Below are 222,069 nucleotides of genomic sequence, written 5' to 3' on the forward strand. Positions count from 1 at the left end.
AGTTTGAGGGATTTCTGCACTCAGATCTTCTTCCAGGAGCTTCTGAAGCACAGTGGAGGAGATCCAGCAAAAGACGGGTATGTGGCACATGATGTGGAGGCTTCTTGCTCTTCTGATGTGAGAGATGATTCTGCTGGCTTGATGCTCGTCACTGATTCTCTTCCTGAAATATTCCTCCTTCTGAGGCTCATTGAATCCCTGAATCTCTGTCAGACGGTTGATGTATTTGGAGGGGATCTGATTGGCTGCTGCTGGTCTGGAGGTGATCCAGATGAGAGCCGAGGGAAGCAGATCTCCTTTAATGAGGTTTGACATTAACACACCCACTGATGAAGTCTCAGTCACATCAGAAACTTCCTGAGCGTCTGAAAACATCAGTGTGATTCTGCTTTCATCCAGACCATCAAAGATGAACACAACTCTACACTCCTCATACATCTTTGAGTCCAGATCTTGAAGTTCAGGATGAAGGACCAGCAGAAGTGTGTGAAGACTGTACTGATGATCTCGGATCAAGTTCAGCTCTCGAAATGAAAGCACAAACATGAAATCTACATCCTGATGGTCTTTTCCCTCGGCCCAGTCCAGAATGAACTTCTGCACAGAGACGGTTTTCCCGATTCCAGCGATGCCTTTAGTAAGAACAGTCTTGATTTGGTCTTTCTCCTGGCGTCCTGGTTCAGGAGAGGCTTTAAAGATGTTATTGCAGAAGATTTTAGTGTCTTGTGAGTGTTGTGTTCTGGCTGATTTCTCCATCTGTAAAACCTCATGTTCTTCATTCACTCCTTCTCTCTCTCCCTCTATGATGTAGAGCTGTGTGTAGATGCTGTTCAGGAGGGTTTGATTCCCTTCTGGTTTGTTACCTTCAAATAAAATCTTACACTTATTCTTCATGCTTGTTTTGTGCTGGTCTTTAACTCTCCGCGGGTCTCTATTTTGCAGGACTGCTTCAGTTTTGATCTTTTTGGTCTTCTTCCTTCAGAAAAAAGAGAAAAAAGGGATAATGACTATTGGAGACTTTCAGAAAATGTGTAGATCACCAGATACGGTTTTATTGTGCCCCTCTTCAAGGTGAAGCCCTGTCCAGTGCATATGTTTAAATATAATGCTATTTTATTGAGTCTTAAATCATTATTAATGTGCAATGCTATACAGAAAATATCAAATAATTGTTCATACTAACAGTGTCACTGGTTCCTCACTGAACTGAAGAGGTTGCATCATGGATCTGTTACTCTTCAGAGACACACCGCTGGGTTCTGGAGACTCTGTTTTCTGTCTCTTTCTGATGCTGACAACAAAACAACAACAAAAACAGCATTTTAGAGCATTATATACTGTATAACTTGACTGCACCATAGATTTGTAATAATATATAAATTTAGCAAATTATTTTTACTCTAAGCCATTTACAAATAAGGAATATACGCAATTAATCTGAGAGACAGTGACATGATAACTTGTACAAAACTATACAAAGCACATGTTAGAAAAGAGATGATGGTATTAAATGTAAAAAAATATATATATTTTACAAAATACATACATTACTAGAAATAAAAAGAGCTACTGGTTTAAAAGGGTTTAGTCAATCATTTTTAGACACTTCTTGGAAACTGCAAGCAACTCATCTATTTGGACAAATTTAAGATCGTTCCTCTATAGTGAAGAAAAGTGAAAATTCAGGAAATTGATTGTGTGCTTCTCTGTGAAGTTACACTATCACCACTTCAGGCTTCTGGAATGCACTGTAAAACACTTGGAATAAAAGCATCTGTTATTACTAAAATGTCCAGTGTCACACCTGGGGTCAGAGGTCACTTCTGCATCACTGAATCCATAGGGAAGACTCCTCATGGATTGATCACTCTTCACAGACACACAGCTTGATCCAGGAGACGGAGAACTCCTTTCAGACGCGGTGTCCTCATCTTCTCTCTCATTGTGGAGACTCATTTCTCAAAAAAAAAAAAGACTGACTTCAGACCTTTTGTGAGGAAACAGTTATTTTGAATAGTTTTTTATATTACAATGATACAATACAGCTACATCAAAGTACATCTTAATTTATATTTAGAACATTTATCTTCCCCATATTGTGTGTGTGTGACAGTGACTGCACAGCTATGCAAATAAAAGTATATGTAAATTTGTAACTATTTAGAAAATAATTGACATCAGTCTTTAGTACTTTTAGCAGTCTAATACTGAATACTGTATTAGAGTACCCCCCCCCACACACACACACACACACACGCACATACACACAATTGAAAGAACCACTCCACTCACTGTAACACGATCCCTCTGCCCAAAAAACTCAAACCGTCTCCTACTCCCCTTACCTAAGCTCAGCACAATGGGTGATTGTAATAGTGCTTCTGCTCGGCCACTCCTCGGACTTGAAATGCCCTCCCTGACCATTTAAGAGTATCACAGACTATTGAGACTTTTTAAAAAGGGCTAAAAACATAACTTTTTAACAGAACTTAATGTTGTTTCAGTATTCATTCATATTTTACGCTGATGTTTTTACCTTGTGGCACTTTGAGGTTTGTTGAAATGTAAAGTGCATTACAAATATAAAATCTATTATTATTAATGAATTTGTGTCAAAAATCTAACTAATGGAGAGATGTCTTCAAATTCAAATTGTTTATTTTGTTGTCACGTGATCTAAAAATATTCAAATATAGGCAGAACATGTATTTTCCTGATTATATAATATTGTATAAAACAAACTATTATTACTTTATAAGAAATATATCAGCCTAGGTTAAATCGCAGGATATTGATACGTTGTCAACGTTTCTGCCATTTTGGTTAGATTCTCATGTGGACATTATTATTTGTGTTTTAAATCCCATGTAAAGAACATAAACCTAAATGACAGCAAATTGTTACATCACTACATGGTTATGAAGCATGAGTTCTGAACTTACCTCAAAATATGCGACTGTTTAAACATCCAGAGTAACACCCGAGGGTTAAACCTCAGAATGGCGTCTCTTCTCTTCCGTCTCTTTTCCTTTCGCTTCTACCTGGTAAAGGTGTGTCTTGTTTACTTTTAACTCCACTGATATGAAAATCAAACTCACTCCCTCTAGTGGCGCAAAGAGTCATCACTCATCACAGGTTTAACAGGACTGTAGGTGAAACCCGAAACATTTGAACATTTGTGCAAAGGTTCATGTTATTCAAATGAAATAAAGGTGAAACTAATATATTTACTATATATAACTGTATGCATGATTATACTTTTCAGAGGGCCAACATTTTTGTATTTAAAATCATTTTTTATTGATTTCATGTAATATTCAAATGTTCTGAGATCATGAATTTGAGGTTTTCATAAGCTGTAAACCATAATCATCAAAATTATTACTGTGCACAATATTCTAATTTTTCGAGTTTCAGCTGTAGTCAGATACCTGTGTGTGTGTGTGTACAAGATGCATTTTTAGGCTACCAGATTAAATGTTTTGACAAAATCATTTAAAAGGGACCAAACATTAATTACAAAACCAAAAATGGAAATGAAAATATAATCAGTAATGTCAAGGCAGCAACAAAGCAAATTACACAAAAAACACAGGCTAAAACTGAAGCTCATTGGTGAAAATGACTCATTGTGTTTGCAAAATGCTCAAAAAACATTCAAAAACAAACAAACATGCAACACATTTTTCCATCTAACACAACAACTTGAGGTCCAATTAAATTATTCTTTCAATCAATCACTACACAATGGACAACAAAATACAGCTATAAATATAAAATTATGCTTTACAAATGTAGATATGCTGAATACTGCAATAAAAAAGTTCCTTTACCACTTAAAGGTGGAAATATCAAAATAAATAAATAAATAAATAAAAACACTTGATGATTATGCCACAGGTTTTAATCAACATGAGGGAAAAATGCCTCCATGTATCAAACCCCGCGACCCGTTGCCAAGCAACCAGCGTTCATTGTCTCAAGGGACATCAGCTCATACGGCAGGACGTCCTGCAAACCATTCATTCACAGGGCGAGAGTGGTGGAGGGCAACATTGTCCCAAATGATGATCTACGAGTCAACAGCCCTTTATCTCTTCTGGAGGAATCAGTCTTTCATTCAGTGCATCAAGAGCCGACACAAGCAGGCCTGAGGAACGCCAAACACACACTGAAAGCGGATTGGTGTGTGTTTGCTTTCTTCTGATTGTTTAAAATTCTGATTTTAAAGGCTGTTTTAAAGTGAGCAAAACTGGGGTTTTAATTACTCAATTTAGAAGGATTTTCCTAATAACAAAAACAAATCAATAACAGATATATATTTCTTTTGAAAAAGTCATATTCATTTGAATGAAGAAAAACAGATGACAATTTTTTCTTGGACGCATTTCTGATGGAAGTAAACAACATTACGTCATTTAAATATCCATTTGGTCATGAGTGCAACCTCTATGCTGGGATTAAAGATTGATGAATACACAAATAACAATAAGATATTGATTTTTGTATTGTTTGCATAGGAGCAATATTAGTGGGCAAATAATTATTAAAACACAACTATATCATTTTAAACTTTCTCAGCCTCCCTCGCCTTATTAGATGAAAAACATGAGAGGATGTAATCAGATTAAAAACGAGAATCAAAGTTGACCAGTTCTGTCTTTAACCGAGGCCTAAACATCCTTAAAGGGGTGATAAACTGAGAAATCAAATTTTCCTTGAGCTTTTAATATCTAAGAGGTCATATAAGAATATCCTGTAAGTTTCAGAACTGAAAACGTCCTTGTTAGTCCAATAAAAGCTTTTATTGACACCAGGCTCAGCAAACGACTCGTTTTTCAAAGTAGAGAACTATGACGAACAAAGAGGATAAAACCCCACCCTCGCAGAGGAAGATCAACGCCTACTTCAACACAGCCGGTTTAGCCCCGCCCACCGATTCGTGCATTACACGCATAGCTAAATAACATAGATGCCTACCTCGTGATGACAAACCGGATCGAGCAATACAGAATATTGTGCAGCGCCTGGTTGTGGAAGAAGACAGTCGCTGCATAAGCTTCCTCTGCGAATCATTCCGGTTGCCATTTTACAACATTGGACGTTTTCAAAACAATTTTCCCCAATTGCATCGACGGTTGAGTTGAAACTCATTATAATATGCAAAACTGTTATCCACTCACAGTCTTCAGTGCGAGATGCCCATAAAAACCGAGCGTTTTTTTTTTAGCTAGGCTCAAAACCAGAGCCTATTACTTATTCATTTTGATGTTTTTGAATGCAAAAACCAAGCGAACGTCATAAGTTGACCTCAGACAACAATATAATAACATTTAATTAAAAAGCCAGTTCATGACCCCTTTAACATGCTGGGTTTGGGACTGATTATCTTTGCTTTATCAGTACACAATGTTGCATTCAACATGGATTTAGCTTATTTTGTAATTCAATTAGCTTACTCTTTATAATTTTTGTATTTCTTTGTTTAGATCTAACGCGTTTCCTTTGTGATTACCTCAGATAAGTTTCGTTTCTAAAGATTCATTTCATTTCATTTATTTATTTATTTCAACAGGGACAATGTGCAAAAAAACATTAATTAAAGATGCTTTGCACCAGATTTAGCTTAAGCTAGTTTCCATCTGCAGTCCCCGAGCAGGTGAATTACAATACAAAATATACAATATAAAATGTTATAATTAGTCACTCAAATACAACTATCTATCAATTCATTCATTCATCATTCTCTATTTCAACCATCATGGATAAGCCCTCATGGGTGTGGAAGTCCTCAGAAAGCCTTTAAAAGCCAGCAGTGGATCTCACAGCCGTCACAAGAGAGAACAGAAGAACAACACACTTCTTTTGAAAACATAAACCTCACGAAATGGCAAACGCAGTAAGTAGGCAATTCTTTTCATTTGACATTAAAATCCTAGCAGACGCATCAAAATAATATAGTGAGAACCAAAATGTGCTGATCATATAAAAATCCTCAGTGTTTCTATTAGTCCAAACTCAGAGTGTTAAATGAGCACTGAATCAGTGTTAAAGTCAATGAGATAATTAAGTGAATAATTAAGTGATGATTGAGCATTATTTAAGACACCTGATGATAACAAGCAGAATCACTGAAGGATAGTTAAACCATCATGGTGATCAGTGTTTGATTTAGTTAGACTCTTGACCCTTGTATTTGTAACTTTTAGGTTGGTTATTGTGATTGAGTTACAATAGTCAGATGAACAAAGAAAAAAGTTGATTCAATGGTGTTAGTTGTGTTTAAACATAATCATTATTTGACCTGAATCATTAAACTCACTGAGAGCTTTGCTTCTAAGATTGCCAGGGTTAGTTCAGTATTTTACACGTAAAGCCCTGTTTAAGATCATTTCTGATTAATTAAAATGGTTAAGACTGAAATGGTATAACATAAGACATACATAATATAACCAACATCATCAGATCACCTTTTCTCTTTGTGTATCTGACTGTCATGGTGATGTACAGCAGCCAAAACATTTTAAGTTAAACATGTAAAGGTCAACTGCCAAACTAAAGCAAACACTGATCTCCATAATGGTGACTTTGAGTTTTCTCCTTTAGTGATTCTGCTTGTTATCATCAGGTGTCTTCAATAATGCTCAATCATCACTCACTCAATCAATAACTTAAATAGCACATTAACTTTAACACTCTTCAATGTTAACTTAACTCAAATTTGAACACTTTAACACTCTTGAGTTTTTGCTGTGTAGTAACATTCAGGAAACTGGACATTTTTATGTTCTTGTAATGTTAGAAATCAACATTACTATCCTGTTGAATTTTGAATCGGAAATTACGTTTAAAGAACATTTGAGGAACATTATACATTTTAAAACACGTTCCTCTAACGTCAAGAAAACGGGACATTTTCACGTTCCCAGAACCAACACTGAATATTTAGAGAACGTCTTATAACAAAATTCTGTTAGCTGGTCTCTTGTTAAGATTCTGTACAAAACATGTTTACTGTTTAGACCATACATCTATTTAGACAATTCACTATAACATTACAGTTAAAACAAACAGAAAATAGGACTAAATGGATATAATGATTAACCAGCATTTATTTACTATAATGAATAACAGTGCCAAGTTCTGTTTGCTTTATTACTAAACACTGATAACGTTCACCATAATTGCTGCCACTATCACAATGTCCTTTGTGTTTGTGTCCCGGGTGTGTTTTTTGACCCTTTGCATTGTATTTAAGTTTACTGTAGTAGTGTACTGTGTAACTCAATGTTAACTAACTTTATCTTCTCAGACAGATAACCGCTTCAAAGCAAGACGGAACAGCCGCAGAATACGAGAGTTATATCTTGAGGGAGAGCATGTCAGCTTAGAAAATCTGAAAATGAGAGATGATATAATACATGAAGAAAAAGTACAAAAGTATCTCTCCAAAGAAATAACAGCTTATCCAACTCCTGTTGAATTTCACATCACAGAATTGACCCATGTCACTAACAAAACTAGCCTTCGGGAGATCTGGGATTTGGAGGGATTTGAAAAAGATTGGTTTTCATGGTGGAGCCTGAAGATCAACGAAGCGGATATAAGAGCAGCCGAGGAGCGTTTCCTCGAGAGTTCAATCCCAGACAGAAGCAAAGAAGAAACAGCAGCTCAGCAGCCGTTCCTGAGAGATTTCACCACATCACCAGCATTCATAAATGACACCTCACGCTACGGCAACTTCCGCTTCACGTTTCCTCTGACAGAACTGATGGAGGCCTACAAGAAGCAGATGTGTGAGGACAAAGAGCCGGTTCTCAGGGTATACGAGACCAAACTTTTCAAGCAGGAGATTGAGTATGTTGTTCTCGTTCACAGCCCTCAGTTTAATGAGGAGTTTAATACATATCCATTGCTTACATCCAGCCCACTGGCTTCTTATGAGGGAAATCAGATCATCTGGAGAGCACAAGCCATTTGTGAAACCCACAACTACCAACTGGAAATCCATGGAAAAACAGCAGTGAAACAAGCCATGTATTCATACCAGTATTATGTGTGGGATCAGCTTAGCCTTGTCTTTTTCATCAATGAGGATAAGGTCCTTACCTTTCCTAAAATAAAGCTTAAAGCAAGCCTTAGCTGTTGTGAAGTTGATCAAAACATAAACCTTTCAAATGGAGAAAACTGCTCTTCCATTAATGAAGCTGAGAAATTCCTTGAAAGCTTTCAAGATGATGATGAAAAGAAAGATGAAAAGGAAGAAAATGCATTTGGGGAGGTGAAAATGGAAATGGACTAAAAATGTACAAGTTTTTTCAGCTCTGTGACTTTGTGGTTTTACCCATCCATGCTAATAGATTTTGTTGAGAAATTAAAGTAAATAAAAGTTAGAGGATGATTTGGCTTGTCATTAAACATCTGTTTATGGGATCAAACAAACTGAAATTGTTCAAACTCTGGATTGTTCAAAATAAATACCCCATTTTTTAAACTAAAATGCTCTCTATCATTCTTTCATATGGTGGTCAGTGTTTGCAAGAGTATTGCGCTTGTATCCGCTTCCCTCTTCAAGTGAATGTATCAGTGCTACATACAGATGTTACATTACAGAGACATTTTAACTTGATCTGATGCTTAAAAGTAGCCTAACCATCACTGCAACACAATGAAAACACATTTTTTGGACATATTTATACAAATATAAACATTAACCTGCAGTTTTATTCCAGTTTCCAAATGACAAACATGTGTAGGTCACATGACCAAATGTCTCAACAAAACCAAGCCAAAATGTGAAGACAAAAAATTATACACAATTTTATGATACAAAACTTAATATGATTATGTATTAGTTTTAGCTTAAATGATTTTGCAGACAATAGAATAAACAAAAAAGCACAAAATCAGTGGTGCAGGAGATATAAATTATGCAAATATCAATTATTAAGAGGTGCCTAATGTCTGCCTAATACATAGACCTTAGTCGATGAGATGTCAAATTGAATTATACCTGAATAAAAATGAGTCTGAGGCGAAGGAACGGTCCTTGATCACGTCACTTTCCAAACTCACAACTTTCAAAATGTATCTACTAATATTTTTCTGGAAAGATGTTTTGTTGGTAGAACATTTGTCATTCTTTTAAACAACAAAATAATACAGTGAATCAGAAATTAAATAATACCCTGACTAAGGTCTACTGAAAAGAGAGAAAACACATTGACCTCACAGTGATTATACAGTATGAGATCCAGCAGTGTCATCATCATCATCTATGAAGAATTTTAAATGCATAATAAGACACAAACATTTGAACTACTGACATTTAGATAAAGTGATCACTGTGAGATCAAATTGTTGACTGGGAATGATACTTGTTTACAGTTTGTTACAAAACTTTGTGCAAAGCGTTATGGGATATATGGAAACAGGTGGAGATTCGATGAACGCACAAGCCTGGGCGAGACGGAAAGGAACAAAAAAAATGAAGTATTTCTGGAAACACCGTAAGAGAAAGCGAAACTCCCAAACGAAGCACAAGGAAGTGCAGACGGACTACACGAAATTTACTTCAACAAGATATGTAAGTATAGAGTTCCATATTTATCAAATGTTTTCAATATCTGATATAAAGTTTCTTAGAAATGTTGAGAGATTAAGATGACATTCTTAATGCCTCAGACAAAAAGTTGCCTATTAAATATTAACAATTAGTCTTTTACTTCTAAATGTAAATCCTTTGTATGGATTCACATTGTGAATGTGTGGATTCACACATTCAGGATTTTCACTTTGATCGACATAGTCAGCATTAGCCTACAATCAATCTACGACTTAAAGGGAAGTAATAAAAAGGTTGCTTTTTAAAGGTGATCGAACTTGAGAGAAATCATTAGATACAGTAGTTATTTGATCCTGCCGGACACTATTTCTTCTATATTTTGATTAAATAAATTAAAAAAATTCTCCACCTGTTGTGCATAAACAAGCCTGATGACGTGCTGTAGGCAATTCCTCCCCCTCAAAATAAATGTTTAACTTAATTTATACAATTATCGTGTATTTAAGTCATTTCTCGTCTAGCTCATTCTGATTGGTTAAACTGACCTTATTATTAAGCAGTGGATTCAACGGATACTTTGACCTTTAATGTACAGTAAATGACTCATAGTAAAAGTGTCGTCACTCACTTGATGCTAAGCAACAACAAATATTTTGAACCGAGAAAAAGAAAAAAATAGTTTATTTTAGCCCTTCCACACAACATTGCAAACCATGCAGATTTTATAAGTTTGAAATCTATGTACTGACCTAAGAGGTCAATATGTGACATGATCCTCCTTAAACATCTTTTCACTACTAATGTACAATTCAGAGTTCGCCTAACCTCTACTTATTGAATTCCTGCTTTCATCTACTTTCTGAACAGGTTTTAGGAGTGGAGTGTAACTGCATCGTGAGCTATTATCAATAGTTGTGTTTGTGAACTGTTTTAAAGAGCACAATTAATGATTTACAGTTCCAGAATCAAGACTGTTTCTTTCTCCCATGCAGTGACAGAAAATGGAAACTAAAAAGCTGATTCTGGATGCGCTCGACGAGATTGTGAAAGCAGATTTCAAGCGGTTCATCTGGCACCTGTGGAACGGCGTCGGATCAGACATCGAGCCTATTCCTCGGGCAAAGCTGGAGGACGCGGATCGCCAGGAGGTTGTGGATTGCATGGTTCAGAAGTACAGCACTAATGCTGGGACTGTTGCAGTGCAAGTGCTGGTGAACATCAACCAAAATGATCTCGCTGACAAACTTCATTTGAAACTTCAGAAAGGTAAAGGAAAATCTATTTATACTGGTTTATGATTTAGTGCTGCACTCTGAAGTATATCATAATCCATGCAGACAAAAAACAGTTGATAATGACGGATCATTGTTTTCAAGCTTGTGCTTTATATAATGAAAAATGAAGTTGTTCTGGTATTAAATGTACTCTATCATTTGCTTAATGTCATATTGTTTGTGTTTTGATGGCTGTATTTGCTTGTCTCGTATAAAACAAACATCCTCTTATTTCTCTCTTCTTCAAGCGGGTTCTGGCCGATAAGGACGAGTTTATCTCGATCACGTGACGACTGCTCCGCTACTGTAATGTGCTCATAGAGGACTCTGGGAGATCTATGAGGGTCCTGACTCCATCTTCAGCCCTTCTTCATCTCTAAACAAGGGCTTTAAAACATAATCACGGTCTAATCAACAATCTGCCACAATAATATTATGAATTTTTCTGTTTTATCTTATTCTGCGAGTAATGAAACTAAAGCCATTCATCGTGGAGGCTTCATTTAAGCAGTTAAATTAAAATTAAAAGTCACATCTATAATAATAAAGTCAAGAGACTCTCCTAATGTGACGCCTGATGAGATCTTATAATATATAGTTTGATAAAGTTCATATTTTTGCTGATTGCGTATAATGGGTGACATATTATTGCTTGAGCAGTTACATTTTATTTGTGTAGTTTTTTAGTAGTTATAATTATTCTCAAAATTTGGTGTTGGATGTTGTTAAACAATCATAATTGGTAATGGATGATGAATGATTAAGGTATTGAACGGTTTGTTTGGGGATTGATCAATATGGATATAGATAACTGATGGATCGTTATTTCTATATATTTGGAGAGTGTGAGTTGTCTGGTCAAACGAGAGCGATTTATGGAAAAACACAGACAGCAAGCAACCATTGAAACAATGTTAAATCAATATTAATGTGTCAATGTTAACCACATTGGGTCAATATCATGCTTGCACTCTCAGGAAATGAAATTAAAATACATTCCTGTCACGCCTAGAGAATTTGCCATTGCTTTTGATGCTGTTCCCACAGGTGTTGTTGCATTGTTTAGAGGTTTCGAAAGCTCTTTGTTTGCCACACCACCTGTTTTTGAGCTCTCTTTCAGAAAGATATTTTAACAAATCTTATGAAATTATCTATTGGAGCAATTTTATGAATATTGTGGACTGGAGAAAAGTTTGGTTATTGCTAAATAAATACATTACTGTAAATAAGGTCAGAGAAGTCTCATTTAAATTAACTCATAGATTCTATCCCGTGAAAGGTTACCTAAAAAAGTTTCAACCTGACATTGACATAAAATGTGATTTTTGCAATGAACAAGCTTAAACTGCTGTACACTTATTTTGGGACTGTATAACTATACCAAATTGTTTTGGAAGAGCTTTTGCAGGTATATCACTGATTTCGTATACCCTATTTTTTCTTTATTTGGGAAATATTTTTATTTGGTTTTATTAATACGGAGAAAAACTTTGAGAAACAATTTTACTTTATAAATCTATTACCTCTCCTAGCAAAATGTCATATTCATAAGTGTAAATTTTCCAATCATAGGTCATTATTCAAAGTCTTTCTCAACGAATTTCACCAATACCTTCAAACTCCAGACGCCTACTCTCGCATACATGTCAAACGAGGCAAGGCGCGTCTCAAACAAGCCTATTTACTCGTATATGTGTAACAGAAACAACATTCACAGGTTCATTACATATGTGAACATACAAATAATAATAATATTACTAATGATGCTTCTTTCATAATTCACAATGCATTTGTGTAAAAAAAAAAATATAATAATATGGAGAAATATCTTTAAATTCAAAGTGTTTATTTTGTTGTTACCTGATTTAAAAATATCCAAATTGGCCAAATATATATTTTTAATCATTATATAAAACAAACTATTATTATAGGCTATATAAATATATTCCTAGGCTAAAATCGCAGGATATCAGAAGTTATAGGCTACGTCGTCAACGTTTCTGCCATTTGGATTGTAGATTCTAATGTCGAAATATAATGATTTGTGTAAAATCCCATGTAAAGAAGAAAATAAATGGCAGAAAATTTTGATATAGTAGGTAACATGAAGTATCCGTTCTGAACTTAACTCAGCATGCGACCGGTTAAATACCCCTAAACCTACCCCGTCAACTAACCGACGTTAAAGGTAAAGCGTCAGTTGTATGACGGCCCGGGATCGTCATGTAACCGATGTTTAAGGGTGCCCTAAAAAGGCAGATGTTGACGTATGGTCAAAAGACGTCCCAAGACGTATGACTTCTTGGGATAAGACTGTGTTAACACAGTTGACCGGGTGGTTTAAAGCCTTGGAATGGCATCTCTTCTCTTCCGTCTCGGCTGGAGCGTGGGCGTGCCACAAGGTCGGAAAGGATGGGGTGTGGGTGTGGCATAAGGGCCGTTTCTCAATGCGTTCTTGTCTGTAGCCTACTTGTGTTCTTGTATACTTGTTAAAAGTCATCAGTCACTGCCCAAGTACTGTTCCAATTCAAAGCTCACGTCTAGCCAAGTCCAGTTCAAATCCCCGGATGTGTTCTTGATCCTTATTATTGCAATTGACAGTAATAGGTTTTGATGCTTTTCTTTAAGTTATTTAAAAAATAGAGATAAAAGTATCTTTGTTTGTGTGTATGTGCATGTATTATTGTTTTCACAGGTATACAAGTGTGATTTAAAAAACTAGGTTAGAGAGTTAAAGCAACCAACAATTAGCCTCAAAACACAAAGGAGATTTGTGTGTGTGTGTGTGTGTGTGTCTGTGACCACACTTCCTTCCTTCGAAAAAATGTGCTGAGGATCCTCTTTTTTACTCTGACTCGAGCGCTTGTATTGGTTGCTGCTCGCGCGCTCGGATGTGGGACGGAACGGATAAAAGAGATAGTGAAACCAAACCGCCAAACTAAAGCACAAACACAAGTCTACAGGAAACTCTGATCCGCTAAACTGTGAGTAGAGCATCCTATAATCACTTTAAACAGTTATTTCAATATCTGCTATTATATTTTTAATACGAAGCAACTAAAGGACATGGTGAAAGAAAATATATGTGATAGAAAATTGAGCTTTTTTTAATAACTTATAATAAATAAGTTTAATAAACTTAATTTTATTAAAATAAATTTAATAAACTTTTTTTGTTGCGTTTACCCGAGAAACTTTACTTGATGTTGTGTCTAAGAACACAAAGATTTTGCGAGCGAACGCAACAGTTTTTGCGAGAGAATTACGCCTTATATGTGGCCTTATATGGTTTCCGAGTGTTACTCATTCTTAGAAAGGGTTCTCATTACTCTCAAAAAAAAAAGGTATCTATTGTGGCGGTGCCCTTTTAAAATGTAGCTACACCTGTGTACCTATATTAGAAGAACCCTCGTCCATCGTCCCACACTGATAAAAATGATTTTTGTTTTGAAGTAAATACTACATAAAAAAACAATTTCATTTACATGAAAAAGGTTAGTTCAGGCAAGAATAAAAAAAAGAAGTAAATTCTATAATAGAACTCAATTAAATCGTGTAGAAATGAAAGCGTAAATATCAACATTATAAAATTAAGTAAAATTACTCAGTTTTTCTGATACTGGTGTTCACATCACGCACTGGGCCATGAATTAATGAGTTTGATTTTTCACTGTTTTCCAGCTGTATTTACACTATTTTATCATTGCTTTTGTTGTTAGGATTAGTAATTTGCCATTTTGTGACATTTGGAGTTCATTTTCTACTTAAAATCACACATTCATTTCAAACACAAAAACGATCTATCAAATGTTACCGTCATTGTGTATTGTCTAAGTATTGAGGTCTGCATTCACTTGCAACATAAAAAGAGAAGACATGATGAGACACACTGCAAGTAATGATTACTTAAACAGGGTCGTCTAATTCAATGATTTATTGTAAGTACGAAATGTTGTATTAAGACAAAATTCAATTAAATAGAATAGATATTACTTAATCTTTACGTAGCTAAATAAAACTTACTTAATTTCTTTTGTCACTTTCCCTTAACGTACTTAAGTTTACTTAATTATATGTGTGAAATTTACTCAAAAAATATCAGTCCAAAAACTTGCCTTGAAAAAATTAAGTAAATTTTACTTATTGTTTTTTACAGTGCAGTGTCAGTGTCGCTAAAGGAAAGCGTCAGTTAGTTAGAGGACGCGGTTAGGTTTAGGTGTGGGGTGGGGGTAGGGTACACGCGATCCTAGGGCATCATCTAACTGACGCTAAAGGGCGCCTAAAGCGTCAGATATTGAAGCATGTCCAAATGCTTCCCAAGGCGTCAGTTAGGTGACGCCTTGGGAGTGAGAATGGGCTGCAGGTTTCGAACATTTTTTTTTCTGAGAGGGAATTAATGTTCTGAGGAACAAGGTCCTGCACTAATTTATTGGAAGTAGTGCAAGTCTGTAAATGTAACTCGCGTTCTTCTGTCCCGATATTTGAAACGTTCGTCCTCATTAGGCTAATCAAAAGCTTTTTCACTATTGAGTGGTTTCTGCGCGACGCGGGGATCGTTTTGCTTTGATTAGTTCACACACACTTTGACACTCAGTTTTTCCTGTCAGAGCAAAACAATCACAGGAGAAAGCAGAATCACGTCCCAAGTTCTCACAGTTGTGTGATTTTATTGTCAAAATGTTAAAACAAATATTATGTCATTTGGAAATAAAATAGGCACAATTTAAATGAAATTGTTTATTTGACTGGCTTTGTCGAGTGAAAGACGGAAAACAATGCAACAATAATGTGTAGGCCTACTTTTCTTGTAGAAATGAAATTGTAAAAACATTTTTTCTTTGCAGAAAAAATATTTTAAATAAGAGTAGCTACAAGTATTAAGTTTAATTTCCACATGAGTAAAGCACAAATAATGGTAATCAGTTAAAATAATTCTAATTGGATTGACAGTGTTGCTCATCATTATGCACAATTTTTAAAATGAGCCACTAGGTGTCAGTCGTGAGTATTAAACGCTGTGTGCCCACAGCCTGAATATTGAATTGGCTTTATGCACAGCTGCACTACTTCCTGAACTTCAGCCAGCTCCTTGTTTCCTGTCTGCCATTATTGGACAAACTTGATTAATTCAGGTGTGCCTGACCTCAGTAGTCACGGCAACAATAATCAGACACACCTCAATGAATCAAGTTTGCCCAATAATGGCAGACAGGAAACAAGGAGCGGAAGTAGTGCAGCTGTGCATAAAGCCAATTGTCAATAAACTGATAAAATTTAGTAGAACATCACATAAACTCACTTCATACATTTATTTTGTTCAAAACTCACCATTATGGTGATCAGTGTTCCATTTGGTTAGGCACTTGAAACTTAATTTGTTCTATTGTAATTCTCTTTGATGCTGATATGCAATAAGAAATTAAAGTTATTTGGTTTAAAAGGAAGATAAGTAATACACGTATATAACATAATTATATTTTATGTAAAATAATGGTACATTAAAATTATCTTAACCTTGTCAACTTTTTAACTGAGTTGACATAAGTTCTATATTTGTAATAATATCTTGCAGTTGATCATGTTTGAGTCGCACAGACTTCAACATTCAGCATGCAAAACACAGAAATGGGAACAAATACATTTTAATTAAAGTAAATTACCCCCAGTAAGTACTCTCAGTTCTTATGTTGTTATGTTATCTAAAATTCATATTTTAATTAGTTTTATTAAGGCAATCGGTTTTCATGATAATCATCCAATCAAGACTTTTCTGTCTTTGCCTTTTCTATAGTGAAAAAAAATGGAAGCTATAGAGCTGATGAATGAGGCACTTGAGAATCTTGTGGATGATGACATCAAAAAATTTAAGTGGGTCCTGTGGAATGGTCTGATACCAGACATCGAGCCTATTCCTCGAGCAAAGCTTGAGAAAGCTGACCGGACAGATGTTGTGGATCGCATGGTAGAGAAGTACAGTGATAATGCTGGGAAGATCGCAGTACAAGCGCTGCGCAACATCAATCAAAATCATGCTGCAAAAACCCTCGAGTCAAAACTTCCGAGAGGTAAAGAATAACAATTTATTCTAGTTTAAGATTGAGTAGTAGTCATTATTATGAAAAAATAATCAGAATTATCCATGAAATTGTACAGTTACGTTAATTTTTTGTGTATAAAAATGTGTTTATTATAAATAATACAATAAAATACGTGAATATTGTGCAATAGATCAAACAGAAAATTAGTTTGAAAACAGGGCTGTGATTCAAAGTCATATATAACAAGCAGTAACATAGCAGTACTAAAATATGCATATTTGCCCCTAAGATGGGTTGAAATTTACATAAAGTTACAAATAAACTGTGTATGACCTGAAAACAAGGACCTTGAATGTGCTGTAGATATCATTCATAAACAGCTGTAGCTGCAGACAGATGTAGAGAACGTCCTTTATTCTAGCGGCTGTATTGTGATGTGTGTTTTCAGTTCAGCAGCCTGAGCCGGTGGACCAAAGAAATGCTTCAGTGTCTGTGGAGGATCATCAGCCCATCCAGTCTGACTGGAAGAGACCATACGGCATTACTCCGAGCAGCCAAGAGTTTAAGAGAACAATTCTCAGAAACAACGGAGATGATGCAAGTATCTCTGATTCAATATAAATTTGTGAAAACTTCCCGTCCTGCACGAGCAGGTGTGATGAATAAATGAGTTACCATAGCAACCAATTAAAGATAGAAACATGAACAAAGAACACAGGAAATGACATAAACTTAAGTCCATGATAGTGAAATGTCTATGAGAGGATCTGAACGCTGATGACTGTGGCCCTCCAGAAGCCTCTGCACATTAATCTGCTCTTCATACCCTTCATTTTTAATATGAAAAAGTACGCTGTTAAAGGAGTAGTTCACGAGTTCAAATTTCCTGATCATTTTCCCATGTCATTCAAGATGTGTGTCTTTCTTTCTAAAGGAACTAATCCTTTAAACACACTCTTTAAGCACAATATTAAAAAAAAATTGTTCTCTCATGATATCTAGAAACAAAACATAAATATTGATATGACATCTAAATCCCTTTTTTATGATTTTATATTATCATATTGTTGAATAATCTATATCGTATTATTCACATTGCATTTCTAATCACTCCTTATTAGTTCAGGGGACTCTATTCTGCTAATACTGATGTTTTCTCAGGTTTATATCCCGAAGGACAAGTCTCAGAGGAGACGTTTAGCTCTGCTGATCACCAACATACATTTCAAGGACTCATCATATGACAGAGATGGAGCCGAGAGAGACCATGAGAACATGGAGTGGCTGCTGACGGCTCTGGGTTACAGAGTTGAGAAATACACAGATCTAACTGGGGAAGTGCGTATAAAACTAGTGGATTTCTAGAGTATATATAGAAATGGGGACACATATTTTACAATGCATTATATAATATGCCTTTCTTTAAAAAAATGTATTGACAGGAAATAAAGGATAAAGTCAGGAACTTCGCCAGACGTACTGAACATCGAGACTCGGACAGCACCTTTGTGGTTCTGATGTCTCATGGGGACAGAATCGACAATAAAGATGCCATTATAGGTGTCGACTATCCGAAAAACCCCAATGATTTCTTCTTTGTTGACGACATCTTCTCTCATCTGAACTCAAAGAACTGTCCTGCTCTGATCGACAAACCAAAGGTTATTCTGATCCAAGCCTGCAGAGGAGGTTCGACATTACTGATACAACTCAGCTCCTCCTATCATACTTCTGTTTCTCTTTGTACTCAGAGTTTTTCCTGGATTTACTGTAATATTGTTACATATTTAATTAACCATTTCTCTGTCCAGGTCACCCAGGAGGTGTTGAAATACAATCAGATGCCATTGTGCACTTAGAGAAAGACTTTGTGTGTTTTAAGTCCTGCCTCCCTGGTGAGTGCTCAGAAAAAACACAGATTTCTGAAATTGAAATGCAGATCACACTGTTCATTTTTTTCATGGTCAAAAATAAAGCAACTGTTGTCCTTTTTGTTTACAGTAAAACAATGTTAATTTAAGATTGATTCACACCTTAAAGAAGGTGAACTGGGTTGCTTTGTGAAGTTCTTCATCCTACCAATGTTTTTCCTCCACAGGTATCAGTGCATACAGGCATATTTTCGAAGGAAGTTTTTTTATCTGTTACATCATTGATGTGTTCTGTAAATGGGCTCATATTGATGACATTATGGAGTTGTTCAGGAAGGTAAAAGTTAAAAATCTCATTTAAATTGGTTTGCTTTATAAGTCTTGACATGGTGCATTGCTCAGCTAAAATGAATACAGGTGTTTGCTGCGTGTCACATTTAAATTTGATCTTTTTATTATAGATCGCCTTACGCATGGAGAAAGATCCACGATTCACAGGTCTGAAGAAACTAATGCCATGTATTGACAGGACGTCCCTTCCCAAGAAATTCTACCTGTTCCCTGGACTCTGAGGATGGAAAATCAGTTTAAGGCAAGACACCTGAAATCTACAACAGAAATGTAGATAGTTTCATAAAAAAAAACCCATGAAACTATGCTATATAACATTATCTCAAGACCAGTGAACGAGTGTCTTGCCTTGAATCAAGTTAAAGGGGAATTTTATGCAAAAATTCATTCCAAATATATAAAGGCATTGCATGGATAATCATTTTACTCTCATTTAATAAATTTTTTTTTTAATATACTTTTCTATTTTCATACTACTATATTTACCAATTAACAGCTAAGGAGTCTTCTTCCATCCGATATCTTCTTCTTCTTCTTTTTATATAACTTTGATAAATGAATCAATAAAGCTTTTATAATCTGTTATCTGCCTTTGTCTCTTGCCTCCAGCATGTGTGTTTGTAGAAGATTTCACGAGTCCGACTCATAATTAATATATCAGACTGAAACTAACAAAAACTAACAAAACTGTCCTGTTGCTCAGAAGCTTTTGTGTAGCCCTCTCAATGCTGACAAACTGTGTTTATAAAACAAATATATAAAAATATCAACAGTCAAATGTCAAAGTACCATAAGAATTATAGTTTTAATAATTTCATTATAAAATAGTGTTTAATAGGGATGTCCCGATCAGGTTTTTTTGCCCTCAAGTCCGAGTCCGAGTCATTTGATTCTGAGTATCTGGGATACCGAGTCCCAATCCGATACTTCTATAATATATACAAAAAATAATAAAGAAGAGCGAAAAAACAGACCCAGATTCCAAGATGTTGCTTATTTTAATTTAATTTGCCTTATTTTAACATTTGACAACTCTGTTAACAAACAGAGCACTTTTGTGAGGTAGCTTGAACAATCAGGTAATAAACATAAATTCTTCACTTTTGGACTTTAGTGCAAATATATATATATATATATATAACTTTGAAACCCAGAAGAGAACTACAAAGTAGGCCTAGGCTACTTTTGGCAGATTTTGACACAGTGCTACAACTAAAATCTATTTAACACAATCTCATCCCAAAAAGTCATATAACTGACGTCTTGGGACGTTTTTTGACCATACGTCAATATCCGCCTTTTTAGGGACCCCTTAAACGTCGGTAGATGGCGATCCCGGGCCGTCATACAACTGACGCTTTACCTTTAACGTCAGTAAGGTGACGGGTTAGGTTTAGGTCTGGGGTAGAGTTAGGATCCCATAACCTCATCTACCGACGTTTAAGGGGGCCCTAAAAAGGCGAATATTGACGTATGGTCAAAAGACGTCCCAAAACGTCAGTAATATGACGTCTTGGGATGAGACCGGGTTGATCTATTTATCACTGCGTCGCTACACCAACCATCATGTTAACGATCAGCCTAACAGTATTTGATTTGGTACAATTCATTAATTTCAAACATGAAGCAAGCTTACCTTTACACTTGCCAAAGGTCCAGAAATGAGCTGTGTGTCCAGTCACGTTGGTATGACCCGTCTCCCGGTCAACCATATTTCCTGGTCAACTAGTGTAGTTTCCCGTTCAATAGCCTAAATCAATGACTTTTCAACACATTCAGCGATCGCCTGTTAAACCAAATATCAACGTTAAATCAATAAAAGATAAATAAAGATAACTATAAAAAGATATCTAAAGATAACTATAGATCAATGTTGTTCCAATATCGTTGCGTTGCCATCAACATTAGAGAGTCCCTATCATGGAGTTTTGAAAATGACTGTTCATATGGTGTGGAATACAGCTCTAAGGAATGAAAACATACTGCAAAGATTTATATCTGAAAGTGCACCGTATATAAAGTTATTGTCTTTCAAAAGTGAGAGTCTATGAAATGAATTGTTTTTGAAACGAGTCATTAGCTGGTTCGTCGCGACGTAGATACATATTGGCCGCGCGCAGTAACGGAAGCGTAAACTTGAAGTCTACACAATCAAATACTTCATCATCAGCAGCATGTCGAGAAGACGCTGTGTTCTACAATGCAAAGATAGTTCAGCCACTTTGTTTTCATTTACCAGGGACGAGCATGTGAAGAATCGCTGGTTAGAGTTCATATTTGCAACGATACCACAACAGTATAGCCCGATTGTGTTCTCATCATTTTAATGACGAATCGTTCAAAAACATAAATGAATTCAAATGTGGATTCGCAAGCGGTTGTTCCTGAAGGAGGGCTCAGTAACTTACTTACCCAGTGTATATGGATCAGCTTCCTCCTTCGAATCACAAGCTGTAAGTATTATTAATAATTGTTGCTTTTATGGGTTTTGAACAGTTTTGTTGCGTCGGGGCACGAGGCAGTATGTGTGTGCGCGTGTATCTGTGTGTGTGTGTGTGTGTGTAAGTTACGCTCAGCACAGCTTCTAGGTCTCCAATGTCAATTTTTTTTAAATATGTGAAATGTTTGTCGCTGTTATTGGAGTTGTCATAAAGAATAGAGAGTCTTGTAGTACTGCAGTGCTTTATTAATATGTTTATACGTTATGCTAACAAACAATAACTGACTGGGTCATCTGACCAATCACCGCCGATTAGCGTCACGCAAAGGAGTGGTTTGGAAAAATGAGTCGTTGTACAAATCATTTGGGAGTCGGTGAGCAAATCAGTTAAAAATAAATGCATATTACAAGACAAATAAAGTGTTTTTTATCCTTGCATGCATGTTAAACTGTTTTTGGGAACAACTAAAACAAAAATAGGAACATTTCAAATGCTATGATAGGGAATCTTTAATAACATCAGGTTTTCATCGACAGAGTAATGGTGACTCAACATTAATTTTGCATTGAAATTTCGATATCAACCATAATGATGATTCAGATGGAAAAACAATGTTTATTCAATGTTGGCTTGCTGTCTGGGGTGACAGTGTGTGTCTTAACCACATTTGCTGCTGCAAAGAAAGACACCTGATGATAACAAGCAGAATCATTAAAGGAAAGAGAACTGACTTCGAGCCATTACACATTATTGCACATACTATTACCAGTTTGACTTTATTTCTGCTATACATCTACACAAAAGAGAATAGATTTTTTTTAAGAATAGTGTTAAACAGAATGAGCGAAAAACGACTAAACAACTCAATTCTTGAATGTTTAAATTAGTGCTGCCGAACCGACATATACAGTAGCTTCTATAAGAAAAAACTCATGAATATACTAAAGCTTTACTCTAACTAGATATAGCATTCATTTAATGTTGACATCCTAGTAGTCAGCAATTTGTGAATCTATCTTTGCAAACACAAAGTCCTTGGATGTACACACATACACACTCACTCTCACACACACTACACCATATTGGAAATAATTGTGTGCATGCATATTTTAAATGCTTCTTGCAATGATGCATTAAATTGAAACATTATTGCATTAGATATACACTAGCAAGTAGATGCCCTAAAAGCTCCTTTACAGGCAACAAGTTTGTGTGTCTGACAGCCGGTGGTTAAATCTGACACAGTGACAGTGAGGAATCAAACACACCAAATCCAGCATAGAGGGGTTCAGTGAATGTGGTGTTGAATGTGTGTAAGTGTGTGAGTGTGTGTGTGTCAGAGACGCTGTAGAAGGACAGAGTGCCGGCCGGCACGTCCAGATACACTCCTACTCTGTTAGGAAAGGGTGATGGGACCGGTATGGAATTGTTCACATTATTGTGCCAGGAAGTAAATCCATTAGTTGAACAGTACAGACTCCAGGATTTGTCACTGCATCCAAACCAACAGTCATTCCCTCCTTTCCGGCTGATTCCTTTATACGTCACTGCTATATCTACCTTAAATCCAGTCCATTCAACCTCCCAGTAACAGCGTCCAGTCAGCCTCTCTCCACACAGAACCTGCTCAAAGCCACCAAATCTGTCTGGATGATCAGGATACGACTGCTCCTTTTTAGCATGTGTTGCTTTCTTCTTCTTCTCAGACAGAGAGAGTTTAACATGTGCTGTGTTTGGATCCAGTGTGAGATCACAGGCATCTGAACACAAGAAGAGAGATTAGGACAACACGAAGGAAGAGTGTAAAAAAGATTGAAGTGTTTGCAATGTGACTATTTAGATAAATACACGAGTGTGTGTGTGTGTGTGTGTGTGTGTGAGTGAGTGAGAGAGAGAGACCTACATTTTCTCAGTCCTGGTGTGATTCTAAAGGGGTCTCCATGGTCCACACTACAGAGAGACAAATATAAACCAAAACTGTTTCATTAAAAGTGTGCATAAAGATATAGCAGTCAGCAATTTAAAATTAATGAATAATTATTTATCTAAACAAGTCACTCATTTAGGGAAAAAGATATAGGAAGCCAAAAAATGAAAGAAACAATATAGTAAAATCTATTAGCTACAGAGCTCCAAAAACAGATCCGCTCAACAAACCAACAGCCTCCAGAAGATAGTGAAAATAAAGTCAAAACCAAGCGACTAAACAACTATAGTGTTTAAATAGATTTAACTCTCACAAGAGCACATTTGATTCTGTCAAGGTTTTGATTTATTCCCTAACATATACTTTATGCATGTGACAATGATCTTTTAAGTGTGCAGAAATATGTCTAGTTTCAAGCGATCTGAAGGCAGGGTTGCCAGGTCCCAGAAAGATTTCCAGCCCAATATCGACTCAAAAAAAAAAAAAAAAAAAACAACCAGGAAAAGGACTGAAAACTAGAAAAATAAATTCACCGTCCAATCATAGTTGACAGCTACGGTGCTCCCATAAAGGCCCTTATAAATAAATATTTTTGATCAATATATACATTTGTCAATATATCAATTTTACATAACCCTTTTGCGAATACTGAGACTCGTTTTTTCATGCAAAAAAATAAATAAAAAATTTGACAATTTCCTTAAGAACTGTGCACACAAGTGCAACAATGGGTTTTTGTGCTGTTTTCAAGCCAAAGTCATAAATAAGATTGGATTCAAGTTTCATGTTCTCGATAAATTAATTCTTGATTTTTTTTATTTCTGTTTTTGCAAAGTAGGCTACATCATCAATGCTGGTATCATTAGTAATCTTGCATCAAACTCCCTTGATACATACTTGAGTATCTCCAGTTTATAGTTTGGATCCTTCAGTTTGTCGGAGAGCAGCTTGACTCCTGATTCTCCAGGGTGATTGTAGCTCAGATCCAGCTCTCTCAGGTGTGAGGGGTTTGAACTCAGAGCTGAAGACACATAACCACAGCCTTCCTCTGTCACCATACAGCCGGACAACCTACAGACACACACACACACAGTCAATTAAATTAGAGATTAGGCATTGCAAATTTGCGTTTTCACATGTTAACATGCTTCTAAATGGACCTTTTTAAAGAAAGAGATATCCAAGTATAAATATGGAGAGGGTCTGATGCAATTCTTTGCAAACTGGTGAAGTTGCCACCAAGGAAGTCTAGACCACCCTCGATCAGTGTGATAATTTCTCCATTGTTGTGCTCAAATCACATTTAACACTAAACATCCCTAGCTTAAATAAAAATGACGGGTCATCCAAAATGTCTATTATCAAATATTACACACATCAGTATCTCCAGCTTAGAGTTAGGACTCTTCAGTGCATCAGAGATCAGCTTCACGCCTGAATCCTGCAGGTCATTGTTACTCAGATCTAGCTCTCTGAGGACACAGTTTGAGGATTGTAGAGCTGATGACACAATTTCACACAACTGACCCGTGAGATTACAGCCAGCAAGACTGAAAGGGAGAAAAATGCAAGAAATAAATTATGAACCCTCATTTCAAAATCACAAAGAGAACATTCATTCAAATGAAAATGAAATTTAAAACTGAGTAAATTATACTCAGATATAAATGACTTGAAACAACAGCAGGAACTTAAAACTTATGGATTGAACACTCACAGAGCTTTCCTGCAGTTGATCACAGCTGGTATCAGTCTTCTTCTGCCCTCATCTGATGTGTTGTATTTGTTGAGGTCCAGCTCATCCAGCACCTCCTCTGACATCTGAAGCATGTAGGCAATTGTTGAGCAGTGAGCAGGAGAGAGTTTCTTCTCTGAGTGTTTGTCTGATTTCACAAACTCCTGAATCTCTCTGGACAGAGTCTGATCTTTCACTTCCAGCAGACAGAGGAACAGATTGATGGATCTTTCAGTGGAGAGTCCATGTCCATCGTTGATCTTCTCTTTAATGTACTGTGTGGTTCTCCTGATGCTCTCTGAGCTGTTCTCTGTGTGTGTCAGTAGGTCCTGTAAGAGTCTCTGATTGGACTCCAGTGAGACGCCCAGCAGGAACCGCAGGAACAGATCCAGATGGCCATTCTCACTCTCAAGGGCTTTATCTACTGCTCCTCTAAGCAAATTATGCATTGAATCAAAAACCTTGAGGGTCTCCACAGTGCTTCCATAGCAGTAAAACACATGGAAAGCAGCGAGAAACTCCTGAACGCTCAGATGAATGAAGCTATAGACTTTCCTCTGATGAATCACAGATTCCTCCTCAGTGCAAATCCCAGAATGCACTGAGGCGTCAGTGACGTCTATGCCACTCTCAATCAGGTCCTCCTCATAGAACATCACATTGCCCTTCATCAGCTGATGGAAAGCCACTTCAGCAAGTTTCACAATCACTTCTCTGTTGGACTGCAGGAGTTTCTCTGGATCTCTCTCTTCATACTTCTGATTCCTCATGTTGATCTGAATCAGCAGGAAGTGGATGTACATTTCAGTCAGAGTTTGAGGGATTTCTGCACTCAGATCTTCTTCCAGGAGCTTCTGAAGCACAGTGGAGGAGATCCAGCAGAAGACGGGTATGTGGCACATGATGTGGAGGCTTCTTGCTCTTCTGATGTGTGAGATGATTCTGCTGGCTTGATGCTCGTCACTGATTCTCTTCCTGAAATATTCCTCCTTCTGAGGCTCATTGAATCCCTGAATCTCTGTCAGACGGTGGATGTATTTGGAGGGGATCTGATTGGCTGCTGCTGGTCTGGAGGTGATCCAGATGAGAGCCGAGGGAAGCAGATCTCCTTTAATGAGGTTTGACATCAACACACCCACTGATGAAGTCTCAGTCACATCAGAAACTTTCTGAGTGTCTGAAAACATCAGTGTGATTCTGCTTTCATCCAGACCATCAAAGATGAACACAACTCTACACTCCTCATACATCTTTGAGTCCAGATCTTGAAGTTCAGAATGAAAGTCCAGCAGAAGTGTGTGAAGACTGTACTGATGATCTCGGATCAAGTTCAGCTCTCGAAATGAAAGCACAAACATGAAATCTACATCCTGGTGGTCTTTTCCCTCGGCCCAGTCCAGAATGAACTTCTGCACAGAGACGGTTTTCCCGATTCCAGCGATGCCTTTAGTAAGAACAGTCTTGATTTGATATTTCTCCTGGCGTCCTGGTTCAGGAGAGGCTTTAAAGATGTCATTGCAGAAGATTGGAGTGTCTTGTGAGTGTTGTGTTTGGGCTGTTTTCTCCATCTGTAAAAACTCATGTTCTTCTTTCACTCCTTCTCTCTCTCCCTCTATGATGTAGAGCTGTGTGTAGATCCTGTTCAGGAGGGTTTGGTTCTCTTGGAATTTGTTTCCCTCAAGCAAATTCATATACTTGTTCTTCATGCTGGTTTTGTGCTGGTTTTTGACTCTCTGCAGGTCTCCAGTCTCCAGTGTGTGTGTCTGGAGGACTGCTTCAGTTTTCTTCTGCCCGATATGAGTCTGATAGTGGGATGTGGAGGATTTCACAGATCTGATCAGATCATGCATCTTCCACCTGCTATATAAAGAGCGGTAACAACACAATTGCAGTCATTACAATTACTTGGTGATCATCAGAAATATATTTCTAAACAGGGATTTGACAGTGCAGTAGGGATAATGCAACAAAAGAATGCTCAAAAAAGCTTTGTAACAATAATCTTAATATCAATTGAATAAGGTATATACTTCTAATAAGTTTTGGGGTAGGGTAAATATTTATACTAACAGAGGATCTGGGGTCTTTGTTCCATTACTGAATTCAGGGGTTGTCACCATGGACCATTCACTTATAGACACACTGCTGGGTTGTGAAGACACTGATCTATTTTTCTGGCTCCTGTTGATACCAACAACAGACAAGCAAAAATATATTAAATGGATGCATATGTGAAGTACAGCAGTTATTGGGTTCATTTTCAATGCAAAGGTCCTTGAACATTGAGTTTGAAATTTTCATATGCGTTTTTTTTTCCGTATTTGTCATTCGGTAGCTCTTCTTAATTGTCAAAACACCTCTCAAAATACCCGATCCGATTTTTTTTTGTGACGGACGAAGGTTTTGGAAGCAGCGTAAATGTGATTGACATAACAAGAGGTTGTATTTATTTTTTAACATGCAAAAATTTCGGACGATAATTTTGGACTCAAGGCAAGGACTTTAAAGTGTAATAATGTAAGCTGTTTTTAATGTTTGATAATGACCTGCTTTGTTATATTCAAGTGATACATTGTGTTTATGTGTGGGGGAAGCCAGTAGCTTATCTATGCCATTTTTGAGAAGTAACAGAGATTTAGATGTTGATGTTTTATTGAAAATGTCACCATTGTTGAGATTCATATGCTATGAATCTCAACTATATCGGTGTGTGTATAAAATATTTTTTCCCACAATGTATTTTTAAATTCACAATTCAGAATGTCTGATCGGTGCAAGACATTACCGATAATAATTTATTAATAACAAATAACCATTTTTAGTTAGTGATGTAGGGATGGAAAAATTAAGCACTGAGGCTTTTCCCTGAATGTTTCTGGAAAAGATATGAAGCATCAAGACTGTCGAAAACAGAGCCATCTTGTGGCAGGTCAAGTTTATAGCAGCCATGTTTATGAGCAGCTGAGTGCGCAGCGCTCAGTATGTGTGTGCGCGTGTATCTGTGTGTGTGTGTGTGTGTGTGTGTGTGTAAGTTACGCTCAGCGCAGCTTCTAGGTCTTCAATGTAAATTTTTTTTAAATATGTGAAATGTTTGTCGCTGTTATTGGAGTTGTCATAAAGAATAGAGCGTCTTGTAGTACTGCAGTGCTTTATCAATATGTTTATGCGTTATGCTCACAAACAATAACTGACTGGGTCTGTCATCTGACCAATCACCGCCGATTCGCGTCACGCAAAGGAGTGGTTTGGAAAATGAGTCGTTGTACGAATCATTTGGGAGTCGGTGAGCAAATCAGTTAAAAATAAATGCATATTATAAGAAAAATAAAGTGTTTTTTATCCTTGCATGCATGTTAAACTGTTTTTGGGAACAACTAAAACAAAAATAGGAACATTTCAAATGCTATGATAGGGGCTCTTTAAGATATCCGCTCCAAACATGTCAATGCTCATGCAACGAGTCAAATATGTGTTTCCACTTGCTATAATCACTTTAATGCATGGCCCCTTTAAATCGCACTCTCCTCCCAGATCTGGTAGTTGGATGAACTGGTTCCGGTAGGGTCAATTAGATTCGCGCCAGCCGTGAGAGTGAATGGCTGCGGTGAGTGAGTGCTCCATGAGTAAAACATATAGTGATAAATGTATAACCATTTTATGGGTTCATACAGAGTTATATATGTGTTTAGATGTATGCTATTTGATTTGTGCTTGTGCACTGTTGTATGTATTGTAATATTAAGTTTAATGTACACCTCCATTATAGAACACCACAAGGGATTGCAGAAATTGATCACCGCTGTTTATATTATTCAACAGGTACAGTTCACGAGTTTCAAATGTGTGTATTATAACTGTTTGTATAGTTTATGTAAATGAGTAATTAGATTCGCGCCAGCCGCGAGAGTGAATGGCTGCGAACACCACGAGGGTGATTGCTGAAACTGATCAACGCTGTTCTATATTATTCAACAGAATAAAAAGCCATCAGAAAGCTTGATTTGGTGTCCGTCTTGAGTTAACAACACAACGCAGAGACAACACTGTTAGACTCATGATCATTTTTGTTTGAATTTCTTTTTCTGATAATTTCCAGCTAATTACTCCTTTACATCAGCTCTCTCAAAAATACAAACATGTTGCTCACATATTATAATAGCCCTGTTTGTGCTAATTATAGTGTCATTTCACCTGTGCCATTAATGTGTTTGTAAGCAACTGAAACAAATGTCAGGGCATGTCAGAACGTCTCAAGGACCCCAAAAACACCTTAGACCCCAGAGGGATAAAGAAGCGGTTCCATGACAAAATTTTAAAGTGATTTTGTGTCTCACTCACCAACTGCAGGTGTCTGGAATGCACTGCAAGTGTGTAAGAGGCAAAAATGGCTAGTGTCTTACCTGGGGTCAGAGGTCACTGTTGCATCACTGAAGTCAAAATGCAGATTCTTCATGGTTTGATAACATCCTGATACCGAAGATGGAGAACTCATTTTTGATGTAGAGTCCTTCTTATCCTCACAGAAACTCATTTTTGGGGCCGCGTCTTCCTTGTCTAATTTCTCAAAAATAGGGTTGAGAGATTAATTTAATACCTATAAACACAGTTTTAAAAAATATTTAGTTAAAAATAAAAGTAAACAGACATTTATCAGTAGTTCCGTAAACCAGTCTTTATTGTTGGAATTCAAGTTTGTGTAATTGTGTGTTATGGTAAATGGTAAATGGACTGCATTTATATAGCGCCTTCATAGACCTAATGGCCACCAAAGCGCTTTACATATTGCCTCACATTCACCCATTCATACGCTCATTCACACACCGACGGCAGTGTCAGCCATGCAAGGCGCCAGCCAGCTCGTCGGGAGCAGCTGGGGTTAGGTGTCTTGCTCATGGACACCTCGACACTTGGCCAGGTGGAACCGAGGATTGAACCACCAACCTTTCGGTTCGTAGACAACCCACATGAACCACTGAGCCACTGCCGCCCCGTGTTGTAAAAAGCTCCTGAGAGACAGCAGTGCAGTATAGATCATTGGTTTACAATTACAGCTAAAGTTCAGTGCAATGCAAGTTAAACTCAAGACAACACAATGTAGTTGGGTATACATCAAGTTTGTCCAATCTCTCCCTATCTGTTCTTATTGGCAGCTCAACCCTCAATAGACCATCAAGCAAAGCAATCTTGTAGGTAACTCAATTCCTGAAGGGAGGTGATCATCAGCCACCACTCTCTTCTTAAAAAATAGTGATCAAGTAGCAGTATCTCTAGGGGTAATTGATGCATTCTCTAAAGCTTCTGGTTTATACAGTAATATATCTAAGTGTGAGTTATTATCTATTGCAGAGTGTGATATTTCATCTACTGTGTATTCCTGTCAGAGAAAAGATCACATATTTAGGAGTTGTAATAGCTAAGAATCAAGCTACACGATGTTCTGATAATTTTATTCCTGCTATTGATAAAACCTGTAAAAACTCATTCAGTGGCTCTAAAGAAATATTTCATTAAAAGGCAGGGTCTTGCTTACTAAAGCTGAAGGGTTATCTATTAACATATGCAGCATTAGCTCTACAGTTGGACAATACAAAGTGTAAAATGATTGATAATCTTATATTCAATTTTGTTTGAAGAAATTGTACCCACAATATTAAAAACTAATGAACACATATGAAAATGGAGGTCTAAATTTTCTTGATTTTAAAACTTTTAAAATTTTAATTGGATGAAACACTTCTTAAAATGCCCCTCCTAAATTTGGAACTTTATCGCGAATCATATTTTCTCCCAGCGACCAAGCTTCTTTAGCTATGCAATTATAACATTGATAAACGACCTGGAAAGCTCTCTTCATTCCATAAACAAATACTTCTGGCTTGGTCTCTTATTTATAAACACAATTTTCACCACACTCATATTTCATCTGGAACTATTGAAATATTCCCTAGAAATACAAGTCCTTATTTTTTCAAAACTGGCATGATAACAATATTACATTAGTATGTACTCTTTTTAATGAAGATGGGTGTATACATTTGGTGAATTCCTGGAAAATTTAATTTACCTGTCACGCCTAGAGAATTTGCCATTGTTTTTGATGCTGTTCCCACAGGTGTTGTTGCACTGTTTAGAGGTTTCGAAAGCTCTTTGTTTGCAACCCCACCTATTCTTCAGCCCACTCAAATAATGGCGGCCAGGTGATATCTAGTTCCACATTCAATAGGTCCATTTGTGCTCTCTTTCAGAAAAATGTTGTTACCAAATCTTATGAAATTAGGTTAATTACATATGTGAACATACAAATAATAATATTACTAATGATGCTTCTAATTTCATCAATCACAATGCATTTGTGTAAAAAAAAACAAAAAATGTTTATTTTTGTTGTTACCTGATTTAAAAATATCTGAATAGGCAAAATATATATTTTTAATGATTATATAATATTATATAAAACAAACTATTATTATTATAGGCTTTATAAATATAAAATCGCAGGATATCAGAAGTTATACGTCGTCAACGTTTCTGCCATTTGGGTTAGATTCTAATGTCGAAACATAATGATTTGTGTAAAGAAGAACATGAATGGCAGAAAATTGTGATATCACTGTAGGTAATATGAAGTATCCGTTCTGAACTTACCAGCATATGCGACCGGTTAAATATCCACACAGTTGACCGGTTTAAAGCCTCGGAATGGCATCTCTTCTCTTCCGTCTCTTTTCCCAAGAAGGGATAATTGTCTACAGGCTGGAGCAACGGGCGTGCCACAAGGTTGGCAAGGAATGGGGTGTGGGTGTGCGTAAGGGCCGTTTCTCAATATGCGTTCTTGTCTGTTCTTGTAAACTTGTTAAAAGTCATCAGTCACTACTGTTCCAATTCAAAGCTCACACCTAAGTCCAGTTCAAATCCCCGGATGTGTTCTTGATCCTTATTACTGCAAGTTGATGCTTTTATTTAAGTTATTTAAAAGAGATAAAAGTAGTTTAGAAATGTGTATGTATATTGTTTTCACAGGTATACAAGTGTGATTTAAAAAACTAGGTTAGGAGATTTTTTTTTTTTTTGGTTTGTTTGTGGACGTTGTTTTTATGTCGGATGTGGACGAGGCTCGGAGTGTTTTTAGTGTTGATGACCAAGCCATAGCAATAAAGGCTTTTTAACTTTTCTAAAGAGGGTTCGTTCCTGTTTATTTTTACATTTTAAAGGCCGTTTTAAAGTGAGCAAAACTGGATTTTCCTAATAACAAAAACAAATTTCTACTATAGGCTAATAACGTATTTCTTTTGGAAAAGTCATATAGCCACATTTGAATGAAGAAAGACACATTTTTCTCGCATTTCTAATGGAAGTAAACAGCATTACATCATTTAAATATCCATTCGGATAAGCTGGGATTATATAGACGAATAGGCTACACAAATAACAAGATATTTTTTTGTACATTCATTGTTTGCATAGGAGCATAAGTATTAAAAAGCAACTTTATCAGTTTCAACATAACTAACTTTCTCAGCCTCCCTCGCTTTATTAGATTAAAAACCTGAGATTATGCTATTTGATTAAAAACGAGAGTCCAAGTTCTGTCATTCATGCTTTCATAAAATAGGTTTAATCGAAAACTATAATATAAAATATAATTTTTAATCTCAACTTTAGTTTGGTATATGTGCACAGGGTTTGCAGCATGAACCAGGAATAACCTCTAAAACACATAAAAGGAGATTATGTTTTTTTTTTGTTTTTTTTTAAGTGTGATACATTTCATTCTGTTCTTCAATAAAACGTGAGGATCATCTCAAATCGTTTTACACTAGAACTCGAGTGCTTTTAGTGGTTGCGGCCCGCGCGCTCTGATGTGGGACGGACAGGATAAAAGAGAAAGTGAAACCTCCAAACTAAAGCACAAAGACAGAGTCTACACGAACCCTTGATCACCTGAGACGTGAGTAGAGCATCATAACTCACTTTAAACAATTATTTCAAAACTAGTTTAAATATTTTTTATTTGTTTATTTTTTGCCACGAAAAGGATGGTGAAGAAAAAATATGAGATGGAACGTGGTAATTGCGTTCCTCGCAAATGTTTTGCGTTCTTCCGTAAAAAAAAAAAGGAACTTTGCTGTCTCTCGCAAAGAACACAAACGTTTTGAGAGCAACAGTTTTTTTTTGTTTGTTGTTTTTTTGTTTTTTTGCGAGAGAATTTGCCAAATAATTTTCCACCACTACTTGGCCCTAGGGTTTCCGTGTTTACTCTCAGAAAAAGGTAGGCTACAAAAGCATTGGGGTGGTGCCCTTTCACCGTGTACACGTTTGTAAGAACATTTTTAAAGAGTTCATTTAAAAATGGGTTAATACCGTCCCAGTGTCAGCTTTTGTACCTTTTTTTCGTAGCTGTTCTGACGAACAAGGTCCTAGTTTAGCCTGTGTAAGTCTGCAACAGTACAAGTGCAAGTCTGCAACAATTAGTCTTATAATCCTGATAAAATAATTTATCTGTAAATAATATTTATGTCACCCGCATTCTTCTTTGAAACATCGTCCTCATTAATAGGCTAATCTGAGTGTTTCACTTGTTGTGCCACATTGTTTCTGCGTGAGCGCGGGGCGGCAAATCAATGCCTAAAGAACCGAGGGCGCAATACAAGCCCTCGCGCGCGCAAATGATCATGTGTAAGTCATTTTAACACACAAATTATGTCATTTAAAAAAAATAAATAAAGCGAAAGGGGCAAATGTGAAAATATGTATAATTAAAAAAAAATAGTCGAGTATACGCCTTATTCACGGCAGCGCCATCTTTGATTTTTAATGAGAATGAAAGCGAGGCTGTGAGGGATAGTCATGCATCTCTTCAATGGGCTGTATTGTTATTTAATGTGTTTTCGGATTGTTCTGCTCATGAAACACTGGAAAAATATCTTTCCAAGAAATGTCAGTTGACAAAAAACTCCCGACAATGTAAGCTGTGGTAAATTGTAAGTATCCTAATCTAGGAGTTTATTCAGCTTTTTACAGCGGATGCCATTGGAAACATGCTAAGTCTATCCCTCACAGCGTCACTTTCATACCTGGCATGGCGCTGCTCTGAAGCATGCATGTGCACACAAAGACAGTGTTTCAAGCTCAATGACTGGAGTGGACAGACTCACATTTTGAAAGCTATCACAAACTTCTTTAAGAGCAAAATTAGTGTAGGCCTACTTTTAACTTGTCCTTTTTCTTCCAGTGACACAAAATGGCCGTCACTAAAATAAAAGTGGTGTTGATTAAGGAACTCCAGAAGCTTCGAGATGAAGACCTCGATCAGTTCATCTGGCACCTGTTGAATCCTATGACAGAAGACATCACGCCTATTCTTCCAGCAAAGCTTCAGAAAGCTAATCGTCGTGATGTCGTGGATTGCATGGCATCGCAGTACTCTACTGATGCTGGCAATATTGCAGTGCAAGTGCTGCGATGCATGGAGAAAAATGATCTCGCAAGCAAACTTGAGGGAAAACTTCAGGAAGGTAAAGAATAACAATTTATACAGGTTTAAGATTGAATAGAAGTCATCATTATGAAAAAATGAAGAACTGTACAGTAAATTATACAGTTATGTTAAACATTTTGCTTATACAAATGTGTGTTTATTTTATGCATTTGTAGTGTTTGATCTAAGCTCTTATGCATTCTGATATTATCTCCGTGTCTGTCTATCAGTTCCAGAGGATGTTCCTTCTGGAGCGAGAGCTTCATCCAGTGGGACACCGGCACCGGCTCAGGCTGCTGGAGTTAATATGAGCATATCATCCAATGGAGGAACCGTAAAGGCCCCTGTTGTTCATGGTTGTAATTTTACAGGCCCGGTAACCTTCAACTAATGCTCAAGGATCTATCTATCTATATCTATCTATGAGCGCCAACTGAAAATCCACAGAAGAATACAGATCTACATGGGAAATCTCAGAGTCAAAATAAGATAGGCTACACCGGTGTTTTGACAGATGAGAAGTTTGTTATGTATCATCTTTTTATTATTTTAATTAATTTTAGGCTACTCTAATTCATTTTATAACTGTATCATGTCTCTTTTAATTCCTTTTATGTAAGGAATAATTGACAACATCCCGTTGAATTATTAGAAAAATAACACACACCCGAGGTGGTAATGGGGTCACGACGCGATGTGAGCATTATTTTTCTAATTATTCAACGGGATGTCGTAAATTATTCCGCTTATAGTACAGTTACCACACCTCGAAACATTGTTCAGATTATGTATTTCAAGACGTTTGTCAAAGTTTTTATCATAAAACTGTAGATGTGCTTAGCGACGGGAACGCTAAGCCACGCCCAATGTTTATACGCGAGTTGTCCGTGGTTGCTGAAGTATACTCAGTAAAGTAAGTGAACATGCAAAGTGAGTGTCTGTCGTTCTTCTTCCCGAGTCAGCCGCCTATTGGCGACGAGGATTGAAAATTATTTTAGAGACTGTAAATTGTAGAGAAACACTGTACATTTAGATTTAGATTTAACATTAGATTTAGCATTTAGATTTAACATTTAATATCTGAAGAGTTCAGATGCAAAAGCCTCTATAAGTGCCATTTGAAATTTTGTTCTAGAATGACCATTTTTATCAAGCTTGTATATTTAAGTTCAGTAATTTCACTTAAATGACAATTAATAGGTAATCTTCACTGCCATTTAAGTGAAATTACTGAACTTATATATACAAGCTTGATAAAAATGATAATTTTAGAAGAAAATTTTAAATGGCACTTAGAGGCTTTTGCATCTGAACTCTTCATTTAGATTTAACTATTTAAAATATATTTAAGTTGACAAATATTGTTGTAAATGTGCTAAAAAGTGACCGTCAAAAATGTGCAGTTTTTTAAACATTGTTTGAAGCTAAATGTGACAAAATGTTGCTGTTATTTTCAGCGTGCGTAGCTTTACGTTTGTCGCCCCATAGTATTGCAAAATTAAATGTATGTAAAATTATTATCATGTCACATGTGGCATTGTATTTAATTTGACAGAAGAAAAAAGATAGTAACACCAGTGACACAATGAATCACCAATGACATGCATTAGACCAAACATTATTAATTAGATGAGACTAAATTGTTACATTTGGCATCTAATCTAGCTTTGAATAAAGTTTATCTATAAATGGGAGTCACTGGTGTGGTGTTACATAAGAAAGGTGACACCAGTGACAATTTTCATGAAAAATTCATTTTACAAAATGGCCGCTGCAAGGTATCAAACCACATGTTGTCAATCATAACTAAATTAAGTAGGCTAGTTTAATCCATTTGTATTCTCGTTTTTTTACAATTACCAATAAAGTAGGTTATACCAGTGACTTCAACTAAAAGCTTCATATGAAATCATGAGATAAATGAGAATATTTCTGATAACTGAAAAGAGACAGAGGATTTGGGGCTTTTTTTTTTTTTTTTTTGATATTCCCGAAGGAAGTCAAGTGATGTCATCAGTGTGATTTTTATTTCAAAATAAGAGATTTTAATGGTAACACCAGTGACACAACTCCAGGGGACCACTACTTTCGTTATAAATTTATTAAATTAAATTTTTTATGTCATTTATATATTAGATAGTTATATACATTATTGTATTTTAAATAGTGTAACAAACTGTTATTGAACTGGAAATAAAGCATTTCCCCTCATGACTGTGGGTATAAAATGAAATATTGCCACTTGATGGCTCAATTGTTCAAATAACACATCGTTTTATTTTAAAATGTAAATAAATTGTAATTCTAAAGTGTTTTTTTTAAAGTGTAATATTTAGGGACAGACAAATGGACATTTCCATAGAATGCCCCTTGAGCTGTTTTTTTGTTTTTGTTTTTTGCTGTTTTTGTTTTTTGTTTCTGTATTTTTGTGCTGCGTTGGGTTTTAAAATATTATTCATTGAATAGACATCATTGCTTGTTGGTCTGCGCGCTCGGATGTGGGACGGACAGGATAAAAGAGAAAGTGAAACCTCCAAACTAAAGCACAAAGACTGAGTCTACACGAACCCTTGATCACCAGAGACGTGAGTAGAGCATCATATAATTCACTTTAAACAATTGTTTCAATACTAGCTAGTTTAAAGATTTTTTCTACGAAGCCAATATGGTGAAGAAAAAATATGAGGGATGTTTTTCTTTTTGCGTTCCCCCAAGAAACTTTGCTTTCTCTTGTGTCAAAGAACACAAAAGTTTTCCGACCGAATTAACGCAACAGTTTTTGCGAGAGAATATACAAAATAATTGCCAAATAATCTCTCCGCCATTTGGCCTTATGGGTTCTGTACTATCAGACAAAAAGGTACAAAACTCCACATTGGGGCGGTGCCCTTACAACATGTACACCTTTGTACCTTTATTAGAAGAACATTTTCAAAGGGGACCGTCCCAGTGTCAGCTTTTGTACCTTTTTTTCTGAGAGAGAATGTTCTGACGAACAAAGTCAGTTTATTAGAACTTAAGTAGACAGCAGGCTATAGTGGTATGGCGGAAAATCAATGCCTAAAAGACCCAAGGGCACAACTGATGCTGGCGCGCGCGGTTAATAACTTCCGAGAGAGGATAATCTACACGCGAGGAAACGGGAACTCGCGAGTTCATTCAAACCCTGCGCTCGCGCATGACATCTCCTCTGCTCTGCAGGCAACATAAGCCCGCGCGCGCCCGAATGATCATTCCCCCACGCCCTCGCGCTTCATTTTCTCTCGCCTTATACAGTATAGGCAAAAAAAACAACCAAAAAAACAAAAAACAAAAAAAAAAACAGTAATATTGTGAAATATTATGACGATTTTATTCCTGTGATCAAAGTTGAATTTACAGCATCATTACTCCAGTCTTCAGTGTCACATGATCCTACAGAAATTATTATAATATGATGCTCAAGAAACATTTAGCCTATGATTATTATCCATGTTGAAAACAGTTTTTTACATTTTTATTTCAGGATTCTTTGATCAATAGAAAGTTCAAAAGAACAGAATTGATCTGAAATGGAAAGCTTTTGTCACTACCATTCAAAAGTTTGGGGTCAGTGATAATTTATTTTTGGGGGAAAGAAATTAGAAAATACTTTTATTCATCAAGGATGAGTTAAATTGATCAAAAGTTACAGTAAAGGAAATTTATAATGTTAGAAAATATTATATTTTAAATAAATGCTGTTCTTTTGGACTTTCTATTCATCATAGAATTTGGGGGGGGGGGGTACACGACTGTTTTCAACATTGAAAATAATAATTTATGTTTTTTGAGCATAAAATCAGCATATTAGAATGATTTCTGAAGGATCATGTGACACTGAAAACTGATGTGTAATCAGCAACAGTAATGATGTTGAAAATTCAGCTTTCAAATTACATTTTAAAATATATTAAAATAGAAAACAGTCATTTTAAATTGTCATAATATTTCACAATATTACTGTTTGTCTTTTTTTTTTCTTCATCACATAAAGCAGCCTTGGTGAGCAGAAGAGACTTCATTTAAAAACATAATAAATCTTTTAAAAAAAAATAATAAAATAAAATAAAAAAAACTTTTGACCGGTAGTGTATAGCTATTTCATTAAAAATTACATCACATAACCATAGACGTTGGAACAGGAAAAGGGAGTTACAATAATAAATACGGGAGGAAATGAAGGCATGAATGAGCATCTCCAGTTCTTCTGAGTGAGAGACCACAGACCTCAATTTACTAATATTATGTACTGCAGATGACAAAGGTTCTGCATAATCAGAGGGATAGAGCTGTCTGGCACTACAATTAAAACCGCCATCTTATCTACGTTCAGCTGCAAAAAACTTTCAGCCCTCCAGCTGTTTATGGCATCCAAGAGCCTTGTAAGTTTGGATGACTCATTTGAAGCTGAATGTCATCTGTAGAAGTGATAAGAAATGTTAAAATCACAAATGATCTGACCCAGAGGCAACAAGTATAAAATAAACAATATTGGGCCCAACACTGAACCCTGTGGAACACCACAAAACAGGGGGGATGATACAGAGTGGGAATCACCAATATAGACATCAAAACTTCTATCTGAAAGATATGAGGTAAACCAATCAGGCCACTCCCGATATGCCCACACATTCACCTAATCTCCTAATCATGATATGGTGGTCCACATTATCAAAGCTCTAGAAGTACCAACACTGACCATAGACCTGCGTCCGAGGCCATATGAAGGTCATTATAGACTTTCACCAAGGCGGTCTCAGAGTGTCTCTTCCTAAAACCTGATAGAGAAATTGGAGTTGTTTGCCAAATTTCAAAGACATCTGTAAGTTGATTAGCCACAACTTTTTCAAGAATTTTGGACAACAATGAAACTGGCAGACAGTTCTTCAAAACTGTAAGGTCCAAATTAGGCTTTTTTAATATAGGTTGAATAGTGTCATTTTTAAAATAGGATGGGACACAGTGACAGGGAGTGCTTTTGAGAATAATAAAGATGCACTGTAAAAAATTTCTTGTCAAATTAACAGTAACTTACTGGCAACAATTATCCAGTACTTGCTGTATTTCATTTAACAGTAAAATTACCGTAACACTAACTACAGTACTGTTAAGCATACTGCAAATTAAATAACATTATTTTACTGTAATTTCTTACCATATTAAAGTACAGAATTACACTGTTAATTTTTAATAATACTGTATAGTATGAAATGTTATTGTATTTATTTTATAGTGCTACTGTGTAACCTGTAGAAAATCCGTAGAAATATTATTTTAACTGTTAATGGGAAATAGAAAAAAGAACAATTGAAGCTTTAACTGCACAAGGTTTATTGTGTATTTTCAAACACATTAGTACATTTACATAATATACATTTAAATACATTAATACAATTAAATACATTAATAATAAAAATGTAATATAATACAATAAAAATCATGCATGACAATCATGAACAATTATGCATAAATACATGCAAAAATTATCATGAACAGGTAAATAGAAAAGATTAAAGGGGTGCTATCTGATCAATCTATTAGAAAGATAGTTCATAACAACTCATCCACCCACTCCATGCTGGGGTAAAACAGCTTAAACTAGTCTAAGATTGTCTATTGGTTTGAGATAGACTGTCTAACTGGTCAGTTGCTGATTTTAAAGGGTTTTTGGCTGCTTTCTATCTAAGGGACCAGATTTGCAGGGCTGGGAGACACATATAAACGTATAAACTATAAAAGCTTTGACGAGTAAACCACCAATCCAGATGAGTATAACAAAATGACAAGTTATCCAGTGTCCTTTAAAAAAAATAAAAAATAAACACAAAACAACCTCATCATGCACATGTGCCATGAAAAACTTGCATTACGGTATCAATAATTATTTATATGCAGACTTCTGTTCTAACTTTTGCAATAGGAAGTTTTCTATCCAAGCTTTTATGCAATTAAACCTTAAACTGTACTGTAACGTTTATTTTCACACAACAATTCTAAACAACTTGCAGATAGACAAAATTCACAGATGGATAAAAATCCGTTTAAAATGTTCTCAGTGGGTCAGTACTGGACCAAGGTATAGTAGTAGTAGTTAGATAAATAGAATAATTAAATTAGATTAGATTTACAATTCATCGGTCGTCAAGATGGATAGGGGTCTTCTTAACATGCACAGCTCACACCTGTGGAAAAGGAGAACAGACAAGACAGTTAAAATATAGTACGTTTTTGTTGTTGTTTTGGCTAAACAGCAAAAACAGACAAAATGATGTCTAAAGTGTAATTCACTTAATACTAAAATCTTGTTTGTTGGACTGTTGTTTAAAATCAATTCATTTACGATCACGTGAAAACGTAGGCTAAATCTTGCTTGTGTGATACTAAGTTACATGACTTAAAAAAAGATTGACAAGGCATCGTTCCCTTCAAATGAGTACATGTCAGTTTACACATAGTAAAAAAAAAAAAAAAAAAAAAAAAAAATGATATTATAGCCGACAATACTGTAGTATATGCAGTGAATGGTTCCTACCGGAACACCCCCAGTCAGTTTGTGTAGTTGGTATGACCCGGGTTTTTTTTGTTGTTGTTGATTCTAAGTTCGCTAGTAAAGTGTTCAACTCCCTCGTGTATGTGTCGTTAATGATAACCAAAGATTAACAAAGACCACAACAAATACTGTAAATGTCACACATACACCTTGGGCGCTTTCCGCGGTCCAACTTTATCACTGAGGTAACGTTATAATGGCAGAACGCCAGGTCAGGATTTACACGAAAATAAGCGTGAAAAAATCAATAAGAGGAATCGGCACTTTAATTTTATAACAATAAATCCGAATCCTAACCTTGGATGTCCGATTTCAGGATACATTTATCGATTATCAATTCCTAACCCCTGTAAGTCATAAAATAATGAACGTGCAGGCGCTTCCACCGACTTAACGTGGTAAATAACAAAATGATTAGACCATTTTGACCGTATAAGAGGTTACATATGAAATATATGTTAATAAAATCACATTTAATCAAGTAAGGCTATCAACATAAAAGAAATCCGCGTCTGACTTATACAGACGTTATCGAACATTCCGCGGCCACTTCTTTCTAACGGTAATCTGTTAACTCATATGGTTTGCATAAAAATATGAATTACTAACCAGATGTATGGCGAAAACGTTGCCGACCGACAGCGACGCGATGCACGGCCTGCGTGTTCTTACAGAGGGAAGGGAACTGAAGAGTTCTTCATAAAATGGCAGCTTGTTGTGGTTATTTTTCGCGGTCATTTCGTACTAATGTATTTGAATTTACAGTAACATCCCAAATGGCTACATTGAAGAGTAGCCTATCATATACATATTATATTAAAATGTCTAGAATATATTAAATTGAATATAGAAATCGTGGTCAGCTATTCTAAATAACTTTAAAGTTATTATTAGCTAGAATCCGTTTGCATACACATTATAAGAATTATTACTTACCAGATGAAGAAGTTGCAGGTCGGCAGAAAAGACAGCAGCACCACTGACACGACAGAGAAACTCTTCCAAAGTCAAATATGCTCTCATGCACACCCCACTGACATAAATTATGTCATAAATTATGACTGTTAATGGTCAACCAGTGCTACATTTTTATTTTAAATGTAAGAATAACATTAGTAGGCTAGCAATTTTACCCGTGGAACTGTTTGTGGTGTTTTTCGCGGTCAATTGCACTGCTGTATTTAGATTAACAGTAACTGATAATTTCCCAGAATGCATTGCAATTCTACAGTAACATACTGTCAACTGTGTGCACAGTACATAACTGTTGAAAAAACAATTTAATACTGTGAAAACAACTAAATCTACTGTAACTTACTGTACATAGATTATACAGTAAGAAACTGTTGAGAAAAACAGTATAATCCTGTGAAAACAACAGAAATCATTTACAGTGTGGTATTATATCCTGTGGACAAGAGGACACATTCATTTTATTAGTCAAACTCAGCAAATCAAGGAGGATGATTGGTTTAAAAGACTGATCATAAAGCAAATAAATACAGACAGAGAAGCGGCTAAGCCAAACACAGGCACCAAAAAAACAAACAAAAAACGAGTGAACGAGGCTGTCCGGTACTGTCTGAAATAGTTAACTCTGTGGCGATGCATGTGCAAAACAGATTTAACTATAAAGTCAATCAGGATACATAACACAGCCTACTATGTTGTGCAAAAGTCTATTGGTTATTTGTTTTTGTCCATTTTGCGATTGCAACTTGCTGTTCATCTTTGCAGTATTTGCACCGTTAAGGTAAATGTCGTCTACAGTAGTTACACACATCAGGCTAAAAAAGTTTCTATTAAAACCAACAATCCGTTAAACACTGTATATATGATTATTGTGACATGCATGAGAGAGAGAAATACACATTTAGGCCTAATGCAGTTACTGAACACTAAAGGGCGTTCACTTCGTCAAAACACTTCACAGTCATACCATGATCATCCGATCCTACCCTATCTCACGACCAATTCGTACGAATTCGTACGAGTGATTCAAAAGTGGCTAATTCGTACTGATTCATACGACCTCACTCGTACGAATTTGTACGATTTGTCTAAACCCACGTGACGGTTATGTTTAGGGGCGGGGTCAGGGGTAGGTCATTCGTACGAATTTTTCATACGAATTGGCTAATTCGTAAAATATGTACGATTTAGCAAAATCGCACTAATTCGTACAAGTGAGGTCGTACGAATTGTTACGAATTAGCCACCTCGTAAAATTCGTACGAATTCCCGTCCGATCAGGTTTTTCGGAGTATTTAGCTGAGCAATATTAACTTTTTATTGAATGCTATACATTTTGAAAGCCATCTTAGGAAATTCTTCAAGAGCAAAATTAGTGTAGGCTACTTTTAACTTGTCCTTTTTCTTCCAGTGACACAAAATGGCCGTCACTAAAATAAAAGTGGTGTTGATTAAGGAACTCCAGAAGCTTCTAGATGAAGACCTCGATCAGTTCATCTGGCACCTGTTGAATCCTATGACAGAAGACATCACGCCTATTCTTCCAGCAAAGCTTCAGAAAGCTAATCGTCGTGATGTCGTGGATTGCATGGCATCGCAGTACTCTACTGATGCTGGCAATATTGCAGTTCAAGTGCTGCGATGCATGGAGAAAAATGATCTCGCAAGCAAACTTGAGGGAAAACTTCAGGAAGGTAAAGAATAACAATTTATAGTGGTTTAAGATTGAATAGAAGTCATCATTATGAAAAAATACATATGAAATTGTACAGTTATGTTAACATATTTGCACATACAAATGTGTGTTTGTTATAAGTAATCATGTGAATATTGTGTAAATGTTTAAATGTTATAGATCATTGCAATAGATCAAACAGAAAATTAGGTTCAAAATATGGGTTGAAGATCTTCAAAGTCTTAATACTGTAGGCAGTCATTCATAACTGCAGACAGATGTAGAGAATGTTGATGTATTGTGATGTGTGTTTTCAGTTCTGCCGTCTGAGACGGTGGACGGAAGAAATGCTTCAGTGTCTGTGGAGGATCATCCCATCCAGTCCGACTGGACGAGACCAAAGAGCATTACTCAAAGCAGCCAAGAGTTTAGGAGCGCAACTCTCAGGAACAACAGAAATAATGCAAGTATCTTGTTTTTGGCGGCCTGTTTTAATTTTAGTTTTAGTCTGGTCAAGCTGTCATTTTAGTTTTTATTAGTTTTAGTCACGTTCATACTCTTCTTAGTCTAGTCAAGTTTCAGTTGACTAAGTCTGACCATTTTAGTCAGAATTATCCATGATTATTTTCGTCTAGTTTTAGTCGACGAAAGACATAGTCTAGTTTTAGTCAATGAGAATTGTATTTTAGTCTCTGTTTAGTAATTATAATATAATTACCTAGTAGTATGACGTATATGACGAAATCAAAATGTTATTTTAGCCAAACCCATCAAACAATCTTATCTTATTATAGCTAGTTATCTTATCAATCAAGTTATCTTATTATAGTATTGATACCTTATAGACTCAAGAATACATCCATACACGGAATGATTTGAATTTACAACATACTTATTTTACCAACCAAACATGTTAGAAGTACACACATGATGAAATTAAAGTTTTTCCAAATGTCTGAATTAAAGGGACAGCGCATGGTTTGTGGTCAGAATGAACACGGATTGGCATGGAAATATAGTAAACTCACCATAAATGCATTTAATTAAATTACACTATTTTACAGAGCCATTTTCTTTTTACCTTTAAAGGTTGTATCAGCGATTTCAGTTGATCACATTCATCTAATCTTTCCTAATGATCCGCCAAGCAGGTCGTCAACAAAAACGCGTCTCTGTAGGCAGACTAAAGAATTATGTCTTTAAGGCTATTTGTATTTTTAAAACAAAAATATTGTTCTCTCATGATATCTAGAAACAAAACTTAAATGACATATAAATCACTTTTTATGATTTATTTTATATTATTATGAATTTTATATTGTTGAACAATCTATATTCACACAATGCATTTATAATCACTCCTTATTTGGTTTAGTCTCAGAGTTCTAACTCTGCTAATACTGATGTTTTCTCAGGTTTATATCCCGAAGGACAAGTCTCAGAGGAGACGTTTAGCTCTGCTGATTACCAACATACGATTCAAGGACTCATCAGGTAACAGGAAAGGAGCCGAGAGAGACCATGACAACATGGAGTGGCTGCTGACGGCTCTGGGATACAGTGTTGAGAAATACACAGATCTAACTGGGGACGTGCGTATAGAGCTAGTGGACTTCTAGTGTGGATATAGAAATGGAGACACATATTTTACAATGCATTATGCATTTCTTTAAAAAAATGTTTTATATTGACAGGAAATAAAGGATAAAGTCAGGATCTTCGCCAGACGTTCTGAACATCGAGACTCGGACAGCACGTTTGTGGTTCTGATGTCTCATGGGAACATAATCAACAATAAAGATGCCATTATAGGTGTCGACTATCCGAAAAACCCCAAGGATTTCTTCTTTGTTGACGACATCTTCTCTCATCTGAACTCAAAGAACTGTCCTGCTCTGATCGACAAACCAAAGGTTATTCTGACCCAAGCCTGCAGAGGAGGTTCGACATGATGCAACTCTGCTCCTCTTATCATACTGATATTTCTCTTGTGCTCTGAATTTTTCCTGGATTTACTGTAATATTATCATGCATATAATTAACCATTTCTCTGTTCAGATCACCCAGGAGGTGTTGAAATACAATCAGACGCCTTTGTGCACTTAGAGAAAGACTTTTTCTGTTTTAAGTCCTGCCTCCCTGGTGAGTGCTAAGAAAAAACACAGATTTCTGATGCAAGATTAATTTACCTCACATTACACACTGTTCATTTTCTTCAGATTCAGAAATAAAGCAACTGTTGTAATTTTTTTTAAGTATGTTACTTTAATATCGATTTACACTTTGAAACAAACATGAACAGACTTTTATGTGCTTTCATCAGTTCACCTTCTTCAAAGTTTGGGTTGCTTTGTGAAGTTCGTCAACCTACCAATGTTTTTCCTCCACAGGTATCAGTGCATACAGGCATCCCGTCGAAGGAAGTTATTTTATCTGTTACATCGTGGATGTGTTCTGTAAACAGGCTCATATTGATGACATCATGGAGTTGTTCAGGATGGTAAATGTTAAAAAATCTCATTTAAATTGCTAAAATAAAATTAAATACTGCTAAACTGAATACAGTCTTGTCACATTTAAATTGGATCTTTTTTATTATAGATCGCCTTACGCATGGAGAAAGATCCACGATTCACAGGTCTGGAAAAACTAATGCCATGTATTGACAGGACGTCCGTTGGCAAGAAACTCTACCTTTTCCCTGGACTCTGAGGATGGAAAATCAGTTTAAGGCAAGACCCCTGAAATCTGCAACAGAAATGTAGAAAGTTTAATAAAAAAGCTAAATAGAACAGAATCTCTAGACCAGTAAACGAGTGTCTTGCCCTTGAATCGAGTTAAAGAGGCATTTACGCAAAAATGCATTCCAAATATATACAGGCATTGCATGCAGTTATCAAGCGTAATCATTTTTCTCTAATGATTTTTTTTTAATATACTTTTCTATTTTCATACTACTATATTTACCAATTAACTGCTAAGGAGTCTCCATCCAAAATTGTTCTACTTCTTCCAGCCGATATCTTCTTCTTCTTTTTATATAACTTTGATAAATGAATCAATAAAGCTTTTATAATCTGTTATCTGCCTTTGTCTCTTGCCTCCAGCATGTGTGTTTGTAGAAGATTTCACGAGTCCGACTCATAATTAATATATCAGACTGAAACTAACAAAAACTAACAAAACTGTCCTGTTGCTCAGAAGCCTCTCAATGCAGACAAACTGTGTTTATAAAACAAAAATATATAAACAAAAAATATCAACAGCCAAATATCTAAGAATTATAGTTTTAATAATTTCATTATAAAATACTAGTGTATAACACAGTGAACCAAAAATGACTTTAGAACATAACACACCTGTTGAGCTGCAGAATATCATCTAAATTGATATTATTTCACAGAAATACTTGATCCTGATTGGTCAGTCGGGATATCATGAGGTCAGTTATTCGTCAGCACTGAATTGGCCTGCCAGACTTAAGCATTTAATAATTAGTTGAAACGTGGTTGACTACCCTGCTGAAAAATCCAGCTAAAACCAGCCAAGGCTGGTTGGCTGGTTTTGGCTGGTCTCCCAGCCTGGTTATAGTTGGTTTATCAGGCTGGTTTTAGAGGGGTTTTGAACACTTTTTCAGCTGGTCAGGCTGGTCTTAGCTGGTCAAGTTGGTTTTAGCTGGTCAGGCTGGTCTTAGCTGGTCAGGCTGGGAGACCAACTAAAACCAGCTACTTCCAGCTTAAACCAGCTAAGACCAGCCAACCAGCCTAGGCTGGTTTTAGCTGGATTTTTCGGATTGTTGACTGAACATCTGATGCAGAGATATATGAGAAACACTTCGGAAGTTTTAAAGTCATCATCTGATTGAATACTACAGGATGTCTTGCAATGTAAACAACTAATGTGAAAACTGAGCGCTGCTAAAGGCTAAAATGAGTCATAAACACTTCAGTATTCTAGCATTACGTACATGTTCTCTCTCTCTCTCCTTCCTCGAGTTGTTCTCTCTCACAGGTGTTCCTCAGGCTCAGATTGGACACAGACGGGACAGGTCCTGGATCTGCTCGAGGTCCAGTGATCATTAACGCACTGACGGCAGAAACTGTGACCACAGCTCAGTAACACAGGCTCTCTGAAGAGATCAGTGCACACGGGACACGACAGCTCGTCCTCAAGAGACATTTGGAGAGAGAAAAGTTTTACTATTATTCACTGCGAACAAAAACTCTTTTAAGAGAAGAGGTCAAGGACGAGGACAGAGAAAACAAACACATCTTTATTTAGTACAGCCTCTCTGCTTGTGAGGAAATGACATGTCAATATCTGATTGGAAGAAAAAGTTGTGGAACAACAGAACGTGTGTAGGCTATGTGAACAACAGGAGGCGCTGTTGGCTCAAAACTCTCAGATACAAATATGACGCAAAAGCAAATACAAATATTTGTTTATTGGCAACACACACATTTGTTAAAAATATTTGTGACTAGCAGATTCAATCCAACATTTATTTGTGTAGCGCCTATCGTTTCAAAGCAGCTTTATAGAAAATGCATGCATCTACTACATTACAATTGAGTTTACTAAGCCCAACATGTATTTGTAATGTACAAATACATGTTGGGCTTGTATATAGAAATGTACATAGGGTACCTACCTACCTACCTAGCTACCTACCTAACAAACCAGTTAGCTAATTTAGGGCAGAATCAATGAGACAATTGTCTTCTTTTATGTTATTTTTACGAGTTATGATTACAGTAGCCTATATGTTCAACTTGAGATTCACTGTTGCACGCTTGTATATTTGGCAGGAGTGTGTGTTAAGCCACGCCCATACATTTTCTGGCAGATTCCAACAGAACACAGCTGCTTTTCTTAAAGGGGCCGCCGCGAAATTAAAGGCGCATACCCCTGATTGTGGGTTTGTCACTCATAACTCTTAAGTCTGTACAGTTTAATTACCAGATATCATAATTTCTCTGTCATTTGCCGGATGATTGAGGAAAGTGGATTTTTCTGACTTTTTGGTACTACGATGTTTCCACTTTTAGTAAGAAACCCTTCCCTTTAATTCTCCTCCGGGGACCACCAAGAGTCTCTCCGTGTTTATGTCGGTGGGCATTTAATCGGTGATGGTCACTGTTCGCGTCAGCGCTGCGCGATCAGTCTCGCGGCTCCGCGTTTCTGCGTAATATTCCGCTTTTCTCGGGCTCGTTCTCCGGCTATGCATCTGCTGTGTTTCTTTGTCCTGCTGCTGTGGAGCGGCCCGGTGCGCAGTTATTTCCCGGAGGAGCGCTGGAGCCCGGAGTCCGCGTTGCTCGCGCCGCGGGTGCTGCTCGCGCTGGTGTGCCGCAACTCCGCGCACTCTCTCCCGCAGGTCCTCGGCGCCATCGACCGCCTCAACTACCCCAAAGACCGCATGGGTGTATGGTGAGTCTGGCGGATAGAGATTATTATCAGGTTTGGTGTTTTGCGCAATTACGCGTCTGACAGATGCGCGTCCACTGGACTGATGTTTTGCGTGTGAACTGTATTGCGGTGATTGCAGGGTTTCCTCAAATGAAGTGATGGGAAGTAAACAACAGAAGTGTTTGTGTGTTGGGTGAACTAAACTAACGACAGCTGTGCTTACATGAGTGTGTGAGATTGATGTGTGTTTGGGAATGAGACTCTCTCTGCTGTGGACTGTGTGTGTGGAGGGAAACGAGCGAGTTTAGACGTGTCCTGGGCACACAGACACCCCTTCATGCCCCCGAGCAGCTTCAGCTCTGCCCCCTTTTTCCACTCATCACGATCCGATCAGCCGACGTGTCTTTGTACCACGCGCCGCGTGAGTGCGCGTTGAGCGCGCGGATGGAATTTGTGAGGAAACAACAGTGTTCTGCGTGAATGAGAGTCAGTGAGCGGAAAACTTTCCCTGCGGCGACAGCGAGACGACATTTATCAAACACCTTCTGTTCTGAGAGACTTCATGATCTCAGGAAATATGAGCGACACATATAAACGTAGCCTATTAAATGCACGGTGAACTATTGTTGATGCATAATAACAATAATTAAGAGCACGTTAATTTACTGTTGAGAATAAAACTAAAAGTTTAAGAAAAAAAATATATTTCGACATTAATGGAAGACAAAAATGTTTGTTAAAATTGATAAAAATTTTAAAAAGTTTAAATACCAGTCGATTCTATGTAAAAATATCAGAATTTTATTTGGAATAAGTGTAAATATGAAATGCTATTTATACCTATAAAGGCAGATACTATTTGCACCCATTCCAAGCAAACATAATTTTGTTATAAGAACGTTCTCTAAATATTCAGTGTTGGTTCTGGGAACGTGAAAAATGTCCAATTTCTTTTCAAAATTCCAATTTTCTTAATGTTAGAGGAACGTGTTTTAAAAGATATAATTCTTCACACGTTCTTTATCATGTTGAATTTATAATCGAAAATTACTCTTAATGTTGATTTCTAACATTCCAAGAATATAAAAATGTCCAGTTTCCTGAATGTTACTACACAGCAAAAACTCAAGGGTGTTAATTTGAGCGTTAACACTGACAAGTTAATGTTAATGTGCCCTTTAAGTTATTGAGTGATGATTGAGCATTACTGAAGACACCTGATGATCACAAGCAGAATCACTGAAGGGGAAAACTCAAACTGTTTGGTTTAAGGTTGGTCAGTTGACCTTTACATGTTTAACTTTAGATTTTGTTTGTCCACGTTTAATAAATTACAGTGGCTGTAGTATTTCTATCGTGAAGAAGTGGACAAATATTAAAGATTAACATTAAACACTGTTTTGATCTACTGTAAAGTCCTCTGCATGCACTTGTTAAAATAATGTAAGGTGATTATGATTATATTATGTAGTAAATTATGTATATTGTTAACGTACGATTATTGCTTATGAAACTTCAACGATAAACCTCGTTGTTACTGTAAAAATATTTTAAAGATTTGTTATCACAACATATTTTCTTTTGTCAAATCAACTTTTTAATAATTTATTTAGTTGAGATAACTTATTATTTTGAGTTTCTGATGGTTAAATTAATCTAATTCATTGTATTAACTCACTTTTTCCAGTTCAATCAACTTAAAATGTTAAGGCAACCAGGTTACTTACTTTTTTAAGTTAAACCAACAATATTTTTTTGCAGTGTAGTAATCACAACATTTTTTCTTTTGTCAAATCAACTTAAATAATTTATTTAGTTCAGATAACATATAATTTTGAGTTTCAGATGGTTAAATTAATCTCCTTCATTGTATTAACTCACTTTTTCCAGTTCAATGAACTTAAAATTTTAAGGCAACCCAGGTTACTTACTTTTTTAAGTTAAACCATCAATATTTTTTTACAGTGTAGGCCTACTTATTATATGATATTTTAAGTCATTTTAATGGTTATTGTTCACTTCAATCTATTTTCATTGACAAACAAAAAGATCTGATTACTTGATTCATTGAAAAAAAAATCGTCAGGTTACTTGACGAATCTCCAAAAAAGAATAAACCGTTAACTAGATTAAACGCATAAATATAACTAGATTACTAAAATAATCGTTAACGCTTCCTTTTACAGTCCAGTTACCCATGTAAATACTATGTACTTATTTAAGTAACTACAATTACTGGGTAATAACTAGTACTAACCCTGAACCTACCCCTGTTCCGTGTACTTACCTCACATTACCCAGTACTTTAGGTAAATACACTACAAGTATACTGTAAGTACTGTACTGTAAAAGGAAGCGTTACCAAATAATCATAAGCCCTATCCCAAGTTTTGGTGAAAATCATTATTTATTGAATATCTTCCTCTTCGGTCTTGCTATCAAATCAAAATCCTGCTGCATTCAATGTGTACATCCGTTAACATCATCAACTAGTGTGTATAGTGACTAAATGAGTAGCATGACAACAAACCATGATGATAAAAGACTTACTTTGTGGGTGAATTCTCCATTTAAGGAGTGTTTAATTGTTGGGTGAGTTTAAAATAGCGCTGGCACTGATTAGCCGCTGCATTTGTAAAACATTTCTGACATATATCATGAAAAGAGTCTCATTATAACTATGGCAAACATATGGGCGGCAGGATAAAGCCATGATGCAAGCCAATCAGAATCCTCAGAATCGACATGAGAGAACCTAAAACCCCGTTTCTCACAGTTTACAGGACAACACACAACCGGCGTTTTCAGAAATCTCCACTTTAGCCGTAGTTTTTAGAAATAATCGTTTTCTGTGATAAAAACGGGGTTTTCGTGTATTTGAGCTGGGAAATATCTGTGTAAACGGGGCCTCAGAACTGAAGCAGTGTGTAGCGAACCGCCAGGGTGTGTGTGTCGCTGCCACAAACAGACCAGAACTAAACCACATTTGTCCCGTGGGCTCGCTAGCGCTTTAGCAAATTTAAACTGAACTGAACATTGGCAGATCAGTGCTTCAGCTCACACACATCAAATTCCATATAATCTGCATCTTTATTACAGGATTAAACTCAAACTGCACTCAAATCAGTTATGAGAGGCGCTGACCGCTAACAAGTAGCCTCGCTACACGAGCGTATAGCATTACAGCGGGGGAACGCTGCGGTTCACACACTTATAAAGTCATCCGACAGCTTGTGTTGAACATCTCTGCGGGGTTTCTCTTCACCTCTCCCGTTATATCCCGGTCGGTTCCCGCGGGTTGGGCGTCTCCGTGTGATTGGTTCCCGCCTCAGAGCTGCGGTTTCCCACCCTTTCTTCTGCTTAATGACTTTAAGTATCAAATGAGCGCAAATCTGTCCATGAATCCGGTGACCACATTATTACAGATGTGATTCGCACCCACAGAAGTTTTATCACCATTTTAGCACCATAATTATATGTAATATGAGATTATATTAAAGGTTTGGGCTTGGTTAGATTATATTTTGAAAGAACTGTCTTTTGCTCAAGAAGACTTTTTTTTTCAAAATCAGAAATACAGTAAAAACTGTAATATTGTGAAATATTTTTACAATTTAAAATAAGTGTTTTCATAATAAGTGAATAGTAAATCTAAATCTAAAGAGTTTGCTTTAGTTGGTCTTCACCACTCTAATATGATGTTTTGATGCTCATTAAAAATGTATGATTATAATAAATGCTGAAAACATTTTGTGTGTTAGTTGGGGTCTTTGGCCTTCATTATTTGATGTTAGTTGTAACAAACACTTACAGCAAAAGAGTTATCATCAGGTGTCTTCAATAATACTCAATCATCACTCAATTATTCACTTCATTATCTCATTAACTTTAACACTCTTGAGTGTTCATTTAACAATCTAATTCACACTTTTAATTTAGCACTAGATTTTGCTGTGTACTTTAATTGGTTCACTTAACATTACTTATTCCATGATGTTGAAGTTACACGAACAAATGATGTTTGTTCAACGTAATCCAGTTTTGTGGAATCTGTTGACATAAAAAAGTTAATTAAAGCCGCGAGTCGTGCTTGTCTTTGCAAGTTTAGTGACAATCATGGTAGGATTCAGACACACACACACACACACACACACACATAAATGTTCCTGAGGCACATTCCATTCCCTTCCGCCTGTGTGTGTGTGTGATACAGCAGCACCTGGGCCCGTCTGTTGACAGTAAAGCCTGATCTGTGTTTGATCTCAGTGATGGTTTTGATTTTTCAGTCTCTCATGGATCTTCTTCTGAACATACACATGTTTCTAGTATGAACTTGTGCGACCTGAGTAAAAGTGTGTCCGTCTCTGCAGCCAAACGTTCAACACAAGCTTCACTTTCCAAAGGTCGTGCAGTGAAGTTAATGATGGGGTTATTTTACATTCAGGAACATCAGAAAGCTGTGATTAGAGTGTGTGTGTGTGTGTGTGTGTGTGTGTGTGATCTCTCCTCAGGGTGGCCACGGATCATAACTCCGACAACACTTCCGCTATCCTGCGGGAATGGCTGATCAACGTCCAGAGCTTTTATCACTATGTGGAGTGGAGACCACAGGAGGAGCCCAGGTGAACACACACACACACACACAAAGTTTGGAAACATTACTATTCTTAATGTTTTTGAAATAAGTGTCTTATGTTTATCATTTATTTGATCAAAAATACAGTAAAAACTGTAATATTGTGAAATATTATTACAATTTAAAATAATGGTATTCTACAATAAAGTGTAATTTATTCCTGTGAATGTTCAGCGTCATTACTCCAGCATTCAGTGTCACATGATCCTTCAGAAATCACTCTAATATGAGGATTTATTATGGTGCTGCTTGATATATTTTAATTAGAGCCCGACCGATAAAGGATTTTGAAGGCCGATACCGATATAAATATTTTTTTTTTGTTTTAAAATCCGATATTCCGATATATCGGCCGATATTTTTTTGGTTTTAAAATCCGAAATTCCGATATATCTGCCGATATTTTATTTTTTTTCAGAAACGCACAACAAAACATTAACAGATTTCCCTAACATAGTTGTTTGAAGTTATTTATGAGTTTTAACTAAAATAATATGATAAAGCATTTTAAAATGAAACTTGTCACAGAGGAACATCAAAATATCTTAAGTTCTGATAAATAAAATAATAATTAGTCCCTACATTGCCTTATAAGCTACCATATAATTACAATGTCAGGTGCTAGTCTATAGTGAGCCATAATTTAGCAATAGATAATGTCATACTGCAAATTGTAAAACATACATATTCAATTTAACAGGTCAAGGAGAGATGATTGAAGCGTGTTTCGTCCATTTTTATTTTATTTTTAAATATTAATTTATCAGCCATTATAACTGCCGATGCCGATAGTTTGAAAAATGTCTAATATCGGCCGGCCGATATATCGGTCTGGCTCTAATTTTACAGTAATCTAATTACACTGTTGAAGAGGTAATTAGTAACTAGTAATTAATTACTTTTTTAGAGTAACTTACCCAACACTGATCCTGTGATACGTTTTCAGGATTCACTGATGAATAAAAAGTTAAAAACAACCCAATTTTTATTTTAACAATTTAAATCTTTAATTTCACTTTTTCTTATTATCATGTTAACACGTAATTGTTGAATAAAAGTATTAATTAATAAAAGATAAAACAAAGACTGACCCCAAACCTTTGAATGGTAGTGTATATTGCAATAAAATATTTCCATTTTATATAAATGTTGTTCTTTTTATTGATCAAATAATCCAAACTTTTGCTAAATGCATTTTTATACTGAATTACAATCTGAATTTATAAACTACATTACATTTTTAATATAAAAGATCATCTGGCACACACGGATCCCCGGATGTGGGCCGGGTCTGGGCCGACACTACGCTGCTGTCTGGGATGATCATTGTAGTGCATTTCAGTCGTTTTACGTATGAATTGCATCTTAATGTATATTAGATTAATAGGAGAAAAATCTGTGTTGACGTCGGAGTGTGTCTGAAATTCACAACCTCACCACTAGATGCCTCTCAAATACACACACTGCACCTTTAACGTGTTCACATGTGTGATTGTTTAAATGAAACGTGTGTGTTTGTCATACGTGTGATTGTTTAAATGACCTCGGTGTGTGTTTGTCAGCGCCTACGAGGATGAGAGCGGGCCGAAGCACTGGACGAATCTCCGCTACGAGCACGTGATGAAGCTGCGTCAGGCGGCGCTGGACACGGCCCGAGAGATGTGGGCCGACTACTTCCTGGTACATCCTCTAAATCCTCTCCAAGTGTGTGTGTGTGTGTGTGTGGCTTTCTGTCCTCAGCCGTAACATGAAGATAATGACAGTACACGACCTGGACTCACGCTGTAATTACAGGTCAGAGGTCACGACCCGTGTGTGTGTTCGCTCAGCTAAAGTTAGCAGCGCTGTTCAGTGTGTGTGTTGTTTCTGCGTGTGTTTATTTCTGCTGCTCTGTGATTCGCTTCGGAGGCACAGTTTTGAGGTTTCTGGCTGGTTTGTGTTCATTATAGGATCATACACACTTCTCACGGGTCACATCCGTCACATCCACTGGCATGACACGAGGACAATGATTTCTGGGAAACAGCATCAAGTTTTATCTTCGATTTCTGCCAGAAATTCAATTTAAACTAAATAATATTCCAATTTCAAAACAATTCCTTATATAATTTTTAAGTAATATATAATTTTATATATAGACTTTTTTATTTAGAGAGGCTTTTATGTGCTGATTGTTTTATTGTTTTTAGTATTCTGTAGCTATTATTGTTGTTCTTTTATGTAGCACTTTGGGATTCTTTGGAATGTAAAGTGCGTTATAAATAAAATCTATTATTATTATTATTATTATTATAATAACTATTATTATTAATGATTTATGGGACAAATCCTTGGCCAATTTATTTTTTCTGTGCAAAATGCTTTAGCTAGTGCTACAAATTTCAGTTAAATTTACTTAGTTGCCACTTCATCCTTATAAATGTGTGATTTACAAATATATTTAAATACATAAACAAGTTTCAATACAAACAAGATTACATTATATTTTAGTTTAGGATTAATAATTATCAGTAATTTCAGCAGTACTTTTAGCCATTTTCAAATAACAATAGAATGAAATTGCATATAAATGCTTTATAAATGTGCTTTAGTCCCGCAATTGTGAGTCAAAAATCACTCTAATGCTCAGCTGATTGCATTTAATATATATTTAAACTATAATACATTTGTATTTATTTGTAAATAACATGCATCAAATATTAGATTATTCTCTTATAAAGATAATAAAGGTTTTTGCACAGAAAAAAACGATTATTTCCATCCCTCATTCTGAGCCTGTCTGAAATGATCAGTTTTTAAGTCGCTAAAGTTTGTCAGTAAACGGCCGCTGTTATGATTGGCTAACGTTACGTTACACACTCGCCATTACATAAGTAAGTGTGTAAAACATTCTCCATATAAAACCATCATGTACAGACGAAGCATTATTACTCACGGTTTGAGCTTCATCTGTCAACTAAAGTTTCTTTGCAGACACTATATTACATTGTTCCTCATTCACAAACAAATCAGTCAAATGCTCCGAACTAACATGTGATCCGGGATATGAACCGCGGGATCTTCTGAAGCGTGTACAGAGACAGATCTGTGGTTAAACCTGAACATTATCCATTGGTATGTGACTCTGGACCACGACATATTTATTTTGAAATTGAGATTTATATATCATAAGAAAGCTGAATGAATTAGCTTGGATAAATGATCCATTGATAAGGACATTATTTGGCCGATATACAACTATATAAAAATCTGGAGGGTGCAAAAAAATCGAAACATTGAGAAAATCATCTCTAAATTTGTGCGATTGTCGCATTCACTCACAAAAATACACGTTTTATATATTTACATTTGGAAATGTTCAAAATATCTTCATGGAACATGATCTTTACGTAATAATAAAATAAAATTGATGATTTTGACCTATAGAGTGTATTGTTGGCCGGTTTTGTGATCTAGGGTCACATGTTTGATGCTGTATTTCTATTGGTGGATGGTGGCTCTGGAGGCGGGCTTATGCTCATGTGACATCATGTGTGTGTGTTTCAGGTGGTGGACTGTGATAATCTGTTGACCAACAGAGACGTGCTGTGGAAGCTGATGCGCGAGAACAAGACGATCGTGGCGCCGATGCTGGAGTCCAGAGCCGCGTACTCAAACTTCTGGTGCGGCATGACCTCGCAGGTGTGTGTGTGTGTGTGTGTGTGGAAACACCAGCACGAGTGTGTCCTTCCCTCAACTGGTCTAAGTCTTAGTCCTGGGACAAATGTAGTATATATCATATGTATCAAACCTTATTCTTAGTCAAGATTAGTCAGGGAAAATGTGTCTCTGATTGGGGGATTTACACTCTTCACATCTGCCAAGGCTTTGTTTAAAAAACATTTATATTATATAATAATATAGAGAGAACTATATAATATTCTTTCAACTTTTTGTTGATGGAAATAAAGTGAAATTATATCAAATGGATAAAATTATATAAATATTTAAAATTTTTCATAATTAACTTAATTTGTATTTGTATAGTTTCACCTTTTTTCATCAACTTTTTTCATTTAAGAGATTTAAACTTGTTTTAAAAACATTTATATTACATATAATAAATATATATATATTAAAATATAATCTGTAAGAGCTATATTTTATAGTCTTTTTTTCTTTTTTGTAGACCAAAATGAAGCGAAATTATATAAAATGATATAAATAATACAAAAATATATTTATATTTTTAAATAACTAATTTGAATAAATCTAAGTTTTATAATTATAAACATTTCAGTTTCACCTTTATCTTCCACATTTTCACGCCAAAAATGATAACGATAACGATATTAGCGTCACACCAACAATACAATCGTACACAGTTTCGTCGTCTGTCGCTTTAAATGCTCTAGGACGGATTCTGATTGGCTGTCAATATTTTTATCGTTCATCCGCTGGAAAAAAAAACGGTCTGAAGTTGATTCCAGTAATATAGTTCATTTGTGTCGTTATCGTTAAAATCGTGGTTCAATTCAGAGTGATTTTAGTCACAGAGAGTGCGGAGTGGATACGTGGACATATTTTTAGAGTTTGTTTTCGTTTGTGTTGGAAGTATTTGTGGTGTTAGTTTACTATTTGTAACGTTAAACACTTTGCAGTTGGTGGATGTTTCACGGCACGCTACTTCCCTGTAAATAAACCCCACTATTTGTCTTTTCATTTTCGATAATGAAATAGCCTGATTTTGAAGAAGAGTGCCTTGGATTTCTTCTTTTTTCCACTTGATCTCTGATTGGACGTGTTTGATGTGAACGGGCGTTTAGCATTTTTTTCGAGCGGCAACATTTCCCCGCCAGAGTCCGAGCTAAAGGAACGTGGTGTGTGTGTGTGTGTGTGTGTGTGTGTGTGTGTGTGCAGGGTTATTACAGGCGTACGCCGGCCTACATGCCCATCCGGCGGCAGGAGAGGACGGGCTGCTTCGCTGTACCCATGGTGCACTCCACGCTCCTGCTGGACCTGAGGAAACAAGCGTCCCGTCAGCTGGCCTTCTTCCCGCCGCACCCCGACTACAGCTGGGCCTTCGATGACATCATCATCTTCGCCTTCTCCGCGCGGATGGCAGGTTATACTAAACCATACGCTAGCACGTTCTCTTCTGTTAAAACAAAGTACATGACCTGTTAGATTAAACTGACACTTGCAGATCGTTAGTTTAACTGCTATTGTTCTCATTTGCCTGCTAAATAAATAAATGTAAATGTAATATTCTATCATATTACTTTTTGTTGACGAAAATAAAGCGAAAATGATATAAAATGAAAAAACATGTTTATAATTAGCTTAACTTTTTTAATAGTAAACATTTTTTGTTGACAATATTGCATGTTGATATAGTCAGAGTTATTGGGTAACACTTTACCATAAGTAATATTACACTCTTAAAAATGCTGGGTTGTTTTAACCCAATTTTGGGTCAAATATGGACAAACCCAGCCATTGGGATACATTTTTAAATTATATTTATAAAAATATATATTTATATAATACTATATTTAGAGGTAAATACGGTACAAAGATGTAACTTTCCAGATTTTGTACCTGCATCTACTCCAGTGACAGCTTTATCCTTTTTTTTTCTGAGATATTGTAATAGACTCTAAACAATGCTGGGTTGTTTTGATCCAAATTAGGGTCAAATATGGACAAACCCAAATGTTGGGTTAAAACTTTCACTTTCAACTGTGCATTTTTTTTAAATTTTATTTTATTTTTAACCCAACATTTGGGTTTGTCCATATTTGACCCAAATTTGGGTTGAAACAACCCAGCATTTTTTAGAGTGTTGTTAACTACCTCCAGTCTAAAAATGCTGGGTCAAATTTGGGTCAAATATGGACAAACCCAAATGTTGGGTTAAAAATGTAATTAAAAAATGTACACTTTAAAGTAAAAGTTGAAGTTGGGTTAAAATTAAAAATTTTAAATTACATTTTAACCCAACATGTGGGTTTGTCCATATCCCAGATAGCACACGTACGTCTTCATCTGGAAAGCATCTGCTGTTTACTAACATCTGATAGACATCTTAAAAATGTCAGATTAACACACATTCTGAATCATTACATCTTAAATACATCTTCTAAACGTCTATTTGACATCTGACAGGAAACGTCCTATAGACCTATACACTCTAAAAATGCTGGGCTGTTTTAACCCAACTTTGGGTCAAATATGGACAAACCCAAGTGTTGGGTTAAAAATGTACTAATTAAAATTTAACCCAATGGCTAGGTTAGTCCATATTTGACCCAAAGTTGGGTTAAAACAGCCCAGCAATTTTTAGTGTATATTGCAGATGAGCAAACACTCTATAAAATACGTCTTCTAGATGTAAACATCACATCAAATAGACTTGTGCTATCTGGGAAGTAATATTAGTTAACCACCTTCACTCTAAAAATGCTGGGTCAAATATGGACAAACCCAAATGTTGGGTTAAACATGTACATTTGAAAGTGAAAGTTGAAGTTGGGTTAAAGTGAAAATTGCAGTTTTACATTTTAACCCAACATTTGGGTTTGCCCATATGACCCAAATTTGGGTTAAAACAGCGTTGTTTAGACTGTTGGTTATTACAGATTCATGTTTTCATGTGTGTGTTCCCCCCGCAGACGTTCAGATGTACCTCTGCAACAGAGAGACTTATGGGTATTTCCCCGTGCCCCTGCGCTCCCAGAACACCCTGCAGGACGAAGCGGACAGCTTTCTGCACTCGCAGCTGGAGATCATGGGTGGGTCACATGACTAAACGCTTGTTTTCTGCTGTAGTGAGGTCATCAAGCCTGAGATCATCTGTTGTGTCTCTGCAGTGCGCAATCCCCCGACGGAGCCGTCCGTCTATCTCTCTCTTCCTCAAAAACAGCCCGATAAAATGGGCTTTGATGAGGTGAGCAGCTCAGCGAAATATTTGATTTTATCTTATGTTATTATATTGGGATATTTTGTTATTTTATATTAAAACGTTGTATTATTAAATTGTATTATATGTATTTTTATTTCATATTAATTGTTATTGTATTTTATTTTACATTATTTAATATTGTATTATGTTTAATTTTATTTATTCTATATGAAATTATTTTATGAAATACTACTGTAATATTTCAATATTTTTTATTTTCGATTATTTTTTGTATTATTTGATTTTGTATTATAGTAAAATTAATTATAACATATAATGATAACCTTTTATTTTCTATAGTGCCTTTAAATGTACATCTCAAAGCGCTGTACAAAAACAATTAAAACAATTAAAATAGCAAAGATACAACACACAAAGGAGACAATACACAGTAAAATAACATAAACAAACAACAAGCATAAAAGACAATAAATCAATTAAAAGCTAACCTAAAAAAATGTTATTGTTATTTTTGATGTAATAAAATATTATTTTTGTGTAATAAAATAAAATGTTATTTTTTAATGTAATAAAATGTTAAATGTTATTGCACTAATTATTTTAAATTTGTATATAATTTATATTATTATTTGTATGCGGTTTTATATTTTTTATATATAGTATATTATCTCATAATAAATTGTTTACTTTTATATATGATATTAAATTAATTGCTTCTTAAATTGTATTATATAATTTAATTTAATTATGTATTACATTATTTGATGTAGTATAAACTAGCTTTATATTTAAATAGTTTTTGTTATCTTATATTATTTTGTTGTATTGTTTTATAGTGTATTTTTTACATATATAATCTAATATTAAATGAGAGAATGGTATAATATGTGATTATTGTTGTGATAATGTGTGTGTTGAGGTGTTCATGATAAACCTGCTGAGACGCTCGGACCGCAGGGATCGTATGCTGAGGACTCTCTACGAACAGCAGATCGAGTGCAAGATCATCGCCGCTGTAGATGGCAAGTATGTCACACACATCTGCAAACGTGAGTTTCCCATAATGCCCCTCTCTCACACACCGACTGCCTGACACGAGTGTGTGTGTGTGTTTCAGGGCGCTGAACAGCAGTCAGGTGGAGGCGCTGGGGATCAAGATGCTCCCCGGATACAGTGACCCGTATCACGGCCGGCCGCTCACCAAAGGAGAACTCGGCTGCTTTCTCTCGCACTACAACATCTGGACAGAGGTGAGAGAGAGACACAGAGAGAGAGAGAGAGAGAGAGGGAAAGTTTCATTAGTAACCAGTGAGATATCAATCCTCACCAGTATAGACACTACAGCAACATGGAATGCTTTATTTACTGGTAAATAAGTGTTAAATGTGAAATTTTCAGGAACATGTTAAATATTAATGCAAATTCAAAGATTAGGTAACAGTGTCTCAATTAAGTAAAGACCTTTTTTTAAAGTAAATCCTGCTTGAATGTTTTCAGATATTTATCAGAAACAGAAGTTTATCTGCAGTAATGACACCAAAACCAGTGAAAATTTCATATTGATTCAAAAGTAAAAACTGATACTTTTATAGACTTTATTTCTTATTTAAAATGTTAGCTAATATTATAATATAATATAATATAATATTATATATATATATATATATATATATATATATAATATTTATTATATTAATATTATATATAATATTATTAACATATAATATTCATGCTAATATTAACTAATTTAATTCAAACAAAAGAAATGTTACCTTGAAGTGTTTCTCAGTTTAGTGAACAGTTTTTTCAAGTAATAATTCCGGAGTCAAAAGTCAGAAATAAAGTTAAGAACAAAAATACAGTGTTTTCCAAATATTTATCAGAAAATGAAATGTATATAAAAAAAAAAAAAGAAAAGAAAAAGAAAAATGTAAAAAAAAAAAAAAAGAAAAGAAAAATGTAATAGCTATAAAAAATATAACTAAGATTTATTTAAATTGCATTTATTTATTTAGTTAGTTAGTTAGCTAGTTAGTTAGTTAAATCGTTTTTTTTTTTCTTGGGCTTGAGAAAGGCATAACTGTGAGATCTGAAGTTGTGTGTCTGGTGTCAGATCGTGGATCGAGGACTGAAGACGTCTCTGGTGATCGAGGACGATCTGCGCTTCGAGATTTTCTTCAAGCGGCGCCTGCAGAATCTGATGTATGAGATCCAGTCTCAGCGGCTAGACTGGGACTTAATGTGAGGACACACACACACACACGCACACATGAATCAGTATGTGTACTGCGCCCTCTACTGGACATTTCACTCTCATTCTCTGTCTATTCAATTCAGAAAGCTATATTAGCATGACAAATAAAAAATAAATTTTGCATTGCAAAAGCATTAAAACAACATAGAAAATGATTTAGAACCTTTAGTACAAAAAATAAATATATAAATATTCATGGCATCCCCTCTCTCTCTGCTGTCAGTTACATCGGACGCAAGCGGATGCAAGTGGACCGTCCGGAGAAATCAGTTCCCGGAATCCATAACCTGGTGGAGGCGGATTATTCGTACTGGACGCTGGGATACATGATCTCGTTACAGGGAGCGCAGAAGCTGCTGCGGGCCGAACCGCTGAAGAAGATGCTGCCTGTGGACGAGTTCCTGCCCGTCATGTACAACAAACACCCCATGTGAGAGTCTGTCCCGATCATTAATCCCAGTGCTCAGTTCCCTTTCAGGCGGTCCGGTTTGACGCACCGACTTAATAGGAATCTCGCTAGAGAGCCAATCTACGAATTGGGCCGATTTTTTTTTTCCCCGTTATTTTCCATAATTTGTGTATTCTTCTGCGGCTGCTCCTAAACGGAAGCCTGTGTCTTTCCCTGGGTTAAGTCAAGTGGGCTAAAGTAAAACATTATCATAAATAAAATAAAAAAAAATGTATTTTGCGTATTAATGTTTTTATTTTTAATTACCACTATTAACCCTCTGGGGTTCTTCGTTTAACAGTCACACTTGGGACCTTCGGGTCCAAATGGACCCAAAGGGCGGGATTCATATTTAAGAAAAAAAAAAAATCATAGTTTTTTTTTTACTTGTTTTTTATAATATTTTTTCTTTTCTTTTTTGGTGTTTTGAACAAATTTCAAAAATAAAAAATTAAATATATATATATATATATATATATATATATAATTAGTATTACTTATGACCAAATGTTCCCCCATTGAATATAATAGAAAAATATATTTTTTTATTATTTTTTTTAAAGCTGTATTTCATTTTAGAGTCAAGCCTAGGCCTCATAAAAGCAATTTTTGAAATGAGATGGATGCCATCTGGTGGACAAACTGAGCATTTTAAAAATGCAAAACACATGTATAATCTGAATTGTTTGGTGTGTTTGTGTATAAAAGTGTGTTTGTGTGTATGTGGATGTGTCTGTTTTGCACTCCTGATGTTTTATAGATTCACCTCTTCACTGCGGTGTGCTTTTTTTAAGATCGTGGCTGATTTGTAGATTGTACGCACACACAAAAAACTCAGTATTTTCACATTTTTGCCAATTTCCCATTCATTTTCCATCCAAACCCGAAGGTCCTGAGTGTGACTATTTTTTTTTTTTTTATACAACCACTTAGACTATTCCACATCCCGTCCCCAATTTTTTGGGTGTTCAGATACCAAATACCAACAAAGTCACCAAATTTCGGACCATTCCGAGGAAGCTGTGATTTAAAAAAAAAAAAATTCGGGTCCATTTGGGGGGTTAATAATAATGCAATACATAATTTCGCTGATTGCATTATTGTTATTGATATTTTAAAGCAAAGGAAGAAGGAAGAATTATTTGATCTCTGATGTTCAGACGTGTTTTTATCTCAGTTGTTTGCCGGTCGTCTCGTATATGAACACTGTTGTGTCCTGTGTGATCTGTGCAGTGAGGAGTACATGTCCCACTTCCAGCGACGGGACCTGCGGGCGTTCTCGGCCGAGCCTCTGCTGGTTTACCCCTCGCACTACACCGGCGACCCGGGATACGTCAGCGACACCGAGACCTCCACCGTCTGGGACAACGAGACCGTCCACACCGACTGGGACCGGGCCAGATCCCGCAAGAGCCGCGAGCAGGAGGAGCTGAGCAGCGGAGCACAGAACTCAGACGTCCTACAGTCGCCGCTCGACAGCACGGCTCGAGACGAACTCTAACACACACACACAGACACACACACACACGTCCTGCAGTCGCCGCTCGACAGCGCGGCTCGAGACGAACTCTAACACACACACACACACACACACACACACGTCCTGCAGTCGCCGCTCGACAGCACGGCCCGAGACGAGCTCTAACACACACACACACACACACTTCTCCCGGGAGGTTTCAGACACAGGACTGAAGTGAAACAGTGTTTTATTGGATGTAGATTCTCATGTTCTCCTGAAATGCTTGACTGGGAGCCGAAACCATGAGTTTATTCATTTGAAAGGGAATCTCAAGGACAATCAGTGGATTAGTTTTAGATAGTTTGAACCTGATCTGAGGGGTTTCGTTTAACGCTAGTCCTGGACGATCCGTTAAATATGGATGAATACGTGATTTGTTCCTTTATTATCTCACATGATTTCAGTGAGCGTGTGTGCATCCCAGATTATGACATGTTTTTATCTGATAGTTTGCTTGCAGACGACTAATTTATTGCTTGTTTAGCTCAGTCCTGATGGACATTTCCCGATTCCCGTCATGTGAACCACACACTCGTGTTTTCCGTTTGTTTTTCGTTTTTTTCTATTATTTTCAGTTGCCTTGAGAGATTAATAGGGGAATAGAAAACGATTAAACTGAATCATTTCAAGGCTATCTAGCAAAGAAACACTTGTGTTGTAAACTAATGTTTACGTGATATTTCATGTGCTAATAAGATTTATCTGAGTGAAAACTCTTCCGTTTTCTTTTACGTGTTCGTCACACCTGTACGTAACCTGAATGTGCCTTTTATACCAAAGAATAAAGTATGTTACTTAAAGTCTGATTTAAAATCTTTTTGGTTATTTATTTGATTACACTTTACTGTTTTTGAAATAAATCTTCTGCTCTCAAGGCTGCATTTATATGATCAAAATACATTAAAAATATTAGAATTTAAATATAAATATATATATATTCTAACATTACCTTTCAAAGTTTGGGGTCAGTAATTATATATATATATATATATATATATATATATAATTTTTTTATTTTTATTTATTTATTTATTTGAAAGATGTGCTGAGACTTGTATTATTAGAAAAGATTTTACTTTTGAATAAATGCTGTTTTTTTTTTTTTATCCATTAGTGAATCCTGAAAAAGCATCACAGGTTGACATGAGCAGTATTAGTATGTTCATGTGAAACTCCTGTGATTTGTTCTGCATGTTTATTAATTATGAAGTCCTGCTAAACCAGCACAACCACAGTTTCCATTAAACGGTTGAAGGTTTCCAGCACATTCAGTCTTTTTAGCGTGGCAACGTTATTTAGTTCCCATTTACATTTACAATATGACTCACAAATTCAGGTTGGAATGCCAATTGGTTATTGGTCATTTATATGATTAGTCATTAGATTTTTCCATTTAACTTAATATTTTGCCCAACTGACTAACATTGAGAAGGCCGCCTTCACGTTTACTCTCTCTTCTGTTTAGTCCCCATAGATCTGTACACACTTGAATTAAAGTAACACTAGAGCTCATATATAAGCCGGCCAGTTTAGCTTTGGTTTGGTCATGCCATGGTGTTTCACACATACACTAGAGTAACATTACAATAAGACTCACTCTATTTAACAGTTTTAAATAGTCTACAGTCCAAGTACACTTGAATCAGTGCCAAATATTAGCCGGATCTCTTAAATCTCAGTCGGTGTGCCCTATGATCCACTTTAAACTGGACTTTAGTCTGGGGAAAAGAGGGTGAAGGGAAAGAGATGTAGATTCACACAATCCTGATGTGATTGACAGTGAGATTATGTCTGGGATGGGGATGCTAGTTTCTCAGGAAAGAGTTCAAATGTTATTTTCTAGAGACGTCCCTTGTCTTGTCGGGGTGTAGTCGTTTCTCAGTCCAAATTGGTTGGCATCTTCCAGTTTTATCAGTCTTACAAATGTATCATTAGCATAAAACTCATCCCTTCTGTAGCCACTCACTCACTCACTCTCTCTATTGGATTATCAAGGCCTTGGTGTATTTTCAGCCAAGAAGGCTTATGGGATCTCTGACAAACACGGCCATAATCCGTCCTGAGAGCGACATGAGTCGTCTTCATCATTAAAGACAAACAAAATGTGTTTTTGAATCTCAGCGATGCATTCAGTAGATTTTTTGCTTTTGATGGGTAATTTCAATTATCACGTCATACTACACACTTGAAGACTGGATTGGTACTCTCTCTCTCTGTCTCTCTCTCACTCTGTCTGTCTGTCTCTCACTCTCTCTCTCTCTCTCTCTCTCTCTCTCTCTCTAGGATTATGACAATGGGTTGATGTTGATGAGGTGGTCTGTTCGCTCTATCCTCAGATCTCTCCGAGACACAGTGACTGAAGGACACACACTCACTGGTGTCTCTTTAAACCTGTAATCTCTGTGAAGAGTGTGTGTGATGACGGGGAACTCGACATGTTCCCCCGCAGGACCGCTTTCTTCTGAACTCATGATTGGCTCGGTCAGCGAGACTCGTTCACTGAAGGTGCGTCAGCATTGAGTTGGAAATATCTCGAGTTTTTAGGCTTGAAGATGCAACAATGGCTTAATGCTTCATGTTTAAATGTGCACTGCAATACTTCTGTAAAAGTAGTGTAGGCCTATTTTACATTTACAGTTAGAAAATATTATTTGAAAAATGTTTTCTATGTGGAATATACTGTAAAATGTAATTTATATCAAAGCTGAGTTTTCAGCATCATTACTCCAGTCTTCGATGTCGATCACAGTTGTGCTGCTTCATGTTTTTGCACAAACCATTTTTAAAGATTCTTAGATGAAATATTATATATATTAAATATAAAAATTGTATAACGTTAAAGATCGTTGGTGTCAGTTTTGATTAATGCATATTAATTTAAAAAAAAATCGTACTGACCACGTCTTTTGAATGGTACAGTATATATCCTTGATTGTTTTTTAAGCTGTTACCAGTTGTTGTAATTAAAATTAGTTCAACATTTACTTATATTTGAGCTTTTCTCTCGCAAATTTCTGCAGAAAGAAAGCATGAGTAAATCTCTCTCTCTCTCTCTCTCCAGAAGCTGTCATGGTGGACATGTTCCTAGGGAAGGTTCTGGTGAAGAACAACAAGGACAAAGACGAGCTGGACACGGAGCGCGAGATCATCCTGCGTCTCCAGAACCGCATCCTCATGCTGTTCTTCGGCTCGGGCGAGTGTGAGAAGTGTCAGGACTTCGCTCCGACGCTCAAAGAATTCTACAAGAAGCTGACGGACGAGTTTTACGTGGAGCGATCGGCCCAGCTGGTGCTGCTGTACATCTCGCTGGACTCGTCCGAGGAGCAGCAGGAGAAGTTCCTGAAGGAGCTGCCCAAACGCTGCCTGTTCCTGCCCTACGAAGACCCCTATAGGACGTATGCGCTTCTGTTCCTAATAGCATGCTAGTATGCAAAATATGAAATGGTTATTTCTAGTACAATGGTTCTGCCACTGAGTCTGCAAGATGGCTTTTACTTAAAAAAAAAAGATAAACATTTTTTGTCTGAAAAACGAATGTCCTATTTTGCTTGTACAAAATATGTACTTACTATAGTAATTGAAATAACTTTTGGGAGTGAACGCAAAGTTTCTCGGGGAACGGAACTTTTTTGGGGGGTGAACGCAAAAGTCTTGTGATAATGATAATGTCGATGTAGTAGGCAATTATTATTTATTTGTTATTATTTTATTTATTTTCTTTTCTTTTTTTTTCTTGTTGTGGTAAGAGAGAAAAGATGTGAAAATAAAAAGTTTAAAAAAAAGTCTTGTGAACAAACACAAAGTTTCTCTCGGAAACGCAAACGTTTGCGAGTAACAAAAGTTTTGCGAACAAATGCAATGTTTCCCGAAGAATCGCAAATGTTTTGGCGTGAACGCAAAAGTTTTGGGAGTGAATGCAAAAGTTTTGTGAACAAATGCAAAGTTTGTTTATGAAACGCAAAAGATTTTCAGGGGAACGCAAATGTTTTGGGAATAAACACAAAAGTTTTGCAAACGAACGCAATGTTTCTCAGGGGAACGCAAAAGTTTTAGGATTGAACGCAAAAGTTTTGTGAACAGACGCAAAGTTTCTCTAGGAAACACAAAAGTTTCTCACGGTAACGCAAACGTTTTGGAAGTAAACACAAAATTTTTCGAACGAACGCAATGTTTCTCAGGTGAAGGCAAAACTTTTGCAAACAAACTCAATGTTTTTTAGGGGAACGCAAAAGTTTTAGGAGTAAACACTAAAGTTTTGCGATTGAACGCAATATTTCTCTGGGGAACACAAAGTTTTGTGAACAAACGGCAATGTTTCCCGAAGGATTGCAAATGTTTTGGGAGTCAGCGCAAAAGTTTTGTGAACAAATGCAAAGTTTCTTTAGGAAACGCAAAAGTTTTGCGAACGAATGCAATGTTTCTCAGGCGAATGCAAAAGTTTTGGGAACAAACACAAAATTTTTCAGGGGAGCGCAAACGTTTTAGGAATGAACACAAAAGTTTTGCAAAGGAACGCAATGTTTCCAGAAGCATCGTAAATGTTTTGGGAGTGGACGCAAAAATTTTGCCAACAAACGCAAAGTTTCTTTAGGAAACACAAAAGTTTCTCGAGGGACGCAAAAGTTTTAGGAGTAAACACTAAAGTTTTGCGATTGAACGCAATATTTCTCTGGGGAACACAAAGTTTTGTGAACAAACGGCAATGTTTCCCGAAGGATCGCAAATGTTTTGGGAGTCAGCGCAAAAGTTTTGTGAACAAATGCAAAGTTTCTTTAGGAAAACGCAAACGTTTTGCGAACAAACGCAATGTTTCTCAGGCGAATGCAAAAGTTTTGGGAACAAACACAACATTTTACAGGATAACGCAAAAGTTTTGTGTACAAACATAATGTTTCCCGAAGGATCGCAAATTTTTTGGGAGTGAACGCAAAATTTTGTGAACAAATGCAAAGTTTCATTAGGAAACGCACAAGTTTTGCGAACGAACGTAATGTTTCGCAGGCGAATGCAAAAGTTTTGCAAACAAACACAACGTTTTTCAGGGGAACGCAATAGTTTTAGGAATGAACACAAACGTTTTGCAAACGAACGCAATTCTTAGGAAACAAAAGTTTTGCGAATGAATGCAATCTTTCTCGGGGGAAAGCAAAAGTCTTGCAAACAAACGCTCTATTTATTTACGATTTATTTTAACTTAATGACACTCCATTGAGGCTTGTCAAAAAGGTTGAGAACCACTGATCTATATGCGAAGTTTATGAAGCTGTGTTTCCGTCATGTTTGCAGGGAGCTGAGCGAGATGTTCGAGGTGCAGGATCTGCCAAGGGTGGTGGTCCTCCGTCCGGACTGCTCCGTCCTCTTGCCCGACGCCGTGTCGGAGATTTGCACGCTCGGGCCGGACTGCTACCGCAACTGGCAGGAGGGGGCGGAGCTTATCGACAGGAACTTCATGATGAACGAGGAGTTTGACGAAGGCAAAATGCGCAGCTTGACCGACCCCATCCGACGCGTCAAATACAAGGTGGAGGACAAGAAGAAAAAGAAGAAGAAAAAAGACGAGGACGAAGAGGAAGATGGAAATGATGGAGGAGGACCTTGGGGCTGAGGTCTGAACACTTGCTGACGCTCGAATAACATTAGCGATACGGACATGAAGCCACGAGTAAAATGCTAGCGATGTAACGTCGCTGGACAGATGGATGGTCCACAGCAGCAGTTCTCAAAGCCCATACGTGTACACAGATGATTTTAATTTACAGAACTGTCCAAAGATTAAAATAACTCAATTATTATAAACGAGATATTTGAATTTTAATATTCCAGAAGTGAATGGAGTGGAATGTTCTTCTTCTTCAGTTTTCCCGCTCTTTTTTTAACTGATGACTTTCACTGACTCCTCCTGTTGTTTATGGTTTACTTGATAAGTATTAAGGATATTGAATTTCTACTCACAATTTCTCTAGAGCAATGCCATTAATAATAAACTGTAATTTCACACTAACAGTGTTATACACTTAGCTGATGCTTTTATCCAAAGCGACTTACAATTGCTGTATATGTCAGAGGTCGCACGCCTCTGGAGCAACTAGGGGTTAAGTGTCTTGCTCAGGGACACATTGGTGTCTCACAGTGGATTCGAACCCGGGTCTCTCACACCAAAGGCATGTGTCTTATCCACGCATCACCACCAAAGGGAGAGAAAAAATAGTGGTTAAAGGGGTGAACTAAAATCAACCTAATTATTAGTTTTAGTTTTTTTTCTTTAATAACTTTAAGTCAATTTAAAGACTCTTGGAAAGTTTGCAACTGTTTGAAAGTTTGTTGAATGATTGATACTCAAGCTCAATTTCTCAATTCCAGGATCAGTTGCTTTACAAATACGTTTCTTTTTTTACTCTGTACATGAATGATTGTGTGACAGATGTATCAGCAAATGCTCTTTTTTAATCGCACATGCTTTTATCAACATTTGCATTATTAATAAACTTGAAATTACAAAAACAACAAAAATAAATTCAGTGTTAAATCTATTCACTTTTTGTGGGGGGATGCAAATAACATGAAGCAATCAATTTTTTTTTTTAAATAGTAGGCTATTTTACACATAGCACACAACAAAAATGATGCATATTTAAAGACATCACAATATTTATCGTAAATTAAGTAAACCATTGACTAAATTAACTTTATTGACTAACAAAATGTTTCAGTTTTATCTTAAAGAGGTCATGATGAATGATTGAAAGAACGTTTCAGGATCACAAACCTTTAAAATAACATTGTTAACATTCAGCAAACCGGATACTTTTATGTTTTTGGAATATGTTAAGAAATCAATGTTCCCCCGTTCCTTCATATAATGTTCAATTATTAATCAATATTAAGTTGAGAGAACGTGTACAACACGTTCTTCTAACGTCAAGAATAGCTACTGAACATTTTACATTTCTAGAATATTTGGAGAACTGTGAAATGATTCATGATGGGAACCGGATCCTAAGAGCCAGCTTTTCATTCAGGCTTTTTGAATTCAGTCAAATAATGTTTCTCCTGTAATTTAATCACATTAAACACTAATTGATACATAGTTTTATCTTACATATTGTAGCCTACCTTTATGGTGTCTGTTTAGGCTATGCTTCCAAATGCTTAATTTGTGTGTTACTCGTATATGATATTGTAATATATTAGGCTATTATTATATTTAGTGTGATCTTTTCGCCGGGAAATGACACGTGTTCGCATATGCACAAACACACACATCGAAATAACATTCAATTAGACTAGCCTACTTTGAAGTGTGGCCGATATTATTCTGTCATTATTACTAGACAAAAATGACACAAATCTTGGGATGGGACGGATGGGAAGTTCGGATCATTTTACTGACTCTCTTGTTCGAATCTTTTCCGAGTCAGTTCGTTCATTTAAGGGGCTTTAACGGGCAAATTCCCCGAACACATCTACCTACGTGATCTTGATCATATTCTGAATTAAGAAATCATTAATGCAGTCAAAAATCATTTACAGGGAACATAAATAATTACTTTACCTTCCGAGTCTTTCGTTCATTCGTCACGCGTTCATGAACGACTCATCACTTCAAGAAACGGAACGAGACAGACAAGACAAAAGCGAAACCACACAACAAGGAAGCGCGGACTGCAACTAATCCATCAACTTTGTAAGTACACGATTTATTTATTTAACAAGTCTTTCGGTAATGCCTGTTTATTTAGATAAGTAGCCTACTACCATATGTTGAGTCAGTCAGTAGCCTAAGTGTGAGTGTTTTCTAACAGGCTCAAACATGCAAAGTTTAAAGTCGGAAAACACATCCGTTTTAAACCACTTCATGTTTGAAACCTGCTAAGAAACCCATTTCTTCATACTGACAAACATTTGATCTATAGATGAGGCGTGTGCGGTCAGATATTGAAGAATGATGCGAAAGCTCATATAGTTTTATGGTTAGGTCATAGTACAGTTGCCATATCTTTACACATATAATGTTATTTTAGTGCAAAGTCAACAACTTTGAATCTCTATTTATTTTGTAGTTAGTGTGTAAAATACACTTTAGTTCAAAAATACTCAATTCAAAAAGGAAATTAGGAAATATTCAGCAATTCACACTGATGCATAATGAAAACAAACATGTAGCCTACAATGTGTGAACCCGCTGCTCTGTCCCGTGGAGAACTCGAGCATTACAGATCTGTCATTCACAGTCGCAAAGGAGGTTACGCTGTTTTAACTCTAATAGAAAATGATTGACATGATATACGCCATATCTGTTATGCTTGTGTGGATGTGAATATCAAATGAAATAACACAAATTCCCCTACTTAGAAACCCACAAAAACAGTTTAAACAATATTGGTTGTAGCCTATCTTTTGGCGAACATTGAGGCTGATCGGGCTCCACATTAATCAATATACCATTGTATTTTGTTGTATTTTTCCCTTAAGTGACACAAAATGGCTACAACCAAAACAGTGATATTTGACGCACTTGAAGAGCTACTGGAAAACGAGTTCAAAACATTCAAATGGCACCTGTCGAACAGTGATGAGCCTATTCCTCGAGGAAAACTTGAGAAGGCTGATCTCCACGATGTGGTGGATCTCATGGAGCAGCACTACAACAGATCAGATGCCGGAAAGATTGCAGTCAGAACGCTACGCAAAATGAAGCAAAATGAGCTTGCTGATCGACTGAAGGGAAAACTTCAGGAAGGTAAGTTGACACTATATGCATTGGTAGTATTTGATCTAAGTTCTTATGCGTTCTGATACTATCTCTGTGTCTGTCCGTCAGTTCCAGAGGATGTTCCTGAGGGAGCGAGAGCTTCATCCAGTGGGACACCGGCTCAGACTGCTGGAGTTACTATGAACATTACATCCAATGGAGGAACCGTAAAGGCCCCTGTTGTTCACGGGTGTACTGTTACAGGCCCAATGACCTTCAACTAATGCTCAAGGATCTATCTATCTATCTATCTATCTATCTATCTATCTATCTATCTATCTATCTATCTATCTATCTATCTATCTATCTATCTATCTATCTATCTATCAGGGGTCAGAATTTTTATAAAGGGGCCAATTTTTCAATAAGCACATGAAAATGTAATGAGTGTTTATTTGACCATGTGTCACCATTGCTTTGTCTGTTTGTAGATCGATTGATATTGTAGTCACTTTACTGAAAATTATGAAGGACGAATGTAAGGATGAAAACATTTTTTGTCGCATACAGTGAACATTCATTCATTATTTGTTTACACGAGATACCATTATCCTCAACTAAAGGCCTGTTCACACCGGGACGAATTTTTACGCGATATTTTCCAACGTTTAACGCCTCGTGACTAAACAGAGTGCGCCAATGCCGTGGCGCGCGTAAAAGCGGCATTTTTTTTTAAATGCCTCGGGTTCGTTTTTTTATCCGACCAATGAGATTGGTGCTTTTGCTCATGTGTTTGGAGCTTCTGAGGTTACAGTAAAACACCACTTGGGGGCGCTCAAACACAAAACGGTCTTGCCGAGCACACATACGTAACGGCGAAGAAGATATACACCAAGTAGCGTCGCCGTCTACACAGTCAGGAAGAAATAAGACGAGGAAGATGCGAGGCAAGATGAGTGTAGAGCTGCTGGTCTCGTTGGTGTCGAAACATAAAGAACTATATGACAAACGCGACTGCGACTACAAACATCTTGATAAAAGACAACTGATATGGAGAGCAAATTGGCGCCATCTAATGTCAGGGAATGAATTTGCATGTTCACTCGGCTCATCGTCAGTGGAAATCGCTGGGGTGTGAACACAAAAAAAACGCGCTGAAAACGCTGGCGAATAACGCGCGCTGATATTCGTCCCGGTGTGTACGGCCCTTATGTCTGTGAAAACTCCAAGTACTTTTACTGTATTTGCCGCAACCAAGTGTAAAGCACATGTAATACACATGTTTCACATTGCTAGCAAATGTTTATAACTATGTTTTCACCTTTCTGTAGCATGTTCAATTCAACATATAATTGAATGAAACACAATACCTCACAAATATATACGGAACAAATATAAATAAAGATTATTAATGACCGTACTTTTGAAGACTGGAGTATCTTTGTTTTAATAACTTACTAGGAACATTAGCAAAATGTGTCAGCAAAATTCCACTGGATGCTCTAAAATGTGATGTAAAACAGACTTTTGCTGAAAAATACATGATGTCTGTGTTAAGAAAAACGTACATATTGTTTATTTTGGATTGTATTTATTGGAAGAGCAAATCAGTTTATGAACAGTTGAACTGAATTCCTCGTTTACTGTTTCTGAGATCTATTGTGAAGATAAATCCACATCAACACATAATGTTTTTCATTACTAGAGTTTATTGAAGTTTATTATTGATTTCTTTCAGTTGTAGATTTAAAAAAGTCACCTAAAAAATAATAATTGACAAGAGTACACACAACAACAGCCATCCCAAGTTACCATAGCTACCATGATTTACCAAGTTTCACAATTAACAGAGGAAAGGAAATCCAAAACCTTAATTTGATTGTTTTGTTGTTTGTTTCTGGGAAACTCTGTAATGTTTATTCAAATGTCTACGACACACGTTTGATCTTCATGCTGATGGATTTCATACCGACAGCGAAATTCTTCTTCCAGGTGTGCCAACAATCTCCAATGGCGAAATGGGTGGGATCTTCCCCCCATAAGTACACACCGTTGGGGTTTGCTTGGTGACAGTTATTGTACCAAAATGCCCCGAGATACTGTTTGGCACAGTTATTACCTGAAGTGTCTTGGTCCTTGTCAAAGGTGGTGAACTTCTGTCCATTGTGGTAGGACAAAGAGTCGCCTGTAGAGAAGAGCATCATTGAGGGATATCAGGTGCACATTTACACAACTGAGCGTGATTTTTTTTAATGTAAACGAAAGTGTCCTACCTGCTCCTCCATCAGTGAATCCTGAAACATTCAGTCTATACCCGTCAGATTCAGGACCCACAGAGAAGGACGAGTACAGAGCAAAACCCTTCCTTCCTTCAAAGTCCTCCAGATCCACTCTCAGCATGTCCTTTCTGTCACGTGTCATCTGGTACATGTTCTCCAGCCCTGTTCACACACACACGTTCAACCAAACACATGATCATCCACACAAATGGACACACACTGTGAGATCTTACCCAGCCAGTATTCGCCCTCGGTTGTCCCGAATCCTCCCTTGTATTGACTCCACGGCCGATAGAAATTCACACTGCCGTCCATTCTCCTCTGAATCACCTGTGATGGGTTTATATAGAATATATGACTCATAATGTGTGTTCTGATGTGTGTTTGCTGATCTAAAGTCTCATTCGTACCGTCCATCCTCCGTTGTCTTCAGCTTTCCCATCTGAGACCATGTGACAGTAAACCAAGACAGGAACGTCTCCTGCTGGATAGATGGTGTAAATCCCACTGAGCTTTTGTCCTGCTTTATAAAGGTCAGAACAGTCGGCCGGCATGTCTCCATCCTGACTGCACCTGCTCATCAGAACAACTGGAAGAAAAGCCACCAAAAATACCAACATCTACACGGGACAGAGAGAAAGAGATGAACATCACACTGACATTAAGGTGAAAAAATAGCAGTTATTGAATATAGAGTGTTTGATGAACTTACTGTCATCTTCTCCATCTCTCCTCAGAAGATCACAGATTCGATTTCTCTAAGAAAGTAATATAAATATTTCAAACAGTATAAATGACTGAATGTTCTCAACAAGGAATAAAACAGCAGCTCACTGTATGTGTTGTGCCTCGAGTGTTTGTGGATGAACGACTGAAACACACATTTATATAGGCCTACAGTATCTGTCAGATTCTCAGGTTCAGTAAACCAGACTGAGTCTAGGTCATAGCTACATTTTGGAATTTGGGTTACTTCCTTAGAGATTATTTCAGTTTTTAAAGCAATTGATTATCACAATATAATTTTCCTCTATATAAAGATTACCAGAGTTTGCTAAACGTTCAATACAGGGATCAGGTCTCCACATTTTGATAATGATCTATATAAACTCCATCTTTATAAAGTGATACAAAAGCTGTTGAAAAGAACTGATTTTCCCAGAACAGACAATAGTCTACATTTTCGCACACAGACCTGGAAGTCCTATAACCTGTAATTTAAGAACCCAGACTTGCAAAAGAACAGCAATAACTAATTACAATTACACACAAATAAGCGGGATATCACTTTCCAATCCAAAGACCCTTTCACGCAGAGATTCCGGGAAAATACACTGATAATGTGTTTCCAGGAGTTTGATTTTGGTTCATTTGCGCTGACAGTGATTTTCTGAAATCTGCACGGGCGTTCACACACACTCTGAGCAGAGTGTTAAATGAACACTGAAGCAGTTTTAAAGTTAATGAGATAATTAAGTAATTAATTTAGTGATGATTAAGCATCATTGAAGACACCTGATGTTAACAAGCAGCATCAATGAAGGAGAAAATCTAAAATTGTAAGCCACCATTATGGTGATCAGTGTTTGCTTTAGTTGGTCTATTGATCCTTATATTTTCACTTTAAACTTTGTTTGTCTGCTGTTATTGATTTATTACAGTGAAAATAACAAAGAAAACTGTGATCTGATAGTGTTGGTTATGTTTTGACATAATCATGCTATGATCTGAAAAATGAAACTTGTAAGTAGGATGTGACATGAAATGCCTCTTAAATTTGCTCTGGAGATACCATGTTAATGCATTTACTTTCCTGATTCGATCATAAAGAAATTTAGCATGTTAATAAACAGTATATTTGTTGTTAACTTTGTACCATAAGTCTTGGAGTATCGCAATAAAATTGTATCATGAGTTTAGTATCGTGATCGAATCATGACACGAGTATCGTTACATAATCAATCATTTCTGAAAATGTGGTTTGGTTGTACAGTAACACATGTGAAACCTTTGCATTTACCTGCAAACATCTTTTCACATTTAATATAATGTTTTGCTCAGTCCCACAGCATAAAACAAGATGGTAATAAATGAGCACAAATGGTAAGATAAAGAAGCTTTCAGGTTACAACATCTGACAGAAGGACGTAGAGTCGCTTTCTTTGAAAGCTGCATAGAGTATCCTTGTTTTAGTGAACTCTATTGAAATAATTTCAGACTACTCATATTGTTTTTTCATTTAATTTTATATGGTTTGATGTTATCATTTCTCATACTGTATATTATATTTTATGAAAGTCATGTTTTCTACATAGAGCTGCAGTACCCAAGTGCATATGAGGGTGAACACCAACTTTAGTGTGTTATTAGAAAGTGACAGTGACAAAAATGATTAAATAAAAAACTACAAAATTTCACGTCAGGAGAGTTTTTCAGGCACTTAATAAATTCAAATATATTTTAATGCGCAAAGTATTGTGATCCATTTCACCTTATTTTATAAACTGTTATAATATGATACATTTTACATTTACACTTTCTTGATTGCTTGAATTAATTTTAATGGCTGAAAAAAAAAACAAGGATCAGGTTTATCACCAACTTTAAGTAATGGCCCCGCCCTTTATGAACTTTATCTTTTTGAATTGTGGTTAAAAAGAAAACTTCTAATGAAAAGAACTGCTTTATCGGAATACGGCATTGTGAGGATGCAAGCTGGTAACTTTATAACCCAAATTTGCAAAGAACAGCGATAGCTAATAACAATTACACAAAATAAGCATGATATTATATTCCAATCTAATGTTCCTCAGGAAATAAAATATGGATTCAGATGTTATCTGTCTTCAAACCTCAACAAAGGATTGATACTAGTTTGCAGATATATCATATTTCTCCAGCATGCATTTAAGGTACATGTCAGGTTTCGTGGTAGTAGAAAGCATGAGGAGACGAGGATTACCAGGCAACAGGAATTTAATTTTCCAACTCACAGGAATCAAATAAACCACGCAAACACTCACTGGACAGCAGGAAACTAAATACAGATATCAATAAACACTGACGAGGTGAAAACAGGTGATAAGGCTGATCATGACGAGAAACAGGTGGCTAATGAGGAAGTGAGTTCAGGTGAGGAGACAAGCGGGATCCTGGGAAGTGTAGGGATGACAAAGACAGACTGGTGCAGACTAACATTGTGAGTACATTTATATTAATTTTTTATCCAAACAATATTAAAACTTCTATCTAATTACAAACTGAATCCTATAGTGTTCCAAAAAAAAGTTTAAAAAGAGATCATAGAATTTACAATATTGTTGAATTGAATTTACAACATAAAACTAGTTGAGATGACTCAGTTTGTAAACGAATTAGTTCAGTTTACTTAATTTTATTATGCAAACTCGTTGCCTTTGTTTCATTAAGTAAGCATTCTTACTTAATTCGTTTAAGTTCTGTCAACTTAATTCTGTCTGTGATCTGAGGAAGGTTCTCCCAGAATGCATTGCTGCATGAATAAATTAATTGCTTTGTTTTTCTATTTTTGGTTTTATTTTACCATTACAATCTTATTTGCTATTGTTATTGGGGTTTTACAAGAGACGGCAACTAAGAAATTGTAATAATCGATTAATTAAATCATTAATATATATATTAATGATATATATATATATATATACAGTATATATATATATATATATATATATATATATATATATATATATACATATATTATTGCTTCACTTCCTTTGAAATCAATTTCTGTACAAACAAATCAATAATTGTGATTTCACGTTTCATCACTGCAATCAGGAAGATAATTACAAAAAAAATATATAAATTAACTTTTAAACAAAGGGACCCCAACCAAAGGGAACATTAATCACAATAATGGTGAGAAAAGCGAAATCAAGTAGTCAACTACAGAATTTTGATGCTCTCCTAAAATTTGTAGGTGTATTGACAAAAATATTTAAGATGACTATTTCAAGATGAATAAGAAGAATGATGACTAAAGAAGTGGAAGAAATTAGTAAAGAGACAATGAAGAATTGCCCTGCCTCATAAACCATTTGCCCCACCAATGTCAATGTGAGGGGTGGGGCAAAATGGTACTCAAACTAGTCAAGTAATGGTAAAAGTAAAAGGTTTTTCTGAGTAATTTCTGAGGCATAGCATGCAAACAGTACATATTACTAAGAAATTCTAAGTAAGTTCAACAAATTATTGGACATTAAGTAAAGTTAACAAAAAAAATCTTAGTAAGAACAATGTTAGATTTTACGGTCAATAAAATTGTTAGTATAACTGACTCCTAAAAAACTTTGTTTAAGCTACTTTTTACATTATTTTGAAGAACATTTTGCAAGTTGGATTAAAATGAGAGCACAGAAAGTGGAATTTGAAAATATCTCAATCACAATTATCCAACAGTGTGTTTTTTGTTGGAGGGTCGTGACTCATGACACGATGTGAGTCAATCAGAGGAGCCATCGCTCAGACTTCGATAGAACGTCCAAAACGTTGTGTTAAATGTCATCTATAACACAAATTTAACCAATTGCAATTTGTTCAGCAAACAAGTCAAGTCAGCTGCAGATTTCCAGCAAATTATCAGTTGGTATAGTTAATGATTTTCAGATCTCAATAAATAAACCAGCAGTAAAGGAGGTGTTACGATTCTTCTCAAAGATCGCAACAAAGAAGGGAGACGCCACACAACCGCTGCATAAACCATAAGATTTATTTTTACATAAAGTAATTAAATATGAGGTGTCAAGAGATCAGTATAAATGTTAGTTAGTATGTCAGCATGTATTTGTAAGTAACAAGCTCAAGTGATGTCAGTTTAACCAAACATAACCAAACATAATCAAAATCCAAACTCAAAAGATCCTCATCAGGGGAAGTACATCATCTCAGATCTCAGATCTCCGAAACGGTTGTGCTCTCCCGTGACCCATGTGTCCTGTGAGCTCTCTGGAAGTTCCCAGAGCCGCAACAACACCAGTAAGCCATCGTCCATCTCTCTGTTTGACCCAGTGTCTTTTAACACGCCATGATCTGGTTCAGGTGTAAAGCCACGCCCTCCAGCAATCAGCCTGTAACTCGGGGACAAACACATGAGCACAAACACTCATTGAACCGTCACAGAGGTTAAGAAGAGTGAACAAATGAGTCTTAAATGAGACATCAAGCTCACAGAATATTTTAATAATAAAAAATAATGCATAAAAAAACAGTCAGCTTTTGCGTGTCTAAAAAGGCAAATCCAAAAAAGCAGTAATACTTTCTGAAAATGTTCAATTGTTAAACAATTACAGTAAAATATGTAAAACCTTTGCATTTACCTGCATAAAATCTTATCAAATTCGATTTGATGTTCTACTCAGTCGCACAAAACAAGATGGCAATAAATGTGCACAAATGATAAGATAAAGAGGCTTTCAGGTTACAGCATCGGACAGAAGGACACAGAGTCGCTTTCCACCTTAAATGCTGCATATAGAGTGTCTTTAAAAGACGCGAGGAAGGTGTACAAGTGTGTGGGTGTTTCAGAGACACTGTAAAAGGACAAAACTCCAGCTGTCGTGTCTACATAAACACCTACTCTCTTACATGACTGAGAGGTCTTTGGCTTTATATTAATGTCTTCTCCAGCATGAGAAACATATGGATGAGATCCACATGTAATTTTCCATGACACATCATTGTTTCCAAGCTGACCGCTGGCCTCCACAAAATTAATATCATCGTTTTTCGTTTGAATGGACTTGTAAGTCACGCCGACCGTCCCGCTCGAACCCGTCCATTCAGCCTCCCAGTAACAGCGTCCGGACAGACTCTCTCGAGACAGAACTTGTTCAACAGGTTCAAATCGGTCTGGGTGATCAGGATACGGCTGCACCTGATCTACTAACGTCGCTCTTCTGTCTTCATCCGATAGACACAATCGAATGTGAGCTGTATTTGGATCCAGCGTGAGATCGCAGGCATCTGTGAAACAGAAAACACTTCAATTAGTGTCTCAGAGAGAAACTCAGACAGATGGAGAGTGAGATACACTTACACTTTCTTATCCCTGGTTTGATGAAGTGTTCACCCATAGGATCAGTTCTGCAGAAGTCAATGAAGAAGAGGAACACAAGAAAAGCTTATATACTAACTAATGGAAAAAAGTAAATACTAACAAAAGGTCTTGGGTAGGGTTGGGAATCGTGAGAAATTTTCCGGTTCCGATTCCGGTTCCGCCAAACGATTCCGGTTCCGGTTCCCATTCAATTAAAAATATTAGTAAGAGAAAAATCCACAATCCTTTTTGTGTTTATTTCTTATAGTACATGACAAATTAGTTTAACAGACTGGTAATGTAAACAAACTCAAAATATTATTAAGCAATCTTTGCAAAAAAAAAAAATTATATAGGCTATAAAGGAAATTAAAAAATTCTGCATTCTCTATAATAATTTAGACCTCTCCTTTATTGTATCTCCAACAGTGAAGAATACCCTCTCAGAAGGAGTAGAATATGCTTTAACACACATATGTGTGTAGAACAGATTATTTTTTAAAACGGTTTGAATGATTGATTCATAAAGACTTTACTTATTTCATTACTGGATAAATCGGCGCTCTAGCAGTTAATAAACAGAACTGCATGCGTCTTGCGGAAGAACATTGTTGCCGGAGCTACTTCTCTCTGTTTATGTCCATGACGAGTCACGCAGGCATTGGGCTACTCCGCAGCAGCTGCGATCCGCCGGCCAGTCTAAAGAAGTCCGAGTATTAACGCTTATTACAGGCTTTACGTAGTGATTCAAGATAAGACAAAAACACGGTTTGAAAAAAAAACATTATGATGCACTCGCTCATTGTATTTATTTTGTAAATTCTGAACACAAAAAATATACGGACTGCATCGTTTTGACCACTACCGTCAATGTTTACTCAAACTATAATCTCACTAATTCTGTAACGGAAATCATTTGAATATGTGAAACAAATAAATATTGAGACTGTGTGATTGTAAAGCAGTTTCATATCGACAACTGCTCTCTCTCTCTCAGCGCAAACAGATTTGAATGTAGGCTAGAGAGTGACTCGGCAATCGGGGCGCGCAGCGTGCGTGTGTCTGTGTGTGACAAATGCAGCGCGTGTGAGAGCAAATCGCAACTTCAGTGGTGAAGTTTTTGTCATTTAGGAATAAGACGGCGTCTTCTACTCCCAGCACTTCGCCCACATGATGATATCGCATCGGCATCAGAACCGTTTTCGGAACCGAAACTTAGGAATTTTGCACGGTTCTGGTATTTTTTCAAAAACACAACCGGTTCTGGAAAAGAACCGGTTCTCGGTTCCCAACCCTAGTCTTGGGTTAGATTTACAAGGTATGAATGAACCATTAATTAAACGTCGATCTGGAAAAAATTAGCTGCCAATACATAAATGTGTAATCACTTCGATGTAACTTAAACAAAATTGAACTTAAATTGTTAGACGAATGTTTTGTTCTGATTCCAAACAGTTGTAGAGCTAGGTTTACAATAAAACTCATTTAAAAAAGAAGCATTTTAATGAGCCATTCTTCTTTAACCCCAAACATACTGACAACTTTAAATTAAAATATTCAGACATCATAGTAAGTTATTCTGTACGTCACTGCCTGTCACTGCCTATATATATTATATTACTATTCTTCAGCAAGGACACATTCAATAAATCAAAAGTGACAGTAAAGACATTAATAATTTTACAAAACACTTTTCAGGTTTGGTAATAATTAGAAATGTTTCCTGAGCATCAAATCAGCATATTTGAATGATATCAGAAGGATCATGTGACACTGAAGACTGAAGTAATGATGCTGGAAATTCAGCTTTGATCACAGGAATAAATTCCTACAATTCCTAGTATTTTACAATATATTCACATAGAAACAGCAATGTTAAACTGTTAAAATGTTATCACTGTGAAGATGCTTTGTAAAAAGCGCTATATTAATAAAAGTGACTTGACTTGACTAAATTGTAATACTATTTCACTGTTTTGTAAAGTATTTCTGATCAAATAAATGCAGAAGAGACGTCTTGAATTACTAAATCTTAGGGAACAAATTCATGTCACATCATTGACCCATGACATACTTGAGTATCTGCAGTTTATAGTTTGGATCCTTCAGTTTGTCGGAGAGCAGCTTGACTCCTGATTCTCCAGGGTGATTGTAGCTCAGATCCAGCTCTCTCAGGTGTGAGGGGTTTGAACTCAGAGCTGAACACATATAACCACAGCCTTCCTCTGTCACCATACAGCCGGACAACCTACAGACATACAAAACAAATAAGCAAACCTGCATTTCCAAAACATAAATTAAAGCAAAAATCCCAGTTGTGCCTCAGCATCTCCAGTTGACAGCTCTTCAGTCCATCGGAGAGCAGCTTCACTCCTGAATCCCGCAGGTCATTGTTACTCAGGTCCAGCTCTCTCAGGGGCGTATCTGAGCTGAGAATCGAGGAAAGACACTCACAACTCTTCTCAGTGAGGTTACACCAGCTCAGCCTGCAGGAAAACATTTCAAAATGGTCTTCATCTGCCTGATACAGTGTGCTTACAAAAAATTATGGATAGTGGCAAAAGGATTGCTGCAAACTTCTGTAATGCTAAATATCACAAATACTTTCCTCAGAACTTGAAGTTTTCTGTCTGTATTTTCCATCCCATCCAGGAGATGATGGAGTCCAGAGTCCCGCAGATCACTGCCGCTGAGATCGAGCTCTTGTAGACAATGTGAGATCGCCTGGATCGCAGAGACCAGCTCCATACAACTGTCCTGGCCAAAATGACACTGGGCCAACCTGAATGAGCACAATATGAGCATTACATTTCAGGCCAGTAAATGTTTACACAGCAATGGAAACGGTGATGACCTCAGTGTCTCCACGTGACAGTGTGGGCTCTTGAGTCCAGCAGAAAGCACCTTCACTCCTGCCTCGATACTGTAATTATGACTCAGGTCCAGCTCTCTCAGAGGACTATCTTCTAATTGGAGAGCCAAAGCCACCGTTTCACAGCACGTTTCTGTCAGCCCACAGTCTGAAAACCTGCAAACATGGCAAAGCGTTTACTAGTTTACCTTTATTTAACAAATAAAGATCACAAAAAAAGTTAACACAAATATATGAGAACTATAGAAAAAGGCATGGGTCTTCAACAGGAACAATAAAAAAATCAATTGAATTCATAAAACCTTATTAGCTTTATATTGATCAAAATTTAAACAGAATCATGAAAGGAAATCGGAGGGGAAAAAACAATATGTTGAAAAATTAAACTGATTTAAGGAAAACAATTCAAACAAATTTAGGGAATTATGAAAACAATCGAATTTAGGAGAAGAAAAAAAAATACAGCTAAACACTAAGAAGTATAAAACAATATAGGGCTATGCGATTAATCTTAATTTTCGATTTTGGCTTCCAACGATTGAAAACAAGATAATCGAGGTAAAATGAATATTGTGCCGCTGCCACATTCTGCGAATTTACGAATGTTTCATGAATGAGACCCATTGATCCATGCTACTTACAGGGCTTTTCTGCAGCATCTCACGGCTGGCACGAGTCTCCTGCATCCGGGATATGTGCTGTTGAATGTCTTCGGGTCAAAGACATCCAGAACCTCTTCTGACATCAGAAGCACATAGACCAGCGCTGAGCAGTTCGATTGGGACATCACTCTCAGCTGGCCGCTCTCTGACCTCAGATATTTCATGATTTGTTGGTACAGAGTTCTGTCCTGCAGTTCCAGAATGCAGAAGAAGTGGTTGATGGATTTATCTGGGCATTTGTCATTGTTTTGCAATTGCTTGATGTATTGGATGGTTTTATTGACGCATTTTTTACTGTCAAAAGTTTCGTCCAGCAAGCCAATCAGGAGTTTTTGATTGGACTCAAGAGAAATGCCCAGCAAAAAACGCAAAAAGAGATCAAAATGCCCTCGCTCGCTGTTCTTGGCTTTGTCAATCGCCTTTTTCAGCAAAATGTATAGCATTTGGTCTTTCTTAGGGCATGAATCCTCCAGGAAGAACTTCAGCTCCTCCATGTCCATCTTCAAATAGCAGAGGAACACGTGCAATGCAGCGAGGAACTCCTGCACACTGAAATGTATGAAGTAATACACCTTTATCTCATGCAGGACGGAGTCTTTCTTGAAGATTTCAGCGCACAATCCTGTGCACTCATCACTTGCGTTGATGTCACACGCTTTCAGATCCTCCTCATAAAACATGACGTTCTCCTTCTTCAGCTGTTCAAACGCCAATTTAGCCAACTTGGAGATGATGTCTTTGTTTAAACTGAAGACTTTGGTGCGGTCTCTTTCGAGCTTCTCCTCGTACTTCTGGTTCTTTATGTTCATCTGTATCAGCAGGAAGTGGATGTACATTTCGGTGAGTGTCGAGGGAATGTCCTGTCCTTTGTTTTTGATGAGAAGATCCTGAAGAACGGTGGCCGTGATCCAGCAGAACACGGGAATGTGGCACATGATGTAGAGACTACGAGACGTCCTAATGTGCAATATTATTCTGGAGGCCTGCTCTTCATCTTTGATCCTTTTCCTGAAGTACTCCTCTTTCTGCTGGTCGGTGAATCCGCGCACCTCTGTAAATAATCCTATGTGCTCCGGAGGGATCTGATTGGCCGCCGCTGGTCGTGATGTCACCCAGACGAGAGCCGACGGGAGCAGTTTTCCTTTAACAAGGCTTGTAAACAAAGCATCGACAGACGATCGTTGATTCACACAGCTCACTGACTTACAGTTAAAGTTCAAATCCAGACGACTCTCGTCAAGTCCGTCAAACACGAATGCCAGTTTGCATTTTTTATTATAAAACTTAGTGTTGTCCACGTCTTTCAATTCAGGATAAAATTCCAGCAGAAACTCATGGAAACTGACCTTATCGTCTTTAATCAAGTTAATCTCTCTGAATGGAAGCAGAAACATACAGTCCACATCCCGATTGGCTTTTTCTTCGGCCCAGTCCAGGATGAACTTGTGCACGGAGAACGTTTTTCCGATGCCAGCGATGCCTTTGGTCAACACAATGTTTCCCTCTTCCTTTTCCCTCAATAAACAGAATATGTCGTTGCAGTCAATCGGTGTTTCCTCAAATTTGGGAGTTTTTAAGAATCGGTCAATCTTGTGAACTTCATGTTCGCCATAGACGTCTGTAATGTCCCCTTCAGTGATGAAGAGTTCAGTGTAGACTTTGTTGAGATGTGTTTTGTTGTCTTTTTTGCCCTCAAAAACACGTCCTGTTTTGGTCTTCATGGTTTTTTTGTGAGTTTTCAGATCATTCTCTAGATCAAATCAAAAACACAAGAATTGTTGTTAATCAACGTGAGTTCTGCCTCAAATCATTAATATGTTGGGAATCGTAACTTGTAATGCTACGTTCACACCGGATGCAAATAGCACGTCATATTCGCGTCTACCGCGTCTAGTTTGACGCTTGACCACTTTGTGTTAATTCTCGCGTCAAGAGCGAAACTGACGCGCGTAAAATCAAAAGTTTAAAGCGAAATTGTAAAAATCGAAACCCGTTGGCGGCCATCTTTTTTATGTTGATCGAGCATTCATCGAGAGATTCACCGCACCACACCGTATTTGCTCTGGAAAGCTAGAACAGCGGCGTGGGGATCATCGTCGCCGTATTTGTGTCCACCGGACCCTTCAGAGGCGAACCGTTTGGTGAGTTTCGCCATTTGCTCGCTCCAGGAGCTGCGCCTGGATGACGGCCGCTGTCAGTGGTACTTCCGTCTGTCCCGCTTCCAGTTTGATGACCTGTTGTCCCGCATCGGAGCGAGGATCACCCTCGCCCTCATCCATCTAGCTAGGAATGCATAAATGGCACTCACTAAATCATTCGCGCTTAACGCGCCAGACGTTCAATTCCGCGCCCGTTCTACACTTCATTCGCGCCGCAGGAATTTTTTACGTGCATAATGCGTCTTTGCATGGACTTAACAATTAAATCATTCGCGTCCGGTGTGAACGCACTATAGAGGTTCAGCAGTCCATCTACTGTAAATGCAAGTCAAATTTATAACCAGAATACAAATGTGGCTATTGTTTTTGTACCTAGTTTTTCAGAGGTCTGTCCCTCTGCTGGATTTTGTTGTCCTTTGTGGATGGCAGCAAGGATCCGAAACAACACCAGAAATAAAATGCACAGAGGTTATACACAAATCGTTTAGCTATTAAAGTCGTAACAAAGCATTAGGGGTTCAACGACATATTGTGTCACAATATATCGCAATACAAAAATATTTTTTGTCTCTATTGTCCGTGCATTGGGTTTCCAGCATAAGGTCCAAGCATGTTAATTTACAACCACAATATAAACCAAATTTAGTTAACCTTTATTAGTGTCTTGGAGAATCGCAATAATATTGTATAATTAGTTCAAAGTCGTGAAATGTATTGAATTGTGACATGAGTTTATCGTTACACCCCTACAAAGCATAATAATTCAAAGCTTACAAACTATATGCAATGTCATAGTGACACACGTTAACTGCATTAGTGCTATAATCTTACCAGTAACACCAGTAGCTGAGTTCGAGTTGATGATTATTGAGCCATGGACGACACTTCCAATGAGTACTGGTGAAATTGCAGTTGCACCTGATTCAGCTTTCAGATCCACATTGACAGCAGTGTGAGGGGGTCTGATTGTCTGCACTGGGATAGAAACTGAGAGATTTACACACTTTCTTACACTACAGCTTTAAAATTAAAGGGTTAGTTCACCCCAGAATGTAGATTTCCGGAAGTGTTACCTTTCACTGTGAAGATCTAAACGTATTTAAATATACAGGAAATCTCACTGGAAGACGATTTCAATATATCAACAGACAACGTTGAATTTTTTTTCGCAACCGCGCGAGAGATCACTTCCGGCGCTTTCCGGCACTTGCACAGACCAAGGGGGCCGCGCCCTCAGATCAGTTGGACGTGACTGTGATTACATGAGGTAAAAACTATATAAATACTGTTGGTTTTCTCACACAAACCGCTCGTTTTGTGTCTTAGGCCATCAATGTGTACTTACATGTACGAGTCATTAAATCATGTTTAATTTGGACTTTTCTGTGCATGCTCTTTGAGGTGGACCCCAATAGACCTCCATTATACGACTGATAGACACGAACGGTTTGACCTAAAAATATCAAAATTGAGAATACTGTGGAAACAAAGACACCTACATCTTGGATGCCCTTGAGGTAAGCTAAAACATATCAAAAATTAATTTCAAAATGAACTATCCCTTTAAGTTTATCAAGCGACGAGAATGCTTTTTGTGTGCAAAAAAAAATAAACAAAAATAACAACTTTATTCAACTATTAATTTCCTTCTCTGTGGGCCGTGAGATTTCACGTAGTGAAACTATGCAAAGCTTCTGTGTTGTACGTCAGGCTCACCATTTGCCGACGCGGGTCGTGTGTGATGCGTGTCACGTACAACCTGAAATCTCAAGGCCAACAGAGAAGGAAATTAATAGTTGAATAAATTAATAGTTAAATAAAATCTTTATTTTTTTTGTTTTTGCGCACAAAAAGTATTCTTGTCCCTTGATAAACTTAAGATTGAGCCACTGGTCACTCTGACTATTTTAACAATGTCTTTCATAACTTTGTTTCGATCCCTTAAGAGGCTTAGTGATCCAGAGCTCAGATTTAATCAAAAAAAATATCTTAATTTGTGTTCTAAAGATGAACGAAAGTCTTATGGGGTTGAACAACATGAGGGTGAGAAATTACTGACAGAGTTTACATTTTGGGGTGAACTATCGCTTTAATGACATTCACTTCATTACCATTCATCTGTTCAGCTTGGATCCTCTGGAGGTCCATCTTCACATCTTCATCTGATCCACGACACTTCTTCTTCAGCTCATCTGCAGCTTCACGTGCGTCTTCACTCTTCATTTCATCAGCTGTATCTGCTCTTTTTAGCCTCTTTTCTTTGCCATTGTCCAGCTCAACCACTGCTTCCAGAAGCTGCTCTGGAACAGACGCCATCTTGTCTACTGAGGTCTAGTATAAGATCGAGATATGACCAGAGACTTGCTTGATAGTTTGCTTCAAATTTACAATTAATTAAATCACAGTGGCATAATAATAATAATTTGATAAACTCATGGAGGACACACTTTTAATACCAAACAAAGCCCTAACTGATGAACAATAAACAAGTTATAATATAAGAACAGGTTTGCTACTGTACAGACATTCTCAAACTTATGTAAATTACGAAGTCTCATATAAGGCCCATCACCCCAAGAACGATTTCTATAATAATACATTTATTTGCGTCCCAATAATGTTTTTATTTTTAATTATTATTATTATTATTATTATGATTAATGCACGTTTCCACTATGGCCATTTACTCTGGAAAACAGGTCGTTCTTAAGTGATTTAGCGAGGTCATCCTTCTTATCGCTGTGGTGTGGACTTTGATATTTTCTTATATTTCTCTGAAATCGTTGGTGTAAACGGGGCGCGTGCACGGTTGAATTCAAAGTTCGGAAAGCAAAAGCATGCAAACTCGAATTGCGTGAACGACAATCAATTCATTAGTAACTTAATGTATATTAAACATAATATAACGTTTTAATCAATTTAAGACATAACGCTGGATGGATGCAAAGAGTATTTTTTATCAAAGACAAAAGTGCAACTTTATCTCAGTATAATGTACTGCCAAAATAATTTCTAAAGCACACTTAAAAAACAACCAAGGCTGAACAACAAAAATTAAACTTTGATAAATATATAACACACACGATACCTGTCCTGTAGTTCTTAAAGCCGTCTGTTGTTACTTTCACTTTAGAACGCTTCCTTTCTATGGAAGGAAAAAAAAACCATCCGGTCAAAAATCTCCCATTCTGCTTTCAACCTGAAGGGGGCGCTGATACTCGACTCATATTATTGTTTGGTTGAGCAGCTAAAATAAATCTAACCTAGTTAAACATTAAAGTTTATTCAAATGTGCATCAGGGTTAATCTTCCACCTGGTCGATGTGCTGCAGTTTTTAACCTTTCAGGACTTGATGATGTGACTGTAAAGTATTGGGAAATACTGAAGCTAATCATCAATAATAAATATTTCCTTTATTGTTTTCCACAAAGCAATGGATATAATAATTCCCACTCATTTAAGGTTTTAGATCATGGGCTGACTCCTAGATGAAAACAAATGCCCTGCATTAATCACGACTGCAGTGCCCGACACCATCGGATGGTCATCGAATTGCATTCTGGGATATTATTGCTTAATTAAAGCTGTATTCTGGCAGTACTACACACACACACACACACACACACACACACACACAAATAAAAATGTGACATTTTGGCAACAGATTTTTATATAAAATAAATTTGAATAATAATGCATCCATTATTGTACGAAAGTGGCATCAGAAAATATGTTTAGAGTGGCCGAAAATGGGTGGGCCGTAACAACACGGCATGTATTCTTTGTTACACAGCTTTTTTTTTTTTACTTTCATTAAAGCACTACAGCATTACCTTTCTCCACTTATTCAATCCTTCACTGTGTATTTAGTTTGTTTATATTTCTGTAATAAGCACTTGTAGATATGAACTAAATAAGTAGGCTAGTAACCACTTTTAGCATGGCTTAGCATACATCATTAAAGCAACTTTACCTTTTCCGTCAGTCTTAGTGCACGATGTAACTACAGAAGAGTCAAGTTTTAAATAGGTATAATATCGAAACACTTTGGTCATTTTTTTTTTTTTTTTTTTTTGAGAAATGCTAATGGTCTTGTGCACTTCAATGATGTATGCTAAGCTATGCTAAAAGTGGTACCGCCAGAACCGGAGATCGGCTGAAATGAGTAAAATTGTAAAATGAGCCTATTTCCAAAAATAATTAACAATTTGCCAATTTTCATCATCCATTGCGCGCGTTCCTGTTGTGTGTGCTCAAACTGGCAGTCCGCGAGCGTCGTCGAGCCTGAGGAGCAGGCGGCGGGAGAAACCACGATCTTCCATATTATGACTTGGACTGCAGTACCTGTTTCCACCACTAGCTGCCATTTAAGTGAGGCGTGATTCAGGTTTGAGTGTTCATGCATGAATGTCCACAGTGTTTTATGGTCTAACGACGGCGTAGTCACTAGTGTCCTGCCCGTCAGAAGTCCTGTCTGACAGATGAGATGAAAATTCGATGGTGGAGTAGGTGAGATTATCAGAGGGGCTGCTGGGTAATTGAGCTAAAGCATAAACAGGGGTGACCAAACTGTAGTCAGGATGATCAAGTGTGTTACCGATATCATCATAATCAGAGACACTATTAGTGACCTGACCAAAGAGAAGAGAAGATTGTAAAACAAATGGTTAGATTATAACCCACAGATAAAAGATCAACTCAAACAGATGATGACGAGACTCACTTCTCTGTTTGGTTTCATATCTCTGTTGGGCAGAGGCTCAGGCGGGCCTTGGTTGACAACTCTGGGCTGCTTTCCTGTTTTATGACAACAGATTTAGTGGATAAATGTATTAAAGACCTGTATTTTCAGTTTTGTGACTATAAAAATGAGAGGTAATATTAATGATTTGTGAGGAACACGGTCACCTTCTTTCTTTTGTCTCAATCTGAAGTACATAAACAGTAAGAATCCAAAGCATGTCAGGATCCCTATGACCACCAGCATGATGAACACGGTAAAACCTGGGAAAACAGACGACGAAACCATGTGAATATGACTACTTTTAAAGAAACGTCATAACTTTAATCGACTGAACTCATCATACCTGATCCTGGTTGAGGTGACTCTGCGTTATTAGATGGGGATTGGTTCAGTAACACTGAAGGTGAAGTTGTTGATGACGATAGAGGAAACACAGATGTGACGGGTGTGGTAGATACACTCTCTTCAGCCGCTGGTTTGCTGGTGTAAACTGTTGCTGTTGTGGTTGGTTTCGGTGACGTCTTCGCTGGTGTGCCTGAAGAACAAATTACCATTTGGTTTAATGCATGACAGTCTGCAGTTTAGTGCAGGCACGACGAGAATGCAAAACTACGATTATTCAAAGCTTTTTATATATTGTGCAGGCATTTTCAGAAAACATAAACGGTTTAATTACTGGCAGAAGATCATGTGATCTGTTGGCACTTCCCCTGACTGACACAGCTGTTAGTAACGCTTCGCTGCTGTCGAGGGTGTGGGGGAAATACAGCACTGTGTGTGTGAGTGTGACCATGTGTGTTTAGCTTTTTCACAAGTTATAAAGACATCATTATCAGCCATAAAAAAGGCTGATAGCATCTTACTGTTATTAACGTTCAGCTGCATCACTGAAATCCACTTGTTCTTGACTCCCGTCTCTCCAGCTCCACACCAGTATATCCCAGAATCCTCTAGTGTCAGCTCAGTGACGGTCACAGTAAAAACTCCTGCAGATTCATCATCCCTCAGAGAGAATCTGCCGTTACTGTTTGTTTGTGAGGAAACTTTGACAGCCGACGTCTCACAGATCGACGGGTCGCTTCCTTTGCACATGAACTTGATCTTGTTGTTCACGTCTCTGTTATAACGGCAGGAGATGTTCAGATGATGTCCGGTCACTCCAGACACGACAGACACTGAATCAGGGCATACATGACAGATTTAAGCGTCTCAAAGTCTCATTATGGCACGGCAGAACTGACGTCCATCCTGGAGTCTCAGATCTGTGATAGTGACGGTATATGAGCTGTTTAATCAGACACTAGTGTAAGTAATGGCAGATATTGTTTCACACTGTTTATCACTGGCTGATGATGGAATGAATATAAAGTTAAAACTTCTTCCTACAACAGAAAGACCTGGACTGCTGAATCACTGATGTCTGATATCAAGCTGTTAAATGGAACTGATTTAGACAAACACCTACAATTTGAGGTGCAAGTTACCGAAGAAATATATATAAATTTTAACTACACAACTAAAATATATATATATATATACCCAGCATGCCTTGAAAGAGTCTGGATGAAACTCAGTTTAAAGTGTAAGAATTTGAGTTGTGCAGTTATACTTTGTGTTTTGAGTGAACGATTCGTCCATAACTGAAATAGCGTGTCATGTGATGTGACAGGAAGTGATGCGGGTCAGTATCTGTGGTGTGAACACTCCCTCATGATCTTCTAGAGGATACTGTGGTTTCTGTTATCTCTCTTTATATCAAACACACAATACAGTGCTCTCTCTCTCTCTCTATCTCTCTCTCTCTCTCAATTCAATTCAATTCAGAAAGCTTTATTGGCATGACAAAAAAATACATTTTGTATTGCCAAAGCGTCAAAACAACATAGAAAATGATTTGGAACATTTAGTACACAAAATATTAAAACTGATATCATAAAACAATAATAATAAAATGAACAGATTAATAAATAAAATAAAATGGATTTAGAAATCATATATATATATATATGTATATATATACATAAAAATATATTTTTATTCTCTCTCTCTCTCTCTCACACACACACACACACACACACACACACACACACACACACACACACACAGCTCTATATATTTTATATATTTTTAGAGAATGTTAATGTTGTCTTGTGCATGTACTGTATATTTTACACTATCTCCATATGCAGTGATGAAGAGTTTCACACTCAAGTCAAGTCAAGTCAAGTCACATTTATTTATATAGCGCTTTTCACAATACAGATTGTATCAAAGCAGCTTCACAGTGATAACATGAAAGTAGCACAACACAGATCAACAACATTGCTAAACACTAAATAACCCCAACTGAGCAAGCTCAAAGCAAGCCAAAAGCAAGGCGACAGTGGCAACTAACTGTATATTCTGACTTACCAGGTTTAATTTCCAGAAGAATCTCTGTTTTGACATCATTATTTCCCCATCCTGTCTTCACACCACACCAGTATTGGCCTTCATCTGCTGTTCTCAGATCAGTGATGGTGACGGTGAAGATGTGGGTCGTTCTGTGATCGGTCAGAGAGAATCTCTCGTCTTTAGCTGGAGATCCAGATCCAACAACTTTGTCTTTATTAAGTATTGGACACCCTCCTCTGCACAGATATTTATCATATGTTTCATATTTAGACACATAAGGACAGCGTATTTCAACTTGTCCTCCTTCATAACCAGTGAAAGTCGAGATCTCCGTCGTCTCACATGCCAACACTAAAAACATAAGAGAGAGAAACTCAGCTCAGAGCAAACACGGACCTGATTGAGAACAGGTGATGCTTTAGAAACACAGAATAAACTCTTACCTGACATGATGAGCAGGAGAAATATGAGTTTATGATCACAGATCTGCATCATCTTCTGCTTTATCTGTGAGCCGCTGGGGGCCGGTGTTATGAAGAGCTGCTCGCTCTCTCTCTCTCTCTCACTCACACACACACTCTCTCCTCCTCTCTAATGTAGTGTCTGTAGCTCCCTCTATTGAGATCTTCATTTAATAAATTCATTCTTCCATTTTCAATTATTGATTTAGCAGACACAAATAAATTCAGTCTTGACCTTAGAAGGAACCAATGAAGTGTCTGTGGGTTTACCTGATCTCTGGTCAGTTTTATACATTTGTAGACTATTTAATTAGACATTAGTATAATTAAAAATGAATAATGGTATTTAATAGTCGTATTGGCCAGTTTAGCTGAGCCATTCATAGAACTAACAAAACAAACCCTGACAATTGATAAAAGAACATATATACACTTGATAATCTTGCTAAATAATTAGATAATTACATTTGAAAGATTTCACTTACAATAAAACATTTGCAATAGATTTGTGAAAGGGTTTTTATGCATGTTTGGCCTGGGTTTCTGTTGCATTCACACTGTTGACCACTAGGGGTCGCCGTGGAGACGGGTGTCAGATTGTTTCAAAGCCTGACACAATACGGCACATCTGTACGGAAGCCCTGAACCGCAACGTAAAAAAGAAAAAAAAAAATCTGTAAAAAAAAAAATCTAGCATTTCGAGATTAAAGTCGAAAAATTTCGAGATTAAAGTCAAAACATTACGATAATAGAAGTGTGTGCATTCATAACATCATAACAGTGCGCGTCCACTAGCTCAGTGCGTGCGTGTGTGTGTAAAGATACAGTCTAACTGCCATGGATTTTAGATCAGCTTCAACGGAAGACTGTATTCTCGTACTCTCGAAATATTTCGACTTTTTTCTCGAAATGTTTCAACTTTAATCTCGATACGTTTCAACTTAATCACAAAATGTTTCGACTTTATGTATATATATATATTATTTGTGAAACTTTCTTTTATTTCTTCACTACTTTGGAAAGATCAGATTATTTTTCAGGAAATTTTAGGTTTGTGTCACCTTAGAAACCTCTTGTTTACTGGAGTAATATTTTATTAGTGTTTCTCAACTTTACTAAAGAGTTTGTGTACACCGTCCACCACGAATAAACATTTCACAATCACACTCTCTTGCCGTTGCGGGATGTGGGCTGAAGTTGTATTTTCTGCGCATTTCAGTGAAGACGACTCTCAACACATTTCCTATCATACATGCCAATGAAAGACGACTGAGCCAATCAGAGTGAGAACACTTTAGCCCCGCCCATTCTGCAGACAGGCCCTTCTCATTAATCAAGATCTGTTGGATGCATCGCGTCAAGTATGATCAGACTTTACAGATTTATTCCAGATTTATTTATTCCACCGCTCTGCTTTTCCATGGTATTCAATGTAAACACACTCAAGACAGACATCTGTAATCGATAATCGAATTTGCTCGTGTCTCGTTTCATGGCACGGCCCTCCAAAGACGTGGAGCTCGAGATAAAAGAAGTTCAACTTATGAAAGATATGTCTCTAGATCTTCTGTTTTCCCCCGTTTTACTACTTGTGTGTCATGTGTGGATTCAGATATATAACCAAAGAGTTTCACTTAGTTTTACAAGGTCATCATAGACTAAAGGCCGTTACATAGTCAACGCATCGGTACGCATACGCGTCCGCATGGCTATGCATCGCTACGCTTTGGCCGCCATTATGCGTCGATGCGTAGCCAAATGTGTCGTCCTAGTTTTTGATACGCGACGCACTGATGCACGCAATACTATGCGTTATCGGTGGGGGCGACATTGCAAGAATTGTACATTAATTCAAATATATCATGTTAACAGAAGAAGAAGGTTTGAATAGAATGGCGTGCGAGGAGGAATAATTATACGAGCTTATACCAGCATTTAATATCATCCGCATTTATACGACAGTTCACCACAATTAGTACACTTAAATAAAATTGCGTTGGAAAATGCCTGAGAGAGGTTGCAATCGCGATGGGAAAGACAGAATCAGGTGAAAACGGACTGGAAAAGTGCCCGTGACAAATTTACCAGCCTGGTTATATGAATTAATGATTTATGGATATGAATTAATGAATTAAAATACCAAATTAGTTAAAATGTGTAATGGTTTTTACATAATTTAAATAATACCAAATAATAAAAAATGTGTAATGGTTTCCACATAATACCAAATAAATTAAAATGTGTAAATTGTTAAATAATAATAAAAAACTCATGCTTCAAATCGAACTTTTATCAATTTATTTGTCAGTGCTACCCAATCGTAGCACACTGTATTGGTGGGGAAACACGCCAGCATCTGATAAAAAGTAATCAGCCAGCTGCTCCCTGACAAGGATCGAGGGTCTGCTGCTGCCAACCGAAAACCGTGGTCCGCCCAACAACGTGCTGCCTCCACTTCACTCTCCAGGCTGGACCTCTCCGGTGTCAGGCGTCGCATCCACAAAGGTGGCGGGCATGTATCTGGCACGTTCAGTGGATGCCAGAAAGTTGTGGAGAGCCACGCACGCCTTCACGAGCTTCACCGCTTTTTCAAGTTTGCAGTGAAAAATCTACTACCCCCTGTTGCGTGACCGGTGTATTGCATTTTACGCATCGCCCGTGACGCTTGCGTCTGCTTTAACACTATGAAAGGAAGCGCGTCGCTCGCGTCACTCGCGTTGCTTTCTCGCGTAGCTCGCGTTGACTATGTAACGGCCCTAATATTTTCATTTAATTCCTGCCCCACTGAAGTCCAGTCCGAATGATCTGTGGTCTGAAATATGACGGTTGAATATGTGAGGGAATCAGAGGCGTTGTGTTCATCGAACACTGGAAGGCCCAAACTGAAGCCAGCACGAGTGTTTGTGCACATCATCTCTTCATAATGACAGATGGTGAGAGTGGCCTGAAATAAGAGAAGAAAGACATGAGCAATTAAGGACATGGTCAACAGTGAAGATGAACAGATTGAGATAAACTCAAAGAAACTCACGTCTTCAGTAAGCAGGGTTTCAGACGAGAACTGAACGACACCTTTCATCCACACTCCTGTTTCGGGACACCAGATTGGGACGAAATGAAGTAAGGACTTTTAATTTGACAGGATGTGAAAGTTCGGTTATGAAAATGTTTTATATAAGATTAAAAATAGGTTTTCTATAGCGTGTAAAATTATGTGTTGTGACGGAGAGAACGACAGTTTTACCTTGCCTCTTGTGTCTTAAACCGAAATATGTAATCACTGACAATCCGAACACCATCAATATCCCCATAATTGTCGACATAATGTTGACTGTTGAAAAACAAAAAAATTATCTTAAATTATCCAAAAAAAATCTGATCTGATTATAAGTAACAGAATTTGTACCTAGCTTTAATTGTGGTGATAATGAAGAATCAGACGTGTGTGATGAAGATGAAGATGAAGGTGGTAGTGATGAGGTTGTAGATGTGACGCGTCTGATGGATGAACTATCTTTAGTCGCCTGTTTAGTCATGTGATGATCTGAAGATGTGCTGATTGGTTTATGTGACATCTTTGAAATGTCTGAAGCACAAATGATCATTGGGTTTAATTTATGATACATGATCTATAGATGATGACATTAACAATCTAAATGACAGTCTATAGTTTATGCCGTTATTGCAGAATAAAAACTATTTAAGATTGTTTGCTTTCATATATTGAGCATGCATTTCAGAAGAAGTGTCATATTGTGGCACACAGTCGTGACCTTTCCCGTGACTCAGCTGTTACTAACCCTTCACTGATGTGTGGTGGAAATACAGAACTGTATGTGTGACCAGAAACACTTGTCAGATCATCAGATTATGATCTTAAAAATAATAACTGAGGCTGATAGCATCTTACCGTTATTAATGTTCAGTGTAAGAGTTGTGTAAGAAAAAGTGTAAGAATTTGAGTTGTGCAGTTATACTTTGTGTTTTGAGTGAACGATTCGTCCATAACTGAAACAGCGTGTCATGTAATGTGACAGGAAGTGATGCGGGTCAGTATCTGTGGTGTGAACACTCCCTCATGATCTTCTAGAGGATAGTGTGGTTTCTGTTATCTCTCTTTACATCTTTAAACACACAATACTGTACTCTTTCTCTCACACACACTCTGTATATTATATATTTTTAGAGAATGTTAATGTTGTCTTGTGCATGTACTGTATATTTTACACTATCTTCATATGCACTGATGAAGAGTTTCACACTAACTGTATATTCTGACTTACCAGGTTTAATTTGCAGAAGAATCTCTTTGTATTTATCAGGTTTTAGAAGTCCTGTCTGCACACCACACCAGTATTGACCTTCATCTGCTGTTCTCAGATCAGTGATGGTGACGGTGAAGATGTGGGTCGTTCTGTGATCGGTCAGAGAGAATCTCTCGTCTTTAGCTGGAGATCCAGATTCAACAACTTTGTCTTTAATAAGTATTGGACACTCTCCTCTGCAGAGATATTTATTATATGTTTCATATCTAGACTCATAAGGACAGCGTATTTCAACTTGTCCTCCTTCATGACCAGTGAAAGTCAAGATCTCCGTCGTCTCACATGCCAACACTAAAAACATAAGAGAGAGAAACTCAGTTCAGAGCAAACACGGACCTGATTGAGAACAGGTGATGTTTTAGAAACACAGAATTAACTCTTACCTGACATGATGAGCAGGAGAAATATGAGTTTATGATCACAGATCTGCATCATCTTCTGCTTTATCTGTGAGCCGCTGGGGGCCGGTGTTATGAAGAGCTGCTCGCTCTCTCTCTCTCTCTCTCACTCACTCACACACACACACACACTCTCTCTTACTCTCTAATGCAGTGTCTGTAGCTCCCTCTATTGAGATCTTCATTAACTAAATTAATTGTTCTATTTTCATTTATTGATTTAGCAGACACAAATAAATTCAGTCTTGACCTTACTGTGTTAACGTGAACGCTACTAATCAAGGAACTGGCTTTACTGACGAGATGCGCATAACATTCTTGCTACTTTTTGAAATGGTGCAGGCTAGTTGAGATGTTTTGTGTACAATTGTTGATGAATAATGAATATTTCTCTTGTTTTTGATTTTGTACGTTTAAAAAACAACTAACTGTGAAATGATTTTGTAAGTAAAGTTTTTTTTTTTCAAAATCTGTCTTTTTCTTACACTTACACACACTGTCAAGTGTTATTCTCATTTAGTTGTGCTTAACCCTCACTCGATAGGGAGGTACCAATCTTGAACATTAAACTGTTTCACTCAATAACCAGGCCTCAATTTGGATCTTTGTCCTTTTCTTTTATTTGTCATCACTTCTTGAACACACACACACACACACACACTAATTTGCTCCTTCTCTCTATGTAACACAGTGTCTGTAGCTCCCTCTACTGACATCTTCATTGAATAAGTTCAGTCCAACACTTACATTTATTCATTTAGCAGACACAAATAAATGTATACTCTGATCTTCAAAGAGATTTAAGGCAGTTTAGAAACCATATCAAAATAAGAACTATCTTTCATCAGTTCCTCAACACTGATCATCATAATGGAGACATGCACCATTCAAAAGTATTGTTTAACTGTGTTAAACTAAATATTCAACCACTTGCTCTCAGTATAATATAATAATGAAATTATTATCAGAGGACTAGCATTTTCAATAAAATATTACTTCTATAAAAATATTCAATAAAATATTATCACATTATACTACCAAAAAATAAAATAAATAATAATTAATTCAGTTGTGTCAAGTATTGCTCCTTTGCTGTGTCATTATGTCTCTCTTTAAAAGTGGTGATAGTCAGAAAAAAAAGAAAACTTATGGATGACTTTAGTTTTCAAAATGAATCATTACTTAATCTTAATGTGCTCTTTAAAGGCCATTTAACCCACATTTGGTCTTAAAGGGGTTAATTTTAATGATATCATTCATATAAACATATGGACTTTTATGTCAAAAGAGTTTATATGACTGTAGCAAACGATTGGTTGTCAAAATAAAACAAACAAAAAAAAGATTGTCAACAAACCCAAATAAAGTCAAATCAATGAGGAAAGAATGGAGAGATTATGATGTGTGTCTTCAGTGTTCAGTGTCATGAGACTTTTCAGCCAGTGTGTAGAAATCACTGCCAGAGGGGCTTGTGGGTAAATGTACTGTGGCGTAAACTGTGTTTAAACCAATGGACTCCTGAGCAGAGTCCTGAATCGCTTCATAGTGAGGACAATTGACTTCCTGAAAGGGAAAGATTATATTAAATAACATGATAAATAATTATAATGTTTTTAAAGGACTTTTGCAGTTGTACACAAACATGGTTCTACATTGTTTTCAGAAACATGCAGTTTTACCTCATCGCCGTCTCTTGCGTTCCTCTGATCCAACGAGACTGAACCTGTGGATGGACAAAATGATGAAACCATGACATAAAACATTTCATGTTTGGTTTGTTCATAAAACCAGAGCGTTTGAGTTTGTACCTTCTGTCTTCTTCCATCTGCACTTGAACAACATCAAACTCAGTCCTACAGCTAACAACAGGATCACACACGAACACACCGTACTGATGATGAGATCTGAAAAACACACACATGACAGTAAAAAACTGATATGAAAGTGCCCTCTTCCAACTTCAGTTATGATTGAGAGCTTGTCGCGTTAAAAAAATATGGATATTATAATGCTATTTTTGATGTGCATAACACACTTCAAATGATTAAAAATGTACTGTATGTAAATATGTACTATTTCAATGAAGCTAGCTGATGCGGGAGATATAAGTTTATCTGACGATCCAAAATACAGTGACATGGATGACAGCGAATGTTAGGAAAATATCCTTACACTGACCAATCAAAATCAGAGGAGGCTCATAATAAAATACTCAAAAATGGTAAAGCACTTAACTAGCCAATTGCTTCCACTTTGCTTTTCTAAACTTTCATTAATCAAAATGCAGAACAATTCTGTGATATTCTGAGAGACATATGTGTGTTAAAGAACTCACCAGACTGGCCTGAAACATCTCTTTGTTCATGATTTTCTATTGTCGCCCACATGCAGAAGATAGGTCAGACATCAAACTTACACTGTATAATTGACATTGCATGTGCATTTAATGTATAATTTGTTGCTAATTGTTTTTCACCTGAAACATGAAGCTGAATCTCCGTGAGAAGGGGAGTGTAGATGATTTTGTTGTTGTCTATCCCACAGAAATACACCCCGGCATCACTTCTTTCCACATCAGCAATATTCACAGAGAAAACATGTTTCTGCTCGTTTTCATTCAGAGAAAACCTCTCATTGGTGGCCGAATGTCCAAATGTATGAATAATAGACTCTAATAATCCATTCTGTACTTTGAACAATTGCTTGCCACGATCTTTATATGTATCTGGATATTTGCAGTGAATGACCGCAGTTTCTCCTAAATAAGCGGTCTGATCCTCTGATCTCCCACAACACAACTCTGAAAACCAGAGAATTGTAATTAGCAAAGTCTAACAAATCCTGTTACAGTAAAATTAAGTCTCAGGTTTAACAGAAGATGTTAAACCTAAAGGCCTGACAGAGGAAATGAGCAACATGGTAATTAATTCTTACCTTGTTTCACATTGAAATCCACCGTCTGAACCGTTTGACTGCCGGCTTGACATCTGTACGTCCCGCTGTCGGTTACGGTCAGGTTTCTGATGAGTACACTGATCAATATCCGAGATTCACCTTCGATCATAGAGATTCTCTCTTCTGGGATCCATAAATCCTTCTTTACTTCTGTCATGGTTGTACATTCACTGCCAGACACTTTGCAAAAGCTTTTTGCACTTTCTCTTGTTTCATCTCTATATACACAGTTGATGATGATACTTCCTCCTGTGATGCCAGTCATGGTGTCAACAGCGTCGCCCACGTGACCTGTCAATCAAATTCAGTTCCTCTTTAAGAGCCTTACAAAGTCATACTAACAAAACTGTAAAAATTCACATATAAAGTGGACAGGCAAAACACGTAATAGCACAATGCTTGATCAGATGGAGGCCAGAAGTGAGAAGGGAAAAACCTTGGATACGTTTTGAGGATACATTTTTGGGTCACATGGTGGAAGTCCCACAATAATTGTCAATAAAAATAAAAATAAAAAACTTTACAATATTAAGATATACATAACATGTGTGTGCACTCAATCCATGCGTAGTCAAAAGCTTGCACATGACAATCCTCATGATTTAATATCAGGTGAGTAAATAGGTAAAGTCTGAGATACCGTAATTATAAACGTCTGACCTGTAATCAGGCAGAGAGTGAAGAAGAGGAAGAAGAGGAAGGTCTTCATAATCACGAATGATGAAACTGTGAATCCGCTTGTATTGTTCATCAGTCAGAGACACTGCGAGTTCCTCCGTTGCGTCTGATTTTGTGTTTTTATCTTGTGCTCTTAAAGAGTTTTTAATAATACTAACAGCTCCACCTCTTCCTTTTTCCCCATCGCTAAACTCTTCTGACTCACTGTGATGAAATACATCCTGTCACTGACACACAAGGGGCTCATAATAACATTCACTGTAATGTTAATGTTAATGTTTAGAGAAAGCGTATACGTTTCGAAAGCTTCTTTGAAAGCACACAGTCTTGCCAGTCAGTCACTCTTAAAGATTCATTACAGCCCACATAGCAATTTTTTCTGGCCCAGCTCGGGCCCACAATCACGTTTCCCTCGGCCCAAGTACCGCAAAGAATGACGGCGCTGAAGTGGCCCAGAACTGGATTATAGACAAGGGTCACACATGGGCCATAACCGGCCCGAATGGCAGCCAGTTAATCACGCTTAACTGGCCCTGAACTGGGCCAAAACAGGTTTTATTATTGGTACCAATTCTAAGTTAACCATTTCAACACCACCCTTTCAAACCCCAAAACTGAACCATATCCCAGCTTAGTCTTACCCAAACCATGTGAACCCAATCCTCGGCCCAAGTACCGCAAAGAATGACGGCGCTGAAGTGGCCCAGAACTGGATTAAAGACAAGGGCCACACATGGGCCATAACCGGTCCAAATCTCAACCAGTGAATCACCCTTAACTGGCCCTGAACTCGGCCAAAACACATGTTATTATTGGTACCAATTCTCAGCCATAAATTAACCATATCGACACCACCCTTTAACCAGAAACCCCAAAACTGAGCCATAACCCAGCCTAATCTTACCCAACCCAATCCTCGGCCCAAGTACTGCAAAGAATGACGGCGCTGAGGTGGCCCAGAATTGGATTAAAGACAAGGGTCACACATGGGCCATAACCGGCCCGAATCGCAGCCAGTTAATTGCACTTAACTGGCCCTGAACTGGGTTCTATTATTGGTTCTAATTCTAAGTTAACTATTTCAGCACCACCCTTTCAAACCCCAAAACTGAGCCATATCCCAGCCTAATCTTACCCAACCCAATCCTCGGCCCAAGTACTGCAAAGAATGACGGCGCTGAAGTGGCCCAGAATTGGATTAAAGACAAGGGTCACACATGGGCCATAACTGGCCCGAATGGCAGCCAGTTAATCACCCTTAACTGGCCCTGAACTGGGTTTTATTATTGGTTCTAATTCTAAGTTAACCATTTCAGCACCACCCTTTCAAACCCCAAAACTGAGCCATATCCCAGCTTAATCTTACCCAACCCAATCCTCGGCCCAAGTACTGCAAAGAATGACGGCGCTGAAGTGGCCCAGAACTGGATTAAAAGACAAGGGTCACACATGGGCCATAACCGGTCCGAATGGCAGCCAGTTAATCACGCTTAACTGGCCCTGAACTGGGTTCTATTATTGGTACCAATTCTAAGTTAACCATTTCAACACCACCCTTTCAAACCCCAAAACTGAGCCATATTCCAGCCTAATCTTACCCAAACCATGTGAACAAATAAGGCACAGAAAAATTCTATTTTATTCAATTCAAATTTTATTTAAAGCCCCATTATGACGTTTTTTAAATTTAGCTCTCGGGCAGGGACGTGCACAGGGGGGTTGCTCAGGTTGCCCGGGCAACTGCCCATATGCCCTTCTCGACTCAGGTTGCCCTTCCGAGGAAAAAAAAAATCGTACAATGGATGTAGAATTTCACGTAGGCCTAGACAAAAAAATAATATAAAAATCGCAAAGCCTCATTCACTTCCATTCGGGCACTGAAAGGGAAAGTCAAACTGTTTACGTGGCTGCAGTGCCGCACGCGACCATAGACTGCACGCGACCGGTGTGTATGGTAAGGCACCGCAAATTACTCAGGCCGCGCCTCCATCTCGTGTCGCGCGCTAATAAATGTGTACGAAGTCAATGACAAAATGAAGCGAAACTATCCTTCTCGTCACGAAAAGAGGAAGAAGAAAAACATGAGAGTGAATTGCGGGCAGCAGTCAGGTAAACTTGTGTTCTCTCCTCTCTAGTTTGATGTCAGCAAAGTTTGAAGGTTTTTGGTCTTGCTAACCTATCTGGGCAGGCAGTGCATCTCTTGCATCACTTTTTGCCTGACAAAAGTGAGAGTAAAATACCATTATTTATTACGTTTTGTTTTTTATAAACGACAAAGTGCAACAACAGTGTTTGTTTACTACAGCTAACATAACCGCGTCGCGTGTGTTGCGTTCATATGCGCGTGCACGAAATGAAACTCGCATTTTTCAAGCAGAAATGTGGAGACCAGAAATACTGTACAATACATGAATGATGGCACTCCCAATCAAAGTACACATTATAAAGACACTGATTATCTAGTCTCAGTGTAGTTAAAAACTCTAAACAACTGCACTAATTATGCAAGATAGAACCAATGTATTGGCAATTTGACATTGATTGACTATTGATTTATAGGCTATATTGAATTTAAAATGATGATTAGCTGGACATTCTGGTCAATATGAATGCAAATCCCTCAGTAAATAACAATAAATCAAGATTTGCTTCAACATGCATAAAAAAATAAATAAATAAAAATCATAGGCTACTGATTCCAAAAAATACCCAGGCTGTAGAGTGAATCAAAATTAATCCCAAAAGCCAAAGTTCAGGGTTGTACTTTATTATTTTCTTCTTATTTATGTTTACGTTAATATTCACTTGTTATCTTAACATTCTATAAAAATGCTTTATTCAGTAAATATTATTTGTTTGAACCTCATTCTGTTCTATATTGTTGTACTTATTCTTTGACTGTTTTGTTTAAAGGAGGGAGGATTTTTATTGGGCGGTATTGAGTGGCAATGGCAAATGGTTTACATGGCTCACGGCATCACAGATCAGGTAGAGGGCCCCATAGCAGAATTTTGCTTAGGGCCCCAGGGGGAGGTCAGGATTGGCAAAAAAGGATTGTATTTTTTCCCGAAATCTAAGCGTTTTTTATTTTTTCGAGTTTTTCCATTCAATCCAGATTATTTCTTTTCAAATAAATAAATAAATAATAATAATAATAAAAAACAATAAACAACAATATGAGGAACTCTTTTGCTCATTTGTCTCATCTCTGACATTTTGCAATCTTTATAAAAAATAATAAGACCATAAGATGAGGCATTGCGTTTGGACATAAACACGGCCAGATAAGGCAATTTGGAAGGTGACAAATTCAACTGAATATATTCCTTCATATAGCCCGTGAGGGAGGGGGGGGGGGTGCCCTTTTTTCAGGTCAGAGCAACTGCCCCTCAAAATTCCTGTGCACGTCCCTGCTCTCGGGGTCCCCCTACAGTTGGGAAACAGTATTGTCTTTACTACTGTCGTAAAATCTGTCATGGTTACACTAGGGAATACACGCGTGCATTTGTTGACAAGCGATACCCCCGAACTCTGCAGAAGGAAGGAGTTCTCACATCTTGGGCAGACTCCAGTGTTGCGTGCGAAATGTCTTGTAATCTTATGAATAGAAAAGACAAAACGAGATTGGTAAGGACTCATTTTTAGTAAAACAATGAAATTGATGAGGAGGATGAAGATTTCTCGTGGCCCTTATTATGCTTCTGAATGTTTATTAGTTTGTGAAGTCATTTATGTTGTGGTGTTGTACACAGCTGTAAACCACTGTAGTTTCCGTGTCCTTGTCATTTGGATTACAGTGACGGCCAGTGTCTTTGATCTACAGTCACAGGAAACTTCTGTTAGTTAACAGATCCATCAAAGATCTCAATCTGTTTTACAAGTTCACACAGTTTAACACCAGAATATGATCATTCACACACAAGCTGGAGATTCAATATCATGACAGAGTCGAGGAAGAAATACAAATCCACAATCTGTTTCTGCTGACTCACCTGATCATAAATCACTGGATTAAACACAACCGTGGTGAACGACATCAGACCTGAGCAATAGATCAACATTACAGTCTTACTCAGATTGCTGCTTCAAGACTCTTAATTTAATCCAGTTAAATCATCCCAAACCCAACTTGTAGGTAATATTCAGTGTTTTGTTGTGTGCTCAAAAACATTAGAGAAAAGGAATGTGTTTAGTGTAAAATATTACCTTTAGACTTTCTCATTCGCACAGCCACTATAATCAGTGGAACTGCTATCAGGAGTAAAATTAAAGCCTCCGCAGTGATAATGATAATCACAAATGAACCTGAAAAACACAAGAGGAAAACACTGTCTGGAAAACAGTAAGAAGAAAGAGAAACTCCAAATATCCAGAATAGAAACTAATAATCACTAATAACTATTTATGATTGTCACCATTGTTGAGATACATATGATTATGTCTGTGTGAGTCTGAATGGTGCCATAAAGTTCATTTTTAAAAGCATAGTTTCTGAAGGTAAATCAAATACATAAAACTAAAATTTTGACCAAAATATTTTTCAGTTCCCACTTTTTAAATCCTGATTTTGAGCTTTTCTCGTCCGGAGAGTATAGGGATGTTATACATGCTATTTTCACTGTGTGTAAAACATAAAATGCTTAAAATGATTATTCATATGCAATGTTTAATGATTGTGCCATGTTTAAGTTTATCTCATGCTTGGTTTATAAAATTCCAATTTTCAATTTTCAGCACATTACTTTCACTTTACTGTTCTAAACTGTCATATTCTGAGGTATATATTTGTGCAAAGAACTCACCAGACTGGACTGAAACATCTGTTCTTGATTCCATTGTTTCCCACATAGAGACAATAGAGCAGAAATCAAAATTACACGGTTTAATTGACATTACATGTACATTTAATGTGTAATTTATTGCTAATTGTTTCTCACCTGAAACATGAAGCTGAATCTCCGTGAGAAGGGGAGTGTAGATGATTTTGTTGTTGTCTATCCCACAGAAATACACCCCGGCATCACTTCTTTCCACATCAGCAATAGTCACAGAGAAAACATGTTCCTGTTCGTTTTCACTCGGAGAAAACCTCTCATTGGTGGCCGAATGTCCAAATGTATGAATAATAGACTCTAATAATCCATTCTGCACTTTGAACAATTGCTTGCCACGATCTTTATATGTATCTGGATATTTGCAGTGAATGACCGCAGTTCCTCCTAAATAAGCGGTCTGATCCTCTGATCTCCCACAACACGAATCTGAAAACCAGAGAATTGTAATTAACAAAGTCTAACAAATCCTGTTACAGTAAAATGAAGTCTCAGGAACAAACATTAGATGTTAAACCTAAAGGCCTGACAGAGGAAATGAGCAACATGGTAATTAATTCTTACCTTGTTTCACATTGAGATCCATCGTCTGAACCATTTGACTGCCGGCTTGACATCTGTACGTCCCGCTGTCGGTTACGGTCAGGTTTCTGATGAGTACAATGATCAATATCCGAGATTCATCCTCGATCATAGAGAATCTCTCGTCTGGGATCCATAAATCCTTCTTTACTTCTGTCATGGTTGTACATTCACGGCCAGACACTTTGCAAAAGCTTTTTGCACTTTCTCTTGTTTCATCTCTATATACACAGTTGATGATGATACTTCCTCCTGTGATGCCAGTCACGGCGTCAGCAGCGTCGCCCATGTGACCTGTCAATCAAATTCAGTTCCTCTTTAAGAGCCTTACAAAGTCATACTTACAAAAATGTAAAAATTCACATATAAAGTGGACAGGCAAAATACGTAATAGCACAATGCTTGATCAGATGGCCAGATGGAGGCCAGAAGTGAGAAGGGACACAATAGTCGCACAATAATTGTCAATAAAAATAAAAAACTTTACAATATTAAGATATACATGACATACCATGTTAACATGTGTGTGTATACTCAGTCCATCATGACAATCCTCAAGATTTAATATCAAGTGAGTAAATAGGTAAAGTCTGAGATACTGTAATTATAAACGTCTGACCTGTAATCAGGCAGAGAGTGAAGAAGAGAAAGAAGAGGAAGGTCTTCATAATCACGAATGATGAAACTGTGAATCCGCTTGTATTGTTCATCAGTCAGAGACACTGCGAGTTCCTCCGTTGCGTCTGATTTTGTGTTTTTATCTTGTGCTCTTAAAGAGTTTTTTTAATAATACAAACAGCTCCACCTCTTCCTTTTTCCCCATCGCTAAACTCTTCTGACTCACTGTGATGAAATACATCCTGTCACTGACACACAACAGTTAAACCTGTCATGAATTCACAGATTAGTGAAAGTAGTCTTCAACAGTTTATATACAGGATTTGTCAAGAGCAGAGAACAGAGGCATCAAGTCTTTTTCAACAACTTCTAAAGAGCCGGTCATCTGCCCTAAAACAAGCAGAGCTAAACAATACAAAAAAAAAAACAGTAGCGCCTCCTAGTGAAGCTCACTGCAATAATCATTCGATCATTCAAAACAACATGTTTAATGCTTAAACAGAAGGTGGCGATCTCAAACAGAACAAGTGCAGTATAAAAACGAAATGATCAGAAGTCAAACACGGACTAGTTAAAGCTGATTCTGCATAGTTTCCCTGTAACTATGAATATAAAACACCTGATCATTTAGAGACCTGTATAACACACACACACACAGTTTATGTATAATACAGACATGATAAGAACAAGGAGCATGATTATTCATTCAGCACGCATTAATATCTCAGTCTTATAACTGATATGGCACCTTATTTCATAGTTATCTACACTGTAAAAAAATATTTTCAAGATTTGTTATCACAACATATTTTCTTTTGACAAATCAACGTTATAATAATTTATTTAGTTGCGATAATGTATTATTTTGAGTTTCTGATGATTAAATCAATCTCCTTCATTGTATTAGCTCACTTTTTCCAGTTCAATCAACTTAACATTTTAAGGCAACCCAGGTTACTTACTTTTTTAAGTTAAACCATCAATATTTTTTTACAGTGTAGTAATCACAACATTTTTTTTCTTTTGTCAAATCAACTTAAATAATTTATTTAGTTCAGATAACATATAATTTTGAGTTTCTGATGATTAAATCATTCTTCTTCATTGTATTAACTCACTTTTTCCACTTCAATGAACTTAAAAATTCAAGGCAACCAGGTTACTTACTTTTTTGAGTTGAAACATCAATATTTTTTTACAGTGTATGGTCAAAATGACTAACTATAGTAAATCGATAAACGTCCGACAGTAAACACAGTGCAGATCAAACGTTACATTCAAACAAATGCTACTTGAGTGATCCTCACAAATAACTTCCCGTGAGTAATCGCAAGCGTAGCTCATTAAGTTGAACATATTCATTACTGTGAACATATTCCACGAATCACAAACTCACACAATACTTCTTGTTTTGATTGTAAATTGGGCATGTGCTGTCTTTCTTTACAATAAATGGCTATTGATTTAACATGTGGTATGTGAATTGGCAATCATAGTTAAGTGTGAGTCTTAAGTGCCAACATCATTGTGGGAGTCACTGTACACATTAAATAATGTGTCTCTGTAATAATGACCATAAAGAGCGACACAGTCCAGTTATAATCTCACTGAACTAGTTGAGTCTGATGCCGGGACTGACCGTGGTGTAAATCTCCTCGTTATTGAACACGACTTTAGCGTCACTGACAGACTCTTTGTGCTTGTGGAAACGCACAGACGCGTACAGGATCCCATCAGAGGGGATTGTGGGTAACTCTAATGTGGAATATAGCGTGTGGTTTGGATCAGAAATGTCTGTGGAAAGTTTAGCGTTGGAATATAACACATCGTCCCCAGTTCCTGAGACTGAGCGCTGTCTGACGTCTCTGATATTCTCATAGACACACACAGCCTGAGGCGCCTGAAGACAAGAGATAAAAACTAGATTCAGTTCAGGAAAGAACACGCAGATTCACAGAGAGAGAGGGGTAACCTAAAGTCACTAATACAGTATAATGAAATTAACACTCACCACATCTATTTTCTAAACGCATGTTATTAATTCATTCATGCATATGATTCATGTTTTATATTTTGCATTGCATTCAGTTTCACCTCTCTGAGTGCCACGCCCACATCTCAACATCCAATCACACACAAAAAATGATATGTTGGCTTTAATTAACTTTGTTATGTCAACAGGCTGCACATAACTGGGTTAAGTTGAAGCAGTGTTAAAGTTAATGAGATAGTTAAGTGAATAATTGAGTGATGATTGAGCATTATTAAAGACACCTGATGATAACAAGCAGAATCTCTGAAGGAGAAAAACGTAATTTTAAGTCACCATTATGGAGATCAGTGTTTGATTTAGTGACCCTTAAATAATTAACTTTAGATGTTGTTTGGCTGCTGTATGTGAGCTATAACAGCCAGATGAACAAATATAAAAGGTGATCTGATGGTGTTGGTTGTGTTTTAACAATCATCATATCACAATCATTTGACCTGAATAACTGAACTCATATAGGCTTGAACCCTATTTCTGAGTGAAGTTTAACTTATGGATTAAAGCAGCACTGTTGTTGTAGATAATACTATTTTTAACCTTGAAAATCAACGAAATCCATATAATCAAATCAATTAAAAGAAAATTTCTTAAAAAATAGATTGTGGACATTAAGATCATCATACACAGACATCAAGAATCAGACTATGAATCTCCACAATGGTGACAATTATAAAGCATGTTGCATGCATTCTGGGTGCCACCAATCAAAACTCATTCATGTTAATTAAAGTCAAGATTTCATTTTTTTTTTGAGTGCAACAACGACAGCCGGAACCAAATCTCCACACCCCATTATCTTTATAAATCATTTTGCTTGGACTTTACTTTTTTTGTTTTAGGCTTAAAAAATATTATTTGCTTATAAGCATGTCCCAATTCTCCATTTATTTTCACCCCTGGACGTCTGAATGTGGGGTCACTGCTGGTCATTCACATGTTCTGTGTTTCATATAGTTCTAGTTCTGCTTCATGTGCAAAATAGAGTCAGGAAACTGTTCAATAAACAAGAAACTAAACACCCCTCACCTTTCCACTGCTCATCTCTGTCTCGTCCGTGGAAGAGTGCTGATCTGTGGAATAACAACAGTAAAACCTTTATTTCTAAAGCGCTATACAATACAGACTGTTTCACAACAGCTTCACAGTAATAGACAGGACAATAACAGTGTTCTTCAGTTATAAAAATTACAATTTCATCTGTTAAGCAGCTCTATAGTGTCACTATTCAGCTACATTTAGCTAAATTCTGATTTAATATCATCAGTTATGCAATAAACTCAATTCAATCACACAGCAGCTTAAAAGAGCATAGAAGTGTCATTATTCAGCTTCCAGGTCGGGTTTTGTTCTCATCCAGTGGAGTTACTGCACTTTAAAAAAATGCTGGGCTGTTTTAACCCAATTTTGGGTCAAATATGGACAAACCTAGCCATTGGGTTTCATTTTTAAATTAAAATTTTAACCCAATGTTTGAGTTGTCCATATTTGACCAAAAATTGGGTTAAAAAAATCCAGCATTTTTTAGAGCGTGAAAATTACTAAATATAAGAATATAAAATAAATAAATAAATAAATAATAAAATCAACTTAAGATAAAACAATACTCCAAGGGTGGCTTTAGGAAACAAAACATGAGTTGTTCTTGTCAATGTGGACACGGAGTCTTAAAATTAGCAGAATTGGACTAAAAAGTAATCTAGAAAGTTTCAGATCCCTTTTCCATCAAATCAGATGACAACAGGCTTAGACTGCTAATGAATTTGAGTTCACAATTGCAGGGAGAATGTAAAACAGTAGCAGGTCACAGAAGGCCTGCAGACCATTAAATCCTGTGTGTGTTTGTGTGTGTGAGATCCTCACCTTCTGTCTTGATGCATCTTAATTTGTATAATAACAAGACTGACGCTCCGAACAGCAGTAAAGACACACAAACGCAAGAGATGACGATTCTGTCAGAAAAATCTGGAGAACAAGTAGACGTAAAGCAGTTCAATCAATACATTTTTCATCAATACACACACATAATAAATAGTTTAGCTGTAGTTTTGGAATAATGTAACATCATTTGCATCTGTGAATTTCCTAAAATCTATTTGTGGCTGTTCAGTTCTCTCACTTCTGCTTTCAATCTGAGGAGATCACCCACCAACTTCTAGTTCAACCATTTTGTCTGAAAATCTACCACTATTTGTGAGGTCAAAGACCATCATTGATGTGAATAATTACCTTAAAATATACACAATGTAGTTCAGGTTGAGCCCCATTTAAAGCTTTGATGTTGATCATAATTTATGGCATAGAGCTGATTTTCTTTGAGACTGAGGTCACGACAAGACTCCTAATATAATAATGTTTGGAGGGTTTAAATGCAAAAATGTGAAGCTTACGATTTTATTTTGTAATTTTAATGTTACAGCACTTTTTATAAAATTTACCTTGCATTGAACCCAGAATTTAGCTTTTACCAAAACTTGTTGTTTATGGCATTAGTTTAAAAAAAAAAAACACAAATCAATTATAATTAGCAGCATAACAATCAACTTTGGAAATAAAGGTCATGCTTACTCTTCTTGACTTCTAGATTGACTTTAGTGATGATGTGAGCTCCACACCAGTATATCCCAGAATCCTCTTCTCTCAGATCAGTGATGTTTACAGTAAAGACTCCAGTAGAAGCTTCATCACTGAAAGAGAATCGATCATCTCTGATCTTCTCCAATGAATCTCCATCCTTCACACACACGGAGGGTTCGTGTGCTTTGCAGAAGCATTTCTGATGTCCATCATGATGTTTGCACTGGACTGACACGTCGTCTCCTTCATACTTAGTCAAGTTCAGCTCTGGAAATATAGAAGAACATCAATTCACAGCCATAGTTTCACATATCCAGACGTATAAACCTTCCTCACCCTCGTTCATGATGACGATCAGATGAGTGTAAAGATAATTCACGTCTCTCTCTAATGTCACTGCACACCAGTATTTCCCAGCATCCTCTGCTCTCAGTCCAGTGATGGTCCCAGTGAAGACACCAGCAGTGACGTCATCATTCAGAGTCAATCTGTCAGTCTCTTCTCTCACAGTCTCATTGAGAGTGTTTCTATCTCTAGTGGAGCACTTCCCCTTACAGAGAGACTTTGACTTACAGGTTGAATCATAAGGGCAGAAGATCTCAGCAGATTCTCCTTCACGTCTCACTACTGGAGCCACTGCAAACAAAGAACATATTAGCTGCAAATGCCATGAGCCCAAGGCGGAGCCTCTGTGATGAGCAGTTGAGGTAAGAAGGATGGTCCAAGGTGGATCCGAGTGGTCAACAGGTTAGTGACAGGCTCGTGGCCTGAAGTGCAGCCACACACCAAGGCGAAGCTGGAGACCAGAGGCGTCCAGCCCTGTGATTGCTCGGGGGATCTCGTACAGACCAGTTTGGGGAGCGTAAGAAAGTTCCCTTCACTTCTCCTGCAAGCCCTGCTGTCTGTTTTCCCAAAGTGGAAGCCTGCCCGGCCGCTTCTTGCATGGTAAATGAGGACTTGTTGCTAACTTATGATTTTGGCTATATAGAAAGGTATAAAATACCTGTTTCCTGGTCTATGCAACTGTAATCCCTACACCCGGGTCCTACTCGCGGGCCTCGAACCCGGGTCTCCGGCATGAGAGTCGGGCGCTCTAACAAGGAAGCTAAAGACTGCAGCCTCTAGCGTCTGTCGCTAGAGCGCCTATTGAGATCAGGGGAGTGAGGTTTACTCGCACAACAACTACTAGCGGGCCTCCATTACACTCACCCCCCTAAACCTTACTCTCATCCGGGTCACGGCACCAATGTAACCCCTCCACCCGGGTCCAACTCGACCCGCCCCGAGCGGGCCTCGAACCCGGGTCTCCGGCGTGAGAGTCAGGCACTCTAACAAGGAGGCTAAAAACTGCACTAAACTAAGCATTGAATACGATGAGTTAGGAGAGCTTCTGACTCATTCTACAGTCAGACTGTGAGATCACAGATAGTCGATTAGATGAGCGATATCTGCAAAGTCAAGCAGGTGTTACTGGGGCCAGCAGGGGGTGCAGTTCAGGGAGTATAATCTACTCCCAGTTGATGCCATACTAACCCAAATAAATTTGACAACATGGATTATAAAATTTAGATGAAGTAATAAAAGAAGTTTGAAATCATGTGTAACTCACTGAAGAGGTGGAGCTGAATCTTGGTGGTCAGGAAGATGAAAGTCAGATGTGTGTGTCTGGTTTCGGCTCCACACCAGTAAACTCCAGCATCTCTCACACTCACATTACTGATGCTCACTGTAAAAACTCTCTCTTCATTTCTCTCAGATGAAGGACTCATTTCTGTCACTGCAGATGTGCTGATGTTTTGACAGATGTGATCATCAATCTCTCTACAGAAATGAACTCTATGTTCCTCTGGGATCTGACAGGTGATGTTGACTTCTTCACCAAGATGAGCAGATTCAGACACAAACGTTACATCTGTAAACCAAAAGAAAGTGCATAAAATATGAACCAATGCAAGATAAAGTATATATCCGGTTCCTCACCGTCTCTGACGTCCAGCTGTAGTTCAGTGAAGCTCTCAGTATAGTGAGACTCATTCACTCCACATCTGTATGTTCCTGCATCTGCAGTTTTCAGCTCTCTAAAAAACACCATCAAGACTCCTGCTCTGGTGTCGTCATATAAAGAAACATCTCCATTCTCCACCCATTCATCCTGAACTCCTGGATTCTTCCTCTCTGAACATCCGTCTGATTCTCTACAGATGTATTTTGGCTTGGTTTTGTGTTGAGGATGTTCACACTTGATCATCATACGACCTCCTGAGTGGCCAGTCGCTCTAGACACGCCCACTTTAGCTGTCAATCAGATACTGTATTAAATTATAATACACCTTATTAACTCAACATCCATCTCACTCTAACTACAGAAATGTTTGATGGCTACAATTTTTGAATACTATATCTGAATTGACTCACTGAAGAGGTGGAGCTGAATCTTGGTGGTCAGGGAGATGAAAGTCAGATGTGTGTCTCTGGTTTCGGCTCCACACCAGTAAACTCCAGCATCTCTCACACTCACATTACTGATGCTCACTGTAAAAACTCTCTCTTCATTTCTCTCAGATGAAGGACTCATTTCTGTCACTGCAGATGTGCTGATGTTTTGACAGATGAGATCATCAATCTCTCTACAGAAATGAACTCTATGATCCTCTGGGATCTGACAGGTGATGTTGACTTCTTCACCAAGATGAGCAGATTCAGTCTTTGTCTTTGGATATTTTACATCTAAGCCAAGACAAATTACATGAAACATTGTAATAGATATTTTACGTATGCCAGATAAAGTATATCCGGTTCCTCACCGTCTCTGACGTCCAGCTGTAGTTCAGTGAAGCTCTCAGTATAGTGAGACTCATTCACTCCACATCTGTATGTTCCTGCATCTGCAGTTTTCAGCTCTCTAAAAAACACCATCAAGACTCCTGCTCTGGTGTCGTCATATAAAGAAACATCTCCATTCTCCACCCATTCATCCTGAACTCCTGGATTCTTCCTCTCTGAACATCCGTCTGATTCTCTACAGATGTATTTTGGCTTGGTTTTGTGTTGAGGATGTTCACACTGGATCATCATACGACCTCCTGAGTGGCCAGTCGCTCTAGACACGCCCACTTTAGCTTTCAATCACACATATCATTAAACCTCAAAGACAAATGTTGTGGTAACACTTTACAATACTGTTTCTTACTCCATTACTAATAATACATTATGGAAGAACTAATTGTTTATTAACACTTAAGTCATTGCTGTTAAATACTAAGGAAGATGCGTACTAATGGAATTTTATGATTGTGTTAAGTCACGACCAGATGAAAACACTAACTTATCTAAATTGACAGAGTTTCTTAAAGATATAAAATGCTGGATGATGTGTGATTTCCTGCTATTAAATTTAGATAACACGGCGGTATTACTTTTTTGGCCAAAAAAAAAAAACGAAACAAAACCTCTTACAATACAACTATACTTTAGAAGGATGTCCTGTTACTTTATCCACTACAGTAAAAGACCTGGGGGTTATACTAGACCGCAACTTGTCTTTCGAAAATCATATTTCATATGTTACAAGAACAGCCTTTTTCCACCTTGCAAACATTCCCAAGCTTATTTATTTTCTTATTTATTAGTTATTTTTCTTGAACCTTAATTAGTAGATAATGAATGGTAGTTTTAGGGAGGTATGACAGAATTAATTCATTTTTGATTAACTAACTGATACTTAACACAATCATAAAATGCCATTACATATTGATAAGTTACAGATCTACACATTACGCATTAGTAGTCAACAGCAGTGACTTAAGTGCTAATAAATAATTACCTGTTAGTTAATCCTTATTAGTTATGCAGTAAGAAACAGTATTCTAAATCATGTAATAGTTTGATATATTATACTGTATATTACATAAATACATTTTCACAATGTATATATTATGTTATATAATTATGATTTTGTTGTTGCTAGATTTGATTGAGAGTTTGTTATACTTACTACCAATATGCAGATGAACAGTATTAATAATGGAGTAACTGTACGAGTGACTGTAGACTGAAACTCCACATAAATAAACTCCTCCATCATCTGGAGTCACTGCAGTAATTCTCACAGTGAAGAGATTTTTATGTCTGTCATCAGAAACATTGAATCTTTTGTTTTTCTTCCATGTGCTGTAAATCCTCTCAATAGAGTCTTCTCCTTCTTTGAATATGATCTTGGGTTTATTAATATGATTCTGTGAATATTCACAGCTGAAGGATGCAGTTTCTCCAATATTCACCATCACTACTACTACTATCACTCTCTTTGATATTTTACAACATGAATCTGTAACACACATAATACATCTATTTTATGAATATAACTTTTAATAAAATTTGAAACGTTTTTTTTTTTCTACACAAAGACTTCTAAAAATGACTGACCTTCTTCCACAATCAAAATCATATACACACGCCGGTTGGGAAGGACATCAATTGCGTATCTTCCAGCGTCATGTCGGTTCAGTTCTCTAATGTAGATCATGAGTTTCCCCTCATTGTTTTTAAACAGTGTGAATCGTCCTTCATTAATCCATTTATCATGTTTTGTATCATGTATAATTGGTCTCCACTCAGGTAATTTGGCCATATATTTAGCGGAGTTACTGTACCAAATCTCCTTTGAATCAACCAGAAGACTTCCTCCAGAATATCCAGTGACGGTAAAGCATCTCACTGCACCTGTCAATCAGATTGATACTGTGATCAGAAACCTCATGAACAGAAAACAGCATCATTACTGCAGTGATGAAAGAGAAAAGCTCTGACCTGAGATCAGGGAGAAAGTGAAGAAGACGAGGAGGATCTTCATTGTGAGTTGAGTTCAGTCTTCTTTATGCTGAATGTCCTCTGTGTGAATCTCTCTGTCTCTACATCTGTCTGCTTTAGTTCCTTCCTCTTTATCAGTAATGATCAGCTTTACTGGCTCCTCCCACCATCAGCACTGACTATTGAATATTACATTAATCACACTGAAAGAGCGCCACCTAGTGGATATGAGGAGCATGTAAGACAGTTCTGTACTGGACGATGCACCGGTAAAACAGATTTGAGGATCAAGAATATCAGTCAAGTCATTTCTCCATCCCTTTTATTCCACCAGTTGAAACTACAGAAGCATTGATTGGGAAACTGGGGAACCGGAACAATCCTTCAGAATCTATTATAACTGCTCAGCGCATCAACCATAGCAAACAGCAGTAATATGTTTTTTTTTAGCACTTGTTTATTTCAATAATGTTCAACCAGGACTATCCAACGTCTATTTATGGACATGATCCTTCAACATTAGTTGTGCAAAATACCTTTGGATGCATCCATCTCAATTAACTGACCTGTTTTACTGGAACACAGTCGATTTGGGTGTGATGTCATTCCCAGCTACAAGCGTGTTCGACTTCGGCTGGATGAAGTGAGAGTTGGCGAGTGCAGTCGGGAGGAGACATGAAGTCGGACACTTTCTGCTTCCCGTAGTAACGCTCATGTGTTATACTTTCTCATAAATGTACTGGATGGATTACATGCAATATTTGTCAAATACCCAAAAGTTTTTATGAATCAACAAACACTTTTTATTCAAATCTTAATGTACCGCTTAATACAACACCTGTATGAACAAGAATAAAGTCCAGTTACAGTTTTGTTTTCAGACAGTTTAATGTAACTTTCAAAAAAGTCCAGTTCAAACATTACTCGTAAACATAAGCTGTCACAGTTGCTAGGCAACAAGATCAGTCCTCAGTAAACTAGACCATCCCATTTTAACAACACTCAGTCCGACTCCCTCGAAGGATTCAGCCATTGAATTGAATTGAAATAATTCTCATTGTACTTTGAGGGAGTACATCACAGTAACATGGAAACAGTGCCGTCTGAAGTCGTCGAACTTTCAAACTGTCATGCACTTCTTCAAGTCAGACGCTGATCAGTCAGACTTGGAAAAAAACGATTTAATTTAAACTAAAAGAAACAAGAAAATGAAACTGGCTAAATGCATTCTTGTTTCAGTACATCTTCACTTCAGTTGACATGTAACTGGACAGTGGACAGTTCTGTCCAGAAAGAAATTAATGAAATACACTTTCCGTGATTCGAAGGCTTAAAATAAATAAAACCGCTTTAGATGATTAACAGGAAACAATTGCAATATTGCATTTTTTTTAATATACATGGGATATGATTCTATAGTTAAAGTTTAAGCAAATACACAATAACAAAAAAAGCTGATAAATGAACTGAGTATCATGAGTAAACTCATACGAAAAAACAACAAACACAGTTAAACGTGTAAATTATATGAACTCTATATTATATAAACCTACACAATCAGATCACCTTTTCTATTTGTTCATCTGGCTGTTAGAAGTCACATACAGCAGCCAAACTAAATCTAAAATAAATGATTTAGTTAAGAGCCCAACTAAATCAAATACTGATCTCCACAATGGTGACTTAAAATTCCGGTTTTCTCCTTCAGTGATTCTGCTTGTTAACATCAGATGTCTTCAATAATGCTCAATCATCACTCAATTATTCACTTAATTATCTCATTAACTTTAACACAGCTTCAGTGTTCATTATATAATTCACACTTCTCAGTGTTCATTTAGCACTGGGGAGTTTGCTGTGTACTAAAGTAGCCTTTCTCACAATATATTTATAACTGAAATCCTGCACGTACAAATCTGAAGCTCAGGATATTCAGAGAGAGGAGAACAATAACAGCTCTGCATTCTCAGGTTACATGTTTCTCATCATGGCTTTGGTCAAACTGCTACTAAAAAAGTCTTAATTAAGTATGCGTGTGAAAAGCTGCTGTGTCTCTGCTTCTCGAGAGGAAAGTTTACAGTTTATTCTAAAGTGTCGCTCAGGGGTTTTATTTCCTGTCCATTGACCTCAGATAAACTGAGCTGACAAACTATTTTAAACAAGTGAAAGAGGCTACATGATCAACGCTGGAAATTTTAAAGTGTCTCACGGTTCAAGACAGCAGGACGTCTCTACATTAATGATAACAATGGTGAGTTAGTTGAGTCTTGTGCGGTACATGACCGTGGTGTAATCAGAGTAAAGTTCGTTCTTACTGACAGTGACTGAAGCTTCACTGAGAGACTCTACAACCTTCTGGAAACTGACAGACGTATACCAATCTGAAGAGTGTGTGTGAGCGTAACCTCGTCTCCTGTGTCTTAATTTACACACAGTCAGAGTGAATCCACCAATCAGCAGCAGACTCGCACACACACAAATACTGATGATCATGGAGACATCTGATGAAAATAAAACACAAACAGAGATAAATCAAGAGCTACACATGAATTGAATTGAATAACATCTACACAAATATTCAAACCGACGGTCCAATTTACATTGTTAACATGAATCTACATCTGTAAACATAAAGCTGCTCTGTTTCTGGTTTTGTGGCCGTTTGATTATTTACTTTGTTTTATCTGTTTTATATTGAGAATTGACCATGAAATCCAACTCAGTGTGCTTTTATATCCAACACGAATATCTGTCCCAGATAGCAAACTGACATTGACTCAACGTGGAAACATGACATCGAAACAACGTTGATCTGACATCGTTTTGCTCATCGAATTAACGTTGAACCAACGTCAGACGCGCCATTCTTCAAAACTAACGGAAAATCAACTTGAAATCAACGCTGTTTCAACGTTATGAAAGCAAACCAATTTTCGATTTTCATTTAGCTTTGAAGAATGGCGCTGGTTCAACGTTAATTCGATGAGCAAATCAATGCCAGATCAACGTTGTTTCGATGTCACGAGAGACGTCGTTTCCACGTTGATTCAATGTCAGTTTGCTGTCTGGGGTTTTTACACTTACAGGTTAAAAATAAAGAGTATAGAGAGCAATAGTGAGCCAAGCGAAGGGGAACTAGATCGGGGAATAGGCAAAGGGACTCCACCTCGTTTGAGGCACTTGAGTCTCGAATTAGCATCTAGAGAGCAGGACGGCACATGGCACGCGGCTCAAGCCTTTACAAGAAAGGGGAGACGAACAACGTGCCGACGTGGTAAAGCTCTTATGAGAGAACATAAATCACCCATGAACGCAGTCTTGTCATGCTTAAGCCCAGGCATGTGAAACATTGTGGTTTCAAATACAAAGATGCGAAGCTCCTGCTGCTCATTATATGTTTGCAATTATCGCACGCCAATGTGTGTGTTGGCTCGTCTAGTTTACACTCGAAGTGAATTGGTCTCTCAAGCGAGATCCCCCATTCATCAGTCATGGCGTACGCAGTAGTGACTGACAAAGGGGAACTGAAGTGAAACCAAAACTGAACGTCACAGACTTCAAACCTTCAGCTCATTTCTGTGGTTTTGATCTGGAATAAACAGTCTGTTCATCAGACACACTAAACACCCTCAGTCTCTTTAGACCAGGTGCCCAGTCCTGCTTCTGTCCTGTTTAGCTTGTCCAAGGGGGTTTCACGCTGGGATAACCTGTACGGCGCAAGATAAAAATACTCGGTTCAATATACTGTGATTTTTTTTATTAATTTGGTGCTATTAAATGCAGCGGAGTGAAGGACACTTTCGTCTGCTTTGTGTGTGTCACATTAAGGCGATTTTCTGCTGCTTGCAAACGGACTCTTGAGGAGAAAGCGGACTGCGAGCCAATGATTTCCTCATAACTGAAACGGTGATCTCTGTAAACCCACGAATCATGCTAATGCACTGAGATCGCGCTTCAGAAGTCTCTATGGTTCTTACATGATCTCTGATCAGTTTTACACGTTTTAATTAGACATTTGCAGTGTGTTTGTAAAAGGTGTTTATATGCATGTTTAGCATGGGTTTTGTTTGCATTTACACTGTTTTAACAAGCAGGAGTTGGAAACCGTGAATCCTTTTGTGAAGCAATTGGTTCAATTGATTCAAAGCTTTGAAAAAATAATTACGTTCCAAACTAAAGCCTAGTTTTAAAACGTCGGGCTGAACTGTGTGGTTCACACTATATGACTTGCTCTCTGTTCACACCACACAACACAACGTGATCGATCCACGACATGAGGTAACGCACTACACAAACTGACAACAAATCTGTTACGATTCTATCTTGTAAACAAATCACGTTCTGTCACGAAAAATCACACGATAAAACAAACCGGAAATGACGCGAAACAGCACGCCCACCAATACCCAGCGAAGAAGACGAAGAACTCAACACGAGAATATGGACGTCAGACGGAAACTAGTGCTGCGTGTTTGCACGATGATTTGCTCAAACGGGAAAAAATAAGATTTACCGGTGACCTCAACCCATGCCTTGCTCTGATTGGCTGTCATTACAAAACACTGGCGTCCGCAAGTGTCTTTGATGCGTTGTTGGCTCTTTCATGCTAACAGATTGGCGAGCGTTCACCGCCCGCTAATCCCCCGCGATTTGCACACGATAACACTGCCGCGAGCAAATCTGGCTTAAATCGTGTAGTGTGAACTAGGCTTAAAATGCACTATTGTAATAATCCTGGAGATCTTGATTGGCTGGTTCAGGTGTGTTCAATTAGGATTCAAGCTAAACTCTGCAGGACAGCCAATCACAAATAACATATAGTCAAAATCTGCCACAAAGACAGACTGTAGAAACTTTTGCACCAGATATGACTGTTTTTCTCACTTACCTATAACATTCAGATGAACAGTATTAATAATGTAGTAACCGTACGAGAGTCTGTAGATCCAAACTCCACATAAATAAACTCCTCCATCATCTGGAGTCACTGCAGTAATTCTATTATAGTAATAGAACAAACAATAGTAATTCAACAAAATTAATTACCCTGTTTTACAGTGAGATTGACTTTAGTGATGATGTGAGCTCCACACCAGTATATCCCAGAATCCTCTTCTCTCAGATCAGTGATGTTTACAGTAAAGACTCCAGTAGAAGCTTCATTACTGAAAGAGAATCGATCATCTCTGATCTTCTCCAATGAATCTCCATCCTTCACACACACGGAGGGTTCGTGTGCTTTGCAGAAGCATTTCTGATGTCCATCATGATGTTTGCACTGGACTGACACGTCGTCTCCTTCATACTTAGTCAAGTTCAGCTCTGGAAATATAGAAGAACATCAATTCACAGCCATAGTTTCACATATCCAGACGTATAAACCTTCCTCACCCTCGTTCATGATGACGATCAGATGAGTGTAAAGATAATTCACGTCTCTCTCTAATGTCACTGCACACCAGTATTTCCCAGCATCCTCTGCTCTCAGTCCAGTGATGGTCCCAGTGAAGACACCAGCAGTGACGTCATCATTCAGAGTCAATCTGTCAGTCTCTTCTCTCACAGTCTCATTGAGAGTGTTTCTATCTCTAGTGGAGCACTTCCCCTTACAGAGAGACTTTGACTTTGACTTATAGGTTGAATCATAAGGGCAGAAGATCTCAGCAGATTCTCCTTCACGTCTCACTACTGGAGCCACTGCAAACAAAGAACAGCTACATTTTACAATCATGATACAATATTTCTGTATTTGGTATGTAAAGTAAACAATAATACTTCAACTGCTCAGGTTCATGTCTGATAAATTATACAACACACACAGATTTTATGTAAGAAACAAACTTTTATGTAAGATTTGATTGAAAGGTTGTTTTACTTACTACCAATATGCAGATGAACAGTATTAATAATGGAGTAACTGTACGAGTGACTGTTGATCCAAACTCCACATAAATAAACTCCTCCATCATCTGGAGTCACTGCAGTAATTCTCACAGTGAAGAGATTTTTATGTCTGTCATCAGAAACACTGAATCTTTCGGTCTTCTTCGAGGTGCTGTAAATCGTCTCAATAGAGTCTTCTCCTTCTTTGAATATGATCTTGGGTTCATTAATATGATTCTGTGAATATTCACAGCTGAAGGATGCAGTTTCTCCAATATTCACCATCACTCTCTTTGATATTTTACAACACGAATCTGTATACGCATAGTAAATATATTTTATGAATATATCTTTGAATAAAATTTGAAATGTTTTTTTTTCTACACAAAGACTTCTAAAAATGACTCACCTTCTTCCACATTCAAAATCATATACACACGCCGGTCGGAAAGGACATCAATTGCGTATCTTCCAGCATCATGTTGGTTCAGTTCTCTGATGTAGATCATGAGTTTCCCCTCATTGTTTTTAAACAGTGTGAATCGCCCTTCATTAATCCATTTATCATGTTTTGTATCATTTATAATTGTTCTCCACTCAGGTAATTTGGCCATATATTTAGCGGAGTTACTGTACCAAATCTCCTGTGAATCAACCAGAAGACTTCCTCCAGAATATCCAGTGACGGTAAAGCATCTCACTGCACCTGTCAATCAGATTGATACTGTGATCAGAAACCTCATGAACAGAAAACAGCATCATTACTGCAGTGATGAAAGAGAAAAGCTCTGACCTGAGATCAGGGAGAAAGTGAAGAAGACGAGGAGGATCTTCATTGTGAGTTGAGTTCAGTCTTCTTTATGCTGAATGTCCTCTGTGTGAATCTCTCTGTCTCTACATCTGTCTGCTTTAGTTCCTTCCTCTTTATCAGTAATGATCAGCTTTACTGGCTCCTCCCACCATCAGCACTGACTATTGAATATTACAGTAATCACACTGAAAGAGCGCCACCTAGTGGAGGTTACGGTGTCTGACTCTGAGAGCTCACACAGCAGGGGTCTGCAAGTAAGTTTGGCATCGGGCCAGAACATGCAACTCGAATTGCTTGTGACAGACTGTTACAGTGTCTTTTGTAACTGGTAGTGAGCGGTTACTCTGTTAAATCCTGTAGTAGGACAGTCATTAACAAAAAGCCACTGGATAAATTACACTGGATAAATGAATAAAGCAGTAGGTGACATTCAACCTGGCAAGTATCTTCATTCACAGACTACAAACACAGACCCTTGCTAAAACACATATGTGGGAGATGCGGAATGGATATATATATAACTAACATATAATTGAAATATAACAGTGGACTTTTATTGGAGTAAGCTCGTTAATGGCATGTTTGAGTCATGCTCTTAACGAACTACGTTTTATTTCCTCTTTCCATACTGTTAATAATAAATGTGTATCATTTTAATTTGTTTATCATACAATGGAGGCTAACTTTTTGTAATAACTATTTGACGTAGCCTACTTTTACACTCATAATTATTCCTTGGCATTCTCTGAATTTTTCTGTGTGTGTCTGTGCTGAGTGATGTTAACATTTAAGCTAGCTGGTGAGCGATAATGGCTCTATAAAAGAGTCTAAAGAGGAAAGTTGACAGCGAATATAGAGAAAGAAGAATGGAGAGACAAATGCATTCATCTAACCTAGAATAAGCATGATGCAACCCCAGCTGTTCTGCATCCGTGATCAAGAATTTTTTGCTTAGTGATTATCTTGTCAATCTTTTTGATAAAAAAGGAAGCTGCATTTGCTTATTGTTCACGTGTTGGTGCGGAGGCCAGTTTTGGCCTGTGGGGCCGCCTGTTGCCGAGCACTGTCATATAGGTATCTACTTCTCTATATAAGGACAAATGACACTGAAGATTATTCATAAGCATTATTAAAATCTTCCTCCAGAGGGCGACAGTATAATTTTCATGTAAGTTCACTCCCTAGAGCCTGAATAAAAAATAAAAAAAATGCATCTACTTTGGTTTCTTAACATTTTTATCACTTGTAAATAACATTAACAGCCTTTTTATGAGCAAAAAGCCCAGTTTGTTTGGATACTTTATGCATAAAGACTTTAATAATATCAACGTTTGATGTGGATTTAGCACCTCGGACAGCAGCTGTCTGTCAGAGAAACATCAATGTCACTGATGACAGGTGAACTCTGTCTTTTTGAACATACAGGAGGGGAGTAATTCTGTGCCATTTACATTATTTCAAAACACAAAGAATATTATGTTCTGTGTCAATTACCAAACAACACGACTACAGAAAACTAATTTTAATGAAACCAAAAAAATGTTTATAATGTCAATAGAACATTAACTTACATCTGCCACTGGATGGAGCCAGAGGGTCATCCAGTGGCAGCCACCCGTCAATAGAGTGCCGAAGTTACGACGTCACTCTGTAGGCCAAAACGCGGAAGTGAGTTAGCATTTTAGCACTACGGTTCCCTCGCTCTAAAGCCTATGGGATTTTTGAATGGGTTTTTGCTAAATGGCCTGAAATAAGGTCTGTGGTGAACAAAACCTCGAAATATTTTCACGTTTTGATCTATGACATAGAACACACAGTTATAACCTGCTTGTGTTTTTTAAACTTTATTGTGTCTGTGTTTTTTTAATCTTTATATAGGCTTCAAAATGTATAAATTTTGGATTAACTTAACAAAATGTGTAAGGGTCACAACCCTTTGTTAAACACAGATCTTATTTTTTTTTGCGATTTTCCAAAAGTCTATGGGGAAAATGCATTGCTTTTCGACCGAGGGAACCCATGCGCTGCTAGCTTCCGAGTCTTCCTACAAAGTGATATCATCACTTCGGCACTCTATATGGAATGTTAAATAAAATAACCATGAAAACAATGCGAATGTTAAGAGGCTTAGCTTATTCATGGGCTAATTTAGCAAACATTTGCATCAATGGTTTTGAAAAGCCATGCGTACTGAATATGGTACGTGAATGTAGTAATGAGTTTGAAATCCCTGACGTGCTCTGTATGTGCATGTATGTATCAGATGTATGTTGGCCACTGATTTCAAAACAAAAAGACAATGATGAGTACGAGTACGACAGCAACAAAATTATTGAAATGTTTGTCAATTACATCCTAGATTGACTAATTTGTCCAATGCATTACACCGGCACAAATATACCATTGTCGCCAATTAAGCAAAACTAAACGCAATGGGCCACCGATGTGTGAGTTTTATAGGCTGTTCAAACAAAAAACAAAAAATAAATAAATAATGATTTTTAAGAATGAGATGTATCGGCCCACCAGGCAAATGCCCGGTATGCCCTCCAGCCCTGATTTAATGGCATGACAATCTTTTACATTTCAAATATAGTGTACAAATAAGGAATAATAGAAAAAAAATGTTTTATTTTTCAGTGAATTAAGATTGTACAGTAAAGGTTTAACCAGTTGTAACATCAGAAACAAATCAACTAAAAACAGAAAAAAATGACCTAAAACCAACATCAGCAAAAGTGTTGTTCAGCAAGTTCAATGAACTTATTAAACATTATCTTTCTCATGTTCTTTCTGAAACTACTAAAGCAGGTCGTAGTAAATAATCAATATTCGGAAAGACTATTTGTCAGGACTCTAGTTTGATCTTCAGCCTTTCTGCTGTGTTTCCATCCATCCTAATCAGTGCTCTCACTCTCATTACTCACACCTGTTTTTACACTCCTTGAGTGCTATTTTGACCCTCTGTAACTTCAGAATCACTGAAGGAAAGAAGAGAATAGAAAAAGAGACGAGCAGAAACACAAGAACTACAACTGACTTTAGACAAAAAAACATTAAATCTGAAGATCTCAGCAATAACATTGATTGGTGTGGGAATGTGTACTGATCTGTGATCTGTTATAAGTCAGTTAGTTGAGTCTCATCTGGCGACTGACTGTGGCGTAATCAGAGTGAATCTCGTTCTTACTGACAGTGACTAAAGCTTCACTGATCGACTCTTCATGCTTCTTGAAACTGACAGATGCATAAAGGAGCCCATCAGAGGGGATTGTGGGTAGTTCATCATGACTGTTAATCTGAGCTGATCCAGGATCCAAGAGAGAATCACGTCTGCTGTCTGAACATGATGACTGAACATGAAAAATAGAGAGGAAAAGTACATTAAAAGGAAAATATATATATACAAACACACACACTGCGACTCACCAATGTATTTTTCTCCCTCTTTCTCTTTTCTGATGTCGAGGTTCTTCCTAATTACCAAAAACAAAATGAATCAATTAGTGAAACACAGACAAACTAGATCAACTGGAGACGAACAGCAGAGCAGCATCTGAGACAGAAACTCATCGAAGCAGAACAGAGACTCATTTAGTATTTGTTTCAACAGATAATATATGATCAAACCTCGTATCATGTGTATTAATTTACACACAGTCAGAGTGAATCCACCAATCAGCAGCAGCAGACTCACACACACACAAATACTGATGATCATGGAGACATCTGAAAGTAAAACACACAAACACATCCCCAATTTTCAGCCCAAACATGAAGGCTGAGTAAAAGCACACCTAACACATCTGACTCTGTGTTAAAGGAGCTGATTACTCTCCAGTCACATGAGTGTATTTCAGGCTCTCGTCTGCAGATCTTCTCGCTCTACTTCATCTGTTTCTGTCTCTGTCGAGCCTCATGTGGTCTCACTGTGGGTTTCTGAAGACTGTAATTCTTCACAGTCAAATTAAACTGAGACTCTGAACCTTCAGCTTATTTTTGTGGTTTTCATATGGTATTTAAAAAACCCGTTTATCGCAAGCATAGTGACAAAAAATAACAACATACTGCAAACACAGACACAGGATACTTTCTCAGAGGTTCTTTAAGGGGGTTTTCACACTGGAAGTTTAGATCGGAACGGGGTGCGGTTCACATGAAAAATCGCATGGGACCCAAGTGCGCACTGGGATACCAAACCCGAGACTACTCGGAGGAGGTTGCTACCGAACCGCGCCGTGGTTCGCGTGAATGTGAAAGCAACACAGACTTAGTTGTTAATACATCACTTGTTCTGACTGCTAGTTGCACAGTATGTTCTTGATTTACTTAAATGAATCAGTTCATAAGAGTCATTTTTTCATGAATCGGACAACACTGTGTGCATATTTTTTATTCATTGAAAAAACAAATGATGTAGTGGAAATGTTTGGGTTTTTTTTTTTGCCCCTCCCCTCACATCTCACCCATACCTGATTGTTAAAGTGTTGATATGAGACAAGATACAAATACTATAAACTGGCCTACCTTTGTTGATGCTTAAATGCACTTTAGTGAAGATCTGAGATCCTCCATCACGTCTCACTACTGGAGCCACAGCAAACAAACAAACACAAAAACATATCTAAATATTTAAAGGAATAGTTTAATTACTCATATTCTCAGCTAGACAGTTGATGGACCCCATTTTAATTAAGTGAACTTTCATTTAACACACATGATTCTGAATATACTGTATTTACAGTCATGAAATCATCTGAATTGACTCACTGAAGAGGTGGAGCTGAATCTTGGTGGTCAGGGAGATGAAAGTCAGATGTGTGTCTCTGGTTTCGGCTCCACACCAGTAAACTCCAGCATCTCTCACACTCAAATTACTGATGCTCACTGTAAAAACTCTCTCTTCATTTCTCTCAGATGAAGGACTCATTTCTGTCACTGCAGATGTGCTGATGTTTTGACACATGAGATCATCAATCTCTCTACAGAAATGAACTCTATGTTCCTCTGGGATCTGACAGGTGATGTTGACTTCTTCACCAAGATGAGCAGATTCAGTCTTTGTCTTTGGATATTTAACATCTAAGCCAAGAGAAATTACATGAAACATTGTAACAGATATTTTACGTATGCCAGATAAAGTATATCCGGTTCCTCACCGTCTCTGACGTCCAGCTGTAGTTCAGTGAAGCTCTCAGTATAGTGAGACACTTTCACTCCACATCTGTATGTTCCTGCATCTGCAGTTTTCAGCTCTCTAAAAAACACCATCAAGACTCCTGCTCTGGTGTCGTCATATAAAGAAACATCTCCATTCTCCACCCATTCATCCTGAACTCCTGGATTCTTCCTCTCTGAACATCCGTCTGATTCTCTACAGATGTATTTTGGCTTGGTTTTGTGTTGAGGATGTTCACACTTGATCATCATACGACCTCCTGAGTGGCCAGTCGCTCTAGACACGCCCACTTTAGCTGTCAATCACACATATCATTAACCCTCAAAGACAAATGTTGTGGTAACACTTTACAATACTGTTTCTTACTCCATTACTAATAATACATTATGGAAGAACTAATTGTTTATTAACACTTAAGTCATTGCTGTTAAATACTAAGGAAGATGCGTACTAATGGAATTTTATGATTGTGTTAAGTCACGACCAGATGAAAACACTAACTTATCTAAATTGACAGAGTTTCTTAAAGATATAAAATGCTGGATGATGTGTAATTTCCTGCTATTAAATTTAGATAACACGGCGGTATTACTTTTTTGGCCAAAAAAAAAACGAAACAAAACCTCTTACAATACAACTATACTTTAGAAGGATGTCCTGTTACTTTATCCACTACAGTAAAAGACCTGGGGGTTATACTAGACCGCAACTTGTCTTTCGAAAATCATATTTCATATGTTACAAGAACAGCCTTTTTCCACCTTAGAAACATTGCCAAGCTTATTTATTTTCTTACGTATTTATTAGTTATTTTTCTTGAACCTTGATTAGTAGATAATGAATGGTAGTTTTAGGGAGGTATGAGAGAATTCATTCATTTTTGATTAACTAACTGATACTTAACACAATCATAAAATGCCATTACATATTGATAAGTTACAGATCTACACATTACGCATTAGTAGTCAACAGCAGTGACTTAAGTGCTAATAAATAATTACCTGTTAGTTAATCCTTATTAGTTATGCAGTAAGAAACAGTATTCTAAATCATGTAATAGTTTGATATATTATACTATATATTACATAAATATATTTTCACAATGTATATATTATGTTATATAATTATAATTTTGTTGTTGCTAGATTTGATTGAGAGTTTGTTATACTTACTACCAATATGCAGATGAACAGTATTAATAATGTAGTAACTGTACGAGTGACTGTAGACTGAAACTCCACATAAATAAACTCCTCCATCATCTGGAGTCACTGCAGTAATTCTCACAGTGAAGAGATTTTTATGTCTGTCGTCAGAAATACTGAATCTTTCGGTCTTCTTCCATGTGCTGTAAATCATCTCAATAGAGTCTTCTCCTTCTTTGAATATGATCTTGGGATCATTAATATGATTCTGTGAATATTCACAGCTGAAGGATGCAGTTTCTCCAATATTCACCATCACTCTCTTTGACCCTTTACAACAGGAATCTGTAACACACATAATACATCTATTTTATGAATATAACTTTTAATAAACTTTGAAATATTTTTTTTCTACACAAAGACTTCTAAAAATGACTGACCTTCTTCCACATTCAAAATCATATACACACGCCGGTCGGGAAGGACATCAATTGCGTATCTTCCAGCGTCATGTTGGTTCAGTTCTCTGATGTAGATCATGAGTTTCCCCTCATTGTTTTTAAACAGTGTGAATCGCCCTTCATTAATCCATTTATCATGTTTTGTATCATGTATAATTGGTCTCCACTCAGGTAATTTGGCCATATATTTAGCGGAGTAACTGAACCAAAGTTTCCCAGAATCAACCAGAAGACTTCCTCCAGAATATCCAGTGACGGTAAAGCATCTCACTGCACCTGTCAATCAGATTGATACTGTGATCAGAAACCTCATGAACAGAAAACAGCATCATTACTGCAGTGATGAAAGAGAAAAGCTCTGACCTGAGATCAGGGAGAAAGTGAAGAAGACGAGGAGGATCTTCATTGTGAGTTGAGTTCAGTCTTCTTTATGCTGAATGTCCTCTGTGTGAATCTCTCTGTCTCTACATCTGTCTGCTTTAGTTCCTTCCTCTTTATCAGTAATGATCAGCTTTACTGGCTCCTCCCACCATCAGCACTGACTATTAAATATTACATTAATCACACTGAAAGAGCGCCACCTAGTGGAGGTTGCAGTGTCTGACACTGAGAGCTTGTAACTCTGAATTAATGTGCATTTATTTAATCTTCCACTAGAGGACGACCGTATAATCTACATCTAATGTGTCTTTAGGGAGCCTCAGGAAACCTGATTTACAAGCTTTAATATTAAAATAATTTAAAATAAAAGGTTTTATCAAAACATAATGAAAATGATAATTCATGCATCAAGAAATGTTGAGTTTTGAAGGCTGAGCCACTCTCTAAACATCTTGAGCAGTTTGTTGTTGTGTGGGGCAGTGGTTGCGTAATGGTTACCCAGCAAACAAATTTAGGTTCTGGGAACGTTAGTTTTTGGTTCCCAGAACGTTCCTAGAACTTTCCCTTAAGGTTAAGGGAACGTTCCCGGAACATTCTCCTTACGTTATAAAAATGGAACCTAAAAATAACCTACATGGAACGTTTCTATAACGTTCTTATTTGGTTCCCAAAAAAATAACCTCATGGGACCATTCGGGAACGTTAGGGGAACGTTCTGTATTTGCTGGGTAGGAATTCGGACTTGTAACCCGAAGGCTGTGGGTTTGAGGCTAAGTGCTCCCGGTGTCTAAGTATGCTGTTTTTCAGGTTTTCTTAATACAGCTTTGTTTGAGAAACATGTTTAAATGTAATTGTTTTCATTCAAACAGACGTGCAGAGCTCTGTGCCATATAAGGGGAAAAGGGAGGAGTTTAAAGCTTGCTTAAACCTCACTGGCTCTCGTGTGTATATATATTTCACAATTGAGAGTTTATATCACAATTCTGAGGAAAAAAGACAGACCAACGTGTTTATATCTGTCAATTTCTTCTCTGAATTTTGAGATATAAACTCAAAAACAATGTTTTTATTCTTTTATTACGTGGCTTCCTCAGAGTGCTTCTGTCGAACTGTGTGTTTTCTGCCACAAGGAAAGATCCGCCCACAAAACACGTCACGTTTGCAAACACCCAGATGTCCATGTGCCACTGATGATATACAGAGTCAAATACGGCTCGTTATTAACTCTTTGTTTTATTGAGGAGATGTACATGTTTTCATGACAGAATACATTTGAATGCCAGTGTGTTTTACAGTTAAATGTATTACTATTCAGAATAAACAATTTTCATATATCAATGTGTTTCATGTATACGTTTCATAGAGTGGAAAGTCTGTATCCATTGTTGTTGAGATATTTCCTGTTTTTATCACACCCGGAGGTGGCTGAGGGGCTTCTTGGTTTGACTCAAAGAAGAAACCACAAGCTGAAGAACATCTCATAATGTTGATGTTTATCTCACTGACCACAGCATCAAACCACCCTGCAAACACAAAGCACTGAGACTCTTACAAGCAAGTCTCTTTAACCTAGTAAAACAGTCTCGGTTTAGTTTGGTCATGAAGAATACAGAGGCTTCTTCAAGAAACCCGCAGTGACACACATGAGACTGAACAGAGAGAGAAACATTGAAGTAGAAGATGTGCAGATCTGCAGAAGAACAAGACTAAGGTCTGGTCATGTTTCACAAAAGACAATAAAACCAAGATCCCACTCCAGATTAAAGATTGACTGTATTACACCATGGACAGCCAGAACACTAGTTCCCTCATGCTGTTGTTTTCAAACGTTTACATGATTGGTTGAAAGAACTGACAGTATTCTTATGTTGGATTTGGTATTAATTTTCTTTTAAATATAAAGAATCTAACAGTCAGTTTTCAGTCATTATGAGCCGGACGGAAAACAACATGTTTCTCTTTAATAATACGAATTTATGAACTGAATCCATTTATTTTAAAATATTAGTTTTTAGCAGGAAGAAAACTGATTTGTCTATAACATGGAATAATATCTGTGAATGTCATTCACAAAGTTACTAGGCAACCAGTAGGTGGAACGCTAACTAGCGACCGCAAGCCACTGAGACAGGCAGCTTCAGACTGAACTTTACACACACAGTATCTGTCTCTCTCTGTTCAGTCTCATATGTCTAACTTCAGGATTCCTGAGTAAGTTACACAAAAAAAACAAAAAACAATTTTCCAACAAAAAGGAAAAACAAAAACACTTCTATGGCAAATATATTCAAGATTAATATGAAGATTAAAATAAGATTCTTATCCAATTATTGATAACCAAGTGTGGCAAGTTTTGAAGAACAATTCTTTGTTTGACAAAGGTCGAGCATCTGGTCATGTGATGATCTGTGATCTTACAGACAAAACCACACAAGAAAGAGCCAGACTCACTGTGTCTCGTTTCATGATGAACTGCGATCACATTACAACATCAGCGATGAACAACAGTAAGATGCATCTGACAACACGTCATTTAAGACGTTAAAAAAACTGTTCATAAACATTTCCTGGGGTTAGTCTTAGTTGTGATCAGCATCATATTAAACAGCAGTCAATATGTTCTCATTTAGATATACATGAATGTGTGTGAAGAAGGACAGCATCACCTCATCTTAATAAACACTCGGTCACAATGAATCCTCCGATCAGCAGCAGAGTCAAACACGAAGAAATGAGGTTGAGCAAAGAGAAATCTGAAAATACAAAAACACATACAGTGATGATTAGAGAGAAATTGGGATATATATATAGCAAACAGAAAGTGCATGGGAAATATACACAAATGTGAATGAATGAAAAGTGTATTAAAGATCTTGTCAGGGTTATGTTCAGTTTTCCTGAGTTTTGCTGTGTTCTTTTTCCAAAGGGATCTCGCACTGCGTCGATGACGCTATTGGGGAACGCCCTCCACGTGAACTGGTGTATGAACGGCTATCCAATCACGGCAATCAATATTGAATGGCGACAGCTTATGACTCACTACTAGTGCAACCCGGAAGTATAAAATGGGTGCCTAGAGAACATGTCATCCTCTTTACGTCTTCTGGGACACCATTGGGTCACTTGATGGAGTTTTAGGACACCATTGGGTCTGCTGATGGAGTTTTAGGACACCAATTGGTCACTTGATGGAGTTTTAGGACACCATTGGGTCACTGATAGAGTTTAAGGACACCATTGGGTCACCTGATGGAGTTTTAGGACACCATTGGGTCTGCTGATGGAGTTTTAGGACACCAATTGGTCACTTGATGGAGTTTTATGACACCATTGGGTCTACTGATGGAGTTTTAGGACAGCATTGGGTCTACTGATGGAGTTTAAGGACACCATTGAGTCTACTGATGAAGTTTTAGGACACCATTGGGTCTACTGATGGAGTTTAAGGACACCATTGGGTCTACTGATGGAGTTTAAGGACACCATTGGGTCTACTGATGGAGTTTAAGGACACCATTGGGTCTACTGATGAAGTTTTAGGACACCATTGGGTCTACTGATGGAGTTTAAGGACACCATTGGGTCTACTGATGGAGTTTAAGGACACCATTGGGTCTACTGATGGAGTTTAAGGACACCATTGGGTCTACTGATGGAGTTTAAGGACACCATTGGGTCTACTGATGGAGTTTAAGGACACCATTGAGTCTACTGATGAAGTTTTAGGACACCATTGGGTCTACTGATGGAGTTTAAGGACACCATTGGGTCTACTGATGGAGTTTAAGGACACCATTGAGTCTACTGATGAAGTTTTAGGACACCATTGGGTCTACTGATGGAGTTTAAGGACACCATTGGGTCTACTGATGGAGTTTAAGGACACCATTGGGTCTACTGATGGAGTTTAAGGACACCATTGGGTCTACTGATGAAGTTTTAGGACACCATTGGGTCTACTGATGGAATTTTAGGACACCTTTAGGTCACTTGATGGAGTTTTTCGGTTCCTTGTCACTGTTGCCTTTGGCTTGCTCAGTTGGGGATATTCAAATGAATTAACCAATCATAAATACCCTTGATCAGCTCTACCAAACATAGATGTTTTTCCACTAAGAAACGAACATTGTTATTATGTTTTGATTGATACTGTGAAGCTGCTTTGATGCAGTCTATATTGTGAAAAGCGTTATATAAATATACTTGACTTGACTTAGCTTGTAGACTCGCTGGAGTATAGACTTCATAGCCAACATCGACGTTAAGATGCGCTAGGATTTAAATATTATTGAATGGGGATGTCGATTGACCCAGGTAGACTTTAGTCCGCTGCGAAAGAATAAACAATCTACCACACTCGTTACTTTCCATAATAGAATTATTTACTTTTTAAGGGAGTAACACATTACTAACACATACTTTTAAAAGTAACTTTCCCCGTCACTGGTCACATGCTCTAACAGGTGTGTGTTCTGTTTAATGTGCTTGAGACACATTTTCAAAAAAAAAAAAAAAAAAAACTTAATTACTTAACTTAATTTTAAATACAAAATAATTCAACAATATTACATACCCTGTTTTACAGTGAGATTGACTTTAGTGATGATATGAGCTCCACACCAGTATATCCCAGAATCCTCTTCTCTCAGATCAGTGATGTTTACAGTAAAGACTCCAGTAGAAGCTTCATCACTGAAAGAGAATCGATCATCTCTGACCTTCTCCAATGAATCTCCATCCTTCACACACACGGAGGGTTCGTGTGCTTTGCAGAAGCATTTCTGATGTCCATCATGATGTTTGCACTGGACTGACACGTCGTCTCCTTCATACTTAGTCAAGTTCAGCTCTGGAAATATAGAAGAACATCAATTCACAGCCATAGTTTCACATATCCAGACGTATAAACCTTCCTCACCCTCGTTCATGATGACGATCAGATGAGTGTAAAGATAATTCACGTCTCTCTCTAATGTCACTGCACACCAGTATTTCCCAGCATCCTCTGCTCTCAGTCCAGTGATGGTCCCAGTGAAGACACCAGCAGTGACGTCATCATTCAGAGTCAATCTGTCAGTCTCTTCTCTCACAGTCTCATTGAGAGTGTTTCTATCTCTAGTGGAGCACTTCCCCTTACAGAGAGACTTTGACTTTGACTTATAGGTTGAATCATAAGGGCAGAAGATCTCAGCAGATTCTCCTTCACGTCTCACTACTGGAGCCACTGCAAACAAAGAACAGCTACATTTTACAATCATGATACAATATTTCTGTATTTGGTATGTAAAGTAAACAATAATACTTCAACTGCTCAGGTTCATGTCTGATAAATTATACAACACACACACTTTTATGTAAGATTTGATTGAAAGGTTGTTTTACTTACTACCAATATGCAGATGAACAGTATTAATAATGGAGTAACTGTACGAGTGACTGTTGATCCAAACTCCACATAAATAAACTCCTCCATCATCTGGAGTCACTGCAGTAATTCTCACACTGAAGAGATTTTTATGTCTGTCGTCAGAAACATTGAATCTTTCGGTCTTCTTCGAGGTGCTGTAAATCGTCTCAATAGAGTCTTCTCCTTCTTTGAATATGATCTTGGGTTTATTACTATGATTCTGTGAATATTCACAGCTGAAGGATGCAGTTTCTCCAATATTCACCATCACTCTCTTGGAGCCTTTACAACATGAATCTATTGTTTACACATAAAAAAAAGAAAAACTTTTATACAGACTTATGACAAGATCAGCATGATCTTGATCTTGAATTGACTGACCTTCTTCCACGTGTAAAGTCATTTCTATACCCCACTTATAAAGAACACCAATCCAGTATCCGCCAGCGTCATGTTCATTTAAACCTCTGATGTAAATCATAAGGTTTCCTTCCTTATTTCTAAACAATGTGAATTTTCCATTATTGATCCATTTATCATGTTTCATATCACTCAATATACTTCTCCACTCAGGTAATTTATTAAAGCTTTTAGTATTTGCGCTGAACCAAAGTTTCCCAGAATCAACCAGAAGACTTCCTCCAGAATATCCAGTGACGGTAAAGCATCTCACTGCACCTGTCAATCAGATTGATACTGTGATCAGAAACCTCATGAACAGAAAACAGCATCATTACTGCAGTGATGAAAGAGAAAAGCTCTGACCTGAGATCAGGGAGAAAGTGAAGAAGACGAGGAGGATCTTCATTGTGAGTTGAGTTCAGTCTTCTTTATGCTGAATGTCCTCTGTGTGAATCTCTCTGTCTCTACATCTGTCTGCTTTAGTTCCTTCCTCTTTATCAGTAATGATCAGCTTTACTGGCTCCTCCCACCATCAGCACTGACTACATTAATCACACTGAAAGAGCGCCACCTAGTGGAGGTTACAGTGACTGACACTGAGAGCTCATACAGGCTTCATCTTCTCTATAGATGGACGAATGACACTGAATATAATTCATAAGCATTGTTTAAATATCCCTCTAGAGGGCGACAGTAAACATATATTGCACATGTAAATTCACTGAGGTCACGCACATACAAGGTACTCTTAGAAATGGGAAAAAAAATTGACATTTTTTTCTCAGTTGTCAGAAACTTTTACAGCTTATTAGGAGCAGATAGACCATTTCCGACTGTCTTTTGACTGGATTTGTTTGGATGCTTTAGGCAGAAATAATATCATAGATTGATGTTTTATAATCACCACGAACAGCCGCCACAGTCTTCAACACGCCGTTCACACAGCTCGGAGCCCAGTAGGAGTTTAAAGAGGTTAATGTCTTTACCTGGCAATATCTGTCCCCGGCTCAGCAGCTGGTGGGAAAAAAGGCGAGCGAGTAGAGAAAGGTACGGCGGTTGCTAGGGTCCTTTTAGGTACAAATTCTGTGGTGACGTCATCACTTTGAGGCTGGCTCGGATGATGATGCAGGTCGGAGACAACAGCAGAAGTTGAAGCCGGGGTGGATGTCAAAAGGGAGCCGTCTTCCAGTGTTGATATCCTAGCGGACATACCGAGGAGAAAGTGCCATGAGCACTGGATCACTTCAGCACTTGGGCCCGGACGAACAGGGCATTTGACTCGTTTTTGCGCTGGGGCTTTGTTGGCCGTCTCGGGATTTTTTCGCTTCGATGTGTGCTTTTTTCCGGACTGGGGAGGAGGCACCGGCGGAGATTCAACGACTGGAATAGCTAAAGAATCGCAGAGGAGCTGAATGTCGTTTAAAAATAGGGTTTCCAGTATTTTTGCCACGGGCCAATCGCCGATGCATGGTTGGGACGATTTAAAACTCCTACGAGCGGTGGCGTTATCTTCCGGGCAGGCATCCGGCTGCCCCTGATCTGTTTGGAATGATGATGGCCGGGTTTCCTCAGAAGAGTCGTGCCATTCTTCCTCGATAGCGGACAATAGAGTGAGTAAAAACAGTACTTTTGTGCTTAACAACATGAGTGATTTTTAAACCAACGCATAAAGCAGCAGCAAGCATGTATTGAGCAAACTGAATGAGCTTTAAATGGGGCGCCTTGTTTGAGCCATTGAGCAGCAAGGGGAGTTTGTATTATTAGAAAATGACATAAGCGGCGTCTTGACTACCTGGCCTGCCAGAACTGACGCTGACGCTCAATTTATATTTATTTCACATATTTCACATTTTTAATATTGATGTATTATTTCAGGTTTTCCAATTACAGAGTCATTGAAGGTTAATCTAAAACAATATGAAAGGTCAAACATTTGAGATTAAGTAGATATTTTATAATCCACACTTACTTAAAGGAGTAGATCACTTTCAAATGACAATTAGCCCATGATTTACTTACACTCAAGCCATAGGCGCCCAAAGGACTTCTTGGTTTGACCCAAATAATTTGAATACAAGAACAAAGAACACCACAAGCAAGCTGAAGAGCATCTACTGTTGATCTTTATCACACTGACAGTTTCAAACAACCCTGCAAACACAAAGCACTGAGACATGCCGGATATTATAAAAAATCTTAAAAATAAATGACAAATGTACAAAAAATATAGGTTTTGCTTGTTTAAAGTGTTATTGACATATTACATAATGTTTATATATATATATATGTCAATGTGCTAATCTATAATATTTAAAGGATTTTTTCAGATATTCTGTCATTTAATTGTAGACTATTTTTTGTTTGATCTGTTTATAAAAGTTACGTTGCCAAATCACGCATTGGTAATTCAAAGTTCAAAACTTAGTAAAGGTTGAAGGTGAATTACTGAGCGATCAGCTCTTTGTCTGGATTGTCTTCTGTACACAATCAACATTAATCGTCTGTATCTCTGTGGGTTTCCTGAGTAAATGTGTTTAATTAAACTGAACCGAGACCCTTCTGTTGTTTTCTGTGGCTTTGAGCGTTTATACACAAACAGAACAAAAACACCTCCAGCAATCGTGAAAAACAACTCAGATTGACCACAGATTTAAAAAAATATATATATTCAAGTTTCAAGTATTCACAAGTTCAACAGTTTGACATCACATGTTAGAATACTGCACAATGGCGGCACCCTGGCGGCGAAAGATAAAGTTTTTTCTTTTTTATGTTTACATTTGTCATGATTCTTATATAATTGTTGATTATAGTGGAAATCCATCTTGTAAATCATGTAAACTTGATTGACTGCTTCATTTCCCCTTTAAGGTAAGGAGGTTTCAGAATTGGTTGCAGCAGAGATGAAACCCGATCTAAGTGCATCAGTCATTTTTTCAGAAAAACCTCAAATCTTCACACAACACTTAATCAGGAACAAAATAACCTACTTAACTCGATGTAGAACCTTGATCAATTGTTTAAACTGTTTAATGGTAAATTATCGATTATTTTAAGCATAACTTTAAGCATCAAATACTGGTATAACGTGTGATGTTTTACGTCAGTTGAGTCTCATCTGGCGACTGACTGTGGCGTAATCAGAGTGAATCTCGTTCTTACTGACAGTGACTAAAGCTTCACTGATCGACTCTTCATGCTTCTGGAAACTGACAGATGCGTACAGCAGCTCATCAGAGGGGATTGTGGGTAGTTCATCATGACTGTTAATCTGAGCTAATCCAGGATCCAAGAGAGAATCACGTCTGCTGTCTGAACATGATGACTGAACATGGATAAAATATATTTTAAAATGACGAAACATATTATAGGCACAACATTTATACAAACACAAACACATGTACTCACCATCGTATTTTTCTTTTTGTTGTCTGATGGCGTGGTTGTTCCTAATTAAAAATAAAAATATAAATAATGTTTAGTAAGAAATAGACAACTAGATCAACGTCAAACTAAAGACGAACAGCAGCATCCGAGACAGAAACTCAAATTCCTTTAATAATTTGTGTCAACAGATAATGTATGATCAAACCTCGTCTCTTGTGTATTAATTTACGCACAGTCAGAGTGAATCCACCAATCAGCAGCAGACACACACTCACACACACACAAATACTGATGATCATGGAGAAATCTGAAAATAAAACACAAATATACTTGAATAAAATAATATCCAAATGAATGACAATAAATTTCAACCCTTTTCTATCCAACATAAATGTCTGTTGTAATAGTTGTGGATAATAAACATTCAGCAATTTTATGTAAAAACATTTTATATAAATGAAATACACTATATTGCCAAAAGTTCTGGGACATCTGCCTTTACATGCACATGGACTTCCCATTCTTAATCCGTAGGGTTTAATATGAAGTGCATTTGTGAGGTTGAACAAGAACGTCTTGGCTACAGATGTAACCCTCGTTCCCTGAGAAGCGGACGGAGACGTTACGTCGGATGACGAGAATGGGGTGTTGCTTAAGTATTACTATTGACGGCGTGCCTTATCCCACACTGCGTCCTATGCTTTATATGTTTAAAAAATATATATATGCACATAAAATATATGTTCTTACCCTTTTTAACAGTGAGATTGACTTTAGTGATGATGTGAGCTCCACACCAGTATATCCCAGAATCCTCTTCTCTCAGATCAGTGATGTTTACAGTAAAGACTCCAGTAGAAGCTTCATCACTGAAAGAGAATCGATCATCTCTGATCTTCTCCAATGAATCTCCATCCTTCACACACACGGAGGGTTCGTGTGCTTTGCAGAAGCATTTCTGATGTCCATCATGATGTTTGCACTGGACTGACACGTCGTCTCCTTCATACTTAGTCAAGTTCAGCTCTGGAAATATAGAAGAACATCAATTCACAGCCATAGTTTCACATATCCAGACGTATAAACCTTCCTCACCCTCGTTCATGATGACGATCAGATGAGTGTAAAGATAATTCACGTCTCTCTCTGATGTCACTGCACACCAGTATTTCCCAGCATCCTCTGCTCTCAGTCCAGTGATGGTCCCAGTGAAGACACCAGCAGTGACGTCATCATTCAGAGTCAATCTGTCAGTCTCTTCTCTCACAGTCTCATTGAGAGTGTTTCTATCTCTAGTGGAGCACTTCCCCTTACAGAGAGACTTTGACTTTGACTTATAGGTTGAATCATAAGGGCAGAAGATCTCAGCAGATTCTCCTTCACGTCTCACTACTGGAGCCACTGCAAACAAACAGACATTTAACACACATGATTCTGAATATACTGTATTTACAATAATAAAATATCTGAATTCACTCACTGAAGAGGTTGAGCTGAATCTTAGTGGTCAGGGAGATGAAAGTCAGATGTGTGTCTCTGGTTTCGGCTCCACACCAGTAAACTCCAGCATCTCTCACACTCACATTACTGATGCTCACTGTAAAAACTCTCTCTTCATTTCTCTCAGATGAAGGACTCATTTCTGTCTCTGCAGATGTGGTTAATGTCTGGCATATGTGATCTTCAATCTCTTTACAGAAATGAACTCTATGTTCCTGTGGGATCTGACAGGTGATGTTGACTTCTTCACCAAGATGAGCAGATTTAGTCACAAACTTTGCATCTGTAAAGCAAGAAAAAATACATTTAAAGCAGAAGAAATATATTTTTAGACACTATATACACGGATTCTTCCTCTCTGAACATCCATCTGATTCTCTACAGATGTATTTTGGCTTGGTTTTGTGTTGAGGATGTTCACACTTGATCATCATACGACCTCCTGAGTGGCCAGTTGCTCTAGACACGCCCACTTTAACTGTCAATCACACATATCATTAAATCTCAAAGACAATTTATTTGCCAGATTTGATTGAGAGTTTGTTGTACTTACTAATACGTAGATGAACAGTATTAATAATGGAGTAACTGTACGAGTGACTGTAGACTGAAACTCCACATAAATAAACTCCTCCATCATCTGGAGTCACTGCAGTAATTCTCACAGTCATGAGTTGATTATGTCTGTCATCAGAGATACTAAATCTCCTGTTCTTCTTCCATGTGCTGTTAATCATCTTCTGAATAGAGTCTTTTCCTTCTTTGAATATGATCTTGTCATCATTTATGTGATTCTGTGAATATTCACAGCTGAAGTTGGACGTTTCTCCAATATTCACCATCACTCTCCTTGACACATTACAACAGGAATCTGTTGTAAAAAAGAAAATATAAGAAATACATTTATTTTATGAATATAAAAGCTTTGTTAGCTAAATTATCAGTAGTTTTACTAAACAAAAACTTTAATCTTAAAATGACTGACCTTCTTCCACCTTCAAAGTAATATTGATGGACCACTGGCCTTCAACCTTAATCTGGTATCTTCCAGCGTCATGTTGGTTCAGTTCTCTAATGTAGATCATGAGTTTCCCCTCATTGTTTTGAAACAGTGTGAATCGTCCTTCATTAATCCATTTATCATGTTTTGTATCATTTATAATTGTTCTCCACTCAGGTAATTTGGCCATATATTTAGTGGAGTTACTGAACCAAATCTCCCGTGAATCAACCAGAAGACTTCCTCCAGAATATCCAGTGACGGTAAAGCATCTCACTGCACCTGTCAATCAGATTGATACTGTGATCAGAAACCTCATGAACAGAAAACAGCATCATTACTGCAGTGATGAAAGAGAAAAGCTCTGACCTGAGATCAGGGAGAAAGTGAAGAAGACGAGGAGGATCTTCATTGTGAGTTGAGTTCAGTCTTCTTTATGCTGAATGTCCTCTGTGTGAATCTCTCTGTCTCTACATCTGTCTGCTTTAGTTCCTTCCTCTTTATCAGTAATGATCAGCTTTACTGGCTCCTCCCACATCAGCACTGACTACATTAATCACACTGAAAGAGCGCCACCTAGTGGAGGTTACGGTGACTGACACTGAGAGCTCATACAGGCTTCATCTTCTCTATAGATGGACGAATGACACTGAACATAATTAATCTGCATTCATTAAATCTTCCACTAGAGGGCGACAGTATAATCTACATGCAATATGTCTTTAAGGGCCCTCAGTAAATTTACAAGACATCTCCAAGATTAAAATGACTTAAAATGAAAGGTTAAAACAACACAATATAATGAAAATGCTAAAAATGCAAGATATAGTGCAAAACATACAGAGGTGGAAAGTCCAGGAGCCAGAATGTAAAAGTCCTGCCATATTTCTATTCCACCCACAGCAAAACTGGATCCAGACTCAAGAGTGTTAAAGTTAATGAGATAATTAAGTGAATAATTGAGTGATGATTGAGATATTATTGAAAACACCAGATGATAACTAGCAGAATCACTGAAGGAGAAAATCTATATTTATAGTCACCGTTATCGTGATCAGTGTTTGCTTTAGTTGGGCAGGTGACCTTTAAATGTTTAATTAAAGATTTTGATTGGCTGTTTTAATAGCTGGATGAACAAAGAGATCAGATCAGATGTTCAAGATCATGTTTAGACATAATCATCATTTGATCTGAATCACTTAACACATTTAAAGCCTACTCTCTGATTTAAATGTATAATGATCATAACAGCATCACAGTGATTCTATAACATTAGATCCAGATTTTTCTAAATAAACCAAATGATATCTTAAATGTTGTTCTGATAAATAAAACTCTTTCCTTTAGGCACGCACAGACATCAAGATTCAGTGTATCAATCTCAACAATGGTGACAAACAGAATATTCAATTAGGGAAAGGAAATTACTAAGACAATTCAGATCATAATTTATTCATACCCAGAATGCACTGCAACATGCTATATAATTGTCACCATTGTTGAGAATCACAGGCTGATTCTTGATTTCTGTGTGTGCCCGTAAAGTATTTAGAATAGAACAACTTTTAAGAAATATTTTGGATTATATTTACATTTCTGAAAACGTTTTACTGTGTAATTAATATTGTAAACAAAATGAAATATTTCAGTTGGTGTGCAATGAATCTAAAATATATGAAAGTTTAATTTTTATCATTACATTATGGAAAATAATGAGCTTTATCACAATATGCTAATTTTTTGAGAAGGAGCTGTATAATACCAAACCCATCCTTGATTCCCAAGCTTTTTTTGTTGTTGTCACCATTGATGTGACTATCAGTGGTTGGAGAGAGGTGTGTTGAGGAGACCTGAAGACCCTGGCCAGCAGCAATCAATCTGGAGTCAGTGCCTGCACTGCCACTGAAGCTCAGAAAGGTTGGGCCCAGTCTTCATATGGATAAGGATCTCCTGGAGGCTGGGCAGCTGCTGGAAGAGGTGTTAGAGAGGCCAATAGGTCTGATCAACCTGAGGCCTGAGTCGGACCTAATGTCCCTAACAGTTGCCATAAGCTGTTCTGATAAAAGGGAAACCCTGTTGTAAAATAGGTCTCAGAGCACACATCGCCAATGCCCCAGTGCAGTTGCCATAAGCTATAGTAAATAAAGGGTGTAACCCTGGGGCAAAAAAAAATATCCCTGGCATCACATTCAGTTTTTGTTTAGTTTTTACAACTTTCGTGCAAGCAAGAAAAAGAAAAAAAAATGCCATGAAAGAAGTCTTTCAAAATAATTTGATCAAATATACAGAAAAAAAGCATTTATTTTAAAGATTTTTTAAAAGACTCGTACATCACTCAGATGTCAAATTCTGGTTACACGCAAAAATTGGGTTAACGTCAACATTTGTTTGACGTCATGTTCCAACGTCATTAAACACACCACAAACAGCATTACCAGCTTCACTTATTACAAACCAGACTGACTTTATATCTGTCATGTGTACAAAAGTTCTTATTGAGAAATAACAGAGGCTTAGACGTTGATGTTTTATTAAAAATAATAGTGTGGTTTGATGTCACCATCATGGTGATCAGTATGTGCTTTAGTTGGGCAGTTTGATAATGTTGGCCACTGTCAGAGAAGGAGACCTGCATCTACAGTCCCCCTGCACCCAGAGTCCCGCATTCTCAGACCCCTCGTTTTTCGGGACAGCGCCTCCTATGAAATTGTATCGGATAAACATGTGAAGAACATGTGAAGAACTTAAGCCAGAACGTGAGTAGGCTATCTTCAATTTTATTTATCGTAGTAGCCTACTCTTCTTTGATTTATTTTTTAATAAAACTCATTTAGCTCATCGATACAACATACGAATAGTCCATTTAATATTTGTAAAGATAGTTTGTAACAAGATTTGACTTTGATTGTAACTTGATTTTGCCGTTAATGTATGTTTTTTCGCCCTCTTCCACTGAAAATATTTTGATAACGTTAGCCTTTAACCTTGGACTTTTTGTAGATATGTCATAAATGCTGCAGTTATTTTCACTGGCCATTTTGTGCCCCCATATATTTCAAACCCACAAAGTTGTCCAAAGTTCAAAAACATCTCAAGAGACAACAGAGCAGTGCAACATGAAGGTAACAATTTGCAAACATATTTTTTCTAATTTTTAAACATCATATGACATGTGCTATCGGTCCTATGTTGTAGGCTATTCCAGGGTACACCATACATCGATGGAGTTGCCCCTGCCGAACCCAGCAACATAACATTTTATGATTATGCAAAGCGACTTATAAATGAGTTTTTTTAAAGCAATTGAAGGCGAAAAGTAAAGTCACGAACACAGTTTTTTCTCCGTTTTTCTTTACAGCAAGATGATGTTTAGGTGATCATTAAATAAAGTACAAGATTGTTTATTGTTGGTGTTTTGTCTATTCTGATTTGTTTTGCTTCGCATTCAAAATATTAAAAAACAAATTTTGTAATGTTAGCATGGTAATGTTAATTTAATGTTTTTTACAATGAAGGCATTTGATCATGATAATGCAGGAAATACCTCTGAAATAACAGTTTTTTGGGTTTATTTATGATTTTTTTTTTACAATGAAGGTATTTGATTATTATAATGCAGGAAATACCTTTAAATAACAGTGTTTTTCAGTTTATTTAATTAAGACGTTTTACTTTAATTTTAATTTACTGTATTTTATTTTTATCATAATTTTTATTTTTCATTATTTCTTATTTTTTATTCTAAACTGTTTTAATTATTCTGATTTCTTTTGATTATTTTAATTTCTTCTATGTAAAGCACTTTGAATTGCCATTGTGTATGAAATGTGCTATATAAATAAACTTGCCTTGCCTTTAACAATACCTAAAATATCAGCTGCATTTTTATTTTGTAGATATTATTTGTAATTTTACAGTGTTTTGAGTACAATTTAAATTGAAAGAAAATGATCGTCAAAAATCTCAGTAATTTTCTGTGAAATTAGGATTTTTTTTACAGTGTGAATGCATCAGTTCATCTGCTGTCATGACATAATAGACAGTAGTGTATTCACTGTAATCCTGAGAGTCACCAGTGGCTTTCAGATAGAAATGAGAGGGGCTTGTGGGTAATTCTTTACTCTCCTTGTAATCACAACCAGCGCAGGAAACCTGAGTGAAGACAACACATTTATGTTATTAGGGACACCATATTTAAAGGGAGTACTAGTATTTACAGTTACACTCGTAAATACCCAGACCGTTCTCATCGTCATATGCTAACGCTTTTGACATTTCCTCTAAATCCAACGCACATGGCACCCTTTAACGTTACTATGAATCGCAGCTATATATGGGCCCAAAGGCGCCTCCTAGTGGTCTAACCCTAACTCAGACCTAAACCTACCCATAACAGAAGCGTGTTATATTGATGCTAAAGGGTGCCATGTGCGTTGGATTTAGACGAAATTTCAAAAGCGTCTCTAAATGACACCCTAAGACGAGAATGCATTGGAATACCACTCACACAGATCTTGATGTGTTACATAGTATACAATAGTACATTGTGTTTGTTTGTCGTTTAAAGAGATCTAATATATGTTGTTAGTGGTGAGAATTTTCATGTGATTAAATACATAGATCCAACAACTATCGCCATGAACTTTAATGGTCCAGTGGCAGAAGTTTTGCCAAGTGTGTAAGAGGTTCTGGGTTCTACCAAAGAACCTGGGTTTTTCACTCGGGACGGCCACCATTCAACCCGAAAGAAGTCATATAACCATTTCAATTACTCTGAAGCTGTTAAGTTAAAGTTGTGCCCCTTTAATAATAATTTAAATATTGGATACTATCCTCAGTCTTTAAATCATCAGATATTATTGTTGATCAACACTATTGTGTCTCCAATCACAGTAATTCTACAAACCTCTTCATTGTTTCCCGGTGTGTCTTGAGATCTTTTGGATGACGAGCCTGTCGAAGAAAAGAAAACTGATCTGTCTGCTAAATCTTTTTCACATTATCATACTTCTCTATTTTTCTCATCTTTAGTTGTAGGAAGCTGGAGTTATTTTATGAACAAAACGGGAAATAAAATGTCCCAACATTTAAACATTGTTGAGCAACATTTCATGTAAAAAAAATACAGTTTTTTTCTAACCCATACATGCTTAAAGGGATACTCCACTTTTTTGGAAGTAGTCTCATTTTACAACTAAACATTTCATGTTAAAAATACCGTTTTTTCTAACCCATACTTACCCAGTAAACAGACAACCCAGTAACCCAGTAAAGAGACAGTTTCCGGTCTCATTGAAAATCGGCTGAATGGATTTGAAAACGGTAAAACTCAACTGTTGAACTCTGGGGAGTTATAAAATGTAAATTGTATCCCTTTAAGCAATTGCCTACTTGCGCTATGCACCTTTAAAGAGAGTAAAGATGGAGGATTGAGTTTTACTGTGAGAGCGACGCCTCCTGCAGAGAGTCACGGTCCCCAACACGAGTCCAGCGATGATCAGAAGCAGAAACACACACACACTGACCGTCAGAGGAGAGCCTGAAAACACCAGAGAGTCCCCATCTCATACACAGACAAATGAGTGTGTTTGTGTGTTCAGAGTGTGTTTGTACCTGTCGCAGGAGACGCAGATGTGATCACTGGAGCTGTATATGATGATGTTGTTCTGTGAGGGTTTGTCTCTAAAACACAGAAGAGTCAGTGTCACTTGTAATGTGTGACAGAAGCTGATGTCTTTCACACATTAATCCTCCATCAGACATGTTTCACACACTAAACCACAAAGAGCCGTCTTCTGAGCGTCTGGAGGCTGTCTGCAGGATTTAAAGTGTTGCTGATGTGACGATCTCTTCGCTCAGTACTTTAGCACATGCATGCGGTGGTTAACTAACGGTAATCTGCAAGACGTTTGAGTTAAATTCACCTTTTAAGAAACATTATTTATTTTAGTGGACTCAAATTTAAAATATGTGTGCAGTAACTGTATAAATATTATAGGCCAATTTATCGGTTTCCTCAAATTTAACACAGTTTTTAATTTAGTGCAGGCTATTATTACATTGACACTGTAAAGTTTAAAGTTTACAAATTACGGTAAAGAACTGTTTCACGGCTGCTGTTGTTTTGTATAATTGTAGTTGATGATTTACAGGCTTTCTGGCAACCAAAACTGCCAATAATTTGCTGTAATTTTTTTAAAGCACGTTTTTTACAGTGTGTGAATACAAATCCAACAAATTATGGCAATTAATTACATTATGAATGAATATAATAAATTGTGATTGTGTTCATTTAAATATTACAGCATTTGATTAGCAAATTTGCAGAACAGTCAGAATAAACGTTTCAATAATAAACCTGACAATATATATTATTACTGAAACATTGATTAATAAATCTCACGGTTCGGTCCAGTAGAGAATAAAGTTGAAGTGAGGATGAACGTGCAAGCAGTTTTTATAACACAATGATTACCTCAAACAAGCTATAAGGAACAAACTACGGGAATGAACGAAAACAAATCAAATAAAATAAGGAACAAATTGAATAATAGAAACTAATAGTGCATGGGAAATTTAAATTGGCATTCAATTAACTTTGTAATGATATATATCTCATCAAAACATAAAGGTTATTTATTGTCATTTATGGTTCCATAAAGAACCTTCAACATTGTGGGGAAATAAAAAAACTTTTATTTTGAAGAGATTGGTTATTGATTTGATCTATTAGCCTCTAGACTCTAGAGGTAGGGGAGCGCGGGGTTAAATGTAACACAGACTTTTTACATAGTTCGTCAGGATCAAGCCGGCCGTATTTCCGCTCTTTTTCTCTTGCTGCCAGAAGACGGTCTCCCGCAAATTTACGGAAAGTTTTGATAATATTTCGTGAAGATACTGGACGAATAGTGTTTTGACAACATAAAAGTAACATTTTTCATCATATATTTTTTTCGGTTTCTGAGTTGGGTGTATGCGTTTCCAAATCTAACTTTATATTGCCTTAATCACTGTCTTGTTGGCTCAAACATAGCACCGTTTTGAAACATGTCAGCAATTCCTATAACGACTGTTAGCTAGGCTTAAAATATGTAATACACAGCGGGGTTAGTGGTAACACAGTGTTACAAACAAGCCGCCAAGTGTACAATGATAATCAAATGAAAACGGAGCCACACAACTTTTCAGGTTTGAGTATTATTTATAAATTAAAAACTTTGTTGGACTTTTACAAACAATGCTGGAATTTAAAATGTTTAAAATGTAGTGTACTATGAATGATAACTTGTTTATTTATTAAAAATATGGCCTGTTTTTAATGCAATAAACCCTTAAAATTTTTATTTTAAGCTCATTTGTATTATTATGACTGTTATTATTATTAATAATAATAATAATTGTACATGCAGCGGCCACACACAAATCTAATTTAATTGCAATTACAATATTTATATTTATTTATTATTATTTATTGCAAAACTGTGCAGCTCTTTTCTATGTCTCTATCCATGATATTGATCCACAATAGAAGGATGATTGGATGAGGGATGGATGTATGGATATCTGTCTATACAGATGCACAAACAATATCAAACTATTCAAATAAAATAGTCCTGAATTATGTGTGTTACACACAAGTGTTACAACTAACCCCTCTGTCTACAGTATTATAATTAACCCCGCATATGGGGTAAGTTGTAACATTTGCACTTCTGTCACTTTCAGTCCAACTGTACGAAAATGGTAGGTTCTAGAAAAAAACTTTTAGTGTTCATTTGTAGCAGAGATGTGTATGTTGCTTGTGTAAAAAAATAGTAATCTAACCTAATTATTTTTTTTAATTAATTGAGCCAAAACCAAAATGCGTTAGGTTGTGCCCCGCTCTCCCCTATTCATTATTATTACCAGAGGTGGAAAGTAACTAATTACAAATATGTTTGTTACAGTACTCGATTTTTCTACTTTATAATTGAAAAGTGGTACTTTTACATTACATTTCTTCATTTAGCTGATGCTTTTATCCAAAGCGACCTACAATTGCTGTATATGTCAGAGGTGGCATGCCTCTGGAGCAACTAGGGGTTAAGTATCTTGCTCAGGGACACATTGGTGTCTCACAGTGGATTCAAACCCAGGTCTCTCACACCAAAGGCATGTGTCTTATCCACTGCGCCATCACCACCATCACCTTTTAATCTTACTTGACCAGAACAAAAATAAAGTATTCAACTTCTCTACATTTATTTTTCCCCAAGTATATGGCACTACTTTGACAACGGTGCCGACGGAGCAACAGGGCAATCTCTCTTTTTAATGGTTCCTCTTTCTTAACCTTCTTTGCTTTCAATTTTGAAATGATTCAAATTAAACATTCAAATGATCTTTCTTGGACTTACTTTTCAAAATCACAATACACAATACATTGGTTTCATTTTGCTTCTTAACACAGAGTGGGAATGTATTATTTTATTAAATTATATGATACAAGCTATGTTGATTCACATTGCTTTAGTGTTGAGTGTAGTGCTCCATGTTATTATCATCTTCCCATTTTGGGTAAAATTAGAAAAATAATAATAAAGTACTTTGTGACTTAGTTACTTTTTAAGCAAACTACTTATTTACTCTTACTTGAGTCATATTATTTTTCAGAACTTCTACTTGTACTCCAGTAAATTAATACTTTTACTTAAGTACAATTTGTTAGTACTGTTTCCAGCACTGATTATGACTGTCATCATGTGTGTTGTGGAGATCTTCATGAGTTTGAGGATCTCAGTTTCTCACCCGTTAAAACCTTCAGATTCACTTCAGTGTGGGGATCTTTTCCTTTAGTTAAATCAACTCCACACTGGTACGTCCCAGAATCCTCTTCTGTCAGATTTCTGATGGTCACAGTGAAGACTGCCGTTCTTGTGTCGTCATACAGAGAGAATCTTCCATTAATAAACCATTTATCTGTTTCATTAGTCCTGATGAGGTCAGAACACCACCCAGACTTTATTTTTTTTGGCATCTTTCCTTTACAAAAATACTTTATATTCTCTGTATATCCTTTATCATATTTGCATGTGATGTTGACTCCTCCTCCTGAATATCCTGTCACACTCATGGAGCTCACGACACCTACAACAAACCAGCATTAAATACAATTAGGCCACTGCTTCTTTCACAAATTACACAACATGAACTGAAGTGAAAGATCAAATCTGTGATGTTTTGAGTGTTTTGAGTTCAGACTCTTACCAGGAATCATCATCAGAGTGAAAGTCCAGATGATCTTCATTCTTCTCTTATTAAATGATCTTCTCTGTTGTTAGTAGATTCGGTTCTTCTGAAGCTCTCGGTGTGTGTTCAGATGAGTTTTGGGTGTTTCTTTCCTGGTTACATGTTTAACATGAAGCAATGAATGTGTCAGAGATGCCCACTTCCTCAGAGAGAGAGAGAGAGAGAGAGAGAGAGAGAGAGAGAGAGAGAGAGAGAGAGATTAATAAAGCGGGAAGTGAAACGAATGCTTCACATGTGCTTCAGTTGACAGTGACATCTGATGGAAACATTCACAACAGCAGCGACTATTAGTGCAGGTTCCTGATTGATCAACAGAATTAATGTCACAGTGAGGCACAGAATAGAAAACAGGAAGTACAACAAAGTCCAGGGACAAAAACAGAAAACACAAAGAGCCCCCCAAAACAACAGAAGTCCAGGAGGTGGTGAATTGGGGATGGACGCTGGGCCAGGCTTGTGTATGTCCATGGCGGCCCGAGCTTGAGGATCATAGCACCCCCGTATACAGTTTTGACTTCTCAAGTTGTAAAATTTAACTTGCATATAATGTGTGCTGGTCAACTAGTCTAACATTAAGAAACCCTAGAAAACAACAGCAATAGATGTGTATATTTAAGATAAAGCTACTAAATTTATTATTTCATGGCAATATCCAAACATGATACTAAATCCCACAAAAAAGGGCTTTAATTAGTGACGTGCTGTCTTTGCTTTTGAACGTTGTACATTTTAAACAGAACAGTTTAAGCTGAATAAACGTTAGCCAATACATACTTATAGAAAACAGTTGACAATTAATAGACATGAGTCCTGTCACAGGACCAATAATAGCAATAGTAGAACCAATCACTTATTGTAAAAAGTTTGGACGAATCCGACATGGGACTGTGTTACTACTAAAACGTCCATCATTTAACACGTTTTAAAAGCATGGATGGATAACACAAAAATGATTTCAGACATTTTGACAGAAAAACAAAAAACAAAATTTAAACCAAATTTTAATCCATTAACCAAAATTTAAATCCATTTTGGTTTTACAATTATCTTCTTTCTGTGTGCGAGCGTAGTGCTTGAGCTCGTCCAGTTCTGATAAAATGGTACTTTTTAATCCACAAGTAACTAATGCGCTAGTTTATAACGTTACAAAATAAATATGTAACATGTAGGCTATATTTCTACGTTTAACATATGTGTCAGCCTAGACATAGATGTGACTGTTCTGAATGTAAAATATTGTGTTTGTGATATTATGTGTGTGATCATTATCATCAGACAACAAATGAAGATGTACATTCATGTTCAAATGTTACAAGCAAGCATATCTTTGATGTTGTTAGTAAAAATCTAAATAGTGCATGTTCAGAAAATGCTCTTTAACATGCATTTTTTCTTTACTTCTAAAGAGACTTGCTTGTAAATGTCTTTGTGTTTGCAGGGTGGTTTAAAACTGTGGTCAAGATCATCAACATGAGATGTTCTTCAGCTTGTGGTTTTGCTCTGTTTATCGGTCAAACCCAGAAGCCCTTCAGCCTATATATGATAAGAACAGGATGTTTATCTCAGTATCGATGGACAAAGACTTTCCACTGCTTAAAACATAATGTAAATTTGTTTAGTATATATATATATTCTTAAAAATATTTCTAATATATTACAGCTCTCCCTTCAAAAGTTTTTAATCAGGTCATCTGAAATATTTGCTAGGAAAGTGGAAGTGCATCTCAAAACTCTTTTTGCTAAAAAAAGTTCACAAGTTCATTCATAAATGTGCATTATAAAAGATCTGCTTGCTTTCCAAATGTTAAAAAGTCAAATGTCCTGTTCACACCATGAACGATATTTGTGTCCACACCAATGGACGATTCTGTTTATTACAAGTGCGCTGCAGTTTTGTCACCTGCCACTTTAATTTTTGAACTCATTGTTTTGATTTAGTTTGATCTGGAAATTAAATTGTCAAATCACACAGATAATTTGTTGAAAAAACAGTATTTATCAATCTTTTTCTGAATTCATAACTCATTACTGTTCTAAGGATCATCTGTTAGTCTCTATTGTGTTCTGTTCATCTTTTGTCTCTGTGTTCAGTCTTGTGTGTCTCTCTGTGGGTTTCCTGAGTAAGTGTGTTTAATTAAACTGAACTGAGACCCTGAACCTTCACATGTTTTCTGTGGCTTTGAGCTGGATGGAAAAAAACCTGTCGGTTCATCACACAAACACACAAACACCTCCAGCGCTGAGAAGATCAAACGAAATACTCTTTAATCCAAAAGTCCAGCGAATACAGAATAACTCAACCAACTGAGAACTAATGAGATCATGAACAGGTGGACAGAATCATCAATTAGACACACAGGGAAATCTACATCTGATAAATATAATCTGTTTACGCAGTACGTACAGTATCTCACATAGTGCTCAGACCCTTTTGAATCAGTCCATATGTTCACTGTAAATGCATCAGTGATGTTTGACAACAGCGTATTCACTGTAATCCTGATTATTCCTGATACTGACACTGTCAGGACAGTCCGATTTATTATGGAAATTCACCACTGCGTAATTCAGATCCTCAGCAGAGGCTTTCTCAGAGGAATCAGAGGGGCTTGTGGGTAATTCTTTACTCTCCTTGTAATCACAACCAGCGTGGGAAACCTGAGGGAAGACAACACATTCATGTATTTAACAACAATTTGAATATTGAATATAGTTCTGGATATCCTCAGTTTTTAAATAATCAGGTCTCGTTATTGATCAACACTATTGTGTCTCCAATCTACAAACCTCTTCATTGTTTCCTGGTGTGACCTGAGATCTTTTGGATGACGATGACGAATCTGTTGAAGACAAGAAAACTGATCTGTCTGCTAAATCTCTTTCACATTCTCATACTTCTCTATTTTATCTTTAGTTGTAGGAAGTTGGAGTTATTTTATGAACAAAAAGGGGAAATTGTCATTTTAAAGGTGCATTGCGCAACATTTCATGTTAAAAATACCTTTTTTTCTAACCCATACATGCTTAAAGGGATTTTCCACTTTATTTTTTTGGAAATAGCCTCATTTTACAACTCCCCCAGAGTTAAACAGTTGAGTTTTACCGTTTTCAAATCCATTCAGCCGATTTTCTGATATTTAGAAGAATACTAAATATGCATTAATTCATGTTTAACGAATGCACAGATAATCATGAGTTAATGTATAACTCATGAAGAACTAAACCATTAATTGATGATTACTGCATCAGCAACTAATAAAGAGTCTATATGATTAATAGATTAAGTAAAACATGAATTGCTATTAATTCAATGTGTCATTGTGTATTAATTCCTTAATAACATACTTTATTAACTAATAGTGTAAATTAATGTGTTAATTACCACAATTAGTCAAAGCTATGCACTTCAACTTCCAGTCGTCTGCTTTAATTAATCATTAGCTAATGATTTGCAAAGGTATCATTATGTTATGACTTTACTTGATGGGGCACATCATTATTAACTAGTCATTTTGTAGTACTTTGCACTAACTATAAAGTAATTAATCATGTATTAATGCATATTAGTGTACCCATCATATTATCTGGAAGTTGAAATACAAGGCTTTGACTCATTCTGGTAATTAACATATTAATTAACAATATTAGTTAAAAAAATGAGTTATTATGGAATTAATACACAATTACATATTTAATTAATAACAATTCATGTATGAACTAATACATTAACCTTACAGACTCTTAATTGGTTCCTAATGTGGTAATCATTAATTAATAGCTTAGATAGTCATTAGTTACACATTAATTCAGTATTGTTTGTGTATTAGTTAAGATGCTTATTAGTGCACCCGTATTGTAAAGTGTTACCAGAATATCAGTAACCACAGATTCATGAAGTCAATGAGACCAGAAACTGTCTGGAATGGATTTAAAAATAGTAAAACCCAACTGTTTAACTCTGGGGGAGTTGTAAAATGAGCCTATTTCCAAAAAAATCCCTTTAAGCAATTGCCTACTTGCGCTATGCACCTTTAAAGAGAGTAAAGATGGAGGACTGAGTTTTACTGTGAGAGCGACGCCTCCTGCAGAGAGTCACGGTCCCCAACACGAGTCCAGCGATGATCAGAAGCAGAAACACACACACACTGACCGTCAGAGGAGAGCCTGAAAACACCAGAGAGTCCCCATCTCATCCACAGACAAATGAGTGTGTTTGTGTGTTCAGAGTGTGTTTGTACCTGTCGCAGGAGACGCAGATGTGATCACTGGAGCTGTATATGATGATGTTGTTCTGTGAGGGTTTGTCTCTAAAACACAGAAGAGTCAGTGTCACTTGTAATGTGTGACAGAAGCTGATGTCTTTCACACATTAATCCTCCATCAGACATGTTTCACACACTAAACCACAAAGAGCCGTCTTCTGAGCGTCTGGAGGCTGTCTGCAGGATTTAAAGTGTTGCTGATGTGACGATCTCTTCGCTCAGTACTTTAGCACATGCATGCGGTGGTTAACTAACGGTAATCTGCAAGAAGTTTGAGTTAAATTCACGTTTTAAGAAACATTATTTATTTTAGTGGACTCAAATTTAAAATATGTGTGCAGTAACTGTATAAATATTTGAAGGCCAATTTATGACTTGGTTTGAATGAGTTAACACAGTTTTTAATTTAGTACAGGGTATTATTACAGTAACACTGTAAAGTATATTACAGTAAAGAACTGTTTCACGGCTGCTCTTGTTTTGCTGTTTATACAGTATAATTGTAGTTGATGATTTACAGGCTTTCTGGCAACCAAAACTGCCAATAATTCGCTGTAAAAAATTTTAAGCATATATTTTTTACAGTGTGTAAATAAAAATCCAGCAAATGATGGCAATAAATTACATTATGAATTTAATAATAAATAATAAATATTACAATAAGCATTTGATTAGCAAATTTGCAGAACCAACAGTCAGAACAAACTGTTTAATTATAAACCTGACTATTTATAATATTACTGAAACAACTATGAAAACATCAGCAAAACAATGATTAATAAATCTCACGGTTCGGGCCAGTAGAGAATAAAGTTGAAGTGAGGATGAACGTGCAAGCAGTTTTTATAACACAATGATTCCCTCAAACAAGCTATAAGGAACAAACAACGGGGTATATATCACACACAATAAACTAAGACTGAAACCGATGTGGGAATAATCAAAAACCAGGGAAACCAAGGAAAACAGAACATAAGTACAGGAAATAAAATAAGGAACAAATAGAAATTAATAGTGCGTGGAAAATTTTAATTGGCATTCAATTAACTTTATAATGATATAGATCTCATCAAAAAATAAAGGTTATTTATGGTTCCATAAAGATCCTGAGGAAAAAAAAAACTTTTATTTTGAAGAGTTTGGTTATTAATTTGATCTGGTCTATTAGCATTGGTATTCATTTTTTTTTTTTTTTTTACCAGAGGTGGAAAGTAACTAATTACAAATACTTTTATTACAGTACTCGATTTTTTCTACTTTCTTGAGTATAATTGAAATGTGGTACTTTTACTCTTTGACTAGAATAAAAAATTCAACTTCACTACATTTATTTTTCACCAAGTATATGGCACTACTTTGACAGCGGTGCCGACGGAGCAACAGGGCAATCTTTCTTTTAAATGGGTCCTCTTTCTTAACCTTCTTTGCTTTCAATTTTAAAATTATTCAATAAACATTCAAATGATCTTTCTTGGACTTACTTTTCAAAATCACAATACACAATACATTGGTTTCATTTTGCTTCTTAACACAGAGTGGGAATGTATTATTTTATTAAATTATATGATACACGCTATGTTGATTCACATTGCATTGCATCTTCCCATTTTGGGTAAAAATAGAAAATATTAAAAAAAGTACTTCATAGTTACTTGAGTACTTTTTAAGCAAACCAATAAAGTACTTTTTTATTATTTTTCAATTTTTACTCTCTTTTTACTCTTTCTATTTTCCATTTCTACTCTTTCTATTTACTCTTATCTGAGTCATATTTTTCAGTACTTCTGCTTGTACTTAAATAAATTATTTAAGTAGCAATACTTTTACTTAAGTACAATTTGTTAGAACTCTTTCCACCACTGATTATTACTGTCATCATGTGTGTTGTGGAGATCTTCATGAGTTTTAGGATCTCAGTTTCTCACCTGTTAAAACGTTCAGCTTCACTTCAGTGTAGGAATCTTTTCCTTTAGTTAAATCAACTCCACACTGGTACGTCCCAGAATCATCTTCTGTCAGATTTCTGATGGTCACAGTGAAGACTGGCGATCTTGTGTCGTCATACAAAGAGAATCTCTCCTTCTGAATCCATTTATCTGTTTCATTAGTCCTGATGAGGTCAGAACACCACCCAGACTTTATTTTTTTTGGCATCTTTCCTTTACAAAAATACTTTTTATTCTCTGTATATCCTTTATCATATTTGCATGTGATGTTGACTCCTCCTCCTGAATATCCTGTCACACTCATGGAGCTAACGACACCTATAACAAACCAGCATTAAATACAATTAGGCCACTGCTTCTTTCACAAATTCCACAACATGAACTGAAGTAACAGACGATCCTCATCAAATCTGTGGTGTTTCCCATGATGTACTCTGAGTTCAGACTCTTACCAGGAATCATCATCAGAGTGAAAGTCCAGATGATCTTCATTCTTCTCTTATTAAATGATCTTCTCAGTTGTTAGTAGATTCAGTTCTTCTGAAGCTCTCGGTGTGTGTTCAGATGAGTTTTGAGTGTTTCTTTCCTGGTTACATGTTTAACATGAAGAGCTGAATGTGTCAGAGACGCCCACTTCCTCAGAGAGAGAGAGAGAGAGAGAGAGAGAGAGATTAATAAAGCGGTAAGTGAAACAAATGCTTCACACGTGCTTCAGCTTACAGTGACATCTGATGGAAACATTCACAACAGCAGCGGCTCACATTGCAACTATTAGTGCAGGTTCCCAATTGACCAACAGAATTAAGGCACATATGACTGGCAGAAAAGAAAACAGGAAGAAGAATAAAAAAGGTGATCTGATGGTGTTGGTTGTGTTTTAACATAATTTTTAATTGACCTGAATTGCTGAACTCATCAAGAACATAAATTCTAGAGTTAAATTTACCTTATAGATTTTAGCAGCACGGTCATTATAGAACAGACCATTTTCAGTCCTTTCAATGAATTCCAAATGATCAAATAAAAAATAAAAAAATCCCCAAAAAATTCCATGTAGGCACGCACAGACATCAAGAATTAGCATATAAATCTCAGCAATGGTGACAAACAGATCACCTCTGAACATAGGCTCATTATTTATTCATGCAGCAATGCATGATGGGAGCCATGAATGAGTTTTGAGTGGTGTCACCCAAAATGCAATGCAACATGGTTTATTATTGTCACCATTGTTGAGATTCACAGGCTTATTCTTAATGTCTGTGTGTCTAAAAAAAGAAACTTTTAAGAAATTATTTTGAATACATTGTAAACGTTAAAAATATTATATACATACACATACACACACGTAAATATATACACTTGTTTAATTTTTTTTTTTTTTGACAAATTCATGTTTTTACAGAGGGTGTTTTGGATTTATCTTTTCTTATCAGTCCATAAATCATAAAACACCGTCAACAGCCAGAGAAAACCAGTTGACCATATTTTCAAGAGTAAAGCATGAGTCTGATCTCCTGCTGATGGAAGAGAGTCTGAGATGTTCAGCACCACGGACAGAGATTCATCACAACACACACACACACACGTTCACAGTCTGTCCTGATGATCTTCTGTTCTCATCAACATCAAATTACACTTCAGAATGTCTTATGATGCTGGATAAGTGACCTTCAATGAAACATTACATGAATCAAAAAATCAGAAATCAGACTCATGTAGTGAGCAGATATTTTTTATAAAAGCATTAAGTTCCATGAAGCGGATTCTCTACAGATGTATTTTGACTTGGTTTTGTGTTGAGGATGTTCACACTTGATCATCATACGACCTCCTGAGTGGCCAGTCGCTGTAGACACGCCCACTTTAGCTGTCAATCACAATTATCTGATCCCCATGATGGTGACTTAAAAATTCTGTGACCAGCGAGGAAGGAGAGAGCCCAGGGATGGGAGTCTATTCTAGGGTATCCAGATCAATAAGTGCTTGCTCCGGGATCGACATGGCAGCAGACTCTGGGGCGTACATGACCTATTAGTATTAGTAATGATAATTTCAAACATGGAAACTTAATGCCAAAGACAAGGTGATAAAAAAAGCCCATTCAGCTAATTTATATTCTGATGTGGTATGTCAAGTACTGAGATGATTGACAGCAGCGTATTCACTGTAATCCTGATTATTCCTGATACTGACACTGTCAGGACTGTCCGATTCCTTGTGGAAATTCACCACTGCGTAATTCAGATCCTCAGCAGATGTGATGCAGCACTGAGAGTCACCAGTGGCTTTCTCAACTGTAGCGTAAACGCAGTGAGAAGAATCAGAGGGGTTTGTGGGTAATTGTGCAGTGGCATAAACAGTATTACAAGAATCAGAGGGGTTTGTGGGTAATTGGGCAGTGGCATAAACAGTATTAAAATAATCAGAGGGGTTTGTGGGTAATTGTTTGTGAGTGTCTTTAATGTCCTCATATTCAAAAGCAGTGTGAGAAACCTGAGGAGAGAAAGAGAAATTATTTACAGCTCTGAATATCATAAGGATGGAAGGCATTAGACATTTAATTAATTATTTTATACAGTAACTGGACTCACAACTTCATGGTTTCCTGGTCCAGTCTGAGATGACGAATCACCACCTGCCAAAAAACGAGCGTGCTTTCATTAAAGACATCATACATTATCACATTCTAACAATTATATCTTTTGAAAATGTTTTTTTTTAAACATCATCAAATGCATTTTATATTTGTAGCCAATAGGTGGCGACAGGTTCAAATTGGAAAAAAAAAAACAATCTTTATGTTTTAATCCCACTATAAATGGAGAGTTTCTATATCTTAAGTTGTTAGGAATTATTTTTACCTTGAGACTTATACTTCTTACAGAGAAACAGCACTAAGAGTCCAGTGATGATCAGAAGCAGAAGAACCAGAACCAGAACCAGAACCAGAAGGTCGATCAGAGAAGAGTCTGAATATATAGAGATAATAAGAAGATAATCTGAGCACTTTGAGTTAAATGCCAGACTGTATGTTTATATTTCAGTACAAGGGCACCTGTTGACATGTTAGGAGACACTGATGTGATTATTGATGTAGAAGTTATTATGACAACAATAATATAAAGGACTGTAATAAAATGGAAGGGATAACTAAACTGTTTTTCGAAAGGATTGTCTTTATTTTTCTTTCTTTCTTTCTTTCTTGCTCCCCAGACACAGATCTTGAAATCATGTCTTTTAATGGTTAGTGGTGTAACTCCCCTACCCATAATTCATGTTTTTTGATGCACAGACGCACAGAAAATACAACCGCAAGCAGTTCAAGCTTTAGGGACTTCAATAAATTCATGTTTTCTCATGGTGACTGAAACAATATAGCACAAATGAAGGATTAAAATTACCATTTTCTTATCCGTACGCACCCTTAAAGCTCCAGTTGGTAACTTTTTCAGGTTAAAAATTACCAGGTTATTAAAAAGTACATAACCAGCAAGTGTTCAACTCTCTCTGCTTGCTTTAGCTCGATTCAAAATTGTTAGCTTGTAATAATGTTTTTAATTCCAGTGGGACTGGTGGATTTCCACATGAGATTCGAGCACGTCTTTGCGTCATATCTGTACACATAATGAATGAGACTCAGCTAGTAGACTACACCCAGCTAACAGAATTTAAAGTTACCATTATAAGGGTCAAGAGCCCAACTAAAGCAAACAATGATCTCCATAACGGTGGCGTACAATTTTAGATTTTCTCCTTCAGTGACTCTGCTTTAGGTGTCTTCAATAATGCTCAATCATCACTCAATTAATCACTTAAATACCTCATTAACTTTAATACTCTTGAGTGTGGACTCATATACACTCCCAGGTGTGTTAATTTAACACTGGAATTTTTACTGTGTACGAAGAGCCGTAATTAACTGACAAGCTGAGCCATATCAAATTAATTATCACTGGTGATATGTCTTCATATTAATGTGATTTGGCTCAACTTGTCAGTGATCTACGGCTCTTTATAGTAAATGCCACTCCATCTGAAAGCAGGTGAAGGTGATTTACTACTAATCAAGGAACCGGCTTTACTGATGAGATGTGCATAACAATAAATCGCCCAGCCCTAGTCTGAGGAATCTCTTTTTCCTAATCGAATATTATTTTGTCACCATTGTTGAGATTCATACATTGATTATATGTCTGTGTGTGTGCCTGAAAGAGAGATTTTGTTTATATCATAGGAACTTTTAAGAAATCATTTAGATTATATTGAACAATTTTAAAAATTATCATGTTGGTCATACTTCCAAAGAGTATAATCTGTGATCGTGAGTGCCAGTATCCACACCACCATGGTGATTGACAGCTGCACACTCTCCTCAAACATTGTGTTCATCCATGCTGTGCCATGCCGAAGTACAACCCACGTGAAGTTGAGAATTCCACAAATAACTGCAATTGCAGATTTCAAACAGAGATGGCAACAAAGAGGAAAAACTGTGGGCAGCAGCTTTAACTGTGGTGCAAGTGTGGTAAAATGGACTAACATAAATACTGAAAACTGCGCTAAAATTACAACACTACTACTAAAGTAAAAAGACTGGTGGGATACGGTGTCCTATGTATACACACTGCTGTAGCTCTTCCCATGAAAATGACATGGAGATACTTCAGTACCTTCATCTGCAATCCTGTTCCCAGAGATCTACCTTCCAACTTCAACCCTGATCAAACACAGCTGAACCAGCTAATGGAGATCTTCAGGAGCGCTTGATCATTGAAGACACGTGTGTTTGATCAAGGTTGGATCTGGAGTCTGCAGATCTCCAGGAACAGGATTGAGCACCCCTGATCTAACACTATCTATAACAGGGTTTCCCCGAACGGTAGGAAATGAGAATATGAATGTACAAAAACAAGACAAAACCATCTGAACATTAACTGATGTTTCAAATGAACCAATTACATTAGACATATACATAACACCAGTGCATTTGCAGAACAGCACCACACTTTTAACTGCAGAGACTTACGTAATACCAACTGCAGCTCATTTGTGTAATGACACTTCCTCTTTTGTGGTTTGTGACTGTTTTATCGGACAGCACGTTACTTCTACATTCAAATAATCCTGTGTGCAAATCTACAATATAAGCCTGGTTCTTCATTCGGTTTCCACAGCCAAGAAACATGAAGCAAGACACACATCATTGAGAAAATCACCCGTACCTGTAACACTGATCAGGACTCGTGTGATGAAGATCTTGTGTCCTTGATCAGACTGAACTCCACACCAGTATTCTGAATCTTCTTCAGTCACATGACTGATTCTTCCCGTCAGGAGCTGCTGTTCTCTGTCATCATACAGCTGGATCTTTCCCTCACCCCTCCATCTTCTGCTCTCATTCACAGACGTCTCTTTAGCACAGAGATCAGCTCCAGATCTCCAGCACAGAAACTTCACATCACCACTGTGGGATTGTGGGTATTTGCAGTTGATGTTCACAGATCCTCCAGCAGAAGCTGATAGACTGATGTTCTTCTCACAACAATCATCTGTTTAAGATCCAAATAAATGTTACAATCACCAGATATATTCATGGATTCTGTCAATAATGCATAAATGACTAAGGTCAGCTCACCCGTCTTAATGTCCAGATCAAACTCAGAGAAGAAACTGTAGTCTTTAGAAACTTTGACTATAATCTTATATTCTCCAGAGTCGTTCTCGTTCAGATCTCCGATAAACAGATGTAAGAGTCCTGCAGATCTGTCGTCATGAGCGGAGAATCGTCTGTCATGTTTCCATTCTGTGGTTCTGTTGGTGTTTATTACAGTAAAACACTGATCTGATGATGTTTTACAGACTTTTTTAAAATTATTTGTGTGTATCATCTCATAATTGTAGTCTATAATGATGTTTCCTCCTGAATATCCTCTCACAGTCCTGATTTGTTGACCTGTTGAACACAAACACAGATAATATTGTTTTAAGAATGAAGTCAGTAATGATACTTTATCTTCATTTATTAACAAACATGTGATTACAGTCAGTGTTGAGTATCGAGATGTTGCGGAGATCTTCATGAGTTTGAGGATCTCAGTTTCTCACCTGTTGAAATCTTCAGATTCACTTCAGTGGAGGAATCTATTCCTAATTTATCAACTCCACAGTAGTATTTCCCAGAATCCTCTTCTGTCAGATTTCTGATGGTCACAGTGAAGACTGCTGATCTTGTGTCGTCATACAGAGAGAATCTTCCATTATTAAACCATTTATCTTTAATATCAGTCTTGATTTGGTCTGTGCAGCCTGACCACTCTCCTTTACAAAAATACTTTTTATTCTCTGTATATCCTTTATCATATTTGCATGTGATGTTGACTCCTCCTCCTGAATATCCGGTCACACTCATGGAGCTCACGACACCTACAACAAACCAGCATTAAATACAAAACTACTATATTCATAAAACTGAACAGAAAAATCTATTTTTAATAAATCTTTTTTCCCCATGATGTACTCTGAGTTCAGACTCTTACCAGGAATCATCATCAGAGTGAAAGTCCAGATGATCTTCATTCTTCTCTTATTAAATGATCTTCTCTGTTGTTAGTAGATTCAGTTCTTCTGAGGCTCTCGGTGTGTGTTCAGATGAGTTTTGAGTGTTTATTTCCTGGTTACATGTTTAACATGAAGAGCTGAATGTGTCAGAGACGCCCACTTCCTTAGAGAGAGAGAGAGAGAGAGAGAGAGAGAGAGAGAGAAAAAGAGAGAGAGATTAATAAGCGAAAGACAGTTTCAGTGCAAACTACAAACTCTTCAAAGGGCTTTAAATGATTCCAGACGATGTATAGGAGTCTTACCAAGCGAAACGATCACTCATTTAAAAAAAAAAAAAAAGTTCAAGTTTTATAAGCTCAAATGCTCACCTTGCTCTGTTCTGTGACTGATGACTCCCCTGTTCAAACTCATCAAAATGAGCAATTCTTTTTTCGTATCATTAGTTCAGTCAACGAATATAACGAAGACAAAATAATTCAATATTTCTATTTGTTCATCTGGCTGTTAGTCACATACAGCAGCCACAAATAATCTAAAGTTAAAGAATTAAGGGTCAAGAGCCCAGCTAAACCAAACACTGATCTCCATAATGGTGACTTAAAAGATCCGGTTTTCTCCTTCAGAGATTCTGCTTGTTAACATCAGGTGTCTTCAATAATGCTCAATCATCACTCAATTATTCACTTAATTATCTCATTAACTTTAACACTGCTTCAGTGTTCATTTAACACTCAGCTCAAAGTTTATATAATTCTTACTTCTCTGTGTTAATTTAACACTGGGGATTTTGCGGTGTATACATTGGGACTCTCAATCAACCGACAGGCACATTCAATGCAAACGATTAAAAGAAAACAATTCAGAGTAAAATATTAACATGAAGTCATTTGACAATGTTTAAAAACGTAAGATATACATACAACCACAATGATTGATACATCAGGAAGTTTAAGGGTCCCGAGACTCAGACCCGTGTGTTATAAGAAGACATCTACAGAATCTCTTCTCTGTCACTCCTCAGATCACTAGAGGATCATCAGCTGAAGTTTGAGTGTGTGATGCGTCTGTCACTTTAACAGGCAGTTCTGGACAGCAGCTGTCAATCAAACAGCATCACTGATGACCGATTCCTCCAGATTCACTCTTTCAAACACACTAGAGGAACGTTCATCAGTGTCATTTATAATGACTTAAAGTCATATTCATTAGAGCCGACCCACTCTGTCAGCTATCACAACACTACACAACACTCATTTCACATTTGCCACTAGATGGAGCTGAAGGTTTAAACGACTCATCTGATGAACAGGACGAACAGGACATTACAAACACAAACTCTAAACAGATTCAAAGACACTAATTTAATAACTTGATTAATAACAAACGTAACAAAGGTAATCAATATAAAAAAACATCTTTACTCATTTATCCAGCAGAGAAAAATGCCCAAACAGTTGTGTTGACAGACTTTTAACATCACACACTGATGCCGTGCTTCCCTTTGATACAGTAAAAAACAAAGTCTTTTCACATTCAACAGAAGCATCGGGACATCTCATTTCAAACAACCTGAATACAAATATTTTTTTTTTTATAATATTACACAACTTCACTGCGTCTCTTTAAGGAATGTGAAAGTATGTGTCCATCGTTTTGAAAGAAACCATTTCCTGTTGTTATAATGACATACGCAAGAGACTGAACGCGTCTTAGTTTGAGTGAAAGAATATAAAGAGCAAAAGCAAAAGAAAACCACAAGACAAACCGTTTCTTTTCATCTCACTGACCACATATATCCTGATAAACCGTACAAACACCTCACTTTACCTCTAGATCATGTAGAATCTAGTTTGATATATTTAATAATAGTCGTTTTAAAGTTTAAGAGTAATGTGTTGAACTCAATATATAGATACAAGTATTTTTATGATTTAACCGTGAACGTGGTTTCCATTCTTAGGATGTTTACAGATATTTTCTCATCGATTTGTGGCTCATTGTATTTATTGATGATCAGTTTTTAAAAGTACAATTAATAAACCACACAAAATGAAAAAGTTTTTCAGCCTTTTCCTCATTAAACAGTAAATATTGGAACAATTGACTGAACGATCAGCTCTTTATTATCCTCTGTTCATCTTCTGTCTCTTTGTTCAGTCGCGTGTGTCTCTCTGTGGGTTTCCTGAGTAAGTGTGTTTGTTCAAAGAAAAGATCTAAAATTAGAGCCTGAACCTTCAACTGTTTTCTGTGGCTTTGAGACGGTCGGAAAATGACCAGTTCATCACGCAAACACAAACACAGAGAAACAAAAAAAGATGACAAAAAGATATTCAAAGCCTTTTTCTTTTATTTTGAAACACTTTTAATAATAAAAAAATGAAAATACTAATAATGGTTAAAATCAAGGCCTTGTTAAACAGTTGGTCAATAAATCGCACATTCACCGATGTAAAGCCAGATCAGAGGGGATTGTGGGAAGGTGAGTAGACAAACACGTGGATCATGAATCTGCTCAAGAATGTGCGATCTGAGAATAAAAAGAGAAGAACATGATGTGCAGAATGAAACTTACAAATGAAACACAAGAAGTTCAGTGAATGAAGACACGGACTCACTGTTTCACTGTCCGATGATGAGCTTTAAGACCTCAACACAACATCAGCAATGAACAACAGTGAGATGCATCTGACGAAACATTTCAAAATGTCCTAATTTTTTAAAAAGACTTCATAAAGAACCTCTTATTTCAGGGTTTGGGTTCGTCTTTAACAGTTATAATCTGCTTCATAGATGAATGTGTGTGAATATGTGTTTGTTCACCTCATCTTAATAAACACTCAATCACAGTGAATCCTCCAATCAGCAGCAGAATCAAACACAAAGAAATAATGTTGATCAAAGAGAAATCTGAAAAACACACAAACACATTAGGGAGAAACGGGGATGTAATATAGCGTAAGTTTGAAACATTCATGGATGGCAAATACGTATCCGGTCCTACTCAACTCGCTCTGATCCAATCTGATATCAAGGATGCTAAGATCTGCAGTCTCTAGCTTCTGTCGCTTACGAGCCTCTTGAGATCAGGGGAGTGAGGTTTACACACACGGTTTGTACTACCTGGCCTCCGTTACACTCACCCCGTAAACCTCACTCCCACCCGGGTCACGGCACCAAATATAACTGATCTTACTTGACCCATTTGGAGCGGGATTCGAACCACTAACAACGTGGCTAAAGACATCTAGTGGACATCTGCATGTGCAGAAGGCCCAGCGGAAGTCCTGGCGATGGAGAGGATCTCCTAGCTGGAGTCTGAGTCCTGAGGAGCAGAGTTTACTGAGAAATGAATTCATCCTGATTCCTTCCATCACATATTCTTCCTCCAACTGGGCCAAGATGATCCATGATGTGCATCCCCTTCTTTCTTAGGGGGGAAAGTGCTGCATCCATGTATAATATACTCAGAGGATAGCCGTGCAGACTCAGCTGGCCCGAGCGTATGCTGGTTAAAGTCTGCTGGTCGCTGGATTGCAGGAGAGCACTCGTTCTGCTGCCTGGCCTCTTCAATGGCGAGGCCTCTTCAAGAATCATCGAGGTAAGTTCATCACTGAAGGAGAATAAATCTGATTCATATGGCAAATTTGAGTCCAGCCAATAGGCACGCTCTAGCCTGGATGCCAGCCCGAACTCCGCCCACAATATTTTTTGGTGGGGAAGTTCGGTCTGGACTCGATCCATTGAGGAGTAATTATGATCAGGCAAAAAATGAACGGGCCAATCAAATTGCCAGGGCGGGCTTTATACGATGATGGACAGATGATCTGCAGGGACGTAATCATCACGTTATCAAAGAGCGCTAAACTGGTTTCCCTCAGAGATGACTGCAGCTGGAGAATTGAGATGTATAGATTCCGCTGTCGCGTCTGTTGTGAAATAAATCGACAGCGCATTCATTTTAATAGACAAACAGAGAACTGCAATCAAGGCATTTGTCGATCGGAAAGATATTTTTGGCGTCCTTCCTACATGATTCGGCAAAAGTGTAACTTATCAGCTGGCTCTGACGGTCGTTAAGAAGATGGGACTAGGGCTGTATTCAACCAAAGAAATCCTTAGTCGACCAAAGTCGAGTCCTGCTCAACGATTAGTCGACTAAAAAAAAAAAAAAAAAAAAAAAAACGTGATGTTTTGATTAAACATTTTTTAAACAATTGTCATTGAGCATTTATAAAACAACAACGAAAAAACATCACAAATAAATAAAACTATAATAATAATACAATTCTTTGAAAATTAAGTGATTTTTAACTGCAAAAAGTGAAGAGCTGTCAGGTCTATAGTACAGTCCCAATCGCGCACCTGACCACACCACACGCTGCAAAAAATATAACTGCTATCTGCCACATAATGAAAAATCCCAACAAAAGCTCTCGTTTATACAGGCTTTATATTCTTCTTTACTTTCAAATCTATGGGTTACCTTTAGTCCTGACGATCAAGGCGTTTTAAACAACACTCAAAAGAACCCAAATAACTTAAAAACAATCCTATAATAGGCTGTACAGGACCGCGTATAGGTTTATTTTCGTTTTGTTGCATTATTTAGGCTATTTTCAAATGCGTCAAGTGTACAAATAAAAACGAAAACATTAAGAAAACACAATCTATTGAGTCAGCATGATATAGCCGTTAAAAGGCTGCTCACGTCTTTTGCGCGCTCAAGTTCGGTTTCAAATGTAGGCGCGCGACTTGCGCGCTCATAATGGCAACGCGATCGCCTCCCTCCACAGTCTTGTCGTCTTTGTTTTAAAATGCAGCCAGACAAAAGATTTATATTTCCTGGACATTTTGTCGACTAAAGCCAAAACAAGCAGCGTTCTAACTGAATGAATACAGCATCCCTTACCGAGCGCGTGCAGCAGCGCAGCCAGCCACACGTGCGGTTCCCGAGTGTATTATGTGTGTGCGCTAAACTGTGGCGCAGTTACAAAAATAGCCTAAATTAAAGCATTTTAAAGTTGGGGACAAAACATAGGCTAATTATATTTAGAATACAGTAATAAATAACTGCTTAAAAATGAATAAATATCAAGGAGTAAGTCATTGAAAAATTCCTTCTATTGGTAAAAAAAAAAAAAATGCAACTGGTCGACCAATAAGAATGTCAGTCGACCACGACGGCATCGACCGATTAGTCGACTAAACGACTAAAGTTGACAGCCCTAGATGGGACGTAATGAAAAGCCTGTGGTCGTTGTGGTTTCTCCTTTGGTCGCACTCATGGAGGAGTAAGTAAAAGTAGTAACACTCGTTATTTAACTTCTAAAATAAATAAAGTAGGCTACGTTCTGTATTTGAAAACGGGCTGCGCTGAGTGAATTTGACGTCTCGGCCATGATCTGACACAACATATCATACCACCTCTGTATCCTTTCTGAAACTTTTGTATTTTTTCAAGATTTTCCAGTATGGCGCCGCCCATACCCCCCGTAAACAGCTTCAAACCCGTTCTTCAGCGAGTCTATGGGTGACGTCACAGACGCTTTGTCCATATTTTTTACAGTCTATGGTTCCTACACTGTTATGGCTGTGCAGTAGCAGTGTGTTTTCCCCATGGCGTCTAACAAAGACTGAATGTGCAACATGGCATCATGACTTTTGCATAATCATACACGCCACTTTCAAGTCAAATGTCGTGTTATCTATACGCATTTAAGCTATCCGTGTGTATGTACACGCTGTTAAATATCCTAGCGAAACGAAGCAAAATGTAGATCTACATCTGGGAAGACGTCAGGGAAGACTCATGAATGGTATTGACCCCAGTGACGGTTAGGTTTAGGGACGGGGTTGGGGTAGGTCCTATATTTATTTATACAGTAATGTAACGTTCAATCAACGGCGTTCATAAACACACTGAAATGCGATTATGCGTGTTGATAGCACGCCAAAAAAATGGAAATTTGAAATGGCGTGTCAAACACGCCATTTCATGAGATCAGTCTGGAATGTGAGTAAACGTTTCGAAAGGGAAACTTTATTATTACTATAAATCTTCAAAAAGATCATGGACTTACCAGTAGTAACAGTGAGATTGACTTTAGTGATGATGTGAGCTCCACACCAGTATATCCCAGAATCCTCTTCTCTCAGATCAGTGATGTTTACAGTAAAGACTCCAGTAGAAGCTTCATCACTGAAAGAGAATCGATCATCTCTGATCTTCTCCAATGAATCTCCATCCTTCACACACACGGAGGGTTCGTGTGCTTTGCAGAAGCATTTCTGATGTCCATCATGATGTTTGCACTGGACTGACACGTCGTCTCCTTCATACTTAGTCAAGTTCAGCTCTGGAAATATAGAAGAACATCAATTCACAGCCATAGTTTCACATATCCAGACGTATAAACCTTCCTCACCCTCGTTCATGATGACGATCAGATGAGTGTAAAGATAATTCACGTCTCTCTCTAATGTCACTGCACACCAGTATTTCCCAGCATCCTCTGCTCTCAGTCCAGTGATGGTCCCAGTGAAGACACCAGCAGTGACGTCATCATTCAGAGTCAATCTGTCAGTCTCTTCTCTCACAGTCTCATTGAGAGTGTTTCTATCTCTAGTGGAGCACTTCCCCTTACAGAGAGACTTTGACTTTGACTTATAGGTTGAATCATAAGGGCAGAAGATCTCAGCAGATTCTCCTTCACGTCTCACTACTGGAGCCACTGCAAACAAACACAGACATTTAACACACATGATTCTGAATATACTGTATTTACAGTCATGAAATCATCTGAATTCACTCACTGAAGAGGTGAAGCTGAATCTTGGTGGTCAGGGAGATGAAAGTCAGATGTGTGTCTCTGGTTTCGGCTCCACACCAGTAAACTCCAGCATCTCTCACACTCACATTACTGATGCTCACTGTAAAAACTCTCTCTTCATTTCTCTCAGATGAAGGACTCATTTCTGTCACTGCAGATGTGCTGATGTTTTGACAGATGTGATCATCAATCTCTCTACAGAAATGAACTCTATGTTCCTCTGGGATGGGACAGGTGATGTTGACTTCTTCACCAAGATGAGCAGATTCAGTCTTTGTCTTTGGATATTTAACATCTAAGCCAAGAGAAATTACATGAAACATTGTAATAGATATTTTACGTATGCCAGATAAAGTATATATCCGGTTCCTCACCGTCTCTGACGTCCAGCTGTAGTTCAGTGAAGCTCTCAGTATAGTGAGACACTTTCACTCCACATCTGTATGTTCCTGCATCTGCAGTTTTCAGCTCTCTAAAAAACACCATCAAGACTCCTGCTCTGGTGTCGTCATATAAAGAAACATCTCCATTCTCCACCCATTCATCCTGAACTCCTGGATTCTTCCTCTCTGAACATCCGTCTGATTCTCTACAGATGTATTTTGGCTTGGTTTTGTGTTGAGGATGTTCACACTTGATCATCATACGACCTCCTGAGTGGCCAGTCGCTCTAGACACGCCCACTTTAGCTGTCAATCACATATTTGACTGAATCAGTCTTCATCGAATGCAAAATTTAGCAAATACTGAATATGAAAACACTGATATATCAACTTAGATGACACTGAGAGTTTGTTCTACTCACTCATAATGTGCAGATTAACTTTAGCACGTATGGAGTAGAAGAGTCTGTTGATCCAAACTCCACATAAATAAACTCCTCCATCATCTGGAGTCACTGCAGTAATTCTCATGGTGAAGGAGTTTATGTGTCTGTCATCAGAAACACTGAATCTTTCTTCCTTATTCAATGTGTCAGTGTGTTTCAACTCTTCAATTGAGTTTTGTCCTTCTTTGAAAATGGCTTTTGCATCATTAATATGATTCTGTGAATATTCACAGCTGATGATGGCTGTGTCTCCACTATTTACCAAAACTTTCTTTGACCCTTTGCAACATGAATCTGTAATTATAACCATCTCATGAATCACATTATAAAGGAATTAACTCCATACATTTAAAATGAGAATTTTAATTATTAAATTGCTTACCTTTTATCACATTCAAAGTTAGATCCATATACCATTTGTCGAGAACTCTGATTCTGTATTTCCCAGCATCCTTTGTGTTCAGTTCTATGATAAATATCATGAGGTTTCCGTATTTGTTACGAAAAAGAATAAATCTTCCTTCAGCAGTCCATTTATCGTGTTTCTTGTAATTGATTATGGTTTTCCATGGGTCATGTTTAACCATGTATTTGGCGGAGTTACTGAACCAAAGTTTCCCAGAATCAACCAGAAGACTTCCTCCAGAATATCCAGTGACGGTAAAGCATCTCACTGCACCTGTCAATCAGATTGATACTGTGATCAGAAACCTCATGAACAGAAAACAGCATCATTACTGCAGTGATGAAAGAGAAAAGCTCTGACCTGAGATCAGGGAGAAAGTGAAGAAGACGAGGAGGATCTTCATTGTGAGTTGAGTTCAGTCTTCTTTATGCTGAATGTCCACTGAGCGCAAGAGGGCTGTTAGTAGGGGTTTTATAGTGTGAGATCATCTCCTTTGACTCTGTGCTAAATTATACTGAGAAACAGCGCCATCTGGCTGAAGTAAACAGCCAAAATAATTAATTGTCCATACAAAAGAGAAAAAAATATGAATACCAGCAACGAATTAAACCTTTGAGAAGCCTCATGAAGAAGACTAAACTAGAAATGGACAGTGACATCTAGTGGACACGAGCAAGCAGCAGCAGTTCTAACCACATAAGCGTTAATTCAATTTAATTCACATGTATATGTATAGCACTTTTCACAATGTATACACAAAGATACTTTGATTACGTGTGTAGCCACAAGGACAAATGAGCAGCAATCATTTAATTTCAGGCATTTTATTTTATTGCTGAGACTTTTTTGTACTTTTTTGAAAATAAAACAAACAGTTGTGCATGAGCGCCTTCACCATAGATCAGACTATAGCAAAATAAATCAAACTTTCTCTCTCTAGTCTCAGTCCAAGCCTAAACAAGATCCCAGTCCTTCTCTCTCCCCTTCTCTTGCAGCCAGCGGCTTTTATCCAGTCTCCCCACACCAATTACAAACAGGTGATCATCATTTTGCACTTGACCTTTCCACGGAGAGCCTTTGGCATTTCCTTTTGCATACCTTTGAATATCTCCGACTGCCACCCTGATTGTTTTCTCCTCAAGGATTTGCACCGCTTCTGTGTCTTGCCTTAATCTTGTGATCAGTTTCTCACTCCTATATGTTAGTGTCCATTTGCCACAATTTTTGTACATTGTTGAACAGTTCGGCTTCTGCTGACAAAGTGGAGGTTAGACAGACACTGTTGTGGTGAGAGCTGACTGGCAAGGAATTGAGGGGCCCTGCAGAGTCCACCCGAGTCTAGTTTTCACAGCAGCAGGACCGCCAGGAGGTCAGAGACGTACTGGCTCTGTAGCTGTGATTAAATATGGATAATCTGAGCCAATGAGTAAGAGCGGTTGAGCCTTCTGCATTGAGGGAATGGGCAGACCTTGCAGATATCTGTATTTCTTCTGCAGCAACTTAACAGGGTAAGTGTGTTTTGCGAGGCTCAGTTCTTTGGCTGTAAAAGCTCTTTCAATGGTGAAGGATTTGTTTGGCTGAAATGCAGAAGCTACTGAGAATTAAACAGCCGCCACATGAACAACCCGTATGTCTTGTCTCTCAGTACGGAGGGCTATATCTTCAGGAAGTCCTTGAAGATCAAGTTGGTGTGCTGCTTCATACAGTAACATTGTCCTGTCTGATCAGTCATCTAATATAGCGTACATGTCAAGTTCCTTCTCTCCATTTCTCAAGATCATTCGGCTGACCTTCAAAAGAACTTTGCTGCCTGCAGTTGGTCTGTCCATATACAAAATCTCTACTTCTGAATTCACAAGACAACTGTTTTCTGCTGAGGCTTGTTTCATGTTTACCTTTGGCATTGAAGTCATGCAGTACTTCTAAATGTCTCTTTTCACATTTGACTTCAAGACAACATTGTGAGATCTGGTGGTCACGGCCACACCTAAAGCACGTCTGATTTGACTTCAGCCAAGACTCCACTTGATCTTGATTCAGCAGTTTGAAATTAGCGCACTGATTGAAGTAATGCTGCAGTGTTGCAGAAGGGGCAGTACTTTGTCGGTTTCTCCTTCTTGACTGCTGTAACACTTGCTGGTTTACTCTGTTCGCCACCATCCAAGACAGTAGCAAATCGTTGAACCGGCTTGCAATTCCTTTGCTGTCCTCTCTGTGGCTGAGAGTAGGCTCTGCTTACATTACTAACGTTCTGTGACTCATCCTCTTGTATTCTGAGCTCATATTCAAGTTCTATCAGTGTTGGAACTGGGTTCTGAATGGGGTTAACAAACCTTCTGAAGTTTGCTTTAAGATCATGAGACAACTTGACAAGGAGATGTGAAACATGTGACCCACATTTGAGCTCTGTCCATCCTTTAGCTCCAAGTTGGTCCAGCATTCCAACTCATGCACGCACATTGAGGACAAACATTCTAAAAGTGTCACCACTCCTGATTTTTGGGCCATCCATCAATTCTGCAATTCTTTGTAGTGCGAGTTGATGTGGTTGACCATAAAGTGCAGTTAGAGACCTCATGGTGTTGGTGTATGGGTACCAGCTGTTGACGTACGAGTCTGCAGTGAGCAAGGCATCCTCCGGTTTCAGATGATCAACGAGTATTTGGTACTTGAAACATTCTGTAGCCTCGGCAGGTAGCAAATTCTCCAGTGCAATTTTGAGTCGTGCAAACTCTCTGGGATCTTCACTGCAAAAATGAGGAATGGTGAGAATAGGACCTCTGTTGGTGGGCTCTACATGAGGATATGGAAGAGAAGGAGGGTGCACTGGGTGGTATGGCTGATATGTCCCAGGCTGAGCGTAATCTGCGTACTGTCGCTGGGTCAAGAAGCTTGATTTGTCTGTAGGATTAGGAGCTGATTGACCATAGCTGTCTGAGTGTCTCTCATGTGCATGGTGAGCTAATGTATCCCTTGGAGAAAGTCTCTCATCTTGATAGACTGGACTTGTAGCTGGAATCCCATGATAAGGTTGCTGATAACCGCATGGTTCAGTGGAAGGGAAATAGCGCACGGTTTTGCAGTTCAGACTATGATCTTTATAAGTCCCATACGTAGCTGCTGTCTTTTGACTGTAGTCCTGAGGCATAAACTGAACAGCTGCAGGATATTGGTTGCGATCTCTTTGGTCAGTGGACATAGTTATGGCCTCGGTGGTCTGTGTTGTAGTAACCATGTGGTCCATCTCTGTGCCTAATACCAGGTTGAGGACATGTAGCATCTTCTTGATGGGCTAGCTTGTGTTGGGATTGAGTTGGTTCATAAGAAGAGAAAGGATGATTTGAAGTTAGCCGAGTTGCCGAGCCTGGTAGTCTCAGGTCTCCTAGGTTGTCAGTGAGACAATTTCTTTGTGACTGACAGAATGAGAATGCAGAAGGTCACCTCGTGAATCTACAGACAGTGCCCTCATGGGCTGAGGAGAATCATCTTGATCTCTAGGCAGAACTGTCCTGCCCTCAGTGGCTGCTGTATATGGACTTGAGGAGAGAACTCTGAGCTGCATAAATTATTCGCCTTGGAGAAGTCCGAGTACGGGGCATTGGCGCACGGAAGGACGCACGCACGGACGGAAGGACGCACGGAAGGACGCACGCACAGACGGAAGGACGCACGCACGGACGGACGGAAGGACCCACGCACGGACGGAAGGAAGGACGCACGCACGGACGGACGTCCTTCCGACCGTCATATTAACACCCCAGACACCCTTTCAGCACTCAGACATCTTCCTGGCTCCATGATCCGGATGCTCTGATCTACCACGCAGAGACCCTGCTTGAGCAGAAACCATCAGAACATTTCCCTCCGCAGGAACCGCCGTAGCTGGAGAAAACTGTGGAGACACCTGGAACAAGGACCAACAAGCTGTAGGACACACACCAACATTCCCAAATTGAAAAATAGCCACATCATACAGTACCTGGTTCTGGAAATACATTTCAGTCCCAAACGGCACACTAGCAGAAACTACATTCTCACTGGGAAGAATGCTGTAGACCAGAATCTGCACTGCTGGAGCCATAATCAACGCTGACAGACAACTGGAACGTCACACAGCCACTTGTGACTGAATCACCAGCCTTTGCTTTAACCGTCTGAAATCCATGGAGGATGATCACTCCTTTGGATTAGACCTGACAGAAGACATAGGTGTGCAAGTTGTGGAACAAACAGACCAGCAAACTTAACTACAAAACTAATGTCCACTCACCATATAGATTATGTCAGCGCTGTAGCTACCAGCCTCTCCAACAAATGAATACGCCACGGTCACTGGAAACAAAGCACCACATTTGAACTGCTGATTGAGCTTCATTATAGTTAGGAGAAACAGGTTGGAGAAGCTGAACAAACCTTGTATCTGCAGTGAAGTATGGCGATTTAGAACCATAAAAAACCTCTGGATTAGCACTCACCTGGGGAAGATCAAACTTAATCAGTATCATGCTAGAGAAAGTCTTAATTTTTACAAAATACAAGTCATACCACCAGATTCAGACCAGCCTTAAGATCAGCAGCGTTTAGGGAGAACGCAGCCCGTCCATTCTTGTTTGTGGTTAGATTCAACAGCAGTTTGTTGGGCCAGTTGCTCCCCTCCAAGAGATTTACAGCTTTGTTTGTAAAGGACACCATTGCAGATTGACACCATTACATCTGCGAGAGAAAGTCCAAACAAACAGTGAAAAATATCAACTTTGTGACTTAAAATGCATGTCTTGTAAAGATGATAGAGTATATGGTTGGGATCAGCCAATAGCTCACCTGTTCCCTCCTCAGTAACATTTACAAGAAATGTGTCTTGCATTTGGTCTTCAAATTTGGTGTTGAAAAACACTGACACATCAACAGTAAGAGAGGCACAGCCCGTGGCATTCATCTGGTAAGAGAACAAAGACACAATTAAGTCAAGCACAGGCAAAAGGAAAACCCTCAGCCATAAGGCAGGAGTCACACACCTTTGCTGTTTGAGTCAGACACTGTCTGATCAAATTATGAAGCAGACTGTATGGAAATGGATCACGGCACACTTCCACTAAGGCTTGACCAGGTACAGGTTGGCCATATGTACATCTGGGAAATATCATAACAAGATAAAGAACTGACCAACCACAAAACAAGAAAATAAAGCATCACTCACTTGGCACAAGACTCAACTTTCTGTCCCATAACTGCAACGCTGTAGGTCTGCGGTGCGTATACGGTCACGTCAAACTTGGGCAACACTAAACCAGAAACAAAGTGCTTTAGATTAAGGCCTCAGATCTGTCATTGAACTTCCCTCACACAACAACTTACCGTATTTTTTCCACCTCAAAAACTTGGGAGACTAGTGTTGGGACTCTTCACTCCATGGCTACTCCATTCTGCGGTGCCTAGGTCTTTGTGTCTTGATGGACGGATGCACGGAAGGAAGGTCGCACGCACGGACGGAAGGACACACGCACGGACGGAAGGACGGACACACGGACGGAAGGACGGACGGACGTCCTTTCAACCGTCATATTAAAAGACCACATTCAGTAACGAAAGCTAATATAGACCATTACAACACAATACTAAATTTTTTCATTTTATCTTTAAGTCATGTATCAATTTCTAGAGCAAGAATTTAATTAACAGACATACCGACACTGAAGTTGCGATAAAAACTCAGGCCCTTGTACTTCAGACACTGGGATAAACTAAAGTGGCATTCTAATCAGAAGTGCCACACACTGAAATATCCAGATTAAAAGCCCAAACAAAAAACCTGATTGAGGCACACAGACAGCCTCTCAGCACTCAGACGTCTTCCTGGCTCCATGATCCGGATGCTCTGATCTACCACGCAGAGATCCTGCTTGAGCAGAAACCATCAGAACATTTCCCTCCACAGGAACCGCCGTAGCCGGAGAAAACTGCAGAGACACCTGGAACAAGGACCAACAAGCTGTAGGACACACACACCAACATTCCCAAATTGAAAAATAGCCACATCATACAGTACCTGGTTCTGGAAATACATTTCAGTCCCAAACGGCACACTAGCAGCAACTACATTCTCACTGGGAAGAACGCTGTAGACCAGAATCTGCACTGCTGGAGCCATGTCGACGCTGACAGACAACTGGAACGTCACAGAGCCACTTGTGACTGCATCACCAGCCTTTGCTTTAACCGTCTGAAATCCATGGAGGATGATCACTCCTTTGGATTAGACCTGACAGAAGACATAGGTGTGCAAGTTGTGGAACAAACAGACCAGCAAACTTAACTACAAAACTAATGTCCACTCACCATATAGATTGTCAGCGCTGTAGCTACCAGCCTCTCCAACAAAAGAATACGCCACGGTCACTGGAAACAAAGCACCACATTTGAGCTGCTGATTGAGCTTCATTATAGTTAGGAGAAACAGGTAGGAGAAGCTGAACAAACCTTGTATCTGCAGTGAAGTATGGCGATTTAGAACCATAAAAAACCTCTGGATTAGCACTCGCCTGGGGAAGATCAAACTTAATCAGTATCATGCTAGAGAAAGTCTTAATTTTTACAAAATACAAGTCGTACCAGCAGATTCAGATCAGCCTTAAGATCAGCAGTGTTTAGGGAGAACGCAGCCCGTCCATTCTTGTTTGTGGTTGGATTCAACAGCAGTTTGTTGGGCCAGTTGCTCCCCTCCAAGAGATATACAGCTTTGTTCGTAAAAGACACCATTGCAGATTGACACCATTACATCTGCGAGAGAAAGTCCAAACAAACAGTGAAAAATATCAACTGGCTTAAAATGCATGTCTTGTAAAGATGATAGAGTATATGGTTGAGATCAGCCAATAGCTCACCTGTTCCCTCAGTAACATTCACACTTAAAAGAAATGTGTCTTGCATTTGGTCTTCAAATTTGGTGTTTAAAAACACTGATGTATCAACAGTAATAGAGGCACAGCCCGTGGCATTCATCTGGTAGGAGAACAAAGACAAAATTAAGTCAAGCACAGGCAAAAGGAAAACCCTCAGCCGTAAGGCAGGAGTCACACACCTTTGCTGTTTGAGTCAGACACTGTCCGGTCAAATTATGAAGCAGACTGTATGGAAATGGATCACGGCACACTTCCACTAAGGCTTGACCAGGTACAGATTGGCCATATGTACATCTGGGAAACATCATAACAAGATAAAGAACTGACCAACCACAAGACAATAAAATAAAGAATCACTCACTTGGCACAAGACTCAACTTTCAGTCCCATAACTGCAACGCTATAGGTCTGCGGTGTGTTTACGGTCACGTCAAACTTGGGCAAAACTAAACCAGAAACAAAGTGCTTTAGATTAAGGCCTCAGATCGGTCATTGAACTTCCCTTACACAACAACTTACCGTATTTTTTCCACCTCAAAAACTTGGGAGACTAGTGTTGGGACTCTTCACTCCATGACTACTCCATTCTGCGGTGCCTAGGTCTTTGTGTCTTGATGGACGGATGGACGGAAGGAAGGACGCACGCACGGACGGACGGAAGGACGCACTCACGGACGGACGGATGCACGGAAGGAAGGTCGCACGCACAGACGGAAGGACACACGCACGGACGGAAGGACGGACACACGGACGGAAGGACGGACGGACGTCCTTTCAACCGTCATATTAAAAGACCACATTTAGTAACGAAAGCTAATATAGACCATTACAACACAATACTACATTTTTTCATTTTATCTTTAAGTCATGTATCAATTTCTAGAGCAAGAATTTAATTAACAGACATACCGACACTGAAGTTGCGATAAAAATTCAGGCCCTTGTACTTCAGACACTGGGATAAACTAAAGTGGCATTCTAATCAGAAGTGCCACACACTGAAATATCCAGATTAAAAGCCCAAACGAAAAACCTGATTGAGGCACACAGACAGCCTCTCAGCTCTCAGATGTCTTCCTGGCTCCATGATCCGGATGCTCTGATCTACCACACAGAGATCCTGCTTGAGCAGAAACTGTCAGAACATTTCCCTCCACAGGAACCGCCGTAGCCGGAGAAAACTGCAGAGACACCTGGAACAAGGACCAACAAGCTGTAGGACACACACACCAACATTCCCAAATTGAAAAATAGCCACATCATACAGTACCTGGTTCTGGAAATACATTTCAGTCCCAAACGGCACACTAGCAGCAACTACATTCTCACTGGGAAGAACGCTGTAGACCAGAATCTGCACTGCTGGAGCCATATCAACGCTGACAGACAACTGGAACGTCACAGAGCCACTTGTGACTGCATCACCAGCCTTTGCTTTAACCGTCTGAAATCCATGGAGGATGATCACTCCTTTGGATAAGACCTGACAGAAGACATAGGTGTGCAAGTTGTGGAACAAACAGACCAGCAAACTTAACTACAAAACTAATGTCCACTCACCATTTAGATTGTCAGCGCTGTAGCTACCAGCCTCTCCAACAAATGAATACGCCACGGTCACTGGAAACGAAGCACCACATTTGAGCTGCTGATTGAGCTTCATTATAGTTAGGAGAAACAGGTTGGAGAAGCTGAACAAACCTTGTATCTGCAGTGAAGTATGGCGATTTAGAACCATAAAAAACCTCTGGATTAGCACTCACCTGGGGAAGATCAAACTTAATCAGTATCATGCTAGAGAAAGTCTTAATTTTTACAAAATACAAGTCGTACCAGCAGATTCAGATCAGCCTTAAGATTAGCAGTGTTCAGGGAGAACGCAGCCCGTCCATTCTTGTTTGTGGTTAGATTCAACAGCAGTTTGTTGGGCCAGTTGCTCCCCTCCAAGAGATATACAGCTTTGTTCGTAAAAGACACCATTGCAGATTGACACCATTACATCTGCGAGAGAAAGTCCAAACAAACAGTGAAAAATATCAACTGGCTTAAAATGCATGTCTTGTAAAGATGATAGAGTATATGGTTGAGATCAGCCAATAGCTCACCTGTTCCCTCCTCAGTAACATTCACACTTAAAAGAAATGTGTCTTGCATTTGGTCTTCAAATTTGGTGTTTAAAAACACTGATGTATCAACAGTAATAGAGGCACAGCCCGTGGCATTCATCTGGTAGGAGAACAAAGACAAAATTAAGTCAAGCACAGGCAAAAGGAAAACCCTTAGCCGTAAGGCAGGAGTCACACACCTTTGCTGTTTGAGTCAGACACTGTCTGATCAAATTATGAAGCAGACTGTATGGAAATGGATCACGGCACACTTCCACTAAGGCTTGACCAGGTACAGGTTGGCCATATGTACATCTGGGAAACATCATAACAAGATAAAGAACTGACCAACCACAAGACAATAAAATAAAGCATCACTCACTTGGCACAAGACTCAACTTTCAGTCCCATAACTGCAACGCTGTAGGTCTGCGGTGCGTATACGGTCACGTCAAACTTGGGCAAAACTAAACCAGAAACAAAGTGCTTTAGATTAAGGCCTCAGATCTGTCATTGAATTGCCCTCACACAACAACTTACCGTATTTTTTCACCTCAAAGTCTTGGGAGACTAGTGTTGAGACTCTTCACTCCATGGCTACTCCATTCTGCGACACTGCGGCCTAGTCGCAGTTGCCTAGGTCTTTGTGTCTCACTGCCTCATTGCTTCTCTGGCTACGTGGTGTGCTCCACCTCCATCACCTCTGGTAATCCCCTTGGTAATGTTGGGACTCTTCACTCCATGGCTACTCCATTCTGTGCCGCCGCCGTGGGATACAGTCCTGACTGTGGGCTGGGTCTCCATCGGCTTTTCCCTGCTCAAGGCCATCTCCCTGGCTGTCACCACCACCTGCACCAACCTTTCCTCCAGCTACGGACAGCTTGGGCGGACGGGACTGGACGGACGGCTTGGGCGGACGGGACGGACGGACGGGCGGGCGGACGGGCGGATTGGGCGGACGGACGGACGGATTGGGCGGACGGACGGATTGGGCGGACGGACGGACGGATTGGGCGGACGGACGGACGGATTGGGCGGACGGACGGACGGACGGACGGACGGATTGGGCGGACGGGACGGACGGACGGATTGGGCGGACGGGACGGACGGACGGATTGGGCGGACGGGACGGACGGACGGATTGGGCGGACGGGACGGACGGACGGATTGGGCGGACGGGACGGACGGATTGGGCGGACGGGACGGACGGACGGATTGGGCGGACGGGACGGATTGGGCGGACGGGACGGACGGACGGATTGGGCGGACGGGACGGATTGGGCGGACGGGACGGACGGACGGATTGGGCGGACGGGACGGATTGGGCGGACGGGACGGATTGGGCGGACGGATTGGGCAGACGGGACAGATTGGGCGGACGGGACGGACGGATTGGGCGGACGGGACGGATTGGGCGGACGGGACGGATTGGGCGGACGGATTGGGCGGACGGGACGGACGGACGGATTGGGCGGACGGGATGGACGGACGGCTTAGCTGGAGGACAATAAAAAGCCTAAGAGAACCATGAAAAAAGGTTTGTGCAGATGGTGGTGACAGCCAGGGAGATGGCCTTGAGCAGGGAAGGGCAGACGGAGACCTAGCCCACAGTCAGGACTGCATCCCACGGCGGCGACGCAAAATGGAGTAGCCATGGAGTGAAGAGTCCCAACACTACCAAGGGGATTACCAGAGGTGATGGAGGTGGAGCACACCACGTAGCCAGAGAAGCAATGAGGCAGTGAGACACGAAGACCTAGGCAACCAGGACTAGGCCACAGCGCCGACCCCCTGAAGTGGAAGCAGCGATCCTGAGGTTAGAGGCTGAGCTGCAGCGACCATAGATGGAGGTGGAACCTGAGGGAGGGCGGAGCTATTCAAAGGCAAAAGAGGTGGAGAGCCGCAGGGCAGCGAATGGTCCGCAAGTCCAGGGCGAAGAAGATGTAATGTCCAACAGGGTGGTAAGAGAGCACAGCTGCATTCTCACTGGGAAGAACGCTGTAGACCAGAATCTGCACTGCTGGAGCCATATCGACACAGTCACTTTGTTTGCAACTGGAGTCATGGATATCTGTTAAGAATAATCAAGGTTAGGAAAGGGAAACAATTTGAAGGCTTCTGGGATAAGGGATGACATTTTGCTTACCTTTCCATTAAGCATTGATCCAAGTTCAAATTAAGGAACCAGGAGATCCACAAATGTGACTCTGCAAACTACAAACATAAAAGGACACCATTGCAGATTGACACCATTACATTTGCGAGAGAAATTCCAAACAAACAGTGAAAAATCAACTTTGTGGCTTAAAGTGGATGTCCTGTAAAGATGATAGAGTATATGGCTCAGATCAGCCAATAGCTCACCTAATCTAAACCAGAAACAAAGCAAAGCAGAAAAAAAAACACAGGACCATCATCCATTTGATCACTGGATGGCAAACAAACCAAGAGTAATGGTGTCGAAGGAAAGCTTCAATGGTTCACAATGCTTATTTTCACCATCTCTAAAGTTTAGGAAACAACACTTCAAAGCCTAATGGTACTTACCTGGTTTTTTAAGTCCATCAACAGCAAAGAGAAAAAGGGTGAAAATGAGCTTCTTCCAAACACAAATCTCCCTCACAGCCATGAGGACAGCTCACCCAAGACTAACCCTTATCAAGCCACTCTTCAGACTCTAATATATCAGGAACGCATTCATCTCGTTAATTCAATTAATTAACCACCACCTGGCAGTAATTAGTGTTATCATTTGATTAGCAGTTCCAACTGGCATTGATTTGAAACGCGACACATTATGGAGGTTAACGGACGAATTTTCTAGTTGCCATAACAGTATAGAATTTAAAAAATATATAGCCTATATATTTAAGATATTACTGAACATTTATTTAACCATAGCAAAAGTAAGTTTCCTGTGTTAATTTTAAACAAGTCTAATATTATTTTATCTTATATCTGTTAATTAACAGTTGAGACAGTTCTTGAATGCTGGTGTGACAGCAGAAGACAGACTAGCCGGGTTTAAATGCTATATTTAAGAGAACTTTGTCCCAGTTGTGCAGGCGGGGCATGTTGTCACTCTGCGTTGCAATGAGCAAATGATTAGAATTATTGCTTTTCTACTATATACTTGTATGAACTCTATTGAAAAACCATGAGAAAAGGGTGAATAAATTCTGAGATTCAATGTTCAGAAATTATAAATAGAGGGTATGCGCGTGACGTCACCGTTGGCCGGAGTGCCTGCAGTTCCGCACAGTGAGTCTCATTCATAAATATGTAAATATGAGAGTGTAAATATGAGAGTGATTTGCGCGTAAAGAGACCTTCCCGAAAACTCTTCTCATGATTTACAAATACATCGTAAACGTCAGATGTCATAGTGAAATGTGTGTGTTAATGAATTCCAACCTGTCGTAAATGGGATGCGCGTGCACGTTCATTCTCAATTACCATAAATCAAGTCCATATCCGACTGACATCTATATATAGGCAAATAATAACATGAATGCGAATTTGATTTGATTAACTTCATTGTCTGTTCAGATGTAGTGGACAGAAATTCATCTTTGACACTGGCACAACCACCACGTTACAAACCACATAAAAAACACATAAGAAATAAATAATTAATACTGTTATGTGGATAGCAGATGAACCCAATTGCAGAAAGTATGCAAACACACAACATTTATTGATAACAGAAAACTGGGAAAACAAAACCCACGAGGGGGCAAACAACACTGGTCGGGAAAATAAAGACTAATAACCCTAGACTAAGACTTTGACATTAAACTATACAGGAACAAGACAGGATTTTACAAGATCACAACTTCGTTAAGACAAGTATAGACATGGCACGTGTACAGGACAGCAAACATAAGGGGATCAAATAGGGAGTAACAGTTTACATGCAGCCAATTTTCGGGTTATGGTCGGGTTAAGGTCACTTTTCGGGTTTCTGAAACATTAGGGATAAGCCTGCGCCCCGAAGGAAGGATCTCAAAGCAGGAATGGAGGGGATGAGTCTGGTCTGAATACATTGATAATGCCCTTTTCTCCAAAAAAAAAAAAAAAAAAAAAAGTAAATAGCTCTTGTAATGTGCTCTGTTTTTGGCCGATGATCTTATTTGCTTCATTGATTACTCGTGTTAGTTCATTCTTCTGTTTCACTGTAATACCATGATGAAACAATAAACACTTTCAATCATTGATCTATAAACAATGGTTTTTCAATGTCAAAACTGTAGACTTAAACACTGTCTAGTTTTCTTATGTAGCCCATAAGATCCACATTGTCTTGGAAGGAAAGTTTATCATCAATGATTGAACCAAGATATTTTGCTCTATCTTTACGCCTTTTAACATTATTACAATATATTCCTATTTAACACAGATGTCATTTGCTAATTACATAAACTTTAAGCTCAATTCATAAGTATAAATATATATTTAGAACATGTACAAGTATATAGCAGCCGTTGGATCCAAAAGAGAGAGTCTCGACTGATGCATAAGGTGTCCTTTATTAAGTTCGCCAAACCACGAAGCTCAACTCATATTCATCATCACCGTAGCACCGTGAAAACTGTATTGAAAACACAGAAAAAAATTCACACACTTGGTTTCACGGTTACAAACATCATTACAAAACAAACATATCGACAAACATTAATTATACATCTAATAAAACCATACGAGTATTATGAATGATCAATGAAAGAAAACATCATACCTCGCTGCGCTCACAAACAAATGTTGATAATCCCCTTCCGTCATAAACGGGCGTCAAGTTTCAAGTTCATGAATAAAACACGCGATCTCAGATAAAATACACACATTAGGCTCAAACACACGACCGCTCTGCATTCACACCGCCAGCTGTTCATCATCCCTTGTGCAAAACTACGGTGTCACCAAAAGGACAAATCAGTATTACAGGTGCACCAAATTTTGGCTTGGTGTTGTGTTGAGGATGTTCACACTTGATCATCATACGACCTCCTGAGTGGCCAGTCGCTCTAGACACGCCCACTTTAGCTGTCAATCACATATTTGACTGAATCAATCTTCATCGAACGCAACATGTAGCAAATACTAAATATGAAAACACTGATATATCAACTTAGATGACACTGAGAGTTTGTTCTACTCACTCATAATGTGCAGATTAACTTTAGCACTTATGGAGTAGAAAGTGAAGAAGACGAGGAGGATCTTCATTGTGAGTTGAGTTCAGTCTTCTTTATGCTGAATGTCCTCTGAGCACAAGAGGGGTTTTATAGTATGAGATCATCTCGTTTGACTCTGTGCTAAATTATACTGAGAAAGAGCGCCATCTGGCTGAAGTAAACAGCTCAAATAATTAATTGTCCATACAAAAGAGAAAAAATATGAATACCAGCAACGAATTAAACCTTTGAGAAGCCTCATGAAGAAGACTAAACTAGAAATGGACAGTGACATCTAGTGGCCACACGAGCAAGCAGCAGCAGTTTTAACCACATAAGCGTTAATTCAATTTAATTCACGTGTATTTGTATAGCACTTTTCACAATGTATATATATATATATATATATATTGATTCAAAGCAGCTATACAGACGATCTGTCTACTTACAAATGAGAACAATAGAAGCAGTACAGACGCTGTAATGTGCTTTTTTAGGCCGGATTCACATATAGCGCCTAAAAACGTGTAGAAAACGCTGGGCGCGCCGCATTCTCTTTTTTACGCTAGGACGGTTGCGCTCCGGTTGGTTCTTGTCACGTGACCTACTGTGTGCTTATGGTGCACTTGCGGCATTCTGAAAAGTTGAGTTGTTTTTATCTCGATGCGGCGCGGACGCGCTTGGAACAAAAAGACGCGCGTCGCACCGACCCTTATGTTGTAAACAGCTGCTGTACAGTGTTTTTGCTGCGTAAAACATTCTTTTTGTAAATAAAAATGATTACTTCTGAATCATGCTTTGGTTTTCATGTATTCTGTGTGCCATCCAGAAATTTACACTCTGCAAGTGAATGTCGTCTTGTGGCGCCATCTCAAAGAGGCAAAAAATCTCTTTCTGTGACCTTTACCTTGACTGTTCTCTGCTGGTGGAATGATCCGCCTATTAAAGGATTAGTTCACTTTTGAAAAAACTTTTGCTGATAATTTACTCACCCCCATGTCATCCAAGATGTCCATGTCTTTCTTTCCTCAGTCGAAAAGAAATTAAGGTTTTTGATGAAAACATTCCAGGATTTTCTCCTTATAATGGACTTCCATGGGAACCAGGTCCAACCGAGGTCCAAACGACAGTTAATAACAGTTTCAGTTGCAGCTTCAAATGTCTTTAAACGACACCAGACGATGAATAAGGGTCTTATCATGTGAAACGATCGGTTATTTCAAAGCTTATTCCAAAAATGTAACTTTTCTAAGGACAAATGCTAGCCTTGTAATATATTGTGAGGCGCGTTTGTAACGTCACGTAATACGTAATTACGTTCAAAATCGTCCGACATCGTTGTTTTACCTTTTAATTCCTTTTTTTGTAAACGCCGTTTGAGTTAGTTTTCACGTTCAACCTATGCGTTCAACTTGTAAACACTCTGACTCTGTACTTCCGGCTACGTCGCCCGTGACCTTTAGAACGTAATTACGTATTACGTGACGTTGCAAACGCGCCTCACAGAATAGAGCAAGGCTAGCATTTGCCCTTAGAAAAGTTACATTTTTGGAATAAGCTTTGAAATAATCGATCGTTTCGCATGATAAGACCCTTATTCATCGTCTGGTGTCGTTTAAAGACATTTGAAGCTGCAACTGAAACTGTTATTAACTGTCGTTTGGACCTCGGTTGGACCTGGTTCCCATTAAAGTCCATTATAAGGAGAAAAATCCTGGAATGTTTTCATCAAAAACCTTAATTTCTTTTCGACTGAGGAAAGAAAGACATGGGCATCTTGGATGACATGGGGGTGAGTAAATTATCAGCAAAAGTTTTTTCAAAAGTGAACTAATCCTTTAACAATTGTTATTTGAAGTTATTTTTTTATATTTAGCTCTGTCATAATGTAACCCCTCAGACCCCACCCGGGTCCAACTCGCTCCGAGCAGGCCTCGAACCCGGGTCTCCGGCATGAGAGTCGGGCGCTCTAACGAGGAGGCTAAAGACTTCAGCCTCTAGCATCTGTCACCGGAGCGCCTCTTGAGATCAGGGGAGTGAGGTTTACTCGCACAGCAACTACTAGCTGGCCTCCGTTACAATAATAAATATAAAATGTAATTTCATGTCACGTGCTTAATTAGCTTTCTTTATTCACTGAATAAAGTGTCAGCTTTTTAAAGATACTTTGATTACGTGTGTAGCCACAAGGACAAATGAGCAGGAATCATTTTATTTCAGGCATTTTATTTTATTGCTGTGACTGGGACTCGTGTAACAAAAACAGTTGTGCATGAGCGCCTTCACCATAGATCAGACTATAGCAGTAGGTTGTCCATCCATATATTGTTATATATTTTCAAACATATATTTTCTAATGTATTGCTATATAATATTCTAGTATATTGCAATATTTTTGTTTCATAAGGGCAGTGAAGGAAGAGAGCATGGGAACCGGATGGGTCCAGCAAAGCAGGTGAAGCTACATGGAAACTTAATGCCAAAGACAAGGTTGAAACATTCAAACATTCAGCTCATTTATATCCTCTGCTGTCGCTCATCAAGTACTGAGATGATTTACAGCAGCGTAATCCTGATTATTCCTGACAGTCAGATTCCTTCACCACTGCGTAATTCAGATCCTCAGCAGATGTGATGCAGCACTGAGAGTCACCAGTGGCTTTCTCAACTGTAGCGTAAACGCAGTGAGGAGAATCAGAGGGGTTTGTGGGTAATTGGGCAGTGGCATAAACAGTATTACAAGAATCAGAGGGGTTTGTGGGTAATTGTTTGTGAGTGTCTTTAATGTCCTCATAATCACAACCAGTGTGAAAAACCTGAGGAGAGAAAGAGAAATTATTTAAAGACATAAATGGTGATACATAAATTTAAGATGTAACGTCTCCCTGCCACTTCCACTGTACCGCAGGAACAGCCAAGTTCAGTCTTGGACCTCCGCAAAGAAACATTTCTGCACAATGCAGCGTTCTTCCTTTTATAGCCACGCGTGGGGTGGACTTACACCATGCAAACTCCGCAGACCCATGGAATTTCCTTGCCATCGGCTCATTTTATTTCTTTCGAAGATGAGAGGCTTCTAAGCCAACCCCATTTCGTTGTCAAACCAACGTAAGATTTTTCCACATCTGAAGAAGAAGGAGTTTTTACCTGGAGATTAACACGTCTTCCAGATCCAGAGAAACAGAAACAGCGATAAAAGTCCAGAGATGATCAGAACCAGAAGAGCCAGAACCAGAGGACTGATCAGAGAAGAGCCTGAAAACACAAATAATCTGAGAATCTGATCATATGAGCTAAATATCAGATCAGATCATGGGACGTTTGAAGTGGGATTGAGCAGATCATGATACTGGATTCACAGGTTTAACATTGCATTCACAAGCCTTTTAAACAACGTCTTGTTCTGCACTTGCTCAGTTGAAGCTGAATGTACCAGCCAAGTTGCTCCTAAAATACACTTTTAATTAATAAAATATTACGTTTCAGCCACTAGGGGCATCAGGTCTCTCATACGTTTCAGCCACTAGGGGCATCAGGTCTCCTCACACAAGCTTCACCCATTGATCACATGTTTGTATTTCATCTTAAGATCACCTGCTGCTGTGGAAACACCCGTGGACGCTGAAGTTTTGACTGCTGAGAAAGAAGAAGCAGATGAAGTTGAAGATGGTGGTGATGATGATGATGGTGGTGGTGGTGTTTCTGAAACTTTTGTATATAAAGCAATAAAACAATTAATTCCTAAAGGATGTTTTTTTCACACACAGAACTTGACATCACTTTTCTCATGATACTTGTTACTGATGTCATTCATTCACACGTTTATTACCCAGAATTCACATTTGCTTAAACACAGACACTTAAGTTTCCAGAACTGAAGCCTGTGGTTTCACACTGAATAATACACTGCAGCAGAGTCACTGATGAACAACATTAAAGTTAAAGAGTTAAAGGATTAGTTCACTTTTGAAAAAACTTTTGCTGATAATTTACTCACCCCCATGTCATCCAAGATGTCCATGTCTTTCTTTCCTCAGTCGAAAAGAAATTAAGGTTTTTGATGAAAACATTCCAGGATTTTTCTCCATATAATGGACTTCAATGGGAACCAAACGGTTCAGAGTCCAAAAGACAGTTAATAAGAGTTTCAGATGCAGTCTTTAAACGACACCAGACGATGAATAAGGGTCTTATCATGCGAAACGATCGCTCATTTAAAAACTTAGTCCAAAAATGTAACTTTTCTAAGGACAAATGCTAGCCTTGCTCTATTCTGTGAGGCGCGTTTGCAACGTCAAAAGGTCACGGGCGACGTAGCCGGAAGTACAGAGTCAGTGTTTACAAGTTGAACGCATAGGTTGAACGTGCAAACTAACTCAAACGCCGTTTACAAAAAAAGTAATTAAAAGGTAAAACAACGATGTCAGACGATTTTGATTCTGTACTTACGGCTACGTCGCCCGCGACCTTTTGAACATAATTACGTATTACGTGACGTTACAAACGCGCCTCACAGAATAGAGCAAGGCTAGCATTTGTCCTTAGAAAAGTTACATTTTTGGAATAAGTTTTGAAATAAGCGATCGCTTCGCATGATAAGACCCTTATTCATCGTCTGGTGTCGTTTAAAGCGTCGTTTTGAAGCTGCATCTGAAACTGTTATTAACTGTCTTTTGGACCTTCTGGTTCCCATTGAAGTCCATTATATGGAGAAAAATCCTGGAATGTTTTCATCAAAAACTTTCATTTCTTTTCGACTGAGGAAAGAAAGACATGGACATCTTGGATGACATGGGGGTGAGTAAATTATCAGTGAACTAATCCTTTAACTGTAGTAAATAGAGTTATTAGGACTCACAACAGTGCAGTTTCTCATTTTTTACACAAAGCTGCACTTTTACTTGCATAAACTGGAAACATACAAACTGTAGTTTGTTGACACACTTCCCCTTTTTAACTGTTTGTGGTTTTGCTTTGTTAAACATAAAGAACATCCAAATTAAAAATAACCCTGTGGTTAAACATGCTTGAGCACAATCACCTGCAAACCTTTGATTTTTTTGAGAAACATGACTCATAACACACAGTGATCTGCATCCGTACCTGTAACTCTGATCAGGACTCGTGTGATGAAGATCTTGTGTCCTTGATCAGTCTGAACTCCACACCAGTATTCTGAATCTTCTTCAGTCACATGACTGATTCTTCCCGTCAGGAGCTGCTGTTCTCTGTCATCATACAGCTGGATCTTTCCCTCACCCCTCCATCTTCTGCTCTCATTCACAGACGTCTCTTTAGCACAGAGATCAGCTCCAGATCTCCAGCACAGAAACTTCACATCACCACTGTGGGATTGTGGGTATTTGCAGTTGATGTTCACAGATCCTCCAGCAGAAGCTGATAGACTGATGCTCTTCACACAACAATCATCTGTGTAAGATCCAAATAAATGTTACAATCACCAGATATATTCATGGATTCTGTCAATAATGCATAAATGACTAAGGTCAGCTCACCCGTCTTAATGTCCAGATCAAACTCAGAGAAGAAACTGTAGTCTTCAGAAACTTTGACTATAATCTTATATTCTCCAGAGTCGTTCTCGTTCAGATCTCTGATAAACAGATGTAAGAGTCCTGCAGATCTGTCGTCATGAACGGAGAATCGTCTGTCATGGGTCCATTCTGTGGTTCTGTTGGTGTTTATTACAGTAAAACACTGATCTGATGATGTTTTACAGACGTCTATCACATGATTTGTGTGTATCAGCTCATATTTGTAGTTTATAATGATGTTTCCTCCTGAATATCCTCTCACAGTCCTGATTTGTTGACCTGTCGAACACAAACACAGGTAATATTGTGTAAAGAATGAAGTCAGTAATGATACTTCATCTTCATTTATTAACAAACATGTGATTACAGTCAGTGTTGAGTATCGAGATGTTGTGGAGATCTTCATAAGTTTGAGGATCTCAGTTTCTCACCTGTTGAAATCTTCAGCTTCACTTCAGTGGAGGAATCTATTCCTGTAGGTATATCAACTCCACACCGGTACGTCCCAGAATCCTCTTCTGTCAGATTTCTGATGGTCACAGTGAAGACTGCTGATCTTGTGTCGTCATACAGAGAGAATCTTCCATCATCAAACCATTTATCTTTAATATCAGTCTTGATTCTGTCTATGCAGCTTAGCCACTCTCCTTTACAAAAATACTTTGTATTCTCTTTATATTTTTCATCATATTCGCATGTGATGTTGACTCCTCCTCCTGAATATCCGGTCACACTCATGGAGCTCACGACACCTACAACAAACCAGCATTAAAACACAAATACATGAATGAGAATGAACAGATGAACTTTTTAGATTTATTTTTGTAATTTTTTACAGATTTATTTTTAAAATAAATTGAAATTTATTTTAACACTCTTCATCAAATGTTTTATATTTTTAGTGATGTACTCTGAGTTCAGACTCTTACCAGGAATCATCATCAGAGTGAAAGTCCAGATGATCTTCATTCTTCTCTTATTAAATGATCTTCTCTGTTGTTAGTAGATTCGGTTCTTCTGAAGCTCTCGGTGTGTGTTCAGATGAGTTTTGAGTGTTTCTTTCCTGGTTACATGTTTAACATGAAGAGCTGAATGTGTCAGAGACGCCCACTTCCTCAGAGAGAGAGAGAGAGAGAGAGAGAGAGAGAGATATTAATAAATAGGGAAGTGAAAGACACTGACATCTTTGCTGATAATTTACTCACCCATGTCATCCAAGATGTCCATGTCTTTCTTTCTTCAGTCGAAAAGAAATTAAGGTTTATGATGAAAACATTCCAGGATTTTCTCCATATAATGGACTTCAATGGGAACCAATGGGAAGGGCTTTAAACGACACCAGATGATGAATAAGGGTCTTATCAAGATCGCTCATTTAAAAAAGAAATAACAAAGTTTAAGTTTTATAAGATCAAATGCTCGCCTTGCTCTGTTCTGTGATGCGCGTTCGTGACTCTCCTGTTCGAACTCGTTCATCAAAATGAACAAATTCGATTTTTAATGAGTGACCATTTCGCTTGATAAGACCCTTATTCATCGTCTGGAATCGTTTAAAGCCTTTTGAATAGTTTGCACTGAAAGTGTGTTTTGGACCTTGAATCGTTTGATTCCCATTGAAGTCCATTATATGGAGAAAAATCCAGAATTGTTTTCATCAAAAACCATAACTTCTTTTTGACTGAAGAAAAATAGAACGGGACATCCTTAAGGTAAATTTCTGCAACCATCATCCACCACCATCTGCAATATGAGCTCACCTGACAGGAGAAAAGCCGAGGGTGATGGGAAATGTGTGTTCGAGAAATAATACATACAGTATATGTGCTGTGTGAATATGGTTTATTGGTTTTCATTTATGATTTAATGACAAACGCTCTAATACGTATTGGTTCATTCAAGAATATTTTATTGGGTCAGTAAAAAATAAGGATGCTTGTGATAAAATTTTAAAAATATGTTCTTTTATCCAATCTTTGTATCCAAAAATATTTGCAAATACAAATGTATTTAATGACTCTAAAAATGTTCAGTGTAAGTAAAATTGCACCTTGAATAAACTGCTTACATAATGTATGTCTATGTCAGAAGGATATATCAAACATATTTCAAGGTGAAATACAAATCACTTCAAAGTAGCTTTACAGTCAAATTTATGTAAGATTCTGTCTTAAAGTTTCATTTCAAATACAACAATTAAAGTACGAATTGAATATGAAAAAATACCTGATCAGAGTAAAGGATGCAAAAGATTTTGGGCGGGAAAGTAGTTGCATTTAAATAATCTGTTTCGTCTCATCCATGAATAGTAATTCACACATCAACCACTAGAGGACCCTTCAGTCCTGTATAACCAGTAAAGACACAATACAGCCTTAAACTGCATGAAGTTAATAACTAATAAGGTTTATTGAAGCATTAGCATTCGTTTTAAAGGGGTGGTTGATTATGATTTCACTTTTCTAACTGACGTTAGTATGTTATGTTGCTGTTTGAGCATAAACAACATCTGCAAAGTTACAATGCTCAAAGTTAAAAGCAAAGGGATATATTTCCCACTAAGCAAAATGATGTAAGACGTCTTTTCAACATCTTTGTCACAAAAGTCGGACGTTGAAAAGACGTCCACTGATTAGCCAGAATGAACGTTTTTATGACGTGTTTTTTGACGTGTTCTGCACGTCCGATATAGACGTGCATCGAACCTTCGTACAAGTTTAAAAACTAGTTCAAATGTGGTCATCGTGGACATGTTTTCAACATCATTTAGGGTTTTATTTAGACAATTTATACTGTTTTTGGCCCAAATAAACACTCAGGATGCATTACATTAAAACTCTTTTTGAATTCTCTTAATTTGGAAAAAAAAAAATGTTTATTTCAATGTAATTTCCTTAGATGTGGTTTAAAAGTTGATATTTGTTTGATTTTAAGTCACCATTGTGGTGATCAGTGTTTGCTTTAGTTGGGCTCTTGGTCCCAATTCTTCTCACTATAGATTTTTGTTTGGTTGTTGAAATTGTGTGTTTGTAAAACACAATGGTTATGGTAGAGAAAGTTATTTAGATGATTTGGTTTATCTTGTTAGCAACAGTTTAGTGGTTTTACAGCATATGGTAATGTGTATTCTTTCTTATAATCCAAAATATTTAATAAAATTGTTCTGATCAAATCACTTTCAAATGCATTTATTCAGAAACACAGAAATTAATAATCAGCCTGTGAATCTCAAATATGGTGACCATAATAATCCTTGTTGCCCACCAACTCATTAATGTCTCCCATCATGCATTGCGGTATGAATAAATTATGATCTGAATTGTCTATGTAATTTACTTTGCCTACTTGAATATTTTGCTTGTCACCATTGTTGAGATAAATTGACTGAACGACTGTGTGTGCCTAAAAGACAGATTTTTTTCTTTACAACTTTTAAGAAATCCTTTTTATTATTATATTTCAAATTCTGGGTATTTATGCAAAATCATAGTTATACTGTAACCAACAGCATAAATCACAAACATTAAGTTCAAATGATGATTGTCATAATCTACCTAAAAATAAAAGTTAATATTTTACTCTTTATTCATCTGGCAGGTATAACCCATAAACAACAGCCATATACAAAATTTAAAGATAATGATATAAGGGTCAAGAGCCCAACTAAAGCAAACACTCATCTCCATAACGGTGGCTTACAATTTTAGATTTTTTTCCTTGTGATTCTGCTTTAGGTGTCTTCAATTATGCTCAATCATCACTCATTTAATCACTTAATTATCTCATTAACTTTAACACTCTTGAGTGTGGACTCATATACACTCCCGGGTGTGTTAGTTTAACACGGGAGATTTTGTCGTGACGAAGAGCTGTAGTTAACTGACCAGCTGAGCCATATTGCATTAAATATCGCTATCGACATGTCCTCGATTTTAACGTGATTTGGCTCAGCTTGTCAGTGATCTACGGCTCTTTGTAGTAATTGCCGCTCCATCTGAAAGTTGGTGAAGGTGATTTTCTGCTAATCAAGGAACCGGCTTTACTGACAAGATGCGTACAACAATGTCATGCGATATATCGCCCAGCCCTAATTTAAACAAATTTTTAAACTTGTACGAAGGTTCGATGAAAGTATATCAGATGTGCAGAACACGTCACAAAAAGACGTCATAAAAACTTTCACTCTGGCCCCTCAGTGGACGTCTTTTCAACGTCTTTGTCACAAAAGTCGGATGTTGAAAAGACGTCATTTTGCTTAGTGGGATACGGCAGAAGAGCATTACAAAAATAACACAAATACCAAACATGGAAGCCTAATGCCCAAAACATTCAGCTCATTTATATCCTCTGCTGTCGCTCATCAAGTACTGAGATGATTGACAGCAGCGTATTCACTGTAATCCTGATTATTCCTGATACTGTCAGGACAGTCAGATTTCTTGTGGAAATTCACCACTGCGTAATTCAGATCCTCAGCAGATGTGATGCAGCACTGAGAGTCACCAGTGGCTTGCTCAACTGTAGCGTAAACGCAGTGAGGAGAATCAGAGGGGTTTGTGGGTAATTGGGCAGTGGCATAAGCAGTGTCAGAAGAATCCGAGGGGTTTGGAGATTCTATGTGAGCGCCACCAGTGTGAGAAACCTGAGGAGAGACAGAGAAATTTTCTACAACTCTGAATATATATTTTATTATTTTTATACAGTAACTGGACTCACCACTTCATATTTTCCTGGTCCAGTCTGAGAATTCAATTCACCACCTGCCAATAACAAGTGTCCTAAATTAATAACACTACAGTATATCCCATTTCAACTAGTGTCTTGTGTAAATATTTTCACACATCAAATATCTGTCTTTTGCTCGTGTCTCGTTATAGCCAATAGGTGGCGACGGAAAGTGGGAAAACTGATCAAGAAATCTATACATGCAACACGGCACCAGGCGTTTTTTGCTAGTTTCTGCCTGATCCAGTTATCATTTTGATTTCCTGCCCAATTTGTACCCATTTGTGCACCCATGGGCTGCTGGTCTGAAAACGAGGAATGTTCAGGCACGTTTTTGGCATATTGCTATTTTGAGGCAACTAAAATGGACAACGATTTTATTAGAGTTGAGCCGAATACTCGGCTGAAACGAGTATCCGGTACGGATAAAGCACTTTTGTCAAGTACGAATATTATACGAGTAATACGAGTCAATATCTGTGCTCGGATAAAAAAAAAAAAAAAAAAAAGTTATGTTGAGATTAAGGCTGAGCGATATATCAACATAAAGAATATATATATATTTTTAAATGTGATATGTAATTAGACCATATTGCATATCGATATAGGCTAGTTCAGGTTTGCGCTGTGATCCTTGCTCCAAGCAAGCTGCTGAGTGCTGACTCACTGCTCCCCGCGCCCTAGCCACTCCTTTTCCACTTTGCGTGCTTGATTAAAGCATGTTATGTTATGAAATAAAGTCTTTCACCTCAGCAAAACGGACTTTCTGTCCTGTCAGCCGTTATACTGTAACGTTAGTCGTAGCGCACACTCAATTGCACGCGCAAATGCGGCGGCGCGCGCTGGACCGCCTCTGTATATAAAGTGCAAAAGAAACTATACGAGCATGCAACACCGTTACGTTGTAAATTACACGAAATAAAAGCAATGCAGTTATGATTTTCATTCTATTCACCAGGAGCAGTTTCCATGTTTCATAAACAGTTCTTGTTAGTATTGTGTATTCACTATTCACCATGGTAACTGTCGTTTCTATATTAACCCCTTAATGCCCCTATTTTTCTTTGTGTTATTTTTTATATTTTTTTAAATGACTGTAATGGCTCATACCAACGTTGTATTAATAAATAAACCAATTAATAAATCACAATTACAATTCCAAGGGAATAATCTGCAATTAAGATTTTTGTCATAGCTAATCATGCAGCCCTAAGGTGAAGAAACCTGTTTATTATTTATTCATTTGATTTAGCAAATGTTCAAGTTTCAATAAAACTACTTGTGACATGTCATATTTGACATTTGCTCTCACTTTGCAGAAAAAATATTGGGATATATTTTGTATATCGAAATTAAGCCTAAATATATATCGGGATATGACTTTTGGTCCATATCACCCAGCCGTAGTTGAGATGAAAACTCTTGTTCATTACATTTTACTTCATATTGCAGCCACATGTGTTGTATTCATTGTTGCAAAACTTGTTCTGTAGTTCGTTTGTTGTCGTGATCAAAACCATTGATCTGAAGCTCATTGCTGATGCTGTCATGTAAATAGTTTTATTTCTTATCAGCAATAAATATAGCAATTTCAGATCAACCCATATCAATTGCATGCTTAAAATAACATACCGGTTAAAGCCCCGCCCACTTCCGGGTTTAAGCCCCGCCCAGTCCGAGTACAGATACAGATACAGATAATTCATATGGTTAACAGAAACAGATACAGATACAGATAATGCTGTACTCGCTCATCCCTAGATTTTATACCATTGCGTCGGGCGTACCGACCCTTTATCCCGTAGTTAAACTAGCAAAAGTGGATTGGGACACAACCTAAGGGCATCTGTGCCGTGCGTGCGCTTTTGACCATACACTTGACCAGATCCTTAAAATGGGGCCTAATATTTTTTTCTTTAATTTTAAAAGGAGTTTTTGCATCTATAGAAGTTAAAAATGAGTTTTACCTTGAGAGTGACACTTCTTACAGAGGAAAAGTAATAAGAGTCCAGGCAAGATCAGAACCAGAGGAACCAGAACAAGAGGAACGGTCAGAGAAGAGGCTGAAAACACAGGAGAAATAAAACCAGGGCCTGAATCATCTGAGCTAAACATCAAACAGATCATGGACGGAGCTGACGTTTGAAATAGGATTGGCCAGGCCATGATACTGGGTTCACTGGTTTGTATGTTTCTCATATTAGTGGTGGGATTTCAATGACCCGGTTCAAAAACAATTCACAAGTTTGTTCACATAATCACTCAACAACCTTACGCATATATGCAATGCTACTATGTTAACGTCTCCCACCACGACCACTAACCCTACCCAATCTAAGATAGCAAAATTAGTTTTCAATGGCTACCAGCAACTGTTTGGTTTGCAGGATTCTTCAAAATATCTTCTGTATTCATCAGCTAAAAGATTTTCACACAGGTTTGGACCAAATGGAGGTTTTTGGGTGAACTGTGTGAACTTAAGTTATATAACCTGAATCAATTACAAGGATTGGAAATCAGTGGAAGTTGATTAACTGCTGTTGGACTGCTGTAGTCTTGATAGCCCATGCCAAAATACATATTCAACTCAATAGACTAATTTCGAGCCAATTTTGTTTTATTCACATCATTAAAATCGCACCGTAATGTCACCCTTTACATTGTCGTCTTCTCAGCACTGACTCGGCAGAACTGCGGATCGTACACACAAGTCTTGTATGTGACCATTCAGCACATAGTTATAGCCATCTAAAGATTTATATACGCCCTCGGTTTCTTTTTCCACTCTGTTTCTCTATCAGGTAACGTCAGGTGTAGAAGTCAGGCTGCTCAACCGGAGGGAGTGTTACCGTTAATCCTGTCAGATCGTCCATCAGTACAGTGCGGGTCGGCCAATCTGTTTCTGTCCATTAAATTAACTTTTGCAAATAACAATCGCAATCCTACGGAGGCGTATTGCATTCACTTGAAGAAAAAATAATCTGCTCTGTTTTTCTGAATTAACGAGTTAATTTTTCATGAGAAAATTTTTTTTTCAGTTTTTCTGAATTAATGAGTTAATTTTTCATGAGAAATTTTTTTTTTGCTCTGTTTTTCTGAATTAACGAGTTAATTTTTCATGGGAAATTTTTTTTTGCTGTTTTTTTCTGAATTAATAAGTTAATTTTTCATGAGAAAAAATATTTTGCACTGTTTTTCTGAATTAATGAGTAAATTTTGCATGAGAAAAAAAAATATTTTGCTCTGTTTTTCTGAATTAACGAGTTAATTTTTCATGGAAAATTTTTTTTGCTCTGTTTTTCTTAATTAATTTGTTACTCGTCACAAAAAATTAACTCATTAATTCAGAAAAACAGAGCAAAAACTTTTTTTCTCATGAAAAATTAACTCATTAATTCAGAAAAACAGAGCAAAAACTTTTTTTCTCATGAAAAATTAACTCATTAATTCAGAAAAACAGAGCAAAAAAATTTTTCTCATGAAAAATTAACTCATTAATTCAGAAAAACAGAGCAAAAACTTTTTTTCTCATGAAAAATTAACTCGTTAATTCAGAAAAACAGAGAAGATTTTTTTTCTTCACGTGAATGCAATACGCCTCCGTACAATCCTGCACATTAAGATAAAATTGGATTTTCTCCAGTCATTGTTAAAAAAACAAGCTAACAAAACTTGCAAACTAGCATTAGGGAAGCGGCCAGGATCGCTATGCCTCCACCAAAGCTCCGCCCACAAAAAATCATCACCATGTTTACTAACTTAAAGGTGTCTATGTAAAAGCAGGATTATTTTTCTAGTTTCACCATATTGCCTATTTTAAAATATATTAAATTAGCTTCAAAAATCTTCGACCATGGATCACGTTCGTATTTCAGCACAAGATCACCTGATGTTTTTGAAGATGGTTTGACTGATGAGAAAGGAGAAGCAGATGACGATGATGATGATGGTGGTGGTGGAGATGGTGATGAAGATGATCGTGGTGATGTTCCTGAAGATGGTGATGCTGTTTCTGGAACTTCTTTATATAAAACAGTAAAATGAAGAATGTCTAAATTGTGTGTGTGATTTTTTTTAGACACATCACGTGTCTAATGTGTTACTGATGTCTTTGACACAGTCATTACCAAGAATTCACAGACACTTAGCAGACGTTTAAGCTGTTAGTTTGAGTTTCCAGAACTGAAGCCTGTGGTTTCACACTGAATAATACAGTGCAGCAGAGTCACTGATGAGCAACATTACACTTCAGTTTACTATAGTACAAGTGTGGTAAATGGGCTCACAGAAGTACTAAAACCTGCACTTCTACAGCCTCCAGATGACCACATCTGTACTAATGTGAACAACTGTAATACTGTGTCCAAATTACCACTATTACCACATGCTGCAGTCCCAGACACTGCAGTGATACATGACCACACACAAAACTAAAAATGCTGCTGCTTTAAAACTGGGTCCAGATGTCCAAGTACTGGACATAGATAGACTGATGCTCTTCACGAGTGCATTGATGTTAAAAACAAATGCATAAATGACAAAGGGCAGCTTACCGTCCCCAATGTCCAGATCAAACTCAGAGAAGAAACTGTAGTTTTCAGAAACTTTGACTGTAAATCTGTATTTTCCAGAGTCGTTCTCAGTCAGGTCTCCGATAACCAGACGTAAGAGTCCTGCAGATCTGTCATCATGAACGGAGAATCGTCTGTCATGTTTCCCTTCTTCTCTTCTGTTTATTACATTAATACACTGATTTGTTTTATCATATTTACAGACTTTCTCATTTTTCTTGTCTTTCTGCTCATATCTAAAGCTTATATTGACGTTTCCTCCTGAATATCCTCTGAAAGATTTGCTTTGTTGACCTGTTAAACACAAACCCACATAATTTGTCATTTTGTTCTCAACATTAACACATTTCTGCTCACTTGCTGCAACATTCATGATTGTCATTCAAAATTATGAGTAAATCTTGCATCAGGAGATAAAAAGGTTATTGATGGCGTCTGTTATGAGTTCCACATGTGAACGTCAGTGATTACAGTCAGTGTTGAGTATCGAGATGTTGTGGAGATCTTCATGAGTTTGAGGATCTCAGTTTCTCACCTGTTGAAATCTTCAGATTCACTTCAGTGTAGGAATCTATTTTTCCTGATTTATCAACTCCACAGTTGTATTTCCCAGAATCCTCTTCTGTCAGATCTTTGATGGTCACTTTCAACACTGATAAAGTAGTGTTGTCAAACAGAGAGAATCTTCCAGAATTAACCCATTTATCTGTTTCATTAGTACTGATGAGGTCAGAGCATTCTGACTGTTCACCTTTACAGAAACGCTTTGCATCGGTCTTATATTTGCATGAGATCATGACTCCTCCTCCTGAATATCCTGTGACGCTCACAGAGCTCACGACACCTACAACAAACCAGCATTTAAACACTTTAATATAAAGACATTTAATTTAATATTAACACAGAACTGAACTTTATTTAACAGAAAGTACAACAACATGAACTGAAGTAAAAGATCAAATCTGTGGTGTTTTCCATGATGTACTCTGAGTTCAGACTCTTACCAGGAATCATCATCAGAGTGAAAGTCCAGATGATCTTCATTCTTCTCTTATTAAATGATCTTCTCTGTTGTTAGTAGATTCAGTTCTTCTGAAGCTCTCGGTGTGTGTTCAGATGAGTTTTGGGTGTTTATTTCCTGGTTACATGTTTAACATGAAGAGCTAAATGTGTCAGAGATGCCCACTTCCTCAGAGAGAGAGAGAGAGAGAGAGAGAGAGAGAGAGAGAGAGAGAGAGAGAGAATTAAACAACTTTTATTTGATCACCATTTGTATCTTATATAAATATCTCAATAATTTAATAAGGATGTCTTCCTTTTCATAGAACACCATACTTAAAAGAATTGCTTTCTATGTTGTTGATACAAAACAGTCCAGTCGAGGTCTATCAAAAGACAAAATTAAGTCTTTATTTACATCCACTGTCTCTCAAGTATAACTAGAGACACTCTGATTTTTGGAAAATGGAAAATTTTCATCTGTGTCTCATAAGTTTATAGATCGACCCATTTCAATGCACTCTCTGTGCCCACTTGGTCGAAATCTCCTCTGTCAGTTTTGAGTAGGGATGGGTACCAAGGTCGGTACTTTTTAGGTACCGACCGAATTGCCTCGGTACTACCAAGTATCAAAAAATGACTTCTTGTTCGGTACCAGATTTCGATACCTGAGGCCGTGTGTCAACCAAAGCGTTTTTATCCAGCTGAAAACGCTAGACGCTCTGCTGAAGACGCCGTGCTTTGGGCGCTTGAGAGCGTTTTGGCAGCGCAGCGTTTTTTTCCGTTGAGACGTTTCGTTGCTATGATACAGAATATCCGCAGCAGTTTGAATGTTGTGACAGTTGGTCGGTGTGGTTTAGTCCCGCCCCTCCTCCACTGTGATTGGACACCGGGGAATTTACTGTGCAAGACTGCTGCAGGTTAGTGGAAAAATATATTGTAATGACCTGGCAGTCAGTGCTAGCATCTGGGTGCATTATGGGTAATTTTTTATTGAGAGTTGATTTATGTGTTATTGCAGTAAGAACTTTAAGCTTTTGTGATAGTAAAGTTATGTGTGTTCATTTTCAAGTTAGATCAGATGTTCTTGGTTCATTTACTGCCCAATGTAAAAACGTGTGTCTCACCATCATGGAGAGAGATGTGTAAGGCAATAGGGCCTGGGAGGAGTGGTTTTTGTGTGTTCCTTTTTAAATGAGGTAAAGTTATTGCTAGTGTTTTCTGTTGTTAATTCAACTAATTTTCCGCCTGTAGGAACTTTCTGGGTCGTGCGGTGTATGGGACAAGAGTGTTCTGATCTTTAGTTAAGAATTAATATAGTACAAATGTTGACAGCGTAGAGTAGCGCCGGTTAGACCTATTTATTCCTATTTGATAACTACCAGTCATTATAACATTTAGCCTATTTATTATTCAGAATGGAACAGTTGGAAAGAAGATATATTTATAGGAACATTATAGCAGGCTCAAGATAATTAATACGGAGATCATTATTCATTGTTTTAATCAATTGGCATTCATAAAACATAGTGATAATCTCATGTATGGACGAGCGATGAACACTCTAACCGGAAACTCCCGATATGTATTAAGTAGACCGCGGAAGTAGTTGTGCAAGTAGTCCATTCTGTGTATAGCTGCGGTCAGGATTCTGTGGTCAAGTTCTCGTCCCGCAGAAGGAGGATTCTGAAGTGCGACTGTTTACAATCCAATGAGAGGCCAGGATTGTGTCACATGACTTGCTATGTTTCTGATCTCTTACTGTGTTCCTCAGAGGGCTGGGGCCGGCCGGTGTGGGGTCTAAACCTGCAGGACTCTGCCACCAAAGCCCTGCTTCTCCAGATCCTCAACGTCACCAAGTGAGACCGTGATTGAGCTGCACGCGCTCACTTAAGTGTCCCCGTAATTCAAGCGCTCCATTCTGATGATGACTGAGGAGTCCGATGATGTCGGAGGGGTCCTGATGATGACTGAGGAGTCTGATGATGTCGGAGGGTCCTGATGATGACGGAGGAGTCCGATGATGTCGGAGGGTCCTGATGATGACGGAGGAGTCCGATGATGTCGGAGGGGTCCTGATGATGACTGAGGAGTCTGATGATGTCGGAGGGTCCTGATTAGGGATGGCTCGATACCACAATTTTGGCTTCGGTACGATACCAGAACCTAATACCTCGGTATCGATACTAAATCGATACCACAGTCGGAAAAAAAAGAGTCTAAATTTAAGTGAATTGAAACAATTTTATTAAACATTGCTTGAAACTCTCAACTACCATATGTGCAAAGAAAAGTATCCCAAAAAAAACAACAAAAAACGTATCAAAATTTTAAAAATAAAATTATGTGTAGGTAAAATTTTGATTTGGGAAAACCTAATAGTAGTGCAACATACTACTAGTCCACCGCCTAGTGGAGAACTTCGGAAAAGCAGCTCATCAAATACCGAATTTAACAAAATGATGATATTGTACCGTTTTAAATTTATTAAATACCGGTATTTTTGCAATACCGGTATACCGCGCATCCCTAGTCCTGATGATGACGGAGGAGTCCGATGATGTCGGAGGGTCCTGATGATGACGGAGGAATCCGATGATGTTGGAGGGTCCTGATGATGACGGAGGAGTCCGATGATGTCGGAGGGGTCCTGATGATGACGGAGGAGTCCGATGATGTTGGAGGGGTCTGATGATGACTGAGGAGTCCGATGATGTCGGAGGGGTCTGATGATGACTGAGGAGTCCGATGATGTCGGGGGGGTCTGATGATGACGGAGGAGTCCGATGATGTTGGAGGGGTCCCGATGATGACAGAGGAGTCCGATGATGTCGGAGGGGTCTGATGATGACGGAGGAGTCCAATGATGTCGGAGGGTCTTGATGATGACTGAGGAGTTCGATGATGTCGGAGGGGTCTGATGATGATTGAGGAGTCCAGTGATGTCGGAGGGTCCTGGTGATGACTGAGGAGTCCCGATGATGTCAAACAAGACTAACTCGCACACACTGTTTCCACAGAGGCAGGGTTTGGGGACGGCGCTCAGGATCCTGTTCTCTGAGAGGGAGATCAAAGACCTACCGGAGGACCGTCCGTCGATCGGTTTCCAGCTGACGCGGCAGGAAATCGTGGCGCTGATCAATGGCTTCGCCAGGTGACGCCCGAGGAACTGATGACCCGTGCACAGTCAAGCTAGGAGTGTGTGTTAAAGGGGTCGTCGATGCCCAGTGTCCACAAGTTGTGTGATTCTTTAGGGTCTTCATGTAAAGTTTGTAACATACTTTAGTTCAGATTCCTCAATGTTTGTGTAAAACAACACACTCTTTACCTCCTCACACACAGCTCTGCTCACAGCGACCCGTTCCGGTGCGCGTCTCTTTAAATGAGAACGAGCCACTGCTCCCCCATGGGGCGTGTCCACACTACAGAGAGATCAAATTACCATCCAATGACCAAACGCTTGATTACTGAGGATTAAAAAACGGAATGAATGAGTTTTTCTTCCTTGTCTGACTCACTGCACACACACATCTATATGCACACACCTATAAAAGTGAGTTTTGCATTCGATGACCCCTTTAACATAAATGTACCCAAAATATTTCTGAAATGAAGCAGGAAAGTGATGCTCTCTCTCTCCTCTCTCTCTCTCTCTCAGATTTTTGACGAGTATAAAAGAGTTGCACAACTTCTGCACTCTCCTGAAGGACCACAGGTGACCCCAGTGCCTGCTGTAGTGCGGTCAGGCCTGCGCGACCCGTCTCAGGGACCGGCAGAACTCCTCTCGACCCGATCTCAGTGCGACTCACAGGAACTCTTCAAGCTCTTTATCCTCCTCTGCATGTTCAAGACTGTGTGTGTGTGTGTGTGTGTGTGTGTGTGTGTGTGTGTGTGTGTTACAAAACACTGCCAGCAAGTCCTTGACTTTACCCCAGAACATCTACCGTCAACCAGCACTATTTCATCTACAGAGTTCACGGATTATGAACGATTGTCGACAGAAAACGAATGGATACAGTTCCAGTATCATGTATTTAGGAACAGTATTCCAGTATTTAGGAAAGGCCTGGATACAAAGCGATTAGCAGATCTTTAAACACACTACTGTACAGGCTAAATGGTTTAACTCTCCTGCAAACACTTTTCTAGGAATTGCAAATAGCTAAATTTCCCGCTTAAACCCAACATGCTTTTCAACGCAGTCGCGCACCTCTCACGATAGCAGGCCGTGCGATATTGCGTCGTTTGCATCAAAGAGCTGAGGTTCGCGTGCATTTCACCCGACGGTACAGCATCTTTGATAACTAACGGCCGCGGTTGCCAAAAACAAGCATAATTTTCAGTGATAACATAAATTATCCTCCACAATGGCATTTGGGATATATTATTTCAAGGACAAAACCGTGGAAGTTGGAAAAATTGATTGGATGAATGTTGAAGACCAGCAAAAATCTTCAAAAATGGTCACAGAGTGCCCCAAACTGGAGGATGAAGATGGATGGATAAATGTTAAGTGGAACAAAGGCAGAAAAAAGAAATATGGTCCGGCCTTTTTTCCTGCTAAGGTGTTAATGTTTGGGGGTAAGTTCAATTCCCCACAATGTAAATGAAATCATTACCGCAGTCGAGCGGCAGCAGGGACCTGGCGCTTTTCAACGATAGAAATATGGCAGCGGATGCTGGAACATGGATTGGAAGTGCCCAAAACTTGCAGTTTGTGTTCGTAGCTTTCTTTTTGAGTTGAGTTAAGAGATGATCCAAATAAATGTAACTGCTTTTGCGGAGTCTCTAAGGGGGAGTCGCGGCGTGAGCCGTTGTGTTGGTCTGTTTTGCCCTCCAGGTAGCGCAAATGTCACGTGACTGAAAACTATGAATTAAAAAACTTTCAATTGTCATTTTGACAGCAAAAGGGCAACCTGTACCTCAAAAGAGACAGCAGATCAAATGATTGAAGACCTGAAGAAGGAGCTGGTGGCTAAGCGAGCATCTTTTTGATGCAATGTTGAAGACATACTAGATGCCATGAGAGGTAATTTTATGATTTTAAAGAAAAAAAAATATTTGCACTTAGACAAGATCACAAAATGCAGAGAAAATAAAGCAACATGAAATTTTTAAAGGAACAATATACCCACAATGAAAATAATAAAATATATTTCTTTCTATTTCCTCCTGATTACTTGGCAATCATCATCCTAATGTAATGGAGTTAAATTGGTACGTGTTTGTTGATTTCAAAGCAACCAAAGAATACCGACCAGATAGAAAAATATAAAACTCTTTGCATCACTGAAAGTCAAAGCCTGAAAATGGCAGTTTCGTACACTTAACTTAAAGACATTGACATTAAAGATTGCCAGTCAATTTGGACCAACAACTTCATGTGGCCTAATGGCTGAATGCTGACAATGTTTTCACAGTATCAGAGATTCCAGTAAATGGACGTCTCATGCAGAACATTCACTTCTGTTTTTACACTTTTAAAATAAAGTGCTGACAGCGTGTGTAAACTTTCACACATTCATGTTTACTGACTCCCAGTCACCCAGATACAGCAGCAAAAACAGACAACTTCAGTTTCTTGTTACTTCTACTAAAACAATCAAGATGTTTAACTAACAACGTGATCTACATAAACCATTAACTGTATTTATAAACGATCTGCACGTAAAAGGATAAAGAAAAGGATAAAAGGAGATTGTAACAGTTGCTCTATCTCTTCTTTGCTGGGCTTTCTTTTCTTGGGGCCTGCTCTTTGGCTCACTTCTTTTTCTCTCTTCTAAAGCAATTCTCTCTCTCTCTCTCTCTCTCTCTCTCTCTCTCTCTCTCTCTCTCTCTGGTAACATATAAGCTGGGTAAACGGTGCGGGAGAAGGGTAGGATTGTGTATGATTCTGTCTTATTAGTGTGGCAAAGTTATTGTCATAATACAGAAAGAGGAACTGTAAGCACAGCAGCAGAGTCACAATTACTGTCTTAAATCCACAACTGCAGCAAGCAAACAATAAAAACTAAAAACTGTGTATTATTTGGAGCTCAGTGTTCATCCTGGACCCTGTATATACTGCACATCTGTCTTTCCTTTTAAATCAATCATTTTATACACATTCTCTGCAGTGGAGATTCAACTGATGAGGCGGATGAAGATGATGAGGATGAGGACGAAGATGATGAGGAGGAAGATGTTGAGGAGGACGAAGATAAGGATGGTGGTGACAGTGATGGTGATGTTGCTTCTGGAACTTTTGTATATATATATATAAAAAAAATGAAACAATGAATTTCTAAGGGATGCTTTTTTCACATAACTTGATACATTGTACAAGATACATGTTTACTGATGTTTATCACACATTGACTACCCAGAATTCATGTTTGATGACATTCAGACACTAAGAAAAAAAAATCGCAAGCTGTTAGTTTGAGTTTCCAGAACTGAAGCCTGTGGTTTCACACTGAATAATACACTTCAGCAGAGACACTGATGAGCAACATTACACTGCAGTATTAAAAGAAATTGTAATTTGTGTCCAAATTAATACTAGGCCTATTGCTGGAATGCCAAACACTTTAGTAATATGAAATTAATTATTTCTTAAATGCATAATGGTTCACATCACTGAGAAAATCACCCGTACCTGTAACTCTGACCAGGACTCGTGTGATGAAGATCTTGTGTCCTTGATCAGTCTGAACTCCACACCAGTATTCTGAATCTTCTTCAGTCACATGACTGATTCTTCCCGTCAGGAGCTGCTGTTCTCTGTCATCATACAGCTGGATCTTTCCCTCACCCCTCCATCTTCTGCTCTCATTCACAGACGTCTCTTTAGCACAGAGATCAGCTCCAGATCTCCAGCACAGAAACTTCACATCACCACTGTGGGATTGTGGGTATTTGCAGTTGATGTTCACAGATCCTCCAGCAGAAGCTGATAGACTGATGCTCTTCACACAACAATCATCTGTGTAAGATCCAAATAAATGTTACAATCACCAGATATATTCATGGATTCTGTCAATAATGCATAAACGCACGTGTGTTTGTGAGTTTCGATAGCTAGTTGGGCGTGGCCAAAGCCAGTTTAAGTACTTATTCTAGACATTTGCCAATAGTTGTTAGAAGAAGCATTAGAACAACAGGAGAGAACATCAATCTGTGACTGTTTACTTTCTTATTTGATTTTAGCACGGCTCTTCGTAACTGTGTTTACCCTGGTAAAAATGCGCATGTGTTTGTGTCCTGATTGAGTTTCGCTGGCTGAATAGTTGGGCGTGGCCTGCTGTACACATTAATGGGGTATTAGGCGTGTATATAACTGGTTAGTGCACCGCGGCTGCCCTCGTGTGAAGCCCTCATCGTGTGAAGACCAAAGAGTATAAAGACCAGCGACTCTACCTGTGCGACTCGACTAAGCAAGGAACACACCGACAAGGCACTTGAGTATTAATTTAAGTGTCACCGTCCCGGTACCGGGACGCCTAACTTTACTTCACTATATTTCTATTAAATCCTAATCTAATTATGACAAATTATATATTGTTGGAAAGGTCTAAGACTTCTAAATAAATATTCTGCCCCTGTTTTGTGTTACAAATTATGTAGGAAGAGTAATTAATGAATTTATGACAAGAGTGCACCTAAAAAAATCTGCATCATAACAGGAGGTCTGATAGCCTAGAAATCTAGACGCACCCTAGAGGCAGCAAAAATAATTTTGCAGCAAAGTGTGGTCTAGCAACTCTCCGTTGACTTTCGAAGTGGAAAAACCAAACTCTGGTCCGGCCAATCACATCGTGTATAGAGTTGGTGGGCGGACTTAACACAATGACGGCAGAGTTGTGACGGTTCTGCGCCGTGATTTCCATCGGTGGTTTCCCTGATACTTGAAAACAAACAAGATGCTGCTGGCGAACAGCTGTCTTTCGATTCGGCTTTGGCCGCGACTCTGGATGACTTGAGTTAAGAGAATATCACTTAAGTCATTCTTAAAAAAGGAAGATGTGTTCAGAGTTTTGACGACCGGATACGGCAAAAGTTTAATATATCAACTTGCTCCGCTGGAAGGAAGACGCATGGGACTCACTCATCCACAGCCATTCGTTGCTCTGGTTGGTTGTGGTGCTATCCTATGGCGTGCAGAGGGATATTGAAAGACAACCTTTTATCCCGCCCCTCGGATTGAGGTATGCCAATTGTGAGTTCCTAGACCTAACATCTTGATAGGTCTGGCTTGCCAGGCTAGAGGTCTGACCTTTGTCACAAAAAGTTGATGCACCCACTTTTAATCATTGAAACTTCTGTTTTTATGCTAAAAGTTCATAATAAAAAATATAATCTAGTATTTTTCAATAAAAAATAAAAAGTATAGTATAACATTATCCTCTAAAAATTATAATATATATGTATATATTATCCTCTAAAATATAACAATATTTTTTATCGCCTTTTTTATTATATCACATATTTTAATAATAGTTATCATAAATTAGGTATCATTTGAAAGCTTATAAACTCAGAATTCATCTAGTGAAAACCGTTTTATAATTGAACGTTGCGTTACCATAGAAACGGTACTTATTTTATCAGGCTCCTCCCCTTTTGGGCATCATTGTATTTCATAATTTATTATCAAAACCTTTTCTAATCTTGACAAAACACATATTCTTCTTTACAATTCCTGTCTTAATGTCCAGATCAAACTCAGAGAAGAAACTGTAGTCTTCAGAAACTTTGACTATAATCTTATATTCTCCAGAGTCGTTCTCGTTCAGATCTCTGATAAACAGACGTAAGAGTCCTGCAGATGTGTCATCATGAACGGAGAATCGTCTGTCATGTTTCCATTCTGTGCTTCTGTTGGTGTTTATTACAGTAAAACACTGTAATAGACGTCTATCACATGATTTGTGTGTTTCCTCTCATATTTGTAGTTTATAATGATGTTTCCTCCTGAATATCCTCTTACAGATATACAGGAGTATCGAGATGTTGTGGAGATCTTCATGAGTTTGAGGATCTCAGTTTCTCACCTGTTGAAACCTTCAGATTCACTTCAGTGGAAGAATCTATTGTTGCATATATATCAACTCCACAGTAGTATTTCCCATAATCCTGTTGTCTTAGATCTCTGATGGTCACAGTGAAGACTGCCGATCTTGTGTCGTCATACAGAGAGAATCTTCCATCATCAAACCATTTATCTTTAATATCAGTCCTGATTTGGTCTGTACAGTATGACCACTCTCCTTTACAAAAATACTTTTTATTCTCTATATATCCTTTATCATATTTGCATGTGATCGTGACTCCTCCTCCTGAGTATCCCGTCACACTCATGGAGCTCACGACACCTACAACAAACCAGCATGAAATACTTTATTATACACAGAAATAAACTTTCTTTAGAAGTAACTGAAGTAACATGAACTGATGAAGTAAAAGACAAAAAAGACCAAATCTGTGATGTTTTGAGTGTTTTGAGTTCAGACTCTTACCAGGAATCATCATCAGAGTGAAAGTCCAGATGATCTTCATTCTTCTCTTATTAAATGATCTTCTCTGTTGTTAGTAGATTCAATTCTTCTGAAGCTCTCGGTGTGTGTTCAGATGAGTTTTGAGTGTTTATTTCCTGGTTACATGTTTAACATCAAGAAATGAATGTGTCAGAGATGCCCACTTCCTCAGAGAGAGAGAGAGAGAGATTAATAAACCGGGAAGTAATACGAATGCTTCACACGTGATTAATGAACATGCAGACGCAGAACAGACAGTGCAGATAAAACTATTTTTTCAAACAGAACCGAACAGGAACCTAAACAGGAATCAGCCTAATTTGAAGAGGTAATTTCATATCTAATTATGTTTGTCGACTACACCACAGGGACTTACACCAAGAATTGAATGCAAGCAGCGTTTCATGCAGCTCAAGTTCCTGAAAGGGAAAGAAACATTGATTCTACCTGAGGTCAAACACATTCATCATCACAACATGTAGGACTGAAGGACATCCACCGTAGGCACCTCCAGCTGGAAGTGATCTAGGAAAGCACAAAAAGCTCGCTCAACTGAAATACAGCACTCTCAAGTGAACAGGAGATCCCACTGCGACAGCCGCAGGGCACCCGTGTAAGTGGCCTTCAGCTCCTGCATGAATACACAAGAGAAATTAATACACAGCGAAATCCCCAGTTTTTAAATTAACACTGAGAAGTATGAATTATATAAACTCTGATCAGAGTGTTAAATGAACACTGAAGCAGTGTTAAAGTTAATGAGATAATTAAGTGAATAATTTAGTGATGATTGAGCATTATTGAAGACACCTGATGTTAACAAGCAGAATCTCAGAAGGAGGAAACCGGAATAAGTCACCATTATGGAGATCAGTGTTTGTTTTAGCTGGGCTCTTGAGCCATGAACGAATTTTGAATGGTGGCACCCAGAATGCAACATGCTTTGTAATTGTCACCATTGTTGAGATTCACAGGCTAATTTTTGATGTCCGTGTGTCTTTAAAAAAATTAAAGAGAAACTTTTAAGAAATTATTTTGAATACATTGTAAATGTAAAAAAATATATTATGTTGTACAAGGTCACTGCTGATAAAATGAATAGAGTAAACCTAACTCAGAAATTAGACTCTATGGCCTTGTTTACACTGCATGGTTCAAGTGACCCAAATCCGATTTTTTCCTCTAATGTGGCATAGATCGGATATGACCGGTGAACGTGTAAGCAGGAAAAAAACGCATGGATTCCGATTTTCTCAGATCGGATTCAGGCTTCATTCATATGTGGTAATAAATCGGATATGAATCAGATACGTGCATTTGCGTGTGCCATGTAAGCAGACAAATCGGATATTCCCCAGTAAATGCGAGTCATGCGTCAATTTAAAACTGCGCGATTATAGGCGCAAGCCGCGCGATGGAAGAAAGGATACACACAGTGGAGCAATGCGGAGGTTTCATGTCTTTTGAGTGTTTGGGGTGAAGAGTGCAGGCAAAAATGCAGGGATGTTACAGAAATAAATCCGTTTTTGAAGACATTTCACGAGATATGAGGCATCGTTTTAAGTGCTCATGGCCAGAGCCTCTCCTCTTTTTTTCTCCGCCGTACGAGACCAATGTTTTGATGACTTATTGAAATATTGTGGAAAGAAAACACTGGATAATTTTATTCGCATCTGCATCCATTGAATTTCGTGCTGTTTTGCTTAAATTCCCGGTTCAGAACCATCAGAACGTCTGCATTTGGTAATTCAGCAGTGTATAGTGTGAATGCAAAAATCGGTCGTCAAAAAAAACGGATATAGTCAGAAAATCGGATTTGGGCATCAAGACCCGCAGTGTAAATGCAGCCTATATGAATTCAGTGGTTTAGATCAAATGATTGTGGAATACTGTTTAGATTCAAGATGAATGGCGTGCTCAATTAATGGCGGCACTCCTTAATTAAAATGTCTTTATTAAAAAAATGACATGTCCTGAACGGACAAATTTAAAAAGCCCACGCGTAGCGGCATGGAGCCTTCTTCAGGGCTGATGGCCCAGATAGCAAACTGACATTGAATCAACGTGGAAATATGACATCGAAACAACGTTGATCTGACATTATTTTGCTCATCGAATTAACGTTGAACCAACGTCAGGCGCGTCATTCTTTCAAAACTAACGGAAAATCAACTTGAAATCAACGCGTTGTTTCAACGTTATGAAAGCAAACCAATTTTCGATTTCATTTAGCTTTGAAGAATGCCGCGTCTGACGTTGATTCAACGTTAATTCGATGAGCAAATCAACGTTGTTTCAATGTCATGAGAGATGTCGTTTCCACGTTGATTCAATGTCAGTTTGCTGTCTGGGGGGCTCCATGCCGCTATGCGTGGGCTTTTTAAATTTGACCCAGACCTTAGTTTAAATCCACTGTGAGACACCAATGTGTTCCTGAGCAAGACACTTAACCCCTAGTTGCTCCAGAGGCGTGCGACCTCTGGCATATATAGCAATTGTATTGGAGCGACCTATGACATATATAGCAATTGTATTGGAGCGACCTATGACATATATAGCAATTGTATTGGAGCGACCTCTGACATATATAGCAATTGGATTGCTAATGTTTATTTAAATCCCTAGTCATTGTGTAATATCAAGCCAATTTAGGGATTTTTTTTTCAGTATATGTTGGTCATGTCGTTCTTTTATCCTTTGTATTTTTCATTTTTGTGCTCTACTATCATACAAACTAAAACGATTGACATGATTTGACCAGCAGCTGATTGGACAGATGTAACCCAAATGTCTCATCTATCCAATCATCACCATTTTTTAAAAAATGTTTCTGAAGTAAATTTAAAATAATAAAAAAAGGGTCAGGCCAATCCATACTGCATGTGTGTTAATCCTCGTATGATGATGCAGCATTGAGGGTCACTAGTGGCTTTCTCAACTGTAGTGTAAACACAGTTAGAAGAAACAGAGGGGCTTGTGGGTAATTGGGCAGTGTGTAACGCTTTAACCTGAGGGGCTTGTCTGAATGGTTGTAGAGAGTAAGCAAAGACTCACACATCTGTTATTCATTTATTATCAGCGTCATCAATCCCACGCAACACATGGGGCAGTTTGCAAAACATGCAGTCCACTAACAACTGCGTTACTGAATAGAAATAAAACTGGGTAAGAACATAATTATAAAACAGACTTTACACACATGCATGTGACGTTCACAGCTCACACTCCTTGTACCGACTGAGTGAGGGGTACAGTACCTAATTCTACTTGTTATCAGAAGAATCCGAGGGGTTTGTGGGTAATTGGGCAGTGTTATAAACAGTGTTAGAAGAATCAGAGGGGTTTGTGGGTAATTATTCTTTAATGTCCTCGTAATCACAACCAGTGTGCGAAACCTGAGGAGAGACAGAGAAATGATTTACAGCTCTGAATATCATCAGAATGGAAGAAATTAGACCATAGTCTCATCATGTATAAACATAAAAATTTTATACAGTAACTGGACTCACCACTTCATGTTTTCCTGGTTCAGTCTGAGAATTCAATTCACCACCTGCCAAAAACAAGTGTCCTAAATTAATAACATTACTGTATATCACATTTCAACAATTATGCCTTGTGTAAATGTTTTCACACATCAAATATCTGTCCGTTTCTCATGTCTCATTGCAGCCAATAGGTGGCGACGGCAAGTGGAAAGTGGGAAAACAGATCAAGAAATCAAAATGTTTTATTCTCAGTATAAATAAAGTTTCTGCTATAAAAGAAGATGAGAGTTTTACCTGGAGACTGACACTTCTTCCAGAGAAACAGAAATAAGAGTCCAGAGATGATCAGAACCAGAGGAACCAGAACCAGAGGAACGATCAGAAAAAAGCCTGAAAACGAAATAAATAATGTGAGAATCTGATCATCAGAGCCAAACATCAGATCAGATCATGGGACGTTTGAAATAGGATTGAGCAGATCATGATGCTGGATTTCAGGGTTGCCAGGTCTGTTACAAAAAAAGCCCAATGGCCAGTCAGAAATAGCCCACAAAGTATCCCAATGACCATCTCCCAAATATCAAAACACAAAATAAACAATTCCCATACCTAAAACGCGTGTTTTACAGTCAGTGTTATGCAAATTGAAAACCATATCATAGTGATTATAAAAACATCTCAAAGACTCCCTACCAGCGGCCCTTCTTCACGAAACGTTTATGCAAAAATCACTTTTATAACGTGTTTGAACGCAGATGTGTGTCCACAGAGTGTGTAAACAACCATGGTGAAAATCCACTCAATATTTGTTTTTAAATAATCTCCATAAATCATAAGCAGTCTCTAGATGTTGCTCTACTCTTATAAGAGTCGAGATAAGAGTCTCTATAGTCTCCTGGCATCTGAGCCTCTGAGGACACCGTAGACTGCCGTTTTCTTGATAGGCTACAAAGCACCAAAATGGAGATTCGGCTAACTAGAATGATTGGTTTATTTATGTATTTATTTATACTTATTTAACTATTTAAAATGTATTAAATGTAATATTATTATTATTTTAGAGTTGAAAATATATTTCAGCCTCCTTGCAAACTTTGTTTGTTTTTCAGCACACAATCACCTGATGATGTGTTTAGAGACGCCAGTGATGTAGTAGAAGGTCTGGAAACACCTGTAAACGGTGAAGTTTTGACTGATGAGGATGAAGAAGCTGATGATGATGATGATGACGGAGATGGTGGTGGTGATGATGATGATGGTGGTGGTGGTTTTCCTGGAAAATTTTTTATAAATTGTAAAGGATGTTTTTTTTCACACACAGAACATGACATTGCTTTTCTTATGATACTTCATACTCATGTCTTTCACACATTCACCACTCAGAATACACTAATGTGAAGAATGTGACAAGCTGTTAGTTTGAGTTTCCAGAACTGAAGCCTGTGGTTTCACACTGCATTCATACAGCGCTCTCACAGACCCAATGGCCACCAAAGAGCTTTACATATTGCTTCCCATTCACCCATTCACTCATACACCGACGGCGGTGTCAGCCATGTAAGCCATCCAGCTCGTCAGGAGCAGCCGGGGTTAGGTGTCTTGCTCATTAACACAACCGGGGATTGAACCACCAACCTTCCGGATTGTAGACAAACATGAACCACTGAGCCACTGCCGCCCCAGTAGTTACTGATGAGCAACATTACACTTCAGTTTACTAGTACAAGTGTGGTTAAGGGAGTCACAGAAGTACTAAAACCTGCACGTCTACAGCCTCCAGATGACCACACCTGTACTAATGTGAGCAACTGTAATACTGTGTCCAAATTACCACTAATGCTGTAACATAGTATATGAATGTGAAATGAACAAATAACTATAACAGTACAACACAATTGGTGTGGTCACATTTATAGAATGAAATGAAGAATAAAACAGTCAAAAAATTGTCATTTTGTTTTCAATGTAAACACATATCTTTCACTTTGCTGCAAAATGTATGAATGTGAAGTCAAGATTATGAGTGAACCTTACATCAGGAGTTATTGTCAGTTAAAGGTTATTGATGGCGTCTGTTATGAGTTCCACATGTGATTACAGTCAGTGTTGAGTATCGAGATGTTGTGGAGATCTTCATGAGTTTGAGGATCTCAGTTTCTCACCTGTTGAAATCTTCAGATTCACTTCAGTGGAGGAATCTGTTCCTGATTTATCAACTCCACAGTAGTATTTCCCAGAATCCTCTTCTGTCAGATCTCTGATGGTCACAGTGAAGATTGCTGAACGTGTGTCGTCATACAGAGAGAATCTTCCATTATTAAACCATTTATCTTTAATATCAGTCCTGATTTGGTCTGGGCAGACTAACCACCATCCTTTACAAAAATACTTTGTATTCTCTGTATTTCCTTTATCATATTCGCATGTGATGTTGACTCCTCCTCCTGAATATCCTGTCACACTCATGGAGCTCACGACACCTACAACAAACCAGCATTAAATACTTTAATATACACAGAAATTATATATTTTTTAGAAGTAACTGATGGAAAAGACCAAATCTGTGATGTTTTGAGTGTTTTGAGTTCAGACTCTTACCAGGAATCATCATCAGAGTGAAAGTCCAGATGATCTTCATTCTTCTCTTATTAAATGATCTTCTCTGTTGTTAGTAGATTCGGTTCTTCTGAAGCTCTCGGTGTGTGTTCAGATGAGTTTTGAGTGTTTCTTTCCTGGTTACATGTTTAACATGAAGAGCTGAATGTGTCAGAGACGCCCACTTCCTCAGAGAGAGAGAGAGAGAGAGAGAGAGAGAGAGAGAAAGGGAGGAGAAACTAATATTTTATACGTACACACAGATGCAGAACAGACACCTGCAGAAAAAACTCATTATCAAGAGTTATTTTACAGATATTTTTCACAGACAATTCCATTATTTCAAAGGCTCATTTTAACAGTTTCTCAGAAACATAATGTTTAAAGTTTTAACTGACCTAAGCGTTTAATAAAGTGTTTGTAAAGTAAACAGGAAGTAAACGTCAAGTGTAAGAAGGTCAAGTTCTGTCACTCATGTCGGTTCTCATTATTGTCAGCTACTTCAGAAGAAGAACGAGCATCGATTTACCATGAATAAATCATCGTGTCGCCCTGCGCTGCGTCCAGTGTAGACATTATCACAGATTATGAACTATCACTAGCCAGCACTAGTCAACAAGGAAGATTATAGACACATCAGGTAAGAAAACAGATGTCATGGACAAAATGTGTTAACATTGCAAACGTGTTATTTTTACATTATTGAAAACTGCTACGGCAGCAGGGAAAATCATGGGTGATTTGATTTTGACGCACTGTGTCGCGCTGTGTGATCCTGTGTTTATCCTGATGGAAATATAAAGAAGCCTTACAGTCTTTCAGAAATACTGTGTTTTAACCACAAAAACAGTTTAATATGAATAAAGTGTCCATACGTAGATTACAGATCCATACCAAGGGTGCAAATATCTTCAAAATGAATCAGACTCAGTTACCACCCTGAGTGTAAATCCTAACTGATTGGTTGTAGCAAGAACGTGCTACCATTGGTCAGCTCACTGTAGCCGTTATCTGATTTGTGTTTTTGTCTGCACGTCGATGCTAGAAGAGTTTCAAAATCCACATATGTGTCCACAAGAAGCTATTTGCAAATGTGTGCAGCGATTTACAAATGTCCGGAAAGCATAGTTGTGTTTGTGATATAAAACACATTTGTTTGTTTTTTGTGAATCTCTTTACATTTGTTTGTGAATCCAGAGGCCTTCGTGGACCTCTTTGAGAAATGTCATTGTCCTGTAACGTCTACCCGAGGGCAGCAGTTCAAACAGGGAATGTCCGGGGTGGAATGAATCCTTAATTATATTATGCTTTTTTGAGACAGCGGGAACTATAGACCATTTCACAAGATGTAAACAACACTGGTCCAGAAGCACTTTCTGTTTCAGTTTTTTAACACCACATAAAAGCTGGGATAAAATACAACCAACAGAACATTTAAAACTGAATCAGAAAGTTAAACAAACATCTTTAAGATGTTTTCTTACATGTGAAATAAAGAAAACAGTTACAAACTGAAACAGGAAGTGTTTCTGGACCAGTGTT

General features: G+C 37.9%; 28 protein-coding genes, 2 long non-coding RNA genes and 1 other non-coding gene across 43 annotated transcripts in view; 7 read left to right on the forward strand and 24 right to left on the reverse strand.

Annotated features, from left to right (window-relative positions):
- Positions 1 to 3,056, reverse strand: part of LOC148978428 (protein NLRC3-like) — an 8,439-nt gene extending 5,383 nt beyond the window's left edge. The window contains exons 1-4 of the mRNA XM_089132800.1: positions 2,943 to 3,056; positions 1,805 to 1,958; positions 1,184 to 1,291; positions 1 to 976 (exon numbers count right to left, since the gene is read on the reverse strand). The exon at positions 1 to 976 is cut by the window's left edge and continues 842 nt beyond it. Of these exons, the coding sequence (XP_088988926.1) occupies positions 1 to 976; positions 1,184 to 1,291; positions 1,805 to 1,956 (1,236 nt within the window). The 5' untranslated portion in view covers positions 1,957 to 1,958; positions 2,943 to 3,056. The remainder of the gene's footprint in view (positions 977 to 1,183; positions 1,292 to 1,804; positions 1,959 to 2,942) is intronic.
- A 2,759-nt stretch (positions 3,057 to 5,815) lies between these two features.
- On the forward strand, positions 5,816 to 8,478 carry LOC120487932 (uncharacterized). The gene is made up of 2 exons (XM_089132776.1): positions 5,816 to 5,899; positions 7,313 to 8,478. The coding sequence occupies exons 1-2, from the start codon at positions 5,888 to 5,890 to the stop codon at positions 8,300 to 8,302; spliced, it is 1,002 nt and encodes a 333-aa protein (XP_088988902.1). The 5' UTR covers positions 5,816 to 5,887; the 3' UTR covers positions 8,303 to 8,478.
- Positions 8,479 to 13,735: 5,257 nt separating this feature from the next.
- caspb (caspase b) lies at positions 13,736 to 19,682 on the forward strand. The gene is made up of 8 exons (XM_039684360.2): positions 13,736 to 13,823; positions 16,631 to 16,904; positions 17,326 to 17,474; positions 18,039 to 18,215; positions 18,320 to 18,566; positions 18,689 to 18,772; positions 18,976 to 19,085; positions 19,210 to 19,682. Exons 2-8 carry the CDS (start codon positions 16,640 to 16,642, stop codon positions 19,318 to 19,320), a joined length of 1,143 nt encoding a protein of 380 aa, XP_039540294.2. The 5' UTR covers positions 13,736 to 13,823; positions 16,631 to 16,639; the 3' UTR covers positions 19,321 to 19,682.
- A 2,784-nt stretch (positions 19,683 to 22,466) lies between these two features.
- On the reverse strand, positions 22,467 to 29,743 carry LOC120458993 (protein NLRC3-like). Its single transcript, XM_089132684.1, has 7 exons — positions 29,603 to 29,743; positions 27,273 to 27,383; positions 25,185 to 27,062; positions 24,844 to 25,017; positions 24,365 to 24,538; positions 23,444 to 23,490; positions 22,467 to 23,300 (listed from the first exon to the last, which is right to left on the reverse strand). Exons 1-7 carry the CDS (start codon positions 29,731 to 29,733, stop codon positions 22,771 to 22,773), a joined length of 3,045 nt encoding a protein of 1,014 aa, XP_088988810.1. The 5' UTR covers positions 29,734 to 29,743; the 3' UTR covers positions 22,467 to 22,770.
- Positions 29,744 to 33,041: 3,298 nt separating this feature from the next.
- On the forward strand, positions 33,042 to 35,610 carry LOC120487967 (caspase b). Its single transcript, XM_039684411.2, has 3 exons — positions 33,042 to 33,150; positions 34,435 to 34,717; positions 34,911 to 35,610. Exons 2-3 carry the CDS (start codon positions 34,444 to 34,446, stop codon positions 35,069 to 35,071), a joined length of 435 nt encoding a protein of 144 aa, XP_039540345.2. The 5' UTR covers positions 33,042 to 33,150; positions 34,435 to 34,443; the 3' UTR covers positions 35,072 to 35,610.
- Positions 35,611 to 37,156: 1,546 nt separating this feature from the next.
- On the forward strand, positions 37,157 to 48,079 carry LOC120487917 (caspase b). Its single transcript, XM_039684349.2, has 8 exons — positions 37,157 to 37,265; positions 43,635 to 43,917; positions 44,216 to 44,361; positions 45,314 to 45,490; positions 45,593 to 45,839; positions 45,957 to 46,040; positions 46,289 to 46,398; positions 46,500 to 48,079. Exons 2-8 carry the CDS (start codon positions 43,644 to 43,646, stop codon positions 46,608 to 46,610), a joined length of 1,149 nt encoding a protein of 382 aa, XP_039540283.2. The 5' UTR covers positions 37,157 to 37,265; positions 43,635 to 43,643; the 3' UTR covers positions 46,611 to 48,079.
- A 499-nt stretch (positions 48,080 to 48,578) lies between these two features.
- On the forward strand, positions 48,579 to 65,874 carry colgalt1b (collagen beta(1-O)galactosyltransferase 1b). 3 transcript variants are annotated; one of them, XM_089132719.1, is made up of 14 exons: positions 48,579 to 49,325; positions 53,816 to 53,926; positions 55,503 to 55,620; positions 57,487 to 57,621; positions 58,840 to 59,044; positions 60,594 to 60,713; positions 60,792 to 60,868; positions 61,764 to 61,870; positions 61,962 to 62,094; positions 62,958 to 63,085; positions 63,322 to 63,528; positions 64,780 to 65,008; positions 65,081 to 65,132; positions 65,191 to 65,874. In XM_089132719.1, the coding sequence occupies exons 1-13, from the start codon at positions 49,120 to 49,122 to the stop codon at positions 65,117 to 65,119; spliced, it is 1,815 nt and encodes a 604-aa protein (XP_088988845.1). In that variant the 5' UTR covers positions 48,579 to 49,119; the 3' UTR covers positions 65,120 to 65,132; positions 65,191 to 65,874. The 3 variants fall into 3 exon arrangements, with proteins under 3 accessions (XP_088988845.1, XP_088988844.1, XP_039540140.2); XM_089132718.1 differs by having other exon boundaries at positions 65,081 to 65,874; XM_039684206.2 differs by lacking the exons at positions 65,081 to 65,132; positions 65,191 to 65,874 and having other exon boundaries at positions 48,580 to 49,325; positions 64,780 to 65,074.
- Positions 65,875 to 67,371: 1,497 nt separating this feature from the next.
- On the forward strand, positions 67,372 to 71,469 carry nxnl1 (nucleoredoxin like 1). Its single transcript, XM_039684400.2, has 3 exons — positions 67,372 to 67,573; positions 68,130 to 68,463; positions 70,355 to 71,469. The coding sequence occupies exons 2-3, from the start codon at positions 68,138 to 68,140 to the stop codon at positions 70,671 to 70,673; spliced, it is 645 nt and encodes a 214-aa protein (XP_039540334.1). The 5' UTR covers positions 67,372 to 67,573; positions 68,130 to 68,137; the 3' UTR covers positions 70,674 to 71,469.
- A 1,045-nt stretch (positions 71,470 to 72,514) lies between these two features.
- LOC120487977 (caspase b) lies at positions 72,515 to 74,934 on the forward strand. The gene is made up of 3 exons (XM_039684417.2): positions 72,515 to 72,752; positions 73,541 to 73,808; positions 73,890 to 74,934. Exons 2-3 carry the CDS (start codon positions 73,550 to 73,552, stop codon positions 74,042 to 74,044), a joined length of 414 nt encoding a protein of 137 aa, XP_039540351.2. The 5' UTR covers positions 72,515 to 72,752; positions 73,541 to 73,549; the 3' UTR covers positions 74,045 to 74,934.
- Positions 74,935 to 75,674: 740 nt separating this feature from the next.
- LOC120487952 (microfibril-associated glycoprotein 4-like) lies at positions 75,675 to 76,659 on the reverse strand. The gene is made up of 4 exons (XM_089132784.1): positions 76,450 to 76,659; positions 76,273 to 76,369; positions 76,034 to 76,201; positions 75,675 to 75,945 (listed from the first exon to the last, which is right to left on the reverse strand). The coding sequence occupies exons 1-4, from the start codon at positions 76,657 to 76,659 to the stop codon at positions 75,689 to 75,691; spliced, it is 732 nt and encodes a 243-aa protein (XP_088988910.1). The 3' UTR covers positions 75,675 to 75,688.
- Positions 76,660 to 81,235: 4,576 nt separating this feature from the next.
- LOC120487689 (NACHT, LRR and PYD domains-containing protein 12) lies at positions 81,236 to 91,102 on the reverse strand. Its single transcript, XM_089132678.1, has 11 exons — positions 90,894 to 91,102; positions 89,917 to 90,136; positions 88,637 to 88,780; positions 88,178 to 88,219; positions 85,626 to 87,396; positions 84,967 to 85,140; positions 84,720 to 84,894; positions 84,434 to 84,597; positions 84,187 to 84,360; positions 82,113 to 82,159; positions 81,236 to 82,039 (listed from the first exon to the last, which is right to left on the reverse strand). The coding sequence occupies exons 2-11, from the start codon at positions 90,119 to 90,121 to the stop codon at positions 81,495 to 81,497; spliced, it is 3,441 nt and encodes a 1,146-aa protein (XP_088988804.1). The 5' UTR covers positions 90,122 to 90,136; positions 90,894 to 91,102; the 3' UTR covers positions 81,236 to 81,494.
- Positions 91,103 to 91,200: 98 nt separating this feature from the next.
- Positions 91,201 to 100,261, reverse strand: LOC120459969 (uncharacterized). Of its 2 annotated transcripts, none has more exons than XM_089132754.1 (7): positions 100,114 to 100,261; positions 99,689 to 100,021; positions 93,414 to 93,725; positions 92,894 to 93,085; positions 92,715 to 92,810; positions 92,530 to 92,603; positions 91,201 to 92,437 (listed from the first exon to the last, which is right to left on the reverse strand). In XM_089132754.1, exons 1-7 carry the CDS (start codon positions 100,163 to 100,165, stop codon positions 92,228 to 92,230), a joined length of 1,269 nt encoding a protein of 422 aa, XP_088988880.1. In that variant the 5' UTR covers positions 100,166 to 100,261; the 3' UTR covers positions 91,201 to 92,227. The 2 variants fall into 2 exon arrangements, with proteins under 2 accessions (XP_088988880.1, XP_088988879.1); XM_089132753.1 differs by lacking the exons at positions 99,689 to 100,021; positions 100,114 to 100,261 and adding exons at positions 94,963 to 95,295; positions 95,388 to 95,491.
- Positions 96,545 to 99,325, reverse strand: LOC120459978 (uncharacterized). Its single transcript, XM_089132791.1, has 5 exons — positions 99,316 to 99,325; positions 98,812 to 98,991; positions 98,650 to 98,736; positions 98,437 to 98,492; positions 96,545 to 98,349 (listed from the first exon to the last, which is right to left on the reverse strand). The coding sequence occupies exons 2-5, from the start codon at positions 98,978 to 98,980 to the stop codon at positions 98,149 to 98,151; spliced, it is 513 nt and encodes a 170-aa protein (XP_088988917.1). The 5' UTR covers positions 98,981 to 98,991; positions 99,316 to 99,325; the 3' UTR covers positions 96,545 to 98,148.
- Positions 100,262 to 100,741: 480 nt separating the features above from the next.
- nilt55 (novel immunoglobulin-like transcript 55) lies at positions 100,742 to 107,093 on the reverse strand. Of its 2 annotated transcripts, XM_089132766.1 has the most exons (7): positions 103,744 to 107,093; positions 103,063 to 103,374; positions 102,605 to 102,928; positions 102,464 to 102,499; positions 101,937 to 102,032; positions 101,808 to 101,851; positions 100,742 to 101,691 (listed from the first exon to the last, which is right to left on the reverse strand). In XM_089132766.1, exons 1-7 carry the CDS (start codon positions 103,832 to 103,834, stop codon positions 101,539 to 101,541), a joined length of 1,056 nt encoding a protein of 351 aa, XP_088988892.1. In that variant the 5' UTR covers positions 103,835 to 107,093; the 3' UTR covers positions 100,742 to 101,538. The 2 variants fall into 2 exon arrangements, with proteins under 2 accessions (XP_088988892.1, XP_088988894.1); XM_089132768.1 differs by lacking the exon at positions 102,464 to 102,499.
- An 81-nt stretch (positions 107,094 to 107,174) lies between these two features.
- LOC148978429 (polymeric immunoglobulin receptor-like) lies at positions 107,175 to 110,136 on the reverse strand. Of its 3 annotated transcripts, none has more exons than XM_089132774.1 (7): positions 109,795 to 110,135; positions 109,158 to 109,469; positions 108,699 to 109,022; positions 108,564 to 108,581; positions 107,968 to 108,066; positions 107,754 to 107,803; positions 107,175 to 107,578 (listed from the first exon to the last, which is right to left on the reverse strand). In XM_089132774.1, the coding sequence occupies exons 1-7, from the start codon at positions 109,883 to 109,885 to the stop codon at positions 107,474 to 107,476; spliced, it is 999 nt and encodes a 332-aa protein (XP_088988900.1). In that variant the 5' UTR covers positions 109,886 to 110,135; the 3' UTR covers positions 107,175 to 107,473. The 3 variants fall into 3 exon arrangements, with proteins under 3 accessions (XP_088988900.1, XP_088988899.1, XP_088988901.1); XM_089132773.1 differs by having other exon boundaries at positions 108,564 to 108,596; positions 109,795 to 110,130; XM_089132775.1 differs by lacking the exon at positions 108,564 to 108,581 and having other exon boundaries at positions 109,795 to 110,136.
- A 129-nt stretch (positions 110,137 to 110,265) lies between these two features.
- On the reverse strand, positions 110,266 to 133,192 carry LOC120459655 (uncharacterized). The gene is made up of 20 exons (XM_089132637.1): positions 133,069 to 133,192; positions 132,685 to 132,981; positions 132,272 to 132,589; positions 131,080 to 131,394; positions 130,691 to 131,002; positions 124,618 to 124,923; positions 124,273 to 124,548; positions 121,542 to 121,727; positions 119,227 to 119,283; positions 118,843 to 119,139; positions 118,412 to 118,744; positions 117,222 to 117,536; positions 116,833 to 117,144; positions 116,398 to 116,712; positions 116,027 to 116,329; positions 114,754 to 115,053; positions 114,409 to 114,684; positions 113,704 to 113,805; positions 112,870 to 112,913; positions 110,266 to 111,693 (listed from the first exon to the last, which is right to left on the reverse strand). The coding sequence occupies exons 1-20, from the start codon at positions 133,109 to 133,111 to the stop codon at positions 111,406 to 111,408; spliced, it is 4,995 nt and encodes a 1,664-aa protein (XP_088988763.1). The 5' UTR covers positions 133,112 to 133,192; the 3' UTR covers positions 110,266 to 111,405.
- A 1,314-nt stretch (positions 133,193 to 134,506) lies between these two features.
- On the reverse strand, positions 134,507 to 139,403 carry LOC148978430 (polymeric immunoglobulin receptor). Its single transcript, XM_089132752.1, has 6 exons — positions 139,259 to 139,403; positions 138,875 to 139,171; positions 138,473 to 138,790; positions 138,005 to 138,310; positions 137,660 to 137,935; positions 134,507 to 135,839 (listed from the first exon to the last, which is right to left on the reverse strand). Exons 1-6 carry the CDS (start codon positions 139,299 to 139,301, stop codon positions 135,754 to 135,756), a joined length of 1,326 nt encoding a protein of 441 aa, XP_088988878.1. The 5' UTR covers positions 139,302 to 139,403; the 3' UTR covers positions 134,507 to 135,753.
- A 2,289-nt stretch (positions 139,404 to 141,692) lies between these two features.
- On the reverse strand, positions 141,693 to 144,024 carry LOC148978431 (polymeric immunoglobulin receptor-like). Its single transcript, XM_089132808.1, has 6 exons — positions 143,763 to 144,024; positions 143,378 to 143,683; positions 143,033 to 143,308; positions 142,488 to 142,589; positions 142,304 to 142,344; positions 141,693 to 142,220 (listed from the first exon to the last, which is right to left on the reverse strand). Exons 1-6 carry the CDS (start codon positions 143,920 to 143,922, stop codon positions 141,999 to 142,001), a joined length of 1,107 nt encoding a protein of 368 aa, XP_088988934.1. The 5' UTR covers positions 143,923 to 144,024; the 3' UTR covers positions 141,693 to 141,998.
- A 264-nt stretch (positions 144,025 to 144,288) lies between these two features.
- LOC148978432 (polymeric immunoglobulin receptor-like) lies at positions 144,289 to 145,269 on the reverse strand. Its single transcript, XM_089132785.1, has 3 exons — positions 145,152 to 145,269; positions 144,768 to 145,064; positions 144,289 to 144,653 (listed from the first exon to the last, which is right to left on the reverse strand). The coding sequence occupies exons 1-3, from the start codon at positions 145,192 to 145,194 to the stop codon at positions 144,298 to 144,300; spliced, it is 696 nt and encodes a 231-aa protein (XP_088988911.1). The 5' UTR covers positions 145,195 to 145,269; the 3' UTR covers positions 144,289 to 144,297.
- A 1,796-nt stretch (positions 145,270 to 147,065) lies between these two features.
- LOC120460137 (CMRF35-like molecule 5) lies at positions 147,066 to 154,219 on the reverse strand. Of its 2 annotated transcripts, none has more exons than XM_039647788.2 (6): positions 154,029 to 154,219; positions 153,570 to 153,908; positions 150,396 to 150,464; positions 150,187 to 150,321; positions 149,689 to 149,735; positions 147,066 to 148,934 (listed from the first exon to the last, which is right to left on the reverse strand). In XM_039647788.2, the coding sequence occupies exons 1-6, from the start codon at positions 154,066 to 154,068 to the stop codon at positions 148,746 to 148,748; spliced, it is 819 nt and encodes a 272-aa protein (XP_039503722.2). In that variant the 5' UTR covers positions 154,069 to 154,219; the 3' UTR covers positions 147,066 to 148,745. The 2 variants fall into 2 exon arrangements, with proteins under 2 accessions (XP_039503722.2, XP_039503728.2); XM_039647794.2 differs by having other exon boundaries at positions 150,223 to 150,321; positions 154,029 to 154,218.
- Positions 154,220 to 156,101: 1,882 nt separating this feature from the next.
- Positions 156,102 to 160,798, reverse strand: LOC120460152 (CMRF35-like molecule 5). Its single transcript, XM_089132798.1, has 6 exons — positions 160,731 to 160,798; positions 160,258 to 160,596; positions 158,309 to 158,377; positions 158,136 to 158,234; positions 156,858 to 156,910; positions 156,102 to 156,728 (listed from the first exon to the last, which is right to left on the reverse strand). Exons 1-6 carry the CDS (start codon positions 160,768 to 160,770, stop codon positions 156,534 to 156,536), a joined length of 795 nt encoding a protein of 264 aa, XP_088988924.1. The 5' UTR covers positions 160,771 to 160,798; the 3' UTR covers positions 156,102 to 156,533.
- An 874-nt stretch (positions 160,799 to 161,672) lies between these two features.
- On the reverse strand, positions 161,673 to 166,936 carry LOC120459017 (polymeric immunoglobulin receptor). 2 transcript variants are annotated; one of them, XM_089132734.1, is made up of 7 exons: positions 166,818 to 166,936; positions 166,387 to 166,704; positions 165,917 to 166,234; positions 165,504 to 165,830; positions 163,143 to 163,250; positions 162,873 to 162,916; positions 161,673 to 162,774 (listed from the first exon to the last, which is right to left on the reverse strand). In XM_089132734.1, the coding sequence occupies exons 1-7, from the start codon at positions 166,855 to 166,857 to the stop codon at positions 162,412 to 162,414; spliced, it is 1,518 nt and encodes a 505-aa protein (XP_088988860.1). In that variant the 5' UTR covers positions 166,858 to 166,936; the 3' UTR covers positions 161,673 to 162,411. The 2 variants fall into 2 exon arrangements, with proteins under 2 accessions (XP_088988860.1, XP_088988861.1); XM_089132735.1 differs by lacking the exon at positions 165,917 to 166,234.
- Positions 166,918 to 176,004, reverse strand: LOC148978433 (polymeric immunoglobulin receptor). 4 transcript variants are annotated; one of them, XR_016168984.1, is made up of 10 exons: positions 175,265 to 176,004; positions 174,881 to 175,177; positions 174,475 to 174,792; positions 174,044 to 174,358; positions 173,653 to 173,964; positions 173,265 to 173,570; positions 172,920 to 173,195; positions 169,660 to 169,746; positions 169,455 to 169,524; positions 168,439 to 169,366 (listed from the first exon to the last, which is right to left on the reverse strand). XR_016168984.1 is itself a non-coding variant. In XM_089132710.1 (8 exons), the coding sequence occupies exons 1-8, from the start codon at positions 175,305 to 175,307 to the stop codon at positions 166,986 to 166,988; spliced, it is 1,884 nt and encodes a 627-aa protein (XP_088988836.1). In that variant the 5' UTR covers positions 175,308 to 176,004; the 3' UTR covers positions 166,918 to 166,985. The 4 variants fall into 4 exon arrangements, 2 of the variants coding, with proteins under 2 accessions (XP_088988836.1, XP_088988835.1); XR_016168985.1 differs by having other exon boundaries at positions 168,435 to 169,366; positions 169,455 to 170,765; XM_089132710.1 differs by lacking the exons at positions 168,439 to 169,366; positions 169,455 to 169,524; positions 169,660 to 169,746 and adding an exon at positions 166,918 to 167,002.
- Positions 176,005 to 179,330: 3,326 nt separating this feature from the next.
- Positions 179,331 to 180,092, reverse strand: LOC120460275 (uncharacterized). Its single transcript, XR_016169000.1, has 3 exons — positions 179,920 to 180,092; positions 179,726 to 179,840; positions 179,331 to 179,617 (listed from the first exon to the last, which is right to left on the reverse strand). It is a non-coding gene; the product is annotated as an uncharacterized LOC120460275 (transcript).
- A 15-nt stretch (positions 180,093 to 180,107) lies between these two features.
- On the reverse strand, positions 180,108 to 181,133 carry LOC120460320 (alpha-2-macroglobulin-like protein 1). Its single transcript, XM_039648046.2, has 2 exons — positions 180,951 to 181,133; positions 180,108 to 180,873 (listed from the first exon to the last, which is right to left on the reverse strand). Exons 1-2 carry the CDS (start codon positions 181,050 to 181,052, stop codon positions 180,739 to 180,741), a joined length of 237 nt encoding a protein of 78 aa, XP_039503980.2. The 5' UTR covers positions 181,053 to 181,133; the 3' UTR covers positions 180,108 to 180,738.
- A 2,508-nt stretch (positions 181,134 to 183,641) lies between these two features.
- LOC120468277 (alpha-2-macroglobulin-like protein 1) lies at positions 183,642 to 184,539 on the reverse strand. The gene is made up of 5 exons (XM_089132792.1): positions 184,449 to 184,539; positions 184,291 to 184,375; positions 184,109 to 184,223; positions 183,909 to 184,029; positions 183,642 to 183,804 (listed from the first exon to the last, which is right to left on the reverse strand). Exons 2-5 carry the CDS (start codon positions 184,317 to 184,319, stop codon positions 183,662 to 183,664), a joined length of 408 nt encoding a protein of 135 aa, XP_088988918.1. The 5' UTR covers positions 184,320 to 184,375; positions 184,449 to 184,539; the 3' UTR covers positions 183,642 to 183,661.
- A 419-nt stretch (positions 184,540 to 184,958) lies between these two features.
- LOC148978434 (uncharacterized) lies at positions 184,959 to 186,676 on the reverse strand. Its single transcript, XR_016168998.1, has 3 exons — positions 186,456 to 186,676; positions 186,055 to 186,122; positions 184,959 to 185,979 (listed from the first exon to the last, which is right to left on the reverse strand). It is a non-coding gene; the product is annotated as an uncharacterized LOC148978434 (long non-coding RNA).
- Positions 186,677 to 188,050: 1,374 nt separating this feature from the next.
- Positions 188,051 to 189,181, reverse strand: LOC148978435 (uncharacterized). Its single transcript, XR_016168999.1, has 2 exons — positions 188,647 to 189,181; positions 188,051 to 188,499 (listed from the first exon to the last, which is right to left on the reverse strand). It is a non-coding gene; the product is annotated as an uncharacterized LOC148978435 (long non-coding RNA).
- A 2,124-nt stretch (positions 189,182 to 191,305) lies between these two features.
- Positions 191,306 to 195,781, reverse strand: LOC120459945 (polymeric immunoglobulin receptor). The gene is given in 10 exon segments (XM_089132638.1): positions 191,306 to 191,667; positions 191,669 to 191,898; positions 191,986 to 192,126; positions 192,191 to 192,207; positions 192,242 to 192,337; positions 192,677 to 192,790; positions 194,186 to 194,512; positions 194,599 to 194,916; positions 195,069 to 195,389; positions 195,567 to 195,781. Coding segments are annotated over 10 exon segments (1,650 nt in total). The 5' UTR covers positions 195,607 to 195,781; the 3' UTR covers positions 191,306 to 191,621.
- Positions 195,782 to 197,330: 1,549 nt separating this feature from the next.
- On the reverse strand, positions 197,331 to 215,045 carry LOC120459030 (uncharacterized). The gene is made up of 14 exons (XM_089132639.1): positions 214,427 to 215,045; positions 213,962 to 214,282; positions 211,567 to 211,893; positions 211,033 to 211,170; positions 210,860 to 210,870; positions 207,442 to 208,098; positions 206,820 to 207,042; positions 204,935 to 205,006; positions 204,466 to 204,774; positions 203,913 to 204,224; positions 203,246 to 203,380; positions 201,327 to 201,422; positions 199,351 to 199,394; positions 197,331 to 199,276 (listed from the first exon to the last, which is right to left on the reverse strand). Exons 1-14 carry the CDS (start codon positions 214,464 to 214,466, stop codon positions 198,995 to 198,997), a joined length of 2,967 nt encoding a protein of 988 aa, XP_088988765.1. The 5' UTR covers positions 214,467 to 215,045; the 3' UTR covers positions 197,331 to 198,994.
- Positions 215,046 to 217,499: 2,454 nt separating this feature from the next.
- Positions 217,500 to 220,753, reverse strand: LOC148978436 (CMRF35-like molecule 8). 2 transcript variants are annotated; one of them, XM_089132786.1, is made up of 6 exons: positions 220,531 to 220,753; positions 220,095 to 220,412; positions 219,053 to 219,205; positions 218,227 to 218,322; positions 217,954 to 217,997; positions 217,500 to 217,839 (listed from the first exon to the last, which is right to left on the reverse strand). In XM_089132786.1, the coding sequence occupies exons 1-6, from the start codon at positions 220,568 to 220,570 to the stop codon at positions 217,798 to 217,800; spliced, it is 693 nt and encodes a 230-aa protein (XP_088988912.1). In that variant the 5' UTR covers positions 220,571 to 220,753; the 3' UTR covers positions 217,500 to 217,797. The 2 variants fall into 2 exon arrangements, with proteins under 2 accessions (XP_088988912.1, XP_088988913.1); XM_089132787.1 differs by lacking the exon at positions 219,053 to 219,205.
- Positions 220,754 to 222,069: the final 1,316 nt, after the last annotated feature.

This window comes from Pimephales promelas, chromosome 6 (genome assembly GCF_988280905.1).
Source record: "Pimephales promelas chromosome 6, fPimPro1.hap1.1, whole genome shotgun sequence".
NCBI lineage: Eukaryota > Metazoa > Chordata > Actinopteri > Cypriniformes > Leuciscidae > Pimephales > Pimephales promelas.

What these genes read in the sequence shown, in the direction of transcription:
- LOC120460152 (XM_089132798.1), bottom strand. Translation starts at nt 160,770, where the DNA reads ATGAAGATCATCTGGACTTTCACTCTGATGATGATTCCTG. An exon ending in CACTCTGATGATGATTCCTG is followed by an intron (nt 160,597 to 160,730) that starts GTAAGAGTCTGA and finishes GGTTTGTTATAG; the next exon opens with GTGTCGTTAGCTCCATGAGT. An exon ending in GAAGCTGAACGTTTTAACAG is followed by an intron (nt 158,378 to 160,257) that starts GTGAGAAACTGA and finishes TCTGTGTTTTAG; the next exon opens with AGACAAACCCTCACAGAACA.
- LOC120487977 (XM_039684417.2), top strand. Translation starts at nt 73,550, where the DNA reads ATGGCTACAACCAAAACAGTGATATTTGACGCACTTGAAGAGCTACTG. An exon ending in GAAGGGAAAACTTCAGGAAG is followed by an intron (nt 73,809 to 73,889) that starts GTAAGTTGACAC and finishes TCTGTCCGTCAG; the next exon opens with TTCCAGAGGATGTTCCTGAG.
- LOC120487952 (XM_089132784.1), bottom strand. Translation starts at nt 76,659, where the DNA reads ATGTTGGTATTTTTGGTGGCTTTTCTTCCAGTTGTTCTGATGAGCAGG. An exon ending in AAGACAACGGAGGATGGACG is followed by an intron (nt 76,370 to 76,449) that starts GTACGAATGAGA and finishes AACCCATCACAG; the next exon opens with GTGATTCAGAGGAGAATGGA. An exon ending in CGAGGGCGAATACTGGCTGG is followed by an intron (nt 76,202 to 76,272) that starts GTAAGATCTCAC and finishes GTGTGTGAACAG; the next exon opens with GGCTGGAGAACATGTACCAG.
- LOC148978431 (XM_089132808.1), bottom strand. Translation starts at nt 143,922, where the DNA reads ATGAGTCCTTCATCTGAGAGAAATGAAGAGAGAGTTTTTACAGTGAGC. An exon ending in GATCGTCATCATGAACGAGG is followed by an intron (nt 143,309 to 143,377) that starts GTGAGGAAGGTT and finishes CTATATTTCCAG; the next exon opens with AGCTGAACTTGACTAAGTAT. An exon ending in ACAAAAAGAAAAATACGATG is followed by an intron (nt 142,221 to 142,303) that starts GTGAGTACATGT and finishes ATCCATGTTCAG; the next exon opens with TCATCATGTTCAGACAGCAG.
- LOC148978430 (XM_089132752.1), bottom strand. Translation starts at nt 139,301, where the DNA reads ATGAAGATCCTCCTCGTCTTCTTCACTTTCTCCCTGATCTCAG. An exon ending in TGTTCATCTGCATATTGGTA is followed by an intron (nt 138,311 to 138,472) that starts GTAAGTAAAACA and finishes CTTTGTTTGCAG; the next exon opens with TGGCTCCAGTAGTGAGACGT. An exon ending in CAATCTCACTGTAAAACAGG is followed by an intron (nt 135,840 to 137,659) that starts GTATGTAATATT and finishes TTGTATTTTCAG; the next exon opens with ATTTCTCTTTGCTCAACCTC.
- LOC120487917 (XM_039684349.2), top strand. Translation starts at nt 43,644, where the DNA reads ATGGCCGTCACTAAAATAAAAGTGGTGTTGATTAAGGAACTCCAGAAG. An exon ending in TCAGGAACAACAGAAATAAT is followed by an intron (nt 44,362 to 45,313) that starts GCAAGTATCTTG and finishes ATGTTTTCTCAG; the next exon opens with GTTTATATCCCGAAGGACAA. An exon ending in TCATGGAGTTGTTCAGGATG is followed by an intron (nt 46,399 to 46,499) that starts GTAAATGTTAAA and finishes TTTTTATTATAG; the next exon opens with ATCGCCTTACGCATGGAGAA.
- LOC120487689 (XM_089132678.1), bottom strand. Translation starts at nt 90,121, where the DNA reads ATGGCGTCTGTTCCAGAGCAGCTTCTGGAAGCAGTGGTTGAGCTGGAC. An exon ending in CCAAGCTGAACAGATGAATG is followed by an intron (nt 88,781 to 89,916) that starts GTAATGAAGTGA and finishes TTTCTATCCCAG; the next exon opens with TGCAGACAATCAGACCCCCT. An exon ending in TATAAACTGCAGATACTCAA is followed by an intron (nt 82,160 to 84,186) that starts GTATGTCATGGG and finishes TGACTTCTGCAG; the next exon opens with AACTGATCCTATGGGTGAAC.
- LOC120460320 (XM_039648046.2), bottom strand. Translation starts at nt 181,052, where the DNA reads ATGGCTCCAGCAGTGCAGATTCTGGTCTACAGCGTTCTTCCCAGTGAG. An exon ending in AAATGTATTTCCAGAACCAG is followed by an intron (nt 180,874 to 180,950) that starts GTACTGTATGAT and finishes TCCTTGTTCCAG; the next exon opens with GTGTCTCTGCAGTTTTCTCC.
- LOC120460137 (XM_039647788.2), bottom strand. Translation starts at nt 154,068, where the DNA reads ATGAAGATCATCTGGACTTTCACTCTGATGATGATTCCTG. An exon ending in GAATCTGAAGGTTTTAACGG is followed by an intron (nt 150,465 to 153,569) that starts GTGAGAAACTGA and finishes TCTGTGTTTTAG; the next exon opens with AGACAAACCCTCACAGAACA. An exon ending in CATCTTTACTCTCTTTAAAG is followed by an intron (nt 149,736 to 150,186) that starts GTGCATAGCGCA and finishes TTTCTTCGACAG; the next exon opens with GCTCGTCATCCAAAAGATCT.
- LOC120487967 (XM_039684411.2), top strand. Translation starts at nt 34,444, where the DNA reads ATGGCCGTCACTAAAATAAAAGTGGTGTTGATTAAGGAACTCCAGAAG. An exon ending in TGAGGGAAAACTTCAGGAAG is followed by an intron (nt 34,718 to 34,910) that starts GTAAAGAATAAC and finishes TCTGTCTATCAG; the next exon opens with TTCCAGAGGATGTTCCTTCT.
- LOC148978429 (XM_089132773.1), bottom strand. Translation starts at nt 109,885, where the DNA reads ATGAACAATACAAGCGGATTCACAGTTTCATCATTCGTGATTATGAAG. An exon ending in GGATCTCAATGTGAAACAAG is followed by an intron (nt 109,023 to 109,157) that starts GTAAGAATTAAT and finishes TCTGGTTTTCAG; the next exon opens with ATTCGTGTTGTGGGAGATCA. An exon ending in GATTCAGCTTCATGTTTCAG is followed by an intron (nt 108,597 to 108,698) that starts GTGAGAAACAAT and finishes TGTGGGAAACAA; the next exon opens with TGGAATCAAGAACAGATGTT.
- nilt55 (XM_089132766.1), bottom strand. Translation starts at nt 103,834, where the DNA reads ATGAACAATACAAGCGGATTCACAGTTTCATCATTCGTGATTATGAAG. An exon ending in CACTCTCTGCCTGATTACAG is followed by an intron (nt 103,375 to 103,743) that starts GTCAGACGTTTA and finishes TTTGATTGACAG; the next exon opens with GTCACGTGGGCGACGCTGTT. An exon ending in GATTCAGCTTCATGTTTCAG is followed by an intron (nt 102,500 to 102,604) that starts GTGAAAAACAAT and finishes GGGCGACAATAG; the next exon opens with AAAATCATGAACAAAGAGAT.
- caspb (XM_039684360.2), top strand. Translation starts at nt 16,640, where the DNA reads ATGGAAGCTATAGAGCTGATGAATGAGGCACTTGAGAATCTTGTGGAT. An exon ending in TCAGAAACAACGGAGATGAT is followed by an intron (nt 17,475 to 18,038) that starts GCAAGTATCTCT and finishes ATGTTTTCTCAG; the next exon opens with GTTTATATCCCGAAGGACAA. An exon ending in GATCCAAGCCTGCAGAGGAG is followed by an intron (nt 18,567 to 18,688) that starts GTTCGACATTAC and finishes TTCTCTGTCCAG; the next exon opens with GTCACCCAGGAGGTGTTGAA.
- LOC120458993 (XM_089132684.1), bottom strand. Translation starts at nt 29,733, where the DNA reads ATGAGTTTCTGTGAGGATAAGAAGGACTCTACATCAAAAATGAGTTCT. An exon ending in ACAAAGACCCCAGATCCTCT is followed by an intron (nt 27,063 to 27,272) that starts GTTAGTATAAAT and finishes CTCTTTATATAG; the next exon opens with CAGGTGGAAGATGCATGATC. An exon ending in TCTAAGCTGGAGATACTGAT is followed by an intron (nt 24,539 to 24,843) that starts GTGTGTAATATT and finishes GTGTGTCTGTAG; the next exon opens with GTTGTCCGGCTGTATGGTGA.
- LOC120459030 (XM_089132639.1), bottom strand. Translation starts at nt 214,466, where the DNA reads ATGAAGATCATCTGGACTTTCACTCTGATGATGATTCCTG. An exon ending in AGTCCTGGTCAGAGTTACAG is followed by an intron (nt 211,171 to 211,566) that starts GTACGGGTGATT and finishes TATATACAAAAG; the next exon opens with TTCCAGAAGCAACATCACCA. An exon ending in GAATCTGAAGATTTCAACAG is followed by an intron (nt 204,225 to 204,465) that starts GTGAGAAACTGA and finishes TGTGTTTAACAG; the next exon opens with GTCAACAAAGCAAATCTTTC.
- LOC120459017 (XM_089132734.1), bottom strand. Translation starts at nt 166,857, where the DNA reads ATGAAGATCATCTGGACTTTCACTCTGATGATGATTCCTG. An exon ending in GAATCTGAAGATTTCAACAG is followed by an intron (nt 166,235 to 166,386) that starts GTGAGAAACTGA and finishes TGTGTTCAACAG; the next exon opens with GTCAACAAATCAGGACTGTG. An exon ending in GACCAGGAAACCATGAAGTT is followed by an intron (nt 162,775 to 162,872) that starts GTGAGTCCAGTT and finishes TTCTCTCCTCAG; the next exon opens with GTTTCTCACACTGCTTTTGA.
- colgalt1b (XM_089132718.1), top strand. Translation starts at nt 49,120, where the DNA reads ATGCATCTGCTGTGTTTCTTTGTCCTGCTGCTGTGGAGCGGCCCGGTG. An exon ending in ACTACAACATCTGGACAGAG is followed by an intron (nt 62,095 to 62,957) that starts GTGAGAGAGAGA and finishes GTCTGGTGTCAG; the next exon opens with ATCGTGGATCGAGGACTGAA. An exon ending in CGGCTAGACTGGGACTTAAT is followed by an intron (nt 63,086 to 63,321) that starts GTGAGGACACAC and finishes CTCTGCTGTCAG; the next exon opens with TTACATCGGACGCAAGCGGA.
- LOC120468277 (XM_089132792.1), bottom strand. Translation starts at nt 184,319, where the DNA reads ATGGGACTGAAAGTTGAGTCTTGTGCCAA. An exon ending in AAAGTTGAGTCTTGTGCCAA is followed by an intron (nt 184,224 to 184,290) that starts GTGAGTGATGCT and finishes GATGTTTCCCAG; the next exon opens with ATGTACATATGGCCAACCTG. An exon ending in GTCTGACTCAAACAGCAAAG is followed by an intron (nt 184,030 to 184,108) that starts GTGTGTGACTCC and finishes TTCTCCTACCAG; the next exon opens with ATGAATGCCACGGGCTGTGC.
- LOC120459655 (XM_089132637.1), bottom strand. Translation starts at nt 133,111, where the DNA reads ATGAAGATCCTCCTCGTCTTCTTCACTTTCTCCCTGATCTCAG. An exon ending in ACAGCTGGACGTCAGAGACG is followed by an intron (nt 116,330 to 116,397) that starts GTGAGGAACCGG and finishes TTTGGTTTACAG; the next exon opens with ATGTAACGTTTGTGTCTGAA. An exon ending in GATCGTCATCATGAACGAGG is followed by an intron (nt 114,685 to 114,753) that starts GTGAGGAAGGTT and finishes CTATATTTCCAG; the next exon opens with AGCTGAACTTGACTAAGTAT.
- LOC148978433 (XM_089132709.1), bottom strand. Translation starts at nt 175,307, where the DNA reads ATGAAGATCCTCCTCGTCTTCTTCACTTTCTCCCTGATCTCAG. An exon ending in GATCGTCATCATGAACGAGG is followed by an intron (nt 173,196 to 173,264) that starts GTGAGGAAGGTT and finishes CTATATTTCCAG; the next exon opens with AGCTGAACTTGACTAAGTAT. An exon ending in CAATCTCACTGTTACTACTG is followed by an intron (nt 169,747 to 172,919) that starts GTAAGTCCATGA and finishes TGTGTTTTTCAG; the next exon opens with ATTTCTCTTTGATCAACATT.
- LOC148978436 (XM_089132786.1), bottom strand. Translation starts at nt 220,570, where the DNA reads ATGAAGATCATCTGGACTTTCACTCTGATGATGATTCCTG. An exon ending in GAATCTGAAGATTTCAACAG is followed by an intron (nt 219,206 to 220,094) that starts GTGAGAAACTGA and finishes AAAATTTTCCAG; the next exon opens with GAAAACCACCACCACCATCA. An exon ending in GAAGAAGTGTCAGTCTCCAG is followed by an intron (nt 217,998 to 218,226) that starts GTAAAACTCTCA and finishes TGTTTTTGGCAG; the next exon opens with GTGGTGAATTGAATTCTCAG.
- LOC148978432 (XM_089132785.1), bottom strand. Translation starts at nt 145,194, where the DNA reads ATGAAGATCCTCCTCGTCTTCTTCACTTTCTCCCTGATCTCAG. An exon ending in CACTTTCTCCCTGATCTCAG is followed by an intron (nt 145,065 to 145,151) that starts GTCAGAGCTTTT and finishes TCTGATTGACAG; the next exon opens with GTGCAGTGAGATGCTTTACC. An exon ending in TACTTTGAAGGTGGAAGAAG is followed by an intron (nt 144,654 to 144,767) that starts GTCAGTCATTTT and finishes TTTTTACAACAG; the next exon opens with ATTCCTGTTGTAATGTGTCA.
- LOC120459969 (XM_089132754.1), bottom strand. Translation starts at nt 100,165, where the DNA reads ATGATGCAGATCTGTGATCATAAACTCATATTTCTCCTGCTCATCATG. An exon ending in TCTCCTGCTCATCATGTCAG is followed by an intron (nt 100,022 to 100,113) that starts GTAAGAGTTAAT and finishes TTATGTTTTTAG; the next exon opens with TGTTGGCATGTGAGACGACG. An exon ending in ATATGAAACCAAACAGAGAA is followed by an intron (nt 92,438 to 92,529) that starts GTGAGTCTCGTC and finishes CTCTTTGGTCAG; the next exon opens with GTCACTAATAGTGTCTCTGA.
- LOC120459978 (XM_089132791.1), bottom strand. Translation starts at nt 98,980, where the DNA reads ATGTCACATAAACCAATCAGCACATCTTCAGATCATCACATGACTAAA. An exon ending in TTTAAGACACAAGAGGCAAG is followed by an intron (nt 98,493 to 98,649) that starts GTAAAACTGTCG and finishes GTCCCGAAACAG; the next exon opens with GAGTGTGGATGAAAGGTGTC. An exon ending in AAACCCTGCTTACTGAAGAC is followed by an intron (nt 98,350 to 98,436) that starts GTGAGTTTCTTT and finishes CTCTTATTTCAG; the next exon opens with GCCACTCTCACCATCTGTCA.
- nxnl1 (XM_039684400.2), top strand. Translation starts at nt 68,138, where the DNA reads ATGGTGGACATGTTCCTAGGGAAGGTTCTGGTGAAGAACAACAAGGAC. An exon ending in TACGAAGACCCCTATAGGAC is followed by an intron (nt 68,464 to 70,354) that starts GTATGCGCTTCT and finishes TCATGTTTGCAG; the next exon opens with GGAGCTGAGCGAGATGTTCG.